The sequence below is a fragment of the Phalacrocorax carbo genome, chromosome 2 (genome assembly GCF_963921805.1).
Source record: "Phalacrocorax carbo chromosome 2, bPhaCar2.1, whole genome shotgun sequence".
Lineage (NCBI taxonomy): Eukaryota > Metazoa > Chordata > Aves > Suliformes > Phalacrocoracidae > Phalacrocorax > Phalacrocorax carbo.
Genome location: NC_087514.1, coordinates 16,124,210 through 16,403,738, shown reverse-complemented (window position 1 = coordinate 16,403,738; position 279,529 = coordinate 16,124,210). Strand labels below are relative to the sequence as shown.

The window sequence follows — 279,529 nt, the reverse complement described above, 5'->3', positions numbered from 1 at the left end:
GTGTCTTTTTTTTTTTTTTTTTTGAGTAGCAGTCTCGTTCACTTTCCTGGGTTCATGTCCAGCCCTCTAGCCAAAAATCTTCAAAGTCACATGTTATCCCCTTCCCAACAGACACCCCACCCAGCAGACTAAGGGTTGGTTGGCATAGGGTGTCTTCCAGCTCCACTGCTGACATTGCTGTGTTTTGGAAACCGGTGCTTGAGTCTAGAGATTAAGGCATTCCCTTGGGCTCGGAGAGACACAGGTGTTATCCTCTGGCCCAAGATACTTTTATGCAGATGACACAAGAAACACCAAATGTGCCTTTTCATCCTGTATTTCCAATGCTTCAAAGAGCAAACATGCTCAGACTGAGACCTGGGCTGCAGAGAGGAAGAAAACCAGCTCAGGTTGAGCTGACTTGAGCCATGTTATTTTACATGCATTGAAGTGTTACTTTTTAATCAAGAGCTAGGACTTATTCCCACACTGGGAGTGATTTCACATAGCCAAACCATGCTCCTACTGCCTCAGACTCACAACATACAAAAAATGTATCGCTGAAACAGAAGAATGACTAATACGGGGATGTAAGTAATTTGTGTGCAAATAGCATGCAAAGAGCAGGACTGAGACTGCGTCTGAAGCCAAGTGTTCCATAAGTCAAGTCATACAGAGTGGGAAGTGATAAAGGGTGTGACCCATGAGAGAAAAGTCTAAACTAATTAGGAGGATCTCCTGCTGAATGATATATTGGAGACTTGACATTTAAAGAAGGGGAATGATCGCTTTCAAGCATCACTACTGTGTGAGGGGTACTCACAGCCATGTTGCTCCAAATACATTTTGAAATACCTGCACCAGATCAATCCCTGCTTTGATCATTTTTACAGAAACACTCTTTTGCTTTATATCAAATTTGGCAATTGACAGTCTTGGCCTTGATATCCTGGTATGAGTCTCCTGACACCAGACATCATCATGGCAACACCCCTGTCTTAATGCTCCTGGGGCTGTGACTAATGAAACAGAGGAGAGTAATAGATTTTTAGGCCAAATAAATTATTAAGATTACCTACCCTGACCTCCTCTGTGCTGCATGCCACAGAGTCCCAAGCAGAGACTGAGTACAGCACAAGACGGTCTCTTTAGAAAGGAACTGTGAGAAACGAGCTTCCATCAGCAAGCTGCTCCAGCGGCTGGCCACGGAGGCACTGGCAATGCTCCCTTCCCTCTAGCAGCCTGCAGCACTTGGTGGGCAGGAGGAGGGAGTGGCTGCAAAGAGCAACAGCAAAGCATGAGCATAAATGGATGACACATACACATTTGCACATATCAGGTTGGTTTGGATGCAGTTGTTAACAGACAAAAAGTCTTTAGTGAAAGGTCAGATGTTGTGGCTCTGCGGGACAGATGTCTTCCAAACGGCACATCCACGTCAGAAGTGCGCCTCGGCTACAGCAAGTTTGTGATCCTTTAAAACTACAAATGGTGTACAAAGTCCAGAGTTGCTCTGTGACAGCAATGGGGGCTGACAAGAAAAACCTGGACTCGGTACCCACAAGAGGGAAACAAAAAAGAAACCCTTCCTTACTTACATTAATCCAAGCCACAAGATGACACCCTTGTTTGTCAATCTTCGGAAAGATTTTCAGGAGATAGACCTTAAAGAGAGAATTCAAGTTACCTATGGTGAAGTGGAGCTCAGGACATTGATCACTTGTGTCCTAAGAATATTGCACAGCTTTTTTCACTGCTAATATTATTCTAGAAGCAGTGGGATTCATGCACAAAAAATGATATGTAAGTATGAAACCTCATTCTCAGACGCATGGTGTTTGCAGTCGTATCTTATCCATCTGCTGAGCACAGACTGTCTGAGCAGCTCTCGGCACTGATAGGAGGTTGTACTTTTAGAGGCAGCTGAAGATCTACTTTTGACACTGGCTCCAGATGCCAAGCACCGGGCTGAGTAGGATACAGATCAGGATGTTATAGGTGAACCAGACTGTGGTCTTTCCCAAAGAGACCTGATCTGGATTTCAGGAAGCCATCACCATCATTTTCCTTAAAAAAATAAAAAAAGTAAATACAAAAGGCTGTTTAAAACCCCAGTCATTACCAGAATAGAAGCATAATCTTTAAAATTGCAAATATGTACGTAACTGCACAGACCTGATTATAGCTTTCTGTGTTTGCCTGGCTACAGATCTGACAACTCTGGGAAACCTTGGGCACTCAGATTGCTTTTTTTTAATCAGATCACTGAGTTAAGTGTCTACATATAAACTCCTTGGAGACTAAGTTTAGTGACCTATTTTTGAAAATCTTGGTCTATTTGCACCCAAGCAAAATTACCATCAGTATAACACAAAAGGCTGTTATAGCTTGGCTGAAGATAGAGAAAAACCTGAATTGTCATCATAGCTACTCAGTGGCGATTAACCCCTGAGCTGAGCAGCCTGTAGAAGATGCCACTCTCAATTCAGAGGTGCAGGTGTTTCCCCCATTTTGTTACTAATCAGCTAATGAGGTGTTATGTTGTGTGACTGCTACATGTCTCTCCTCCTTGGTGTGGCACCCACCACCTCGCTTTACCTTCAGCTACCACCAGCCTCAGAGCTTCCTATGGTGAGGCAGGATCTCCACCCACTGGCTTTGGATAAAAGCTCCTCCCCAGTGGTGAAGAGGGCCTCAAGCGCTTTCAGAGTCCTGGACAGCTCATTTCACAAGTTTCCCTCTGCCCTCTCCAGCCTTCTCTGCCCTGCCTTTGCCAGCAGGGACCTGGTGGCAGATTTGGAGGGCTGCTGCAAAGCTGGCAGAGCCAGCATCCAGAGCCTCCCCAACCACGTGAGGTCCAGGAGTCCACGAACTGTTCCTGCTTAATCCTGACTGAAGGGGGAAGAACGGTTTTAGTGCATAGTAAAGTATTTGTTTAATTCCTGTTAGGTGCATGGTGCATTTTAATGAATAAAATATTGGATTACCTCATATAAACAAAGCCTAACACGATCATGAATCGAGGCCTGAGAGTGTTCTCTGCAAGCTCTGAAATTGCCTTTGGGAAACTGGCAATGTTTGGCATTTCCTGACTGTATATATTTTATGGAGTATATTATTCACAAACATAAAATATGCATTAAATAAATGTAAAACTGTGTCCAAAGCAGTGGGGTCATTAAAGATCCCATGGCACTTTATACTTATTGTGGGTGTTAGCCCTGGCCTCCTGGCCAAAATCAATTTGGCAATTACAGGCTGTTTGCCTAAATTCCCAGGCAGTTTCAGTCCGATGCCATATTCCATGCTTCCTCCTGAGACTATTGAGTAGCAGCATTGTGTGCTGCTCAACAGTTTCTGTGTTTCATCTTTTAAATGTCTGTAGTGGCCATGTCAGAAATGGGAAAAGCTGGAAAAGGTAAGCGGACACTTGGAAGGTTTTATTTGTCTTGGGAGGATCTTTGTGGGGGGTTTTTTGTTGTTTTGGTTTGGGTTTTTATAATTATTATTTATCTAGTTTAAAAGTAAAACCAAAGAGAACGAAGACATCCCCAAAATAAGGAGCCAGCTAATCTGCAGCCACATTGGAAAAATATGGTTACAAAATGTTCTTCAGCCCTGACCCAGTTACAACCTGAATTTAATTTGCTGCCTACATTGCCCATGGCTGTAATGCATCTCAGGAGCACGTTATTCACATGATAGGGTCCAATCCAACACCCATTCCTTTCTGTGAGAGTCAGACTGCTGCTGCTAATAAGGATGGCATAATTCTCTCCTCGTCGTTATGGCTGCTATCGTGTGCCAGAGTTTACATGTTCCCTTTAGGCACATGCTTTTAAAGAAAGAGTTTATTGTGTACTTTGGTGGAATCTGGAGCTGAAGCACAGAAGCCATATGTCAGGGGCTAGCTGTTTTTATATGGAGGTTTGCCATAGTTACAGCTGTAGGTAATTATTACAAATAATAATGACTAACATTTATGTAACAGCTTTCTCCAAGCAACTCAAATCACTCAGTAAGCCTTATATATTGATTACAAATCCTGAGCCAAATTCTGCTTTCATTCATATACGCACAACACTGATGGAAATCTCCACTGGGATTTACATGCGTAGCTGAGGGCAGAAGTTGGTCCTGTGCATGCATATGTGTACATAAGCAACATATATACACACACTCAGGTAGGTGTATTATAGAGTTTGATTCACTTATTGGCTGAAAACTGGAGCCATGGTACATTTTGAGCAACATTCAGCAACAGCAAAAGCAAGTTGGGATTAATAAGCATTTCCACAGAACATTTTTCTTTGGAAAATCAGGCTTCATTTTAATCAAAAAATTTCATTTGGACAAATAAGCCAATCTCCAAATAAGTCATAAAGAAAGAAGTCAGCATCTCTTCTTGGTTTTTTTTTCTGAAAATCTAAACATTTTCAGCATATCAAAACAAAATATTTCCATATTACCAAAACAAAATACATTTCCCATAATGAAAATAAAATAATATGACATTTCTTAATTATTCTTTTTTTAAATTTTTTCCCCCTTAATGAATGGTCTATGAGAAAATGGAGAACTAACTTTCTTACTGGCAACAAAAACAAATCTGGAAGAGTCAAATTTTGCATGAAAAGAAATTCTGTTTTCCAAACAGATCTACTCAGTAGAGATCAGGACAAAGATATTGAGCCTGAAGCCTTTGTTTTCTGCTGTTTACATGACCCAGGAGAAATGGACAGAGAAGATTCTGCATCATCTTTGGACTTCCTACCTCCTTTAAGCTTGGTGTGCTGGTTTTGGCTTGGATAGAGTTAATTTTCTTGATAATAGCTACCATGGGGCTGTGTTTTGGATTTGTGCTGGAAACAGTGTTGATAACACAGGGATGTTTTCGTTACTGCTGAGCAGGGCTTACACAGAGACAAGGCCTTTTCTGCCTCTCACCCCACCCCACCAGCGAGTGGCTGGGGGTGCACAAGGAGCTGGGAGGGGACACAGCTGGGACAGCTGACCTCAACTGACCCAAGGGATATCCCACACCATGTGACATCATGCTCAGCATATAAAGCTGGGGGAAGAAGAAGGAAGGGGGGAATGTTCAGAGTTATGGCATTTTGTCTTCCCAATTAACCACTACATGTGATGGAGCCCTGATTTTTGGAGATGGTTGAGCACCTGCCTGCCCATGGGAAGGAGTGAATTAATTCCTTTTTTCATTTTGCTTGTGTGCATAGCTTTTGCTTTACCTATTAAACTGTCTTTGTCTCAACCCATGAGTTTTCTCACTTTTACTCATCCAGTTCTTTCCCCCATCCCACCGGGGGGAGTGAGCGAGCAGCTGGGTGGGGCTTAGTTGCCTGCTGGGGTTAAACCATGACACTCACTTTTAGCAAAAGTTTGCACCTGCAGCTTGTCCTAATACCTGCATGTTGGTAAAAGAGAGGAAAGCCAACTGTTTTTAAATTAAGCTCCTATACAGGAGAATTTTGGATGAGCAGAGCATAATCACCATAATTATGAGTTAATCAAGAAGCTGGAACAAGCAATTCAGCCCCTGAGAAAAGTCCAGCAGTGAAAATTTTCTCTAGCACTACAAGAGGCCTCCAGTTCCAGGCTAAATCAAGGAGACAAGAGTCAGGACCTGAATATATGACACCATTTCCTACTGCGCATCTTTTTGGAGATTTCCCTTACACGTATTGAGCAGGCGCAAGTTCCCTTATCCAACGGAAAGAAAAAGATGAGTGCTTGAGGCGACATGGCAGCAGATGAGCGTAACAAATCTCAAGATTCTGGACAGCTTCAGAAACCAAAATCAAACAACACAAATCGGGGAGACAAAAAGTGCAAAGTATTTACTCTGATGCAATGATAAGAACATTTGGATTCTGAAATAACAGTCACCTTCTGCAACATCTATTAAAATGAACAACACTAACGTATTTATTTTAGAAATTAAAAAACACCCTAGTGAATTATTCATCTCTTTTTGTGACTTGAGAGGAGATGGTATGGCACAGCACAGCTTGTTATAATACACAGCAGCATTCTGATTTGCAGATTTAAAGAATTTCAGATTGCTTAGAGATACATGAGGCTCTGTGGTGGCATGTAACATAATTTCTCACACAGTCTACCCATTGGAACAACGCTTGCCTTAGAGGAGGTAAGCGGTAATGTAAAACATGTTGTTTCCTATTGTGAAATTTTAAAGAAATACATTAACCGCAAATGCTTAGACTTTTCCCTTCATTAATATTCTGGTTAAATATAAGCTACTAACGGGCAGCTCTGGGACAGCTCAGACAGCCTGGATGATACATAATAAAAACAAGGGCCCTCGCTAGATCATGCATTGAAGTTTTTCAGTGGAACAATTCCACTGATTTCAGAAGAATTTATCCTTATTTACCAAGGCACATCTGACAAGAGAATCAGGCTTAAAGCAATTGTATTGATGGTTTGAAAAACCTCACTCTAATCTCTGCAGAGAAACATAATAGTTGAGATTTCCATTTAAAACATATCTGTTTTGATGAAATATAAAAGAATATGCTTTAACAAGCTGCTGTACTATTTTCAATCAGCACAAAAGCACAGATCACATTTTAGAAAGGTATTGTGAAATATTTTTAATGAAACTTGCACAAAAGTCCACCCTCTGAGAAAACTCAGCCTACCAGACTAATACATCAATAGAAAAAGAAAATGAGACATGAAAACAAACTCTGGTTAGATGACGATAGGATATGTTAGCTAGCCTAGAGGAAAGGAAAGGCTCGGACTGAATGCAAAATTTAACTCTTCTTTTGACACACACAATTTTCAATGCTTCTTGGGTTGCGAGCTCTACAGACATAAAGGCTATTTGTTGAGGAGTTGAGTGTAAAATAAATTATTCTGAGAAAGTTTTCACATGTTTGGCAGGCCTGATAAATCAAGCTAATTATTAAGGACTATAAACATAGGTCTATCGCAATTTTGGATTTATTTTCCACCATCTTTGATGTCAAATCATCCATGTAAAAATGCATCTTCTTCCTCTACCCTCTTTCTGGCCTCTTTTCTTTTCTGGCTGTGTAAATCACATAAAAAACAAAGCAGTTTTGCTTCTCCAGCTAATGGCTAGGTCATCAGCTGCACTTGTGAAGGGACACTATGATACAGGAGCTTTATTCTACCTTGTCCCCGTTTGATCTTTGTCATAAAAGGGTTCTGTCATAGGAAGGAGTGAGGTGGCAACAGTGCAGAGGGCTCAGGCCTTGTACTGATCACCTGGAAGGGCAGGTCGGGGGCTGATCCTGCTAAGGAGCTGGAGCAGGGCATGCTGTAGGCTTGGGCTGAGTTCCTTTGCTTTTACATGACCACTACCATGCACTGGGCAAAGCCTTTCATCCTGCAGATCCTCAGTTTACCAGCCATGACATGAGGATGGAAAACCTTCCCTTGTTATTGGCCTAGGCCTCTCCTACCAATTTTGTTATAAAATATTCAGGAGGAATTGATTCCTACTGGATGTCTGAGCTACACTTCACACAGTGAAGTCCCCAGTCTCCAGTGGTGCCTCTTGTAATACAAATAAACTATAGTGATAAATATGTCTCTTGAGGAACAAGTTTCCCTGAGCCAATGGAGCTCTAAGCAGCCCCCTTAGGCAAGTTCACCCTTTCATGCTTAGCATTTAAAAATCATTTTATGAGCTGGTTATATGCTTATAATGTTTAATCTTTGCCTAATACTTTTTATGGGGTCCTTGTGGATGAAGGGTACACTTAGAGGAAAAGTCAGGCTATGTGAAAACTGCTTACAGCAAGACCTGGGAGGACTGGTTAGCTGAGAATTGGGGAATAATCCTGTAGGTGCTTAACACCAGAACTTAAGAATGAGGGAATTAAGGCTTTTTACTGCTGTTCTGCAGGTTTTTTCCAGCTCCTGTTTTGGGCCATGAATTATTCCATATAGGCAAGGTAGATACACTAATGGCTAGATGGCCCATTCTGTTATTATATTGTCTCATAACAAAACTAACATTAACTTGCCTTATCAAAGCCTTCACTAACTGCAGTGAGGATGTTCATCCCTTAAAACTCCCACTGACTGTTGCTGGAGGCACCCACACAGCAGGCTGACCTTTAGCCTTATTGCACCATTGGCTCATCTCTCTTTGTAGTGGCTGGTCTACATGGGAAGCATCTCTATAACGCTTGCCCACTGTGAAATGCTACTTTTTTTTAGCTCAAAGGAAATAAGTTTGTGCTTTCTGCAGTGGTTGGGATCAGCCCGTAGTGATGACCTACAGCAGCATCACTCCATTCATCTGCACAAGGTTCTTTTTCTCTCCCCCTCATCCCATCCTTTCTCAGCCTCCTCTGTGAGACTCTGATAACACGAGCTCTCCCAGGAAAAAGCAAAGCTCAGCTCCTGGCAAAAAAAGGAAGTCCCTGCTGGCTTCCAGAGACTTTGGGTCATGGCCTCTGCACTCCTCCTGCCTTTTGCTTCTGTGTGCTGAGCTCTGTATGTAAAAACATTTGTTCCCACAGAGTGGATGGCATACAGTGCATGCACCCATGGACATCCTCTATCCACCTTCACAGAAAAACAGTCCCTTGCTGCTTTCTACACCCACACAAGCTTCTTCCTCCAACACCACCTCTTCACAGAGCTTTGTAAACACCAGCAAACCCACGTGGCAGAGAGGCTCTGCCAACCCACCAAAGACTAAGGGCTCACAAAACAGAGCTCTGTGAGACATACCTTCTCAGAGGGCTCCAAACCCTCCACAAATCCATTATCACAACCCAGGGAAAACCCTGGCATTACTGTGGGCTAACATCTGAGCCAGCACTCCCAGCCAGTTCTCTCACACATAGGGACTACCCAGGTGTTGGCCACATGAACCCTGGCCCATTGTGCACTGGGGCTCGCTGCTCAGCACTGCGAGTTCAGGTGATCATATGAACACTGCAAGATGACTCACTCTGTTCTACCCAAGTACAGCCCACTGACATAAAAAAAGTTTTACTTTTGGAGAAATAAGCTGAATCAGGTTCTTTTTTATGGAAAACAACACATTATTTCAACCAGTTCCTCTAGAGAGCAGGTGCCTCTGGCTCTTCATGTATCAAGCTCTGCTAATGTTTTGATTGCAAATAAATATCTGCCTTGCTTTTAACTCACTTACACTGACTGTTCCCCATAGCCATTTGCAGCACAATGTGCTGTGAAATTGTCCATGTGAATTGGAAATCTTAACTTTTACTCTTGTCGGTCTCAGTCAAGACTGCAGGCTCTCACCTCATGCCAAAAATGACACCTGTAATGGACAAAAACTGGTATAGATCTAACACAGTGGCAGAGCAGAAAGCCCTCAATCATTCAAGTTGTCTACCTGGGTGAAAATAAACAACAATTATTTGGATGATGATTCAGATTAAATGCCACAAAAAGCACAGAGATTATTTACACTGCAAAGAAAAACTTTGGTTCACGCAGTACTTTTAAGCAATTTTGCTCATACTTTAGTTACTAGGTTGCAATGGATAGTAATTATTCCAGTCTTTAACACAGACTTCAGCCCCCTCTCTTTTTCTCCTCCCTCAGAGAAAAAAAAATTTATAGGTAGTAATTTTCCTTCGTTCGCCAACACACGGCTGTGTATGAAGAATACTCTCTGGATATCCAGCACGATGTAGGCTTTGATGGATGGAAATAAAAGATCATTCTCTGCAAGCTGGAGCTGAAATGTTAGCCTTTGAGAGCAAAGGTTATTTTATCAGGAAATAAATCAGAGCCCTCTTTCATTACTGTTTTTTTCCGAGCTCATCTCAGTGATGACTAGGGTGTGTGTTCAGACCACAGGAATCTGAAGAACCACCCAGTCGCTTCATCAGTCCTAGAAGACGACAGGGCCCAGAGTCAAAGCAGCACCATCCTGGATCTTTTTTTTTTTCCTTTTTTTTTTTTTCATTTGGTCTTATTTCTGTTTGTTTGTTTTGATGTTCTCATTTTTAGGCTGGTGGCTACAGTTCATACCATGAACTCTGAGCCAAGAAACGCTGGGTTTTACTCCCAGCAGCCCATCCCCTGTGCCACTGGGCCACAAGATGCCATCCTGTGGCTCTTCTTGATCCGTCCCCAGGGAGCTGCCTTCCTTCCCCCAGGCTGTGGGGAGGGTCCGAGGCCCTTCTGCAGATCAATGTCCATGGCTTTCCAGTGTTTTTCTTCAAAGGAGAGGCTTTTCCCTGTTGTCTGACACAACGGCTCCCCTCTGCTCACAGCTCACTGCAAGCTTGAGTGTGGCACAGAAACGGTGTGCCAGCCATGGAGACGGCGGCCCGCTGGTGGCAGTGCTTGGGCATGTGGTTATGGACCTTCAGACCCCCACAGAAGGAGGGGACACATTATTAGGTCTTTCCTAAGGAAACGTGGGAAGGAATATTGCTCTGCCCATGCGTCTGAAACCAGGGGAAAGGGAGGGCCCAGCAGGAGCGGTGAGTGAGGAGAGGAAGGAGGGGAGGGTTTGGGGAGGCAAATGGTGGATGGCAAAGGTGGGAGGCACTGGGACAAGCCAGCACGTACATCAGCATCCCCCAGGGTGGGTGGGTACAAGCTACCAGCGGGGCGAAACAGCAGGAGGGTGGCCACAGAGGAGCAGCGTCTGGGTGTGCGAGCGAGCCAGGAGGGTAAATACAGACCTTGCCAGGGAGCCAGGCCCATGCAGTGTCCACAGCCCATGGCCTTCCCTACCTCAAAACCTGAAATAAACTTGGACACCACACCTTCAAGAAAAGATACAGCTATTTATAAGCATTCCAGCTATGCCTTTGATGCTATTTCAAAACCCTAAGATATAATTTAGGTTTTTTAAAAAAGAGAGTATGAGAGAAAAGAGGGGGAAAAAGGTTTAAAACAAGAAGTAAAGTCTTACCATCACATTTTACCGCTGACCTATGAGCCTACAGGTCTCACTCAGCCCCTGCCTTCCTGGTAATCAAAATTGTTAATTCACTGATTTATCACTGAATTTTTATACAAATAAATATGTATTTTTTCCAATTATAAATTTTACATTTATCAGCTGCTAAACATGCATCCCCTATGCCCCTTCAGGAAACAGAATAGATATCACCATTTTACACATGGCAAAACTAAGACATCAACACACTAGATGACATGTCAAGTTTGCCAAGGCAAGCCTATATCAGAGATAAGACAAGAGCACAACTGCTTCATTTTCAGTTCTGATGCTAAATGTCAAGCTATTCTTTTTAATCTCTTTTACTGCAACCTGGCAACCATTGTAAGTCTGACTGGAGAAATAAGATCTTCAAACTGAATGTCTCTCAGTGATCTCACTGTGACTCTTACATTTATTTTACACCAAAATCCTGCCAGGGATGGAGTTTTTGCAAGTTCTTGACAAGAGTGTAGATTATACAATGTCTCAGTTTTTGAACATACCCCATCTTTTTGGAGGTTTCTTTTTATATCACAAAGGTCGTGAAGGAGTGGCAAGATCCAAGCTTTAGAAGTGCCATTGATCAAGTTCCATGCAATGATACTAGCCACTACAGAATGTTCCTCTGGATAAAATATGCAGAATTTATGCTGGTGCAAATGAGCAATCTTGTCAGGACCTCTTCTGCTTACCCATGTTTTGCACAGCTTGTAGTCAGCCACAGTCTTAAAAAGTCTCTAACCAGGTTTTGCAAGGGGAGCAAGCAACCTGTTTGGGACAGATCTTCCCCGGCCTCCTCAAAGGAGGTGAGAGGAGAATCTGAACCAGTCTTTCATCATCCTGAAGAAGGACATCAGATCTGATACAGTTTAGAAGATGTCATTTTAACCATGGCTATGACCTTTTCTGGTCCTGGCTTTGTGCCCACTATATCAATCACATGCTATGAGAACAGCAGCTGGGTTTATCACAGCATACATTTTCCTCTATCTAATTACAGTCCTGCAGCCTAAATTATCTGCATAGCTTTGTTTGAAGTCTATAATGCATGCTTTGGACATCCCTTAAACTTCCTGCCGGTCTTGCAAAATCTTCCTCTGATTGCTCTGGAAGGTTTCTGGGGCACCCGCCGTACCAAGGAGGAAGCAACAAAATCAGCATCTTCAGGGAAGTGTAAAAGACAGGGGCTAACATGCCAAAATTCAGCAGTTGTATCTATGAGATGCGAACTGCATTACATTACATTTATGTCCATTCACTCCTGAAGTGTACTCTCAATTCTTTTCCTTTAAGACTTCATTATACTGCTCAGCTGATACACAAAAACAAAACAGAACCCAAAAAACCCCCATGCTTTAAGGCATCAGAGCCCTTCTGCTAGGAAATATCATCTGTATAAAACAGCTTGCCAGCTGGGTTGGGAATGGTGTAATGACTCTGGCCTTCTCAAGGCAGCGGCCCTGGAGGGAAGGGAGGAGAGCAACGAGAAGGCCAGGGCACAGGACAGGGAAGGGGAGAGGCACACATGAAGAGGGCAGTGTGGAGAGCATGAGGGTGCCGGGATGCCCTGGCACAGCCCAGAGGGTGCTGTTCCAGAAACCCAGCAGAGCCCAGGGGGTGACTGGGAACACTGGGAAATGCTGCCATGGCCCCCACACCTCCCAGAGAGTACTTTACCCATACTGTGCTCTTGCATGGGGCTCTGTATATACCTGCTGAGTTTAACATTTATGGTAGCCTGAGTGCATTGCTGAAGACATTATACTTAACTGTGGGGTGGGGGGAAGATACCAAAATATACTGTGAACAGACTTCTTAAACACCATTTTCAAAATGCCTCAAGGATTATTCACCTCATTTTAAAAATATACTGTATTTTAAACCTGCTTAAATATATCTTTAACTGAAGACTGGGCAAGTTCCAACAAAGTCATCCATGTAGTTGAGGTAAATGATAGGCAATTTATGACCATATGTTATTTTATTAAATAAAAAACAACAAAAACTGTCATTGCCAAAGAAAAAAATAAAGTATCTTCCCAGAAGAAAACATGCATTTACTTAATATTATGGCTGCAATACAAGTTAAGAGAAGCCAAGAGATTCAAAGTCAAGGCTATCCTTTATGCTTTTACCCAGCAGCTATATGAGGTAAGAGCCGAGTGCCAGCCATAACTTGCATTTCTTGTCCAGCGCTGGTTAATGTACCAATTTGTATGTTATGGAAACAGGCTTCATCTGTTCTGTCAAACCCTTTCCTGCTTTTGCAGTGCCCACAATAAGCACCCAGCAGTATCCTCTTCCTGACCCTTTTATCTTCTGTCTTTTTTAAGCAAAAGCCGCTGTGGCCCAGCCACCACTGGGAGGGTGCCACAGGCAGAGTTGTGGGGCTGAGCCCTCCCAAGCCCTTCGGTGATGGGGCAGTATCTGACAGCCCAGCCCCAAACCTGAGGACAGACTTTCCCAGGAAAGGCAAAGCCCCAGAAGACAGAGGGATGGAGGGGTAGGATAGGGACCAGTGGCAAGCTCAGCCGGGGGCCAGTGCATCCTGGTGCAGGAGCACCCTGGGCTGTGGGGTTCTGCAGCAGCCTGTGCCCACATGCAGAGGGCAGGGGAGTGTGCTTCATACTCCTGCAGACTTGGGCAGCTCTGGGCAGCAGCTCCCTCCCCTCGACATCTCTGAACTCAGAACCCTGGGCTTCGCCACCCACTCAGCGTAAGCTCCAGGCCTTATAGGCACTAACATGAAGCCGATCCTTCTCCTGAAGCAATTGGTCTGATGGGCTTCCCCAGCCACTTTACTTCAAACCCAGCGGGAGTGAGAGCAATGTCTGGCAATACTGGCACCAACACAACTATATGTTTCCTGTTTGCTCTGGTTTCTCTCTTCCCCCATAACTCAGGAGCACTCAGGCAAAGCTCAGGGTTTCATAGGTCCTGCCCAACCTCACCATAAGGTGCCCAGAACCAAGAGCTGAGCACTTGGTACAGCAGAAGCAGTTTGTGAGCCCCAGTCCACAAACCCCACTATTATTAACCATATATATTGCATTAACCTAAACACCTGAGCTGTGGACCAAGACCTTGTTGTGCCATGGACCAAGGCACTGTTGTGTCAGGTGCTGCACAGCCTCAAAACCAAGAGATGATCCCCACTCTGACAAGCATATTGTGAGGAAAACCTGACGTCGCTGTTGCAAACAAGAACTGTTCATTGCTCTGAACCAGTATCACAACATACCAGCAAATATAATTTCCCAATATATTTTCTAGCGTTCCCCTGACCACAGCATTTGTTCTCACAGCAACACAAGTGGAGGTGAGAAGGATATGTGCTCGGCATGGGGGAGAGCGCAGGTATCCCCAGTTAAGGGTTTGTGGGATGAATGGCTTGCACTTGAATACAGTACATTCTGGCTGACAGGCAAGAGGATTAAAGGGTTGCATACTAAGTGGAATTAAGAAGTGCTAGTTTTCCTAGCTCCTATAATTTGTAAAGAACGGAAAGAAAAAAAAATCTTGTGGAATTAATCTATTTCTTATGCTCATTCCAGCTGTGTTTAATTTACTCTCTGCTATTTCTCCCCTCTGATCGAGGAATGCTGTATCCTTACATTCATATTTCCCCTCAAAATCCCTGCATTGAGCAGAGCTTTTCTTAATTGCTTTAATATGCTGCATTCTGGGATGGGAGAAGCTGATCCAGAGTGACAACTGCTCCCTCTCCCCCGGCACTGCCGTGGCCCCACTCCCCACCCTGACCTGCCAGCATGGGGGTCCTTCACCTGCCCAGCAGCCCTCACTCACTGCCCACTCCCCGCCGGGGCTGTGATGCACCAGGCTCTGGCGGCAGCCCGCGCCCGCCAGCCCATTTGACCCAACTCTGCACGTGCAAAGAAGAAACTACATTATGCGCTTGACTCAGTCACACCAAGCACCCTGAGGCAAAGCCAGAATATTTTCCTCTGCCTGGCTCGCTTTCATTCATTAAAAGGCAAGCAAGAGGCCTTCAGGCAGTCAGCTGGAGACAGGCGTCCTGGCAAGCCTGCCCACCAGTGATTTAGCAACCAACGTGCCAGATGGACCAAGCCTGGAAGAGCAGGGATGGGGGCAACGCCAAGCCAACAAGGCAAGGGGATTGTGAAAGGGAGTAACCAGGGAAGAGGAGGGGAGATTGAGAGAACTTTCCTGTTTTGTGCATGTCTGCATTCGTGTGAACACATTCATGTTTTGTGTTTGTTTGCCTTGACACAGCTTGCAGTAGGCTTCCATCTGGAGCCCCTCAGATAACCTGGGCTCTGCACCCAATGTGCTTTTGCAAATATCAGAAGGGCTGCTAGACAGGGCATCTGTGCTACAGGCAGCCTGAACTCTTGCCACTAGATCTAATGTGACAGGGAGACCCTCTCTGCAGGCAGAACAAGACCCCCAACCATCAGGTAGCGTTGGCTGGACAAATGACACTTGTATCTTAGCCCAGATCCAGAGCAAGGACACATCCTCCACCGCCTTCATCTGCCAGTCACCTGCCAACCCACCTTGCAGATGGGGTGTTGCAAGACCATGGGAGTACTAGCTACCAAACCACAGCCCTCTGCTCTCCCAGTGAACCAAGAGTTTCCATGAGTTTTCACCTGTGGTTTCATTTTTCTTGTGGCCAAACATTTGTCCATGTAATAGGATCCCATACTTCAGCCAATGTATTATTCTGTTCAGCAGGAGGGGGGTGTCCGTGCAGGGGGGTACAGACCTCTCCTGAGGATGAGCAGAGGGGTAATGTATCTAGCCCTCTTCATAATGACCAGATTGAACGTAACACAGCTCTTTTTGCCAAAATAATCGCCCCCATGTAGGCCACTCTCTCGTGCTCTGTGCAAGTCATTAGGCGTAACTTATGTGGCAGAACTGCTCAGCAAAATGGGAATTCTATAGCAATTTATGGGGGCTAGGATGCATATTCTGTCCAATAACTTCCTCCTCATGAAAATTTCCCTGTAGGTATTTTGCCCCCTGCCCCAGTCCTGTCTCCCTGCTGCCGGCCTTATTCTCATGCCCCTTACTAGGAGTCTGCAGAAACAGCCCTTTCTCCACAGCCTTCAAGATTCATTGCTCCCCCCCACTTTGAGACTACTCCAGGGAAGCTTGGGACAGATCATGTGGCAGGACTCTTTTTTTTTTTCCCCTTAGTTTTCCATTCTGGCCTTTCCAGAGACAGTTGAACAACCATAAATAGGCCAAACTATTGGACAGGAGGAAAAATAAAGGAGCAAGGCAGGCAAGTAAGATGATGACATGAAGTTATACAACGCGACTGGGAAGCTGACAAAGAGGTAAATTATGTGGCCCTTTGCAGGGATGGCTAACAGCAGAGTGCACACAGCGCCTTGCCTGCAGCTTTGAAATGGCCAACAAGCAGGACACCCATTGTTTGCAGCAAGCCAGGCTGAGTCTCCTGGATGCCAGGGGACACCAGCACCACCATTACCACTGACAGGCCAACCTGGGGCTTCCTCCTTTTGCAGCCGCAGGTATGCTTCACCACCATCTGGCTGGCTGCTGCTATTTATTCTATGATTTTCTAAAAAAACTGTGCCTCGACCTAGAAGCCCAGACTGTTGCCAACCTCCTTCTTTAATAAAAGTAACAACAGCAAGGTATTGAAAATCATGAGGCATTTAGAAATATACAGACTCCTTTATGGGTGAAATAATCTAATAGACAAGCTGTTGTTAATTTACAGCCTCAATTTTCAGACACACTTCTTGAGTCAAAAGTACTTCCTGCTCCATAACTCCTACAGGGACACAGGTGGCCCAAATTGCAGTATACATCTACTGTACATTAAAATGTATTTCGGACTTAGCTTAAACATTTCTGAAATCTCAAGTTTATGTCTAGACTATTTTAATCAGCTAAATGTCATAATAAGCCATATGTTGGGCTTGATAGGTTACATATACCAGCCCCGCTCATAAAGTATCAAAAGGTGTTTTTAAAAAGGAGTCTGTGTTTGTTTTACCAGGAAAATGGTGCTTTTAGTCAGTCGTATCAAACCTACTGGCGAAGTGCACAGGCTCTGACGTAACTACTGGGAAAGAGGGAGGCTGGGGTGGCCGTGGCGTGGGGGAACAGAGATCGCTCAGTCCGCCCCACTGCCCTGCGCCAGCTCTGCTGGCGAGGAGCCGCTCTCCTCCCACCACCCGCTCGGGGCAGACGGCTTCACCCCTGCTGCAAACGGCCGCCAGCACAGTCGCCCCCATGCTCCATGACCTGCTTCTCGTTGCAGTGCATTCCTGGGCTGAAGCAGATGGGTGTTTTCTGCAGGAACCCTCTATGCAAGAGCGGAGGGCACTGGCCGGATCCTGAGCAACCCTTTGCATCAGGTCTCACCTGTGTAGGAGAGGACTCGCAGGGGAAAAGCAGCATGGACAAGTTCTCTGGGTTACACTAGAGAAAGATGGCTTTCACCAACAAAGCTCTGCCATTACTGAATTAAATTAATTAAGCATAAGAGCACAAAACCAACCATCTCTTCTCCAGAGCTTTCACTAGTATAAAACAGCAAAAATCAAAGTCTCTTTTCTGACCATGGTTAAGCCAAAATGCCCAGCTTAGGAAATGACCCATGACCCAGGGATGCCTCGTGCCAGGACGGCTCCCCACCATGTAGGCTGAAAGGGATCCTCTGTTTGCTCTGAGCCGCAGAGGGCCTATGGCACACAGACACGTAACTTGGACTGCCTCCAGCAGCAAGCAGGGATATACATGCACACAAATTCATCACACTGTCGTATGAGATGATTTCCTTATGCAAAGCTGGCTCCCTTCTGGACACAGAAATTCCCCCTCTGCTTCCAGATGCTGCCACAGGGAGGACTTGCAGGCCCTCCTCGGGCACCCTGACCACTCAGCAGCTATGGGCCACGCCATGCCCAGCATTCCCACAGGGTAGTGTGCCTGTCCCCCCTATCCCATCCCCCTGACAGCCCCAGGTCAGACCACTTTTTACTGGAAAAACACATATGACCCTGGAAGAAGTATGTGTGTGTGGCCCAGTGGAGGAAATCTCAGGAGTTTTATGGCCAGGCACTTGTCTCTGGAGGTTCCCTGACAACTCAAGATACATACAGGAGAGCTTAAGGAGTATTTTAATTATAGACTTTCCTTAGGAAAAACAGTCTATTCCATGCACAGGGATCCCCAGGGGCAACACCTGAATTATGACTAAAAGCAGAGTACCCTTCTGGTTACCCCATCCTAACTCCATGGGATGGGCTATTTGAGTTATTAGCTAGAGTAACCCACAAACTGTACTTTAACCCACACACATACCCAGTTCTTTGGCTGCTGGGTAATTTAGCCAGTCACTTTCCAGATGCACTTATTCTTCCTCCTTTTAACAAGCCTCCAGGGCAGAGGATGAGAGACAAGTTGTCACGCTCTCATTCTGCAAAGAAAGCGTACTGCCTCTGCAGAGAGTGTGAACTACAGTCCAGCGAGGTGAAACCATGGAGAAGCAGAGCCTGACCAGGGTATCAGGTAAGAATACTAGCTTTTTTAAAAATACATTTTACTGTCAGTGTCTCCACCACAAAACATAAATCCTTACGTGATCCTTTTTTTCAGGATCCCCGTTTGCCAGCAGTAAACATCTGAGTGCTGTTTTTACTCCTGCAGCAGTTTATTGCTGTGCAAATACCATAATTTTCAGTCTCTACAAACAGAGAGAGATCCTCATCCACCCAGTTTGTTACTATACTTGCTGGGCAGAGGGATGTAGTAAAAGTCATGGTTCCCCTCAATGTCCAAAATGGAATTCCGGTTTTTAACTCCTTCCCTGTCTATGCAGGCTTAGGGTGATTCTCCTTAAATCTGACTAGTCAATTTGAACTCTGGCTAGAGAATCTACCCCAATTTTTCCCTCCCATGTTGACCATCTTCAGGGGAAGGAATAGCCACATAGTTAATGAGCTACATCATCAGCCCATGGAAATTGGCATGGCTTCATTGAAGGTGCTACGATGAAGATATGCAACATCGAGGCCTATGGCCTTAGTTCCAAAATAGCAATTAGTCCATGTTCATGAACCACTGTTGGTCATTTTCCCTTTCTTGTCTCCCACTTTTGGTTGCATAAATCCAAAGCCCTGTATCGCTGCAGCATAGGTCAGCTCAGCATCAGTCTGTGTATGCCTGGCCATGAGGAGCAAGGTTGCTTGCCTCAGAGAGTGTCCTCGGCATACAGCACTGCAGGAAGGGGCAAGCCCAGCTGGATTTAGGTGGCCTCTCAGGCTGTTATGGGTATAGATGGGTCAGCTCCTGTAACAGGGGGCACACAAACAAATGCTGTAGTTCTGCACCTCTAGATGACTCTGCTTCCTAATCTGAGTGACCTGGAATCAAGAAAGGAAAGCAGGAAGCAACTAGGAACAAGCTAGAAAGAGTAAACAGTATCAACTGAATCAGTTTTCTTATACACATGGTTCAGCTGGGCTGGGGACATCTAGTTTCCCATGGAAGCAAATGGTGATATCAGATCAAGGATAAAGAAAGGGCTATCTATCAAAATTCCATAATTTTATCAACAGAGGTGAAATTCTGTTGTTAAATCAGCATATATACCAGGTTGTGTCATTTCAATCACTAAGATTATGCACAAGTTTTCAGCTCCTGCTATCTGATAATGCTCTTTCTTGCTTAAACAGTTCACAGTGGCACTGAGGTGAAGGCTGGTCCAGGTGGGATCAAATCCACTTAATTAAGGCTCCTCAGATGCTCAGTGCTATGATTCTCCTAATTCCTTATATATTTTTTATGGAAATGAAGTGCCCTCAGAGACCTCCAGAGTGTGAGTCCTGGCTATATCCATAATGGGGGCCTACGAAGAGCTTCCAGGACCAGACGTGCAACTCAGCCACAGCCTTTACTTTCTGTGGGAAGGAAATGCAGGTATGTAGGTTGGAAGGGAGCTAGCAGTGTCCCCCCTCACCTGGCTGAAGGGGAAATGGGACACCTGTTCTTCCTGCCTAAATTCAGCTCTATGGCAAGATCAGACACTTATTTAAGGAGACCCGGATCCCATTAGCAAATACATCCATCTTTCCTGTCAATTAGATGTATCACTTTGCTCCCAGATGAAGGGAGCTGAGCACAGTCATTACCTTGAAGATCAAACTCGGAGTTCAGTCTTGTGCCTGAATAGGCAAAGGACACCTCCCAATGCAATCTTGCAATTATACCGAGACATCTTCATCTAAACATTTGAATGAACTTTCTTTACAGAAAACATTTTCGTAAGTACATACATTTCTTTTATTATTGAAATGTTTTACATGGGTTTGGGTTTTTTCAATCCAAATCCTTGTGTAAAGTGTTCCCATTTTTAATCTATCATTAAAAGTTTTTTTCTGAAAGTAGCTTTGTTTTCATTTTTTAAGGGTCTTTTGAGATTTCCTTTTTTAAACTTCCAACGAAGATGATATTTTTAACAAGCAGTAATTATAAAACACAATACCTGATCGCTTCCCAGACAGATGGATCACAAGAGAGTGTAATTGGAGGTGGGTAGGAAATTACACTCCTACCATTCACAGATGCCTCTGTTCCTTAGACAGAGACACGTCTTCTGATCCTTGAGAGCTCTTTAATCTAACAAGCACACAGGGAAGAAAATATCCTGCTTATTTCTACATTGAATGTTGTTGACTACAGCTCTGTCAATCAGCACAACCCATTTCAATTAGGTTTTAGACAGAGGATTTTGACAAATCACTGTGTTAGAACAAAGTTGCTATTGGAATAAGTTGCTAAATGGTGTGATGCATTTTCCATTATTTATCCAGTCCTGACTCAAAGTCTCTATCTTTCTAAAATATGTGCTGCAATTTCACCATAAATTGTTATGTTGGGAGCAGTTTTCATAGCACAAAATCTATGGCTTGTGCAATACTAGTCAAAACAGGAGTAAATATTGCAGAGAAAAGCCTCAGCCCCCTGTTCAGAAGCAACTTGGGACCATGAACAGCAGCCATTTTTGGATGAGTTTTATGTTCCTAAGTATCAAGGAAGGACACAAGGCTGCTAAGTCATCGGGCATTTCTGAACATGCCTAAGTAGAGGCTGACCTAGGGGTAATCTCTGGTGTTTCTGGACAATTTCTCTTTCCAGAAATAAGTTCTGTGATGAAAGGCTCACCCCCAACGACAGAGGAAGAGCACAGAGGCACTGTAGAAGCACCAGCTGAAGACACAAAACCCTGTCCCAGCCCCACCAGGGCCGTCTCAGGAGAGCATCAGCCCCATGGGGGCAGCTCTGGGGCACTGCACAGACTGGGGGGTCCTTGCCCTGGGTGACAAGGCTTATTATGGGATGCAGGTGAAACACATACTGGGATTGTATGAGACTTATTATAGGATGTTTAGGGGAGGAACCAAAGGCTGAGAAAGGGAGAGACTGATGTGGATTGGGGAGGAACAGATGCGGGAAAATAGATGGAAAAGGGCATCAAAGGGGCCAGCTGCACATAAAGAGGGGTCCTATCTTCTTAATAAACTCAATTTCTAACTTTTATGGGTGTGGGAGTCTCTTCTGTGTGCAGGTGTGCGCAAGGGGGTCCAAGTGCAGCAACTGGAGTGGGGCTGTGGCCTTGGGACCTCACATGTGCAGGTGCCAGCAACTGGGGAGACTGGGATCTAGGCTGAGTCCAGCTGCTGGAGGGATCCATCTTGTAGATATATACATCTATCTATTCCTACTAACAGAACTCCATCCAGCTGCATGAGAGAGGGGGACGGGATTAGGTAATTTGCGCTGTCTGTGTTTGTGTATTTCTATCTGCTTTACTTCGTGTTGCTTTTAGGCTGTGCACAGAGGTATGAGCGTGCACTCGTGCCTAATGGGAACACGTGCTTCAGTGTCACTGCTGTCTGGGCCGGGGCATGTGGAGCTGCAGCAGCCTCCCCTCTATGGGGCTACTGGTTTTGGCAACACCCAACATAAGCTTTGTGGATGTTTTCAGGCAGTTTGAAATTAAAAAGTCTATTACTCTTAAATGAATTGTCAAATGTCAGGCTGAAATAAAACATGAGCTGTGATGGCCATTAGTATAGGAACCATGGAGAAAGTAAATAACAATACCAGATCCTCTTAATAAAGCCACAGTATCTCCATTTCCAGCTCAGTCTTGAGCTCTAGTAGTAGTGAAAGAAAAAAGACGTGATATGGAAAATGATGGAGGGGAAGCCAAAAAACAGGGGAGGGGACAGCCTGGGAGGTCTGAAGGGGCAGAGGACAATTAGGTTGATATAAGGTGTATTTGTAAGTGTCCTGACCAAGCAGATCAGCCTTACAAAGACCTGGCACTCTCCCAAGCCACTGACCCGGAACAGAGGCAATCAGGGAGGCAGGCAGCGAGCAAGAAACGTGCATGGAAAAACACAACCAAGCCCAGAGTGGATCAGATGATGGCATTTCTCCTGATCTCTCCCTTCACCAACACCAAACACATCCAAGAAGCAGCATTTATAAAAACATCATTCACAAAATTAGAAGACAAGGGGGAGGAGGAGGAACAGAGGGAGTATTGACAATGCCAGTAGGACAGACAGATGTGCACAGCATTGCCAGCCCCAATCAGAAACCGGACCAGACGGTCGTTATTTGTTGGGTTGGTTCATTGGCTTGTTTGTGTGTCTTAATAATATCCGGTGGGTTTCTTCTTGTTCATCTCTTGGGTTTTTAGCTTTGAACTTTTTCTCTCAAGCTTTTCTTCAACAAACATAAATTAGAAAATTACCTTTTTCTAACACAAAATTAAATCTGAGATTCTTCTGCAGTCACAGGAAATGACAGCAACTAAGTTAAAAATAATCTAAAAAATTAAAGAAAATAAACAGCAACAAGAGCCATGCAAGAAAATTGCTGCACCATCACTTTTCCAAGTGACTACAGCAGAGTCCATGTTTCTACAAGGCATGTGAGGGGGTTCCCCCTCCCCATCCTCTCCTTTGGCCAAAAAAATCCTAATTGCTCAGCTGTGAGGGAAGATTTAGTTTTCCTTAGCTACAGGACAGGCAGGATATAGGAGAGCACAGAGGTCCAATGCTGCCTGCACCAATGCTGCTGCGAGTCATGTACTTGGCAGGGCAGAAGGGTACTGCTCTTTGACCAGATTTGCTGTTGCTATAACCAGGAACGGGCTGCAAAGTCCCTGAGGCAAAATAGCAGGATCCCTCTATTTTAAGGAATGTGTGTGTATACTAAGTATATAAACCAGATCTGACATCCAAAGCGGCAGACAAAATTAAAAGAAAATGAAAAGAATGGTATTTATGACCATAAAAAAATAACTTTAAGATTAGGAACAAGCAAAAGAGAGCCAGAGAACTATATAATGCTGTTGCCTTGTCTCTTCCAGTATTTTGAAACAACAACAAAACCAGCCACATCAATGTTTAAAATGCAGCACATGCCCCAAATGTTTTTACAGTGGCTATTCATGAGCAGGGTTAAGCTCTACTGCAGCGTAGCCAGATTTATCACTTCAGCCAGTTACCCACAGATGAGATGCATGTACCCCAGAGATCAAGTATTACAGTCGATCAGCCATTCCTGAAAAAAAATTGGCCTGACCAAACAGATTAAAAGCTCGGCTGCTAAGCGGTAACCTGCTCACTAATTACCCTTTTCATGCATAATAATTGATTTGCCTTTTCATTATCACATCATTGCCCACCTTTCCTGAGCTACCTGCACACTCCAATGTCCACAGGCTCTCACTGATCTGATGCAACAGAAACAAATGTCCCCCAGAAGGACCCCAGCTAAGGGGGCTTCGGGCAGCAGCAGCGCACAGCGCTCTGCAGGGCAAAGTCACGCAGGTGGGCTTGCCAGCCTCCTGCCGGAGTTTCGTCCGTCCCCAGGAAGGACCTCTCAAGCCTTGGGAAGCAGCAAGCTCAGCAAATCAAGACCACACCGACCGGGCCTTGAAGTCCAGCTCCTGTGAAACTTTGTTTCTTATGTTCACATGGGCTAAAAAGAGAGCATCCACCTTCCAATTTCCTGCCTGCAGCCACTTTGAAGCTAGCCCGTATTATTTAAGCATATTTTTTTTAATGTCAAATTAAAACATTCCTTCATTTAATACACAAAAATTATTACAGAGGCTGGAAGGCTTCTAACGTTTCACCTGGAATACACACACTAGATTAAATCCACAGATGCAATGTCTGAATTAATGTGGATCATTGCAAAGAAATAATTACTAAATTTAAGCTTATACGAGGAAACTACTCAGTGAAGGTGAATAATTGCAAAACAAGGCATGTAGGACTAGCCAGGAACACAGATTCTACCTCAGCCACTTATCAGTATGAAAGTACTTGAGACAGAGGTGATTATTTCAGGGAATATATGTAATAGCACATAAATCCTTCATCTATAATGCCTCTCTTGCAGCCTAAGTTAGTAAATAACAGTCACCCAGCTCAGCATTGCTCCATGGAGCCCATGGGCAACCTGCAATACATAAGGCACCAGAAGGTGGTCCATGAACTTATTGCAGAAAAATAATTAAGAAACTAAACCAAAACACACACACGCCTTCTCACACAGTGGCAGGTGCTTATGTCAGTGCCTGCCCGCAGGCACCATTCACTCCCTGGCTCAGATCAAAAAGGCTTGTTGGTGCTTTGATATTATAAGATTGAGAAACACTCGTTTAGCTTCCATGAAATAGGACAGAGCTGTGACTTCAGCTCCCAGAGCCTGCACCTTCTCCCACTGCAGTCAGGAAGGAACATCCCGCATCCTCCCTACTGTCCCTCCATCATGCAGAAACTACCAGCAGAATTTACCTGGCCTGGCAACAGAAGTAGGTCTAAGCTGCAAAATATGCATCGTGAGCCAAATTCCCTCAAAACTCCCCCCCCCCCCGCTCCCAAACCCCGGCTGGCGACGTTAGCAGGGACAGGACGGGACCCTGCTGTGCTGAGCTGCCCGGTGGGCAGACTCGCTGCTCCGGCAGCAACGCTGCTTCATCTGCCCTCTGCGCGATCAACCCACCCACCGTCCCCTGCCGGGCAGCGGGGCAAGAAACGCCCCACCATCTTCCGCACAACAGGGTTAAACTATAGCTGGGAGGCTGCAACAAGAGGGACACAGCTCATCTTGTAATTAAATAGAAGGTGAAAGTACCCCATTATTTATAAGTTTGGCAACATGACATCACCAAATGAAAATAAAGATTGAGAAATAATAACATGTTAAAATATTTTTAAGTACTGTAGACCCCGCAATATTTCAGTGAGTAGTTAGTATGACCTTCTAGGAGTTACTGGGTGTGCATGTTTAGCTGATTGATAGATTGTATCAATAAAGCAGATTTTGTTTGTTTCAGATCTGTTCCAGTCAGCAATTTGGGGTATGAGAATGTTGTTTCCCCGCAATAAAGAAACCAGCATCTTACAATTGCTCAGATAGAAGAAAAATGCAGTTCAATAATTTTTTTTTTTATATGATCCTTTATTTAAAGAGATGTGCTTTTTTCCCCCCACCATTTGTGTGTAGAACCAGGACCAGCAAGCTTGTGTTTCTCCTTGTTTGGGGCTAACATCAAAAAATTGCCTGACAATTTTTCTAAGAGCCAAGAAAGTCAGCTAGTAATCATGTGGGGTTGTGTGGCCAAAGGTACATAAACTGACTTCACGTGGGACCCACAGTAGATCAGATTGCATTGGGCGGAATGAAATAAAAAAATCCCAGAAGTCTAGTTTCTTTGGAAATGTACCAAAACTGTCTCACTATACCAACCTGGCACATCATATGTAAGAAAGCGACTATTTCCTAGTACAGTATATGGGGTGTTTTATAGAAGTCAAAAAATCAGAATGGCCTTAGTTTGACATCGTAAACACAATATACTGTAATGTCATTGAGAGACTACTTGTTAACCTACTTGTCCCAAGATTAAATGCTGAAATTGAGCACACAGACCTACCTACAGTTTCCCTCCAAGCACAGACCCACTGGAAAAATCTCTTTGCCATACAGCTTGGAAATAATTATAATAGCTATGTAACAGTAGAAACCACTTCTGTTTAATTCACTGATATTATTTACATCGGCCCAGAGAGGTAAGAGTGCTGGAAAGCGACCGTAAGAGAATGACACCTTCCTGTGCAGCAAATCTTCTCCCTGTCTGCATCTGCAGCTATTCTCCTGCTTTCTTTGAAAGCAAGGCTATGTCTGTAGCTACAGTTTATTCTTCCCCCCAGGGGGTCACTTCCCACCAGGGGCCTGGGGCAGCACAGCAGGGGCAGGAGCCCACCGCTGCCAGGGTAGGGCAAACAGGTCAGCAACCAGGCACCTCTTCGGCTTGGGTTGGCATACCTGAGGCCATGCAAGACTTTGGGTTTTTTTCCCCTGCTCAATACCAGGCCTGCTATGGCAAGTTTGTAGGTAAAAGGGTTGCAGAGGATTAACAGGTGCCCCTACGCAGCTGAATCAGTTTTATCTTCTGGTGATAATGAACTGAAGCAATGTGCTGCGCGGTGGGTGCGCTTCTAGGCTTGGCAACGGGGCAGGAGGGAGAGACCTGTCATTGAAGCCCATGAACCCAGAGCCAAACACTTCAGTTGTTAGTTAGTACATTCTTAATCTATTCATATATTTAGCAAGATTAGATTAACTTTTTTAACAGGCTGTACCATGTATTAGAGTTAGTGCATCATTCTTGCTGAATTAGATACATCGTCTCCACTGTAACTTACAGATCACCAAAAGCCTGGAGGCAGAGATTACTTCCAAGAATAAGAAACAACCTTATTAAAAGGTGTTGCAGACAAAAGCTAATATGATTTCATGCAAATAAAGTTTTGTTTTAAATGTAAACTAGTATATGTTAACATTATTTTCTCATAGATTAGCTTGTGAACTCCAAATGAAAAATGTGATGGCTTCACCTCTCACGCAAGATGCCTAGCCTTTTAGAGCTATAAAATATAAAATGAAACAACATCAGTTAGATCTGGTGATTTTCACTCTAACTCCAGATATTAATCACCAGGTGTCCATAGGCATGTAGATAGCAGGAAAAAAAAAAAAAGTGAGAAACCACTAGGAAACCAACAAAACCAACTGACTTCCTAAGCAGCACAGGACCTAAACCTAGAGGTTTCTGCCCACAGCTCCTGCATACCTAGCTTTTAAAATATCTTTCTGTAGCTGCATCCAAGTGAGGGCAAATCAGTCATGGTTGTAGAAGAGTTGCTCCCACAGTTAATGGTTAATAGATGTATGCAGTGAAGGTGGTCTTCCTTGCAACAGTGACCCATACAATGAAGAGCCTAAATTCTACTTCAGTCAGACACTTGCTCCTAAAGTCTGAAGGCATTTCTGAAAATGGGAGTCAGACACAAAGATTTGCACACTTTTTTTTTTTTTTTTGCCTTGTTTGGTTATTAACACACAGCAATTAATTCAGCCGTGTTCTCCTTGCTGCCGACTATCCCCAGCAAGCGTTACTGGGTCTCACAGCTTGCACTCGTCACTGCATTCCTCAGCTGTACCAGATGTCAGTCCCTTCCTTTCGGAAGGGCTAAAAGCTCATTCCAAGACAGAGAAAGTCTACAGCCCTTTTTAACCTTCCCACATCGGTCTTGGGGTTTTTTTCCTTCTCTTGTCATGAAGGGACAGAGCACTGAGGAGCTTAACCCAGTACAAGGTTATTCAAGTTATCTGCTTGCCGTTAGGTATCACTGCGCAGCACTGAATTATTTATTCCAGCTTCCTAGGCAGGTGTGTGGCAAATTTCCATACAGCTTTAATGGGAATCACATTGCCAGCTTCAAACTCAAATTCTTCATCTGCACCACAGCATGACTGTGAAGTGTTGCTGTGCAAGGGCGGGGTGAACAGCTATGTAGGAACAGACCGCACGGTCACAGCTGGAAAAAGTATGTGGGTCTCACTTAATAAACTGGATAGAAAATATTTGTAGCTATACAAAAATATCAGCAAAGCCAACAACGTGATACACTTCATGTAACCAACACGATTATCTCTCTAGGATGGGCACGTACCGTATTTTGAAGCTTGATTATCAGTGGGGACTTGATTTTTCAGAGCGTGCAGGAGCACACACACAAAGCACCTGGCTGGTAAATGCAGCTGAGGGTGGTGCAGCTCAGTGAGGACACTTCTCGCATGTGGGCTTGCTCTGTTCCCATTTCCAGGTAGGAATTCAGAGCAGCACATGCCCAGGGTGAGGGGATGGATCTCATCTACAGGTAAAGGGCACACAGAAGATATGGGTGAGCCAGGACAAACCAGGTGGGCCCTCAACCCTAACATGATCTTGTTGGAGGTACCAGAGACTATATTCGTTTGACTGAAGATCTATCTACACCCAAGCAGATAAACCCTGTGCCTCTTCTCTGTTCAGCAGAGCTCAGGGCACAAACATCTCAGTGAAGTGTGCGATGGTCAGGGGACCTACATCTGAATGAGAAGCACCCAGATGATTGGGTCCAACACAGGCAGCAGAAGCCAGCTGAGACGAATCATTCCATGGGCATGTGACACACCAGAGCCTTTTGCAGGTGGTAGCCTCTAGATGAAAGCCAACTTGTGTGGCCTCATCAAAGGGCTTGCCCAGGCCAGGAACCAGCAACCCGGGTGGCACGGCAGCCAGGATCTTGGTGGTACCAGATCCAGCAGTACCGGTCGAGCAGTAGGTGGTGGAGTACTCCCTGGGTGGTGGCTCCCAGCAACACTTCCCCTGCCAGGTTGATTGCTAAACGCTTAATCCTACCTGGCCCACAGTTAAGAAACTTTTGTGAGGAACCACGGGATGCGCTGTCTGCAGAGCACAGTACACACCTAAACGGCCAGAAAAAAAAAAATTTCTTGTTTTGCAGGGAGACAACAGAATGCCTTTATTTGTTGCCTGCCAATGTCAAACACCACTCAAAATAAAATAGCCTGATTTTTACTGCCACTACTACTTTGTGTTGATTTGTCAAAAATAAAACCCCTTAAAAACAACAAAAAACTGCACAGGTCTAGAACAACAAATGAGATCAGCATGGAAGAACAAAAAGTTGGTACAAATTGACAGTGTCTGATTTTGTTTCTTTTAATAGATAAATGTCTCTGATTATCACAAAACGGGTAGAGCCAGCAGTTTCACTGAAGAGTCCTTGACTGAAGGGCCCTCACTCTCTCCCTAGGCTTGCACAAATTAAATGGCTGCAAGGCCGGCTTAGCTGCTTGCATTGCCAGTGGGACACCAAGGGGTGACTGAGAAGTGATGGTCTCAGTTATGACGGTGAGAGGGAGAGCTGAGCCTGGACACTAGCTGAGTTTGTGATGCTGTGGCTTGAACGTATGCTGAAGGCAGCCACACCTTTATCACAGTGGAACAAAAACATTCAGTGCACCTGAATCTCAGAGCTTTCTCAAACAAGCCAGTCTTTAAATGAATTTAAAACACTTCTAAGGTGGCTTCTGTGTGTCCAGTTGCCTAGGGTACCATGCACCCTCAGATGAATCTGGTATTTGGGGCAACCTGCATCTTAATTACTCCCTTAAATGAATAAGAATAAAATTGAAATGGAAAGAGCAAGGTAAAATTCTATTTGATTATTATTTCGATGTGCAACATGGAATTCAATGCCTGCTGCCGCCTCATCTGGATCCATCTCCAAATGAGGTGCTTCAAACCTTAACTATCCTAGCGAATTAACTCAGTGAGTTGCATATTGAAGATGGAGTGCTCTGCAACGCCATTAAAGCTTATTCAGAAAGAGACTGGCACACGCGAACAGAAACAGCAATCACTGGGCAACACAGGATGCTGCCGGGGGTTGCGATGAACACAGGGGCCTTGGTGAAGGGGCTGTGCTCCATTTTTGCAGACCGAACTGGTAAGGAGACACTTCAATTCTCCAGAAGAAAATGTCATCTGTGAACTAAATAGCTATTTCCTGGGGAAAAGTTTCCTATTCCACCTCTTTCATTTCCATTTAGATTTGCTTCTGCTCAAATCTCTACTTTCTCCTCCCAGCTCACCAACACTGTCCAACTGCTTGCAGCAGACTGCTCATCACTGGCCTCAGTCTGTCCACATTCATGATTTTTCTACCTAGTTTCAGCTTCGTCCATGCAGCACTTCTCCCACTAACAATATGAAAATTCACATTTGCATCTGCCTTTAATGTCTTCCTCACATATGGGCATTTCTTCAGTCAACTAATTTGCTAGGGCAAGTGAATAGGCTCTGCACCTTTCTCACTCCTCCCTTTTCCTCTCTCCCACCAAAAAAATGTCCTAAATGATCCACCCTTCGCTTATCCTCTGAATGATCACCTTCCTACCTGTGATTTTGAAGCATAACCTGTTTCCAAGCTGGCCCTGCACCCCCATCTCCGCTGTCCTCTGACACACAGGGCTGGCTGAAGCACAAGCGCTTGCTTCCCCCCCATCCTCCCTATAACCTCCGCATCCCCCTGTGGAAAGCATAACACCCATGAAAATCCAAATCTAAAAATATGGACCTAAAGCAGGTTTTTCAACCCTTCCACACCAGAAGAGAGCAATATTCTCAAATAACCATTAACCTTGTTATACCCCCTTTACAGAGTTCAGACTTCACGTCATTAGCAAACCAGACTTTCTAAGTCAAGCTGGGACGGGCACTTGGCTTATTAACCACTGTAGTAGGAAGCCTTGGCTCAGAGGTGGCAAAGCTTTTCACGACCAGTATGGACAGAATCACCCTTGCTAAAAAAAAAAGTGCAAGACAAAAGCCATCAGAATAAAGCATCCTCTTTTTTTGTGATGGATTAGAAAATGCCCTGTTATTCCTGTGTACATCACCCTTCAGAGACAAACAGGATTCAGGGCTGAAAAGACCACAAGACAGCAAATGACCAAGGTAGCCATCATCATAAGATGGACAGAAGAGATGAGGGACCTACCTGTCAGAGGTTTCTTTTCCCATGGGACTGGAGCAGGCATCCTCTGCCCAAGGCTCCTCGTAGGCCGCTTGCCGTCAGCACTCCATCCCCTCACTAACCACCCTCTCTTATAGACTGCCTGACCTGAGCCCACTTTTTTGACCTTTGGGGAAACTAATCTTTTTATCCCAGCAGTTGTTGGCACTTGCTTTTCAGCCAAAGGAGCTCTCTTCTGTTCTGCTGGCCCCAGACCCCTCCTTGTTTTCCCTTCTTCACTCCTTCCCCTGTGCGTATTTAAGAGCGCTTTCCCCAAGTCCCACAGCAGCTCATGCCCCCGTGCGCACACACACCATCTCCAGCACGAGCACAGCTGCTGCTGCACCCTGCTTCCCACCACGCTCGCTGCCCATAGGGAAGCGTTGATTGCAGCCAGATTTCCAAAAGCAATGGTAAATTGTGCTGAGAAACAGCATAGCCTAGCAGCAGTTTCCAGCACCTATAATGAAAAAGAATACAGACATTGGTGAGGCCTAAAAGATTAAAAAAGAAAAATATTTCTCTATATCAGGCTCCCAATAACTCTCAGGAGACAGGTCCTGGCTTTTTTTTGCCATGCTGAGCAATAGAGATGAAGAAAAGTATGAGTGGTCATCTCAGGGCATGGCACAAAAGTGGCAGTTATGATCTTGAGATGAGGAGACTTCATTCAAAGGGACAAATAAAGTAAGCAATTAAGGTATCCTGGTGGCAAAAGGGCTATTACACATGAAATAAACAACTTTAATGAGGTTGTAACCCTAGATTTATAGTCTCATCTCCATGCACAGGACTTCAGGTGCATAACTCCATTAGCACTAATGGGACATGCACAATTAAAGCCCCGCACACCAAGATGAGACTGCTGCTATTAAAATCAGCTACAAACAAGCTTCAGAGAGGCTTCCTGTTAGCTCAGCAGAGCGCTCCAAAAGAGATATGCTCATTTGTAGCTGATCTGATCGCTTTGCAGGTTGGTCAAGTTTGAGCACTCGCTGTGAATTCTCTGTACAATGGATATGAGTGTGTGGATAGTCTGTCTGGTTTGGCTTAGGTGTTACTCCTGTCCCTGCACACTTCGTGGACCATCAGCTCTCCTCTGCTGGAAATAGGCTCCTACTCTCCAGGCATGGTCAGTAGAACTTTTGACTTCAGTCACCGCCACCTCTCACTTTCAAAAACGGGAGGAGGCGGCACTGACTTCCCACCCACGGCGTACCGAAACCTCTCGCCTCCCTCTCTACTCCCTGGCACGTTGCGGGGAATGAACCACAGGCTGAGCAGAGCGGCTCAGCTCACTGGTACAGCCTATTTTGCCTGCAGAGATCTCAGACTGAAGGCTACCTACACTATGCATGGCAGAGCAGCATGAAAACACTCCAGCTAGCTGGGATATTTCAGCAGTCCAGCGAGGCGAGTTATCTCATCCCACTGAACTACTTGCTCCCAAAGCCAGCTCTGGTCTGGCCCATGCCCTGGCAGAGCAGGATTTAGCTCTGAAAAAAATCTCTGGGAACTCAAAACCAACATGAAACAACATTGAAGATACTCTAGACTTCCACAGGGACAAAAAAATTGCCTGGCACATACAAAATACAGCACAAATAGCTCAGTATTTTAAATCAGTAAATGTCTTACCTGTATCTAGGAGTACAGCACATATTACTACACCCGAGTGGCAATATGCCAGCTGAGACCCTGGGGTGCTGCTTGTTTACCTGTTATTTAATAGTGGCACCAGGCAACTATCAAAAGTTGAAAAGGGCAGAAGCTTATATTATTTTTTAGCAAGCAATACAGACAATATTCTTGGAACAGCTTTCTCGCCAGTGAGTGGTAAAAGCTATTTAAATCTGAATAACGCCACAGCACATCTGAGGGTGATGGAATAAGGTGCAGAGGCTGCAAGCAGAACTACAATGATAAAACATTAAATACTAATATGACTTTAGATATTATATTATGCTCTCCTGAGAGTTATAATTCTTCAGTTACGTGAGGCATTCATAAAAATGGAATTGAACCCTTCATCACACAATTTTTTTCTACAATATCAAAAATGTAATTTTACCAGAACCCACAGGGACTCCTATGTTCTTAATATACCTGAAGCTTTTTACAAGCTAACATTAAAACCAACTGAAATGCCATACACGTTCTTGTTCACACTTAAATCTGGACTGAGAGCTATTCACTTTAGTTTTGCATTGTAATGTCTATATTCTTGTATTCTTAATACTCACAAATTTCAACAGTACAAAATTCTGACATCATTCCTGAAAAGTCCATGTTCACGCAGAATCCAACAGTTTTACCATCAGCTTTAGTGGCAGCAAGCTCAAGCCCAGAAGTCTTAAATCTGATAGACATTAAAGATGGAGAAAATTTACTGTTTAATGTAATTTAGCTAGCACAAGAACATTCTCTACAAGGCCAAGTTATTAATGGCAGAACAAGCAGCCACATTTATGCGGAGGCTACTTAACATTTTCCATTGTAATACTCTGCTTCAGGATAACTTTGAACAATTCAGGCTAAACATTCCTGATGTTAGCTGTCTGACTAACAGGATCTTTTTTGGGAAGCTTTTGCTCAAGGGATTCAGCTATTTCCAAGACTGAGGTTACAGAAAAGAAGGGGAGGGAGGGGAGGAAAACTACAGTTTCACATGAAAAGCTCTGGTGCTTCCATAAAGCAGAACAAGAGTTTTGATCATCACCCTGCTCAAAATTCGAAGAATGACCAAGGAGTGAGGCTGAAAAAGAGCACAGGATGTGGCTGAAAAGAAATAGTGTGATGAGTTAATTACAGAATTAAGAGACATAAGAAATTAGAAGCAGGTGCTAAGAAGAGGCTAGGCAGAACCACCTTGTCTGGCTGGTAGGGTTGCAAGGCTAGAACCGTTCATCACACCTATGCATTTTAGTGCCAATTCTGCTTTGCTGTTTGGCAAGTAGCAAAGAAACCCATTAACACCTCTCTGTGTCAGGTACATATCGCAGGTAATTGCATTGTGCTGCTGTTTTCCACTCTCTTAGCTCTGAAAGAGGATAACTGTGCTTCCTATACAGCCTCAGAAACCAACCAGCACGGCAGCCTACGCGGATTCATACGATAAAATCTGCTTTACTAAACTTTGGAAATTTGAGGCCTCAAGAGACAAGAAAAACTTGAATTGTCAGTGCAATCTTCAACCAGTTACTCAGCACACAACATTTTAATGGCCTAATCATGTACTATTTTCTCCATAAGATGTAATAATCAGGCACTTATACTTAGATTCTCCAAATGATATCAAGGAGCTGCTGAGCACAGGCTGGATTGAGCACATGAAGTACTTTAAACTCATATGGCAAACATGGCATTTGTCTTAAGGAGCTTACACTCTGGAAATACAAGAGACAAATTCACTGCTTAATGCACTGGAGGAACAAAGCGCCGGGATTCAAGGACCTGCTCAGGGAATTTATCCAGATCTACTGGATCCCGGTTTAGGCACAGGATTCCCCGCTAGGCTTATGTTTACATTGCCAGGCTGTTGTGACTGATGAAGCAGCTCATGTTTCCTGTCAAGAAGAGCTGCTGCTTACATAAGGAGATTATTCGCCTGTGTCTACCAACATGACTACTTATACCCTATTAACAGGAGCAGCAAGTTCACAGCTATTGCCTGGTGGCAGGGAGAGATGGTGACAAGGAGAGCTTGTGGCTAGTGGGACACAAAACAGGGACAAGCTGCTTCTCTCCAGGCATGGTGGTTTCCTCCTTTGGGACTGCTCAGCTCCATAGCCCAAGGCCCCTTTCGCCTCTTTCAGTGAGGAAAGCCCTCCTACGTTATGTAGGAGAAAAGCAAAGCTTTGGTTGTCCCAAGAGAGGAAGCAGCAGCCGCCTACGAAGGGGATGAGAAATTTCAGATAGATATCTGATTTGTACCACTTTAGCCATTTAAGATAGCTAAAAAAATACCAAATATACAAAAGAAGGTTCTTCTAATAATGTTATCTAATAAAATTCTTATGACTTAAGAAATATTCACAGCAACAAATGCTATAGGGTTTTAGTTTTATGCTAACACATATAATTTGCAGACAGCCACAATCCAGTCACTTTGTGACCATGTAAATATTTTACTACTCAATTCAGAAACCTCTTTTCTTCTCATAGATCTCCTTACTTACTTTCTACAGATACGTAAAATTAAAATGTCTGGATATCCTTCCCAAGGAGAAAATTTTCCTTTCAGAGTGGGGAATTCCTTAAAGATTCGTTGAAGTCTTACGAAAATCTATTAGCAAATGGGAGAGTTTTTCATTTCCAAGTAGCTCGTTCAACTGCAATCTGTGTTATCCACCCAGGACAGATGGTGGTGGCCCATGCAAACCCAGATCTGCACAGCTCCCTCCCCACACACACCCCACACCATGCACAGCTGTTGATATCAGCATAAGTAAAGGCTTATGTTGAGCTTCTCTAAGGAAACAGGGCTTGCAGTTACGCTGTTGCTTACACTCCACTCTGGTAAGTTCTGAACTCATTGGTCAGGTTCAATGACATGATACATCGGTGGGCTGAGCTGCTGAGGTCCCAGAGCAGACCTGCCCAACACGCAGCCCAGGAGGGGCGGGGAGCAGGCAGCGACGGAGAGCCCCTCGCACGGCCTGCCAGGTGCCAGGCGGCTGAGGTGGAGGGCTGGAGCAGCACACGTTCGAAAAAGAGGGAGAGTCCTCCTGGAGTGAGATAAAGATGTAATATGGCAGTTGTGTGTAGGAGTCATTGCAAACAGCTATTTGTGGTTGAACTAAAAAGACCGAAAAGCCACAAGAAACCAAGTCCATGACTGCTTTTGCTCACATATATAACTGTAGAAAGTGCTCTTCTGTTAACTGAAAGTTGTTGGGGTTTATCCCATATTGAAAGCTTAACCGTACTAGAAACCTAGATAGTCCTAGAACATTACTTCAAGAGTCACATTAAAAATTAAATTGAATATGACCTTGTAGTCCATGTAAACAAGTTGTTAACATCATTGAAGCTTGTAATTGCCAAACCTTTTGGAACTAGTTTTTCCATAGCTAGTAACAATGGATGTGCTTGACTACTGTGTTAAATGTTACAGCAATTAATATGACCATGGTTTTTGGCTTAAGGTAAGCTAAAAAAATACAAATATTTTAAAAAAATCAGTGTGGAAGTCACACATTTGGTCCAAAGCAGAAACTGCTCAAATGCTACAATCTGTTGTAAGACCTACCAGCCTTGATCATCATACTGTTTACTACTTCTCCTAAAATATATAAATTTGTCATTATTAGACTTCACTTTCAGGCATATTTATTACCACAGATTGAAACAGGCGAGCCTGTTGCCACTGGTGCATTCCGGTCATATAATATGTCTTCCTGCTTTAGATGCAACCTGCGAGTTAATAATTACATTACTATATTAAATAAGCCAAGCGAAAGATGTGGGAACAAAAAAAGAGAACCAATTCTGTGGCAGACAAAACTTACTTGAAATCCTTCAGTGATTTGTTTTCAAACATCAGGATACACAAGCAAACACTGCACATGGGATGAAACCCTGACCCTTTCAGCCAGACGTCAACTTTTCAACCTGTTGGATATGACTCTTCATCAGTACTACTGAGATATGAAAGATGAAATCACACACTAAATGATGAAAACAGGACATATTTTTGTATACAAGACTAAATTTGTATTGCTCAAATCCAGAAGAAGAGGGAAAAAAAGAAAGATCAGAAGTTTGATGCATCATACGGTACTTAAGGAACACCACCCTCAGTAATGGTCACATTAATAAATTGATCATTTAAACCAGAATGGAAAACCTCGCTGCATACATTCTTTTCACTTTATGAAGCTTTTGAAGTCTTTAGCTGTGTTTCTGCTGCATAAAAGCACTGCTACCCTTCCTTGTTTATTTTACTGACACCCTAATGCCTTTTAATATCATTGTAAAATGGATCTGGCCATTTTTCCTCGCATATAAACCTTTGCTTTAATTGAAATAAGACATTAACTTTTCTTTCACTAAGGAGCTTTTTGCCAAAGCTGTTGTTTTTAAAGACATCCTCTACAGCTCTGTGTAATTTGCTACCGCTCAGCTCATGATGAGTTGTGTCAACAGCAATCTGGTCTGTCAATTAAAAGATGAAAAAATAAAACACAGGCCCAACTTTGTGTAAACGTCTTTCCAGTTGTAAAGTTGGTACAAAAAGCTTTTGAATCACTCCCTCTGGATTAGTCCCAAGGAGCAGCACCACCGTCTCCTGAGCAGTGCCCATGCAGTCAGTCCCCTGCAGGTGAAGACCAGGGGCATGAGAAAGTTGAACTCGGGGCTATACCTGACACCTGAGCAACCAAAACTTCCACCATTAATTTGATGTTCAGCTCAGGAAATGTAAAACATCATCTCAGCTGCAGTAAAAGTTTTCCAGAGGAATTAATGGTAAAGTACATAACAGAAGGCATTGGATTTAGAGCAGCACGCTCTTTTTGCTTCAAAGTCAACAAGCTGTGGGCAAAACCTGAAGAAAATTAACAGGAAGTACAAAATCCAGGGGAAGAAAATGCAGAGGCATGGAAAATCAGGAGGGATGTGTCTTTTACCCCAGGGCTCACAAACTGGATGAGAAGCAGTTCTACAGAGAGCAATTCAATTCCTCTTACTGCACACATTGCACATATTTCCCCTGGTGATATTATTTGCATCACCAGCTCCTAACGACTTCTTAACAGCGCACCACGAGTCCTTTGACTATCAAGTGAGAACCATTAAATAGCGCTTGCTTCTTAAAGATGTCTCAGTTTGTCACCAGTGATTTGTCATATCAGAGATTCATCAGAAGGCAAAAAAAAAAAATCAAGCAGTACTGACCAACAAGATTAATGAATGACTCTGTGCTCAGAAATCTGCAAAGCATAAAAAGCATAAAGACAAAGACATCAGATGTTCTTTACAAGTGTTTTTGGTCACCACTCCCAACCCCATCCAACATCTGTTAGCACCAAACAGGGCATGTGCAACCCCTCCCAGACCTTCTCTACTCTGTACAGCTGTAAACAGCTGCACAAACGCTACCCATTCTTACCTGCAGTAGCTCATAGTCACGCTGTTCAGCTTTGCACAGAAGTCCAAACTTTGACAGGATGGAGGAGAAATCCAGCCTCTAAAATGTTTAAGTATTTGGGGGAGCTGATGAAAAAAAAGGACGTGATAACCTGTGTAGAAGCGGGGAAAGCACCCCAGGTTTCCTCCACATGGGCAGTGGCAGAACATGTACAGTTTAGATGGAGTTTGGTCCAAATTTGAGAACACCGAAAGGAGAATGGAAATAGCCCATCACACCTTGATGTCGAGATAAGGGCACACCAAGTGTATTTGGATTACAGAAAAGCTCTCCCATTTAGATTCATTTTCCTTAAATATTAATGTTAAGAATTAGCCTCTGACAACAACTGTGGCAGTTAACCGTATCTGAGGAATCACACTTACTTTTTCAGTTAAGCAAGTAGATGGTCCAAAGTTTAGCATCCTTTCCTATTGCTGGTGCTGAAGACAACCTCAGGGCTGTCAGTATAACCAGACACATTTCAGACTGTTTGAAATGCTCACAGATGACCTATTCCACTTTGTGCTGTGACCGAGCAGAGGCACGCACCATCCGTTACCACGACTCCTCAGTCAGAGTGTTACCTTGAACTACAGGAGCACTACCTTTCTCACTATTTATGCAACACCAAGTTGCATTCACCCCACCTTACACGAGCAAAGCCTTTACATTTTGTCTGCACATTAAAAAAAGGAGTTGGGACAGAGGACCACAGCTCCCCGTAAGTAGGCAGCCATGGCACAATGACCAAGCTAGCGCTACAATTACAGGAGATGGCACTTCACGTCCCACATTGGCTCAAATTATCAGTACAATTGGAGGATTTCACAAGTAGCAGTGGAACGGAGGCAGTAAATGTCACAGCAAAATTGGAGCTATACTGGTGAAGATCCCAAGTATCAACCAACTAGAAGAAATACTGTTTTTCTTCAGCGCCAAAACTAAAATAATCGTCCCCTTTTTTCTCCTTTTAAACCTCACTTTTAAAAGACTTGCACATCTAGCTTGGAAGACTTCCCTCTAAGACTCATGCCAATTAGAGCTGGATTTCAAAATAACATTTTTTTCTCATAAGGATTGTAGTCATGCACAAATAAAAAACAATTACAAAACAGTTAACCCGGACCTGCGCGGTTAGGAGCATGACAGGAGAGACGATGGCTAGATGTGGACTGCAGGGAAGGTTTTTCCCTTACGTGCCCATTTTGCCTCCTCTGTGCATATCCTGTGGTCACCTGATAGAGATGGAACCACGGGGCAGAGGCCTTGCTTGCTTCTGCTATGATAATAGGCTCGCTGACTTAGAAGTTTTAACTTCTTTAGAGGTGACTTTTAAAGACTAATGTCACTACATTTTTATCAGCATACAGAAAATCCTTTCACAGTCAAGGAAAGAGAAAAAATAGGTAGTGTTATGATAATTAGAAATGGAAAGGATATGCCTTATGGTGAATGAGCTGCCAGCTCACTCCCATTAGGAAGAGAACACGTAAAAACGAAGTTCCAGGAATACAAAAACAGCGGAGAAAGCTCACGCCAAACCCAGCGTGGAGACACAGCCCCATCCCTTTTAATGCCTAACCTCCACAGCTGTTGGTCATTTATAGACCAACAGCTTCAACTGACTCCACCTCCCTCACTCAGGGAGGTTTCCTCTAATTATCTCCACCAAGACAGAAGACTAAAGTGTGATTTAGAACAGAACAGTCAAATTATCTCCAAAGTCTATGTACACCTCATCTCTTTTTGTACCTCATTCCCCTGTCTGACTCAGATCCATACCTTTAGAAGCCACAGATTTCTACTGAAGTCTTCCCTATTTCCTCATGGACATTAACATTTAGCACATTGGATCCAGCTACACAAAATTCACCTATCTTGTTTAACTCCAGCACAGTTGAATATTACTGCCCTCCTTCTCACATTTACCTCCTCAATCATAAAGAACTAATTCAAAACACACAGGTTTTTTAACCTATTCCAAGTATTTATTTTGCTAACAGCTCTTTTGCAGACCTTCTAGTACATGTAATGTTACTGTTGTTTCCTTCTATACAGTCACCAGAGTCAGTCTTCTATTCCCAGTTATCCAGAAGATCACTTTTTCTATCTCAAATGTCTCACCTTAATCTAATTACTTGCTCCTACTTCTGCTCCCCGGTGGTTATTTTGGTCCTTCAGAAAACTAACAAATTAAAAGGTTTTGAATATTATTTGTATTGGGAATGAAACTCAATCATGTGGCACTGTAGCAGGATACTTAACTAATCTCCGATTTCAGAGTTGTTCACCATAGGAAAGCTAACACAAAGGTGCCCAAAGTTTCCAGTGCAAAAGATCAGACCGGCAATTTGCCAGATATGCGAGGGCTGAACAAAATTTGCATCCATATTTACACAAATACTGCAATCACTATAGTTTAGACTGGAAAGGAGTAAGTTCTTACTCTAACCCCCAGTTTTCACATACTTCTGACTTTCCAAAACATTCACCTTAGAGGCTGAAACATTCAGGTCTGTATTTAGAGGATGTTATTTATTTTAAAAGACCAAACTCCTTCAGCCATTGTAGTCTCTCAGGACATATCACACAATTTCATGAAAGGAAGTACTCAAGGAAAAAAAAACCTGACACAGAAACAATGACAGTAACAGTAACATGTGTGAGTTGCCACCTAATAGACCTTTCAATTAACACTTTTGTTAAAAAGAAAGTAGCCCAAGTTCAGGAATGAAGGTGCATCCAGATGGCAAAGTAAGTGCAGAATAGGTATGGTGTCCATTTACACCACACTGGCTGCTCCAGGTTAGCTACTTACACAGTTTCTGTCATTAAGACTTCAGTAGCATCACTGGATTTCAGTCCAGTTGGTGGCGGCAACAGAATATAGGAACACAGCTTAGCATGATAATGGTGGGGATCAGTCTCCATATAACACTAGTTTTATATGTTCCAAATATGAAGCCCATGAAATATTTGTGATATGGAAGGTCCATCACATCAGCCTGTCCAAACAGATTAAAAACAAACCGAGAAACTGCTCCAAGTGACTAGCATATTATAAGTTCTCAACCAAAACTGGGAAATCTTAAATTTCTTCTGTGAAGTCGGCTATACTGAACATTTGTAATCATTTGTTTTTATTTCAGATTCCAAGTTAAATAAAACCTGTATTATTTGCTATGACTAAACATGAATAACTGCCAAAGATTTAGAAAACCTGAGTGACCACAGAAAATTCCAGTCCAATAGGGCCAACAAATAAGGAAATACTAAAATATCGTTAAAATTTGCCTTTATTTTTCTTAGAGGAGAATTCTACACAAACCAAGGTGACTCTGTTTTACAAGACCAATATAGTAAATTTTCAAGAGGATCGTGAACAGTCTAAAACTGTAACTAACTTTTCCTGTTGAGGGCTACAGCAAAGTTTCTTCAGTTGTTGTAATCTTGGAGAGCCTGAGCCATGAAGAGCTTGCCCAGGTTCTGTGCATTGAACTCCTTAATATTCTGGCAGTAGGTATTAATTTGACCTGTCAATAGGAAAGAAGAGTAAACCCTTGTCAGTTCTGAAATTCAGAAAGGTATCCTAGAACATTGTTTTTGAAAAGCCAAATGTGCATGAATCATTCAGGATTTATACAGAGAAGCAACCAAAAAAGCTCAACTGCTCTACACTTCGGAATTTTACATTTTCAGTATTCCCAACTAGGTTTGGGAAGAAGAAACTAAACTAGCTGAATACATAAACTGTATGCTCAAAAACCTCTTTATTTTCCTACAATTCTATTACGTACAATTTCTGAAAAGACATATGACATTAAAAGGAATAAACAATTCTTGCTGCTGTATTGGACGCTTGATCATAGTAATTGTTCAATTTAGTTGCTCTAAAAATATTACAAGACTGAATTTCAGTTCTGTTCTTATGCATCTGCTGTCCCTATTAAAATATTTGTAACAAATATTTTCCAGTAGCAGATTGAGAACTGTGGTACTCATTTTGCTAGCCTTTTTTTTCCACCTAATATTTCATTTTATTAGCTATTTCAAAAATCATCAGGGTATGAAGACTTGTCAGTGCTTTACAAATCAAACGTGCCCATCAAAACATTTTTATACACATACTGCTACAAGTTAGTTCCCTTGTTAGCTAGGAATAGCAAAGCATGAAGCCAGTTTAATCAAAATTAAGACTATTTAGAAGGCCAATAAACTCTCGATTTAATGCTCTATTTGAAAAGTTTTTAAATGCCTCAGAGACAAAAAAGCTAATTTTTATTCTTTATCCACAAACTTTACTTCATCTAAGTTGAAGTGGATGCTTTCAGTTCTTCCCCTGACTACGGTAAAAGAACAAATGAAGAGAGTCATTTTGGCTGAAAACTGGTTTTTTCCTTTAAGTATAATAGTTTTCAATTCCTCCTCTTATAAGAGATGATTCATCCTAAGATATCACTTTCATAGAACACACATACACATTTCTGTTGCATTTTTAAGCTATGCTAAAGCTGAATGTTTAAATACTTTAATGCTTCTAGGATTCATGAACTGGTAAAAAATATCAAAACAGTAGATTTTGAAAGACTCTGGGAGGAATAATAAATCAAGAACATTATTTCTTCTAAAAGCAGCACTTACCAGCATTAAAATATTAATCTCCTGGTCATTCAAAAATTTAAGAGCGGTAGTTCAAATTTACTTTTTTTTTTTTTTTTTTTAATGTCAAAGCACAGTCTTTCCTGTACCCTAAATTACCAGGACTTTGGTTTAATTTTCTCTCAGCACAAAACACGGTAATAGCTACCTAATCCAAAAAGCCTGCTACAGTTTGCTTTCTCATGACATATTCCAAATTTAGATTACTTAGCAGGACATCTAGGTTTTCTGCTGTCTGTTGCCATTGTGGTGCCCTAGATATTTTTTACCCTTCCAGGAGGCACAGGACAGGCACTGACTTTTGTGCCGAACCGTGGCTACGTTCCTCAGCATACCGCTAAAGTGAAGAAATTGGGGGGCGGGACCTATACCTATGCTTTGTTTCCATTTACATTTTCATTCACTTTCGGGCGCAGGAAGATGCGTATAAAACTATGGCAGTAGAAATCAAAGAAATTATCCCCATTAAAAGCAATTAATTAAAAGGAATTAAAAGTAAGATCTCAGCTGCTGCAACAGCCAGTTCAACACCTAGGGATGTTACCAGTAACTCAGGGCTGCAGGCATCTGCTCTGCTCTGAATCAGCAGTTCCAGCCCAAACAGCTTATTCCTGCCTCCTGTCTGTAGAGCCTCCTAACTTCTGCAGTTGTGGGAGGAGCTGGGGTACAAGTGCAGGGAGCAGCTTATGGACTACCCTAGTTGCTACACCCACCTGTGCTGAAAGCCTGCTCCGCGGGGCATTTCTCCAGCTCTCCTTTAAAATCCCATTTCACCCCCTCAGAACAGAGCCAGGACGAGGCTCTGGCTGCTGCTCCTGCCCTTTCCCATTAACCCGGGAGGCGCAGATGGTCAAGCAGGAGCCAGACACCATGGAAAAATAGGAAATAAAGGGAGAAAGTCTCCATACATCAACTTTAAAGCTTTACGCAGCCATTCTGGTTAAACACAGTGGCTTGCTTTCAAAAAATTACGTATGTCCATATATACATGGGTAACGTGCCTCTGGTACTCACCTAGATGGCTTAAAATTCTTCCGTGTGTGGAAGCTTACTTTCTAACAGAGGCATGGTCTGCCTACTAGCAGTAAGGTTGCTTTTCTTAGCTACTTTTTTTAATATTTCAGACACTCGGGCTGTAGACCACAGGTTGAAACCACTGCCTTTGACCAAATAAAGGACAGTATTTGGAATACTACCAATGCCAAAATATCACACCGTAGTGACACAGGTAATGAAAAATTAAGATGTTTTCTAGGGTAACAACTGCACTTTTCCCCAAGCGAACATTCATATATGGGAAGATGAGTTGAAGAGACTGCTAGAACATTACCTGCAATAAGAAGTGACTCCATTCTTGGAGGTGGCTGTGGTGGTTTAAAAAGTTTATTGATGTCCTCCTCAGGAAGAGGGGGTTCTCCTCGGCTTTGACGCTGCATATTTTCTTGCTGACGTCTCTGCTGGTACTGAAAAGAAATCAACAGAAACAGAATGCAACAGCACTTCCAAAGCAGGAAAAGTCCATGCAATTCAGTTTATTTCAAATAATGCAAATGCAAGTCAGAGTTTATTTCAATTGCTAGTAACAAGCATTTCCACCCGCCCACCCCACCAAGCTGGCACCTTAAAAAAGCAGGGCACTGGAAAATTATGTGGTACTGAGGTGGTAGGGTTAATTTTTTAAATTTTTTCATAGAGATAAATAGTCTATCTGATGGAAAGAATACAGCATGGTAGATAAAGGCCTCCATTTCCCCGTGCAAAAAAGGAAAACAAGGTTGGCATATGTAGCTATAAGAAGCCATTACCTTAAATAGTTATACAAAGCAGAAATACACAGTTTTATGCAAGTTAAAGGTCAAAACAATATTATGTTGAATGGGAAAAGAACTTGATTAAACAATGTATTTTAAGGCATAAAAATATTAACTCTGAAGTGAGAACAAAGTGGTGGCTGAAACAAAGCATAATGGTTCGTTTCTCCATTCCAGTAATTTAGATATTCTGCCACTTCGACGCCATTTTTTTGTGGGTTACCAGAGGATACACTAGAGTAGAAAATTGTAGAGATTATTCTGCTAAAAAAGAAAACAATCAGATTTGTTTTCAGTGCTTCCCTTTGCCATGTAGATTAGTCGAACTTTACAAAAATTAAGGCAGACCATTTCTTCAGCTGTTGGAAAAACATTTGTTCTTGCAGAAGTACATACATTCCAACACGTGTATGTGAGATTTCGTACTATATGTCACAGCCAGGAATTAGTTGTAAGGTTTGTCTATCGAAGCCCTCATATTCAACACAAAAAATTCTTTAAAATAAACAGGCCAAAGATGACAGGGTGTTTGGTCTCACTTACTTAAACATATCTGTGCATAAGAGTCTGAAAACAGATCATACTTGGTGGCATACTCAAATGAAGTTAATTTTTTTTCCAGTAGTAGTGACAGATACATGTTTTTGGACAATGTTAAAAATAAAATCTTAAATGCCCATATTTGTATGTGAATCGCATGTAGTTTCTTCTTTCTTTGCATTACCCCATTCACTTCTCAGCAGTCTGCCTATTATTCTCTATTGAAACGGCTTGCTCTTAATCACAATTGCTCCATTTTAAAAATGAAGTTAAGACCACTAACTATGCTGCAATGAGCCACTACTAAAGCAGCTATAGTTAGTAAAGAAATGAAGTGAGACACCATGGAACCTACTTTGCTCTGCTTTTCAAAATAAATAGATCCCCTTGTTATTAACGCAAACTTTTGAAGTGGATGCCATCTTTCTATTCAAATTAGGCAGCAAAGGAAAATAAATTTTCTGAAGATAAGATGCTTGAAGCTTCTACGTCCTCAGCAATTACACAGCCAGGAGAGACCAGTGATCATGTGCTGCTTCTCTAAAGTACTCCCTGTTCAAGCTACACTTAAGTGGAAAAAAACCCAATTTTATTTTAAAATACTCAGTGATGAAGCATTTCACATGAACCCCGGGTGCTCTTTTTAATAATAAGCTACTTTGTGTAGCAATACCTGCAATATTTTCTCTTTAAAGTGGCCTGGCCCATTTTCAGTTGGCCAATATTGAATCTTGTCATATCTCTGTCAGCTAGATTAGAGACTTCAAATTTATTTTTCATGCAGGTACTTCCTGAGTAAGCAAGTCACTTGTTAACTTAATTTATCACGTGAAGTGAATTGCATTCACTGAGGTCTGCTTTCCAGGCTTTTAAATCATTCTCATAGGGCTTTTTTCCAGTTTACCAGCATTCTTCTATAATTAGACACAGTATTGCTTCATCAAATGCAGTATGAGCAAATAAAGTAATACTATCTCCAAATCACAGATCGGTTGATGTTGGAAGGGACCCCTGGAGGTCACACTTTGTCCAACCCCTCTGCTCAAGCAGGGCCACCTAGAGCAGGTCTCCATACTCAGTATTCTCCAGTCAGACTATTTTGGATCTTAAAGAGGAATTAAAAGTCAGCATCACCTGATCTGTATCACTACCTACTGATATAAAACATGACTAAAATGTCATTTCCGATCAGAGAACAGTCTGCTGTCTTTTAAATAGGGACTATGTTTCTTTATTTCTAGATGCACGACTACATGTGGTGGTCTTAAACATGGTTTGTTTTGGAACAATTCACTTGCAGTTTCAGCTTTTTCATTTACTAAACCTCTAATCCCTGTGTCCACAGCATATTTATGAATTATTTTGGTTTATCATAAATCACTAACAAACGCGTAAAATAGCAAAGACAGACCAATCCATACCACATGTGAGCAGAAGTGAACCCATTTGATAATTCCCCACTGACTATACATTTTACACATCTACTTAATGGATATGTTTCTGTAAGAATTTTATATTGCTTAGATCCAAATTAATCTGTCTTAGATAACACCACCCAAACACTTTTGTGGAAAAAAATCCTCTCATTCAGGTTTTCCATGTTACCAACCTGGTGTTTCTGCTGCTGCTGTTTGCTTACATTCCTCAGGTAGGTATTGTATTTAACAATGTCTTGGCTCATCTCGTCCACTCTGTCCATCAGCAGCTGCAGACTCTTCCCTAGGTGATTACTGAAATACAAGAAACATTCATGAAAGATTGAATTTATTTAAAAAAATATTTAAAATTCATTTCAAGTCACCTGACCAGGATTTCCGCACTAATGGCAGAGTCTGCAAATTTTTCAGTTTCTGGCTTTCTTTGTTCATAGATTTATTTGATGATATTTTACATGGCATCTCCTCCTCTAGCATCTTTGCCACATTGCACATACCATATATAAAGTGTTTTAGTCTTTGCAGGAAACCTCATTGTTATGAAAAAACCAATGCCCCGCGTGAATTTACTGATATTACAGATGCAGGTCAAATGTTTAAAAGAAAAAGTCTGATGCTTTTGTGACATGCAACCCCAAACACTGTTCCAGATGTGTTCTAAGAGTTTGGTTTCAAGTTACCGCTAGCTTTTTCACTAATATTTTAAATACCCCTCTGCAGGGATAGTTAAATATTCTTCAGAACTCCATTTCATTAACTAGCCTATCAAACCACGCCTGGAAGTTCAGCAGACGTCGCTTGATCTTAGCTGTTGAGAGGGAGTGTTGCGTCCAGTCCAGCCAGCTCCACATTCCATACCATAGGCAACATGGAAGCAGCTAGGCTGGGTGCGTCCAGTTCCAGTTATGCGATCTACTGCCTTGGCCAGACAAATAGAGTCTGTTAAACAACTTTTATTGTAACCATTTTTAGCAATGGCTTCAGTATTTTGCAGGAATGTTCAACTTAAGGTATAGCTTCCAAGTTAAAAGTTTTGGAAGTTTTTAGGTTGGTGCCCATGGAGACAGTATTCATCCTAAATTGTGTTTACAGGGCAGTACGGTAAGAGAAGGATACTTACTGCTCTCTGTTGATCCCTTTGGTCAGAAGCTAGCTTGCTCGCTCTGATCTAAGCCTTGCCCATTCCTGCTTGGCTGAAGTTCAGTGACTCAAAAAGCTAAACTCCATCCTTCTCCTCAACTGAAATCCACTACTCATGACTTCAACCTCATGAGAGCTTCTTTCAAATAAAAACTTTTGTGCACTTCTATGTCAGAATCATATCCTTCAGCCACTCAGATTCTTTCTGCCTTTTACAACACATTCCCACCATCCTACAGCCTATGGACTGGAGAAACTCTAAGTGGGAGAGACAGGCATAAAGTGAAAAGGGAACCACATACATAATACTATGCACACCGCTGTTTAAGTGTAAATTATTCCCCAAATCCATAGAACTCTCAGCTGGAGACAGAAGCTGGTGACATACTGAGGCATAGAGGGTATCGGCTGAGGTATCTGATGTAGCTAAAGACACCCTTATCTCTGAGTACTAGGACAGCTATTTCACTAGCTGAGCTGCCTGCTCACTGAACAAAAAGCTGTATCAGTAACTCCAGACCACAACTTACATGCCAGAGTCTTAAATCTCAGCTGCATACAGGGGTAGATGGTGAGGATGACTTCGGCTACACAGCAGCAAGAAAGGCGCCACTATAATAATTATTTTTAAACTTCTAGGGGTTTTTTTGGTTGAACATTTCAAGCACATGATATTTAGAACTGTGGAATATTGCCATGGCTAGGGGTGTGGATATTTTCCATTTTTATAGAGTTTATATTATACAGAGTTAGTGTTAGAACTGGATATTATCAGAAATGCCTATGTAGGTACACGCTAATTGCCTTGTAGGGTATGTGGACATCAGGAATACATAATTATTTTACAGATAGTGTCCATATGAAATATAGCTGGTTACAAAGAATGATTTTATGTGAATCTCTTTGGGACCAGCTTAGTAGAGCAGAATACAGAAACAGAGAGTTATTGTTAGAAGTTGCAGTAATACAGTGTTTTCTCTCATTGCCAGGGAAACAAAAAGCTAAAAACAGATAACTTAAACAGATGTGAACTGAGACATGAAGTGATAAGTATGCTGCAAATACAGGACCAGCTTTTTCCTCAGTTCTCATGTGGTTGATACCCTTTTTTGCTCCATCTCTTTAAAAAAACCAGGAAGACCAATAGGAAGTAACTTGTAAGAATGTACATATACAATGTTTAAGCAAGTTTTATCCAGCTGAAGTTTATTCTGGTGAGATTTAGCAAGTTAAATCACATTGCTCCAGGCCATAAGACTCATCATACACTTACTTAGCCCAAAGGCTCTGTTAGGCACTTCCTTACCTTTTGCACTCCCCTACAGCAGATCCCAAAGATCACACTGCTAGGTACCTAAATGCCCTCTACGCATCAATGCAACTAAAAAAGTTAAAAATAAAAACAATTTTTTAAAAAGGGGAGGGGGTGCCAATAAATGCTGCTTACACCCCCATTAAGACTCACTTTCCTACAAGGCTCTGTGATAGTCACAACATCGAGCTCAGCACTTGCATTTGTTTTTGTTCTGAGGGCTCCGTAATAAATTGCATTCTTAATGGATGCATTTCATTCAGCTGATTCATCGTAAGAGTTAATTAAATCGAGTTTACATTTAGATTAACAACTAGTGTAGACCAACAGGAACAGACCTATGGAGCAAAACAGCTGGTGCTGAGGAACCAATGTCCATGCTACATGTGTTTCAGGGGGGTTTCTTATCAGTAGTTCTGATGTGGTCCAGTGAACTGAAAGCCCATTAGTAGCTGAAGCAGAGCAGGTATCCTCCAAAAGCCTGTTTTCAGTTTAGTTTCATCTGAAACAAGTCAGGTCTGAGATCACCCAGTGGTGGTGATCTGAGGACACTCCTCAACTGAACTAAAAGACATAGCTCCATCTAAGATAGCACAGGGAGACCACCACACCTCAGGTATCAGTGAATATATGTGGGAGAAAAAATTTCAGCTGCAGAACTGTTATCATACTAAGCATCACAAGGTCCACACCTGGGGACTATGTTCCTTTTTGGGGAGAAATATAGATAACAAAAGGGGGAAAAACAGAATGGAGCATCTCCTGCAGTTAGGACAGTCAAAAAATATGTCATGTGGATTCTGACATATCTAATAAAGAAGTAATCTAATGTGAGAGGACTCCTTAATGAGAATTGTTATTAGGATCACTCACCTGTAGTGAGTGACCTGTGAAACTTCCAGAAATTTAGCATTTCAGACTTTTCTGTGTGGCATGGCTGACATAATAAAAAAATGCCAAAAAAGGACAAACACATACAAACGTCAAAGGGAAACTGTCAAAGTCTGTTTCTAGAAACAAAACAGACTAGAAAGTCTAGCCTGCAGAGCAATTTCTCGCACTGTGCATTTTTGCTGTAACAGCCTTATACTTGATACTCCTTCGCCCAAAAGGGCAGATACGAAATCAAGTCCTTGACACAAGGATTACTTCCGATTCATTATTTAACAATTTTCAAATACAAAGGTCAAACAATTCTGAGGGTGGGAAATAGAAATCAGTGAACAGAGTAGCCTAATCTACAGATAGCAGCTGTTGTCCTTTCTGTCTCGTTCTTCCCACTGGTGAGCCTTCCATTCGACGGGGTAATGCTCCAGCATCCACAGAAGGAGAAAGCAACAACTATACATTAGCTAAACCCATGGATCACTCACTACACAAGGGCATCCTGTTAGGATATGGATCTGGCTAAGAGACCCAAATGCAAGCCTCCCTTTTCCTGAGGGAACACTCATACCGCCAGGGCCTCCCTTTGCAGATGTATTTTAAGGAGAGCAAAGGTGCAATTTGCTGTTGCCAGCAAAGCCAGTTTAAGAGGTTCCAGCACCAGCATCTTCCTGCCTCTCCCTCCCCCTTTGCCCAAGGATTACAGCACTCTCAGCTGTATGGATCCAGCTGTTTGCGTGGGCACACTTCAAACTCCTTCAGTGAAATAGTCTACTGTAAATGCAAAAACACCCTCTGTTGGGTTTTTTTTTCTTTTTTCTTCTTCTTTTTTTTTCTTTTTTTTTTCTTTTTTTTGAGGGAGGCTAAGGGAAAGGCTGGAAGGGAAGAGTGGCAGCCTGACTTTTTCCACAAGACTATTCCACAAAGTTATTTGTATAGCCATGTTCTGAAACAGATGAGGGAATTAAAACCTTTGAGGGTGGGAGGGGTGTAGAGATGAAATGGGGGTAGTGGGGAGGAATGATGCAAGCAGCTGAGGCTGGAACCTCAAACTGGCTCCGCTTCTGTAGGATTCATAATGGGGAACTACACATGAAGCCCACATTTACTTCAGCATCTTTAATCAGGACAGGACTCCAGACACACACTCGCTAAAGGTCTGAAACACCCAAAATGCAGCCTCGAGTCAGACACCAAACCTTCAAAGAGAGGCCGCAATTCACATCATTCTCAGCTTCCCATGTCCTGCTCATTAGTTTTAATTGTCTCTACACACAGCTCGGGGGCCTCAGCTTGCACTTTTGGAGAAGCCCACCTACCTGCACTGGCCCAGGAGGGAGCAGAGGCATCCAGCCTCCGAGATCTGAATCACTGTGCTGTACCCAGGCACCTAATTTTTGGGTATAACTATTCTGAAGCTGGAGGTGTCCAAAAAAGATAGTCCCCCAAACTTGCCGACCATCACTACAAATGAATCCCTTCCTTACTTAATCTATTTTGCTTGTACCTGGCTAAGGAAGATGAGAAAAGGGAGCAGCAAAAGCAAGAGTAAGAAAATGCTGTATCTGCTTCCACTGTTTTTCCACTTTCCATCAGCTCTACTGAGGCCCCTCTCAGAGTTACTGTTATTTGGGAAAGGTGCCACCCTGTGCAGCCTTCCTCCTCCTGGTGAGAACAGCTTTGGGTGGATTAGAGAGGTACTGCTGGGCAAAGCACATCTTTTTGATTAAATTTTTCTAAGGAACATTCCCACCGCTTAGCAGAGCTTGTTTACATCTCAGCATTTCAGCCCGAGTCCAACCTGTGCTCTTTTTAAGAGGATTTTGTTTGAATTAGATATGTAAGTCAGGAGTCTTGAGCTTCGTTCCCTTTTCTACTCCGGCTTTGAAGTGTGCCTTTGGGCAACACATTTACCCTCTCTGTGTCAGCTTCCCCCAACTGCAAATTAGAGATTTTCATAATTATCTTAATAATCCGTTAAGCACATTGAGATTTCTGAATAAGCAGTACAATGTATAAAGGTTAATATTGTTTTCAAAAGCCAAAGTAACCCTCCTTATGTCACTTTTGCAAAAATACTGCATCTGATGTTTGAAAAATATATCTGCCAAGTAGATGTTACTGCAGTAAATGTTCAGCACATGTTTGCTTCTACTGACGCACACTATTAGAAAAATTGCTTGAGACAAATTGAGATATTATAGAACAACCCTATTATGAAGCTAGACCACAAAAAAGCTTTTTTTAATTTAAACTAGATCATCAATAGAATAGGGAAGAGATGGATGAGAATGGGAAAGTTGGTTGTAATTATTTCTCTGAAGATCTGGAACATTATCTGACAGGATTTTAATTCTTGAGTCTCTATCAAAAGACTGGCAGTACTCCAAGGTCTTTTTGGTCCTTAAGGGCAGCAGGAGGATAACAGTGTGAGCAAAAGACCTTTACTTGCTATTACTTGCTAGCCTTGTGCTATTCTACCTTCAGCTTTGTTCCATGGGATATTGCAGTCAATTCAGATTTCACAAAAGAAACAAACTTATGCCCCAAAAAGTAAGCTACTCTATACAATTATCACAAATGTACTTCAAAAGGAGAAAGATATTAAGGTACAGACAAAGTACCTCAAATAGGTACTGCTTCAAACTCAGACAAGGTGGGTGGCTGAATATGTGAGAATCTTGATGAAACAACCTCTCCAGAGGAGAACCATGGGTAAATGATTTCATTGCCAAAACTATTGCTTCAGAAAATTTAAAAAGTTTCAGGGATGCTCCCAAAGGACCAAAAGTACCCCCAAAAACACTCCCCACCCCCCATTCCTACAAAAAAAGCAGAATTAAAGTTACTGCCAACTAATTCTACATTAGCAAAGTTAGGTGAGGAGGACATGCACCAAAATTAAAAAGTTGATACCCGAGATGATTTAGCCACAGCTATTAAAAGACCAAAAAAAAAAAGAAATGCGAGCCGAAAATAAAACTCCAAAATAGCGGGAGTATGAACACCCCAACTTCAGGCATTATATTCTTTGACAGAGAAATCTTAGTTGTTGAATTCAAGCAAAAACTAGTTAAATGTTTCAGCAGGCAGTATAAATCACCCTATCTTGAATAAATGAGCATTAAAATGTTTTAATTTGCCAGCTGAGTTATACCAATGTAAGATAATGCTGAATGTAACCTGCCTTGTAACTAAAAGCAGCTATGAAATATTAAAAAAAAGACACATACAAAAACCTGCAAATAAACCCATTGGGGTAATTTCCAAAACTTTACTCTGCTTCAAACAAAACTAAGCACATGAAGTTCCTCAAACAGACCAGGTGAGTCAGAAGAATGCTGCCAGGAAAGCCAGTTCAGGAGAAATAATTCAGAAATACCTCTGAAAACTGTTGAATCTGTTGAATTAATTCCCCATTAGTAGGAAATTCTAGACTTCAATAAGCTCAAGAAATTGCTGCCAGGATATAGGATAGTAACTGTGTAAGTTCAAAGAAACACACTTAATTGAAAAGGCACTTTTAACCAGGTTTATCAAGAATCCAGTTCCACCTGTGTCACCATCAAGAACAGCACTGCACCGCTGCAAGAAAACACCCATTGAAAAGCAACTTTGATTCACTAAGACAAAAGTTCTCCTTTTTCCTGTTGTATTCATCCTATGATGGATTTTCCTTTTTCTTTTGGGGTCATGTTTTTCCTGTTCACTTCTCATCTCACTTACTGATGTGAGGAACAGCACAAAAGCCTGTCTTGCACCAGGCTATTAACACCATCATTCCAGAAAGGAAATTAATTTGTACAGTTCTTATCTTTTATCTTGAGTCAGGGCAATGGTATGGAACCACTACTACGTAAGATGTAAAGCTGATGAAAAACTTCCAATGTGGTTTGTGATCTGTTCAAATTAATTTCCATTTCCAGAATCGTATCACGTGACTAGCAGTGGCCTGTGCTAGGATCCAGGGTGCTAGGTAATCCCAAACCTTTTTATAGGACCAAATCCATAGAAACAACGAAGGGCAGTGCTGTCAGGTCACCTGGAAACCTGCTGTATCCTCAGCACAGTCCTCCTTTCACAGTAAAGCAGTAGAGCTCATGAGGAATCACTGTCATCTCCTACCTCCAGTGCCACCCTCTCCTCAGACGGTGAAAGCTTTCTAATCTTTGACCAAGGAAAAAGCCTAACAGAAAGCCTGCAAAGTTAAACAGTCTGAACATCTCAGCAAAAATTCTTCACTTCATTAATTCCAAGGTGCAAATTCACAGCTTTACTGGAGAAAATGATTGATTAAGTATCTCTTGTGACATCTGTAAATTTCCTGGCAGAGTTCCACCCTGTACCTGTTCTCTCTTGACCAATTTCTCTCAAAGCTATCAGATCCCTTGATACACCCACATAAGCCGAAGTAAAGAAAATGGAGTGGAAAATTTGTGTTAACACAGACAACATATGGACCACTAGCAATATAGATCCAACAGCCTTATATGACTGGAGAGGGGTGCACAGAAAAAGAAGAATAAGAGAGGCCACCAGAATTGGGCTGACTTGGTTGTCAGAGTCAGAGGGGATCAGAATCTTGGCAGACGCCACCTTGACGTAAAAAGAAGGTCTTACACTTGAAAACCTTAGTGAATACATCCTAGTTTCTACATGCAACAAGATACTGCATCATTTTGTGTATCTGGTTATTTTGGTCAGCCCAATAATCCAATTAGCTGTACTGTGTTGTGTGAGATTTAAACACCACTAAATTTCTGGCCGTGCTGCCAGAAGTCATGCCTACTTTGTTATCATAAATGTATTTTCAGGGCAAAGTGCTACAAGAAGAAAAAGTTTCATCCTAGAAACTCTTCAACAATTTCTGACATCAGGAATGCTGGCTATCATGGCAATCAGTCTGAACATTTTTGCTAGTTTGTCAGACAGAGGCTTTATTATTTTCTTTTCAAATGCATCCTGATACCGAAGTAGAACAAATGCAATTTTTTATTAAAATAATTTATAGAATTACTTAAGGAATATTTAACAAAACCGATTTTTCTTTTCAGATCTAGTTGCCTGAATTTTCTGAATCCCAGTATTTTCTTGAAGGAGTATACACTGCTGAAAAGATTATACACATCAAGCAGTATAGGTATATGTGCATTACAGACTGAATTTAGTCCTTGAATCTAATGCTATAGTTTTACCATGCAGTTTTTCCTTCAGCAAAAGAACAAGGGTAAAGTCCTAACCCCATTAGAAGTCAAGGCAAAGCTTCCATGGACTGTAATGAGACTGGGATTTCACCCAAGGTGTTAAACTGTGGTTTGGGAAAGCGAATAAAAATACATCCATTATTGTAACAAGTACTTACCTGCTAGCCAGACTGAGCAATTCATGTCTATCGGCTACTGCGGATTTCTTTTCCAGTTCCCACAACATCACATTGATCAGGTATGAATTCTTAATTACAATGGGCACTTCTTCAAACATGTTTTCATAAGCAATATTTGCCTTTTTCAAGCTGTAAAAAAAATTAAAAATATTTATTAATATAGCCAGTAACTCTCTTGTTCTTTTTGTTGAATTGTTGCTCCAACAACAATTGGCAATTTTGTAAAAACTCTTCATTTTCATAGTTCCACAATCAAACAAGACTCAAGCTTTGGTAAGAGAGCATTTGCATGGCAAAACCTCACGTTTACAAAGACTAGAAAAAGCTTCTCTAGGAAAAACTCTCAGAAGTCAAGCAGCCGCTTTACTTGTTAATACATTACTTACTTGAAAAAGCCTCCAGCAAGAGACTGTACTGACAGGATTAACTCTGCCCCTTCCAAAATATTTTACTGACTTCCCTGCCATCAGGGTTTCTTAAACAGAAGTGAACGGTTAGTTACCACATGACACTGAAATACCTTTGAAATCATAACTACTGCAATAGAAAACAATTTTCCCAATAGCTGAATAATTAAAATTTTTACTGACTAAAAATTAGATTGACAAAATAACGTGCATTTTGGAATAGTTAAATTCCTTGGCGGATAGTAAGATATAAATTTTAATTGTTTTGTTGGGGTTTTTTTGTTGGGTTGTTTTTTTTTTTTTTACAATATACATATAACAACTATTGTTATTGCATTATAATAAAGTGGAAGGTAACACTTTTCATAAAATCTGGAAGTAAAGGCATGATCTACAAGCTTCTAAGGAAATATATCCCTATCTTCTTTGTATACATATTGGATTTTGGAACAAAAACTTTTGCTTTTTACCTTTTTCTCTGCTCCCTGACTAAGCACAGATTTGTTTGTTCGTCATGGAAATGTTACGTTTAGACACCAAGTGATGAAATGATCCCGTTTTTCCTCAACTAAGAAAGTTTAACAAGTGCTTGTGGTTTTGCTGTTGAACACCAAGCTGTTTGAGGAAAAAGACAACAGCTAAGGCCTACATCTGTTACAAGCTGCTAATCTTTTGAAACCGAGTAATTATCCCACTTTACTCCAGAAGACTGTGTCCACACGGGTGAGTTAATTTGGAATAAATACAGAAGAAAAGCTATTCCAGAATACCTGTTCAATTTTCCTTCTGGAAAAAAAGGGCTTAAAGACAGACCAGCTATTTCCCCTCCTCCATTTCTTTTTTTATATTTTTGACTCTGTTCCCAGATACCTTCACCATGGTCCTCACAGCCAGCCTTCCGACCATCTCCAAACCAAAATTAGTTCAAGTTCCACCACTTCAGCCCTTATTTAGGTGCCCAAAGGCAGACTTTCATGCCTTCTCAGCCCACTGTATCAGTGCATGTCTATCGCTACCCGTATGTATCCAGTTTCCCCAGCACACACTATTATAGGAGATTTTAAAATACAGTAGTTCATCATTCTGTCTCCCCTTCTGCCTCCCAAATAATCTAGCAAAACCTATGAGAAAACATTCTTTGAAGTTACTTACGCTTCTGGAGAGAAGTCTTTTTCTTTGCAAACTTCCATCAGTTTGGGAGTCAGCCTATATGCCTTTAGCGACAAAGACCCTTGGGCAGTCTTAATGGGATCTATAATTAAAAATGGAGGAAGAGTATTGTTACTAACCCCAGATTGCTGTTTTTTAATATCTGAATGACAACCAGGAAGAAAAGAACTAAGTAGTCATATTAAAAAAAAAAAATAATTAAGATAACCAACACAGAAAAGACACTACCATGCAAGTAAACCTATTGTACTGAAATGTAGAATACATCCGATTGTACACAGTGAAGATAATTAATAAACTTGGAGAACATGAGGGATCTAGACCCATTCTACTCACAACATTATTTCCCCATTAAAGGTCTAATGCACATTTTCTTTTCTTTCATATGAACTATCCACAGAACTTATGCAAGAGCTAACTCATTTAAATAAAGATTTTTCCCTCCAGTCATTATGCAGTAAATTATTCATTAAACTACATTTTATACAAAAAAAAGGTAATTTTAGAGTAGCAATACGCTAATTCAAATCAAGTTGCCCTGCTGCTTCGTGCATAACAATGTAACTGGTATATAAAAAAGATTAGTTTTGCCTTGACGTACTCCACTGAATTTAGGGGGAAATTTTCTAAACACACTGTTACATTCCTAGGACAAAGAAGCTTAACACTTGCAGCATGATAACGGCTGAAGCATGCCAACATGAGAATAAAAGCTGTGTTAACATTCATGTTGTCTGAAACTTAACACAGTAAAACTTTTAGCAATCGGTGATAAAATGAAAACCAAAATAGACTGAAACAAGTGGAAAATTCATCAAGGTCTGATGATGCAATGTTTCCAGCCAATATAAGTATACTTTAACAACTTGTTCTTTACTGTAATCCAATTGTTAACATACTGAAACAATTTTGGGGCAGCTCATAAGATTGATCGTATTCATTAGTATTTTTTCTGACAGATACTCAGGACGTTACATTTACTTCTCAGCTGGAAACTATATGCAAGTCTGCCAGATATGGCAAACTGTGAGTGTTTGGGGAGGGGGAGGCTATAAAGCTGTTAAATTGCCTACGGTTCTGATACAGCACAGAACATCTGGTCTGGAGAGCTTGAGGAAACACCATTAAATAGGCAGAAAAGAAAAAAATCTTTGTGCTAAGAAACAGTCCAGGTTTTGTATGCTTCTGTCAGAGGTATAAAAAAAACTTGGCAATTCGTGCAATGATTGGTCAGTCACGTACAGAGCCAGACACGCTAGCAAGCGGGGTTTGTTAGACATCTGGTCGGGTTCCACCAGCCCCTTCGACGAGGGAGGGGAGATGAAGGAATAAAAATGAAGCAGCTACTCCAGCATTCCAAAACGTACACATCAGGGCTCTGATAGCAAGAAAAATAAACAGAAAGAAGGAAACCCTGTCTAGACTTAGCTGCTGCTGAGGCTGCCGTAGACACAGGGTTGGTATTTACTCGAAAAGGCCTGCCAGGCTACTCTTACAGGCAAAAGACAGAATACAAAAATAGTAGTAATAATATTAAGAGGGGAAAAGAATAATAAAGGAAACCTCATACTAACCGTAAATGAGAACTACAGACTCCTCAATTGCATGCTGGTAACTGAACTGGGAGTCCAGGAGGGCACGAGTGACAAAAGAGCCATAGTATGTGGACTGGTACCAGCCAACGTGAAGATGATCAATGTTTACGTGGCGCAGGCTTCGCATCATTTCCATCTGGTATTGAACTAGATTAAATAAAAAATATGTTTAAAAAGTAACCTTACACAATCTACTATTTTGAGAGCGAGCTTGATATTAAATGAGCAAATTGTATTTTACTTTATTTTCTTTTTTGCAACTATGTAGAAGTTTGTTTATTCACTGCTGGACTATCTTCATTAAAATCCAGGGCTTCCTCAGAGAATGAGAGCAAGACTAGCCTGCGTAAGCAGACTTTTTTCAGCTGCAGTTAATTGCTAAAGTGATCAGACTGCTACACGTCATTTACAGTGCATATTACCTTGCTCATTCATAAAAACAATTTCTGATACTGGGTTTCATCACAGAGTAACATTTTGTCATTTAGTAACAAGGAAATATCATTATTTAAGTTGTAACACCATCCAGGATTAGATAACTTTTGGAATCAAAAGAAGAATTATTTAATGAGAATATGAAATAGAAGGTAAACTATTTATGTCTATTTCACAGTATAAATCTATATTTTCAGTATTGGAGTCTGGGGGACCAGCTAGAGCTGACAGACAGTTTTGATTGCATTTATCTTCAATTTTTCAACACCGTTTCTTCTTTTTAGATGTGTATACATGCATGTATGCATATATTATACATAATACACACACATATTTATATACAGTAAGTTTCCTTAGACAGTAAAGAACATTTTTTGTCAGGCTTTTTAGACCAACAGCTGTGATGTTTCATTGTACCAGCGCATAAATTCCGTTTCTACTAAATGCTTCATTCAAATAGATTGCCTCGATGGAACAGAATTCTATTCAGGAATGTTTAACATAATCCCATCAAGCAGATCAACACACCTTATCACTTATCAGACCTTTTAAACAGACAGACACTGTGCCTGCTGGTTAAATTTAAGGAAACAGATTTCAGTGCAATTATCAGATGAACCAACACTCCCAGCCAACTGATAGGAAATCAAACGCAACAACACTACGCAATGCTTAAGTTTTGTCTGCAGCTGCAAAAATTACTAAGAGAAAAACCAACCCCCTCCTATGCGTTCATTTTTTTGCTAATTTTTTTCAAGGCTTCTCCTTGCGCAGATGAAAATGTGATATTCATTATAAAAGAAAGCAACATAAATTAATTAGAAGACAGAATGTGCTGCATTTTCAGACCCCACTTTATATCCTTTCAAAAGAATAAAAAAAAAATCCAACCATATTCTTTAAAGATACGGGGAGACATTTTTCAAGATTGGACAAATATTTTTCCAACTTATCACTCTTACAGCACAAACTACCTTCTGCAGTCTGCTGGCCCTTTTCATTAAATTGCCATATCTTACTGACTGTACTTTTAAAGTAATCTACGTACACTTATATAAACCCTTGCAGACTTTTTCCATCAGCACATGTTGGTGCTTGCATTCTATTTCATAATATCTTAATAGAAATGACTTGCAATTTGTGTTTCATCCAGGACACCATGATAATACAGCACCCCAAAACTAACACATCAAAACGATCCAGGCTACAGTCTGAAATCCCATAATACACTAAAAGCAAAATAAAGGCCTGCACCATTTGGCTGTCTCTGAACCAAGACAAATCTAAAAATGCCACTACGCTCTTCAGGACAGCCAGACAGTAGAATTGAACAAACAGCCATTTTTACGTCCATATGAAAACCTTCCCCATGCCAGATCAAAATAAATTTTAAACCCGCTTTCATTGCACAACTTCCAGAAATAGTGGCCAGTTTCAAGAATGCTCCTCACAGAGCAGCCCCGATCTTTAGCAGGTAGCATCTCAATGTTTTTTCACAAAAGCAAAGCTAAAATCTAGGTTGTCAAAGGAGCTTAAAGGTTTTGTAGGTGTTTTGGGGGCAAAGATGTTAAGTTTCTAAATTTTACAATTAAAACGTAAAGAACAGAGACCTCTGAAACAAACTAAAAGACTCCTGTCGTGACCAAGATTTTGAATTGAAAAGCATATGATCCATTTATTAAATGTAGCTAGAATAAACTGTTTTGGTTAAAAGAAGCTTTTCAAAGACATACCTGTGTGGAAAGCAAGTAAGACTTGCTTTTGACATGACGTGCCGCGACATGCTAAAACACGAAATTATGGTTAGATCTTTTCTAGCCAAATGAAGGCCTGAAAAAGGAAAAACTAGAAAGGGATTTTCAAAAGCATCTGAAAAAGGTAAAACTTTTTTTGAGAATGAGATTAAATGTGGATTTTTAGCTAGACTGCTCCTTTCAGTGGCGATTCTCTCGTAACTGAGGACACTGTCCAAGTACAGGTGGTCATGTAACAATGGGAAAAATGAAATCATGTGGCTGACCCATTCAGAGAATTTCTCCCTTAAGACGTGTAATGTTAAGGAGAGAGAATACCCTAAGAAAATATCCAGATCTTTCACAACTTTATTAAAGGTATATCATGCTCTTAAGTGTTCATCTGACAGGTAACTGGTAATCAAGTTCCAGGACAACTTCTTTTCTTAAACACCGTATAACCAGCAATATGTAGCTGAACATAAGTGCAAGTGATATTGTCTAGAAGAAAAAGGACTCACTGAAAACCATCCAGATTTCAAGTCAGCAATTCTTCCTCTCATGACTGTTAGCAGTTAGATGATAATGAAGGCAATAGCGGAAAAATCTCAAAGAACCAATAAAGCATCAATAGCTAACATCTCTGCCTTGGGAAAACAACTGCAGAAATTAAAACATGATGCAGTCCCCACCAGGGAGAAATGGAAACTCTTTTAACCAAACATATATATTTTATAACATGTATTAGTAGCTAGAGAGCTCCAACAAGCTGCCAACTTGCACAAATGGATAACAGCCCCCAAGTTGCTTTTGTTGATATTGTTACCACTGTTTCTTTACATCTTTTGCCCAATCTACAGAACATAATCTTTTTACCTGGAAGTTTAGCACAGGCTAGGCAACCGCTCTCTCCTTCTACCTAGTCATCAATCTGCTAGGACTTGGGACGGTCACACACTATTTCTAACGAGGAGTTCACTGTTTCACATCATAGTCCTTTTCCCAAGCTCCGTCGCAAACGTGCCACTAAAGAATGCCACTAAATCTGAAAGTGCCAAGAACTAAGGTGAGCAAGGAAAAGGGCAGGGGAACAGCCAGACCAGGATGCTTCGCCCCTCTCCCCCACATTTAAAACAGTGTACCTATAAATTTAAGCAAATTATTTGTTCAGGAGTGTCCTTTTGATAGGGAAAGCCAACAGTCACGCTTCTTGCATTGAGAACACTTGCATCGACCCCCTGTTCTCCTGAGCACCTCTCTGGGGTGGATTTTTTGTTGTTGTTCTTGTAACACAAGATTCTGTCTTTGCCATTATTTTAAAAAACCCTCCTTCCTCTAAAAGGGCAAATTTTTTGTTAGTTTGCAAATAAATGGGGGGATTAATGCAGCTAGAAAGTGTTATTATAATTCGTCTAAAGCAGAAAAAGCGCAAAACAATACAGTATGGCTGTTCTGCTTGAATGTGATTGACTTGTGTGAATTTTGTACTAACACAATCCCCTGAGTGAAAAAAGTAAACCCTATTACAGTAGTTTAATGTTGTTGTCCCCGTCCCCCCCAAATTCAAGTATGTTTTAACAAACTTGTAGAAGATTAAAGAAAATACTAAAATAATGTTAACACTTTTCTAAGTACTGGCAACATTAGATTTATCTGGGCTTTAATACATAGAGGTCTACACCCTACCTTATCAATTAGAAAATAACATACCTAAAATTATATAATAAATCAGAGACAAGGCCAAGAACTGAATGCTAACGTAATGATCCTTTCAACACTGGGACAACTCAGCCACATACTCTAACTACCTTAGAATATCCTTGGTCAATAACTTTACTATTTGAAAACCTAATTCAAGAATAGGTCAAATCAACTAAAGAAAGGTCCGCGTGATGATTTTAAAATGCAAACAAACCTAAGACACCAGAGTTTACAAACAACTAGCAAATTCATATCCTTCCTGGTATTAACAGCTTGCTTCTAAAATGATTCCAAAACAAGTGTTCTTGTAGCAACCTGATACATGATGCAAGTTTGTTTATCAGTAAAACTGGATCATTTTTATTTCTTTATAAACAATTCATTAAAACCCAGCTCTCAGGAGGTCACATATCAATGTACTTGTTGCCAAAATTTAGTCTTTAAATAGTTATTGTTACTATCAGATGAGATGCGTTTCAGCCTGGCCACATTCAGACTGGTGGTAAATATTACGGCATGGGAAACCCTGATCAATGATGGCCTGGAGCCAATACATTGGATGGCACCTCAGATGCTCAAGGCCTTAATTTCCAAAACATATCTCAGGTTGATATGCCCTAAGAAATCTGGTTTTAAGAGCAGCAACCAATATGTTTCCTAAAAAAGCCATGCCCACCAAAGCAGAACAACTGTGTACCCAGTATCACATGCCATAGACTGATTTTACATTGGTGCGCACCCAGCTCGCTGCAGCGTACGCAGGACACAGGCAGCACTACCAAAGGAGGTAACAACCAACTCTACGCTATGAACCCCTAACACCTGCATAGCCTTTAGTTTGGAATTCACAATAAGTGTTGGTTTTGACTCACGTTTCACAAATTTGTCCTTGAACTATGAACTCAAACAGCAGAAGTTACACATGCCTTCCCGAGGGCATGTCACCGATTCAAGAACAAGGTGGACTTTTGCGGCTCCTTCACCCGCAACAGCCTCAAAAAGACTCTGTGGCCTGTCTGAGGATGAATATACTTTCCTCGCAGAATCCTGGGCATCCAGAGGATAGATGAACTAAAACTTAGGGTTGTCACTTAGTACAATTTACTGAAGACTGGTCATACTTTCCAAGGGACACAGAAGTCCAACAGAAGAAAGAGCATCCAGCCCCTGCCCTAACACTTCTCTGAACTGAACTGGCCTGGCCACATGAACATGGCAGATTTTGGTTGTTCTCATCAAACAATATTGAAGAACAGCTAAAATATTCCTTTTATAGCACCACTAATAATGTGAATAGTATTTTTAAGGCAGTAATTTGTCTCTTTTGAAGTGCTACCATGTGGTAGCATGCGTACTGAACAAGTGCTATATGCTACATGGTACTTTTTAACAGCACAAAAAATCCTGCTTTTTCTATACATATTAAGCTTTGCCAAACCACATGTATGCTTCAGACAGTATCTTCAATGACTAAAACAAGTTAGCAGATGCTAGTTCAAGGAACCAGCGTATGCATTTGAAAAGGAGGAAAATTGATTTATTTAATTTAATTAAGCACAGAGAATTATGGAGACAACAGATTAATTCGTTTCCCTCTGCACACACAATCTCAATTAATTGTCTAAAAAACTATGAATCACAATGACTGCATCTATTGATAACAATTCCAACTGTGAAGATACAAATATAATTAGTACCACAACCAACTTATTCTGGTTAAAAACTACAAATAAAAAGGATGGGCAATGAGAAACAAGAATTCACAGTTAATTCTGGCAAAGGTGATGTTTTATCTCAAAAAGCCTTTAGATACTGCTGAAATACATTTCCTAAGCTTAAGTGTGCAACACACATGCACGCATATATTTGCAGATTTTTATCTACATCCAACACCCCCCACCCCCCATCCCCCAGTTCTCCCAGGACAAATGCACAAACTCAGTAACTCAACAATTCTCCTATTCAGAGAGAAAAAAATTAAAAGTAAATATTGCCTTCCTCAATAATATTCATTTCCTCCTCTGAAATATCAAGGCAGGGTTACAAAACAGTACTCTATTTTATGTGCTTTTGCTATACTGGGCTGAAAGCACCTGATCTCCTCTAAACTTGGAAGCTAAGCAGACCAGGGCCTGTGAGTGGCTGGATGGGAAAAAATCACCTGAAAACAGGCAAAAGTCCAAGAGTCATAGTCAATCATAAGACCACAAAACCAAAAAATGAGTCAAAAGAATTAACTCCATTTTAATTGCTAAATTCAAGGATGAAAAATAGGGCAGAACGTATTTGTCCAAAGTGGATTAAATTTTTCTTAAGGAATTGTTATATTTTAATAAATTAGCAACTGTGGTGGAAAAACTGCACACCATCTGAAAAGCATGCTTTACAAATCTGCATTTTCTTTAAAGACTACGGGATAAATCAAAAGCAAATCTGTAGTGATCACCTCCATCTATGCCACCAATTCTACCGCTCTAGTAAGAGCAAGCCCAACTGCCTTGTGAGTAGATGCTTATTACAGGAACTTAGGCTTTGCTAGTGTCTTAATGCTTTCAAAAACTGGAAGTCTTTCATTTTATGAGAAAGACGACGAGAAAAAGAAAAGGAAGAACTCTAGAGTAACTCTTCATTGTGCATGCTCAGTTAACTCATTCATTTTTAATCTTGATCACAATTCAATGTTAGTTTTACTACAGCACTATGATTATAACTGTGTTCTACAGAAGTATGGGACACCCAGAGGAGGTATCACTATCAGTAGGTGAACAGTGAAAAGTAAGAGGAACACAATAAAAATAAAACAACAGGTTTGGAGTGCTTCTGTCTGGAGATACTTACCCAAGATGTACACGTGTATCTCCAGATATTTATTACCAGTTTAGACAGCAGTCGCCCATGCACAGTCTCCACCAGAGCTGATGACTAGAGGCTTGGCAGTACGTGTCCTGGAGCGTGGGGCACCACCACGCCAATGCAGGCAGTAACTGCCCATGACCACCTTGTCGCTTCACAGAGGTGGGTTTCAGACATGGGCCAGCATACGGAAAGGGGGCAAGGTAGGAAAGGGCAGCTCTGTCACTGGTGGGAATAAAGGAGGACATGGACAACTTTTCAGAGAAAAAGAGTAAAACAAGGGAATGGGGAGCATGGGGATGTGCGTGACGGGACAACGGGAAAGCAGCAAATGGAAGCACACCACTTCCTGCACATGTGCTGGCACTCGCCCAGTGTTTTCTGACAGCAAGCTTGGGGCTCTGGTCTGAGCACATAACCAATGAATTAGGAGGCAATCAAACTAACCAAGCTATCGTATCATTTTATTAACACATGTCAAATACTCAGATAAGTCTTTGGACAAAATAAGTCTTACTCACCACACAATTCTCTACACAACTCAACATAATGGAAACTTGTACTATTTTTAAATAAACACACCCAAGCCCCAAGAATAGTCTAAAGAAGATGGGCAGGACTGTCAAGATAACTTGCAAAATTCTCTTCTAAGGTATGCGACATTATTCCAAAGAATAAAAGCATTATAACACTATCTTCCAGAAACAGTAAAATAATCGAGTCTTCTGATAGCATTTTTTAATTCAGATATCCATTTTAAATTAGCATCTTGAAATTAAAGTTGAAATCAAGCAATATAATTTCACTATTTTGTTGAAGAAACCAACTGCCAGAAGAAAATGCAATATATTTTGAAGGTTTTCTGCCATATATTTGGAGTAGTTTTCTTGGCATTTATATAGAAAGCTTCATCTTTGCAGTATCTTACAAACACTCACCACTCAATCCTCAATCTTCTCCTATATGACAGGTAAACATTATCTATATCTAAGCATCCATTTGGCTTACTACACTACTACTTTCATGATGACTGATAATGGATTTGACACAAGATTGAAATCTTTACGTTTCAGCCAGTCATGACAGCTGTAAATTATACTACTAAAAATGCCACCAGGGCAACTTAATTCTTGCTTTCCTTGTAAAAGAACAAGAAGATGCTATCTTGTTTCCTAATAAACATCAAATGCCTAATGAAAGCATCAAGTGTTTTCTATTAGGAATGCATTCCCATGAACTACAGCACCTTGAAGCCTTTACTTACACAATTTTTGCCCACAGAATCACAGAACAGTAGGGGTTGGAAGGGACCTCTGGAGATCATCTTGTCCAACCCCCCTGCTTCAGCAGGGACACCCAGAGCAGGGGGCACAGGAATGCATCCAGGTGGGTTTTGAATGTCTCCAGGGAAGGAGACTCCACAACCTCCCTGGGCAGCCTGTTCCACTGCTCTGGCACCCTCACAGGAAAGAAGCTTTTCCTCATACTTAGGTGGAACTTCCTGTGTTCTAACTTGTACACATTGCCCCTTGTCCTGTCATTGGGCACCAATAAAAAGAGCCTAGTCCCATCCCCTTGACACCCACCCTTTAGATATTTATAGGTATTGATGAAATCCCCCCTCAATCTTCTCTTCTCCAGGCTGAACAAACTCAAGTCTCTCAGCCTTTCCTCGTAAGGGAGATGCTCCAGGCCCCTGATCATCTTCGTAGCTCTCCGCTGGACTTGCTCAAGGAGTTCCACATCCTTCTTAAACTGTGGGGCCTAAAAGGGGACACAGTACTGCAGATGTGGTCTCAGTAGGGCAGAGCAGAGGGGGAGGATAACCTCCCTCCACCTGCTGGCCACACTCCTTTTAACACACCCCAAGATACCATTAGTCTTCTTGGCCACAAGGGCACAGTGCTGGCTCATTGTTAGCTTGTCCACCAGCACTCCCACATCCTTCTCAACAGGGCTGCTTTCCAGTAGTTCAGCTCTCAACATGTACTGGTGCATGGGGTTGTCTCTCCCCAGGTGCAGGTCCTTGCACTTGCTCTCATTGAATTTCATCAGGTTCCCCTCGGCCCAGCTCTCCAGCCTGTCCAGGTCTTGCTGGATGGCAGCACAGCCTGCTGGTGTATCAGCCACTCCTCCCAGCTTGGTATCATCAGTGAACTGGCTGAGGTTCCACTCTGTCCCTTCGTCCAGGTCGCTGATGAATATGTTGAACAGGACTGGACCCAGCACAGACCCCTGCGGAACACCACTAGTGACGGGTCTCCATCCAGACTCTGCGCCGTTGGTCACAACACTCCGAGTTCTGCTGTTCAGACAGTTCTCTGTCCACCTCACTGTCCACTCATCTAACCCACACTTTCTTTAGCTTGCCTGTGAGGATGTTATGCGAGACAGTGTCAAAAGCCTTGCTGAACTCGAGGTAAACAACATCCACTGTCCAATGAGTACCACTCTGCCACTAAAACGCAAAGTAGGATTAAAGGCATGAAAAGGAATCAGCATGGTCAAAAACCAACTGGAAGTTACAGTAACCTTATATCTGACTAAGCACCTCCTTTAATATTTTAAAAAGTTTAGTATGATTTCCTTATGTTTCTTTACTGGCCATTGATTTTTGCTTGTTTACTGTAGTGAGGCTACATTAACAGGTAAGAGCTCTTTCTTTACAAAATATTTTCAACGTATCTACCTCAGTGCTACAAGTTACAGAGCCATTAAGCACACAATAACACAAAAATGTGTGGTGACATTCTAATTCCTTCCCTACATAAATGTCAATCAGATTAATGTATTTTTATGAAAAATTATATTACATAAATGCTCAGAGAGATTATTAAATTATCTGGAAAAATCTGGAAATGTTTAAAGATTAATGAATTACACAGTCATTTTTAGTTTTTTCTAATTTAACACAGATTTTCATATTCAACAATTTGAAAGCAGAATGGGGACAGACACTGAAATGGAAACAAGTCAGCAGTCATTGCACTTTGAAAATCAGTAGTGTCATACGGTACACATCACAAGAAAGTCAGTCTTATTTTGTTAACAACTTTTCAATAAGTGAAGAAAACAAATTATAAATTAATATAAGGGGTTTGGGGGGCTTTTACATCACCCAGCTCCCCTTGAAAAGCTGAAAAAAATTCTTTATTTGTAAAGCTTCGAAGTTTTGACATCTTGTGCCACTCTTAGTGTTTGCATTGTACAAAATTCAAAGGGCAGGGGCAAGAGGAGGGACATCTTCAACAGCTTACTTAAAGCCAAAACACTCATCTTGTCTTACCAGATACAATGAAGCAAGTAGTTTTCTGATGCCTTGGTATTAAATATCCACATGTCTGTCTTGAAGACTCTCTCACACCGTTCTTAAGTTTCAAGCTCACAAAATGTGGTTCGAACACTGAAGCAGACACAACCCCCATACAACAATTTTCATGAATTGTCCTTAGAGTATATCAGGATTCTTTAAAAGAAGAATCATTGCTACAGACTCTTTCTTCAGCTTAAAGTTACACAAGCTATTTGTTTTCTGTGATCTACATCAGCCCATCATGTAGGGATACACAAACATTTGGCAGGGAGAATCGGTGAAGAAAAGTTCTAGTTTTTGGCCAAACAGAAGAACAATATGGCAGATACCACCATAAACACGTCTTCTGAATCAAAATTACACAAGCGTCTAGCTTTTATATGTGTTAAGTCCACTTGGGAAAAAAGAGGGAAAAAAAAAAAAAAGATGAGTGTGTCTTCAGCCTCAGGCTTACAGCTTCTTCCATTGGGGGCCTATTTGTGCAGAGCAAGATCAAGTTAACATCTATTGCTCCTTTAAGGAACAAAGGAGGACCCAGCACAATCCCCAAAATTCACATTAGTTTTACAAAGTCTACCAGTTTTATCTAGCCCATGTGCCATTACTCACTGATGAAAGAGCAGTAAAATGCCATATTAACTTCTTTCTTTTCAGTCAGAATAGCACTTAATTCTCACCCCTCACTTAAAGCAATAACTACAGGCTTTGTATCATACCTAGATGAACATGATGCCACAACAACATTTCAGTATACCTCTTCCAACACCCTTAAAACACCACCTGACACCTCTCTGTAACACATCAAATTGAGCAGGTAGCCATTTAACTGTCCATGACACCAAGAAAGACTGAGACATCCCATCTGACCAGCTCAGAGAGCAATGATTAAACCGTATGCAAACTCCAACCAAGGGTAGCTTCATTTGGATCTCTGCTGTACTACCATCAACATGCACTCCTCATCACTATCAGCCAAGTCCTCAGGCCACGAACAACATAACTTTAATTCAAACAAGGTACAAGTAAGTCAGAATCCAGGCAAAGTCCTACCCAGTAGAGAGATGAAAAAACACCTCTCCGGTATGAGATCCAGGATCAGCCATTCACTTTGCCGAGCACTGACTTTCAGTTAAGATGGATCAAGCCCTCTTGCTTGCAATCCCTACCACAACAAGAAATCTTTACCCTTCTTTAGCTTGCAGACAGAAGGATCTCAGAGCCATGGATTTCCTGATGGTTTAGTTCTTGAGCTACAGATCCAACCACTACACAGGAGAGAGACATATTCAACATCACTTATCATCCCTGGGCAACTCTTTAAAAGAGAAGGAAAAATAAACTTTTACTATCCTTGTGCTAACACAAAAATTCTGAACACCGAGCTTTCTGAAAAGATAACTAAACAGCCCCTCCACCTAAGCATTTCTATAGATGAAGTGAAAGGTTTGTGTTGCACATATGGAGGCTGTGGATCTGTACTTAGATGATGCCTAAATAGAGTCAGAATACTCTATCTGAAATAACTGTCTTTAATATATTACAATATTCATAAGGGATAGATGCTACGCTAGTGTTTCATTGTAGCATGTTGGTTACCAAGAGCTGCTCTCAATTCTCTCTTAGGATAGTTTAGAGTTTGTGAAACAATAGAAAGGATAGTGATTGTAGGTAGGCTCAAGAGTAGAAGACCTGGATTAACATTTTCTAGGGAGCTTGAAGAAAAATATTCCATTTTGGAGGAAGAGTAGGACCAGTGGTTCAAACCTTGTGAAAGAATTTGCCTGAAAGGCTCCTAAATTATTGCAATTAGATGACAAAACATTTTCACATCATGAAAACCTGTGCCTGCCAATGGCCACAGCACAATCATTTTGGAAGCTGCTATCTGTACCAAGAAACAGCACATTAAATCAAATGCTTATAGAGGCAGTCCCTTCCTGCATGTGAAAACCAGCCTCCTTTGATTTCTGAAGCCAACTAATATTACGTAAATGTCAACATGACAGGCGATAGCGTTAGCAGGGTATTGGAGATGCAAAAAGTTATTTTTCGGTCACGAATGCTAGCAGGCAGCAAGAGCTTACAGTGATGAGAGACATGGCATTCTGACCAGAAAATCATCATCCAGAGCTGATGTCATCCAAATTTTCAACACCTCTCATCCCATACAGCTGAGCACCAATGTTTTAAGAAAAACAATGTGTTAAGAATTTTGGAGCTAATCAAATGAGGAAGTATGTTATGCTTTACTAGGCAAAACCTTGTTTTTATGCCAATTCCAATGCAGAGATCTTCAAGAACATCACTACTACATCATTGTGCTCTTTCCTTAAGTGACTGCTGCCAATACAGCTATTGATTAAGTAGCACGTGCAACATTTAATTATTGAAACACTACTAAGGTACTTAACATTTTAAAAGCATACAGTTTCAGGCATAACACTACAGATTTCTAAATAACTCCACTCGATGTTTTAACACAGGGCTAGTAGCTTATAACACAGGTGCCATGGAAAGCCAGCAGATAGAGTTTTAAAAGGCTCACTGGCAGAAACTACGGTGTTTGGGCAGAAGAACCATAAAAGTCATTTTTTCCAGTTCCCACTACCTTTCTACCAGAATGCTCACTCCTTAATCTGGGGAAGAAAAATACAATTTCGCATGCCACACTGTCAGGAAGGGGGGAAGAGGCGGACAGGACTGCCAGTCCTTGTTTTAACACATAAGAATCTACTGAAATACTTAAACAAGCATTGTTTAGTCTTCAGAGGCTTTCCACACAGATGTGAAGAAAGAAAAACCTGGTACAACTAAATGACATTTCAACCAGCCAAGACAGATCCAGTCCAACTGTGCTGATGCATTAACATTCTCCAAATCCCAAAACTACTTCTATATCGGACTTCCAACCTTGTCTTGGACAACCTGAATAGTTAGTTTTTACAGGTCCCATTTTCTTCCCAAGAAATCAGGTTTCTCATCATCACTTACTGTTTCATTTCCCTTTGTGTGCACGTATGTATATATACATATATACACACACATATACAGGGGGCAGAGGGGGATGCAGAGGAAGAGAGAGAGAATATACACAACCCCCCATATTTAAATATGCATTTAATCAAGAATCAAGGTGGAGAGCATGACAAATATTAATGCACATGGCCATACTTTCATATACATGGAAAAAGGGTGTTGTAAAGCAAGTTTAACAGTAAGTAATGGAAAGGCAACTTCTCACAGCATGTGTTTGCAGTATTACAAGGTTCAGCTCTCGCCCCATCCCCCCCTCCAAAAAAGAAAAAAGGGGGGGGGGTATGTGTGGCACACTTATGATTTCACACCACTGCTCAGATTAAAAACTGACAGTTAGGGAATTCAGACCAAGGTAACTCAAACCAGAAATCCCCATTTCATTGTGCGCTAGCCCTGCAGTTAGGAGCTGTAACACTGCAAGGTACCTACTGAATGGCATTATCGTTGGTATTACTCAGTAGAGTTCCTAAAGCCCAGGATAACACTAGCAACGCCCGTTGTTAGTATAACTTCTTCAATGTGTCCTCAAAGAAACAATGAATTCAGGCCAGCTTCAGAAAGTCTTTTCCATAGCACAGCAAGAGGAACAATAAAAACAGGAGTGGTTAGATATTTGAGGTGAAAGACAGTCATGCCTTCTCACAAGCAGCCTCTGGCATCTTAGCAACTTGAGATCATGCACTATGTCAAAATGCAGAAGATATCAAATAAATTGAACAAAACTAAAACCCTCAACAGTTTAAGAATATTAAGTTTAGAAAACAAAGCTTGTGGCTTTTAGATCAAGCTACACAAGACAGAGTTAGGGTGAATTTCTCCCCTTTCTAGGGCTTGTAACATCATATGGCAGGATTCTGCAAGCCAAAGCTAATATATTTTAGCAAAATAGCACTTGCAACTTTTATATCTAAGCGTGGCTTGTTCTTTCAAAGTAGCCAAGAACTAAACTCACACCCTGTTTAAACAGGCAGAAAAAGTGCTCTGTGCCAAGGAGGAAGTTATAAACTTAAAGAAGGTTTTGTACATGGGAAACAAGTTGGGAAGCAGGGGGACAGGTCCACTGCAGTCAATTCTCTAACGAGTAAGAGGGAAAAGCACAGTGTAATGTGCAGTACATTGGAGCTGGAGGCAGAAGGCTGTGGTTCCACTGCTCGCTCAGCTGAGGGACTCCCTGATGGGGGCTGGACAAGTCAATTCTTTCCATTCCTGCTTCTTCTCTGAAGATTATAAACCCTTGGGACAGCATTCACCATTTACTCTGAACACAGCCCCAAAGCAAAACCACCCCATTTGAGGAAAAGATGAATCACTGAATCACTTGGTGGTACCTATACTTCACTGACTGCCAAAAGGCCTTCATAACTAAATCATATTTACAAACCTAAATTATACCTGGAGAAAGAAAGTTCATCAAGACGCATACTACTCAAACAGACTTCAGATAAAAGACACAGTGATGAAGAAGTGTGCAGGATCAGCAGCACAAAGTCCTCCAGGGGCCAGTACTGGGTCCAATACTCTTCTGTCACCTTCACTAATAGCCTGGATGATGGGACAGAGCTCACACTCAGCACGTTTGCAATGATACAAAACTGGGAGAGTGGTCGTATACCAAAGGTTTGTGCTGACATCCAGAGGGACTTCAAGAGGCTGGAGAAACAGGCTGACCGGAATCTCACGGTTCAGGCAAGGGAAACAAAGCCCCTGTGGAGGGACAAGTCCAGGCACCAGCACATGCTGGGGCTGACTAGCTGGGAAGAAACCCTGCAGAGAAGACCCTGGGGGTTGTGGTAGACACCAAGTCGACCATGAGCCAGTGATAGACCCGTGCAGGAAAAGGCAGCCAGCCACCTCCTGGGCTGCATTAGGCAGAGCATTACCACTAAGTCGAGGGGCACTGGTGGGATGCGTTTGAGATGCTGTGTCCAGTGCTGGGCTCCCCAGTAAGAGAGAGACATGGAATTCCCAGAAAGAGTTCAGGGACAGGCCACGAAGATGACTAGGGACTGGGGGCATCTGTCATACAAGGAGAGGCTGAGAGAGCTGGGGCTCTTCAGCCTGGAGAAGAGAAGGCTTAGAGGGATGTTATCCATGTGTGCAAATACTTAAGCAGGGAGAGGCAGGGATATCATGAAGGAAGAACTAGACACTTCTCAGTGGTGCCCAATGACAGGATTACAGGTAATGGGCACAGGAAATTCAATTAAATTTAATTCAATCGAATTCAACTGAGATTGAATAAATACCTTTTATTTTTAAAAGAAAAAAAAAAAAGAAAAAAAAGAGAAAAAGCTGTCAGGATGGACAAACTCCAGATCAGGCTGTCCAGAGAAGCTGTGGAGCCTCCATGTACAAAGCCCTAAACAACCTGTTCTAGTTGACCAGGGAGATTAGACCAGAGACCTCTAGACATCTCTTCCAACCTCAGCTATTCAGTGATTCTATGACCGGAAAAGATGGCTTAATAAGTTAGAACGTGGCAAATAAATAAATAAAAAACACACCAAACCTTAACTCAAGTCACAAAATATTATTGTTTTTAATTTTTTTTAAAGGGGCCAAGATCCCAAAACTTCTGCTACATACCAAAGAAAAATTATGGCTAAGTAATACAAGTTTGGTCTGAGTAAAATACAGGCTTTTAGAAACAAACTGCCGTAGTGTGACATTGCATCAAAGGAGACTTTTTGTGTTTCAAAAGCAGATATTTTCATTCTGCATTCATCTTTTTGTTAGTTATTGAAAACGTTAAAAGTAATTATGCAGAGCAGTATATAATTCTCAGAGGATTCAGCCTAAATGCTTTTTCAAATGCAAACAAGACACTAGTCACAATAGGTACAAAATCTTTGGTTAACAGCCACGGACTATATTTATTTTAGCCACTCTCACTGAATGTCAAAAATTCAACAGAAATGGCTTCAAAAAATTAACATGGGTAAGACAGTCCGAAAATATTTTGTTTCACAAACTGTGCTTAGATTTGCGACTGCAGTTCAATATGGTAAGCAAACATGAAAATACAGAACTGTCAAAGGACAGAAAGGAAGCAAAGCCAAGGACTGAATAACGCTGAACTGCAATGTCAAGAGGACTTGAAAAGTGAGGCCTTGAGAATTCATTTTGTTCAACAGATGGGGGAACATGGCAGAAAGAAATACAAATTAAAAAGCATCTTAGTACACTGACCATGATCTCCTCTGTTTAAAATTGCATTTAAATCAAGAAAATTGAGAAATACTGTTGCAGCCATCAACAGCAAAGTCAGTAAATTCTCTTGAATAACAATATAAGCAGAATAAAATCTAGATGAACTGTTGAAGATCCTTTCTCTGCAAGATATTACAGAGAATGCTATTTTCTGAAGTATTTCACTGAAAAACAAAAATTTACATGTGCCACAGATATACACTTATATCAGAAAACGGTTCAGAATAATAAAAGTTCAATGAGCTGAACAGTGGCAACTGTGAGGTATCTAGAAAGGTGATAATTCAGTAAGAATAACCTCAAGGTTTGTTTACTTAAAATAATTATTTTAAACTTCCCGATTTATTTTATTTTTATGAACCACAATCATAGTATCAGGTGCCAGCACGAAATACTGCAGTCTTTGTCAAAAGTTTTCTCTGCCTCAGAAGAAAGATGTTTATATCATTCTCAGAGTCTCCAAACAACTACTTAAAAACTGCAATTTGCGCTTCCTACACCTCTTCCATACTTTATCATAAGAATATACTCAAGGGGACTGAAAAAAATTTTAAAATCCTTCTTTCTGTAGGAATATGGTGAGCCACAGCACTGCTTATTAGAGAGCATTAAAGCACTCACACAGACACAGAGCTTGTGGTGTGTGTGCATGGAGTCTTTAGCCATAAAATACCAACAAGAATACGCTGGTTGGTAGCATAAGAAAAAAATGATTTTTTTCTGCAGAGTAAATCATTTCAATTTCCATTCAGCTTAAGACTCTGAGATACTTTTTCTACAAATAATCTCTCTTGAGTTTTTAGACATAGAGTTGAGGGGTCTTGGAAACCATGTCCCACTCCTTCGGCGGGTGGAAGAGAAGGTTCTGTGTGAAAAATGGCCTCGCAGGAGTCCTGTGAATTAGAAACCCTTGACAGACTGACAATTGCGCTAACAAAACCTCAGCATGGGACAGCTGAATCCACGATGATTTCACAAATCTAGACTTCCACTAGGGACTCAGCATAACCCAGTCCATGGTAAACGATACCATTTCTGCTATGGACAACCCTTCAGTGAGATGTTTAGGCAACTGGCTAAATTAGCTGTACGATCACTCCAACACAACCAAAACCTTATCCGTTCCACTGTCTTCTTTTAAAGCAGAAGTGGAGCCCAAGCTGTTCTCTCTACACCTTTATCCCCAACAAGGCTATGTGGCAATGGAAGTCTATCCTTAATGCCTCCTTTCTTAGGCATTACTTTGGAAGCCCAAGGAGGAACAGAAATACTACCCCGGACTTAAATATATGCCAGTTAGCTTTTAAAATAGACTTCCAAATTCTGTTTTGGAGAGCAATTGCTGATCACATCACACCGACTCTGGTAGCCAGCTGTTGTTTCAACAGATAGCTATAAATATATTAAATACCCTCCTGATATTACTTTTCTATGTAAGCAACTGTAGCTGTTACAAGGAGCCTATGTAATTAAGTCCCAAAGGGGAGAGACGCTTGCAGAGCCACAAAGGAGAGATCCACAAACGGGAGAGTATGTACACAGAATAGCCTTTGTTAAGACCTGCTCCATGTAACACAAGAGTTTACAAACTCTTGATCCAAAGTGTTTTTAAAATTACTCTCTCTTACTTCTCCTTTCAAGGACAAGAGCAGAACTTGTTTTTCAACGCTACATTTCAAGTGCAAGAATCGTACTCGATCTTTGCTTGATTTTGCAAAGTCTGACAGTTTTTCTCCAGAACTCAAGTGTAATAATCTACAGAACAGAATCAGATTTAAGTGTTTCCTTGGTTCCTACTTACCTTCCAGTTGAAGCTGACTAACAATTCACTCTGGTTTTATGGTAAGTTTGCAAACAGGATTTTTTTTTTTTTTCATGGAACCAATATGGTGATGAAAGAAAAGACAAAAGGCAGAGATTGTGCCTGATGAGCAACACCATTAAAGTGCTTGATGAACAATGTCTATAAAGTCTGTTTAGTGACATTTCACTTGCTGTCCCCTACAATTTTCACCAGTAAAACTTTCCAAAATACGGTTTTGTTATACTCCTGAACTGTGAGTCACAAGTACTAGAATTTTCGTTAACAGATACCAAACACACACCAGCTTTAGGATAGCACATGATTTTAAGCACATGAGCAGGTGCAGGTACATAAAAGCTGAATTTCTGACCTCCTATCCTGCACAGAGGTGATAGCTGCTGTGCAAAGACAAAGACAGCAGGCCATAGAGGTGTCCTAAAGATCAATTTCCTTCCACAACTATCAACTGAATTACGCTCTCTGAGGCATCTCTTCTTGAGATTCACAGTTATTGCTGAAAATGCTGAGGGCTTCTTCAACCAAAAGATTATTTTAAGCTGTAAACAAAGATATTAAATCACATGAACTATTAATAAAGAAATATCAAAGTAGACAATGAGCTTACATAAACAAACAAAACCTGCTCGGTTTAGGGTTATATTACCTTTACAAGCAAGCTTAGTGTAAATGAAATTGGATCAAGAGATGAAATTACAAACTACCTTGTTGAAATATAGTTTAAAAGAAAAATATGTTTAATACGAGACATTACAATGTTTCTTCAGGTTATAAAAGGGTTCCTTCATCTCCAAATACCCATAACATGCTTTAAATATATTCTGAATTTTGATTTCTCATAGTGTTTGATATAAAAAACAAACCAGAAGGTTGCCCTAAAGATAAATGAAACATCTGGTGAAACATGTAATAAGCTTCAGGCTCACATCTGCTACTGAGGTTAGTATTCCCGCACCATAGCTACAAGCTCTATGCAAAGCTCTATAAGAATAACTGAGAACAGGGAGGATTACAGGGAACACATTCCTCAATCTAAATTGATATTTCCTCTTCCATCTGAATCAACATTGTGCTTCCATATGTATGCATTAATGTCCAGCGCTATCCCTCAGTGGAAAGTAATTTCTAAAAGTAAAGTTATCTCATTTAGAAGCTATCGTATTATTTTATATCATCGGGGGGTTTAGGCAGTTTTATGCATATGCAACGATTTATCTAGGCATACTTATATGCACACATCTAAAGCTAGATATACATACATACACAGACACACATATATATAGTTTTCACTAGTCTTAGACCGCAAGCAAACTTACAAAAATTAATTCATCCATCATTACATTTGACCAAACTTACTTGAAAAAACAAGAGTAGACAGGAAAAGGCATAGTTACTGTAATTATATAAAAGTGAAGCCCCAAGTACTCTCAAGCAGTAACTGATAAAAATGAATGCAAGATATTTCCTAAGGAATAAACTATGTGTAACTCACATTCCTGTTTCTATAAGAAGGTTGCCCAATATTTACTTTTTTTACCCATTCACTCCTAAACTTTAAGTTTCTTCCATAAACAATGACAGCAAAATGTTTACGTTTACGCTAACATAAATTGCTTTGTATTTGTGACATTTTAAAAAGACCCTTTTGTGCCACAGAGAGTTTAAAAGAGGCAAATATCTGCACAGCAGGGAAAAAAACCACTTACATTTTGCAACAGCTGTGAAAGATCAGTCCTCCAGAGTAACTGAAATCAACAGCAAACTGAAAAGTGTTTAGGAAATAAGATGTTTCCATCACCTCATACTATCATTCACTTCCATTAGTACTGATGAAAGAGAGACTGGATTTTACACAGTGTTATAAATGGCAGGAACATTACTGACAGTGGAAACAGAGCCTGGTCACTAAACAATTCTAACATCAAACCTGGGACAAAAATCAGAATAATAAATACTCTAGTGGACATCTGGTTAGTCAAACTTAGAAGATGAAGAAGTGATATCCAGACCCAAACTTATTTTTCCTGGATAAAAATTTCATAGTAGAACTGAAAGTGATTAAAATGTTTAGTGCCATCACAGGAACACTGAAACTTTTCCACCAAATAGACCACACGTTAACACAAACTGTGTGGCTGAGAACTCTTTCAGTACAGGGCCCTTTTCTCCCACTTACCTTTGCATAATAGCCTTTTATTATAATAATTAAAGAAGTTCTACATGTACTTAATGCAAGACATGAGACAAAAACAGAGAACAGATTAATGTAACGTGGTCAACTAGGGAAAACAGATTAAGAACTGGCCATGGAAAACGTGGTTAAGTAGCGTCATGATATAAATCGTGCGTGATACCAAGAACCTATCACAGAGAAATAGAATTGCAATACCGATCATACCAAATTATTAGGTGTTGATATTAGGCTTGTGTCCTGCTCCTTGACACCCTGCAGAGAAGTGATGAAAGGTTCCAGGAGAAGAATGGATGAAGAAAGGGATCACCTCTGACACATCGAAAACCAAGAGGCGGAAGGGGCACTTCTGCTTGTTCAGTTTTAAGAAAAAGCAACCAAGCTTCAACTTCTGTTCCAAATAACTGTTGCAAACGGTCTACCTTGCAATGTAACTTCAAAATACTTTGAAGACAAGTGTGATGCAAAAGCTTTTCATAACTCAAATTAGCTGAGGGGGGCAGAAGAAACAAACCGCAAAAAAACCCCACAAAACTAGTACAAATGACAAAAACATTATTCTTACATGGACAGCCCTATGAAATTTGTATGCTACAGTCTATAAATCATTATCTGTTTACACTACCTTGTCCAGGTACAGCAGTTTGGGGTAATCTCAGGCAAAGTATCCTTCAAAGATAAATACTCAGCTAACCTGTCTTTGTGAACAAAAATTTAGTCCTTCCCTTAATGAGAAACAACAGTTGCTCAGCTTTTCTACATGATTTCACAAATAAGTCTACAGCTGTGATACAGATAATATTATGCTCAGGCTTATTTCAAAATTACTGTAGCTGACATGTTATCTAGATAGCTAAGAGAAAAACAAGTCACTCCAATAATGTTTACAGCTCTTGATCATTTCAGGATAAACTCTCCACTGTGTTAACAGACAACAAAGGAAAGAAGATGGGAACAAAAGTGATATTGTTTCATGTTACACTCAATCTTTTACCCCGAATTGTTGCTGAAATGGGTGGTCCCTACTCATTCCTCCTCCTCCTGCATCAACTTGTTGGATTCACTCTCCAGCAGATCAACAAACTAATCGGACTCCCTTTGTGGTCATGCAATCACTAGATCTTACACAAGGGAGGAGGCAGGAATATGAAGCCAAGTGCACAGAGGAATAGTCAGGACCCCTCCCATCCTTTGGCTGTTAGATTAGATTACGTGTATTATGAAAGTTCACCTGCAGACAACAAATCACTCCTCCTAAAATGAACAGTATCATAACTAGAAACAGCCAATCCTTTTTTTTTTTTTTGGTTATACATCATTCAAAAAACCTGTCCTACTAAAATAACAAAGAAGGCGTAAATTACATGTTACAGTTAATTTACCATTCTTGAAACCATCCAACTTAATCAATACAGTGCTGCTTCCAGGCCACAATAAAAATGCCTGTTACCTAAGATTTGCTTTGTCAGGGAATGAGCTCTGAATGACAGATGCTTGAATTACAAAATTTAACAGCCAAGAGGCTGCTGTAAGAACATATTTAAATTAAATGCTACCTACAAAGGTCTCCCTGTAACAACAACCATTTGCTTCAGAAATGGTAGGGCGATGAAATGGTCTTCTCCTAGTAACACATGCCCTAACAAGAGCTATAGCTAATTAGGAGAATCACAAGAATGGAATTTAAATAGCATTGAAATTATTTAAAGTAATCCAGGACTTACAGACTTTATCAAATAATATATATGTACAGCCTTACTTTGTTTTTCACATATGATAAACTGAAAAAAAGATTGTGAAACTCAAAGCAAGAGCCCTGTGACATTAACGGGAAACTTTAATTCACTGAAGTTTAGAATGTGAAGGAGGCCAAATCCATACTCAAGAGTGCCCTACATACAGATACAGGAGTTATGCAGCAAATTTAAAAGAACTGTCAGAATTCCAGGAAGAAAAAATCTTTTATTATTAAAAAAAAAAAAAACAACAAACCACCAACTTCTATGTAAAAAGCTGTATAAAGGTTAGGCATTTGCTTTGTCAACTAAACCAGATATTTTAGGGGTAGTGTGTATCAATACAGGAAGTACTCTAATGGTAAAGGAAAGCTTGAAAAAATGGTTTGAAACAGAAATACATGCAGTAGAAGACTGTGTTAATACTCAGGGTCTCCTGGCTGCTTGAGGTTAGAATTACTGATTTGCGTACTTTATATAAAATTAAATTATTAGGAAAAAGTTCCTGTGAAAAGTTTTATAGCCAAGCAGAGTTCCAAGGGCTGGAAATGTTGACATATCTTGCTTTAAGTCATTCTGCATTCTTATCCCTGTCCCGCAGTGCATGCAAACCACTCCCCCCATACACATAGCTTTGTGGTGCTATTGGCAGGTCGAGTAGGATCAAATAATACAGAAGAAATAATGGTACACATTGTATTTCACTCTGTGACCAATTAACTTCTACATGAAAGAAGTCAAGACAGGAACCATCAAAGAAAATGTCTTCCCCTCTGCAGAACTCTATATAGATAAGATGAATCACAAAGAATATTATTGAAACTCCAACTGTGAATTGCATTTTCTGTGAGGAAGAGAGAATAGAGATTTCTGTTCTTGGGAGACTAGTAAAATAGCAGAATAATTAAAAGGATTGAAGCGTATTTAATTTTGGAGCAAATGTAGGATCAAGACCCCAGACTGAGTTTGATCCTTCAGATTAGATCACAACAGCATGAGTTTTCCCATAGAACCAGTTAATACCACAATGCACCTTCTAAAGAAGTGGCATCTTTGAGCATCTTATTAAATGAACGCTACTTCACCAGCTCAGGCTTTATACCAACAGTCTGAATCACCTTTTCCCCATTTCTCAAAACCTCTCAATTTACTCTATAAATAGGACACCTGATAAAAACTAATCAGTATATCTTCTCCTTCCCAGTTGGCCTTCCTCCTCAGTTTCACATTCCCTATAGCTCATTTTCTTGTCAATCCAAGTGAGCTTTGCTTTACATGAAAAATCCCACCTTTGAATATATCTGCTTTTTTTTGACACATAAAGCTCACTAAACCTATTGCTTACAGCCAGTACATGGGTATCCTCTCAAGTTCTATCCTAGACCTATCTTTTAGAGAAGTCATTCGCAACTTGAAACACTGCCATTCCTATGTACAGGAATAACAAATTAAATTAAATGATCCAGTCTCTTGATGATCTCTTCTTGATTATAAATCCAACATCTGCTTTCCTTTGGCTTTGACCAGTATACTAATAATTTATTCATATCAATTCACAACGATGACACAGACCTCCTATAGAACTGCTTTAGTACACTCTATTATAGAGTATTAAGACGACTGGAGTAGAAGGGAAGAGGTGTTATAAATACAAAAATATAAGTTGATCTCTCCACTTTTAAGACCTCTGTCTGCCCTTCCATTTTCTGCGTGTAATTTCTCATTCATTAATGACAGAAAGGCTCATTTCCTTTTTGCTATTCCCACACCCCCATTCCCATCCCCATTACCTTTTCATGGTATTTCAACTAAACTTATGAAGAAAAGCACAAACACTTCCATTTTTGCTTATGAAGTCTAGTCCAAAACCAGCTGCAAATCTGTCTCATTATTCTCTGAGAAACCACTCTTCTGTCAGGATGCTTAAGAAAGCTTGATACAAGTCTATTAATTTATCAGGTCTATTTCTATTCCCACGCTCAAGTTGCTAACATTTCCAAGCAGAGAAACATGGCACTTGAAGCATCACACAAATGCAACGTGACCACATTTTGGTTTGACAACATCTTAACGCAAACATATAGCAACCCCTTTGGGCTCACCCTTCTAATACAGGTTTTAACTGCTACGGCATTGTGGGGAGGAGGATGCTTGCCTATACACTTAGGAGCTGAAGGGCCCGTTTACAACTTGTCAGTCATTTCAATGTAATTTACAGGAAGAAGACTGAATTCCATGAAAAATTAGTGAGCAGTTTATGAATGGCTAAAAATCCTCTGAGACACGAAGTTCTCAGGCACATAAGAAACAGCAGAGAAAACGTTGTGTCTGAACAGACACAGTTCATTGAACTGGATCCTAGGAAGGCTAAGGCACCATAAGGATACAAATAGATGATTATTTTTTTAAAACTGTTTCAGTATGTAATTAAAGAAAAAACCCACTCACAGATACAGTCCCCTCTGTCTCACCAGAGCATTAAGTGCAATTACAGTTTAAAATGTGCTTAAACAAAGAACCCATGAGGGGTTTTGCAAAAAAAAAAATCAAAATGTACCAGCTAAAGCACAGGAAAAACTCGATTAAAAGTTACAAACTGATTTTAAAACAAATGGTGTTACACTGAAAGTTTGTTATACCTTGAAAAATAATTCCCGTCTCTAGTAAAATACAAGATCTCTCACCTTACCGTCTCTTCACTTGCGTGTTTCTGTGACGGTGTAACATAGTACTGCCTTGTAAATGTGAAAAGAAAAATTATCATCTCCTTCAGTAAATACTTTCAATATTTAACAGGTTAGTTATGCACTGCTTTCAATATTTATTTTTACCCTTTGTTGCTTAATTCCGTTCAGTGATGTGCTTTTACACAGATACTCACCTTCTCATTCTGGGATGAAATGTCAGTTGAGACCTTCCCTGCCATCAAATTAGCTACTCTCTTTGAGCTTCTCCCTCTCATAAATGAAAAGTGAGCCTAAGAAGATCCGTCTTGAAAGAATAAATTCGGCCTCTGAAATATTGTCACGGGACATTCACAAGCTACTACCCCATCCTTCCTCCACCTTTGTACACCGCTCCCCTTGCCTGCAATTGCCCTCCACTTCCACAGCAGCTGTAGCTACCAAGCCACCCAAAACACTAGAATTACCTGAAAAACCTACATATTACTTTAATATAACTTTTAAAAGTCAGAAAAGGAGTCCAAAAACAGTAGGATTCCTTCTGTCCACAGCGTTGTGTTGAGTGTGACATTAGGGTCAACTCAATTTGCCAGTGTCCTTCCCCTCAATTATCTGAGACAAGTAAAATTTTCAGAACTAGGTAGGTAGCTGTCTTATTCTAAAGAAATGCTTAAAAATCCTGCTTCAGTCTGCTCACTGCAAGGAACCGTGCAATCACCAGACTTCGTTCAGCATCTTTTGTGGAATTTTATACAAAATAAATGAAAATCTGTTGGGGTGGGTTTTACTGTTGTTGTTTTTTTTTCATTAGTCATAATTAACTTATACTTATTGCATGAAAAAAACCCTTAGGAGTCATTAATTAATTACACTTAGAAAAACAACATGTTAAAATATTTCTAAAGATTTTACTTCCCCTGCCTTCAGTATCACAGTAAGAACCACAAGCTTTATTTATTTTGGAATGACTTACAATGCATTTTCCTCTAGCTGCTTAGAATACTGCCCACTGTCTTCTAATAGCTGTGAAGTACCCTTTTTTTCAGTAACAAATTATACAATCTATTAGCAGGTCAGCTGTTTTTCTTTCTTTTTCAACTTCCATGAAGGCCATCCAGCTATAGTAATTTACTGCAATTCATTTTCTTCTTACTTGTAAAGAAAATAAGATATTCCTACAAAAAACTGCAGACAGAGCAAACTTCAAATACTGTGACTCTCATATCTGTTCAGGTCTTGTTCTCCAGCTGGTTTTACAATGACACAGTTAAAAATCTTGGACAAAATTTTTAAAAAGCATGTTTCTGTTGGGGGTGGGGCGGGGGGGGATAGCACTATTTACATGCCCAGTTTCCAGATAAAATATGTTTAAAATAAAATCTGGCCTGAAACATCAGACTACGAGTAAGTATGGTGTGCCAAAAACGCATACCACCATCTGATGACACCTCAAACAGATTCATCTAGTCATTAACTTCCTATGTATCCTGAAGTGACAATATTTTGTATAAACAGCTCTCTTGCCTAAGAAAATAATCTGGTTTTGTTGAGTAGAAGCAAACATCTTTCCTAGTATGTAGACAAATCACCTTCAGTAACATCTATACAGAACACTAAGTTCTTGTAACCTGCACCTTCTATGTGTTTATCATGAAACAGAGTCTACCACAATGGAGCACACGATGATGAAGTATTTTTAGTAATTTCTAAAAAGCATACAAAGCATGTTCCTCTGAAAAAAAAAAACAAAACCAAAAAAAAACCAAGGGGGGTGGTATGCTTTAGCTCTTCACATGAAGAACTACTTAACGCTCAAGAAATTAGACATTTCACAGCTATTTCCTTCATTTATAGAAAAGGACAGCTATGATTTAATATGAAGAGAGAGGATTAGTCCATGAAAGCCTGAGGGGAAAAAAATTTAAAATCTTTAACAGAAGACGCAAACTGAAAATAGAAATTACTATTAAAAAATAAATCACCAAATGTTCTAGAACAGATGCCCATATTTTGATTTTGTAGTTTTTATGTAACTGAAGAATTGAAAATCAGGTTAGGTGACACAAGGCGAAAGATTGCTATCCTCTTTTCATCCAAAGCACAGATTAATACCAGTTTATTGTGAAATACGTTCATTGCTGTCAGATGTTCGGCAATTGTCTTACCGGGAGCCACAGAAAAGCCTACATGAAGCACTGTATCTGCATTTCTGGCATGACGATAGGAACACACATATTAAGTTTTCATACAAAAGTTCTCTCTTTACTTAGGTTAGCAGCAGGAGTTATTTTAAAGAATTACACATCTCTCTGTGTCAAAAACTTGCAGGTCCTCAGGGTCTCTCGTGGAGGTAAAATAATCACTTAGCACACAGTTCATCAAATTTCTCAAATGCTGTTTTTATATATTGAATCAAATCCTTTGATTTTTAAAATGTAGGAAATAAACTCACCCATTTTAGCCTTTATCTTTATGAAAAGAGATACTATGCTCAAAAAGAAAGACCAGTACTCTGGCTTATAACTTCTACTTCCCATCACCATTTCACTCCCAGTAACACCAAATTACAACTCACATCACAGTAAATACATCATTTCTTCATGCATAAATTCTCTTCTCTCACTCCACTTCTTGCTGTGATCTCTCGTAGCCAGTTTAATGTCCATGTTTCCTCCCATTGTCCCTGCCGCTTAAGCTTTGCCTGTTTACTTATGCAACTCTCATGGACTAAATACAGTAAATATCATCTTGTAAACATAAAAGTAGTACGCTATCACCTTCCGTGTCTCTTAAGTATTACTTTCTGATATGTTTTGCCAATCTTTCTTTGCCTTTCTATTTACCACTGGGGACCAGGGCTAACCCATATAAAATTTTCTCCAAAAGCCTGTTAAAGACATTCTTTTTCCCAGTATAAATTGTAAGTAAACATTACCTAGTAGCCCATTTACTACTTAAAATTAATAACCTACTTGGCCTGTTCAAGTCCCAGTATGTAACTGTTTGGCACATCTCTATTCATCAGCAAAATTGACTTGTAATACTATTTGACTTCTATGATATCAATTAATTACCACATGAAGTTTTCGTGATATAAAATCATATAACTTCCATTACGTTCTATAAAAATTATTTATTATCAATAAAAATAAGAACATCTACTTCTAACCGCAATATTTCTTAAATAATGAAAGTGTATTTATTTTTAAAGTAGAAATTAATAAAATGTAATCTTCAAATCAATATTGAGCTGCAGTGAGACTACTACTATCTTACCCTTCTTGGGAGCAAAATCTAATTAACTTGCACTAAAAGTAGCCAGTTCAGTTAAAAAAAAAAATCTCCTCCAGGGCTGAATCGTTACATACTAAAAACTTAATTTCCAGCCTACTGTGAAGGGAAACAGCAAATATACATGTTTCAAATACGTCAGCTGCATTATTTTCTGTAAAGACAATAAAACTACCTGCAAAGAGGTATATTTTCTTGGCCATTATTATGTGAACTCTTCGGTAGAAGAGGCAAAGCAAATAAATCTGTCCTTCAGATGAGCCATCCAAGCTTTCAAAAGAAGCCTCTTCATATTTCTCAGGTTTTCTGCATCTTTTAAAAATAATTGTGCAAAGCATTTGGGAGGCCCTACTACTTAGCGTGATACCAGTTTAAAAGAAGGAAACAACACATTATTCTGCCAGATTCCAAATAAACTTGATGTCCAGGCCAGAAACAAAGAATGACCATGCTCTCAGATAATAATTTCATAAAATTTGTGGCATCTGAAGTAGCAATCTTTACCTCAGCATGATACTCACAGGCATCAAATTTAATAAAATGACCCCAATAAAAGTTAATCAGAAGTGTTTAAATGTATTTGCAATAAAATAAATTTTATGGCCAGCAGAGTCAGTTATCTTCTGTGTGACAAATTAACTGAGCACTGAAACTGGGTGATGCTTCAGCACCATTTCAACAATGAAAAACGCATGCACATCAGTTGGGAGAGAAACCTCACGCAGAAGGAGCACATAAATGAATAAGACCCCCACAATCCCATACATTTTGCACTACATGGAAGAGAAACCACTAAAGGTGTTTTTCTTTGAGACGACTGTAACTTTACTGAGGCTACAGCAACAGGTACTCCAGTAACGCCTACTCTTTAATAACACCCCAAATGCAGAACAAGTACCATTAAACACTACAAGAAAAAAGCCACGGTCAGGAGGTTTGCAGGTATGCTTATAAGACAAGGGATTAATTCTGCTCAGCCATCTATCATGCAAGTTTGAACACTTACCAGTATGAACCTCTGAAAGTTGTAACATACCTAACGTGTTCCTAATTAACTTCCTTGGAGTTAGGATGATAACTAGGGTGAGCTAGTTAATATTACACGTACACCATACATTACAGGAGTAAAAGCATCATTTTTAAAAACAGCATCAGCAGATGCATCTAGCTCAAAACCACTCAGCTTGTTTTTTGAACTTAAAGCTGGTGAGTTTTCTCCCTGGAAACAATCCATTACCTTTCCCATCACAACCACCATCCTTGTGCCATCTAGTAAGTTTCTAAAATTGTCTCATGTAACAAAGACAAGCTTTGTACATCTGTTTTAAAAGTTCTTTCTTTAAGAAACTAGTTAAATTACATTCAGATCTAGTTGCTCTTATTTTAAGGAAGAAGCACTGTATAGCTTTGCTAAATGAGATGCATATCAAAGAACAATCAAACAGTAGGTTTGGGTAAAAAAAATATATGTAAATAACAAATTTTGTCTGCCTTGAACACTTGACCTTATGATTTTGCCTTGCAGCATGAGATGCATTAGCGCTCATTAAGAAGCAGAAGAAAAAAATACTTTATCTTGTGAGGTAACAGCAGCTGAAATGAAAGATTAAAACAAATTATCAGTCTTGTCAAGTCTGCAGTATCCTAAAGGGAAAGTCCCGTTTACTTTTTTCTTCTTCTTCTTTAAAGCTAAGGTCAAAAAAATTTGTTTTGCTTATTGAGCACACTGCTAAGACCAGGTTTCTTTCACCACCTCTCACTGTCCAGTCTTAAAACCAGAAGAAAGTCACTACTAACAAGAACTGATACATGTAATAAGGAAATCACGTTTCATGAAGCTGGGAGGTGTAGGGGGTGTGTAGGCAGTGTCCATTTTTATCCATGTGTACTTCAAACCAGAATATAAATTGTCATAGTTCCAAAAATTTTGAAGTACTTTCCTATCTTAAGAATTACTACTCTCAGCTGCCTTTCTAAAGATAGATTTTTATATATACTAGTACAAAGGATGCTGCCTGTAGCACTGTTTCCCTAAAAAGTAAATTTAATTTTCATATTCCAACACCTCTTCTACCCGATCAGTCCCTTCCCAGCACATATTAAATTCTACTTACTCCTGCCTTTATAACCAGTATAGACAAGCAGGAATTTTATACAGACGTGGTTAAAACGATTAAAGAGATACCTCTGATTATTTTACTTCTAACGTGAAAAAAGGCCGATTAGGAATAAACTAACTGTGAAAGTTTTCTTTAGGCCACAGAGAGGTGCGTTCATAAGCTAAAACAGAAATGGAATTTTATGTAACGCTTGTAAGTCCTACGAGAGACAAAGCCGTGCCTGAACCTGAGCGTTACTGGTTAGCAGTGCCTAGCTCCCCTAGCATTGCTAGACCATCACCAGCAATACACACATTTAGCAAACGAGCGTGGTAACTCGGGCACTACAGGATGACTGGTTTATGATTTCTCTAAGCGACAAGAACAATAGCGAACAGAGGGAGAAGCTTTACAGACAGCTGTATGTTCAGGATAATGGGAAGAAAGTCAAGTCTTCAATTCTTTTCATGGTAAAACTCTGCTCTTCAGCATCTAACAAAGACGGGCAAGTTGCAGTGCTTATAACTCACAGTTCAGAGCACTTCTTTTCCCTTTCCAACAGTTCCCTACAGCTGCCACCTGTAAGACCACAGTTCAAAGGACCACAGGGAAAAAAAAAACACAGGAAAGGAACACACACAACTGAAGAGCTGGAGGAAGAAGTGAGAATCAGTTACTGCCTTTTGTTTAGGGAAATTAAGTGTTGTGATGTTAGATGTTCCAAAATTATCACAGGACAAGCAAGCTTCACAGGTTTCTCCCACAACTACCCAGGTATCCCAAAGAAGTTACTGAAATTCTTCTATGCATCAGCTTCTTTAACTGTGAACTAGTGATAGTTTACCTCACAGAGAGGTTATGAGGCAATTAACTGATCATAAAGTGTGCCAAGATCCTTAAATGAAAGGTGCTATGCAAGTGTGGGGTATTAATCTCACACTCTAGGTACAAATCATTCTCTTATCCCACCTTCTACCTAGTGTTGGCAGCTTTACAACCATTTAAACTCTCTACTACGTACGTTGGCTTGGTTCCCCGCAGCAGACATCTTAGACACAGTGCACTTTTGTGGTTCAGCTACCTACACTTTCCTGCATAAAACAGGGCATTTGGTTCGAGGCATCTGCAGCTTCAGGTAGACTGCCCAAATACACAGCCTGCGAGCTGCAGACAGACACCGAGTTTTTGCCTGCAGTACTATGAGATCCATGAAACTTCTGTCAGCTGCATGTAACAGATACGTTGCCAGATACCATCTAACTTGCATAAAAGCTCTAGCGTAGGAGGAGCAAAAGGATCACTGGCCATCTTTATAAGTTTAACTTTTAATTGCATACTTTTCAAAACATGCATTGGGTCTACAACCAGTTTTAATGCTTACACTTCATTCATCATAATGTTATTTAAATAATATATGAGATGAAGATTTCCCTCTGAATTAATAAAACAATCTTAACTTTGGAGCATGCAGTAACATAAACACTGGGGAGTTCGCAGTCATGATTCATTGGTGATATGGATCCAGCAGACAGAGCAAAAAGGACAGTGCAGCAAAGAGATTGTGCTTTTATCAGCCTGGTCTGCAGGTCAGAGGATCAAGCAGAGAAAAGGTTTCAAAGCAGGAAGTGCAGGGGAAAATGAGCAGCGGTGCAAGCAAGGGCAGATCTGCTCTATGTTAACAGGACAAGCTGGGGGAAGGAAAGAGAAAGATCAAGGAGAGAGATGAAAACAGTCGTAAATCAACTGTTAGCCTTATGCTATAATCTGGATGGGAGATGGGAGAGACTTTAGAAAAGAGGTGACAGTAAAAGTTAATTTACCATAAACTGATATTCCATACAAAAGATGGAAGAAAAAGGAAAACAGTTCAGCAAGTTAAAGAAAATACAGAGTTTGCAAGGTTCCACCTAGGACGGAAGAACAGCAGTTTGGGAGTCTGCACGTGTGGATGACACGATGACAACAAAGCCGATTCAAAGACAGCCTGGTGGGACACTACGAAGGAAATGCAAAACAAACCATAATGATGATCAAAGTTACACAACACTGGCTAAATCCACTTTAGTTCTGCATTCGCTCTAGCTTCTAGTTATGATTTACTAGTATAAACAAAGCCTTTTTTTCTTCTTCCAGCAGCTCAGAAGTGCTTTGCAGTTCCCCAAGCCTGAAGCTGAGGTCCCTTTCCATTCTTTTCTTCCAAGTCTCTTCTGAATATTTTTCCCTTTTCACAGAGCCAACAGCAATAGCATTTTATAGATGTTCAGTGCACTCTACACCTTTCTGCCATACAGAGACAAAAAGAAGCACGCACATACATTTACAGAAGTCCTGACTGGAGAAGAAAAGTATTCTGGGAAGAAAAATACCAACGGCACTTCTAAGTGTTTAATACTTTTTAAATTAAAAGGCTGCTGAAGTGTTTAAAAACACCTGATCATTTACGTTGCTCATGTCACGATATACTAATTCTATTCCTACACAGCAAAAATGGGGTTTTTTTATTAACTTGTCAGAGTTTGAAAGGATTTATAGACCAAATACAGTTAATATTAGTAAATAGCTTTAGTGAAAGCTTTAGTTATTCAACTACATCTACAGTTCTCTTAACACTTTTAGCCATTTCTTGGTAAAACCAGAATGGTGATCTCATTTTTATCAAGACATGACAGTGATTTTTCAGGAGAATGAACGTTGTATTCCTTTATTCCCATAACACATCTTTGGCCTTTATCTAAGCCAAAGAGCTGCAAGACCTTACTAGGAAACAAAAACAAAAAAGTGTACCTGAGTTGAAGGCCCAGAATTCAGCAGCTTGTTTCCTAACAACAACTTATACAAAAGTGTGATGTTAAAAGTAACTACCACAATTTTTATCCAAATTTACAATAAACAAATCATTTGATCAACAAGTTTCCATACTTAGACACACACATCTGACAGAAAGACTTAAGAGTATCCTGGAAATCATGTCACTATTTTAGCTAACTTTTAAAAAAGTTAATAGGGATTGGGAGCATACACTAATATTATGCTTTGACACTTGCATATAAGAATTGACTGCTACCGTTTGCTTTACTTGGCCAATACCTTTTTAACATAACGCGTAGTACCACATTTGAGAACTAATCCAGATAGAAATAAACTCGTTGCGTAAGATACTTGGAAGTCTCTTAAATACGTAGGCTAGGTCCAGATAACCACAGGCAGTCACAGATCTATCCCCATTTACACGGCACCTTCCAGCTCACGCTTTTACAGGCGAGGGCTCGGCTACAGACCTCACTGGAACAACTGCTCGTGCAAACCGTGCGAGCAGGACCCCTGCCCACTCAGGACCACACAGCACCACTAACTGCAAACCAGCCAGAGCCCTTGCTAATGGCAGAAGCACGACCGGCAGGAGTTACAGGACTTAGGTCCATACAAATCAGTCCAGCATTGCCTGTGGACACATGTTTGAAGAGGTTTGCTTAAGCTTTGAAGCGAGTTGAAGGAGAGTGACACACCGATGAGAACTTCTGAAGAAAGAAGATGTGAAATAAGAAAGGATATATATACACTGCATGCATATGACCTGAAAATACAGACCTGCTGATATTTTAACTATGATCATAGCATTTTTAAAATGCAAAAAGTCAACATTAAAACTAATTATTTATCATAACAATTAAACTTTATTTGATCTGAAAGATAAAACATGGATTAATGAAACTGTTGCTCACATTTAATGAACTTTAAATTTTACACTCAAATTCCTTAAAAATAAAGGAAAAATTATATTTTACAGAAAAAAATAAGAAGGCTTTAACTTTTGAATGTAATCTTGACACAAGGAAAAAAAAAAAAAATCAAAACTGGGGAGGATTTGTCCTGTTTCCCACCCACCTCCCCATCTTCCCCAAATGACGCGTTCTCAGTGTATCATGTACTGGATCTCAAAGCCATTTGGCCATTGCACTGTGTTTACCATGTGCACATCAGCTACCCTCCTCTGTGTCAGAAGTGGAAAAACTGAAACACACACAATTGAGTAAAATGCCAAATAACAAAAAGTAAAACAATATTTCTCCTTTATACTATCCTGAGATACTTGAACTATGATGTTTGAGATATTTTAATACAAAGTCCAATTTTCCACCTCAGAACTCTAAATATTTCCAGTGAAATCAAGCCACCTTCACATCAATCCCTTCAGAAATGAAAACTTCCGCATACTGGGGGTGGGAGGTGTGCGTATGGAAAATATTACCGTACAAGCTGATCACATTACAGATGTTGAAATGCATAGATTTTGGTAATTTAAAAGTCTCTTTCGAATTCAGGATAAATAGGAAATCAAAATCATAGGGACAGAGCTAAAAGTCATTCGATCGCTGTTTCCTCCCATTACATATTGTTTGTAGCGAGCATTTGGCTAATATATCCTTTGAGACCTCCCCAGACTTCCCCTCAACCTGCCACAGAGTACCACTACCCTTTCAGTGTTTCTCCTCGTGTCTCACCTAACCCTCCCTTGACAAAAATTAAACACACTGCTGCTTCTTGCAGCCACCTTGGACATAGGGAGGAAAAAAAAAAAAGTGTAGTAGTTGTTTTGCAGAAACCTTTTTCTTAAAGGAGACCTAATCAAACATCCCTTCACCCTGTCTACTCTGAAGAACTCCAAAATACATTTTATTAGTTTATTAGCAAGAATTAGCAGGATCATAGGGCAGACCTAAGTGTTCCTTCTTTCACATTAAAGTGCCATTTAAACAAGTGAAGGGAGAGCAACAGAAAACCATCGTACAGAGGGCAGCGGCAAGAGCTCGAAGCTGGGCCAGAACCCGGCTGTTTCACAGTGCAATGCAGAGCTGTACACGCAGTGCTGCAGCCGTGCTTACTCATGACACCAGCTCTTAAGGGACACAGCTGCAACGTGCCCACATACACATGTCCTATTGATGCCCATCCTGATCCCTCCACCCGAGATGGCGGTGCACCACTCCATGAGAACTCCTCTGTCTGCTCCCAGCAAGGGTGAGTTATTACCAGTGCTCCCCATGGCATGATGCAGATGTGTCCCACATCTGCTGAAAATCATCTACTGCTCTACTTTCAGATTACAGATCTTGTTTAACAGGTGCTTTTGTTCCAACGTTGACAAGTTGAAATAGCATCTCTCTCATACCAACTTCTGATTTGACTCTTGGTTTTTGCAATCCCTCTTTGCATTGTGTCAGATTAAAATCTAAATCACAGCGATGACAAGGAACACTGACACTATAAACAGACAACTCTTTAAATAATGTGATCAAAGCATCAAGTAGCCTAATAAAACCCAGGTGGCTCCAGTTTATCATATGCCATACTCATTATTTCAAGTGGCCCATTTAATAGATTTCCAGGTGACAAGAAAAGAAGGTTTGCTGCCAGTTCTTTAATTTCTGGCTCTACTTATGTATCTGGTGCCTTTTGATAAGAACGTCTAATCTAGAAAGTTAAAAAAATACTTATTTTAGGAGTCAGGCTTTTTGCCACAGTTGGCAAAACCACAGAAACCATTGCGGCTTTGTATTATTCACTATCTATGTACGGTTTAGCTAATTACAAAGGAGATACCAAATGACTCCTGTTTGCCATGGTTTTCTGTGGGCCAATGTATTTGTCCTGTACAGTCCAAAATATTTAATGGCAACTTTAACAGACTTAACCTGCAAGTTTCAATTGAAAACATAGTCAATATTTTGAACTACTTTGGAAAGGTTTTACCTTTAAAAGGAGTATAAACTCTAACAGCAAGCAGACAAAAACACCAGATTATTTGACATTTATTCTTCATTTTAACATCGTGCTTTATGCATCCAAATACATCAATTATTTTTTCACTTGAAATTTCATTATAAGAAAAGTGGGTTGGAAGATTCAGTCAAACATCACAGAATGGAGCACTGTGAATAACAGGGACCCATTTTCAAATGTCATTTTAAAAAGTAAAACCAACAGCTCAAACTTCTACATTTGAGGACAGAGGGACTTTTTGTTTTTAATCCTACATCAGTGCATCAAAGCAGAATTTTACAAGGAACTCTGTCATTCCTCACCTTGCCATTCATTATTTCAACCGATGTCTTGTTCCCCCCTCCGCCCCCTGAAGCATATTTTAATTTCTGACCCACTGTTTCAATTCCTTCTCAAACAAAAGAGTGGATAAAATTTTTACATGGAAATCAGGTTTAGTAGTCTAACATTTTTTAAATGCTATGGCATTTAGCCTTCCAAACCTCCATCTGCCTTTCAGTTATAACTGAAATTTCACTTTCCAAATTAGTCAGGTAGAGATGCCAATATTCCACTGAAAGCCATTAAGACCTGGACACCTAACCTGCTGTGCCATTTCTAAAATGTTTGAGCAAGCTGAGCAAGTCTGTGTTTGTACAATGTTTGGGACACCCAGAGCCAGCTGACACCTCCGGGCATGAGCGCAGTAAAGTATAAATCACGTTGCGCTTCCTAGTTTGAGAGCCACACAGCTTTCGGGATGAGAGCACTAACCCTCTTCCAATTTACATGTAAACACTTCTTACTCCCAACTCCTCACTCTGTCTCCTCAGCTTTCCTCTTATTTTCAGCACTTGGTGTCTATTGGAAACCATCACTACATGCCTCCAATTCTAGTTTCTGTAAGTTGATCAATCCCAAACAAATCTGCAACTGTCTTTTCATCCAGCCTTCCATCAATAACATACCAGTCAATGACTTTTGACTGTACTATTCTAACAAGCACATGAACACCCACCACCCACAAAAAATACTTCCAAGGAGACATTCAATTCTTTTTTTTGTTGCTGTTGTTGTTTTGAAATTATTCTTCCTATTCCTGAGGAGAATTCCCATGTTTGGTCTGGCTTCTGAATACGTGGTGCTGCGACCTTGTCCTTCCTGAACATGATGAAAGCTATGTAACTAGAGAGAAACACATCAAGTCTAGAAAATCATCCTCAGTAGAATTGAAATAATTTTTAAAAGAAATCCTGCCCTTGTAGCTTTAGTTACTTCTTGTAGGACTCAGGAATATGGTTTTCAACTAGAAGAACCAGTTAGCTCAGGGGATGAAGACCTTCAGAATTTCCTGAGTAACAAAGACTTCCATTTTTGAGTGTGCTTGTTGTTCCACTGTGTGAGAAAGGCTTTCGAGCCTCAGTGTGTACCAGGAGTGGCACCCAGTGTCCAAACTGCATCCTTACAGCAGTGTCTTCAATTCTCTTCTCAAACTGCCTTCCCTCATTCCTTTCTCCCAGGCTGCAGTCACAGAAGATCAGCAGCTCTATGCTTAAACTGTACATTTCAAAGTATGCTTTAAGTAAAGTAGTTTACATAAAGCTTTTGCCAACTGTTTTAATCAACAGTACATAGATTAATCAAATTTTCAACTATGTAGATGTGGAGAACAACTCTGAAGTCTGATACAATTCTTCAGTTAAGCCATACAGCTACAGATTTAAACTCTTAACGAAATCAGCATTTACTTAGACTATGGTCTTTCAACTGCACTCAACAACTGACTTAACAGCCACAAGCTGATTTATTCCCGATCATTGGTATCACTCTAATAGCCCAAACCAGTTTTCCTAAGCACACTTTCTTAGCACAGAACTAAAAATCACTGAAAGGATTAAGAAAAAAAAAAAATCCCTATTTTCATGTTTTGCAGAGATACACGATTTTAAAGATCATCTATTGTGCTTGGTTAAGACAATTGAGTAAAAATGCAAGTAACAAATAAAGTCCTTTTGTTTCCTCCCAGTATTGGTAAGAGACTTTGGTTTAAAACAAGACTCAACACCTGGAGTAAGGTATTAAGAAAGCTTCCCCCAACCTGCTGCAAAAGCTACAATTTCTTCTGCTTTTTTTTTTCTTTCACTATAACAAACAGTTCAGAGTTGCATGAACTAGATTAAGATAAAACACTTAATGATTAGAACAATTATCCAAAAGCATTAAACAGCTATTACTTTATCAGTAGGTAAGAACAAAATATGGAGCAATACAAACTGCTTTTTAAAAAAAAAAAAACCCAAACCAAATAAACCCCCCAAAAAAACCCAAACAATCTGTGGAGAAATAAAAAGAGAAAAATAAAATAAATTAAAAATAATTTGTCATCCACATGTAGCAGTCAAATTGCAAATGCCCCTTTCAGCAATTTTGCTAGACTTCAGCTGGTCAGTTTTCCTGTTTCACCAAAATCAAAACCTAAAACCCACCACCTCTCTCTGCTCAGCTCAGATAATGAAGCCTAACATTGCCCATCTTACTATCTGCCTCGCACGTGGTAGTTCAAGAAACATTGCGTGCACCTCTTCAGGAGTCAAATGCCTTACAGCTAAGTGAAATTTTGAGTTCACGAGAACGTGGAAGATTAGATCTCAGTTCTACTGCAAATATCTCTGAACCAGCTTTTTCTTTCTAAGCCAAAGGCACGCAACTGGCACTATATAACAGTTTATCAGGAACTCTCAAATCCTGACGTTCTGTGTCTGTAGTACCTCCCTAACTTACCCCTCTAATTTCTCTGATGCATAAATGCACGCCATAAAAGCTCCAGGATATATCGAACAGATATAAATATGATATATAAAAATATATATGCACATGCATATATATTTTTAATATATATTTTTCACACATACATATAGAATAGCATGTTCAAATCTTGTTGAATTATTTTCCCGTTAAAGTTTATTTTGTTTCAGCGAGACTTCACTTGCAAAAACATGCACACATTGCACAGCAAATATATCTCTGTTAGGTGCCTAATATGGCCAGGGAAACCATTTTGATTATTCTGTGCCTGCTTATGCATTGTCCTACAAAACAATAAGATAGAACAGCAAGAAACTAGCAATTAAGAGAGTCTGAATGCACATCGGGAATCACTAAAATCCACACTAGCCAAGTCAGGAACAATATGACTGATGAATAGGCCATATTATATTAGAATTGTTAGCAAGTGTTAAAAAATTATCCTTAGCAGATGTCCCTTATGACCTAAATATATCGCACAAAGAAAATGCCTGTCTTGTTTTCTAAAATAAGTTTTAAGAGATCTTTCCATTTCTATTATTGACTAAAACTCCACAATGCTGCATGTCAGCTATAAATATGTACATCAAGGACTTATCACACTAAACCTACAAAAATGTATGAAGTATTTTAGTGACGAGTAAACAATCTATTCTAATGTGTATTTTTCTACTGCGTGAATTTACACTGAACCGAAGCATGTAATCCAATAAAAGAAATCAAACTGTGTATTCAGCAAACAGTGAAACAAAAAGACAAGCTGCATATTACAGCAACTTATTGACCAATGTACCACAAACCAAAACATAGTAAACGTCTTGAAGTTAGATGGGCAAGAACAACCTTATCTGCAATAAATACATTTTGTAGATACAGTCAGTAAGGAATTATACAAATTTAAGCTTCCATACACTATTACATGTGCAGCTATGTACACCCAGCTCATTTTCAATAGAGCTTTAAAGAAGTTTTTATTTCCTTAAATTTTGCTGTTATTAAGATTCTATACACTGGCTCACAACACTAAAATGCAAGATTTGCTGAGTTTGAGCTTTTCCACTTTCTTCATGTATTTTTGACTGCATCACTGGATTTAACAACGTATATTAATTAGATCTATATGTTAGCATTATTTATTTATAAACTTAAACCCTACTACAGATTTTTCTCTTTTTTATCAAAGACTAGTATTTCTCTAGGAAATCTTTTAAGTTTAGTAATCTTTGCAAATCAATTTCTTATCCCCTCAACTCCACTGCTGCAGTAGGTTTCCTGTTAGCGAAATGGATTTCAAGTCTGTTCCTCAAGTATTCAATTCAATATTCAGTACTGAACCTTGGGCCAGTAACGCGTCTGTCTATTAATCAAATAAATGTAAAAGTTATAAACAAAAAGGTGCAACTTGGGTTTAATGTTATCTATACCTTGAGTATGTACAATTTTCTTCTAGAAGAGAATAATGCTATATAATTTTTTCCAGAATATGCAGTTGAGTAATCCATAAAATATTATGGAACAAGAAATAAGAACCAAAAATATTTTTCTTAATTTATTGCTACTTCTTGTTTCAATCAGTTTCTATTATTTTTTTACCCAGGTGTACCAATTTGAATTGTTGTTCAATAGAACTATAGGCATTTCCTTCATTTTGGCTCTCAGAATAAAATATTAGCACGTGGGATTTGTTCATTTTGCCGTGCTTTTCTTCAGCTCCCTCAAGTTTATTGCAGCGTTCTTCAGGGAAGGAAATGGCTAAATACTTGCATTAGCAAAAAAGGAAAGGAGGGGGAATGGAAAGAGGTAATAAGAAGGTGTTAAAAGAACACTCTCTTCCTCTTGATCCAGTCATACTGGGAGAAGCGTTACCAAAAGAACAAACGAGCGCAGAGTCAAAATATCTGGCCAAAGCTATGGGGGAACACAGGGACCACTAGCAATCAGTCTCCTAAGAAAGGACATGCTGCAGACCAAAACAAAACACCCCAAAAGGACAGGGAGAGTGATCCAGGCAGTCCAATGCAAATGTCCACTTCTGCAGTACGTCGTCGCAGACTGAAGAGTCCTAATCAAGGAAAAAGTAGAAATTTTAACCAGAATTGACAACACTGCCTTTACATGGTCTGGTTTTCCTTCTGGATAAAGCTTCACTTCCTCCCAACACAGAGGAAGCCTAAAGTTACTGCTCTTCTAACTTTTAGGCACCCAAGAAGGCACCTACCTGAGCTGGGTAAGATGAATACAGGATCTACCAGGACATCTATTTTATGCTCTAGCAATTGCCTGAAAAAACTCCATTTCCTTAAAATACAAATAGTTTTTTCCAGACTTTTCTCCTGAATTGCAGTACAGCAAAATTCAAATTCTCAGTAAATAGAGTACATTGGGGGGGAAAAAAGCCAGCAGGTTTCACCTTTGCCATATGTTCACAGCAATATCGTTTCATAAACCAATCTGTAGCAGAGAACAGCTAAAAGAATTACTTGGGAGTCTCTGCTTCTCATTGCACATTAGATATTGTTTACCATAACATTTCCACAAGTTAAAGATCAAATATAAACATGAGGTTGTTTGCATCTGTGTGACTTAAAGTGTGGAGGAATATAAAGTATTTTCATATTTCAGAGTTCTTGCATATTCCCAAAACTTAACAAATAATACTTTAAATGAATTTGTAAAAAACTAACAGCCTTTAGATTCTTTGCAACTCATCAAAAATTATTAAAAAAAAAAAAAACAACAACCACTTTTGAGTACTCAGGGTAAATAACCTGTACATTTTCTCTCCTCTAATAAATAGCAGAATAATTTGAAAACACTAAGCCCTATCACAAACTATAATATAGGCATAAAATTCAGAGATCGATACCTGAAATCAAAGAACAATATTAAACATCTGAATATACTTTTATTATTTAGTTATCCTCTTTTGTGCACTTCAGTGTCTTTAGTCAGAGTAGAGCTGATAATATAAGCAAGAAAAAATCCAATTCTGAGTAGCTAATTTGTAATAATTTACCTAAACTGCAGAAAATAAAAAATAAATTGGACTTTCATATTGCCGATTACATAAAAGTTAATGAGTTTCTGCAAGTGTTACAAAACTATATGAACTATCCATACAGCAGACTAAATGATCACATATCGTGATTATAAGTAAAGAATACATTTAAGACAGAACACAAACTATGAAGTAAAAATCTCCCAGGTTCAAGCTCAAAACTTGCATACAGTGAAACAGTCAAATGCAAAATTGAGCTGATACAGTCTTCCAGCTCATTCTAATGCTGCTAAAAGATAGTTACGTACAACAAACTACTTTTCACTTAAAATAGATGCTACTCTAACTTCATTTTTAGGATTACTAAATGATTATTCTTATGCATAATTTTCAGTAAAGTTCAGGATGAAATTTTATTAGATATATTAATATCCATTGCAATCATGGATTATTAAAACAAATCAAACTATGACTGAATTTTTCACAATTTAGGCAACCCACAAGGTTTTTATGCTTAAAATTACTCAAGGAAAAATGGCACGAAATATGTTTTCTTATTTTAAAAAAAAAAGTGGTTAGTACAGCATTTCTGTGTTTAAAAGCAAATCACACTAACTTCTTTTGCAACAATATCTTACTAGAACTGGATTTAAATAAAACTTTAAAATGCCTGGTACTTTAAAAGAGCAGAATGATTCAATCTTTTTAATTCAAAATTAGACATTGAACAAGAGGATTTACCTACCACTTTAAAGCACTGCCTTTACAGTAAAAATCAACTTGAAAATCCAGAAATGCAATAAACACAGCATTTCAGGCATTTCAGGCAATACTATCAGAAAAGGAATCTTTTATATGCAGTTTTTAAGTCCAGCAGTATAAACCTACTCAAATAAGCTGTCTAAGAATGTCCATCACAAGTGCTATGTCCTCTTTCTTAGTTATGCCTGGTAGAATTGAGAAGTGAAGAAGAGAACCTGCAAAACAAGAAAGCTACTGTTCTTCTAGGATACATATACAGACACAGAAGTCTCTGAATTGAATTCTACTTATCTATATAGTTTCTTAGAACACACATCAGGTTTAGGCTGATTTAAGAAATGGAAAAACATTGAGTCAGTAGAGCTGCATTTAATTCAATGCACTTTATAACATTTTTTAAATTCATTTGTATAAAAGATTATATGAACCTTATCAGATGAAAATATTTTTTATCCCTCTTCTGTCTGCAAGCCCCAGGTTTCCTGGCTCAGTAAGCAGCCCAGCCTGGAGGTTTGTGTGCTGGGTACGAGTGCCCTCTAACGGGGGCTCCACCAAGACCGCCTGCTGTCACCCTGCTTTCAGTCCATAGCCTGATTTCCAGGAGCTTTAAAATTGAGATGAGGGTACATACACAAACCCTTCACATTCCTTTGTTGTATTCAAGATAATTAAAAGCCCTTTTTCTTCGAGCTTTATATTACAAAAGCATACTTTGGGGCACATTGCTGCATCTGATACAGACAAGTCCACGCCACCCGCACATAAGGGTGCTTCAGTCTGTGCCATGAAAAAGTAGCCTTTTATCTGAATTTCTTCTTCTTTGACCACTAAAGACAAAAACCTCCAGTAAAGATAAGTCTGCACGGTATGAAAACTTACGCAAAACATTTAACATGCTGCATGTCTGCTACTCCACTGAACCGTTACAATTATGCCAACAGTGTCAGAGTATTAGTCTCCTTTTAGGAAATAAATCAAGAACTTGCACCAGTGGCATGTAAAGTACAAAATAACTCAGATGTGATTAGCAGCTTTCTTAAAAAACCTTGATTATGTGATACATATTATTACATGACAATTAAGCACATCTAATAGCCAACCTCTCTGTCAATTGGTATTCCAATATCAGTTCTGGCAACCCACAAAAAAACCAAAACATGGAAGACTGGACAAGACTGCTTTGCATGTTTAACAAATGACCATCCACCCTCTATCATAATTATCTGAATTCCTTATATAAATTAATCCTTACCAAGTCTACGGACTATTTAATGAATTCTTTACACCCAAATGATAAAGAAAAAATCCAACTTACAGTTCAATATTCTTTTTACATAGAGCATCAAGTGAAACTTCATAAATGCATACACAAACCTGATGGGCTTCTGCCAGCACTTAGTAACTGAAAAGTCAACATTTACATAGTATAGCTTTCTTCCTAAATTACTATGGGAACTTACGAAAAACACGGTTGAGGAATTCAGATAAATGACTACAACTGGAGCCAGAACCAAGGCTGTGATTTAGGAACTTCTGGGTCATCTGTTCTTGTCCTTAGTGAAATAAAACTTAAATTTCATCTAACTGTACTTCTGCATTTCATAAACATTCCATTTTCTTACAATAAAAGACAATACAGATGACCTTCTCTATCATTTTTTTTAATAACAGTTGGCAAAAAAACGCAACCAAAAAAACCCCAGATAAGTATTTGTCAGCTAAAATTGCATCTACCTATTCAGAACACAGTTACAGCATGCTCAACTTCTGTCCTGCAGCAAGAGAAAGAGAAGATACACCTACAATGATAAACCTTTGAGTTATTCCCATTTTGAATCTGCTAGTATTATAACTGGAAGATGTTTTCAGAAGAAAAATTGGCAAAATTTAGCCTTGATAGAAGACTTTACAGAAAGGAGATGAACCAACACAGCTAAGTGGCTGTGATTTAATTACATCAGGACTTCTACAGCAATACTAGCAAATGAAATCAACCTTCACATAGTCCATTTGGTCCCTAAAGTTATACACATACTGTCTGGGAAATTCTGGTTTGACCACACAGGGGTTTCAAGCACCTTAGGGGATCATACTGCCTCTCCAGTTGTACTCATAAGGCTGTTTGGGAAGCTATGCTATTAACTTAATAATAATAACAACAATTAAAAAAATAACTCTAGAAGACAGTAGCCTTTTTTATTAAGGTGCTTTTTAAAAAGCCAAAATGTCCACCAGTGAGTGCATATCTCACGCCTATGCACTGAGATCCAGTAAGCTGGGAAGTGTAAAAACTCATATGACTTTGGTCTTGAAGCCCCTATAATGTCAAACCAGCGTAGGAGACCCAGGCTTTGCTTCAAGAAATGTAGCCTCAAGAACAAGTCCTTCGACAAAACAGGAAGGGCCTTCACACAGCCAACACACACTTCATCCTCACTGCAGTAGACAACAGTTCAAAAGCACTTTCAGTTCGTTGCTGTATCTTTAACTAACTTTACTAAGCATGTTGCTTTAAGCAACCTGAAGCCTTCGCTTCTGCGAGGATCACATACCACAGGTCACTGTACTGGCCACACTGGAGGTAAGGCTCAGCAGTATGAACTGCTGCTACCCCTGGCTGATTAAAACCCTGAAAAAGTACTATATAGGAACTACAACGTGGTTCTCCATATGCAACTGCATTCATTTCAGGCTACACAGAAGCCAAAAGCAAAGAAAATGGTGAGTGTTTTTGTGGAAATGTTGCACTGTTATTTCTAGTTGTTACTGACTGATGATACAACTAAACAACAACCTACAGCACAGAAAGATACAGGTATTAGAATCTTTAACCATCTAGATACTTCTAACCTGAAAATTGAAAAACAGGTAAGAAGGTAAAAGTCATGCTGGGGAGTGGGGCAGGGGGACAAGGCGTCATCACCTTTGCATCTGATGCCTTTCAGAGGAAATCTAATGAAAACTCTCCATAGTTACAAAAAAAATAAGAAGTAACAACCTTCCAGAACTTATTTTGATATATAATTGTAACTGTCTCAAAGTTTCTATTGGCATAATTACCACAGCACTTAATTTATTATCTCGGCTTTGTAAATAAGGTACTAAAATATATCAGGTTGAAATAAAGTCTGTTTCAAAATACCTTATCAAAATAATGTCTTACAAAATCTATAATGAATTACAAGATGTACACTACATTTTCAACTGTTGCTTTCCATGAAAGGCATATAAATGTCCTTTAAACAGGGAGACGAGCTACTCAATGAATAGCACTGATGATAAAAACAGTGAAGTACAAAGGACTGAACATGTCGCTTAGAGACACTATTTCTAGACAAGAATAATACATTCATTTCTTAGGAAGACAATACACTTCATGCCTTACACCTTTTTTATAAACCTTCACTGAAAGAAAGTAAACCTATGCTCAGACAAAAGCTTAGAAGTGCCTTAAAGTGGAAGTAATTCTCAGAAAACCTAACCTCAAAGACAAGCTGGGGTACTGCATCATTTCACAGAAGTGCCTAAGCCAAAAATCCCTACAGCAGAAATCTGATTTTCCCTAAACTAGAGTAAAATCCATCGGGTGAAGGATGGGGGAGAGCACACAGGAATAGGGGTTGTACACACAGACAACTCAAAGTATCTCTACTTTTAAGATCTGTGTTGTGAGAAGTAAATTAATACCGATGAGGATTTAAGCATTCTAGTAATACAGAAACAGTTATCTGAAAAGTAAACGCCTGCCCAACAGTCCAGAGTGCAGCCCCAAAATATCAAACATTTGTGTTGAAGCATCTTTTGCTGAAGACTCAACAACATACCCCTGTTCTGCGATTTTCCTCCATTAGCTCACACATCATCAACTAAACTTCACCTACAGATTTCTAACACAGAGCTTGGGTTGAACCCTCCCGCTCCCTCCAAAAATCTTGTGCTGCAGCAGGCCAACCTAGGTGTTTAAGACTTCTCTGACAGGAAAATCTTACCAAAAAAATTGCACTTTGTAAAAAGAATCATAGGAAGATGACACTACAGGAGAAACTTTCCAAGATGAAAAACACCTGTGGATTCATGAAGGGTGGACAATCCTCCCAGATTTCTAAGAAGAATTACTTGAAGCTAAAAAACCTCTCGTGTTTTCTGTAGTTTCTAGAAATAGTCGAATTCAACTGTGCTAAAAAAAAATGTTCTTGCACCAGAAGAAGTTTGGGTACAGTTTGGTTTTTTTTAAGTAAAATATTGCATTTTCAAAGGAATTCTGTTGCAGCAAATAGTCAAAACAATGTAATCTCAGGCACTGTCAGCAAGAGACAAAATGGCACCATAACAAAAGCATATCTAAGCATATCTGAAGAAACGGTTGTTGCTAACAAGTTAGAAATACATCTTTAGCAAACTGATTCTTACATGTCATGCATACCTATTTCAAGTTCAAATTAAGGATATTTTCTTCGCAAGCTCAAAAACGTGTTTTGTATTAGATTTGCTAAGTTTAAAAAATGAAAACGTTAGCTTAAAATCTCTTGCCAATTATCCAACTGTTTGTTTGCCCAAATATCACCCTCCTGTACGTAATCTCAATTCTCTTTAACAACAATCACCTTGAGACCAAGAGGCAAATGAGTATTTTTCAGGTGACTTGTTTCTAGAGCTCCTGCAAAATGATACAGAAGGAATGATTTTTTTGGGTATATTCATTCAATTCCCAGCAGGAAGATTAGGAGTTTGCCAACAGATAACCACACCACGGTTGCTCCCCGTTTCCTCCTCTTAGGAGAAGGGCAGCTGACGCAGTGTGGCCCTTCAGCCAGTGCAACAGTCCCACATTAACACAAGATCAAGTATGACCCAAGTCTGCTAAGAAATGCTTTCTCTGCAGGCCCAGAAACTTGGAACTCAATAGAATTATTGCTATTGCAGAATCTTAAACAAGGGGGAAACAAAATGTTAAAAATATATAATTTTAAAAAATCATCAAATCAGAATGTCCTGAGTTGGAAGGAACCCACAAGGATCATCAAGTCCAACTCCTGTCCCTGCACAGGAAAACCCCAAAATTTACACAATATCTCTGAGGGCGTTGTCCAAGTGCTTCCTGAATAGCATCAGGCTTGGTGCAGTGACTGCCTCCCTGGGGAGCCTGTTCCAGGGCTCCACCACCCTCTGGGGGAAGAACCTTTTCCTAAATCCCAACCTAAACCTCCCCAGGCACATCTTCCTGCCATTCCCTCGGGTCCTGTCATCGGTCACCAGAGAGAAGAGATCAGCGCCTGCCCCTCCTCCCCACCTTGGGAGGAAGCTGCAGACGGCGATGAGGTCTGCCCTCAGCCTCCTCTTCTCCAGGCTGAACAAACCAAGGGACTTCAGCCGCTCCTTGTATGGCTTCCCCTCTAAACCCTTCACCAACTTCATGGCCCTCCTCTGGACACTCTCTAGTAGCTTTATATCCCTAATGCACTGTGGCGCCCCAAACTGCCCACAGCACTCGAGGTGAGGCCGCACCAGCGCAGAGCAGAGCGGGCCAACCCCCTCCCTCGCCCGGCTGCAGCGCAGGGCCTGGTGCACCCCAGGGCACGGTTGGCCCTCTTGGCTGCCAGGGCACACCGTTGGCCCATGTTCAACTTGCCATCGACCAGAACCCCCAGGTCCCTCTCCGCAGAGCTGCTCTCCAGCCTCTCCTTCCCCAGTCTGTGTGTACATGCAGGGTTGCCGTGCCCCAGGTGCAAAATCCGGCACTTGCCCTTGTTAAACTTCATACAGTTGGTGATTGCCCAGCTCTCTAATTTGTCTAGATCTATCTGCAGGGCCTTTCTTCCCTCGATATACACCAAGCAAGAGCAAAGGACAATATAATGTTATTCTGACCAAAGAGAACAATATTAAATAGCATTCTGGGTGATGGAGGCACTGAAGTGCCAGGACCCTTATTCTTTCCTTCTGTATCTCTGGGCCTGAATATGCACAAATACATAAAGCCAGTTGTGATACTGATGTAACATGCAAGTCTTAGGGGGAGGAAGGTGCCTTGTTTGGTTTGGTTTTTAGTGTCCTGAATTTTAAGGTTATGGCATATAACAAGATATTTCTCTGCTGGAGAAAGAATCTAGAAGAAAAAAAGAATCTTTTCAAAACCTGGCAGGATGTTTGCATAGGGAAACATAGCTCCAGGGAAAACAAACAGGAGTATTTATAAAACATTATTGTTTTTCACATTGGCAAGACAGAAGACAACTCTATATAGAGCCTGAAAAGGTACCTAATGCTCAGCTGGCAACCTCAAGAGCCATTTTGTTTGGGTTTTCATCTTCTCTAGCCTCTACCACACAGGTCAAAGGGCTGAACAAGCCCTAAGTAAAAGGATGCAGAATGAGCATGAGCACTGTGCGTTTCCTGAATGGTTCGGTCTATTTGACTGTATTTCACTAAGAAGAATACAGAGAACCTATCTGTGACCCATATGGTAGAGGCTAGGGAAGATGAAAACCCAAACAAAATGGCTCTTGAGGTTGGGTTATAGGATTCAACCACCTGAAAGGAGGTTGTAGTGAGGTAGGTGTCAGTCTCTTCTCCCCAGTAAAAAGCAATAGGACAAGAAGAAATGGGCTCAAATTGTGCCAGTGGACATTTCAACTGGATATTAGGAAAAAATTCTTTACTGAAAGGGTTATTAAGCATTGGAACAAGCTGCCCAGGGAAGCGGTTGAGTCAACATCCTTGAAGATATTTGAAAGACGAGTAGATGTGGCATTTCGGGACATGGTTTAGTGCTGGACTTGGCAGTGCTAGGCTAAGAGTTGGACTCGATGATCTTAAAAGGTCTTTTCTAATCTAAATGACTCTGCGATTCAGCACAGATAAGCTCCCTTGACCTGGCTGCAAATTCCCCATCACTGCTGGAGGCATACATCAGCATCACTGTGATAGGTTCACTCTCCACTCTGGCTAGAGTTTACTCTTTGTTCTGTGCCTGCAGCATGGGAACAGAATGTTGGCAAGCTAAGACATCTAGGTGAGCGAAGCTCCACAGGCATTGCCTTTTGCACCTTACTTAATGACAGCATTATTGCCTACTTGCTAAAAAGGGAAAAAGTAAAACTGGTAACAAGAGTCACTTTCCTGGAATAAAGTTTATCTTGAGCAGAAATAGTTGAACCTTGCTTACAAGATCACAGGCTTACAGCTTCATCATGGTAGTCATCATATGGTGAGATGAATCCATCTCAAAAACTCAGAAATTTATTTCACTCCTTGCTTGCCTATCAGCTACATGGAAACAGTTCAGGAAAAACTGAAGCATGGGCTCCAACTAAAAATTTAGATTACTCCAATCCTTTGAAGAGTTCCAAAAGAGAGGAATCTTTAAAACACCTTTTAGGCTTTAATAAAATATAGTTCTCACTTGAGCACCATCTTAATGTAGGACAATTAAGATTCCCTTGTGCTTTGCTCCCACCCCCCATATAGTACATTGTATAATCCCACAATAAAAGCAACAAACAGCTAAGAAACCTTACGAAGTTACAGAGAATTCTTAAAATTATCTGTTTCAAAGATAGAGTCCAAGATTCTTTACAAAAAGAAAAATATTAATTTAATAACTAACCTCATTATACGAAAAAAGTTTATACTTTAAATAATCTCGCTCATACTGAATTATCAAAATTAGATAGAATCAAACTTCCAACCACAACTACTTTGACTACATGTCCTCCCTAGTTAATCTTGGAAGTTAAGCGCTCTCTGTAAGCCGTAACAAAGAAGCATTTCTACTAGCATCATTAAACACACGCACACACACATATATATTACCAAGATTAAAACTCTAAGCATTTTATACCATTCTGTCTCAAGCCAATTATACTGACTTACGGTGGCAATAAGAAAACATTACTAGTAATGCAAAGAAACACCAAGACAGATAGAAACCACCAATTTCTACCACCACACAGATTTCTAGTTAACCATTGCCTCCTAAACTGAAAGCTCTGCTCTCCAGGCCTTCAATGAGTACTTAAACACATACAAATAAATGTACAGAGAGGCAATCTATATGCCCGACTACATGCATGTGTACATGTATATATACATACACATAATACACACAGCCATCTTCATAAAAAAATTTAAAGTCTATGTGAATTACAGGCTGGAAACTTATGTAACTTCCCATGCGGACAGTCTTACTCGAAAATAAGTGTGTTCCTATAATACAGTATCTATCCCTATAACTTTCCTCCCATAGACTGTATTTCGGTTGGATATGCAGTATTGCAACCCACTGACACCTCAAGTCAAATAAAAACACTCTCTGATCACAAACAAGCTTCTGGTCACTGTGGAAAAAAAAATCCTTTTTGGCACATACTTCTTTTTTTTTAACCTAAGGTTTTGCAAAACTGTAACCATTACCTTCATCAAAGTCTGCATCATCTTCTGTATGCTGAGGGAAAGGGAAGCAATTTGTGATTTCAAGTCTGTCATCCACCACAAGACCCAGCAGCACTCCCTGGACCACTTCATTCCCCTGTCCTTCTTCTTGGTAATGTTTAATAATCTTTAACACGACCTAGAACACAGAGATAAGAAAATCATACTATGCAATGGGGTTTTTTGTCCTCGAATTATATATTTGGCATTTTTTCAACTGTTGAAGTGTTGCATAAATTAGAGCTGCAAACCAAGTGAGCTACTTGCTGAAACACCAGCAATTTTAATACAGGTTGAAGAACTGGAGGCCATCCTAATATTACAGGAGAATAAAAAAGACCATTAAATGAACAGTCAAAATGCAGTTCTAAACCAATTTTCTGAAACACCCTTCTAAAATGAAATATTGATCTTTTTTACTTTACCTTATTGCTGTAACTTTTAAAAGCTATCTTGCAGGGGCAATAAGCTCCCTCCTGAGGGAAACATTGCACAAGAAACTATCAAAACACCTTGAAAGTAACTATGCAGAAACTGGTAGGAAATTTTTAAAAGGCACAAAATGCATCAAATTTCAGTTGAAGGTTAACGCAAAGTATATCTCATTGCAGTTGTACTTCAGATGATAATGTAATTTATATTTTGTAAACTGTGTCATAGGAGATTTAAGAATAATGAATAATAAAAGAGCACAAATTGCTCATCGTATTTTTAATAATAAAATTCTCACTTCCTTTCCTAAATCTGAACTCCATAATGAATAATTCTCCTGAGATGATACTGTAAATTAGAACAGTATGAACAAAACCACTCAAAAACAGTCAATCATTTGCCAGAAACACTTTACACTTAAGTAAAACTTTATGTTTAACAACAAGAAACAGAACAAGATAAGAAACTAACCACAGTCAGACTTTAAAGAACTTATACTTTGTCCAGCACAAGTGGGTTTTATTTCACTAAATCCTAATCCATCCAAGCAAAATGCACCAGAAAATGTCTCATGACTGTGTTGTCATTAAAGCAATACTACTTTAATGTCTGTTGGCAAACAGACTAGTGTAATGGATTTCAGCTCAACCACCCTGAGAACAGATTTTCTACAAATACTGGTATTTAGTGAACATTCTACGGGGAAGGAGCGGGGGGGGGGGGGGGGAAATTATGCTCATATTTACACATCAGAACCTATATTTGTCCCTAGCTTTCTCCTTGGCTGTTCAGCATAATTTTATGTCACAATTTTTAAAACCCCATTAATGAATTAAAGCACCACAATATAGGTTAAATGGAAGAAAAAGGTGACTAGAAAAGAAATTCTTTACAAACACACTGCCTTCTTGGGGTAAAATGGGAAAACAAGAGCTTCACATACAGCCTGCTTGTGAGGTGGAAGAAGAATGGAAAATAAATACCTTTATCCAACTTAGTTGGAAAAAGGTAAGTATTGAACAGGACACTCACAGATCCTTTGTTTATTCACAATACCACTCACTTCTGCTTTCTCTTGCATCCAGGTACACTTGCACTGAAGCCTCTCAATTGCAGGCAGATAACACTATTTCACCCCAACAGACATTCACATCTGTCCTTCAAGTCCTCTGAAGCCATACCTTTTTATCCAACTTGTTAAGAGGTCTACAGAGCAGAGAGACAAAGAGATACTTTGGCTTCGTAAACCTCATTTCATGGGAAAACAGTAAGGAAAATAAGATCAGGGGACAGTGAAGTAGAATTTAACAATGCTGAAAGCAGTACAGCAAACACCAGGTCAAGATCACCTAGATGTAGGAGACAGATGCCTTCTATCACAGAGCCAGCATATAAATAATATTTAACTTGCATTTAGTGTGAAGTTAAGGTTTATCATATATTTGCTATACACTGCCTTCTACAGTCAAAGAATCCATAACCAGACACACTATGGCACAGCATGCTCTCTGCCTACTGCATAACACCTTTACAGTCTTGTAAACTTCACCTTTCCCAGTATTTTTCTCCCCATTTGCTCTTGAGTTTCCTATGCACGCTGACTGTCCCTGTTACTGTGAATCCTGTTTGCATGTTGATTTCATTCCAGGAGCACTTGTGATACAATGCCAATTTTATCACAGCATTTCTGATTATAATTGCTCACAGAAAGCAGCCGCAAATGAAAAGAGCATGGGTTGTTGTCGAGTATCAATGATTTTTCAGGGAGATAAAACTCAAGAGTTCAAAACTCTTAAATGCTAACCAAATACCCCAATACACAATGAAGTAGTAAGATACACAAGCCTGCAGTTTTCAATCTCAAGCCTGAGGACCGCAGCTGATATTATCCAGGGAGATGCAGACCCTAGTTTAGGCCTACCTGCAAGCTTGTTTTCTAACAGAGTCTGAAAAAGGTAGCAGAGAAGGTCATGAACTCACTACTCTAAATTTAACACCCCTTAGCAAGCTGCAGAAGTTCAGGTTTACGACTGCACTGAAAAATACATTAGCTACCAAAATCATTTATAAAAAGATAAAGGAACAAATCTGTAAATGCATCCAATGACACGAGTCTTGTTTTCATTTTGTTCTTTGTTCTGGTGAGTTTTATTTATCACATAAGACACAAGTCTTCAGTATAGCAGGCTCTTAAACTTGGATTGAAAAACCTGCCATCAAAATGCTACCATATGACCATGAGGGAAACATGCACTGGAACTTGTGTCTCAGTACTAAAAACAGACCTTCAAATGTAAAGTAGAACTATTTCTCTAGTGATAACAAGACCAGTTTCAAATATTAAAAACGTTTTTTCCATTTGTTTGCTAGTCTAGATACAGCAGGAAGAGCTGATCACTATACAAATGGCAATACCATGACATTCCCTGATTTAACAGTACAAACCAACACTTCATACCGAGTAAATCACGAACTCCCAAAAAGAGAACACTAATTTATATCTAGACATTTCCCAGAAAAGATGCCATGTTTATGAAGCATCAGAACAGAATCTGTATAGTTTTATTGGTCTGAAAATAAATGTAAGAAGTGTTAATATAAATAATGCAAGTAACACAACACACTGAGAAACACAAATCAATTTTTCCAAATGGCACAGAAAAAATATCCCAAAGAAATCTAAATGAACACCAGTATAACCCATCTTTAATCAAATGCTGATTCACTTTCCAAACACTATTTACAATTCCCATCCTTCTATTCATCTACTAAAAGATACTGGTTCTTTGTACAAACTATATAATTGTTTTTAAATACCCTTAGACCCTTCCTGCTACACCATTGCTACGTGAAATTAACAGTAACCAAACCATATTTCAACTGTTACTGTTAAGTAATGCAGCTGGTCAGCCAGGAGAGGCTATATACTCAAGTAGAAAATGTATCAAGTAACTTGACCTACTGTGGTTTTTTTTTTTAAAAAAAAAAAGGCCAGATTTCTAAATTCTGATACCTCTGAACACACAAGTCAATAATGGTATGCAGCTTGATTTAGTAAATACAGTTAGTATTAAGAAATGTTCAGGTACACAGACTCTTTAGAAAAGGGTATACAAATAACTACTAAATAAAACTCGCATCCCCCAGCCTTGTAAATTTATTCTTCAAAATACCAAAGCAATTTAATCACTTGGAGTAAGCCACTTGCAAGATTTTAATGGCTATTAATCCTCAATTAACAAAAAAAAAAAGCTTGCAGTTCAGCAGTGCTTCTAATCTTCAAACCTTCAAAGCACTGCTCAAACATTAAGAATGAAGTCATACTACAAAAAAGAACCATTCTGAAACTATTAAAAACTTCAAAGATACATATTTTAGCTGTAGGAGTATAATGCCAAATTTTAACTTTGGCTACATCCCGACATCACAGTTGTTAATTTCAAAAGTTTGTATCTCATTACAAAAATAGCTATAACATGAACCCTCAACTGAAGTATCATCAGCCTTTGGGGGGGTCCTGGGAAGATTCCACTGTGAGGACATGAATATGCCAAGATGCACATTTTGGTATTTCTCTGAAGAGAGACAACAGCAAATCAAAGCATTGAAGATTCATTTATGATTGTGTTCCAGAGAGCTGAAAGTCACCACATTGAAACCACATTTCCAGTACCTGTGCTGTGTCTTACAGATGTGATATCAAACAGGAGAGAGCCTCTGTCAACCCACTGGATACATGATGTAACAAGCTGATTTAGTCTTAAATCAAGTTTTTAAATCTTTTTGCATGTTTAACATTTTTTCTCACTCAAAGCTTTGTCGGCACAACCACTAGCACCAACTGCCAGCGTCTGGGGAGAGGATAGGGAGAGAGCGTAAATAACACTGTGTTATGTAGCTGTTTTCAAACCAACCGTAATCAACATGGGCATCAAATGCGGAAGGTGCCATGACGCCCACATCCTCTCAATATTTAACACCAAGGAAACTGATCAACGTTTAGCTTGGCAAAAGAGTCTTGAAAGCTATTACCGCTTATAGTGTCTGATATATTTTGAATACATCCGTATGACATATGAAGCCTTCTCCATATGTATACTTAAAACTCAAACCATGAACTTTTACATTTAAGCATTACGGTACGACCAATTTTACTTAAAATTCTAGCACAAAGTTCAAGAGAGAATCATTAATATATTTCTGTAGATGGATAGATCTCAACTACCATGACTTACAGCAAGTCATGTAATTGAGTTTAAGTTGTGCTAAAATCAGGTGCCTAAAATTAAGGCATCTACCTGACACAAGTAAAATGCATATATGGCACCTCTGGAAAAAGAGAGTTAGTTTACCTGTTTATTAATACCCAAATGAAGGCATACCAAATTTTACACTAATTTAGTGGCCCTGCTTGCTTCCCCGCACACACTACACCAAAATCAAATCTACAACCTGTTTTGTACAGAAACTTAACCAATTAGCTACACAGAAATTAAATTCAATTTAACAGTTCTGAAATCCTCAGGTAAGCATGGAATGGCTTTGTTTTTAAACAAAGACTGCAAAAAAGCAAAAAGAAAACTAGAGCAAGATAGACTGAAACATGAGCAATGTTAACATATTTTGGGGTTGGGGTTTGGGGGGGGGGGGGAGGGGGAGGGGAGGAGCGGTGCTGGGTTGGGTTGGTTTTTTTAGACGCTACAGATAAGTGCTTATCCTAGACTTACAAAAAGACAAGTTCTGGAAGCTGACCAAGCAAAATCTTGTCTCAAGTTGATTTGTCTCCTGGTTATAGCACCATTTGATGAGATGGTAACAAAGTCTCTCAACTTTCCTGCCAGGAGAAAAGGAACTCTGAAGTAAATTAAAGATACCACTGCAACGGTTAAGAGTAAGAAAACATATGTCTAATACACATAACACTCTCCTCTGGATGATTAAGGAGACAGATGTTTACAGACACACAAAAAATTCCAACTTCATCACTGCAGTCCACAGATACATGTTCTAGAAAGCACTGTCTGGCAGATACCGTGTCAAATGCGCAAAACCAACAGGTTGATAACCTAGGCTTTTAGGTGCTGGATATAAAGCTTCATGGCACAACACTGCCACTACAAAGTCATGCCACAAGGTAAACTGAAGATTAGAGGTGAAACTCAATTTTTCACATTATGCTAATCTTGAGAAACATGAAAATCATTATGAACATCAAACCTTGAATCCACCAAAACGCATATTCTAGATCATCTGCAGAGATTTTTTAATTTTTCTAGATTCTCTTATTCAGCAGTGCTAATTTTTTTAACGCTCCTGACACAATCAATGCCTAAACATTTATTCTTTTTTTCCCCTCATGTTTAACTTTGAAATAAAAGCTCTTACAACCATTAGACCAATTTTACCTCAGGAAAAGTAAAAAAATAATTATTATTTTCCATTAAGACCTTCAACATCTTAAAGTAATTGTTTTGACAGATATTTTAATTCCCTGACAAGTAATCAGAAAAATACTTAATCTAAACATACTGTACAAAATCTAAGGCCAAAAGGACTAGACTGAGTAGACCTGAAAACCGAGGTAACTTTAAAAAAGGGTTGTTTCTGAACAGGAAGTTCAGAAATAATAACTCTTAGCCCTCACTGTTCCGTCAAGCAAGTATAAAGTCATCCCTTGGACAGAAGGCCTGAAACGCCCCACAACGTTTTACCTTCATCTTGACTGGCTAGAGCCCCAACACCAACATTTACTAAGCCTTTGAAAATACATTTCTTGGAATAGTAAGATTACATGGTATGTCATTCAACAGCTAATAAACTCCAGATGTTAAAAACTTATTTCTGAACATGACAGAAATTTGGGGCTTAAAAACAGTAATTACATAGGAGGCATAACAGAATGATGCATGCCATTTCATACCATCTCAATCAGGTACAAGTATCAAAATCTGTTTCTGACACAAGAGTGGAAGCTTCCTGGAGCTGAGCCTGAATTCAACTAGTAGGAACAATGGATATTGATCTGAGGTGGTCCTCGAGCAGGGGATAGAAATTATAAGTCATAGGATTCTGTTGGTTTTGTCTCATGTAGGTCCTCAGTACCAGATCGTTTTGGAAATCGACGTTAAACTGAATGGAAAATATTCCATCTGGAACTGTAAGGGCTTTTTTTTGGGGGGAAGGGGGTGGGGTGTGCCACAGACACACACGACACATTGCATGCTCCTATACTATTTGAATACTTTTGAGTATTAGGAAGCATATGAAAAGTGTCCAAAGCTTTTTGTTCCCTGGGTGACTTACCTCATCAGTTAGTACCATATCACCTGCTTAGTTTTCAGTTTGTAAATCTCAAGATTTCAGATGAGTTAACTACAAAAGGGAACATCAGTAACCTTCAAAAAGGAGCGCAGCTCCACAATATGTACATTAGGCTGAATAAAGCTACCCAAATCATAACAGATTAATGATTTAACGTCAGTATTTTCTGTCACTTCTACTTAGTTTAGGAACTGTACCACCCTGTAATTAGAGGAATCTTGATGGCTTTCCATACTACCTCCCGCCTCATAAAATACTTATAGCCATCTAACTCAACACTTTCCTGTGGCTTTTTTTTTTTTCCAACAGGACACAGGTGATAATATCCATACATAGCATTACACTAGACAGAATATACCTTGCACTTTATCTCAGTAAGAAGCTGACTCAAAGCACAACTCAAAGTAAGTGCCATGCTAAGAAGCATTTTATCACTCCTTCCTGCACATTAACCGGTTATGAGCGCTCTTTGGGGCACAGCTAGAAAAGTTGTACCTTGCTTACCCTGAAGCTCAGTCTACAGAAAGTACACATTCAGGTAATTTTTCACTTTCTGTAACTGCTATACAGATTGTGTGTATCTCAGCAATACGTTCAACGCAAACTGAGTGCAAAGCTTAAACCACCACCAGATAACACCCCATATAAAATACTTTGTAAGTATCCACTCTTTCAGTCATTTTGTTTTTTCCCTTTTTAAGAGGAACTACTTCCAAACTGCTGCTATTGAAGAGCTCTAGAATTTCCCTTCAAGCAAGAGCAAAACGCAGTCTAACAAGAACAGGGCCTTCCTCTACAACCATACAGCCTGCCTGAACCTTCCAGCAGTCCCAGTCTTCCAGCAAAGGTGGTCATTCACACAGTGCAAGTCCAGGCTCCCTATTGGCACTGCCAAGTAATTGACACATACACTGTATCTACTGGCAGCACAGCCACCTCCTGTACACATCGGTTAGCTTCTTACTCATTCTGTTACTGGGACACTTCAAAAGTTGTAGGGATTTTAAAAAAAAAAAAGTAAAGCCTGTGAAAAAAAGCTACTCCAAATTCTAAAAATCACTGACTTTTATATAAAACCATACAACATGAAACAAACTATTAGTTAATACCTAGAACTAAAACTGGTAAATATCTAAAATATAAAATGAAAAAGATTTTGCTACTGACATAAATAGGTGTGTGAAATTCAGCCTGAAGAACTGAAATGTACAGGCACTACGCCTGTTTCTGTACAAATACAACATTAGAAGGGGAGATTACTGGGGTTTGGTTAGAGGCCTGTTGGTTTTTCATAGGCTGTGGTTTTCCTCAACTCTGTCGGGAACTTAAGATAATCAGCTAGTGTCTTGTAGGTACCATGAAACATCTGTTTAAATCATTTATTTACACACATCCAAGAGAGCTGCTTGTTCTTGCAAACGAAGAAGTTCAGCACAAACAGCAGTGCACCAAAGGAAAAAGACATTGAACAGTGAAGAAAAGCAAAGTTTATTAAAACTTAAGAAAGTACTGAATTTTAATCAAGGTGTGTGTTAATCAAGGTTTGTTTTACCAACCAGGCCAATCTCTTTCTGATTTTTGTCCTACTACATTTTCATTTGTTTTTCATTCATTTTCATTCCTTCTTTCTTTTTTTTTTTTACTGTACAACAAGTTCCGGTTAACAACCATCTCCATGGCTGTTCGCAAGCCTTTAAATACTGTGTACAATGTACACTTAATGTAAAGTGTACAATGTACACTTAATGTAAAGTGTACAATGTACACTTTAAATACTGCCTCAATGTAAGTAAAAATGCACCATTACATTTGCATATCTAAATTCTCCATTGCCCTGTTCACACACTGATAGAATGTATTGCTCCACGATACAAAGTTTCATAACACATCTCACAGTACCTGGATTCATGCTCATTCCCATGGAAACCATCAGGGCCACAGGCACTGCAGACTTCTATATGGCAGTGCCAGGACTTCAATCGTACGAGCAGCTGGGCATTAGATGTTATTAGCACACTGTCAGGAGGCAGCGATAGGGCTGTAGTAAGATTAATGTCCAAAATTCTGCTAGTTTTGAGTGGGATGGAGAAATTCCCCAGGACTACTTAGTGTATTATTTCTCCTATTTCACAAACCTCACCAAACTCAAATCTTTGCAAAGCATTCAGTACTTCAGGCAATTTTTGTAAATTACCAATACAATTCATATTTATTACTTTTAATGAATTCAATACCTAACAATCATTTGAAGAATGAAAGCTGATGAATATATTCCTTTAGAGTACAACATATGGAAATTATATAGAAGCAGTAAAGGCAGGCACAGTTTCAACATTTTCCGCTCGATACACCAGAGCCTTATGCTTATACTTCCACATATAGTTGATTCATATGTTCTGTGTATTAGTCAATCACCATCATTCAAATATTCACAGTGCTCATTGAGCTAGTAGTGTATTTGCAAGTAAAAGGTTTTCTCTTCAGCATCAACTTCTAGCAGCTTCTTATAAAAAGATTTGAAAATGACAGCCAAAAGCAGCATCAAATTTTATTTAACAGCATATTTATTAAGCAGATTGTGCCAACTGTTATCATTTTGAAGCTGCAGAAAAACTACCCTTATCTATTTGTTACCCTTATCTATTTGACCTCCAAAAATTACTAAAATAGGGTAGAGCTAGATGGGGAGGAAGAAACAGAGGCTGATCTGAGACTACTGATCTTTTACAAAGACCGTACCCTGCACAACAAAACTGGAATACATATACTATTTAAGGGTGTGTCTTAAAATCATGACTTCCATATGTATTCAACAGATGCTTCCAAGTAACCAGTAAAATCCCTAGTGGACATGACTTCCATGTCATTTTAATAATTTATAACCTTTTGCGCAACAATTTTTTCCACATTCAAGAACTTATCCTTTTTGGCAAATGCTTGGTATGTGCTAAGGGGCTGCGACAGAGACAGATCCTCCTAGTAACAGGTAGGGCAAGCCAAAGAACAGAGCCTGCACGGAGTCTCAGTTTTCCTGCTGACTTAAAGTATGAGATTGAGGAAACAAACATGAAAGTCAGTTATTATCGGTAAGCTTCAGCTTCCTCATCTTTCAAATAGAGATAAGACTTGCCCTTGTATCACCATCTATCTGAACACTGACACGTGAAAACCACTTCCAGAATAACTCCATTTCTAATAATAACCACTGTGACAGTGAGATTAAAAACCACCATTCTAATTTTATCACTGAGAGCGCCAAAGGATAAGGCAGTATGGCTTTCACATTGTTCCCAAAAAGTGACATGATAGCTGCAGTAAATACCCTATGTCATCTAAAATTGAAGAAGTTTAAAAGTTTATTTTTTTAACTGATAATAATGTAATAGTGAAAAATAACTGAGTCTTAAGTGCTCAGAACTCAGCCCTATGTTAGTGAAGAATTTTGTCACTGAGATTGCTTATTTTCCCCAGAGATGCATAAAAAACCTCCAAATATTCACAAGAACTGACTTACACCTCCAACTAAAATCCTGAACACCAAAAAGCACGACACTTCCTTAACACAAGTATGTATGTATATTGAGTATTGCACAGACGTGGGGCTCCATGGAACGGGAAAGATGTGCAGCAAAGGGACTGCAAAGAGGATACAATATTTGCCTGACAAGCATTATATGCTCAAAGCAACATCCTAAGTCTCCTTTTCCAGTAAAGGACCAACATTTATAAAAGAATTAGACTGTTATTGCACACACACAGCAAAATTCAGGTGCATCTCCAAACTCCAATGAGTAAATAAGCCTCTATTAACATTAAAATTATCTTAAATAAGCATCCACATACAAGTCACTCAAGAATATTTCCATGCTTATTCCTAAACACTGTGTATGCATGTTACAAAAGACATTATCAAAGTTAAACCAGTTACACTGCCTTTGCATTCTTGATACTACAGTATTGGATGAGACTATTTAACACGCAGTAACATCATGTAACTGCTAACCATTGTTGTTAAAGTAAGTATCACATCTCTGCAATCTTAACGCTGCCTGAAGACTAAAAAAAAATTGTGAAAGAACAGCATGCTCAAAAGCGTACCATCATTGAGAATTTATTTTGAGCATGTGTGTAAATACAGAAAAATAACACACGAAGTAATCATATCCAAAAATGTTTCTGGCAAAGAAAGATCAGTAAAAAAAAAAAAAAGACTACAGCAACAACAAGTTGAAAACATATTATCTTCTGTCAAAGACTAGGAAAAACAAGAGACTTGTTCTTATTACACAGCCTCTCATAAGATCTGTAAGATTTACTCAAAAGGTAGACGTAAAAGTCCTAAGATATAATAGGGCATAAAAGATGTTCATTTTATACGTGCCACAAAGGGCCTTTCAGTACCTGTACCTGCTGTTTTTCTGCCCATGGCCCACTGTATCTTGTATGCTTCCCTCAACTATACCATGCTGCATGTCAGCTTCAAAGGTCTAATTTTGCTGCAATAAACTGAAAACCAAAGGAGAATATTTAATGTTTCAGTGTGCAAAAGGACATAATGTTGTCTCAGCAACAAAGCCAGCAATTGTCAGCTATCCACTCATAGATAATAGAGTCAAATTTAATACCTAAATAAGACACAAAGGTAATGCTTATTACTAATGTTTCTGATGTAACATTTTAATCACTAAAATGTAAAAAATTATTTTCAAGATACCTGCTGGAAATATTCTTGTCCTTGGTATTAACACAGTGAAACAGATATCACAACAGCACGATTTACTGTTTTCAACAGCTCTGCATACATAATTACAAGGCAAGAGACCAGTCTGATATACACAGAATAGGAACAAAAAATAATGAGAAGTTTAACTGTTAATGACAGCAGTGTAGAGGGCAATGCATTATTTCTCCTCACACACAGCAAAAAAAAGGTGTTTTGAAATAATATTTTCCCCTTCAAGTCTTGAAGTGTAATACTGCTCGACGCATTTAAACCACCTCCACATTTAGATTAACTCCTTTTGTCAGCACACTAGTTTCACCGTATGAAGTGATACCAGATGTTCCAGTTTTAAATGTCTCACTAGAGTATACTTATCATGACACTTAGTAGATGCTGAGTGCACCAATGCACTCTTACAAATCATTTAAAGTTTGTGCTATGTTAGCAAGTATACCTGCTATCCATTGGCAAGACACACTGAAATTTTAATCCTCAGACCACCATGACGTGGGTGCTTTACCTGTTCCTGGTTAAGAAATCTCAAAGAGGATAGTGGCTATATTTAAGAAGGAAATCAATAGCAAGAATAAGAGTTTACAATTTAAAAAACCCCAAATCTCTCTTCCTTGCTAGAAAAAAAAAAAAACACACTCACAGACCCAGAACTGAGGGAACCCTAGGCTAGCAAAATAACAAAAAGAGAAACCAAAAAACAGATCTTTTTTTATTTTGCTTTAAATAGAAATGTGCCCATGTGAGAAGAGGCATAAAGAACACGGACAACAGATAACATTCTTGGCACACTTCACTCAACTCCCTACCACTTTGATTTGTATCACTGTTACTCTGGTAACAGACGAAGCTAGCTCACAAAACCCAGCAGGTCAGACACTGTGGGACATTTTCCACAGAGTGCTATTAACTGTCCTGCTGAAGTGTTACGAATGAGGTAGCCAGCCAGGGGATGAAGGAGTGCGAGCGCCAATGCAGTGTGATGTCTCATAACTTCACTAAGCCTGAAAAATGGGAAGTCTTTTATTCCAAGGAGGTTCTTCCGCTTTCAACTTGCTAGTATACCTCAACACTTTCTCTTCTGAATGTAAGCACGGATTCTATGTCAGAAGGTCCCCCCTGGTTTAGATTCATTGTACCTGAAGATTAACAGAAAATTTATACACATCACCCAACTAACACAAAATGCTTCATGGATGCCTTGAACCATGGAGACGACAGAACGCATCAAGCTAGTATTCAATTCACAAACTCTCAGTGCCATTCTAATCTGATCTAAGTTTTTAGGGAAATGGGTCAAAAAGTCGAAGAGATTAAACTTGGACTTAAAATTTCATTTGAACTTCTTTGGAGGACACAAAAAACACAATACAGCCTGAAGAATGTTACATCCTAAAATGCCATTCTACAGCTCTGCAGTGTCAAGAAAGTAGAGAGAACAGTCTGGGTGTTCTTCAGGAACCTCTGGGGAAAAAAAAAAAAAAAAAAAAAGAGGAACCTCTTTGGTATCCTTACCAAAAAGGGTAAAGGAGAAAGGAAGAAACCGCAAGAAAAGCTAGGAAAAGCACAATCTTCACAACTTAAGACATGTCAAAGATTTTCAGCCAGTTCAATACAGGCTTCACTGTTATTACCTATTTCTCAGACACTACAGAAATTGATTGCTTTCTTTCCAAGTGCTGTCATTTGAAAAAGTGCTTAAACAAGCATTTGCAAGATAAGTCTCAAAAACCGATTTTCAGTAAACATGGTACCTTATATCATTTACTGTGATCAAACATACCATCCTAAAGAGCTCCTCACCTAAGAAGCCAACTAGGCTTTCCCTATTAACAGCTGAGGATACAATCCTCTCTGTCATACGTCTTTAGGACAAAAATGGCTGGTAATAAGAAAGCAAGGCACAAGCAATTTAAATACCACAACCATGAGTAGTGTAACTATGGAAAAAAAAATTCAATAATGTTAGGGTGTTTTTAAAAAGGTAGACTCACATGTTATCATCTACATTAATAAATACGTACATACAAACCCCCTCTATGCACCATAGGTAAGAATGCAAACCATTAGGCCCACTACACCATCACCGAATCAGGGGTGATGCAATGAAGCTTAAAGCAACAATCTTTGATTTACTCAGTCATACCTGAGACAAGAGAAATGTCTACACTATAGCCACACTGGTGCAAGCACAAATGCAGACAAGGCCTACAACTTCTAACCATCTTCTTGACATATTTATGTTTTAGCCAATATATATTTGTATTTAATATAAATAAACTGACAAGGATATCTTAAGGTTTAGTTTAAGTACTATACAAACTTTAAGAAGTACACCTAAATATGTATTCAAAGACAAAGAATTAAGTAACTTGAACAAATATTATCTGGCATTAGAAGATTGTCTTGAGCATTAACATGGCCTCTAACCCTCACCTCAGAGTTTGATGGCCTAAAGATTCAGGTATGCATCACCCATTGCTATCCATAAAGGCTCTGTTAAAAGCTCTAGCAATATTCATTAACTACAGAATGGCAATTTATTACTGGTATTAAAGCCTTCCACATGAGCAGGTATGAAAGTAAGGAATAGACTTCTCAAAATGACTATAGGTTTCTATGTAGCATTTGCTACATTCTACAATATGTCATAAGAATTAATATGCAGTGATTTAACAAAAAAAGGAAACATCATTCTCATTGATGAAATAATACAAGCGACACATGTATTAATGCTTTAGCATGTTGTTAAAGCTCTAATTTTTTTGTTATGCAAGAGCAATGTATAAGAAAACTTTATTCAGGCAGTCACCACTGTGTTCTCCAAAAGCATTACTGGATATAAATGTTTTAATGCATACATAATTTGACGAGGTTAGGATTTCAAAAAGGGAAAAAAAGCCTTATATTAGTGCTTAAGGATTTAGTTGGATGAGGAATTATTTTCCTTTACTTTTATTTTCCTTTCTAGAAATTGTCATGCAGACGATTTACAAAGAATGAAACAGCTTCCCAGTAACAACATACTTCCTTGTGACTACTCTGAAGGCAAACTTGATTAATATAAAACACTTATTCAGCCTAGCAGCCAGCACACTTGCTTTGCTAAAAGATCCCTATCACCCAACCCACAGCTGCATTATTTTCCCAGAAGAAAGTTTGCATATACTCATTATCTACATACTAGTGGTCAGACATGACCCACAATCCACCCACGGAATAACTCTGTTTTTGAATATTAGTTGAATTTCTATATTACATAAGCTTTTGTGCTCTTCTAGTAAAAATTATATTCATCCTACCTGATGTTACGTCTCCAAGTGATACACTAGTTCATCTCTGCTTTTACAGCCTTATATTTGCCCAATATAAGTACTGAAATTGCAAGAACTGCAGAAATATGCAGAGGCGGCCTTTGGTAAGTAGTTTTAGATAGCTGAGTAGGGTTAGAAGTTTCACTAAAAAAAGTGTTCTAGAAAAGTCTTCAAACTCTGATGGGAATTCAGAATCTCTTACTAGGACTACACCGTTTGCTGGTACTTTCAGCAGCAGCAAATTTAAGAACTGGAGAATCTGCATGCTGCTTCCCTATACAAAACTAAACTTGCGGGTATCCCAGGAATAAGCTTACCCAGGTGTACAAGTTTGGAAGATTAGGCTACGCAGCAATGGGAAACCAGCCTGGAAATTAAAAACCACCAAAGTCTCACAACACCCTAGAGCCATCAACCCGCTACCTCCAGTAAAGCAATGTTATACTGAGCCTAAATAATATTCATACATAAGATTATTTTGTTGACAAGAACAATAATACTGCAAAAGCAAATGCTGAAGAGTTACTACAAACGTGAAACAAGGTTACCCTGCAAACTGCCATTATAATAATGCAGCAAACTAGAAGACAAGACTTTTTAATGACAACAAACTAACTTGTTTTATTTGCTCTCACGGTCACAGCACAGCTACTTTAGTACCAGAGTTCCTCTGTCCACTTTGCCTCATTTACTGACTTCGCTGTGTGAAAGAAAAGATGCAAAGGTACTATAGAGTAAACAGTTAGCACTCATATAGTTAGAGGTTATAATCCAGTGCATATGTAAAAGAGGTCACATAAAAATTGCAGCAGCAGAGTAGTAATTTTGAAAAAACCTTGCAGTTTAAGAGCTAATAAATATCAGGAAATGCAGCTGATCAGAACTATTCATTACACACTCTTCTATGGTTATAATGGTTCTTATTTAAAATTGCAGATGCAAGAAATCCAAGTACCTTTATCATTAATCCAATAAGCACAAAATTAACACAGTATTTCCTTTTTACCCTCTCTAATTTCAAATATTGCACTGGAAAACAAGTAAATAACAGTGTTCTGAAGAAAACAGCAACAAGTGACTTTATATCTGAAGCCCTGTACAACAGAGCAGTGTTTCATGACAGACACAGCCATAACACCAAAGAATAACATAAATATTTTTTGTTACATGGTGTAATACAGATCCTAAATGAGTATAGGACAAAGAATGAAAACGAGGAAATATGATGTCTGTTAGCTTTAAGGAAAAATATACCAAGATATGAAAAAACCTTTTCATGTGATTCCATGAAAAGGTTATTTTCAATATAGCTATTTGTATCAATCTACAGACCCACTAACCACACTCCCAGAAAATATATCATTTTTAGACAGCTACAAAAGTTTTAGATGTGCAATTGAAGTTTGAACTTCAGGCTTAAGGTGTTTTGTAGGAATAAAGAAAATTAATATTCATACCCAACTTTACAAATTCAGACCACTCAGACTAATAAGCGTAGGTCCAAGAGTCTTGTAAAAGTTCCAGCAAATTTATGGACTTTATTCTGCATTTTGACATCACTAAATGCAATCCTTTGGTAACCTAACCTTCTCCCTTGCTTTCCTGCAAGAAACAGGAAAGCACATCTTTCCTTTTGGTAGATTTACACAGAAGGTCACTTGACTGCACAGGTAGGTATTCATAAAAGAAAACTGCATGTCTGTTCAGCTAACCTGAAAATTTCTTTCTATTCAAAGGAATAACTAATGCTTGTGTTCCAAAATCCATCAGCTTACAGTTTGAAATTTATTGCACCTTACTGAAGGAAAAGAGCATACTGTCAGTGAACCAAATCTGATTAATTTCAGAAGCTGAATTCCAAAAAGAATCAGCCCCCACTAAAGAATTTCTAGAATTACAACAAGTAAAAGTCCATCATCACCTCTTGCAAAAAAAGGAAAAGGGTAAGCAAATCATGGCACTGCTTTACATTTATTTCAGACAGCATGTGATAATTACTACTCCTTTGGGGAAGATCCTGAGAGTGGCTTTTGAGTTCCTTGCTACAAAGGGTCATACAACTGTGAAACTGAAAATCTAGCAAGCTTATAAGCATTGAAAAAATGGCTCACAGAGTCATGCACATCCTAGTCTAAACTACATCCATGGATTTTGCCAGAAATATATAAGCACTCAAGCTATAGAATGGCTCTCATATACCTAGACCCCACTAGCTACACAAAAAACAGAAGGACCTCCAGCAAGGGTAGTAAAAGCTACACGTTACAAAATTTGGTGTTATTTGTTGCTACTTCCCCATTCAGCAGGAAAAAGGGATCGGACAGTCTGCTGCACGCGAGCAACTGGGAAGAGAGCCTATGTTCTTTCCTTCCACACATTCCTCGCACACACACACGCCAGAGCTGTGCTGCCCTTTCTCCTCCCTTTGTGAGGCTTAGAAAAAGCCTACGTTATACATCCTTTCTTTCAATAAAAAAGTGGAGAGACACAAAATTTAACTATCTACAAGGGACTCCTAGATGTCTGGTCACAACCACAACTTTTCCAATCTCTGAGTGGCATGTCCACAATTAAATACAGTTGCGATCAACTGTGAATGCAGCTGGTACCTCTAGAACTAGCTACCCTGATCTACCACCAGGCAGGTGAGCGAATGCAGAAGACACAGAACTAATAATAAACCAAAGTAATTTTTAATCTTCATATGTCTGAATTCTGCTTAAGTTCACATCCTCAAATGGCAAAAGATGATCATAAGGTGATCTTAACCCTGTACTTTTAAAACACAACTACAAAACAGTTTGACGTGACCACATCAGATACACGTTACAATAATATAAGACACTAAGTGAGTAGAATTATTGGCCTAGTTCCCTATAGAAGGCAAACTTGCATGATATTTCCATGCTCATATATGATCTTCCACCTATACTTCCGAAGTTGCTGGTGATTGTACTAAACTTAGGAAACTAAACTTATTTCAAGAGAGCTCTCTTTCTTACGGACACCATGCAAGTAGTGAGCTGAGCAGAGTAAGGAGATTATGTGAAGAACAAGCTCGCTCACCTTCTAAAAATGCCTTTAGAAAGCAATCTGCACAAGGTAAAAAAAGCTTACGATACTCCAAATTAACAAATAGCTTTAAGAAGGTGTGAGCTCTAATTAGGTCCAAAAGCCCACTGCAAACCAGCTGCAAAACCCAGTCATTCTTTTTTATTTTTCAGTTCTTACACTGAAAGCATCATTTGTTCTTCTGTGATTATTGCAGATGGACACTCACTATAAAATTTACAATTACTGTTTCTAGAAAGAAAGAAAGAGGTGGGGAAGACAGAAATATCCTATGCATGTGATCACCGCTACCGTGAACACAGGTTTTTTTGGGCTACTTGAGCAGAGAGAACACAATGGAATATCTTTAAATTTCTATAACAGGAAGCAAAGGCAACAAAGTGTGATGTATTGCACTCATCTTCAATCTTTTTCTCAGGATGGTCAAAAACAAACACAGGAAATCTTACATCTAGTCTGAAAGAAAAAGCACATTCTAATGTGAGTTTCTGAGGAGTTATTTTTCACCCTACGATTTCTAATTGCTTAGAAAGACCAGACCACCTACACTGGAAACTGCTTTCACTGTAGGTTTCTTCATTAAGCGTGTAATTTTTCTGACATGCTGCTATATCAGCAAAAGCTGAAAAACTGAAAAAGTAAAAAATTAAAACGCATGGGATACTTTGTTTGCTGAATCAATACAAGCTGAATCAGCACAAGTACTTTATGATGGCATAGACCAGTGACATATCAGGACTTTCCAAACCATGCAACTGAAACTATTTTACCCTTTACAGTTGTACAAATCCTTGCATAGGCTACACATCCCTGCTCACTAGGGATGAGTTAAGCACAGTGGTCTGCAGAACAAGCATAGGCTGCTGCTATTAATCTTTATTACTAAATAAACCCAAAGTAGATCGCAATGTTGTCTTAAAAGGAACAGCAGAAATCTCATATTGCTATTCATCACATAGTCTAAACCAAAATACCCATTCAATTCAATAATTCAAAAGATGGCCCGTTGCAAGAAGAGAGCACCTCAAAGATGCCTTATTTAACAAACCTCTTCAACATCAATGGCTCTGAATCCACACGCAATCAGTGTCTTTTCCTGTGTTGTAAAAGCAACTGGACAGAGTCAATTTTCTTTGATATTGCAGTCGTTCATTGTATTCCTGACCTGGATGAAGGACATCACCCACTTTTGCTTACCACGCCTTACAAAAGTAATTCCTAATTCGAAACTGCCAATATAACTGTATACACAGATAATTTCTGACTACTACAGACCTCAAAAATTAATCAGAAAACAAAACCATGTTCAAGCTATCAAAAATAGAATAAAATCTTGGAATTTCATCATGATGCTGATCCAGTAGCTAGCCACATTATCCTGAATTATCTAGCAAAAAAGCTGGTAGAAAAGGTACAAATTTGTATTTTTCCCCTCCTTTCTGTCAAACTGTGAGGATGGGAAATCCACATTCAGATTTAAGTTCAGAAGGATTTTATAAACAAGCATTCAGGTACCTCAATCAAGTTATCAAGTGTCTACAATGTGACACAGTTCTCACTGAATATTCCTAAATTTTGGTGCCTTTTTTTTCTCTTTTGCAAAATGCTCTAATAGTACTAACATTTTAAAAAGTTATGGGAATTTAGCCTATCAGATTTTTCCTTTTTAGCTTTTACTCCTGCCATGGCAGTGCTTTTTAATTTAGTGTTGTGTTACCTGAAACAAAATTGCACTTTTCTGTTTTGGACTGAATTTTTGGATCTAAATCCAAATTACACCATTACAGAATAAAATAAGGAACTAATCAGATTAAAATTAAAAAGAAGTTAACTACAGGATGCTCCGCTTGTACTGTATTTAAAAGGAGGTCAGAAAAGCAGGTACTGCTGCATCATTATGTATTATGTTTTAAGGTAACATACTGACATTTAGAACTTTTCTTCATTACTAATATTATTTTCTTTCACTTTACTGTACCTCTGAAGTAACTAGCTTTCTAAAAGTACTTTCACATTCTCACATATACAGAAGACCAATGCATCTTCTGTTTTGCATACACAGACCCAAAAACAACCTACATAACATATGTTTGCTTTCAAAGCAGTCCCATTTGAAAGGATTATTTATGCCACGGCCAAGAGATGAGGCACCAGCAGACAAAAAAAGTAGCACTAACTTCCCTGACACTCACCAAAATTCATCCCCAGTTTTGGCACATAATCACCCTGGTCATCACCAAGTTGACCAATGCAGTCTTGTTACTTTGTGAGAGCACAGATAAGAAATTTAAATTGGTAAGATATTAGAAACCTTTTAGCAGTAGCAGAATTTCAGTAAGAGATTCTAAGGACTTGCAACAGAAGCCACTTTATTTACATAGCAAGCAAATTTATGCCGACACTTCCCTTCACCACAGGTGTCATGGAAGTTTGTGAACCGCACTGTTACTGTCCTGAGAATGTTTTGTGGAAGATCCATTGGGAGACATCTTCAGTGGGTAGAAAGGTGAAAGCTTTCCACTGTTTTCACTAAGTTATCATCCTCCATACAGGCTCCACGCAAGAGGCACCACTGTGCTGTACCAGAAATATACAGAAGGGGGGCAAAAAAAAAAGCAAGAAGTATTCATAGGTATGTGCTGGACTGTCAAAAGCAGACCATCAGGGTCACTCGGAGTCCATTAGCATGAACAGTAGTTCACAAAGCAGATTCCGTATCTGCTAGAGAACAGTTCTGAAACAACTTTTACACACACAGAAAGGGAATTAAAGGCACCAACCTGTAGCCTGCTCTTCACTATTCCCTTTTTCATTGTTTCCTCAAACTTGCTAATAGAAAGCCACACACACACACCCCACTGTCTATCTGGCTTGCAACAGCAGCAGTCTGCTGTCAGCTGCTATATTTTCAGGGCTACATTTCATAACTAGTCAGTTTTCACCACTCCCTGAAAACACTATGTGCACCAAAGCCACAGATATGCAGACAGTTGAACAGAATACTGCAGAAATACTCTGATTAATTCAAATTTCCTCTTTCATAAGAGCTACTCCCTCTTCCAAAACATTTACTATAATGTGCAGCTCCAGGTTAATGACTGGGGACTATCACTAATAAATGCCAAGTAGGCTTCAAAACTTGCCCCAAAACTATGATCTTCCTTCTCACTACCAGCATACTGATTCTCCTTCACACTTGGGTGTAGTGTCCCAGTGATGCTTGGGAAAGACAATGAAGAAGTCACAAACAATGCCTCTATCCTGAAGAAGTTTAAGTAACTTTTTTTTTTCCCCCCACTTTACATTGTTGTGAGTAATATCAGTTGTATGAGGCATGAACAGACACAAAAACATCCAGTAGCAAAGCCAAGAAACAACTTCAGTAGACACTCTTTCGCTTAAGGTCCACAAGTTTCGCCCCTATTTGGATGGCTTCATCCTCTGCTAAGCCCCTTCAATCCGTCGTTTTCTTTTATTTCGCATTAATAAGACACAACAGGCGTTAGCAGTCTTGGCAGAGAAGGCAGAAAGCACGACGAATGAGGGAAAACCCCACCGTGCGCTTACACCTGTGCAGTTTTCAACAGTCTGAGCTATGAAAGGTGGAAGCAGGAAGCCCGGGCACCGGAGCCGCGGAGCTGAACGCAGAAAGAGGATATTTAAAAGCGATTAATCGCCGCCAGGCCCGGCCCCAGCCCCTGCTCCGAATCGCACCGGGTGGGCGGCGCTCCCCTTCCCAGGGCGGCGCGGGGGCAGCCCGGCCGCGGGTGCGGGACATCGGGAGGAGGACGGAACCGCTCCCGCTCCTCGGGGCGCCCGGGCGGCCCTAAGGTAGACACCGGCCCCAGACCGGACGGACAGGCACCGGCCCCCGCCCCACAGACGGGACCGGCCCCACGAGGCCGCCGCGCCCCGCCCGCCCCTCCGCTAGCGGCCGCCCCACCGGCCCCGCCGCTCACCAGCCCGTCGATCTGCACTTGCTTGACGGCCGAGTCGCCCGTGGCAGCAGCCTTGCCTTTGCCTTTCGACGCGCCGAAGCCGCCGCCAGCAGCCCCGGAGCCTTCCTTGCGCGACGCCATCTTTCCCCTCGCACCGGCCGGAAAGAGAAAAGCGAAACACCGGAAGCAGCGGCGGGGCCGCGGCGGCGCGCGGGGAAACGGCTCCGGGCGGAAACTACGGGGGGGGGCGGGGAGCGCATGCGCCGTGCCGCCGCGGGCCGCCATGGCAGGGCAGGCCAGGCCAGGTCAGGGCATGGCGTGGCATGGCGGCGGGACGGGCGCTCCTGCACGGCCCCGCGCGCCTCTGGAGTAGGAGAGAACGCTGTGCCTTGCGCAAGGCGCTGCTGTCCATCCCAACTCGCCCGAACCGGGACGGGAGAGGGCCCGAGGGCCTGTCTCCCCACCTCCCGCTCCACATGGCGGCTGGCGCCTGGCAGACCGCGCCTGAGTGCCCGGGGCCCTCCGGCCGTGCCCCTCCGTGGCTGCCGCGGGCGGCTCGGATGCTGGCGGCCACGTAGAGTTAGCCGTGCCGCTGGGCCAGGCCTGGTGCGGGCAGCGGGCGCAGGGTGGGCTCCCCGGCGGGAGGGAAGGCAGGTTTACACCTAATAAACCAGAGTGATACTGAGGGAGAAGCACTTCCAAGAGATAGCAGATTTGAAAGCTTTGGATTTTAGCTGTAAAAAAGCAGAGTGTTATGGAATATCCGTCCTGAGAAAGGTATCATCAGTGCACTGAGAGGGGATACAAAATCTTAACATTGGATACAAGCAAAAGCCTGAATGACCTACTCATGTTGTTCCCAGGAATGTATTTTAAGTGTTACATTGAAAGTTGACTTGGTTTTGTTGCTCTTTTTGTTGGTTTGGTTTGGTTTTGGGTTTTTTAAGTATTTCAAACCCTACACATGCTTCTGAAAAATGGGGTGGGCTGTGAAAGGTAGATGTACCAAACACTCCAAAGCTCTCCAGACACTATGCCAAATATGTGACCTCAAAAATTCCCCGTTACCCTTTTCAACAATGTAGTTGACAGTAATTTCTAACTGGGGGAGGGGAACATATTTACTAACGACAGTACAAAGATGTATCATAGAATCAGAATGCCCTGAGTTGGAAGGAACCCACAAGGATCATCAAGTCCAACTCCTGTCCCTGCACAGGACAACCCCAAATTCACACTGTATCTCTGAGGGCGTTGTCCAAGTGCTTCCTGAATAGCATCAGGCTTGGTGCAGTGACTGCCTCCCTGGGGAGCCTGTTCCAGGGCTCCACCACCCTCTGGGGGAAGAACCTTCTCCTAATACCCAACCTAACCCTCCCCAGGCACATCTTCCTGCCATTGCCTCGGGTCCTGTCATCGGTCACCAGAGAGAAGAGATCAGCGCCTGCCCCTCCTCCCCCCCTTGGGAGGAAGCTGTAGACGGCAAAGAGGTCTGCCCTCAGCCTCCTCTTCTCCAGGCTGAACAAACCAAGGGACTTCAGCCGCTCCTTGTATGGCTTCCCCTCTAAACCCTTCACCAACTTCATGGCCCTTCTCTGGACACTGTCTAGTAGCTTTATATTCTGAATGTCCTGTGGCGCCCCAAACTGCCCACAGCACTCAAGGTGAGGCCGCACCAGCACAGAATATCTGCATTTTCCAGCAGATGCAGACCCAGCATTTGTCTGTGCCTATAAAGTGGCCTTAACAACACAAGAATATTTCCTGCTAGCAGCCTGCATCAGGGCTGGAACAAATTCAGCCAAAGAATCTAGTATAATAATCATCCCCACAAGGCAAACCAAAATGCCACTGATATCACTGACCACATCTGCATTAACTAACAAGAGACCTAGATACCCAGCTTAGCTAAGAACACCTCGCAATAGACGTCTAAAGTTAGGTGTGACAAATCCCACGTTAGATTTCCCTTTGGGAAAAATCTGTAAAACAGAGATTAAGGGTGTCGTTTAGAATTACAGCATCACTGAGGTCAAATGTGCCTTGTGCCCCAAAGAGACTGAAGTGTGCATGTGCAGCGGGATTAGCACGTTGTTCTAAAAAATAGGTTTGTAGAGAGGCTGATGCAATAATGACCCAGAGTTTCAAGGCAGCATGCTGTGGCCAATGAGCTCAGCCATCACGTAGGTGTTGCAAATTTGAGTCCTACCCTTCACAGGGTTCCATGACTGAATGTTGCACTCCCACCGGCATTGCCTTTTGAAGTTTTTCTAGAGAACAAAGTTCGTTGATTCAATATTAATATGTCACTTTTCTGGTATATACACATACGTATTCAGTTTTAATTATAAATATGATCAAATAGCTTTAATTAAAGAAAACTAAGATTAGAAAACAGTATTACAGTAATATAGTGGTTTTCAACTCTAGTCCATGGACTTCTGAAGATCTGTGGGCTACTTCAAAGATGCTGGTGAAAGTTATTTAAACAGAAAAAACACACCTTCTCTCAATAAAAGTGCAGTGCTTTACTACTGGCAGATTCTTAGAGAGCTGAAAAGGAATGAAAACTCCCGGGATAAGACAAATAAAGGTTGGACTAGATGACCCCTGAGGTCCCTTCCAACCTGTGATTCTGTGGTTCTGTGAAATGTAATGCATTATTCCTGCCTATCAGTTTTTAACAGAAACTCGATGTAATTTAAAATTAAAAAGAAAACAAAAAAAACCAACACAAAACCCACACACCAACCCCAAACCAACAAGTAGCTACAGCACAGAACATCAGCATGTTCAAAGAGGTTGCTGTGGGCACCCAAAATAGCCGCATTCGAGGTACTGGCATAGGGCTCACATTACTTAATGCACTGCCAGAGTAATTCAGTCAATTTGGTTAATTATGATTAACATGAAAAATAAAACACAAATATCAACTTTCTACTTTACAGAACTCAGCAGATCGCTGCAGGCAAGAGGCCATAGAAAAATTCACCATTGAAAATACTGAATTCTTGAAAAGGAGGCCATAAAAAGGATATCAAACTGAAAAATTTTACTAACTTTGCCCAAGCTACTCAGGAAAACCACAAAACAGAAGACTTCCATCACAAAGTATTTTAGAAAATCCATGTAGTGCACAAACTCTGTTAATCATTTTAAAATTATACTCTAAATCAAAAGGCAGCTGGAACCAAACAAAACTGTTTTATTCCCCAGTCCTGCTTAAGTAGAAACCTTGGCAGAATTCAGATGTGGCATTTATCTCTACAGCACTGCTGCACTGTACCAACGCTATGAGCAGAACTAGTGTTGCTACATGGAAATTATCTGATTAAGGGTTCAAAGATGTAATCCCTTCCAAGTTGTCAGACTGACTTTACCTTAAGGGCTAAACCAACTTGAATTACGTTTGTGTATGCTGCAGGCTAAGACCATGCACACAAGTAGTTACCAGAGACTGGCTAACCTGCAATGACTTGTTACCACTTGGTAAATGTGTTGTGCCTGAATTCTGTGTTTTTCCTCCCTACCCTCTCAGCAAATCCAAATATTTCTAAGCATAATGAACACCATAATTTCATTATCAAAAAGTATAGAGGAATAGGGAAGAATCACTTAGGATAGACATCAAGCAGTCTGTACTTGTACTGAGACACAACAGCACCCCAAACACAAAGCTGCACTAATAACTACCATTGCCTCGGGTCTCTCCAGTAGACGCAGTTTTGCCAAGTGCGTGCTTGTACCACTATGTATAACTCTGTAACTACAGTTATGTTCAGCAGTGCTGCGTGCCATGTGCAGGCAATTCCAAACACCAACTACAGCTTCAGGAAGCAGCGTTGTGTATAAATCCCATGCAATTCAGGGGTTTCAGCCATTTGTGTTCTGCTGACCGCAGCACTTTAAGTCTAAAGGAAATGAAATATCCCCTGGTGTATCAACTCCATGTTAAAAAGGTTCTCCCTGATAAATAAGGTAGCACTCTACACCCACTTCTTTCAGATATCACTGATCACTTCCCCATATGCAAGTCACTGAAGTCGGGCCCTTGCTACACTTATGTCTACAGCATCTACAGGATTCTGTTTCACTGATAAATAATAATCTTTAGTGTTAGGTATTCCAACACTTACTACTTTAGACAGAGGAGCTCAATGTGAAAATTTAAGATCAGGCTACATAACTGCGTGTGCGTTTCGTGCCAAAGAGTTTTTAAGTACTAGTATTTGTCATGAGCTAACTGTGATTGTAGAAAGTATTGATGCCAATACTGAAGTCCATTCCACAATATTTTCTAATTTTCTTCAAGAGAATCAAAGTGAAGAAATTGGTTTTATTGGATTTTTTTTATTTGAAATAGGAAATGGAAAGTAATAAGGTGCAGGAGTGATAGAAAAATGGTGAAGGTGGGAGCTGCAACAGCATAGAAACCCCTAGGGACAAACATCAAATGCAATAAAGGAACTACAGGACCAGAATGTGAACTTTGAAAATTCAATTTCTTTTCTTTAAGAACAGAGGTTTCAGAGGCCATGCATGGTTTCAGCCATGCTCTTAAACAGGCAACCTTTTAGCATTTGCCTGACTAAATGTAAAGCATTATATTAAAATAAAATGGAGCAGCTATCCCAGACAGTAGCATAATAATGTACTTCTGCACATGAAGGAAATATTTTAAAATATAAGCTCTTCTCTTGGGGAAGCTGTTTTTTTAACTACTCAACTCTTTCTCTGCTTTTTTCAGTAACTGTTTTCCAATAAATGTTTTCAGTTACCTTCTACTCTTATCCACTCTTTTTATGTTCCAGATGTTTATTTTTTATTATTAATGGATCATTTAGTAAAGCACCTCACCACCTTTAGCATACAACTAACAGGAAGAAAAAAAATTACATCAGAATTAACAATAAATTACCTAATTAAAAACGTAGTTGATAAAAAGACTGGGACATTTTGAGTGCTAACTTTGACCTGTAAAACAAAGAAAAGTTATTTGCACAAAGTTATTATATGTTTCTAAGCAAAGCCAGACTCTTGCTATAGTACCAAGTTAGAAAATTATGTAAGCATAGAGAGTATATTTCATTTATCACCACAATGTAAGGATTCTACTTCTCTGTTCCCAGTTAACTGATTTCTCCCTAAAATCAATGAAAGGGTGAAAAGACATGTATGGTATCTCAGGCAACGGAGCTTAATTCTCTTGCACAAATCAGAATTTTGGCCATAACCATAATTTCTTGTCTGAGGTAGGCTTCCCACGTAACTTCTTTTTTGATGTCAATTGGTTCTGCTTTATCTTCATAATCAGCTAAAGCACTTCCTGATTCTTGATGACACACAAGCTATCACATGCCAAAGATGACATCCTTCTCTAAGGAGAACAAGAAATGAGGAAACAAATGAAAGTAAGCAAAATCCAAAATGTGTTATATCCTCCAGCTTCCTGTAATCTCCAAAGTAAAACCATATCATTGTTTAAAAGAACTAGCTAAAATGGACCTGATATATTTACTTTCTATCAGAAATACTAAAAGGCCAAGAGGGATGTTTTGCTCAAAATGATGCTTTCATAGGCACAATAGGAGACAAGATGTAAAGCATCACTCCATTCTTCCACTCTATCTACTAGCACATCTGCTGTCACATTATCAGTGTTTGGCAAGATATCATCCTCTCTTCTGCATTCTCCCTGCGGCCCAAATTGAAGTTACAATTCCAGTCCTGGGTACTCAATGAAAATTTCCTATTTTTCTAGGTTATTGCAGTTTTACATCAATCTTAAGGGCTTCTACAAGCTCTGCGAGTATAGAGGGAGCAGGATGGCAACTAACTGGTGCAGATCTCCACAAAGAGTGTAGGGAGGAGAGGCTGCTCTGGATGGATGCCCTTGTGTGTCCTTACAGCAGCATAGAATCACAGAATCACAGAATGATTAAGGTTGGAAAAGACCTCTAGGATGATCAAGTCCAACCATCAACCCAACACTATGATGTTTCCTAAAACATGCCCTGAAGTGCCACGTCTACACATCTTTTAAATACCTCCAGGGATGGCAACTCTACAATCTCTCTGGGCAGCCTGTTCCAATGCCTGACCAATGAAACCGGTTGTTTAACATGTACATCTTAGAATGCTGCATCAACCAAAAGTGCCGCATGAACTAAATGGTATCTATCAGTGATGCATATCTATTCAGAAAGACAAAATATTTAGTTAAATTAGGTAAGATCTGATTTTGTTAATCATCCATGTGAATTTGGTTCAAGGTCACAAAAAGAGAAAAAAGCTGGTATAACATTCGAGAAGCTGCCAAGAATCCCACTGATTATTTTTAGCCCTATAATTTCTTCCAGCTCTAGCAAGAAAGCTGAAGTTGCCTGCAAAACCTGTGTCCTCCAGAACATTCTCAAAGTATTTGCTACTATAAGCAGTCACTTGAAGGACTGTATAGATGTCTGCTGTATAGATATTCTTTTTCTTACCATGGAAGTCACCAGTATATAGTGAAACTAAATATCCTAATGTCTACATTAAATGTGTACTTATGATACACAGTTTACAAGACAGTTAATGTGGGACCACTGTGACGGGCAGTTATGGTATTTAATCCAGAAAAAAAATTCCTAACTAAGGATTATGATAACAGTAGAGCCAGAAAGGTGCAGAAAGCTTTACCATATACAAAATTATCATCTGCTGAGTTCATACCAATCCTTAAAGAAAAACCAGGGTTTCTCACAGCCATGTTTATTATAAATCCAGATGCTGCCTTCCCATGAGATAATAGAAAAATGGGTACTGTAAAAGATGAATGTACCTGATGAAGGCTAAAATTCAAAAGCTCAAAACCAGCCCCAAGGCAATGTAAAGAGGAGCCAGCCATGAATAATAAACATTCTGACAAATATAATTTAGCATATTAAATGTTGCTGAATCTTATTCTGTGGCCTATATGTACCTCAGAAAAATTCAAAAATACACCTAGGAAAATATTTTCAGACACACTCCAACAATGTTTTACTGTCCTGTGTTTATTTATTACAGATCTGTTTCCAAATGTTCTAACTGAAAACCTTACCCTTTTCTTTTTTGTACATCAGTTAATTTCATATTTAAGCATGTCTGGTGCTAAAACTTACTGGAGATAACCACTGAGCCCAGCATTTGCCCAAAAGCAATATATTCAGATTAAAAAAGTCTGACACAGGACAAGTTTGAGAGAACAGGGGCCAAGATCTTCTCGCCAAGCTACAAGCATTTGCCAGATTGGGGCGGGTGGTAGACAGTTTCTACCTGGACTTCTCCAAGGCCTTTGATACAGTCCCCCATAGTCTCCTCCTGGAGAAATTTATGTGTTATGGCCTAGGCAAGTGGTCTGTGCAGTGGGTGGGGAACTGGCTGACAGGCCGCACCCAAAGGGTGGTGGTAAATAGCTCTTTCTCAAACTGGCAACCTGTCACTAGTGGAGTCCCCCAGGGATCGATATTGGGCCCAATGTTATTCAATATCTTTATAAGTGATCTGGATAACAGGATAAAGTGTAGCCTGATGAAGTTTGCTGATGACACCAAGATGAGTGGGGAAGTAGACACTCCAGAAGGGAGAGCTGCTCTGCAGGGAGATCTGGATAGGCTGGAGGAGTGGGCCAGCAAGAACCTTATGAAGTTCAAGGAGGAGTGTAAGTTCTTGCACCTGGGAAAACATAATCCAGGAATGCAGTACAGACTGGGATCCACCTGGCTGGAGAGCAGCTCTGTGGGAAGGGACCTAGGGCTCCTGGTGGACAGAAAGCTCAACACGAGCGAACAGTGTGCTGCTGTGGCCAAGAAGGCCAACAGGATGCTGGGTTGCATCAAAAAGGGCATCACCAGCAGAGAGAAAGAAGTCATTATCCCGCTCTACTCAGTGCTTGTCAGGCCACACCTGGAGTCCTGTGTACAGTTCTGGTCCCCTCTATACAAAAAGGATGTGGACAGGCTGGAAGGGGTCCAGAGAAGGGCCACCAAGATGATCAGAGGACTGGGAAGCCTGCCATACAAGGACAGGCTGGGAGAACTGGGTTTGTTCAGCCTTGAGAAAAGGAGGCTCAGAGGGGATCACATCACCATGTACCAGTACTTAAGGGGTAGTTACAAAGAAGATGGAGACTCCCTTTTTACAAGGAGTCACATGGAGAGGACAAGGGGGAACGGACACAAGTTGCTCTTGGGGAGATTCTGATTGGACATGAGAGGGAAATTTTTCACACTGAGGACAGTCAACCATTGGAATAATCTCCCCAGGGAAGTGGTTGACTCAGCCACATTGGACACCTTCAAGGGTCATCTGGACAGGGTGCTGGGCCATCTTATCTAGACTGCGCTCTTCCTAGAAAGGTTGGACTAGATGATCCCTGAGGTCCCTTCCAACCTGTGATTCTGTGTGAAGTGCCAGCTATTAAGGGAAATCTTTGTTACTAGGCCTACATCAAAGCTCTTGTGATAAAGAACAGCTTTCACTTGAAGTAATCCACATATCACAGCAATTTTATGTACTTTAATTCTACTACTGTATTACCTACCATCTCAAAACGAGGGCTGAAATCATATACATGAAGAGATGGTCTTCTCTGCAAAGAGCTAATGCTCTGCCGGAGCAAGTTTTGTGTGCAGGGCAATGGGTGAAGCAGGGTTTCCTACAACACCTATCATTGCTCAGATTTGGTAAGTTCAGTATCAACTTACTTTGGATATATAAAAGGTCTCCTTCAGTGTGACACCTTATTTTCTTAAGTACTCTATATTTACCCACAAGGTATTAATATTATTGATAAAGTCACAGGAACTGTTTTATTAGATCAGAACTGTACCCTAGAGCAGTATCTTGTCCAGAAGTTGCCAGGAAGTTGTCTTTCAGAAAGGAAGTTCCTAACTTCAAATTCTGTTTCCTGTCTTTGCAAAAACAAGTCACGTTAACAAACATGGTGCTTCAACACCTTCCACTCTCCTCCTCAGGTTCATTTCCACAATGCAGATGACACCAAGTTGGGCAGGAGTGGTGATCTCCTTGAGGGTAGGAAGGCTCTGCAGAGGGATTGGGACCGGCTGGATTGGTGGGCTGAGGTCAGTTGTATGAGGCTTAACAAGGCCAAGTGCTGGGTCCTGCACTTGGGTCACAACAACCCCATGCAACGCTACAGGCTTGGGGAAGAGTGGCTGGAGAGCTGCCTGGTGGAGACGGACCTGGGGGTGTTGGTTGACAGCTGGCTGAACGTGAGCCAGCACTGTGCCCAGGTGGCCAAGGCCAACAGCATCCTGACTTGTATCAGGAATAGTGTGGCCAGCAGGAGCAGGGCAGTGATCGTGTCCCTGTACTCAGCACTGGTGAAGCCCCACCTTGAATACTGTGTTCAGTTTTGGGCCCCTCAGTACAAGAAGGACATTGAGGTGCTGGAGCGTGTCCAGAGAAGGGCAACGAAGCTGGTGAAGGGTCTGGAGAGCAGGTCCTATGAGGAGCGGCTGAGGGAACTGGGGTTGTTTTTGTCTGGAGGAGGCTGAGGGGAGACCTTATCGCTTTCTACAAGTACCTGAAAGGAGGTTGTAGTGAGGTGGGTGTTGGGTCTCTTCTCCCAAGTTACTAGTGATAGGAGGAAATGGCCTCAAACTGCATCAGGGGAGGTTTAGATTGTATATTAGGGAAAATTTCTTTACTGAAATTGTGGTCAGGCACTGGAACAGGCTGCCCAGGGAGGTGGTAGAGTCAACATCCCTGGAGGTGTTCAAAAAACATGTAGACGCGGCACTTCAGGGCATGTTTTAGGAGACATCATAGTGTTGGGTTGATGGTTGGACTTGATCATCCTAGAGGTCTTTTCCAACCCTAAAGATTCTATGATTCAATGATACTGGTGGTAGTCAGTCTGCTGGTGCTGCAACTGGTTTGTTAGTTATTCAATAAAACGGTCACTTGAAAAAACAAAACCCTCAAGGTTTTTTAGCAATGCAGCGAGGTAACTGATGAAACTTCTCAATTAAAAATACAATAGCAAGTAATTTCAAAAAGGTACCTTCCTCTGAGCTTTATGACCAGCCTTCCTGTGCTACAGTTTCAGTAAGGGTATGTGGCATGTGAGAGCAGTTGGTTCATTAAGTCATCTGGTTAAAAATTATTCAGTATGAAAGGAATAAGAAATAATAGGGAAAGTGATATATTAAACACACAGAGACACACAAAAATTGCTGAATGAGCAGGTGGTAACAAAGGCACAGTGAAGAGCAGAACTCTTCAGGCTATTAAAGGAGCTACCGAGGAAGCCACCCTGAGCTTTGTCACTGGTGAGATGGGGAAAACATGATTATTATGAGTTTTACAACATATCCAAGGGGGTGTATAGGACTCTGCAGAACTTTTTATGGGATATCAGCAGGAGATTATGGCATTATGCAAAACTAACTACGGGTTGTTCACAGAATTGCCCAAAGGCAGGGACAGGAAGGATCACGGTGGATCTAGGGGGACATGTAAGAAAATGGAGGAGAGGCTCATGTGTGAGCAGGCAGCGGTCCATTTCACTGTCTGTACTTACATTATATATGTCCTCTGTATGTATGCATATGCTTCTCCAGGATACATGTGAGCCTAGGACCCCTCCCAGCTCCAAAGAATGCACATGGATGGACTTCAGCAGCCAGAAGCACCAGCCCCTGGTCCTGGTCCCGGAGACCATTGGGTTCAGCAGCTCCCGTAAGATCCTTAGGCTTATTCTTAAAAAATCCACTCTAAGATTGCTCATGGGAATAGTAAAATAATTGAACTTAAAAGGAAAATGGTGAATTTTATTTTATGTAAAATACTGTCAAAACATCAAAGAAAATGTTGAAAAAATTACTCTGCACTGCTATAGTATTCTCACAGACATTACTTTTAAAATTTAAAATGCATTAAAAAGAAACTTTAAAAGATTTGCAGAGAAGTGAAATACAATTTACAGAATGATAGGGCAAGTAGTTTATCATACAACTAATGCCATCTTCTGCACAATGAAGGAGAAATCTGTGCTGTTGCTCTACCTGCTAGCCAGCCTCCTGAGCGTATTTTACCATGCCAATCCCATTACAACTTGTCTGTGATACTATTTACCAAATGAACAGTGAAGCAGTACCTCATCACAGTGGTATTTAACACCCTACTCTGGATCACATCTTACTTTGCATTTAGTTCAAAATGATGACTAGTTCAAGCTCCCATTTACTTGTTTCTCCTTTTTATCTCCGTTCTGTAATAGCAGCTGTTACCATTGCAGATTCCACATTCTAGCTGACCGTTCCACTGTGAGACGTGCTGGCAAAGTGTTCCTAACAAGGAATTCTTTTTCTTTCCTTGTTCTTAACAAGGAAATCTTTGGGCAGCTGATTTTGGAAAAAAGAAAAAGAAAAAAAATCTAATAAGGTTTTACTTTGGAGTCTTGCTGAGTGGTTTTGTTTAATTTTTAAATACTGAAACTATGAAGTTAGAGGAACTGAGACACCACACCAGTATGGGAAGACATCAGCCGCAGGACTGAAGTTTAACAAAGACCAATGAATTAAACTTATCACTTAGCTCATAGAATAAGACATATAGCCTTTTACGCCCCATGATACTCACGAGCATGCACAACTGGCCCTGAAGACAGCTGGAAAGAAGGATTTGATGACAGAAAAAGACTGTCATCAGCAGAGTCATATTCCATGGAAAATACTCGCAGTTACCTGTTGTCCCCACTTTTCATCCTGTAGACCCTTCAAGATATCTTCCCATTTAAACATTTCAATTTCTAGAATAGTAATTAAATGCATTATTATTCAGTTTCTCTTAACACTAACTAACCCACTTGGAAGCAGATGTTTCAGTAGCAAAAAGACCAATACGACAGGTGGGTGTTTGCTTAAATGACCTTAGAGCAGTCTGAGGGATCATAACGAGGTAACTGGCAGGCAGCTGCAGATTCTGCTTGCAATAGTTGTCCCTGGCAGGAAGATGTCTGCCATTGTACCTGTGCAGCGAAACAGATGTCTCTAATTATCATTTTGATGGCGTTAAGGCATCACATCCCTTTGCCTGCCTAAAATACAGGCATTAACTTCAGTTTGTTAACTGCCAGATGCCTGGCATGCTCAGGTTTTCTGATCGACAGGGAGGGGTTTGTGCAATCTAGCTGAGTGACGGCTGTATCCGCAGACTAGAAGTAAAGTAAATTTTCATTTATCATGGAAAAAGGGAGTGTTAAAGTGTAGAAATACACACTTTTCAATGTTAATTTTGAACTTTGTGCATACAGAGCTTGCGGTGATGTACCTAATGCAGGCAAGGAACAAGAGCATTGGACTTCCTAAGGGGAGCATGCTGATGGGTGATTAAATATGGTGACGATGAAGTCTCTGGGGCAGTAATTATAATTTAATCATTATACCGAGTTAGGAAAAATAAGTATCTTGTGTATTTCCGACCTCGGCAAACGGCGGGAGCAGGGCAAGCGCGGGGTAACGAGCTCGGTTCCAGGCGGTCAGCCGGAGGCACCGGGGCGCCAGCGGCGCCCCCCGCGCACGCCGGGCGGGCGGGATCACGGCCGGCGCCCCGCGCTCCGGCGCGTCCCCGCGCGTGCCGGCGGGGCACACAGGCGGCGGCGGCGGCGGCCACGGCCCGCGCTCCGCCCGGGGGGGGAGCGCGGCCAAGGCCGCCGCGGGCGCCCCGCCAGGCCCCGGCCCCGCCCCGGCTTCCGGGGCAGCCGCCATGAAGCTGCGGCGGCAGAAGCACGCCAAGAAGAACATGGGCTTCTACAAGCACAACTTCCAGTTCCGCGAGCCCTTCCAGGTGCTGCTGGACGGCACCTTCTGCCAGGCCGCGCTCCGCAATAAGATCCAGATCCGGGAGCAGCTGCCCGGGTACCTGGGCGGCGCCACGCAGCTCTGCACCACGCGGTGGGTGTGCGTGCGCGGGAGGCCGCGCCGCCGTCCCTCAGCCGCCCCGCGGGCTGGGGGTGCAGTGGGGGCTGGGGGGCCGTGGCGGTGGGGACGAGGGTTGTAGCTGTGGTGAGCAGGCTGCGCCGTGGGCTGTGGTTAACGCGGGGAAGGACAGGAACTGCTGTCGGTGCCAGCTGCCTTCCCGACGGTGGCAGAAACTGTTGAGGGGAGAGGTTAATATGGGCTGGAGGATGAGGGGACTGAGAGCAGCCCTGCGGAGGAGGACTTGGGGGTACGGGTGGACGAAAAGCTCGACATGAGACAACAATGTGCGCTCGCAGCCCAGAAGGCCAACCGTACCCTGGGCTGCATCAAAAGCAGCGCGGCCGGCAGGTTGGGGGAGGTGATTCTGCCCCTCTGCTCTGCTCTGGTGAGACCCCACCTGCAGGGCTGCGTCCAGCTCTGGAGCCCTCAGCACAGGAGAGACATGGACCTGCTGGAGCGGGTCCAGAGGAGGGTCACAAAAATGGTCTGAGGGCTGAAGCACCTCTGCTGTGAGGACAGGCTGAGAGAGTTGGGGTTGTTTAGCCTGGAGAAGAGAAGGCTGCGGGGAGACCTTGTGGTGGCCTTCCAGTATATAAAGGGGGACTATAGGAAGGATGGGGGCAACCTCTTTAGCAAGGCCTGTTGTGACAGGACAAGGGGTAATGGTTTTATACTAAAGGAGGGTAGGTTTTGACTGGATATAAGGAAAAAACTTTTTACAAGAGGGTGGTGAAACACTGGCCCAGGTTGTCCAGAGAGGTGGTAGATGCGCAAACCTTGGCGAGGTGGGAGCCACGGATGCAGGCCTGGATCTCCTGGGCAGGGAGGGAATTACTGCTTGCTTCGAGTTTCGGCCTGCCAGTATGGGGTTGTTTCCAGAGTAGCTGCTCTCAAGGGAGATCAAGGATGTACTAGATAAAGGCACGAAAGTCAAGTGTGCACACTAAATATCTAAGTTGCCTTGAAGTTGCCTTTGTTTTTACTTGACTTTGTATATTGCGTATGATAAAATCTCCTTCACTTGGATTTCTGCAATGACAGAATACCCAACTGCCCATCATGGGGGCAAGTACTGAAAATATCAGGAAGATGTATACCCTAGGCTACAAAAATTAAATACTGAGCCATCTTGCAAAGCACGCAGGACTGGTCCATACTTCTAAACAGTAGAAAGTATCAAGTCATGACCTTAGCCATGAAAGGTCTGGGAATCACTTTGATCCAAACTGTTCCAGTCATGTCTAAATGTCACTTCTGGCTTCCTTCCCTCAGCAATTTCTGTTGCTCTTTGTCACCAGTTTTCACTTCGGGCAGCCGAATGGACTGACTTTCTCTGCTGCCAGAATGCGAAGTTGGTGAGGCAGCGCCTCAGTGGTATGGCCAGAGCTTCCCTGAGGAAATGAGCTGGCTCACCAAGAGTCATTGCAAAAAGAACAGGCTCCAGACTGTCCTCAAAGGCTAAACTTTCTTCTCTGGAAGGAAAAATAGGTTTTTTAATACCTTGCACTTATTTTGGAGATAAATGTAAACAGTACAAGTTCCAAAGAGGTTTTTGCCATGCTTACTTTTGATTAATCACTGTGCTGCCATATACTTGAACCTGTATTTCAAGCCCATGTATTCCTACCACTGTCTGCATGTAATAGTAAGACTCAGCAGCCAGAGTAAGTTAGGTTTCATCCCCTGTTCAGTTCTGAGTATACACGCTAGCATCCTCATAGACTGCCACGTTGTCCTGTGTGAACGTCTTCTCTAGCTGCTGCTAAGAGGAGGATGTTAGGTTTGCGTTTCATTGTCTGGTTGGAACATTGTGGAATCATGAACTTCCAGATTCTAAATCATTTGGACAGACTTTTTTCCTTCTTTCGCGTGGGTTGGTTGGATTTTGATAGCAAGCTTGAAGGAAGGTGATGGACGCCGATGAAGAGTTTAACTTACATGTAGTGGTTATTCAGTTTGCGCTAATTCAAGTAATTTTATTTGTGAAGTAGTAGTTCATGTGCTAGGGGATACCGGAACATAAAGGTATAAGGACTTGGCATTGTTGCTGATACAAAATATTTTAAAGTCATTTAATACAAGTTAACATAGTTACTGGTTAATCTTGTTTAGAACAGAGGAAATCTTGCTGACGTGTTCAGAGGGGCTTCTGCTTTCAGATTACTGGCTGCCATTTACAAATCATAGAGCCTTGAACAACTGGGCATTCCTTGTTCCTAATTAACTCACGTCAACCTTTGCTGTTGTAAAAAGTGTGTAGTTATTTTCCCTTTTAGCAATAACTGTTGGTTTTGGTTTTCAGATGTGTTCTGAAAGAACTGGAATCACTGGGGAAAGCCCTGTACGGAGCAAAATTAATTGCCCAAAGCTTTCAAGTTCGAAACTGTTCTCACCACAAGGATCCTGTGAGCGGTTCGGCCTGTTTACTTTCCCTGGTTGAAGAAGGCAACCCTCACCACTTCTTTATTGCTACACAGGTAAATAAATGCTCATGGGAAGCATAACTTCATTTTATTTGAAGCAATCATTTGATACCTAAGGATAAGGAAACCTACAGAAACCTCGATTATGAGATTTTTAAATAGCTTGTGGGAATTAATCTTGTAAAGCCTTACTCACTCTTAAATGTACTTGCTAATTATAAAGTCAGGAATCTCTTGTCTTACTTGAAGAACTAGGTAATTTTACCCTTTAAGGATATTGCTTAGTTCAGCAGAAAGTGTAGAAAACATACTGACTACCTATTGACATGTAGGAAAACAGCTGATGAATGTTAATTTGCATATTGCTTGCGTGTGCATCCCCTGCCCAGAACACTTCTGCACAGTAGTCTGGAAAGTGAAATTAAGTGTTAAATGACAGTATAACTTAAATTTCAAGAAATTTAGGAGGTTTAACTAAAGAATAAAAGAGGAACTTGTGTACAAATGAGAAAGGCAGTTTTTTATTTAGGTCTGTTATTGGGACTGTATGTGTAAATTATATACACCATATATAAAATGGTTTACAGTAAAATTCTGTATACTTACATAAGATACAGGAACTTAAAATTCCTTGTTACAGAAGAAATTATCTTCTTGTGAAGTAGTGTACTACATACCAATGAACTGGGACCTTTTCCTCAAAAAATGCACATATACTTATACTTGCATGAAAAAAGGAAACGTTAATAAATTTTTCATCAGAAGTACAGCTAATCAGAAGGAGATAAATTGAAAATTAAATTGCTCTGAAAGGCACTGCCAGTTATATCTGCTAGATTAAGTTTCTTATCTTTTTCATAATGTAATTTATCTTCAGAGTTTTGTATTAAAAGTAGGTGCATTTGAATTGCAAATACCATTTGGTCCCAAAATATTGACTAAAGTATTTAATTTTACAGGACCAGGATTTAGCAAACAAAGTGAAAAAGAAGGCTGGCATTCCTCTCCTCTTTATTATTCAGAACACTATGGTGCTAGACAAACCTTCTCCTAAATCTTTGGCATTCGTTCAAAAGTTGCAGACAAATCAGCTTGTTCCGGAGCATCAGAAACAAAGTATTGTGCAGCTTAAAGAAAAAGAAGGACTAGCAAAGCAAGGAGGTGAAAAGAGAAGAAAACGCAAAAGGGCAGGTGGCCCCAATCCTCTCAGCTGTCTGAAGAAGAAAAAGAAGAAAATACAGGAGGGTCAGGAGCCTTCTACTGAGAAGAAGAAAAGAAGAAAAAGAAAGCGAAATAGGGTTAAGGCAGAAGCCGTGCAGTCAGTGCAAAATGATGAAGAAGAATAAACCCATCTTTGTAAACAAAGCAGGACTTGAACATTGTTTGAACTTTGCAAAAAGAAAGATTAATATGCAGTCATGTGAAGTCAAGTGGTTAATATTAAAACTTATTTTTATGAGGTGGTACTGCTTATTACTGCATCTCATCTTCAAAATCTCACTCTGAGTCAAAAGTACATTAAAACCCAGTAACTTTGCTATAAATATTGTTCTTAAAAATTGAGCAAAAAGCACACCCTAATTATTTACAATAGTCCCTTTCAGTGCAGTTGAAACACAAAGCTTAAATACACCTTTTTTGAAGACTAGAGACAGGCAAAACCATAATTACTGCAAAAAAGACTATTTTAAAGGTCCTCTAATGACTCCCACCTTAAGGAATTTGAAACAATATTTGTCTGTGTTTCCTTAGTATTTTGCTTACACAAACTGAGTCATGGTGTTGCCATTGGGAAGAACTGGAATGAAAAGGGGGTGAGCTCTTAAGAGAAAAGCTGTAAAAGTTGTCTGCAGCTCTTCTCCAGCGAGGTAAATAACTGTCCGTGCCTTTCAGTTTTGGAAGGGAGCTCCTGCCCAGGCAACAAGCAGAGACCATGTGGTGTTACCATTTTGAAATTTGAAATAAAAAAAACTCCACCCTAGTTCCCAAATAAACTAAGTCAGCCAGGCCAAAGCTGACAGGCTGTATTTATATTGGTGGATCAGTAATGCTGAGAGCAGGCTTTCGCACCCTGTCGCACTGAGGCCAGCTGGTGCGGGCTGGCTCTGTCCAGGGTGGGCTCTCGTGGTGCATGCCGGCATGGCTGCCTGCAGACAGCCTCGTGTCGCTGCTCTCTGGCTCTGCTGCCTCTGCCTGCCAGGATTTGGTGGAGGTTTAGCTGGCCAAGGCTATGGGCCATGCCGGGGTCCCTCTAATAATTCAGGAATGTGAGTCAGTGGGAGCAGCCTAGGCATTGTGTGGAACACCTCTGTGGGTGTTTCTACACCTGTAGAGCCAGCTCTGCTGCTGTAGGTGTTAAGCTCAATGTCCTGCCCAAAGCTGTGGTGGCCAGGCCAGCTCCTTTATTTATCAATAAATGGGCTGGAGATCTGGCCACATCTCTAGTATAGACAGGGTCCCTGATGTGACTTCTCTAACAAAGTTTAGCATCATTCTGTTACACCATGTTGGAGGGACCAGTCATGCTTTTGAAACTACAGAAAGCCAGAGCTAAATTAAAAGGAGCTTGAGTGAAAACTTCTTTGGAGCTATTGATTTCCTCTTTTCTCAGACAGGATAAATACATACCCTGAATCCTATGCAGTACCTCACTAAATCTTTTTTTAAAAAAAACAGGAAATAACCAGAGTTGTACAGTACAATGTATGCTACACGTGCAGAGTAATAGAAAAAGAAAACAATAATGCTTGAGCCACAGTCTGCAGGGCATTAATGCTGAATTTAGGGCAGAGTCTCATCTACCAGCAGCAGAAGATACTTACCCAGACTGCCTGCCAGTTCAGTTGGCTGGATTTATACATCGGTGTGATCTGGTATTGTACAATAAATCACTCCCTGAGCATCTGTTAGCGACACTAAATAGATGAGTTAATTAGAAGCTTCTGGAACCCAGGATGTTTATGAATCATTAAAGTAAATATGAATATGGTATGACTTGAAGAACAAATACATTCTGGTGGTGAAAGGAAAATAGGATGTCCAGAGCAGTCCCGCTCATTTGTTTTCAGCTGCACTGGTACAGTGTGAGTGACTCCTCCATCAGCTTTAGAGTATTCCTGGAGTTTCTTGAACATGTTCTGTCAGGTACAAGATGAAGAACCTCAGAACAATGCCATTATTTGTACTCATTGCATCTTTCATATAGAAGTTTCACAAGCCGCTACTGTGTATTTCATACGTCTGTGTGGGCGTAATATCTCGCACAGGGAGCAGCCGGAGATACAGGGAATGAACAAATAAGAGCGCCAGCAGGTGTTATCATTTACAATTTTGTGGAGAAAGATTGCAGTGTACTGAGAGACGATGATAGAAAGCAAAAGTTTTCATACCCAGAGAGGAGTGAGAAAGAGGCTGCACCTTGTGATTTAGGAATGACCTAGCTAATGCCAGGAGAGGAGGTTGTGATGTATTTCTGGTAATTATTATGTCTGTGCACCCTGAGCCCCAAATTTGTCTCGGGAGAGCTCAGCTGTCTGCCCATGGAGGCAGTCATTTTGCAAAAGTTGCTTCAGCTTGTTACAGTAGAGACAGGCTGGGCTCTCTTGGGGGGGACTTTGTTTTCTGATTTCGTCTCCTGCCGTTGAGAGGAAGAGCATGCAGCTGCGCTCTGTGCATGGATACAGGGAAACAACGAAGCTGTTAACAAGGGTCCAATCAAAAACAACCCAGAGCCAAGAGCTGTGAGGAAGAAAAGAGAGAGTAGATGAGTCACTGGGATTTAAAAGAAACCAAGGAAGGGAGAAAAATATATATGAGGGTTTCTGGGTGTTAAGTGGAGGAAAGAATTGGTCAGTAGAGAAAGGTGAACCAGAAATGGCTTAGCAGTCAAGGAGAGTAGGGAACAGAATAATAAAAAAATAAAAAATATTTCTAACTCCCTTAAGAAAACTTCATTGCCCTTTCTGACTCAGTTTCTGCCTTTTCAAAACAGGGAGCTGGACTGACTCACCCGCTCACAGATCCTGCATTGATAGCCCGAGAGCTCCCACAGAACATAGGTCTCATGATGCCAAACACTCCTTGTCCGTGGTTTTTCAGTATTACACACTTTGCAGCACTGGCAGGTTTGCAGCCAAATCCTTCTTTTGCAGAGCTTGCCTGACATTCCACGTGGCTCACTGCCCGGCACACAGAGATTACATCCAGGAGCAACCTTTTTCATGCCATTGTCGATAGGGTGAATCCATAGAGTTAATTGCTCCTGAGGATACTCGCAGCAATATACTCTGGGATAGACAGAGACTCTTCTGGCTGTGGAAATCATGACCCAAAACATGGTATGGTTTTTTTAAGTCTAATCTCCTTCCAGGAACTCAGTAGGGGACTTTGAAGTTTCTTGTTGAAGGCTTGACCTCTAGTTGATCCAGAATGATCTTTTTGCCATGTTCTTTCCTCTGCATCCAAAGATGCTACTGATTTGACTCTTTGGGGAAGTTACTCTTTCAGGCTGTCTTGGAGAAACACTGAGGACATTTTTCACTCCATGAATTGGCACCAGTTTCGACAGGCAGGTTTTCAGAAAAAATTAAGAGAGCAGTTTTCTAGAATTCCTGGCTCCCTCTTTCCACCCCTGACCTCTCTGTCAGTTCCCAAGAATACAAGCAGGGCTGTTCTGGGATGGTCCAAAAATCTGTCTAGCCCAGCATCACGCCTCCAATAGTGGCTGCAAGCTATTCCTCAGGAATAGGATGAAAATAGACAAAACTTTTTTTTGGTACTTCCCCAGATTACTTTCCAACTTTCTGACAATTTGTTAGGGAGTTCCTGACCCAGGAAAAATATTTTGTTTTTAACAGCACACAGTGACTTTCTGTTTCATTAATTTGTCCAGTCTTTCCTTGAGACTGTAAATTTTAAGCCTCTAATTTTCTCCGATAAGGAGTTGCACAACTTGAACACATCTTATGAAAAATACTTTCACATGTCTCTTTTGAATGTGCTACCTCCCAGCTAGCCTTTGTAATGGATTAAATATTAAACAGCCATTCCTTAATCACCCTTCCCTATGCAGCCACTCATGACGGCATAGACCTCTGTGATATTCCCCCTCATGCATCTGTTTTCCAGGTTGAAGTGTCTTCTGCATCGCAAACAGAAGCACCTAACAGGAAAGCAGATTTCAGCTTATTCAAGGCCACTTGAGAAGACCAGACTGTCTCTGCTTTCTGCTCGATGTCCTTCGAGGAAGAGTGTGGACAAGAAGAGTCTTGTGAGAAAAGGCGCAGGACAGGAACTCTGCATTCAGCCCTTGGTTTGCCACCCACTCCCCAGGTGCCTGGGCTGAATGCCATTGCCCTTGGGCGCGCCTTGGCTTCTCGCCTGTGGAGTGATGGTATAAATATTATCCTGAGCTCCCAAGCTCTTCAGAGATGGGATCTCTAGCATGCACAAGTCAACTGGCTACTGTGCTGACACTATTGTAAGAGCCCAGTCTTCGCCAAATACGCAGTAAATCCTAAAAAAACCTCAGCTGTACACTAAACTTACGGTTGTAACCCTGTACCCTAAAATTAAGATGTAAATGGTAATTTGAATAGAATAGAATCATTGAACAGCCCAGTTTGGAAAGGATGTCAAAAGATCATCTGGCCCAACCTTTCATGGGAAAGGGAGCCTAGATGAGTTTATCTAGCATCCAGTCCAATCACAGCTTGAAAATCTCCAGTGATGGGGACTCCACCACATCCCTCGGGATGTTGTTCTACTGATTGATTGTTCTTACTATAAAAAAAAGTCTTTCTCATGTCAATATGAAACCTGCCAGTGCACCTTGTTCCTGTTGACCCTTGTCTTCTCCACATGGCTCCTTGGGAAGAGACAGTCTCTGTCCTCTTTGTAGCCACCCTTTAAGTACTGGACTACAGTGATGGGGCCCCCCTGCGCCTTGCCTTCTCAAGGGAGAGAAGACCTAACTCCTTCAGTCATTCCTGATAGGGCAGGTTCTCCAGCCCTTTGATCATCTTTGTAACCATCCTTTGTACCCTCCCCAGTCTGTCTGCATCTTTCTTGAATTGCAGGGTCCAGAACTGGGCACAGTGTTCCAGGTGTGGCCTGACAAGCACTGAGTGGGGTGATCACATCTCTACCACCACTAGTAATGCTTCTGTGGATGCAACCCAGGATCCAATTTGTCTTTATTGCTGCAGGGGCACACTGCTGACTTACGGTCAGCTTGTTTTCCACCAGGAACCCCAGCTCCCTTTCAGCGATGCTGCTACCCAGCTACACAGGTCTTAGACTGTACTGGGCTCCTTGGTTGTCATCCCAGGTACAGGAGCTCGCACTTGGTTTTGTTTAACTTCATATAATTCTTGCTAGCCTGCTCTTCCAGCTTGTGAAGGTCTCTCTGTAAGGTGGCTTTCCCTTCTGACATGTCCACTGTACCACCCACTTTGGTGTCATCAGCGCACTTGGTGAGGGTGCTGTCAATCCCATCATCCAGATCATTTATGAAGATGTTGAAGAGTGTGGGACCCAGTATCAATCCCTGGGGAACTCCATTTGTGACAGGCTGCCAGCATGAGTAAAAACCATTGATTTCCACCTTCTGAGTGCATCCTGTTGGCCAGTTCCCCACCCATCTCACAGACTACCTACCCAATCTGTATTTTGCCAGTTTGTCCAGGAGAAGGCTGTGGGAAATGGTGTGGAACATTTGCTGAAGTCCAGATGAACAACATCCGCTGCTTTCCCATGCCAAAGGAAGATGTTATTTTGTTGTAGAAGGCAATCAGGCTAGTGTGGCATTATTTGCCATTGGTAAATCTGTGCTGGCTTTTCCTAATCACCTGCTTCATTTGGTTAGTGATACTCTCTAGGAGAACTTGTTCCATTACTTTCCCAGGAGCTGAAGTAAGACCAATGGGCCTGTAGTCTCCTTTCTTGTAGGTGGGTATGACAGTTGCTCTCTTCCAGTCGTCAGCAATATCCCCTGATCTCCACAACTAGCGGAGACAGTGGCCTTGCACTGAGAAGTAGTTTCCCTGCCCTGTAGACCAATGGTCCTATGTCTTCCCTATGCTTTTGCTTACTGTGCACATATGTGAAGGACCCTTTCTTGTTCTTCTTGCCATCTTTGGCCAATTTCAGTTCTAGCTGAGCCTTAGCCTTCCTGACTGTGTCTCTGCATGCCCTAGCAAGGTCTTGTAGTCCTTGATGGCTCTATGGCTGTATTTCCGTAGCTGGAATCTTCCCCCAAGTCCTGTGAGTGTATTTCTCTCCCGCTTTTAGACCTCACCTCTCAGTAGCCACAATGAGTTTTCAGAATGAGAATTGCTTGTTTATATTATATTGTTTTATTGATTAATCTGGATATTAAAAAAAATCATACAAGGTTTCTGCTTCATCAGTAGAATGCTTACAGAATTGCAGTATTATTTCCTTTTGTATTGTGTAGAAAAGAAGTCAGATTTATTGTTGCCCTAAACAAGAACAAGACTGCTGGTGTCAAGATTGAGTCAGAGAGACTCAAAAAATCCAAAGACAAAAAATCCAAGACCAGTGCTGTCAGAACCCTGGCAGGCCTGCCAGACTTCTGAGCTGGAAATAGTAAAATTAAAATGGGGATATGTCATTCATACAAATCACTGCTCTGTGCCAATCAGTGGACTTTTTTTTGTGATGTCTGGGGGACTTAATTTCAAGTCTGTATTAATGCTAGTGAGAACTAGAACATTATTATTACATATGCTTGACCATATCAAAATGGCAGACAATTAGCTTCAGTTATGTAGAATATCTGAGGGATGTTTAATTTATTAGATTTTTAATTGGTCTCTGTGTAATGGACTAGGAAAAGGTAAGAAGTAAGGCTGTATAATTAATCTGAAAAAAAGTCTTGTTTCCTCCCCTCATTCCTTCCTTTTCAACTATTGAAAAATTTTTGTTGTTGTTGTTATTTATAACTTATTTAATTATCTGCTTTGGAATAATTTCTGGTGGATACTTGCCAGTTTAATAATATTCACTGCCCACTACCTGATGGTGTCACAAACACACCATCTGTTCACTTGTGCCTTCCAAAAGTCTCTGAAGTAGCTAGCTGACTCAAGCTGCAGGTGGTAGGATTGCTCAAAATACATAATCACCAAACTTCTAAATGACAAAACTTTTCTTTCATGTATGTTTTTGTTAAACCACATTTAATTAAGGCTTTCTCAGCTACCTTTCTGTTATACACAAGCTTACCTCCACCACAAACAAATCCGGTACCATTATGCTGAAGAAGGCTGATGTCCTGCTTTCACTTCTTTCCCCCCAGTCCCCCTCAGCATTTTTTCCTGCGACTGGGCCAAAACTGTGTGTCCCAGTCCCTAGACACACTTCTCTTGATATCCTACTCATCTGCCTAGTGGTAAGCAACATTTGTTTGGTATATTTGAGAGTGATGTAAACACCACTTATCTTTGGCTGTACCCCTGCACTGACATCTCTGCATCAAAGCCAGATCTCACCAGCCATTGCATCTCCTTTCCCCTCTTCCCCTCCCAGTCCTCCATCTCTTTCCAGGTTCTCTCCTCTCTGAAAGCGACAGAAATACCTGTGCCATTTAGGTGCATCGGTCTTCTGCACGGGCATACGGGACGTACAGACAGCGAACTGAACAGAGCTGCCACTTACCCTGAGAGTGGAGAGCAAGAGTTTGTGGAAGGCACTGGATGCATTTACATGTATATGTACATTGGGCCCAGAAAAGAAAATCTAGCCTAAAAAAAAGAATTGATAACACTAATCATTAGTAAGTTTATCTGAATTACTAAGTTTACTTTAAGTAAAGGTTTAAGGCTGGAAATTCTGCTCTTCAGTTGAGAGCAGAAGGAACAGCTGGAAAATGGTAAACTTCTGTGAGAGTGAGTTTATGATCAGCATCTCCTGGCAGAATCCCATGAGAGTTTCCCACTTGCCCCTGGGAAACGACCTGTTACGTTATCTAGAACAAGCTCCCTAATGGCATTAGGCAACTAACTCACACCAGAGTAATTAGGCACATCAAATGTCTTTGTAACACTCAATCTTGGGTCATCCTTCTACTGGATTATGGCTGGGAGAGCAGAACTGAATGCTGGGAACACTGGCTCAGCCCCCTGCTCGTGCAGGACAGTGCCTGCAGCCTGTGGCGGCTGTGCCCTTTCCTTCAGTTACTAATGAATTCATCCCTGTTAAAACATTTTCAAACAAGAAATCTCTGTGGGTTACAAGAATAATATTATAATTCTTTTAAAAGGGAAAATAAAACAATATTTTTGGTGGGACAGTGGATATCTCTACAGGCTTTTACTTAGACTCCATGAAACAGCCAGTGTTATTTCTGCGAATGAAGATTAATTTCTGTGCCATTATCAAATGTAACCCTTGAGGAATTAATTGCATTTGTATCTCATATTGAAGTCCTATTTATACAATCAAGCAATCTGGAACAGATAAGCCCCTTCTTGGGGAACCTCTGCTGCTCAACAATATTTGACTTTGCCTCAGACAGGTTATGGCCCACTGGGAGCTGTGGAGCTCACTAAAACACCATTTGTAATGCAATGTGACAAATCCTGGAGCCAGGGTGATAATCTCTGCAAACTCTGTACACACAGTCCCTCTGTCTCAGCAGAAGTGATTAATGGGCTCTGCAGAATCATCATAAGGCCCTCTGTATTAATAACTTCAGAGGGTCGCTAAATGGAAACCCTAAAACCTGCAAAGGCTCCAGGGGAAGGCTGGGGGATTTGTGAGACCAGGCTGGATGCGGGGCCCCGTGCTCTGGCTGTGGAATGGAAGGGGTGCAAGGCAGCCTGAGCTCCCCCCAGAGCCCTGGGCTGGGCTGCAGCGGTCGCGTGGGGTCCCCAAGGTGCAGCTCTGCAGGGAGCCTTAACTTTGCCTGTGCTCAGCACAGCGAGCAGGATCACACTGGCTTGTCCAGGGCGTGCATGGGGCTACTGAGCTGCTTCTGGCTGCCGCTCTGCTCCTTCAGGCACTTCTTGTCCCCAGGTCAGAACCAGGGTGCTGGTGGATGAGAAAACCTCTGCTGAGCCTGGCTTTAAACGGGAGACGGGGAGAGCAGTCAGGTGGGGACCAGGAGCTGGAGGGGATGTGGTCATTCAGAAGGGTCTGTGGTTTGCAATATTCCCTCTGTCTCTGCCATAACTGATGTGATTTAAAATGCATAGGCCCTTTGTAAATTATTGCAGCTCTATTACAACGAAAGAAACCGTGCCAGTTTATCTCCAGGGAAGATCTAAGCCTAAATGTTTTACAGAGAAAGACAGAAGATGAGGAGAGAAGTGCGCATTTATCTTTCCAGTATGTTCTCTGGGCCTCATCCAAGGGGAAATCTTCTACATCTTGTCTCAGGACCTTTAAATCCCAGCTGTGGGACTCTGGTTAGAGACCCACACGGAAAAGTCTTAATGAATTTACCATGGATTTTTTCTGATTCGTTAAAAATATGTCAGATCCAGTAAAGCATGCTAGCCTGCCTGTGTATTTTTCACTTGTCCCATAGAAGTCTATGGCAGGGATATCATTGCCTGCCCAGCCCTCTAGAGTTACCCGGTGCTGGCACAACCCCAACAGTTCCGCCAGATGTGATGTATTTATGCCCAGCAGGCTGAACTCCCAGTCGCTACACTATAAAAGTGATTTCAGCTGGAAGAAATCATCTGGTTATTCTGACTGTTCAGTGTGATCTGGTGACCACACAGGACTTCGCTGTGCTCGGACAGGAATTATATAGATTACTGATGGTACTATGTCAGGTGTGGAGCCGCCCTGACTAAGAAAGATTTGACCCTCTCTCTCACGTGCCTGTGTCTGTGAGGATGGACCTCAGCAAAGGGGGGGGGGGGGGCACCGTTCCCTACCCTATGTTATACACAAGGAAATAAAGGCAGAAATAACTTTCCCAGTTTACATCAGAGGGGTAAAAATTACAGCATTTTGGCTTCCTTGTCTTGTGCTTATCATCATGTCCTAATCAATTTTTCAAAAGTGTGTTCATCTGATGGTCACCCTCTTAACTAAAGCAATACACCAAAATGGTTAAACATAGAAAAAGATAATTACCAGGACACTTTGCACAGTAGTTTCTTTAGTGCCAGGTCGGGCATTTTAAGCATAGGTAAATAAATAGGACAACTTCTCACTTGCTCAGAGCACCCACTCATTAGGCATTAGACCTGCTCTCTAAAGGCACTGACCTGAGTGAGAGTTAGAAACAAAAAAGCTTACAAATCAGCTGTTAAAACAGCACTAAAAATCCTACAAGCTGTCTATCAGGATCTTCAAGCATCTTTCAAAATGTGGCTTTTGAAACTTCACCAGTGAAGCCTGAACTAAATCTCCACAGGTACAAGCTCACTGTTTTCCCTGCACTACTCTGTCTGGACAAGAAAATGCATGAAATGTTTGGAAACTAGCATAGCATTTAGCTTTCTAGAGTATGTTCCCCTGAAATTGCCTGGATAAAAGCAGGGCAGCAAGAAAGCCACAGCCACAGCGAGGAGGCTGAGGTCTCTCTTCTGAGAAATAAGACAGCTTGAATTTGAAAAGGATTTTAAATAAAACAAGCAGTAAAAGAAAATAAGATTCCAAACTGTTCTGAAGTCTTGCCACTTCTCTGGCTGATGAGTGGGCAGGGAGGGCAGTCTACGTAGGGGTACTTAGTCCAGAAGGTCTGGAGGGAGGATGCAGGGTGACATCCACACGAGGGGCTTTCTGTGTGCCACGAACATTTTGACGGACATTTTATACTGGAATAACAAATTCAGAGTTGTGGATATATTAAAAAGAAAAGTGTCGCGTGGAATATCCTCTCCCAAAGTCAGACAGGCCAGGAGAGCACTGCCTGGCTGTTTGCTGGTGGGAGCAAGTGCATGGGGAGGGGAAAGAGCAGTTTTTCTGGGGGAAGTGGGCTCCTCTTTGTATCACTTCTTTTGCACCTCATGGAAAGAGTCTTTATTGCTCTCTGGGAAGTTTCTAGCTTTTGTGGTGTTCGCAGAGAACAGTTAACTCGTAACCGCTGGCAGCAGCTGAGCACGAAGAGGCCATGTTAAAGAGGAACCGTTGAGAACTCTCTAAATTGCATTTCCTCAAAATGAAACAGGATGGGATTACAACGTCTCCTTGGCATGGGCCTAAAACCAAAATGATTCTTCACTGACTAAATAATTTCATGCGCTGGTTAGACTACAGCCTGCAGCCTGAGATGGAAAGGAAGCTGGCTTTTCCCTAAATTCTATCCCTTGCTCTCACGAGAGCTTGAAGCAGGGCTAACACAAAGTAATTCCTTCCATTGCCAACCTTGGACTCAATCTGATTACTCGCTGCATTAATTTAGTGATTCCGTGATTTGAACCCATTGGTTTATTGATTTAGTCTTAACAGGAACCCTGATGCAATCACGGGATTGTTCCATTTTTAATTAACATAGCAAAACTGTAGCAGATTAACCCTTGCTGCCTTGAGAGTGAACTCCCTTGCTTATTCTTTTCAATAAAACCCATTTCAATAAAATCCACCACAACCGTTTATTCTGTCAGACTGCTCTGTGGGTCAGAAGCCCAAGTGTGCATGTAATTTAGAATAAGGTATTTCTGGGCGTCTTGATTCTTCCTTCAGATTAGTATGAATCCCTCATATAATACATGGAGAGTGAGAGCGGCACAGAAGGGAGCATGGAAAACAAAGCAGAGCTGGGGAAAAAGACCTGTTTTCTTATACTACTTATTTTCCAGAAACATGCTATTGATTCACATCATTATTTCTAATTGAACTAGTGACAGGTAGAAAAGGTTCAGAAATATGATTTAGGCATGGGCAAAATAACTGTTCTTACTGGTAGATGGATTTCCAGGTGTCAGACTATTCACTAGGGTGGCTTTAAATAATGGTCATAGTTCATATTTGTACGGTACCTTACAGTCCGCTCTGCCTTCTGTCATGCTTGATAAGGAAATAGTCCACTTACTGTATTGAAATTTCAACTGCAAGCCTCTTGAGAGAGTAATCATACATTTTTAGGGCATTTTCCATTCCGGCTATCTGGTGCTATTATTGAACTTTTCAGCTAGTTGCCCATGCTTTTTGCAGCATGATCATACCTTTTATTTCCTTCTTAGCACTCTTTCTGTTAGCTGTTGCTCACAGAAATCTCCAATACTGGATGCCCAGCTACAAAGTAAGGCTGCACAGTCGAGGCCTATGGACCTTTTTTCTTACTGTCCCTGCATCTTAAATGGGGAGCTCCTATACTTACTGTGTGCATCCTTCTGGCATTCTCAGAAAGATGCTGGTTTTCTCCTTCAGTTTCCTTGGCCCTACAAGTATCATATTTACGTTTGGTTTGGATAAACCAGAGCCAAAACAACTCACCATAGGCTGAAAACATGAGTCTGTAGATGAAAAGCTCTATAAGTTTGTTCTCAGATTTGATTTTCTGAATCAAGCAATGCATAGAAAGCAGAGGGATAATAGGTGTATTGTTTGCCTAGAAAAAATAGGATATCTATAAATGAAAAGATGGGTAAGAAACAACCAGAAATTACCAGAATGTTGATGCAGCTCAATTTCAGTCTCCAAAACTGCAAGCAAGAAAAGGAACTGCATTTCAATGACTTGTAAAAGAAACTGGGGTATTGACTACAACAAGCTTGAAGCTGCTCTAATGGAATCATTCCGTCAGATGTGTGCAAACAGCTGGAAGGGGAAAACAGCTGGTGTAAAGACCCTGGGCTAAATTGCTTACCAGAGTAACAGAAACTGCAGAAATACATCAAATTTGTTCAAGTTTCAAGGAGAAAGACAGCTGCTGACCACACTAGTGCAAGGAAAAGGTGGCTGCCAAAAAAAATCAAAGGTTATGAGCCATGAAATGTCCCCGGCATCAACAAAACAGATCCTCTCTTGTCAGCAGCTCTTGCTGGGACTTTTGCCACTTCTGGGATCTTGAAGAATGGAGGGAAATCAGTGGCTGGAGGTTTCTCCGAGCTGGTCCTGCACATTCACACAGAAGGGAGCCTCCACTGATGACAAGGCTGCTCCAAGCAAGCCCCTGCTGGTCCTGCTGTCATGGCTGGGATGCACTGGGGACTCCTGGTACCTGCCCTGGGACCCCGCTGGGACAGTGGGTGATGGGAAGGGAAGGTGGCTTTGATCAGCCCATGGCATGGTTTGCCAGAACTGGAGGCAGCGGCCCCAAGGCTTTTGTTTTTCTGTATTTAATGTGTTATTGCAATGCTGTCAATATCTGAGCTAATTTTTGATGCAGAACGAGTCCATCTGCTCCCTACTAATGGAAATATTTCATTTATCGTCATGCTTTTTCCAGTTTTCAAACTTATGCTGCTGAGCGAGCTCAAAGATAATCCCATGCATCTTGTGAGTGGGACAGAGCAAACAGAAAGGCCACAGCACTGCTAGCTCACCCACTCATCCCTTCACAAATCCATGCTTTCCTGATAAAGTGTTTTACAAACTAATATTGTACACCAAAAAGATTAATTTTTTGAAATGAAGGAAGCAGCTGGGTCACAGCTTGGTGTGCAGTGGGTGAACAGTAACTGGAAAATAACCTGCTTAATATCAAATACAATGGGAACTTTACAGCATGTTGTAGGAGACACTTGGTTACTTTAAACCTTTCACAATGGACCACCCTCAGTCTGTTCACACACACACGCACGAGTAAATTAGGTGATACTTAATTTTCTATATCTCCCATGGAAGAGTAAGAGGCTGCGTCAACTCAGCCAGAAGAAATGTGATTCCCGAGTGCCCACAGTTTCAGTTCAAAGCTCAGATCAATAAGGTATTCCTGTGCCTTAGAATAAAGACTTGTAAATATGTACTTGCCACCTGATTCTCTTTGTAGTATAACCAGGGGGTATGTCTCAACAAGTGATAATTGGAAAACAACCACATGTGAGAAATCACCTTCCTTCAGCAAGGAGACAGCCAAAAATAGAACTGAGCAGATCACAGCCCAGGGCGCTCCAGGATCTTTCCACATGAATGAGAGCAAGTGGAAATGAAATGGCAAAATCAGAGCTGATGACAGCCTGCCTGCCTGCTAGATGTGACCTGCAAATGGATTTTAAAACATTCCCAACTACTGTCACAATTCAGGCTGCATATCCTTGTTACCTGTGCACAGAGGGACATTTTAGAGGGAAATGGGTGGCTTTTTTTCTGCCTGTACATCTTAGTCAGTGTGAGGTATCCCTAAACTCCTTGGCTTCGTCTGTGGTATCTGCTATGCATCTTTCTGTGCCAAGCACTCCTGTTTCAAGTTCAGCAAAACATTTTAGGAATAATGAAACTGCCATTTCCATCAGATGTGAATGCTGTGCCAGCCCTGGCTTGGTGCTAGGAGGCAGGATCTGTTGTGCAGGTTGGACCTTGGCAGGAGGAGGTGGGCAAGACGTGTTTCAAGAAGGTAGTGGGCTTTTAAGAGCAGGAGACAAAACCCAGGGTCTATTCAGTCTTGTATCCTGCTTTCAACAACAGCCAGGGCTGGGTGCCTGCAGGTTTTGGTAGGACAAGATATCCCAGATATCTGGGAGTCCTTCCAAGAATGTGTCTGGTCACCAGACTGACCACTACACAGGTCAGGTGTCTGTGCATCAGGGTATCTTATTCAACATCAAGAGCAGTTTCTTTTTGCTTCTGATAAGGTGGGGGGAGAATAAGATACACTCAGAGGGCATCAGAGAGCCTCACCTTACTGAGGTTGCTGCCATATCTGGATGGAAGCGTTGTCCAAGGAAGACACAATTTTGTCTACGATTATTTTAAGGAGGGTTGGAACACCCCATCTGAATTCTGGCTCTTTGATGGCAGCTACATCCATTTTCTACAAGAGATTTTTTTCAAGGTACCTGTTGAGCAGGGCAGTCTGATTAGAATAAATCCAAATTGCAGGTTTCAAGGACAGGCTTCCATTATGGCACGTGCCCTCCTCTCCTGCCTTCACCATGCCAAACACCTTGAGAGGAGTATGACCATGAATATTTTAACTGGGCATGGAAACAACTAGCAAACAACTGCTGCAACAGGACAACAAAACAGGAAAAGGAAAGAACAGACTAGTGATCAGTATCAAACTGTGATGTTCACCTAGTGACCGATCCTCTTCCTAACTCACTTCAGCCAGCGAGCAGCTTGTGCTGAGACAGGCAGTTTGGCCACATCTCTCTTGAACCCCGAAAGTCACCATTGCTTCCATCTGCCTTGTTCAATCTGCAAAAAATTAAGGGGCTATTTTCCTTCTCTGGACCACAGTTTTAACTGCACTGGCCGTTCATAGTGTTTGGCAGGTTTGCATTTCAGGGGCAGGAGGTACTTCTCTGTGCTCCTGTCTCCCATAGTGGTCACAGGGTGGGTGGTGGGTCAGATGAGGAGGGCTGTGCTCGGACTCCCGCCTCCCCTGCCAGCTAAAGCAAAAGGCAGCACGTAAATTAACTGACTGAATTGGCCAGTGGCCTCATAATGATAATGTATGAATGTTATTTGTGTTCTCTCAGCATAAGGAATAAGGACACAGTGAAGTAGTGGCCGACGGCAGCCCAGCACAGTCCTCTGGGGTGACCACAGCGCTTGGTTGCAGAGGGCCACATCTTCCCATGAGGTGATGAAGACCACCTTTCCACAACACCACTTCTGTTTGCTACAATGCTGGTGGTGGGCAAGAGTGAGCAGTAACACAGCAATGGCACAGCGCCAGCTCCCATGGGATCCGATCGCCAGCATTTCTGGCCAAGGCCGTGGTGTGTCCCCCCCAGACAGCCCAGCTCCATGGTCCCAAACACCAGGACTGAAGCTCTGATTTCATTGAAATCCATTAGGAAATTTCCACTTGCTTCAACAGCACTGGCATTTAGGCCAATCTTTGCTTCATGTGACAAGATGCCACACTTTCCCAGGGTGATTTCTTTTTGCCCATGTAGCAAAGTTTCCACTAGTATTGGTTAGACTTTCACCTGCTTTTGGCCTAGAGCAGGTGAGATCCCCTTACCTAGATGAAGAGAATGAAACCTTTGTCCTGTAGTTTGAATTGAACAAAGGAAAAGAAAAAGAAATAGAGGAGGACAGAGCCACAGCTGAGGAGGGTAGGACACCTGAAATGAGAAAGTCCCGAGGAGATGGAGTATTAGAAAGACAGTAGGTCAAAACTGCACAATGAATTTATCACCCGGCTCTGTTATTGTTTACATAGCTGTGTCATCCATCACAAGGATGTTTTCTCAAAATAAGTGAAGTATAGGGCAAACTGCCCTTACAGTTACATGCACGTACAGGAGTAAAATACTTTATCATACTTTTTGCTAGAAATTTCCAAGTATGCTAAGAACACAAGGAGATTTTTTTTCTGATTCCATTTACTGTAGGAACATTCTTTTCTCCTGTTTTGTAATAACCCTGCTCTGAAGGTGGGACGTCAGTTGGATTCATTATACTTCATTTATCAAGTCTGCAAAGAAACACAGAAGACACGCCTCAAGGGATGGGAAGTTCTGATACTTAGAGAAATAAAATTTAATACCTACTTTGCTGGTGTAATGGAAAATTTTATTACTTTCAGAAATACATTTCAAGTTGGGAGACAAAGGTTTTAGGCAGATCTTTCAGAGAAAATTGTGTTTTATTGAAAATGGATATAAAAATAGATTAAGTCTCTTCCCATACATTAATGCAACATACTTTATTCTGCTTCAAGAAGTCTGGCCAGCTTGTGAAAGATGTGAGCTTGTATAACTGATAGTCAAGTTTATCAGGGGACCTCCTACAGGTAAGCCCAGTGTTTACATGAAAGCGTCCTGAACACTGGGAATTGTCTGTAAAACCAGACAGAAGAAAACGAAACTAGGCAATTAAAAAATCCATAGTAACTGCACAAATACATATGACAAACACCTGGGCGAAAATCTCAAAAGCATATATATATATATAAAATATAGCAGCAGTAACTTCAGCAGACAAACTGGAACTGGTGTCTAGGAGACATAAGCACAGTTTTGTCTTCTGCTTTTCTGGCAATACCTAGATAGAATCATTAAGGTTGGAAAAGACCTCTAGGATCATCGAGTCCAACAATACCTTATCTCCTAAACCACGCGCTGAAGTGCCGCGTCTACACATCCTTTAAATACCTCCAGGGATGGCGACTCCACCACCTCTCTGGGCAGCCTGTTCCAGTGCCTGACCACAATTTCAGTAAAGAAATTTTCCCTAATATCCAATCTAAACCTCCCCTGACGCAGTTTGAGGCCATTTCCTCCTCTCCTATCGCTAGTAACTTGGGAGAAGAGACCAACACCCACCTCGCTACAACCTCCTTTCAGGCAGTTGTAGAGAGAGATAAGGTCTCCCCTCAGCCTCCTCTTCTCCAGGCTAAACAACCCCAGTTCCCTCAGCCGCTCCTCATAAGACCTGCTCTCCAGACCCTTCACCAGCTTCGTTGCCCTTCTCTGGACACGCTCCAGCACCTCGGTGTCCTTCTTGTCCTGAGGGGCCCAAAACTGAACACAGTATTTGAGGTGGGGCCTCACCAGTGCCGAGTACAGGGACACGATCACTGCCCTGCTCCTGCTGGCCACACTATTTCTGATACAAGTCAGGATGCTGTTGGCCTTCTTGGCCACCTGGGCACACTGCTGGCTCACGTTCAGCCAGCTGTCAGCCAACACCCCCAAGTCCTTCGCCGCCAGGCAGCTCTCCAGCCACTCTTCCCCAAGCCTGTAGCGTTGCATGGGCTTGTTGTGACCCAAGTGCAGGACCCGGCACTTGGCCTTGTTAAGCCTCATACAACTGACCTCAGCCCACCAATCCAGCCGGTCCCAATCCCTCTGCAGAGCCTTCAATCAGCTAAGATCTGATACCATTGCCTGAAAGTTAACATCTCAGAGTAAAATGCCATCTACTGGTGTTAACACCCTTCATAAGAGGGCAGGACTTCACCAATGAACTTCAGCTGTGGTGAGTCTCTTACTTAGACAGGACTCTCATCACCAAGAGGGGCAGAGATACCCATTGCAGTGCCATGAAGGGATGCAAAGGTAGGTCCAGCACAACCCTGTGTTGGGCTGTAATTGGCACCACTGCTAAGGAGGTTGGCTGTCCTGGATGCTGCTCTGGGACTTGACAAAGTGCATCAGACCTGCCTGAGCCTCCAGGAACAAACAGATTGAGAAATCACAGCCTCCAGAAAAAGAAAATTATCTCTTTCTGAAGGATGACAGGGAGTGATACTGTTGTTAATCTGGTGCCATAAAAAAAAAAAAAAAGCCTAAGAAGCTCCTTGACTGTGGGAAAATTGTTGTTGTGCCCCAGAATTCTTCTGAACAAATCTATTCTGCCATGTGTTCCCAATGGTCGCCAGTACAAACTCCTCTGCCCAATTTGCCCCAGCCCCAGTGTATGCCAACGCCACTGCCTGTGTCTCCATCCTTCAGGACAGTCAGCATCTTCCCATAGACATGGGCAGTGCATAAATGACTCGCTGCTCAGGAGGTTTCCTGACACAGCTGTATTGGAGTGGGCTATCTTCCTTCCTGCTGCTTCTCTTAGGACCAAAAGCACAGGTTCTTCCATATGTCCCTATGTTCCAGCCAACTGATAGTGTTTTGTACCAGGGAACAGGCTGGGCATGGACCTAGATTAGCAAACAACACTCATGCACACTTTCAACTTGATGGTCAATCTGAAAAAGTGGAATGTCATTTGAACGCTGCTTCCATTGCATGTACGAGGGGAAACTAGAAACAAAGTGATTCATACGGGGGGAAATGCAGGAGAGAACTCTTTTATGCTACTGGAGCTTGATTTGTGATGCTTCACTAAACTAAGTGTGGCTGTTGATAGCAGATCTGTGCCAGAAGTGCCCTGGGATGGGAATTTATTGGAGTGGAGAGAGAGCAATTGCCAGAAAGGGTGGGAATAATAATCCTCCAAGGACTTTTCTTGTAAAGAACATTCCCTGATGGGCTGGTTCCTAAGTGGAAAATTTTAAATGAGTTTTTATATCCTCTGTCTATGATAGTTAGTTCTTACAGGTTGGTTTTCTCAGTTGAGTAGTTTGGGTGATTCCCTTTGCTAGCTGTGATTACCCCCAGGGCAGCTGGCTTGGCCCTTCCTAGGAGGTTTGTGCTCTCGTGCTGATCATCTACCTCAAGCCTCCTAAAACCTTCTGAAACCTCCCCTTGCTCAGGAGCAGTCCTTCCCCACCCCGCCTGGATGTAAATGCCACTCTGAGAAGCGCAGCTCTTTCAATAGGAAGCTGGTGTCTCCCAGAGTTGCCACCACTTTTTGAGTGTGTGGATGACCTTGGCTTCTGGGATTTCATATGAAGGCTCAAAAAAAGCTAGTTAACCTAAATCCAAATCAAGAAGGAACTGGACAATTACTTTCAAAGTTTTGCCACATATCTAAATTACACAGGAGCATTGTTAAGATGTGGTCTGATTCTGACTAGCAGGGTGCAGGGACCCACAAAGCCTCTTCTGCCTAGAAGACCTTTCAGAATTGAGGATAGAAGAGGAAAGGTACAGGAAGAGTCCCAAAATCTGTTTTCTGTACAACTAAACTTCTCCATGGCAAAGCAAGCATATGGTATGAATGCAGAAACTCATTAGTGCAGACCTTTGGGAGACATCACGATTAAGCAAAACAGAGCCAGATGAACATTTGAGAGAAACAACAAATTGCCAACACTGGAGAAAAATAACAGCACCAAGTGACTACAGTTGCAGACTCATGAAAAGAATATTCAGGAATGTGATTTCTGAGAAAGACCTTCCAAGAAAGGTTTCTGGCTCTGTGAGACCAAGCCAGGCATGGAGGGAGTGGTTAGCTCAGTCCTCAGGGGCGGTGCAGGCAGATATTTAGGTTGGTAGCGGATAACTGATGACATTTTTCTATGGACAATTTCCATCTCATATTACTTTAAATATTTCAATCATTTAAGATCTTTCCCTGGACTGCTTAGGTTCTTGGTCCTTCTTTTACAGTGAGGTCCTCTAAAATTAAAATATCAGTACAGAAATGCCATGAATACAAGTTTCCTTCTCCTCCAGAAGGAAATATGGAGTCACAATGGAAGATAAATACATGTGACCTCACACCCATCCTTCAATCAACAAGGACTTTAACTCCTTTAAATCTTTTCTTCTTGGCCTTTCGCCCACCATTCCATGGCTTTCATCGAGAACTCATACCTACTAGACTTCATTGTGCTTCTAAACCCTAAGCCTGAAAAAGAAGATCCAATTTATCTGATTGGAGGAAAACAGTATGGAGAAATTACAGTTTGTAAGGGATTATTTAAAAAGCTAGCTACTTCTACTACATTTAACTGGGATCTAGAAGCTCTTTATAGAAGGATGTGTTTTGAACACGTGCAGAATATGTGTTGTAGTGATGATTTGTCGAACTATGAGCCAATTAGTTCTGCAATCAAACTTCATAAACTTAGTGCCTCACTGCTACCTGTACATTTTGGTTAAACTGGATTTCTCTATCCTGTGTTCGGAACATAATTATTGCGGACAGCATTGTTTAGAAGCTGCAGCTTTCAAATAACATATGGGTTTTGTAGCAGGCTAGACAATGACCTTAAAGCCAGTCCCAAATTTATTGTAACATTTTAAGTTACCTCTGTGGATTTAAAACCTGGTGCTAACTTGGTTTCTCTCTCCATTGGAATATGTGGAAGAGAGTCATGGATGAGCATTCATTACTCACATCTGTGTAACATTCAGGTGAAACCAGCTTGATTTCTACTTAAATGTTGCATTGTTTTCACATTCCTACTATAAAGCATAAAGACATCTTTTTTTGTCCCTCACCATGGGTCTTGTCCTGTCTTACCCAAGTGATAAAGACCCAACTGCGCATCAGTGTCTTGGGTGCAAGGACTCTGCCCTAACTGTGAGGCTCCCAGTGAGAGATGCTCTCTCCACCTTACTCCTCCCCTCTGCCTCTGGCAGGCCGTGCTGTGACAGGGGTCAGAGTGTGGCTTTCTTCTGCAGCTGCGATGTGCTTCAGGTGATGAGATGTAGGAGTGCAATGGCAGGGCACACACCTCAGTCATCTTCAGGGGGTTCTCTTACATGGGCTTCCCCCTGGTTAGCCACGATCGGGTTTTCTAGTAGGAAAGGCTGGGAAATTCCTCTACTGGAGAGGAAGAAGAGCAAGCGCTTGGAAGGCCAGGTGACTGGCCAAGAGTTGTTCACGGAGGTGTGTTTACACACATGTCCTTGCATAGTGCATCCCTGGTGAAAATGTCGGCTCCTACAGAGGAGGCAAACCCCAGGTCCAAGGCTGCCAGGGAGCTCTTGGCAGCTCACTGCTGAGTTCCAGACTGCAGCATAAGAGCATCCCTTTTCCCTTTGGGCAGAAGAACACTCAGGCCAAGGTTTTTCCCTGTGTATTCAGAAATTATGTGTGTGTAACTTTGTCACATCCTTGTGCTGGCTCCTGGAATAACATTCAGGTAGGCGTCACGTTACAGAAGCAGCTGAACTGCAGGCCCTGGCTCTCATCCTGCTGAATCCACCTCCACAGCTGGCAGACCTTATGCCTCCACCTCGTTTGTGATGAAAACCCACAGTCCTCTCACTTTTAGTCCAGCCTTAGGCTCCACTATACGTATGCCCAGCACATCTGGCTGGATTTGCTACTCGCTGTATTTCCCTCGGGCGTGAATGATCTGCACATCACTGAACCAGAAGGGCCTTTTCATAACAGAAACAGTGTTACTGAGTCATAAGAACAAAGTTTGCCATAAATGCAAATGATTTTAGGTAGGGATATATGTGTACTTGTCTAGCTAGACCTACTGCCCCTCTCTGAGGTAGGCTTAGCCTCCTCCTCTGCAGGCTCTGCATGTTGGGAGTGATCTGCATCTGCCCTCCGGGGAGCAGCTCTTGGCGATCAGGGCAGGGAGTACGAGCTGCATCGAAAACTTCCTCCGCAGTTTTGTGCACCAGAGACTGAGCCGCTTGCTCTGTTGTGCCTCATCAAAAGCAGCTCGCCGGTAATCAGTAAAACCTGTCGAACATCTGCAGCGCTCTGATGGTCACGTCACCCCTGCCAAGGGAACGGCGCAAGTGAGACGAGAATGTCGGTGGCTTTGCTGCTGACGTGAAGGATGGTTTAAGTATTCACGGTACATTCCTCTCACACGCGGCGGGTCCGCTCTCCTTGGGTTGGTTTTAAACCTTTTTAGTATTAGGGCTATCTGCTCAGCTCTGACCATCGCCTCCCCGCAATTCCACAGGCTTGGTGGCGAAGGCGACCGAGATGCCAGCCCCGATTCACACTGCGGGGAGCAGCCTGCCACAATTAACGAACTGGAACTGCTTCTGACAGATGTGAAGATGAAACTTAGCACTGGAAGCACCCAGTGTCTTCCGCACTTATTTCAGTCTTGAGAAATGATCAAGGAAAACCTGCAGCTTGGGTTGCTAAGTAGCTGCCACCATAACAAACCTTTTCATGCCTTTTCTGGCTCATTGCTGCCTCCCTCAGCATCATCAAGACTAGCTACAAGTTTGCATTCACGTAATTACAAAATACAAAACGGTACATTTAGTTTATTTTCAGGGTCTCTCATCGGTTACTTGACCAATCAGAAAAACATTCCTAAATTAAGCATCAAATTTGACTTTTGAAGCCAAATGCTAAGCTGCTGCTTCTATTTTTTTTCTCACAACACTGACTGTGGTTTCTTATTCCTTAAGCATCAACATTTCTTTTGTCTTGGAGATTAGTCCCATAGTCAAGGAATATGAGAAGCAGCTTAATTTGTACAAAAACAAATTTAGCTGAACTCTTCTGCAGAAATGCTCAGTGGTGGAACAGTTTATGGTATCCCAATCCCTTCATTTCAGAGCTAAATGCACTGCAATGTGTGGTACATGCTGCCTGTGAAGCGCACGTTGACTCTAATTCTGGCTTACTCTCAAGTAATGCGAGCACTGGATATATTAACTTTCACAAAATGAACAGAAAGCCAGTGCAGACACATCCTCTGGCGGAGGCTGGACTTGAGCTCTGTCACAGAAATACCCAATTTGAGGGAGAACATTCAACTTGTGCCTTGGAAAAGCAGAATATTAATACTGGTGTGCAAGATGACGGTAAACACGCCGATCCACCAGTTTTAGCCAGTGCTGGGACTCCTGAATTCAAACAGCATTTTGATGAATAACTTTCTTAGACTGATTTAACACACATGTAAAGTTGGCACAGCCATCCGAAAAAGCAATCCTCACCTCTTCTCTATTCTCCTGCCTGGTGCTTCTTGTGTTATGCTGGCACAAGTTTCTGTATGGCTGCCCAGCGTGCGGGGTGTAGGAATTGCTCCAGCTGGAGGAAAAGAAACATGTTTTTTTTTGGTGGGTTTTACCCTGAATTAGGTCCCACCATCCCCAAACCTAGATAACTAAATTGTGCAAGTAATTGCCAGCGCTACCTGGGCACTGCAAGGCAGGGAAGGGGAAAGCACTCCAGGTAAGTAGCAGAACAGTTTAATTTAGAGGAGAGCCTTGCGTGGAGAACACCGCTGGCTTTAAACGCCCATCTGCTCTAGAAGGATGCAAAGTGTCATGAGCCACTCTGTGTTTCTCGTTGCATGTATTCTCGATCAATATCAAACAATATTTATAAACATCAACGATTAAAGGTCAACCACACAGCCCTCAATTATTTGGTGTTAGTTTCAGGCTATGTTATAACAGTTAATGTTTTTATTGAAAACAAAAGTTGGGCAAACAAGAAAAAGCAGGGGTCTGGGGAAGGGAGAACATGTAGAGACCTAGCTCATGACAGCCAAACTGCTTGTGTTCTTCCTGGCTGCTGGGGAATAGCTCGGGCCAAATGAAATTGGAGGGCGTGTTCTCCCAGAAAGTTTCTGGCACTTTATTCTACTTATAACACAACATTAACATTAGTGTTTGGCTAATATGAATATTTTCTCCTAGCTGAGTTTTTGGATTTTTTTTGGACTCTGCATGAAAATGTTTTGAACTAAAACAAATGTAAAAACAGCTCCTGTGAGGATAATAAGTGAAAACCTTCCCTTTTTCTATCTCCTGTTCTTGCCTTTCCAGTGGCTTTATCAGATGTTAGCAAGAAATGCAGAGAGCATTGTTCGTTCTTCCTTGTGTGTTGGGACAATCTGTTTCCTGGTCCTTTAGCTTTTCTATATATTTGTCTTGCAGAAGTTCACAGTATATAGCCTAGCCAATTCTTGTAGTTATAACAAAGAAAAATCTTTGAAAAAGCACAAGCAGGAACATGAAAGACACTTGAGGAAATATGTTGCACAAGTAGCGGACACTTGAGAGCTTGGAAACAGGAAAACTTACCAGAACCCCACTCCCACCTGCCCCCCCCCCACCCCGCCCCAAAAAAGTGATCTCGCTGCGTACCACCACGCAGACGCAGGTGGCAGTGGGATGGCAACAGGGAGCGGAGAATAACCCTGGTGTCATGGTTTTAGCTGGGACAGAGTTAATTTTCTTCACTGCAGCTGGGATAGTGCTGTGCTTTGGACTTAGTATGAAAACAATGTTGATAACACACCAATGTTTTGGCTGTTGCTGGGCAGTGCTTGTACTGGTCAAGGACTTTTCCAGCTTCCCAGGCTCTGCCAGGTGCACAAGAAGCCAGGAGGGGAGGGGGCACAGCTAAAGCAGATTCAAACTGGCCAAAGGGATATTCCATATGATGTAACGTCATGCCCAGTATGTTACCTGGGAGGGGCTGGCCGGGGGAGGGAGGCAGCAATCGTGGCTTGGGGACGGGCAGCGTCGGTCAGCAGGTGGTGAGCGGCTGTATCGCTTGTGTTTCTGTTTTTTTTCCCCTTTTTTCCCTTTTCCTTTTTATAGTATTCTCATTCTTATTATTATCATAATGAATATTATCAATATTATTTTATTCTAATTATTAAACTGTTTTTCTCTCAACCCACAAGTTTTCTTATTGTTTGCTTTTGCTCTTCCGATTCTCTCCCCCATCCCACAGGGCTGCGCGGTGCTTAGTTGCCGACTGGGGCTGAACCACGACAGCTGGGAAGTTTGACATCCTTTATCTGCAGGTGTAGGAGCACATTAGCTGCAAAGACCGAAGCAGACAAGGCAATGCAGCATTTACGAAAGATGGGCACAGCTCAACTTCCATAACACCGTATCCTTGACCCTCCAACAAAATCCCTGAAGCAAAGCTGCACGTTACAGCTGCCAGTTCAGCTGCTAACCAAGGTGGTTTAAAATCCTGAAGTGTGAGTTCCAGCAGATACCTTCGGCCAGTACTTTTAGCTAAGTCAGAACCTGCCTTATAAAATGTCTTGTGAATTATGGAGAGTCCTCTACTCATACCCTCCCCAGAAGGGGAGAGTTATTTAATCTACAGATGTAGATAACATTACCTGCCTGACTTCCTCCCTTCCGCTCCAGTTGGAATGAGAACAGAGCTCTCTCGAGGGAGAGCTGGAGCAGTACGTCTTCAAGGTGGTCAGACATGCAGGGCAGGAATTCATTCAACAACTCAACCTCCTTGCAGGAATATTTCCTTAGATTCATTAACTGTTTTCCTTTTCACCCACCAAAACGGAGTAATTTGGAAAGCAGGGCATGCATAGGAGTCACTGATGTAAATGCTTAAGACTTGCAGACAGAACAAACCTGTTGCCAGTGGGGTAGACAGCGCACGGAGCGGTATTCACAGCAGTTCCTTCCCCTCACTGATGCCGTGTAACACTATAGCCAGAGACACTAGAGACATTCCAGCCTGAACGGTAAAGCAGCAAGGAATACATTTTACAGTAATGTTATCGATCAAATCTAAATCCCTCACAAGAAGACTGGTGTCTGAGAAGTAGATGGTGTTACTCACTGAACTGCTAGGAAAATAATGGCTTCTTATCTAGTAAAAACTAACCGAATGCTTATGGTTAATTCCTTTAAAACCCTTTAGACATCTATTTGAAGAACTATAATATAATGCAGATTCTGAACTGTTTTTTAAGTGCTCCAGTATCTTTGTAAAGAACAGCAGTCAAAGGGAAAACAGAATAAATACTGTGCAACAGATCGCCTTTCTGCATCTCATCATCTGTCTGCACAGTAACAGAGCAGGGAAATACACTACTTTTAGATACAGAGATGGATACATGTATAGAGAAACGCTTTGTCGATCACCATTCCTAGACCTCAATCCGCAGCTGATCAGTGCATTACTGCGAAGCCTGCCTTCCCAGAACGGTAAGCCTGTCGGTACGACCTGCAGGCCGTGTCCTGCACTAGTAACAAATCCTGTACGTTATAAAGCAGAGCTTGCATTCATTGCCTGATTATATTTAGCGTCACCAGGAGTATACATTTGTGCAAAACCAACTTGTCATGAGTGCTGATCACAGTCGTGTAACAAAGAGCGAAACTGACGATAAAAATGTCCTAGATTGTTGATATAAGAAAAAGGCAGCAAAGCTACCTGTCATTCTAGTCAGAGTACCTGAGTTCCCATACTTCTCTCCCTTAGAGGTTTAATCAAAGGAATGACAAATCAAGTCCCTATTTTCTGGCAAGGGCAAGTTAGTTGTACACGTGCGCTCGCGCTCACGCTAGCTCAGCAGAGGCCAGCCTGCAGCCCACAGACTTAAAGCACAGACAAAATCAGCCTAACTGCTTCCCCAGGTAGCTCTAAAGCCGTGTAGTCACTCTTGTGTGGAGCCCAGATTAAGTCAGCTTATTGGATCCAGGCTGGTTCTTCAGCTTGCAGAGACAGCCCGTGTCGAACAGAACACGTTACCCCAGGCTCTGTATGAGCTCCGCAGGTAACCCGAGCGACTCCACGGGAGACACACCGCTTCTGCAGGCTTGGAGCCAAGCATCTGGACCTACCAAGGCACGTAGCTTCAGAAGCAGTGACGTACCCACATGCAGAGGCACTTCTAGAAGCAACAGCAGAGCTAAAAGAATTCAAGCTGGATATGTTCTGGCATTCAGAAGGGACTGGCATGGAGATGAATCACATTTTATAGACAGTCTCCCCTAATTTTCCGCCCAGACATTCCTAGCATGAAACACTTGAACAAAACCACAGTACGGCCAGTAAAATAACACTTCCTTCCTCATGGCAAGAAATCTGTTTACATATTGAAGCTTTAAATCTCTCAAAAAGCTAAACCGTTACGCTTCCACTCCTAATACCAAAACAACCAACCTGCAAGTGCCAGGTCCCTACTGCATAAATGACCAGCGTCCACACAAGATACAGAGCTAATACGTAACAGCTTATAACACAACTTTTATTAGAAAAGTTATACATAACAGCATGAACTATTTTCAAGAATATTAACCTTGAAAAGCAACAAAACCAGACTAAAAATGTGTAACAAGAAACTAATGAACTTTTCTATAATTAAACATTCAAGTTATCTACAATGTCTCTTTTTACAAAGGGGAAAATAATGGTTTTACAGGCACGTCATGTTGAAAATAAAGCTGCGGTAACTTTATACAATTGACTTTTTTGAGGATTATTAAAACGTGGTCATCATGTAGTCTCAGATTTTTTTTAAACATTCACATAATTTTACAGTTGAGTATACACTGAAATTTCAGAGTCCCAAAATTATTTCACAAAAGTGCCAACATTAAAACCAGAACCTTCAGTGTGAATAATTTCGCCCTAAAAAAAGTTAAGACAGGTTTCCATAATCAACATATTCACATAGTTTCTGGTGCTACCTGGTCTAAGAGTAAAGCTTCATTCTTTATGAGTAAAATCAAATGTTTTGAACACAGGAGTGTGCATTATTGGAGGAATTGATACTAAAACCATAAATATATCCAAAGAGCCATTAATACACTACACAATGAAGTGGAACTGTGCCCGTTTGCACTGTATATTCAAGTTTGTTGCCCTTTTGGTACAGGTGGTATCTGAATTTAGCATTTTTACAATGGCAATCTGTCCAACTTCTTATTCTTATCTCCATATGCCTGCTTAATAAAAATCAGATAATTTACAATCTAGAAGTCTGTTTTAAAAAGTCTGGAGTTTATATACAGCTCTAACAAACCTAAAGCATTTTGATATCTTAAAGGTTTAAATGAAATTACTAGAGTTTTTATTTGACGCTTATTAACAGTAATTAGCCATTATCAGTAGTGGACCATAATGAGGTGATAAGTGAAAAGGAATGTTTCCTCTAAAATGCTTAACACGTGTTCCATCCTTTCATGTACGCACTAGTATCACGTAGAGGAAGTGCTTTCCACAGACACCCGTTTCCCCTTAGCATCAAGGGCTACAAAAATCTGACTGCAAAAATGCAGTGACAAAGCAAGCTGACATATCAGGCACTACCTTTCATATTGGCAGCTTTAAGAGACCCACGGTATGCACAAAGATCTAGGGGAGGGGAAAAAAACCCACTACTATGAGAAGCAGACCGAACGATTCAGACAAGTTTGGCAAAGTTTTTCATCAGACAGTAGGTTGGCCATTCAGGTTCACTTGTATAGGTTAAAAATATCACTACTGAATCAACTAGTCAAATTATCGTAAGACATCTTCATTGATACTCAACATTACATGCACCAATATTGCACACATCTGCTCTGAGTTGTTAAAACAATCTTCATCTGGGTCCTTGAGCTGCCTGGTTTCTGCACTTGGAAGTCAAGCCACCCACCCAGCAGTTTCACTAAAAATTTAAGTGGTAAATTTAAGATACAAAACCCAAAATAACCCAAAAAGAAAACCAAGGACTTTATACAGACAAAATCTAAATTTTCTGCAACGGTCTTGTGGGCCCTACAGATGGGGCAATACATGTACGCACTAGTGAAACGCACACTAGCTCCGCTCTATCTAACCATTCAAATAATATGAAATCTGGGACCAGGCGTTGCAATGATGTCACTGTAAGGCTCCTCCTGCGTCAGCTCGATAGCTTGCTGTTTTTTAAGTACCAGGAAGCTGTAGAATTTTGCAGCTGCTTGTTTTCTGTTCGTATTTCTGCACAGCTCAAGCAAACTGATAGATTCCGCTCCAGTCTTAGCAAGAGCTCTCTGAAAGACAAAGATTGATACCACAAATTAAATAGAGAACTACATACAAACAAGAATGTCTGTTGGCAAGATCCTGTTTGTTGTCAGCCCCAGGACACTGTGAGGGACTGACAAGGACTCGACATTGGATGGGGACATTGCAACATGTGCTTGAAAGTTTCTATATCGATCTTATCTAAATGAAACCAAGTAGGCTTCTCAGAGATGTGTGAAAAAAAAATCAGTCTTGAATCTGTGCAACTTATTCCAGAAGCACAGTGGTAGAGCACAAGATTTTCTTGCTGGACCAATAGCTAGCCAGTCTTTTTTGACTACAGGACAAATATTTTAAAATAGGAATACAAATCCTGTTTGATTTCTCAAAATAAAAATAACTCCAAAAATAATCACGATCTATTGTTTAGAACAAAAGTTCTAGAGTGATGGTTCTTTAGAAGATGCATAATTTTCCCAAGGTGAAAGCCTGTTCATTTCTCAAGCTCCTCGCTTGTCTAAAGCGAAGTACCCAAAATTGCTTACATTTTTTTCAAAGTCTTGGCCAGAATATTAAAAAACCAAAAAACCAAAAATTTCGGAAAATAAATCTGCTGCCTAGAACAACCACCAACATCTTCAATTTAAAATAGAAACGTCTGCTCTGGAATATCTACTAGATGAAAAGATATTAGGCTGGCCAAACCAAATTACTTTATATTAAACAGATCTGAACCTCAAATCTCATTACAGGCTTAATGTTTCAGCCATCCAATGTGATGCTCTTTTGAGCACAGGGAAGAAAGAATTGAAAAAAACCTAGACATGGTCCAAAGAATTCGGAAGCTCTTTTCAGAAACTGTGATGAAACATTCAGAGAGGAAGCCATTGCACAACATTACCAACTAAACAGCTGTATACTTTAAAAATTACTTTTAAGCACAAGTTGTGCTGGTTTGGGCTGGGACATTTGCTTCACACAGCAGCTCATGTGGTCCTATGTTTTGGATAGGAGCAAACAGGCTGGGGGTGCACAAGAAGCTGGGAAGGGACATGGCGGGGACAGCTGGCCCCAACTGACCAAAGGGATATCCCGCACCATATGACGTCATGCTCAGCATATAAAGCTGGGGGAAAGAAGAAAGGGGTGAGCGTGCATTCAGGGTTATGGCATTTGTCCTCCCAAGTAACCATTCAGTGTAATGAAGGCCTACTTTCCTGGGAATGGCTGAACACCTGCCTGCTGGTGGGAAGGAGCGAATGAACTCCTTGTTTTGCTTTGCTTGTCTGTGCAGGTTTTGCTTTACCTGTTAAACTGTCTTTATCTCAACGCACATGTTTATTTGCTTTTACCCTTCTGATTCTCTCCCTCATCCCACCAGGGGGGAGTGAGCGAGCAGCTGCATGGGGCTGAGCTGGTTACCAGGGTTAAACCACAACAACAGTTTAAAACAATCTTACTTAAACTAGCAGAATTCTTGCAGGTGTGCAAAAGGACCAACTTAAATCGTACCAGTTTACAATGCAATCTGAAATACATTTAAGTGTATTTAAGTGTCATAAAGGCTATTTAGGAGTTCAAAATTAAGGTTGCAGTGTTTAGAGATGTAATCAAGTAATTCTTATAATGTAACTCTAGTAACATTTTCCAGAAATGTAACGCTTTTGCTTGATTACATCAGACTTTTGAGAAACTTAAAAGAATATGAACTACTAAATCTCAGTTTACTAAAAACTCAGCAGCATTCCCCACACCTCACCCCCCCAGTCCACTACAGTGGAAGTTCAGAGATACAGTAACAATAATGAGCATTTATCACCAGAGATGAAGCCTCTGAATTTCATGAAAAAAGTGAGGATGACTTTGGAAAACAACAGCTTAGAGAGATGGAACCAAAACTTCAGTGACGGTAGAATCTCAGGAGTAGCCGAAATGTTTAGGGAACAAAAGGGTAGGAAGCGCAAACTAGACTGAAAGGCAAAGGTAGTCCAAGAATATAAAAGTACACATACAGAGACCTATATGCAAACAGACAGCAGTTTGCACTAAGGTCAAGTGTATATTAGGGCTGTTCAATTATCTTATCAGAAAAAAGCTCTTTAGTTCTAGGAAGCAAGTGTCCATCCACAAAGATGATCTATCTGTGTAGACTGAAGCCATGTGCTGAAAAGTAATGCTGCACCTCAGCCAAGGTCAGATTCCCACAGTTCTTAGATATTCAAGCTTATCGTAGCATGGAGGTTTTCAAACTGCCCTAGCTGGGAGTAAATGTCTGTAAAATGGTTTTATCCCTAGACATAGATGGGTTTTGCCTAGGGTTACATAGCACAAAGTCGGAGGTGCTAAGGTTTCATTAAAAATACAATTGGGTTCAATTATTTTAAAATTTGAATTTCTGGGAGTCTTGCTTGCTCACCAAGTGTGGGCATAATGGTTGAAAAACACTTGAAGCAAAAAATTTTACTTCAAATGTTCTTTGGAAGAAAGTGACAATTATATTATGATTTGATCAATTACAAGCATTTTTCCCCCTCTAAGACAGAACTGATATTTTAAGTCTGTAACAATCTATTGCAAAGAAACCTCTTTCTCAACCTTTTAAACCCAGGTCAAAAGTGTTGGTGGGCACACTCAAAAGCTACTTTAAGAGAACTTTACAAATTATCAGGTGTACCTGAAGCCCATGAAGCATTTGTTGAGTCCTCTTGTTCCATCTCCTTTCTTCTTGATCCTGATCACCCCCTGTGCCATCTTCTTCCTGCAAGCAGCCAAAATTCACGCATTTACAAAACAATAATCTTTTCATCCACTGAGTTGTGAAAGGTAACTGAGCTATCTAGGTATTCTAGATATCACTGCAGCTTTTTCTTTTCATCACGCCGGAAGGTTTAGAGAACTTGAGTCACAGGATACATCTAGGAGAGGCGGGAAGTGGGACGGAGGAAGACACACGTGTAAGCTGATGTACCGTAGTAAGTTTGTCTGCCACTATGATTATACCTCAAAATGTTATGCTGATTTTAGTAAAACAAAGAAGTTCCGTCATGGCCGCTGAATGAGAAGAGACACTTCAGCCTAACCTAGGATTGCTAGTACCGAACATGGTATCAACAATGCTTTTATTCTGCAAACATTAATAAACACAGGTTATCATTTCACTGTGGAAAAAAACCATTGAAGAGGAAATGAGGTTGTTGCTAAAAGCTGCGAAGGCCGGCTGTATCGACTCAGCTCCCCATGCCCTGTAAAGCACTCACCTACACAGAACAGTTCTTTTTTATGGAAGATGGGTTATATATGGCTTTTAAAAGAAGAACTTTATACCAAAATAGCAATTTAAAAAGTCACCACAAAAGCAACACATGTAGGCAGTATCTGCCTCGTTTCAGGTCTTAACTCAAAAACCCCAAACTGTGCAGAAAAACTGTTTGGCCATTTTTTTATTTCTCAGAATTAAGTCAGCATGTATTTCTTCCTCTTCATTGTACTACTTTTAAAGTAGCATTTCTCTGCATCCAGCAACAGCCTGAAGTGGTTGGGCAGCTGGACTAGATGATCGTTGTAGGTCCCTTCCAACTGAAAATATTCTGTTCTATTCTAACAGCTTTTTACATTGCTAGGAAAATCATCTTGACTAAAGTAATTGACTAACAATTCACATTTCTTTGTACATGTGACTTGTAACAGAGGGAAACTTCATATGTCCAGATACATTCTTTTTACAACAAAAAAAATCAGATTTTAAAAAACTAATTTAATATTATGCATTTTTGGTGTTAAATAAAAAGAATCTATGAAGTTTGTTTTGATATCCACAGAATATTAAATATTGTAGCTAAGAAACAACTTCAGTCATCCCATTTTAGGATGTGGATGGTTTTCTTAAACATCTACTTATTATTAAGTAGTGTGAACTATTTAAAATGGAACTATAAAATTAAGTTCAAAACCTATTGTATAAGGCATCCTAAATATATACAGTCATTTAATCGAACCATGTGTGAGAACAGGAGAAACTTCTAATTCAAAGCAGAATGTACATGCAATTTATAAAGTGAAATAATATAAAATTATCATCACAGAATAATTTAAAAATCTACACTTCTGAAGTTGTCATTTCCCAAGTAAGGCCTGAAGATTTATTTCTTATGCCATTTAATGAATCCAAAGTCAGACAGGGCTGGGGAACACCCAAACCCTTTCTACATAGGATTCTCACCTCCTCTTCTTCCTCTTCCTCTTTCTCCTTTTCCTTCTCCTTCTCTTTTTCTGGCAGAAGTTCTAGCTCCGGTATTAGCTGGCAGATGTTCTGGGGCTCCTCTGGAGGCATTTCTACAGGTGGTATTTCCAGCTGTTGTGATGGTGGATGCTTTAAGAGTACACAATACAGTTAAGCCAAAATAGCTTAATTTTATCAGTGCTTTTACAGTGCTGATGCTACAAACCAGTTTCACAAAATCCAAGTCTCTAAATCTTAGCCATTTGTCAGAAATATTTCATTTTTAAAAAATAAAAGCTATTTGTTTTGTTGTCCATAAATGTATTTTTAATCCTTTAGATTTTACTCAGACCAGAAATTATGATACCAGGCTTTCCAACAACTTCACTTAGTCCACCATTCAAACTACTGATCTCATTTCTTGGATCCGCACACACAACTTTAAAATCCCACGTAACCAGATGCAGCGCAACATGAACACACTTTAACTCACTGGAGCAAGACATCTTCAAAATATCAAAATCTTGTTCTTTGCAATACAGGCATGAAGGTATTAAAACATAGGTACTTTGTAAAGTTTCCAAAAATGTATGCGTGACTTTGGTGCTCAAGTATCATTCTCGGAAGATATTTATATCAAGAGGAAAGTCCAAAAAAGCAGTTTAACAGAATTTATGTCATCATTTTCAATAAAATTAATATACAGTGTTCTCCCCCTGAATCTATACACCATGAAGCGTTGGCCAGTTAAGTCACCTTGATACATGAAACTGTTTGTACACATACCCTAAAACAGCTCAAAATAACTTGTGTTTTGAGAGCCATACAGCAGGTATCGCTATAGGTATGTTGCCAGAGGCCTGATCTGGTTGGCACAATCAAAGAATTCCCAACACACACCAGGAGCATTGACTTAAGCACAAACAACTGATGTCAATGTCACCCAATGACATGGCCAAGACAAGCAGCAGCTGCCACACTTTTTAGTAAGATAATGTAACATCTAACAGTCATTCTACAGCAAACAACCTGTTAGCCAAGAAACATGTGAAAAGTGGGGTTAAAAAATGCACAAATATGAGAAAGACAGCATAAACCAGGACCATTCTTACCAGGTAAGCATTCAGAAGAAGAATACACGTTTCATTTTGCCCATTTCCTCTCCCCTTCATAAATATGGTTTCCTTTCACATTCCATCACAGATCTTACAGAAGAGGAAGAGCTTGTTTCCACAAATCTACTCACAACTCAACTAGGAAATCTTTCCTGAAGATCAAAGTTTTTCTTTGAACCCTTAACCCTGGAACACTAGGACTATCTTAAAAAGGGAATTTGTACAGCTAGCACAGTCCTTCGTCAGTGAAAGCTGTTCATATACACTTGCCAAGCAGAACTTAACAGCTTTGTAAGCTATACACTTTACTCCTTGAATACTTTTCCTGGAAGAAACAATGCCATTTCTTTACCCTACCCTCATTTTAAATGGTTCAGTAAGCTTTCCACTGATAAAAAAAAACCCACCATAAAGACTCCCCAGGGACAAAGATTCTGATATTACTCCAGCATATCTCACAACACTACAGAAAGCTAGTGCCTCAAATCTGCGTCACTTCCTGCTCAAAGACACTACCCACTTCTCATTCTCAAAAAAAAAAAAAATCTTACTCACAGGTAACACTGGCTCTGGTTCTACTTGCTGCAGTTTGCGTTTAACACCTGTCTGAGGTGGTGGTGGTGGCATAACCGATTCATCCAGGTTGGTTCTGCTGCCTTCCATCATCGATTCCTGTAAACGACTTGGTTCTTCCAGAATAGGTTCATCTATATTCCACAGCAAACCCAGTTTTAGATATTTCGGTACAGTTTCAAATTACTAAATTCAATCTGCTATTAATTTGGAACTGAGCACCCTTAATAGCCTGCATAGCTTTTGCAGTGACTTAGAATTGGTGCAGATGTGCATACAAACCCAACCCAATACCCATTTAATCCACTGGATCAAACTGAGTCTTTAAGTGTCTTCTACTTCTGGGAAAAACAGCTATTTTAAGTAAAAGACCGTAAATCAAGCTAAACAACCATAACAAAGCTCTTTGCTTCATTCAAAATCTTTGGTGACTGAATATAAAGCACAAACAAAAGAGAAAAATAAGCTCTGAGAGAAAGCATAGCATCTTTGACAAGACACAAACCAATGACATCTCGTTGCTGCTGTTGCTGCTGTTGCTGCTGCTCCTCTCTGGGAACCTCCGGGTTTTCAAAGTCTTTAAGAAACTCATCGAGGTTGTCAGCTTCCCCACCTTTCCTCCTCTTTCGCAGGTCTTCTGGTACCAGGGGTGTAAGACAACGAGTAAAGAGCTACAGGGGAAAGGTTATATTACTCACTGTCGTAGTTCTCAGTGTCCTTAATTTCATTTCTGATCAAATAATTATAGGCCATCTTGCTTTCCCATTTTTAAGCTCCTCTCCAACAGTAGTAACATTAAAAAAGTAATTTATTTCTGTAACTGATATTTTAAGCATTGGTGTCCTTAGATGTTTTAATGAGTGGTTTCTTTTAAATTATGAATACTGCTGTCACTATATCACTAGTCATATGATGTTTACTATATATGAGGCACAATCCTGAATATTTAGAGATAAACCTGCACAAAAACATTACCTTCAGTAGCCTGTTATTCCACAAAGGCTGTGCAGGCAGAGAGAAAAGCTTTTCAACTCCACCAGTTTCTTTCCACATCATCAGTTTCTTAGTAGGAGGTGCCAAGTCCAAAGTAGTAACAATATCTGAGTAGTCACTTAATTGGGCTCGAATAGTCTTGCTATCCAGTTCTTTCACACTGTCCACAATCAGCTTTCTCTTCCTCTTTGCTTTGGTTTCCTTGACTGTTGAGATTTTTAGCAAGTAACGAAGGTTAGCTCATACAGATACCACAGTGTAGAATAATCTTGCAGGTTCTCTATAGATCTCATTTGCCCATGTATAAAGCTGCCTCAAGAATCTAAGGCAATGTTAGCTTTGGGAGAAGGAATGAAAAGCTATAAGCACTACAAAAGGTCAAACAGTACAAACACTGTCCCATAATTTAAAAAATCTTCTGCATGTACTCGTAATTCTACCAAATATACCGAAGCATCGCATGTCCTCAGCTGCTCATGCCTCCCTCCTTCACAGCTTGCTTATCAGGCTGGTCCTTTTCAGGGGCAAACCCCTGAGATACAAGGTCCCTTTGACCAAAGGGTCAAAATACCACACCAAGCTCTTCCCCTACGCCCTATCTGAGCTTTGGTAGCGTTAATGTGGGTAGTTATCTTACCTGTACCTCTCATCCTGCTCTAGAATTACTTTACTGTAAATTGCTTACAGCCTGGCACTCTGCAGCTGACCCTGAAGCTCTGGCAAATGCTGTCTTTGCTGGTCCCAGCTGATCAGCTAGGACCTCTGTTGCTAGCTTGCCACCAGAGGGCACTGCTACGGCTTTTTAATTGGCCAAGCAGTAAATCGGGGCCTGGAGTTCAGTCTGAAAACACAGGACAAACTACATTTTTTCCAGATCTTTGTGTTTGTTTCTTTTTAATAAAGCAGGGATCTGTTTATAATGAGCCAAATACAGTACCAGTTAAAATAAGTGTCTTGTATTAGAGACAAAGACAAGGAATTTCGCTATGTAGCAGAACTTCAAATACAAAGACACATCTCTGAATTGAGTAATTTGTTAAAGCTATGAATCACTAGAATACACTCACTCTCAGTGTAAACAGTCACTCCTGGCCATCAAAAATAGCGTGTAGAGAACTGTGCTGCACTACAGATACTGTATTAAAGACATGATGAGTTCTATTCCAACTCATCATATGTTAACCAGCACGTTTATCAAAGGCTACAGAATCATGCCACCATACATACTGACTGGGGAAAGGACAAACTAGTATCCTCCAGGACCATCAATGTAAGCTACCTACCTGGAAAGTACTAGAAGATTACTATCAGAATAAAAGGAATTCAGCACTTGGTCCCTGGTTTCTCTTCCAACTGAGAAGCAGAGTCATCAGCTGTGCTAGACATCCATTTCCATTCCTTTCCAGAGCTAAGGTGGTCCCTGATGACCCAAGTGAAATATTCCCAAATAGCTCACTCACCAGTTATGTCAATAGGCTCCAGAGCAAAAGCTTCCTCTTCATTGGGAACAAGCGTTGTCTGATCAGTCATAGTTGGTAATGGTTCAACTGGATCTACTGAGTCCGGGCTGTCTGGTCCACCCACTGCCAATTAGAACAAGTATCTTGCACTATATCGAAACATTAAGAAACTGTGCTACCCTTCCTATCCATTCTGCCACACCTTAAAAGTGCTTTACCACATTTCATACTTTTGAGCCTAACATACTTTTAAAGAATCAGAATCCCAATTAAATTAGTTGAAAACAAGTAATTCTAGATCTAGCCCTAGATCATACTCACTTGATACGTTATCATCATCATCCATGTCATCATGGGGAGGTTGCTCTGGCATCATTACTCCACTTTCTGAGAGTGCAGGTGGGTCATCAAAAATACCACCATCATTATTACTGAGAAGTTTGTCATCTGAAACAACCACATGAAAGAATCAATTCTGAATCCACAAATTCATGAAACAAGCATAGACAAATTTATGACGTCCAGATCAATTTATGAAAACAGATAACGATAGCGCAAAGGTTAAAGAAACCTATACTTTCAATGCTGACACAAAAGCAGTTAGGAGTGCTTTTGCAAGTTGCATTTCCACTCAAAACTTGAGCTTACAAGATAACCTTTTTTACAACACACATGCCACATATTTGCATCTTACTAGGTTTTTTGGTACTTCAGAGAGAAGCACTTAACACATTTCTCAGCGTATTAATTAAACCCTTGGAAGGAGTCAAAGAACAAGAAAAGTTGCATATTAATTTTTCTCTAAAGAACATTACACATAGAACGGAAAAAACTCTGGATTATTTAATTTTACTTCATTTGAAATACACCAAGACTTAACATGGTATGCATCATCTATATTGCCGTTGCACACTCAAACCAGAATTCCATCGCTGAAGGCGTAACTTAGAGGGGGACCTTGGCAACACAGGAAACAATCTCCCCCCATCCCCTCAAGAACTAATTATTGAGGCAGAAGGTAGGACAGAGGAAAACCAAATTTCTCAAACATACCCAATATTCCACCATCATTTCCTTCTCCAAAATTATCATCTTTGTATTGGTCTTCATATTCCAGGTGATTAGATTTCTCATTGAGGTGACTGGTACTCTGTTCAGGTTCCAGCAGGAGATTGGAAGCACTGGTGCTCACTAGCATGTCATCCTCAAATGCACTACCTTCTCTCATCATCTCACGATCATCCATCCCAAAGTCACCTGCAAGAATATGATTTCACTGCTATAAATGCTAAAGAACCAAGATGCAAGAGACCTAGCTAATCAATCAGCAAAGGCCCAAATATAAAACTAAATTTATTTAAAGTTATCTTAACTGCAGAGTTAATGACAAGATGTAAGGAATTATGCCCAGCAGTACCATAGTGAAAATGCTGTTCAAACAGTAAAAGTAACCATCTGCTCTTCAAAACATTTTATCATGCTTATTTGAATTGATTTTAGCAAGATCCTACCACATTTTAGCTGCACTGAAACCAAAGAACTCCAAGGAATTCAAGAAAGTTGTTCCTTATGCCTCGAGGTTGGGCTTCATGTACAGAGAACAAACCAATACCAAATCAACACCACTCTTAATACCTAGATTATACTTCCAAAAAGATTACTAAATTATGGATTATATTATTGTACTCTGGAAACCAGATATTCAAATACAACTGTCTTCAGGCTTTGATTCAGATCTTAGGACACTGTTCTTGAAAAGATACTGAAAGAAGTAAACTAGTCACCACACTGCCTGCTGCAGCTTTAGAAATCTCGTAACAGTTTCTGACTGAAAACATGCCTGTGATTAAAGTAATGCCTGACTTCATATTCACACCATGCTTCGAAAACTGTCATTGACGTAGTACTTCACTAATTAACCTGACAATATTCTTCAGCTTTATATAGGCAGCTCGAAGCTTGCTCAATACTAGGGGACAGGCTTTTTAGAAAAACTGACACGTACAAACTAAAAGTTAAATGTACAGAAACACGGCATGTTTAATCTGATTTGCTTTGTACTTAATGAGAATTTCATATTAACTGCAAAACCATAACTTTACAGTTACCAAAATTAGCTTAGTAACACATAATAATACACAAGATTTTTACCAAAGTCATTATCCTGGAGGATACTGATGTTGCCTACTTCTTCTCTCATTGTAATTTCTTCCACTCTACTCTGGTTCAAACTGAACTGCTGGGCCACATCAATATCACTTAAACAAACAGAAGGCAATTATTAAAAATCTCAATTTTTAAAAAAGTTACCAACAGATAAAGCCTGCTTGGATAAATATTAGATTAGTTCCTAAAAAGTACACTATACAGTTAAGTCAATTGATGAAAAAGCTAATGGTGAGTACACAATAGAAAACTCTACTAAAAACAATAAGACCACTCATGGTTAAAACCTATCATCCGAATTGTGTTAGCTTCTACAAAACATATCAGTAACCTCTCTTACTCCTTGCTATGTTGGGATCACTAATTTTAAAGGCCAAATTAATAACTGAGAACAAACTTCCTCCCCTCCAACTTCAAAAGCTATTAATATATTTTATCAAAAAGTATATCTAGTAACAGTACCAAGTTAACACTCTTTGTGGTGTGTTAAGGTATGTTTTAGTACACCACAGAATTTTTATGTAGTTTCAAATTAGTATATACTCTAAATATAAACCAAATAGATCACTGAGTAAAACAAAGTGTATCCCAGAAATTCCATTATGAATAATCCAAAAGGGCAACATAATTTTTTTTAAAGATAAAAAACTATTCAAATTGTTTAAAAGTAACCCATTAGTATTAAAAAGTTTTAAGAATTAAAAGTGCCACTACAGAAGGTCAACAAGGATGTTTCCATAAAACTAATCTTCTCTAACCTGAGAACATATGTGATGTAAAGTGTCTTGCATAGAAGAAAAAAGAAAATTATAATAGATATCTGAGGATTTCAAAAGCTTCTCTAAGGAAGGCTTTAATGTCATTAAAATTACATGTTACTATGAACTTAAAATCAATACAAAGATGATTGCATATTTGCTAGTTATATTAAGACTTAAGAATACAGGTTACCTACAGACTTTTTTAATTCAGCAGTGAGTTTGCTGTTTAAAACCAGGTTCTCCTCAACTAAAACCAAACATCATTTACATGGAAATAAAAATAAAAAACGAAACCAAACAAAAAAAAAACCACCAAGCTTACTCTAGATCAGGAAGTGGTTGGTCAAAATCATGAAACTCCTCAGGTAAGGTAATAGCATTGTAAGCAGCCTCTCTGTTTTCCTCAGGCAAATCGACAACCCCTGCAGAGAAGAACACTCAGACATGAGTTCCCATTCCTCACAAGGACAGCGTTTTTCCCCGTGCCTTCAACATTGTTCTCTCAGCACATTCAATTGAACCAATGGTAGGCACCTATGAAGAAATCTTAGATAATGTTAGTATTGAGATTCAGTCTAAATCCAAATTCAATACCCTCACACCCTTGTACTGCTTTGTGTAACCCTGGAAGCCTCAAATCACTTGATAAAGTTTGTGTAGCACAATGCAGAGCTGTGCTACAGGTGTTTTATGACAGGCGTTTTATGTCATCACAACACTATGCCAGTACCTGCTACAAAATCACTTTATCGTGAAGCTCCAGATGAGCTACTTAGTCCTATATTTTTGTTTGCATAAAGTAGCAGCAACCAGCAGCCTGGTTCAGGTAAAGGAACAGCAACACAGTACGACTGCTTTGCTACTGGTTATTTAGCAGCTCAGTTAGCTCTGAAAGTCCCAGCACAGTACTGACTGTACTTGGGGTACACAAACTCTTACACTTCGGCATTTAAGAGAGCTGGATTACCTGAACCACATACATACCTTTTCTTATCCTCCTGAGATGCTTAATCTGCTATTCAGTGGGCATTCTCAGAGCATAACTATCAGATTAGGCATCACACAAAAACACTGCTAGTAGCGGGTGCCTCTCATTCAAAAGTTTAGAGGCCAGGACACTTGAAAGTGCATGGAAAATGCAGGTTCAGTTCCTTCTGTAACTTGCAGAAGATTTGAGCAATATGTTCTGCCTTCTGACCCACACAACGCAGACAATTCCGAGGTACAGATACTTCAGAAACACTGTGCCCACTGTGTTCCCCACCGCAATGGATAATCAAAGAACCACTGTCCAGAGAGACCAGGAACAAGCATAGATCTGTAGTTTACTCATCTTGGTACTTGGCCAGGAATAAAGAAACCTAGTCCATCCTTTCAGGGCTATCCAATATTTTTACCTGTTGGCTGCTTAAAATAAACATGTAAATGATTCTCAGTGCAGACAATATCAAGACAATGCCTAAGCCACAAAGCTGATAAACTGAGAGCAAAAACAAGTGCCTCAACTTGTTTCAGGTCAGCATGCCACTTTTTGTAGATCTTGTGTTAAGGTGCTTCACCTTCTACAGGCACGCTGTTTGGAGTGGGAAAACTGGGAAAACAGATTGTCTTGTGAAATTAGACATATTTATGTGTTCTCATCACCCAGGGAAGTTAAATGCAAGAGTAAACGAAAAATTGGCAACAGTCAACAAATTACCACTGAAAGCTACATAAAGTTCAAAGCCTGAAGCACAATGTGAAGATCAGGAAGTGAGGATAAAGGCATTATATACCTTAACTTTTCTCAAATTTACTGTTGTGCTGGCTCTCAAAAGTTGCCTTTTAACAGAAAGTCTTCCTTAAGTTAAGCTTTTAAATCCATTACACTCACAAATCTGAAAGAGTAGAATATGATTCCACAGCTGTGAGTATCCAGCAGCATCACTGCCACAGCTACACTCCAGCTGGAAAAAAGTTTCCAGGCCAGAATTAAAGAAAATTCTCAACCATGTGTAAGCCAAGCAATTAATTGCTGGACAGAAAGTCCTTTCAGGTATTAACATGGCTCCCCATATTAATGGAAAATATTAGAGTAAGCAACAAGGAAGTTGTGCTGTACATACAAAAGGGAAAATATTTTTGTCCCGCACATTACAGTTCACATTATTTCCAGAAACTAATATGTGAAAGTGGTAAAAAACCAGCTTACTTCTATGTTTCTTTTGTAACTCATGGCAAGACAATCTTTACCCTTAATGGAAACCAGCTCCCTTCTGTGCTTCTATTCAGTGCATGCAACTGGCCTTTTTCATACTTGCAACAGAAGGTAAAAACCATGCAGAATATTTCCATTTAACATCATACACCAACAGACAAAATCATAATTGAAATTTTATTGAATCAGCACTAATAGGAAAACTTTTCCTTCAGAATTCAATTAAAAGATGCTTTTCAGCGTACAACTCAGTCACACAACCAGCCTGAAGCTGCACTAAAGAAAATAACTTCTCCTATAATCCTGTATAACTTTATGCAATTCTTCTACAGAGATAGGAAGGTAGAACTGTATGCCTTCCTAACAAACACCATTATATAACAATGTAACTTTTTCAGAGAGTGCTTAGATAAAGACAGATACCTGGACGAAAAGCCATCTTAATCTTAATGAAAGCCTCATTACAGTCTGCAAGAAGATATTTTGCTTTCCTGTGGTAGATTCTAACAACGCCTAGTAAGAGATGTCCTGAGGTTCGAAGTGCCATCTTCACCTAAAAACATATTGCACAACCAGTGAATTAGATATAGCCTTACTGTTTTTCCTTTAACAAAATGTCAATCAGATTTGCATGAGTTTTTCAATAACATCAAATACCGAAAACAAGTATAAAAATCATCAGAAAACTGAAGAGAGGAGGGAGAGGGAGGGAGGGAAGGAAGTCTAAAGTTTAAGACGATAAACTACATATTATTTATGGATGATATGGCAAATATCAATAAATTAATAGCAGCTCCCTCCAGGAATTCCCAAACACTACTCTTTCTAGTAAAAACAACCAACCAACCCAAAACCAAACCAAACCAAACAAACAAACACAAAAAAGCCCAACATATAAGACAAAACCGATTTTACCACATCTTTTTCTGACATCTTTGTTACAGTAATTGTGAAAAAAGTGAAAAATACAAAAATTTGGACAGCCAAAAATTATGATGTGGTTCAGTAAAATTTAGTTAAAAACTGTTACATGTTACCTCTCCATCTTCTGTCCTGTAGTTAAGGAGAAAATCAGACAGAAATAGTGGAAGATGTGGGGTGTCCGTAAACAAACAGTGCAAATTAAAAGAAGTTTAAGCTCCTTTCTTCTTTAACCTCACTGCTTTACTATGCAATTAAGTATCTTATGTGGGAACAGAAAACTGACAAAAAATTCTGGGAAGGACTTAAGTACTTTAGTCTGAAAGAGCACGAGACTTGTGCTGAAGGGTACATGGAATAATTGTCTCCCGAAAAGATTATGCCATACAGGGTTTTAACCTCAAACTAAGAATTCAAAATTTTTATTCTAATTTTATTCTAATATTCCAGTTGATGAAAGTGTTCCACAAAGTTAAATACATGAAAGAGGACCTATCAATTTCTCCTTTTTCTTAAAGAATGCTGCAGCTCACTACTGAGTCCATGAACATTATCTTTTTTTTTAAATCCTTCCAGAGCTGGCTCTGAAGCAGATCACTGTTCTGGAATATTAACCATCTCTGCGATTCTAGTGTACATTTTTTGCTTTACTTCGCAGTTCTTCCAAAATCCAGAGTAGCATTAGAAACATTGTTATATTTGTATCAACCAAAGAAGACAAAAATAAGTTTTCTTTTTCAAATAGTTGTTTTTCTTATACGACATCCAGACATCTGTTAAGTGACAAAAGTCACAGCCATATCAGACCACTAGTTCTTAAGTGGAAAATTTCATTTTCATGAGTAGTAGAGGGGGAAAAAAGACATTTAAAACCCTAAGTTCCTCAAAATTTCCTCTGGTTTCACAATAGCCACGCAGAAGTGTTATGTTTTTCAGTTATGTTGCTATCTGTTTGCTTCGCAGAAAACCAGAGACTAAAAGCTCCAAAAGGCTTTTATGCTACAGCGTAGTATTTTCGTTATATGGAAAACTATCATCATGTTACCAGTAACATTAAAAGCTACTGCAAAACTTCAGATCTTTTTGCTGTAGCTAAACAGAAACATGCTTTGAACTTAGGTCACAAGTGTAAACAATATCTTAAGTATTATTTCTACAGCTCTCAGTTACAACAGCACTCAAAGATTGTCATCATAAGACCCGTAAAAGTTACTACTTAAAAAGCCTGGGCTTTCCTCCTTTCCAAACATCTGCTCCTAGGTGATGCATCAAGATACAAGTCCTCCATTTACACAAAGCATTATACAAAACATTTTGTAACTAAATTACATGATCCTTTAGCATTAGAAAATTGACAATACTCTTCAGAATCAGAGTCAACAGAGTATTTCACATCTTAGCAAACCTTTCCACCCTTTAAAATAGCACACTAAGAATTCTATTTGTTTCAGTAACTCAAATAATAACTACCACATGTACGCACCATTTCTTTTCACTACAAGATAACATTACATCAGTGTAAAACAGATACCTTTGGTGAAATGATACTCTCCACGCTGCTCTCCAGATTACATTCAAAAACATGGGCTTTGGTTAACTTCTTATCCCAGTGGGCCGCCAGCCAGATTTTGGCCAGCGGCCCACGCTTGCTCAGGACAAAGTGGGCATAGAACATGGTCCCAGATGTCTAAAACAAAGTGCAAACCTGTAAAGAGAAAGGCAATTTTTTTTTCCCTAGTGTTTTTTTTTTTTAAGGAACATCCTTGTAAACACACCTCTTATCCGCAGTAAGCAAAGCACATGTTTGCTTTTCAATCATTACAGGCAGACTATTTGTATAAAATATTTAAGAAGCCAACGCTTACAAGTGGTGGCCGTGCAACAGAATGTATATTTATTGCAGAGGAAATATAAAGTAGGAAGAACAGCAACGAATGACCATTTACATAATTTAAAAATATTTACCATCCCACAAGAAAAAAATCTTGACTATATTAAACATTATGATAATGATACTAAACTCATAAAATGCAAACCAACATGTCTCAGTTTTCAGTCCACAGTAGTTTTCTACTGCTTCCATTTCTTTCTACTCTTAATTCAGTAGCTACTACTATACTTAGCAGTATATATTCTACATTGTTTCAGTAAAACATTCAGCATTATAAAATTCACAGTCTTAAATGTCTCGATTTCCCCATATTTTCTTAAACAGAAAGTACAATTATGTCTTCGTTTCTGAGCAGACTGCTCTCCATTTCATAATCCTTAGTAATGCTTCACATTTTTTATTCAAGTGTTGATAAAAATGGTAAGAAAATCAACTGTATTATTCCAAACTTGCTGAAGATTTCATTTTCCTCTTTCTCCTTCACCAGAAAAACCAGACTTCCTTTTATCTGCATATCTAGTGACTACCTTCTTAGGACTGATAAGACACCAACCTATTAAACCATGGGGAAGAAGAACAGCATTATGTCTTACAATTTAAACATGCCAATTTCATGCAGGAGGTAAGCGTACAATTCAGTTCATCTACAAGTTCAGAAGACAAAGAGTTTGCTTTAAAGAGGTGGAAGATTCTCCACAAACAACATTTTCTCCAGCGATATGTGTAACTAGGAAAAAAAGAAGGAATAGAGAAGAACAAGAGAGATGCAACAAGTGCATTTCAGTTTTTACCTCCTCCAACCTACAGAAAAACTGCCAGGGGAAGCACAGCAAGCTAAAGGTAAAAGAGGGGCAATTTAACCTTGGCAGAGCCAGTGGGAGAAGCATCGGTTTCTAGCCATTGAAAAAAGCAAAACAGTGTTTCCAAATGCATGCCAGCACAACTTATAAGAGGGAGCACAGGGCAACAAAAAGCATTGGCCAACATGACAGCCAGAGAGAGATTCTCAGGAAGCCAATTCCCAAACCATACCAATTTACTTTTAAGTAAAAGAAACAAGTTTCAAAGCAGCTATGGTAGAGCTGTTGATGTTTTTAGGGTATGCTTCACAAAAAATAGGGGCACAACTGTGACTGCTAGAAAAATAAGTACAGGAGCAACTGGCATTACTGCTTCAGTGGAAGCGAAGCCAACTTCTGGATAACAATTGAAAAATCATAGATCTAGTGGTAAATCTCTGAAATTAAAGGCCAATAATCTTCTTTATAATTGTGTTTTGGGTGTTGTTGTTTTAATAAATGGGAGTCGAAGGAATATAAAGTGTAGGGAAAATTATCCTTGTAGTGCTACCATACTCTACTTGTACCCACTCATAGGTATTGTTCAACATGCAAGATGGTAAAAGCTTTGAATTTCAGCTGCATTAAACAGAACAGAGTTGTCTGGACAACAGAACTGATTATCAAGCTTATCTGTCTTAATGACAGACTGGCCACTGATTTTGTTCATAACTGAGAATGGACACAGTGGGGAGGATTTAAAGTAGAAAAAGGCCATTTTCAGCTTCAGCTTGCGTTAACGCAGTAGACAGAAAGGATTAAAATTGCTCTTAGGAGTGAAGTTCATAGCTTTGAGTCTAACCAAGCTGCAGATGAACAAAAAGTTAAAATGCCATTTTTATTTGTTGAGATTGTGGGGGCTACAGACAGTATTGCACAAAGATGGACATGAACAAGCTTTTTGAGGAAGCACATGAAACAATTTTGAAAGTCTCCTTGATCAGTAAAAGTTATCTAAAGAAAGGTATTCTACTTCCCCCTCACCCTTCCCAGTGTTCTCTGAAAGACATCACACTGTCTCAAAAGCCAGGAGACAATTCAATCCCTTGTACGCTTTCAAAGGCCTCACAATATTTTTGTATATGCAGAGACATAACTTTGCAGCACAGCATTTTGATATCGAGTTGCCATCACAGCCATGCACTGCTCTGGTAACAGCAGGTCTGTAAATTACCCCTAAATATGAGGTACTGGTGAAAACACAAACATACGGTTTACAAAACTGTATGACTCCACTAAAAACTTCCAACAACAGTTGCAAAAGAACGTACTTTGATTCATGGAGTTTGGCAAAATTATTCGCCAATGTTTTACAATCATTAAAACACGTAGCATGGGCTTCACAAAACTTCAAACATACAGTTAACTGTGACCCTGAAAATATACTGAAGATTTCCTGTTAAATGTGAAACACACTATTTGGACAGCTCAGACAGAAACAACTTACTACCTTAAATCCCAGATAGCAAGGGTAAGGTACCTAAGAGGAAGCAAGGTTCCCCAAATAACAGAGGTGCAAGACCACAGCAAGGCTAATGATTTCTCAACTTTTTTTTTAAACAGACACATTGTTAACTTCTTTCTGCCTTTTAAAGAACTGACAATCCAAGTCAAAGTACTCCCCTAAGGGGGCTTAACATATATGAATGGGTTTTGAAACATATGCCTCATTAGCAGTTAAACCAAAGAATAGAGGCTGAAAACCACTGCATTTGCGAACGCAGAGAAACAGTCAGTGGTCACCTGTGTCTGTGGCGTTTGCGTTTCCCAGGTTTGACTGCCACTCACTACTGGAGTTATGGATCAAACCTAAAACTTGCTTCTAAGACTAATGAGAGGATTATACTATGTGTGCAGGGTACTTAAACTTTTGGAGTGAATAAGAACCAAAAATAACTAGCTTCTGACGGAGGTCATCTATTCCTCTTTGTCCATTAATGAAGCCTTGCTACAGGAAAATACATAAAGAGAAACAGTCACAATCAGACTACAGGTGGTTTTAAAGTGTGTTTAAATCTGAACTGTTATTAACAAATAATACTTCCACTCCCCAAAGCACTAATTTCCTGTCACAATAGGAACCTCTACCACTTTCAAATTCCAGCAGATGCTCTGCTCGGTATGGTAATACCTGGGTTACAGCAACTGTACAAACCCCACCTTTACAGTTCTGAGCTGCAGCAGACCAGCCACTGATGTTTACAGCATCAGCACAATTGCTTAAAGCAGGCTGCAACAGTTGCTCTCACTTTCTCCAGATTTTTTTCTTTCTTTTCAGATAATCCTTCTCCTTATTTCAGGCTTTTTGTCTGATCTTTAATTCATAGGGCAGTATGCTGATGTAGAGGCATAAAAGGAGAAGAAATACATTTTCTGGCACAATTTTTGAGACTGGGATGAATGTTAAAGGAACTAAGTTTCTTGGAGTGGCAGAGTGCTCATGCAGACATGTAAAACATATGTTGTTGGCTGCAAAAGCAAATCATAAGAATCCTCAAAAGAAAAAGGGTAGCTGATGGCTCTTAAAAAGCTTGTAAGGTAAAATATAACTGTTAATTTTTGAAATTGACTGGATACGAACCAGGACCTTAAAACTTGTTCTAAGAACTGACTCATTTTTCTGTCTTGCTTGCACTGCTCTGAGGCAAAAATATGTACTCACACAAGACCAGGTGGTACCAAACCCTGATCTTGCCAAATTGCTCTTTTAAAAGACTTTAAACTTGATTTTAATTAACTGCGAATTTGCTTCAATGTGCCACAATTGTCCTCAGGTTCCTTTGCCTAAATTGGTCCTCAACAATTGCATAATCTTATTTTCAATATTTTTCTTTCTATAGAAGTGAAAAAAAAGGCTACAATTCTATACACAAAGTAACTGAACACGTAAAGTGAAACTAATACAACGGATAGTACACAGGGTCTGATCCAGAATCTGCCTGTTTCATTCTCTCACCTGAGTATCCGGCAATTGACCCTCCCAAAGAAGCAACAAGGAAATTGCGTAGATGCTACTTATGAACTTCATCTTAACCATTAATTCACAAATATCAAGTCTAAAAATCCTTCTGCATATTAGAATAGCTATTTAAACTCTGCAAAGCACTCTTGCATAGCTTGAGTCCCATCTTTCAAGACATTCAGAAAGAAGCTTAATGAACTAGCAGTTGACAGTAATATTGCAGACAACAGACACAATATTCCATAATGTAATTTGACCATGGTTCACTCTAGCCCATTACATCCACTTGCCTGTTAGTCTACTAAGTCAGGTTATGTATACACACACCAGTTCATAGGTTGTCTTCAATTAGTTTTATTGTCACCTACTTTTGTTCCTCTCATAAGGCTACTCCAGAACCACATTCATCCACTGATCAGCAGACAACCTCCAATATTACAGTTTAAAAATCAGCCAGTTGTTTTAATGCATTTGTTCTCATGCTACCCTTCAATCTCTCTCCTCTGCTGGTTTCCCCCTACACACATATTTTCTTCCTGTGCCATCCCTGTTTCTGTTTTGCTAAGCCAAGCCAGGCCTGGGTGATCTGGGGAAGAGTGAGCTCACCCTGCGCACCCACAGCAGTCCAAGTTGGCCCTGCCGGAATTTAGAAGTCCAGAAGGATTACCCTGACCCTGCAATTGTACTTAGAATCCTTCAATTTTAACGCATAATCCTTCACTATACAGACCTCGCATGTCTAAAACTTCCCTGGTGCGGGCACTTACTAACATTGTCTCACTGGAAGGTTTCATTAACACATTGAACACCTGGTGTTACTAAAAAAAATTCATGGCAGAACCAGTCTTCACAAACTCCACTAATAACTCTTTACAGCTCAATACCACTTTCCAGCACTACCTTATTTCATCTTCTTTCAACCACCTTTATAATCCTTCGGTTAATCTGCACTTTCCTGAATTTTACTATATTCTTTGTGGCACCTGCAGCTTTACCAAAATTCAGTGACAAGTCACCTCTATTTCTTATGTCCACAAAATCAATTATTGAAACGACAAAATTGAACTCGTCCACCCTGACATACCTTTGATAAATACATACAGCATTTTCCATTTGTCTCCAAGTCTTGTTTTTTCCATCAACATTTTTTTCTGAAATCTTAAGGCTGAGGTTGCACCACCAGGTTGATAATTGCTCAGAACACACCACTCCTTAACAGGAGCTGCATCCACTGTCCTCCAATTACAATATACTACGCCCCTACATATTCAAAATTGCTAGAACCAGCACCCCACTGAAGTTACTAAATCAAAAGGCAGGTCACTCAGAATTATTGTACAGGGTTTGAGATTATTAAAACCTATGAACATTGTTCCCCCTGCCCCAACTCCATTTTCATATCTAGAACTCAGCAGGTATCCTGCCCTTGCCCCTAGATTCAGTACGTCCACTCATCCAGTGGGAAAGACTCTTTAATTTTAGGCCCTACCTCGATTATCCCAGCCTGTTTTGCACCACTCCAGTTCCAACTCAAACTGACTTGCAGAAACCATGAATTAACACACTCCTTAAATGTACATAAGTTGAATGAGAGAATTCCTTATGTTACTCCATCTTTTGAAGCCGTTATTCTTCTGCACTGTTCTCTCAAAGAGCCCAAATAGATAAAAAAAAAACTTTCTAGTATTTTGCCTCAAAGAAGTTAAACTCATTATTAACTGAGACAACTAGTTTTATTTCTGTGGGAAACCCCATGGTATCAGCACCCTGATGACAAGACAAAACTAATTTAATTGTGTGGTAATTTAAGTCTATTGTAGGTCTCACTAACTTTTTGCTCCTTTTATTCCTCCCCTCACACTTACTTCCTCCCTAGTTAAAATCAGCAGGTTTTGTTTTTCCAAGTTTCACAGAATGTCAAATATTTACAAATGAACCGTCACAACATAAAACACAAGCCTGGCCCTATTAATGCTTTGATGTTTCCCCATTTTTGATGTAATGAGTTTTACTGAGGAGATTAATGAAAGTGTATGCTTATTGCACACGTTCACACCATCTGGGCCTAAATGATATATTCTGCAAGTTTACAGTATTTTCTTCCATGCATCTAAATTTAACGGAAAGCCATTTTCACTGAAACGGTCCCAGTGACCCCAAACTTCCTTTACTGTCGATAAAAACACAAGACCTTGTTTTGTATTTTACAGAAGTCTTCATTCAGGATCAGGGAGAAATCTTAGGAACTACAGCATGATTCACATCAGTGTCCACAGGAACTCCTAGAGTAAAAATTTTAATTCTTCATTTTTCAAAGGGCCTTTTATTTGCGGATCAACAGTCACAGTGCCCAGAAAGTGGTTCATATGTTACCGGCGAGGACTGAGAGAACATTCAATAACCTCCTTTATCAACTGAGGAGCAAAATTACATCAGAAAATATGGGACAGGCGGATGAAACTTCGCTCACCCCCGGCCACGTCGTCCCTGTCGCCAGCCCACAGCTGGGCAGCTGTAATATTGCTCCGGCCATCGTGCCCCGGCACGTTGCTCCCTCGGGTCCCCCGTGCTAAACCGTACGTGACCGCACCCGCCGCGGGGCGCACACCAGCCCCGCTCCACCCCCGTCCCCCCCCCGGGGCTCGGCCCCTGCCACCCCCGGGCCGCGGGCGGGGTGACCCCAACCGCCCGGCCCCCGGGACGGCCCCACCGCCATGCCCCTCCCGGGGCGGCCCCACGCAGCAGGCCGCCAGCCGGGCCCTCCCTCCCGCCCTTCCCGCCCGCGGGGATCGGCCGCGGAGCCGGGACAGCCCAGCCCGGGTAGGCCGGCAGCGCCCCGAGAGTCAGGCTGAGGGCGGCCCCCGCCATGCCCCTGCGGAGGGCGGCAGCCAGCCGGGGCGGCCGGCGGGAGCGCGCCGCTCCTTACCCTGGTCCGGTGCCGGGAGGGGCTGGCGCGGCAGGTGCGAGGCCGGGCTCGGTGACCGCTCCGCTCCTCCTCCGCCTGGCCGAGCCGAGCCGGGCCGAGCTGAGCGGAACCGCTCACTCAAACAAACAAGATGGCGGCCACGGCCCTTCCTGCCGCCCAAACCGGCCGTTCAAATCGGCAGGATGTTTACTGTTAAACGGCCCCCGCCCCGCCCCGCGCCACCGCCCGCCGCGCCTGCGCAAAGCTCCGCCCCGCGGGCGGCCAGGAGGCGGGCGTACAGCGGGAACAAGCCAGTTGCGCATGCGCTCGCCCCCACCGCCCGGGAAGGGGCGGGGCAGCGGGGATGACGACAGGTCGGGTGAGCCACGCCTCCTCGAGGGGCGGGGCCAGAGCTGGGAGGGAGGTCATTGCCCCTGCGCGGTTGCCGCAACCCCGCGGTGCCGGGCCGGCGGCCTCGGGGCGCGGCGGGGGAGCGGAAGCAGCCGTTGGGCGCGCGCTGTTGCCGTGGCAGCGCGCGGCTGTTGGGGAGGGCCCAGTTCGCAGCCCCGGCCTGATCGTCATGTCAGGGTCCCGGCGGCGGGCACCGGGCGGCCTGCCCGCCGTGCGCCCCTGGGCCCCTGGGCCTGGCCGGGGCTGCCCGCCCCTCGGCTCAACGTCCGAGTCCAGCCCGGGCTGCCGGTGGGGACCGGCCTGGCTGCGTGCGGTGCTTCCCCGTCTCGATACTCAGCGAACAAAATGCACCGCCTTGAAGGTGACTGAATTTGTAGTTAACTTATTTTAAAACCAAAGGCTCTCATTTCAAACCTCCTTTTTTACAACCTGCTTCCATAAGGAGGTTAGCACACCAGGTCACCTTTCCGAGTTTCGCAGCTTACTCCTGTGGCCCAGGACACTGCAGGTGTTTCTGCTGCGCTGTGGCCGTGTTTGTTGGCTCCGTTGGGAACAAGTGCACGCACCACGCGTTTTCTGTCTGGAGTAACTTGATTTCAGCAGGGCTTAGAATTTTTTCTTGTTTCTGATTTGCTAATCTGTGATAGCCACCCGTGACGTAACAGAGGAAAACGTGGCTACAACTGGACTTGAACAGAAAGAGTCATTGGTGAGATAAAAGCAATGGAAAGGGAAAACAAAGAGGCTGGTTTTGGGAATAGGATTTTTCTGGTCTCCTCTCTCAGGCACTAGGAAGTCTGAAGCTACGAGTACATAAAATAACATTCCAGATCAACAACAGTCTTTAGCCCAAAGAGACCCAAAATACAAAAACCTTATTAAAATAATGTCTCAGAAATAAATTTTTTGTGTGTAATGGGCCATCAGATTATGAAGATAACATTAGAACGCCAAAAAAATCTGCCTACCAGGGGTTTCGAAGTATTACTGCTATTTGTAACACTCAGATAATATATCTTAGGGGATGATAACATCAACAAATAACATGTAAAAACATGCAGGCTTGTCTCCCGATTCTCCTTCCTCAGATTCAGTTTTGCAGATATCATTTTCGCTCACAATCTCTCACTAGAACCTTTATTCAGAATGAACATTGATTCTCTGTGTGCCCCACATGGACTTCTGCTAGGTACAGTAATGTTTCAAGGGTTTTTTCCTGCAGGAAAAGATCTGCTGTATCACCGCTATTTATTGCCTCCTCTATCGCCATACAAAATGAGTTAGTGGTCTCTCTCGGCATTGAATGAGGGAGTGTCTAGGCTATAGGCCATTGGACCACTGATTAGAATTTTAAATCAGCTTAACAGTGCTGATAAACCGGATTGCATCAAATCCACCAGCAGTTTGGACCGGCCGGCAAAGATGCATCATGTGCTGCTGTAGGAAAACAACCACGGTAGGGGGACGAAGCCACACTAGTAAAGTAATAGCACAACTGTGTGAGTCGGAAATCTAATCTGTTCATACCCCAACCCATGTTACTACTGAAAAGCCTGTAGCAGAGCCCTGCTTTGGTGCTTGCTATGCTCAGTACTTATCTCAGTTGCATGCATTTTAATAAGAAATTCTTTATCTCGGCAGACACAGAATATTAGTGGCTTTTGGCCAAATTTGCTTTTCTACCTAGTATTGGCCAGTGTGTGCTGGTTGCCTGTCTAGAAGCCGTACATCAAATTGCCTTTGACTAATAGCAGAAATTAATGATGGGAAAGAATTACAATCATTTTTTGTATTGCCACTACCATTTCCTTAATTATTGCCCACTTTTTGTATAAAATAATAAAAAACGGGTCTCAGATTTTTTTTTTTTCATCATGCTTTATAGCACTTGAGCAAGCAATTCTGTCTATAAAAGACATCCTTTTTGAAACCAAAATGAGGATGCTTAGCATTAAGTTTTTGGTAATACCTACCATCAAATTAAAAGCATAGGTCCAGTCCTGTCCAGATGACTCTCTGTAGTCAGATTTTGCAATTCTTCCAAAGTTCAGTTTCCAGTCTTTCCATACTTAGTTATTATAGGTCTTTAAAAGTCCATGCTTCAGAGAAGCAAGGATATGCAAATCCCAGAGAGTTTTTAGTCTAAATTTGGCTCAGTTTAAATCTAAAGGATTTGAATTGTTACCACATCTGTTTCTCATGGCAGTGAGTGACTACTGTGAAGATCAGTCTGTAATCCTGTCCTCTAATTTATTCTTGAATGTATTCTAAAATGATGCCAGTCTAATTTAATATGGCTTATTTTTTCCAAGGTCTTTTAGTTTGATACTTTTCTGCTTCATCTAACAATAATGCTTCCTCCCATCAACATTAAAATCAAGACAGTGCGTTTGCATGGTCCAAAACTAAGGTTAATTGCCCGATATAAAAATGTTTCATTTTTACTGTGAGGATGGATGCACTTCATGAGCAAATTGATATTTAAACTTCAGCATAATTTTCAGATATTCTGCTAAAAATTAAAACAATGATAGTACAGTAAACAAGGAAGACCAAAATACAGGGTGTTGGAACTCATGTCCATTGAGTTCCATCCACTGACCTATCAAAGACCATAAATGAGCTCTCTTCATTATTAATCATATATTAAATTATTGCATGACTCCTTCGAATGTTTACAATTAAGTAAAATATTTTTCAAATGTAGCCTTTTGCACTTTGGTTCTCATGAAGATCAATTCTTTAAAAAAAAATAATATTCTCCATTACTAATGTTTGTTTACAGTTTTCACTCAGATTCGAAAGCACTCTGAATGTCCTGGCCTGAGACAGGCAGCATAACTCATCTTCCCCTCCCATTTTTTTTTTCCTAAAGAACTACCACAGGAAAAGCAGCACACTGTTTGATTTGTATGTGGCACTCAGTACTTTGCTGAATTTCTCCTCTGGCTCTGCTCAGACACATGCGTTCCAGATGGTACTTAAAAAAAAACAAGTTTGTGACTATTATGTACACTCTTGCTGGCATATAGCAGATCACATTATGCAGTGACATTTAGAAAGAAACTGAGGCAAAAAGCCTATTTTCATTTCCAGCTTCGGTCAAGTGTATCCATCAGCCAACACAGCCATGATTTTCAAGAGCAGAAAAACTTAGTTTATATATGAATAACTTTCTCTTAGGAGAAAGGACAACATGTTGTAATTCCTTTTGAATAACTGAAGTAATAATTTTTCCCTGATTTCGTAATACTTTCCCTGAAAAGTAAACATTTTCCCTTGAAAGGTGAGATCCAAATCCTCTCTGAAGTAACACACCCACCTGCCTGTTCCTTCCAATCTAAGCTATTTTGCCCAGTCACTTCAAAGTACTAACAACCTGGTTGCCAGACAAATTGCTTTTCTGAGCCATCAAAGAAGAAATTCAGGACAGTCACAGTCATGCTTCTCTCATGATGTGGAAGAAAAATACCATCACTTGTAATTTGATTAGAACTTTTGTACTCTGAAAACCTCAACATTTCAAGGCAGGTAATCCAAAGTTTGTCCAATAGGTTGGGCCTTCTCTGAGGAGCAATTTCAGCCTCGGTTTACAGCAAGTCAGCTCTGCTGCAGCTGTGTAGAAGAGCGGGAGGTGCTAGGTGGGATCTCCGACTGCCAGTGCACATGGACAGAAGTTTTCAACTACAAGCCAGGGCTGCCTTTAGGTGATCCATAAGCTGAAACTGGCATTCAGCTGCCACCACAAAATCAGCGTGGTACTCTGCTCTGAACATTAGAAGACAAACATTTGCACTCTAGCTGGCAGTTTAGACTTCCTATTTTTGGTATGGGCCACCTGGCACAGGTCCCATGTGAAGTACGTGAAAGATGTGAGTAACTGAAAACTGTGTACTTGCCACTTCAGCTTTTTGTTCACAATGCATCCTTTTGCCAGCAGCTCCAGGCAGAAAGGTTTTCTGTTTGCTGGGAATTCCTTATATGGCAAGTCAGAGATATTTCAGACCACTTTATTTCATTTGAGGAACAAAAAGAGATACAACTGAGGGAAAAAAAGTTCAGATTTCTGAAATTACAATGGAAATTCAGCTCTCGACATTTGCTAATACTTGAGAGGTGGAATGTTGTTAGGATCTGACACAGCAAATCGTATACCACATAATCAGTACAAATAAACTTGTTTGTATTGGGGTTTTCAGGGTCTCTGTAATTTTGTTTCTTAGAATGAAAAGGGTTTTTTCCCAGCTCAGGAGAAATGCTATAGGAATTTCAAATTATCTATAGGCTCAGCATTCTTGTACTGGCCTTTTTGATTCAATTATGTACCAGCCCACTTCTGCTGCTCAATTTTTAAAAGATTTAAGTTTGTTATTATTCAGGAAGAAAACTTTGAAAGCATCCTCCCTTTCTCTTCCTAATACATTTTGTTTCCAGTAAAGTGAAATGTGCGTTTAGCCATGTGTAATATTAATTGTCTGGAAAGGCTTTTATACTTTTTTAAATTTCAGGTTATCAGATGAAGTTTTTCTTGCATACTGGAGCTTAATAAGTTTCATATTTAACCCATAACAAGCAGTAATGCTTTCTTGGGCCTGAAAGTTTCAACTTGCTGCTCAGTTGCAGTCTTTCTTCCCTCCTGTCTTCTGTTACACTCTTCCCATGTTTCTGCCTTTCTCCTCCCAGCCAGCTAGCCGTAATTTGTGGTCATTTTTAACTTCTAAGGTTGATCAGAAGGGTGAAACTGATGAGGAAACTGGCTGGTAGTAGATGGTCCAGGGAAAAGAGCACAGGGACAGCTATGCAGGGAGGGAGAGGCTGAAAGCAAGCATTAGAAATAAAAAAAAAACATTGATTTTTAAATGGATTTTCAGTCAAATCCACCATCTTTATACATACCTTGAGTGCTGATGCTCTACAGCATTTTAATTTAGAACAGTCTTACATTAATGTCAGCTTTTTAGAAATGAAAGCGTAGATCAGATCTCTATCAGCATGGTGATATCCATGTTAATACTTGCCCTGGGAGTAGTTCAATACAAAAAATGCTATTAGGGTAATTTTATCTGGTTCATAGAACCAGAAAGGTGTATAATGCTGATATATATGAATATTATCTGTTATTGATAATGTCTGAAAGCATTCCCAAAATACAACGCACAAGGAGTTTCACCATTTCTTACCCGTTATAACTCACCATACATTTCTCTAAATAGAGAACTTTTTAAAAGAGTGCATAATTAAAATCATTAAGGAATCGTGAAACCTTTAACTGTGGTTCTGAGGCTTGTACATCTCTAGAAGATAAAATACAAATTAACTAGATTTTGGCACACTGCAGTAATTAGATTAGAAAATTTTAGAATTCATAATGAGAGTATTTAATATATATTGTTGGTCCAGTTGTCATTAGGCAATTTGATTTTACCTCCCTTTTATCTGACTTCTCATGCTCCTGTGATGTCAATTAATATAATTATTTTCCATGTGTTGGCATAAAAGGTATATTTACATAAAAACTTTTTTTTTACTTATCTACTCTACTTATAGCATAGTTGTGCTGTGCTGATAGGCATAACTCTTTTGAGTTAAAATTACCAAAGGAGGCAAATCCGATTCTTTGGCAAGTGTATACTTGTAGGCTTTCCAAATTATGCTTTCCTGCGTTCCGCCATTTGCTCAAACTGATGGCCATGGTGCAGGCAATAACCATAAAGTGATCGTTCTGATGATGTACACCAATATGCGGCAAAACTATTAATAGTCTCCTGGTAAGCCCTAAAAGCCCTGGGTATCTATTAAATAATGGCACCTGTCTTCATCACAAGATTTCTTGCTGTCTCTACCTCATAACTTCCCAGCAGCAATACAGAGTGCTGAGCTTTCAGAGTAAAATAACCACACGTTTCAGCAGAGACAAAGAAGCTTTTATGGCTCTGGGCTTCTGAGGCAGGCTCTGCACGATCACCAGGAAAATACCCATCTTCCTTCTGCTTATATTACAGCTACAGGGCTGACTGTAGCTCATGTACCTATCAGTGTTTTTTGCAGGCCTGGAAACAGTTTTGCACAGAGCGAAGCTGCCCCGACAACCGTTCCCGCTGTCGTCGTCCATCTCTGTCACTCGGTGGTAAGATGTAGCTGCTCTGTTGAAAACCACCATCAGTGGCTGTGCCTGGTCCTGGAGGGTGCAGTCATCCAGGGGTGACTTATCAAAGACAGAAGGTACGAGCTGCACCCTGCTCCCAAACACTGTCCTTGCAGCACGGGAAACACTTTAGAAAGAGAATGGGAAATTATATCAGGTTTATAAGTTGATAAAATTATATTATAAGCAATGCCTGGAAACAAATCCTGCCACTTCAAAAACTGGATTCTGTACTCAGAATTACATTGGCTTCCAACTTAACTGGCTCTGTTAAGTATCTTCCAGGCCTTCACAGAAGCTGTCCCGCAAGGCATGGTGTTTGAAAGGGGAGCGAAGAGAGCAGCATACCTCTTCCCCAAGTTGAGTATGTAATTCAAAATAAATTAAGTTCTATGTATAGAAACAATGCATCATGGTAAAGTAAAAGGCAGCTCATTGAACATGGATGAAGCATCCCCATTAGTATGACATGATTATAATGAATATTCTCACTGCAAGGTAACCTTGTAGGCAAAGCTGAAGTCGGGGAAAAAATGTGGAGTAGAGATTCTGAGTCAAAGTATGTAACTGTAATGGATGTTGGGCAAGGTTGCCCAGTGGCATAAATCAGTCTGTCATTAAATCAAGTACTGGAAGTAGTAGAAACACAGTATTTCATACCAGATAAGTATCAGGTCTTAAAACCTTTTAGGAACAAAAATGCGGTTTTATTACTGAATGGGCTTTTTCTTTAGCTGTGCACTTTTCCTTTGTCAGGTCTTATATTTCATAATTCCTGTTTGTGGTTGCTTTACACTTTAAAAAGATAATTTAAATATTTTTCAGTACAAATATCTGTGACTCTTTATCTGTTGAAATTTTCTCCTGGATATTTTACTGTTATATATAAGTATGGCTATGTAATTGTTTCTCTGATCAAGTAAAACAATTAAACCATTTAAGTGGGCTACATGATTTACAGAGAATTATAGAAGTTAGAGCAACATGGTGGATCAAAATAGCTATTAAATAAAGATGGAAGCCAAATGCTGTTCATCCATAAAAAAATATATATACAGTTTAATAGCTATACTGTCCAATTTCTAGCACTATTAAACATGTCAGCATAATTTCTCTGTCCTTATAATCATGAATGATTTTACAGGATAGCATAATTTAATTCTGTTAATGAATATCTGTTTTATATAATATAACCCCCCAAACAATAAATTTCTGTAGATACATGAATCATATTTTATATGAAGGGTACATTTACAAATGCTTCATGTGGAATTAATAGATGATCAATAAATGCTGTAAGTTACAGCTACATATAGAATAAGCTGAAGGTGCCTGGAGGCATATATGTGGAAGATATTAGAGATTTTCATGTATCAATGTCATAAGCAAGCTATAGACATATTGGCAGTTACAGCAGTCTTGAAGAGTGACCAAGATGTAGTTTGACATACATTTGTAGACTGATGAACCAGAAGAGTCTCCTCTGGTTGTCAGGCTTCTGTGGACAAAGGACACAACCTGGACCAGATTAGGGGTGACTGTGGCAAGCTAGGGAGAGATGCTCAGAAAATGGAATATCTCTTTCCATTTGCGCTCTGCTCATTTAGCCTTCATTTACCTTCTCCATTTACCCTCTGCTTAACACTGGTGAGGTCACATCTCTAATACTTTATAAAGGCTGGGCCCTGCCCCATACGGGGGAGTTGTCAGCAGGCTGCAGACAACCACAGAACCATTTTGGTGAGGGAGTTGGACTTTGTGGCATACAAGAAATAAATGGCAAAGCAAAGTGGACTTTAGCCTAGAGGAGGGAAGGCTCCAGTGGGTTGTAAGAGCAGTCTTCCACTATTTAAAGGGGGCTTTAGCGAAGAGAGGGCTGGCTTAGTGCAAGAACAAGAAGCAGCAGTTGCAGGATGCAGTGAGGGAAATTTTCATTTAAACAGAAGAAAAAAAAGCTTCATCATGATCATGGTTTAGCTCTGGAACAGGTTGCCCAAGGGTCTGTGAATCTGGCTTCGGAGATTTTTAAAAAGTAACTGGATGAGTAGGAAATAGTGTTGCAACATTGTTAACAAATCCACCTGAAAAAGCCTGTGGACATCAGGGCCCTGAGTGGCTGATAAGCCTTAATTGCCCTGATAAGCCTGCCTTGAGACCCCCACCCTCTTCCCAGGGACCCTGGAGTCCCATTTCTGCTCAGTCCTGCCTGAGCTATGCTGTGGGTAATTCTTGGCTGAGCCCTGTCCCTTGCTGACTTGCTAATGGGACTTCCTGGGCTGATCTTGGATCTGACCCATCACTTTGCATTCATCTGATGGTCACTGGGCTGTCACCACACCCTGTTCCTGTCAACCTGGCCTTGCTCACCTTGCTCAGGGGTGGTGGGAGGGTGCTCAGTCAGTGAGGGCACTGCCTCTGCCTGTGCGTGGTCACCCTCAGCTCCCAGCTCGTCCCTCCTCATGGAGCAACCACGCTCTTGCTGCCCCCTGAAAATGGGACTGGAAGGTGATTTACTTTAAAACAATACTGATTTCACTCGTGTGCTCTCACAGTCCTACAGACAAGCACCAGGACATGTATACCCCGGTAGTCTGTCCAGCATGCAGGCATCAGGATGCTTGAATCCAGGTGCTCTGTCCAGGACTCTTGCTGAGGGACAAGGACAAGGCTATTGAGACCTCATCTTGTCTCCTGGTCTCTTCTTAGGTTGGGAGCTATGTGCTGATTTTTGTACCTGCCTTCCTGTACCCTTCAGGGCATCTCAGTGATGAGTTTCTGCATCCTATCCCACCTCTCACCTCCATGAGTTATCACCATTTACTCACTGTTCTTTGTCTCTGATCTGGGTGTCCTGAGAAACTGCTACCTATGTGCTAGGATCATGATGAACTGCTAATGTCTAGGTGCCTTCAATACAAGGTCATTCCTATTGTTCTTATCCTGCCTTTGATCCTTCCCCGCTTCCACACCCCATGATGTATCCCTGAAGCTAGCTCTGCCTTGAGCAAGAAGGTTGGACTTGATGATCTGCAGCTTACCTTTCTTACATTTCTGTGACATAGTGATAATAATGTAATGCAGCCAAGTATTGTCTCTGTGAAAAAAAGATTTTAGGATATCCATCTCCTAGAAAACATTTATGATAACAGTACTGAGCACCAGGGATACAGGCCTCTTGGGAGTCTGTTATGTGAGTGAAGAAGTGAGAGGAATTACGAGGAGTGGAAAAGACATCTGGCTTAAGCACAAAGAAAGCAAATTTGATTAAAAAGTACACAAACAAAAAAGGGACTAGGTTAAAGAGTAGGAAAACATTGCTAGCTAGAAGTATATTAATGAAAAAAAGATATGGACAGGACTGTGTCTCATCAGTCTGAGAAACTGGATATAAACAGTAAAAAGCAATTGATCTATACAGTAATTATAAGGGGTTTACACAAAAGAATGAAATTAGAACAACCACCACAGAATATGAAACTAGATGTTTATAGGAACAACAGGGACATAGTGAATAGCTATCATCTTTGAAAGCATAAAATGTTCAGTAATAAGTAACTAGAAGTCACATCTTCAGAAGAAATGTTAAAAAAAGTTTGGAGTGGAATAGATTGCTAAATGCTAGACACTGTAAATGAGAATCCCCTATAAAAGGGGATACAAAGAGAAAAAAAATTAGTTTTACTGTCCCTTTTGATGATTGACTGTTAAAAAAATAAAGTAAGTTTCCTGAAGGGAGCAAATGAAGTTTGGCAGAGATCTCCCCTCAGATTTCAGTTTAGACATAGATGCAATTTGCTTGAGTGTTAGTCTGTCGTTCTGGTATAGGTTGGAGAACAAACGATAAAATTTAGATATTTCTGAGCCCGGTATCTGACAAGAACATGCACAAACAGCCACAGAACAAATCAGAAATGGTACTATATTAGACTTTTTTTGTGCTGTGATGTTATTGAAAAGGTGGTCATTGAAAAATACTTTGAAATGAGTGATCAGAAATTACTTCAGCTATAATTAAATGGTAGTGTAAAAAAAATCAACTTCTAAGGGCCTCAACTGCAAAAGGTCAGTTGATGTGATGTCATCTGTGTATTGTGTCCATGAAAACAGGCAATGCAGTCATCAGCTGTATCTCTACACCATGGCGGGGGAGAATGGCCTTACCTGGAACTTCTGGCAGAAAGCACCAGGGAGGACCCGAGGTCGACCCCTAGGGCTTTGGAGTCAGGGATACAGAGGGTCTGAAGCCCACTATACAAGGAATGTTCCATACCATATGACGTCACGCTCGGTATATTAAATGGGGGGCTTGGCTGGTGGGGGGGCAGCAATCACGGCTCGGGGGCTGGCGAGATGTTGGTCAGCAGGTGGTGAGCGGTTGCATCACTTGTTTTTTTTCCCTGGGTTTTGCTTCTCTCTCCTTGTTTTCCTTTTCATTACATTATTATTTTTATATTATATTATATTATTATTATAATTATGTATTATTATTATTATTGTTGGTGTTGGTAGTGGTGTTGTTGTTAAATTATTAAACTGTTCTTTCTCAGCCCACGAGTTGTCTTACTTCTGCTCTTCGGATTCTTTCCCCCATCCCACGGGCTGGGGGGAGTGAGTGAGCAGCTGTGTTCTGCTTAGTTGCTTAGTTGAACCACGACACTCTATTCCCAGAACCGTGCATTGTCCAGAGGGATGCTGGATGGCATGGGCTGAAGTTGTGCCAGGGAACAGGCTAGCGTTTTGATAGTTGGGTGATCCTGTACTTGTACATTCTTGCCCTGCTACTACAGATTTTTTTATTGGTATAGATATCATGTTTATAGTTTTCCATTCCTAGAAACACAGACTTGACTTGCAGTATTGGTAGGTGGGAGTACTGAGAGAACTGGGAGAACAGGGAACCTGTTTATGTCAAGAGAATAAAAGGGATCAATGTATTTTAGTTAATAAACCAAAAGAGGAGAGGGATATGACTGGGTTTTTTTTTTTGCAAGAGGTAAATGCCAGAGAAGGTGAGGATTGGCTGATGTAGTCGCTAAGCCTCTCTCCATGATATTTAAAAAGTCCTGGCAGTCAGGTGAAGTCCCTGGGGACTGGAAGAAGGTAAACACTGTGCCCATCTCTAAAAAGGGTAGGAAGGAGGACCTGGGGAACTACCGACCTGTCAGCCTCACCCCTGTGCCTGGGAATATCATGGAACAGATCCTCCTAGAATCTATGCTAGGGCACATGGAGGACAGGGAGGTGATCCGAGGCAGCCGGCATGGCTTCAGCAAGGCCAAGTCCTGCCTGACCAACCTAGTGGCCTTCTATGATGGAGTGACTGCATCAGTGGACAAGGGAAGAGCTATGGATGTCATCTGTCTGGACTTCTGTAAGGCCTTTGACATGGTCCCCCACAGCATCCTTCTCTCCAAACTGGGGAGATACGGATTTGATGGGTGGACTGTTTGGTGGATAAGGAACTGGCTGGATGGTTGCATCCAGAGAGTAGTGGTCAACGGCTCAGTGTCCAGATCGAGACCGGTGACAAGTGCTGTCCCTCAGGGGTCTGTACTGGGACTGGTACTAGTTAATATCTTCATCAGTGACATAGACAATGGGATCGAGTGCACCCTCAGCAAGTTTGCAGATGACACCAAGCTGAGCAGTGCAGTTGACATGCTAGAAGGATGGGATGTCATCCAGAGACACTTAGACAAGCTGGAGTGGTGGGCCTGTGAGAACCTCATAAGGTTCAACAAGGCCAAGTGCAAGATCCTGCACCTGAGTCAGGACAACCCCCAGCATCAGTACAATCTGGAGGATGAAGAGATTGAAGGCAGCCCTGCAGAGAAGGGCTTGGGGGTACTGGTGGACGAAAAGCTCAACATGAGACAACAATGTGCGCTCACAGCCCAGAAGGCCAACCGTATCCTGGGCTGCATCAAAAGCAGCGCGGCCAGCAGGTTGGGGGAGGTGATTCTGCCCCTCTACTCTGCTCTGGTGAGACCCCACCTGCAGGGCTGCGTCCAGCTCTGGAGCCCTCAGCACAGGAGAGACATGGACCTGTTGGAGCGGGTCCAGAGGAGGGTCACAAAACTGATCGGAGGGCTGGAGCACCTCTGCTGTGAGGACAGGCTGAGAGCGTTGGGGTTGTTCAGCCTGGAGAAGAGAAGGCTGCGGGGAGACCTTGTGGCGGCCTTCCAGTACTTAAAGGGGGACTATAGGAAGGATGGGGGCAACCTCTTTAGCAAGGCCTGTTGTGACAGGACAAGGGGCAATGGTTTTAAACTAAAGGAGGGTAGGTTTCGACTGGATATAAGGAAAAAAAATTTAACAATGATGGTGGTGAAACACTGGCCCAGGTTGTCCAGAGAGGTGGTAGATGCACCATCCCTTGAGAAATTGAAGGCCAGGTTGGGCGGGACTCTGAGCAACCTGATGTAGTTGAAGATGTCCCTGCTCACTGCAGGGGGGTTGGACTAGATGACCTCTAAAGGTCCCTTCCAACCCAAACCATTCTATGATTCAGTTCAGCCAACTGGCAGTAATGACTCAAGGACAAACATATACAAACTTTTCACAGGAAAACTGAGGCTAGAAATTAAAATTTCCAAACATCAGAATGCTGTGTCTCTAGGACAGGAAACGCGAGTCAAAAGAACTCTCCAACTGTTTTTGATATAAAGCTTGGTTAGTTTGTGAATGGGGTAATAAAACATGATTGGCAGATTGTTTCCTATTTAACATTCCTAAAACTGGTGATTTTATTTCCTAAATCTTTACAGATAATCTCTATTCAGGAAGAGCATTTCTATTTCAAATACAGATAGCTAAAATGTGTTTAAGCTATTTTGTTATCTGTTCAGTACAAAGAAAGCATTAGTAATTTTTCTGAGTTGTTAGCTTTTCTAAATGCATATACTGTGGCAGGGATGATTTTATTTGTTCCTAAATTATACTATGATGGGCTTAGTTCTGAACTGCTTTCTCAATCACAGCTCCCCATAAGCTGTGAGAATCTAGTCAGCAAAGGAGCAAAGCAATCAAACTGAGATCAAAAGACAGGAGGGACTGGGTCTGAGTGGGAGTTAGGTAAGGCATACTGTAAGACAAGTGATAAAAGGAAAATACACACCGTTAGCCTGCCAGAGACCTAGGGTGCCAGGAAACAGTAAAGTTTTTAATGCCTACAGCCACTATCCAGAAAGTTCAATGGAAAAAGTCATATTTATATCTTTGGGATTTGAAGTTTCCAGGGGAGTTTATCTTGCTTAAGTTGCCCTAGTCTAAGTTAGTAGCCTAGGCCTTCTAGCCTTAAAGAAGCTCAATAAACTGGCAAGACTAAGAAGGAGGTGAGAACATAGCTTGCCCCTGGTTTGTAACAGGCTGCAAAGTTTAGCCACTGGCAAAAGCTTACAGTGGAACTTCCAATGCAATTAGAAGGCAATATTTATAAAATTAATAAAAGAAATCTTGAAGCATCTAGCGCAAGACTGACCCATGAGGCTCACGGTCAGGCTCAGGTCAAGGTCTAAGTATGGTACATAAAAAATTTGATATTTATGTAGATAATATCCCCACATTTAGACAGAATTTTCCCCAGTAATATAAACCCTGTATGTTATTGCATAAAGCCACTACTACTGTGTTATGAAAACAAGGGAACATTTTCTCCTATATGCAGGCTGTCTCCAAATTGTCTGCCCCATAATTCTTCACTACGGGGCTTCCAGCATTTTCTATTGACATCTATTACTGGTCAGTGTTTTATCCTGTGATACTATGATAACACATTTTAATATCGAGTATACATTGTCAAATAGAAATAGCAGCAACATGAAGGAAGTAGGAGAGATTAAGAAACAGTTAATAATAAAAGATGCAGGAAAATAAATTGACATTGCCATACTGGCCTCCCTTGTTTGTAGGCCTGCAAACTCATCCGTTACATTGCAGAGTATTTTTCAAGCTCGCCTTCTATTGAGGTGATACAAAAGATAAAGGCATTCTTGACTCTGGTGATACTGTAGGTATTTTAGAATCAGTTTTAATTTGCTGGATGAGCTTTCATGCTCATCGTAATAGTTATATCAAAAAAGCTGCAACTAGTAATTTCAAATCTAAATACTGCAAGCCCCAATTTCATCTTATGCTTAGGAAAGAAAAAGAATTTTCACTTTTGCTGCTGTTCTTCCCTTTGCCTAAAATGTGCTTCTTGTTGCCACCAGAAATATCTTTGCGTACGTGATGTTCAGATAAAGCGCGGTTAATCAGATCTAAATACGTACATGTATATATGCATATGTATATCACAGTTTTCTGTGATCTTTTTGCAAAAGCTCGGTTCAGTGAAAACACTTACGTATGATACCATGATGATGATGTTTAATAAACAGAAAGCCACGTGAGCTGCAGAACTACTTAAATCTCATTTCCTGTCAATTTGTGTCTCTGTTACTACATATTCCCTCTACCCTCACCTGGGAGAGCACTAGCCTCCCTTGCTGCCCCTAGCACTTTACCTTTTCTTAAAATATTCTACCCTTGTTTTGCTTAACTCCCACTTTGTCCTCAGTTTCCTCCCGTGGGCAAGACAAGAGAAGGTGTGTACTGTGGCTTGTCCTGGGCTGCCGAGATGCTACTTCCCTGGGTCTGTGGCTGCTGAGGGGCTGCCTGGCAGGCCCAGCACAACAGGTAACTTGAGCTCACGTGTCTTCTCCACTGGGTATGCAATATTTAATTGTTCCTTCTTTTTGTATTTGTTTATTTTCTGAAGGCTTTTAGGAACTTCAGACTGCAAAGACTTCAGTCCTCGTCATTTTTTTTTAAACTGGCCATCTGGTTCAAAAGTTATTAGGGAAGGATTGACAGAGACCTTAACTGAATAAGCCTCATTTCCTTTCAAATTCAGGCTAACAGCTTGGTCTGCTGTAGGCAGCATTTCACAGAGGAAGCCAAACATGGATCAGTAGGACCATGTTTGTGTTATGCCAGGCTCCAAACTCCTGCTTCAAGCCACTGGAAAACTAAAGCTGCTAAACCCATCTAAATTGTTTAACATGGAATAAATAACTATTTTTCCTATCATGTGGCTCTCTCTATTCCAAGAAACAGATTGATTGCCTTTGGCTGAAATTTGGAAACAATGCTACTACCTATGTTCTTAGTTACCTACCTATGTTCTGGGTCCACTCCAACAAATCCTGTTTATCTCTAACATGGATGTATAACAATTTCAACATCAAGAGCTGTTTTTTCAGTTAGTAACTATATTAGTGTGAACATGTAACAGGCTAACTGGGGCACAGCAATCCCTTTTTTTTTCTTGCCTTTATCAGTATAGTGTTTTGAGGATGAAAGCCGTATATGTATACACACCCCCTCAGATCCTATTCTGAGGTCTTTTTGTATCCTCAGAAAAAGGTTCTACACAAACCTTATACAATCTTTCAGCACAGCAGAGAAGTTCACCTAGTCAGCACATTATTTTTTATAAAAGTTATGTTTTTCTTATATAGGAACAAACCGTTACTATTTGCCTGTAATGTGATAATATTCCTTTTGGCATAAAATTGATGTCACTGAAACCTACCTGAGTTCTGATTCAAAATCTAAATATTCCCAGAGGTGTCATAACTAATATGCAGAAACCCCCTAGCGCTGAGCTTTCCAGTAAACTTCCTGCGTATAATATCCTCAACTCCCAGCAGCTGAACACCACATGCTGCTATAAATTTAAAGTTCCTTCAAAGTAAGGTAAGTTTAACTTCATATTGTTACCTTAGCATAGAAAAAAGTCAGACTGTAAGGAAGCACTTGAAAATCACCGGTGATGGGAAAATATCCACAGTGACTCAGGGACAGCCCCAGAGTCAATTTATATGAAATGTAAACATTGTGGGTATATTGTTTAGAAGCATAGACATCTCTGTTCTGTGTATAGGGAGAAAGGTAGGTTTAAGTCTGATTCATTTGTATGAATGACACTATTTCATAATTTCTCTTTATGTGTTATTTGCTTACGTGTTCCTCAGTTGTCAGTAGAATCCCGTTTTTATTTTAGTGATGAAAGGGAATGAATGAACAGGAGGTGCCGTGCCGTGATCACCTCCTGCATGACTGTGTGGACAGTTTGGTATGCAGGGAGATGCAGACAAAGGAGAATGGGAAGGGGAAGGAGGGGAGGTGTCTGATTTTAACTAATAAGCTGAAGGACTGGACTAACCTGGCCTTGGATCTCTGCACGGTGGAGGCCCGCCTAGGTTAGCAGCAGAGTTGACTTTACTGTGCCATGGTCCAACAGGACTGAGATCACAGCAGTTAAACTAGCAATAGCAGAAATAACCAAGGAGCTACACTTCAGGGTAGGACTTGGACTAGGGGAGACTGGTGAAAGAAAGGTATTTCTGCATTCAGCTGAGTCTGCTTACCCCTGAGAGTGGTGTTACAGGTGAGCAGATTTTGTGGGGTGGACAAAAGTGCTACACCATAAGGACTTGAAGTGATGGGATTAGCCAGACTGCTAGTGCTAGTTTGGGTACGTTGTTTGGATACTTGACTTTGATACATTCTGGGACAAGCTTTGGGCCAGAAACGCTTCAGCAGCTTTTGTCTGACAGAAGCTCTGTGTGTATTTCCATGCACCACAGTACCGCAGGCAGAAATACTGGGCGATAGGGTGCACAGACATCTGAATGGCAAAAACCAAAGGTAAAATGGCTCTGTATTGAAATTAATAAACATAGCAGGAGACCACTTGGCTCCAATACTTCATGCTGGCTGATGTTTTTAAGCTGCCACTTAAAAATAAGCAGAAGTGTAGATATTAAGGACAAATTTTCTCCATGGACATGTACAGATGACTTAGCAGAATCCGTGCTAACAGCTGAAATCCTATTGTACTAAAATTTTTAAAACACTTTATCACATCCATAAAGTCAACCTCTGGTTTGCTCTGATATAAAAACTCTCTAAGAACTACTATTTCAGACAGCTATTGATTTGCCTTATTATTTGGTACTGTTTATCTTACTGCAAAGTATGACATTGCAGTTAGTGCTGTACAGTACATGTGGAAACCCACAGTTTAGCAGAGATTAAGCTGGGATCCATCCCACATAATATTATCTGCTTGTCCAGGTTGTCTGAAACAGAAAAGGCTTGCTCTTGGCTCCTGCTGTAGACTCCCAGCAGATCTTAAGGGGCCTGAATAGACTTTGAGAGTGCCTTTGTCATGTTCTTCTGTGCATCCTCGTGGTATGGCTCACTCTCAGGATGTGCCTGTCATTCTCCAGTCTCTATAGAAGGTCCTTTAGGCAAGTAACTCCCCTCATAGGTGCTTTAGAAATGTACCTAAACACAGGTGGAGTGAATCTGAGCATTAAAGCAGCAGCCTCACTGCAACAGTACTTTTGTGATGAGCTTCATCTCACTCATCTTCAGTCATGTAAAAGTCAAGATTGCTAAGCTAGCTGTCGTCACATTTAGTGGCTGACACAGGTCCATCTGGACGGCAGTTCCTCTTATTGGTGCCAAGCACATCTTCAGATATGTATCTTTGCCCGTTGAAGATACTTGTCTCCCTCCACTCACTGAAGAGGTTCCCTGGTCAACTGGTTTGAACTAGGTGGTCAACTTTTGTATAACAAATGTGAAGATAAATGCACCCTGGATGACCAGATAAAGGTCCCTTTGGAATATTTAGGGAGACATTACCACTGATAGCATTTTAGGAAGAGATCTGCATGACAGACAGTCAAAATGTTGTAGCTGAGGAAGACTGTCCAATGTTGAAAGGGACTTTTCTTATAGCAGCTTTATTTTTTCAGCTAGATCTCGATTTGAACATCTACCGGGAAAGACCTGTAACTACAGAAGAGAACTTTCGTATTTTGTGTCCTTTAACATATTTTTTAAGTATACCTTTATGAAATCGTGCATCTCTATGGTTTGTTTCCTGTGGCATTTTTTTTGTGTCTTAAGGTTTGGCTTTTTCCTTATCTTTCTAGGACAGTGTAAAACACCTTTTAAGATCATAATTGAAAATAAATTAACATCTGACTCCAGTTCAGATGACTCCTAAAACTGTACTGTGGTAGTATGTGACATCACAGAAGAATTTTGCCTCCAATGTGACATTATATGGCTAAGATACTTTTTCACATATAGCAGAAACAGAGCATGGAGAAGACATGAGACAGAAAGGATTTAATGGAAGAAAATGCAGCAGGGTCCTTTTACAGAAAATAGCAGGTTTTTAAAGGTGACTGGCAGAAAATTTTTTAAATGTTGTTTGTATCCTCTTTGTGTTTCCTTACAATGTGCAAAGAAAGCTTGGAATGTATTATTTTTCTCAAAGCCAGTAACAATTTCAAAAAGGAAGTGTCTTTTCAAAGAGTAAATTTCGTGCCTGCTGTGGAAAACGTAACAGCTGTGAGAAATGCATACCCAGCTCCAAAACCCTCTTCGTGCCAGCAGTTTGTACTTCCAGCTCACCCATCAGTTTAACCACAACCATTCAAGTATCTGTTTGCTCAGAGAGAGAGGCCCTTATAGTGTGTGTGTCTGTGTGTGTGTGTGTAAAAAATAGGCTATTATTTTGCAGCGTGAACAAGGATGAAGAGAAATAATGTTTTCACTAAGCATCTACCTGTTTTTCATATAATTTAGCTTTGGGATAAAAGTTCATATCGAAGGCCATACCTGTATATCGTTTTAGAAACCAAGAGAAAACTGTGAAATTTGGGGCTGGAAGGAGGCACAAAGGCAGTTTTAAAGACCTGTTTTGACAAAGAGAAGCAGATGTGGGAGAGAAGAGGGCAGAGCAGGACATAATACCCATCTGGGTTGTGCTGCTGAGGACCACACATGTGCAGTGGTCGCATCATGTGCTCAGTGGCCGTGCTTCCTGGGAATCGTGGACCACTGCTCTCAACTTATTGACAGGACCGTTGCTAGTGATTGAGTTCAAGTCCCGGCCAAGAGGTTCAATGCATTTTCTTCAGTAGTGCTGCTCCCAGTCATGTTTCAAATCACCTTAAGAATAAAACTACATCTAAATTAACCCCTCCATCACCTCTTATCTCTTTTCAAAATCTTTACTGAGGAGGCTTTTCTTCACACAGATAAAATATTGGAGGATTATTATTGTTTGGAATTTATTTTATTGTTGAGATTACTGTATAATCTTCTGATCAAAGAAGCAACAAATATCACAAAAGCTGAAAACACATGGTCTTTTCTGGTCCCTAGGGCACCTATCCAAAATGATTTTCCCTCTGGAGATAAGAAAGACAAGAAATATGTAACAAATACACTGATTTATTTGCTTCTGTACTAAAGCTAAGGTCTGGCAATTCAAACATAGAGGCTTAAGGCTTGGTTATTTATTATATCGGTTTTACACTGAAATAGAGCTGATACAGTGGAGTAAAAAAGCAGGCCCAGTATACATCACATATGCTAGCCTGGTGCCAGGGCTCTCGGGAATGTTTTAGCCATTCCTGATGAAAGAAGTCCTAGGAAATCCCTGTAGAGTTGAAATAAAATGGCAACTATTTCATATTGATGATTATGATAATGTTAGAGATTAATGTCAGAGCTTATGCTTTAAATCCTTGCATAGTAGGACATGGTTGTTTTTAAAATTTCTTTGGTCAGTGTGTGGATGTACAGCATCACGGTGAGATTGTCTTCATCCGCACAACATCTTCACATGCCAACTCGCCCTGCTGCTGAAAGCTCGGCAAACCTCACCCATCTTCTTTTCATAATACCCTGTGCATGCACCCATGGTGTGCACATCGCGCCCTTCTACCTCTACCCTGTCTCTTCTCAGGAATAAATTACCTTGGTCCCAGCTCTGCAATGCCAGTACCCAAGTGCAGCCATTCTCTGTGATGAACCTCAGTTTCACGAACCTCCGGATCCCAACTTTGGCTAGTACTATTTCTCGTATGGTATCCTCTACCAGCTAGGGATGGGGCAGGCAGGGAAAGTCACACCACTAGCCAGCTGGGTCCACTGAGCTGTCACAAGTCTGAAGGGGAGTTTTGTGTAAATCCATTTGAACTGTCCTTGCAGAAAGAGTTTGTCTGGCATTTGCTGTCCTCCCACTAGAGGCCTCTGTTAGCATAACAAAACTGACACAAGCATTTCGGTTGTGATGGGACACAAAACATGTACAGTGGGACTGAGTCATTCTGAATTTATCCATTAAGCAACAACGTCAGGATCCATATGGTATCCACACCCCTGCTCTTTTGCCAGCTCTGCACTGCTCCGCCTAGTCCTTCCTCAGGTTCTCAAGGACTGCTAGGGGTATTGCAGTGTCTGTCTGTCTGGGGCTCTCAGGCTACCCTCTCCTTCTCATCCCTCCTCAGTGAGACTCTGGGGAGAATTGCACTGAGGTAATGTCTGCAGTACTCAGGTGAAGAGGGACAGGGAGGAAGGGGAGCTCCAATACCACCTTACAGGCTGAAATGTCCCTGGGACAGGTCCTAAACCCAGCCAGGTCAGGTCAGTTTGAAGAAAGAGTTAGCAACAGGAAAGAAATTATAAGCATGAAGTACAATTTGTAGGTCCTACAAAAATTATGTTGTTAAAAATAAGTATATCCTGGTTTTTTTAATGTGTGTAATTGGACTTAAATAGAATTCTAGCAGTTTTAAAATAAATGAAATGTAAACCCCAAGATCCTGAGTTCCATTTGTTCTCCCTGGGTTTATTTCTTCTCATTTATGAAATGATCATGTATGTAGTTTTCTCACTTAGCTGCTAGTGAAAGGTGCCAGCATAAAGAAGTTGAAGAGTGAAATGCTATGAAGATTTGTAGAACAAATCCAATGACAGTTTCAAAATTGCAGGTTACCATGCACTAGTACAGCTGCCTGAGTAATACCTGGAGTAAGAAAATGTTTCAGCCTTGTAGCCCTGTGGTTCTTAGCTCCTGAAGACCCACCACCACACACTGTTGACTACATGGTCAAATGTTGTGCTGACTTTGCAATGCAAGAACTTGCAGTTGGACCACAGCTGATTTTCTACCAAACAGACAACCATTATTCATGAATTCCAGTCATTAAAATCTGACCTGGATTTGTTCTAGGTTTCTGGTGCCCAGGATATTTTTCAGCTGAGGTGACTGGATTCTGAATCGGGGATAAACTACAGGTTTGTGAGTTGTGTGCAGTGCATCTTCTCTCTGCATCTCTGATGCATATAAGGATGCCGTGTCTTTTCATCAGTCGTATACGCTTTTGGCTTTCAACCATTTTATGCCAAACCTCATCTGCCAGATTTTATCATCCTCTTATACTTCCCTTAACTATTCTCAGAATGAACATTTCAAAAGCAAGTTAGAAGTTCTGTCAACATCTACATGAGAGACAAGACTAGGGAAATTATAGCTTTCTGTATTTCTCCCTAGGACAGACTAGTGCAAATGAGATAAAACAAACATTTTCTGGAAAAAGATTCTGGGTCTCTTTCTCACTAGAAGTTTTACCAAAGTCCTTGCCTCTTATTAGATATAAGTGGATCTGAGAAATTCACGCTATTAATCATTGGATGTATTGATGTATAGATCTGCATAGATTCTCTGAAGTTTTTGTCAACCCAGCTTCCTAATGAGGCTAGGCAGCCTCTGTACTTAAACCATAAAGAATATGTAATCTTTGGGGAAAAAAAAGAAACCCAACAACCAACCTGAAAGCATCCTCCTACCATGCAATTTTAAAATAGGAAGCCGACTACTGTGTTGCTGATTTTGTGTTGCAAAAAAAATATTCAGTTTCAAAGCCGATAAGGTTCAGTCTTTTGGTTTGTGACTTGAAGGGTGATCACTTTTTAAATATGTATTGCTTGTTTAATGTCTTTACAAAGATTAGCCTGCAAGAGGTCCTGTAGAAGAGATAAGTCATTGCCCTACTAAATGAACTTAATTATGCTAAGGCATACAATGACAGGTGGCCTTTTTTGAAAACAGTTTTTTATTCTCATATCACTTATTAAGTGGTACTCTTATGCAAGCAAGGGAGAACAATATATTTAGAAAGCTCTTTTTACAATTTCTTTATCTTGGCCTGTTGCAGGGAAGTTAGGTGTGATCTGCAAGGATATATTTCATGTTGGTTATAGGGAGAGTGCCCTAGGATTTTCCCTGTTGGATACATATAGTCACTTTTATATTTCAGATTAAGACATGACAACATTAGTCAGTGGTTTACTGTAGTCAACAACTTATTCTATACTCAACTAATGCAAGGCTGTTAGCACTGCCAACGCTCCACTGTGTACGATGAGGATGTGACAAACAGCAGCTGCATACTGTGCTGTCACTGAAGTGATGGATATTTTAGTATCTAAGGCAAACTTACTGAGTTTGTAAGGGGACTGTAGCCTACACGGCAGTACGGGTGTGGCACCTGTGTACCAGTACAGCACACTGCATCATTGTTATACCTTCCTTGGAACCAGGGCATGAATAGTTGGTGCCAAGGTGCAAGTAGAGCCTGTCTCATCAGCAGCCCTCCTGAGCAACATAAATTGTTTGGTAAGCCACAAGTAGCTTGGAAACTGGGAGTTGGCCTCCTTTGCCATGATTATTTAATGACTGGAAAACTATGAAAGACCCATGCTGACTTTGTAAACTAGTCATCTAGTCATAAGTTCTCCTCCAGACCATGCCAGGTAGGTCAGTCTTCTAGTTAGTGAGAGAAAAGAAAAGCAGCTTGCTTTGATAATTTGGCCTCAAGGCTGGTGTGGCCTCGGTAGTCCCTGTAGTCTCCTTAGGAAGACTGAAAATTGGGGTCCCCACAGAGTTTTAGTCTGTAATTCCCAGGGCCTGTAAATCAATTAATCAACCCTAATGATTCTCCAAAATATTTTCACTTCAATGCTAATGGATAGATTGCCCCATAACTGAGATGGATTTTATGATATTTTGTCTGGTTCTATTGTACTTTTAGTGGCTGGAAAGCTTCCATATAAGTTAATATCTTGTCTCTCTTTCAGGAAACAAGGTCAGCTATAGCATCAGTTTAATATATGGCACTACATCTGTCGAGACTTCTGGATCTTGCAGTTGCAAAGAGACAGTTTCAAAGTGTGCAATCCTTTGCTAATATTAAATATAAAAATCTCCTTAAAGACAATTAAAACTACTTTGTTTTTTCTACCTCCTCTGTCTCTCAGTTAAATCTGACCTCCCCTTGCTTTCTGTGCCTTGGAGGGTAAGATTTCTTTGGTGTTACCTCTCTATTCCCTGTTTGACACAGTCCTATTGCCCCTTGTTCTCTTATTCCTCAGCTGTTTCTCTGCTGCCCTGCCTCAGTTCTCTGGCTTCTTATAAGTCAGCCTGGAAACATGGTTGCACTTTCTGCCCTGAGCTTTTCCCACACCCAATTAGACTTCCAAGTGTTCATTCCCAGCTAGCATTTATCAGACTTTCTTTATTATCTAGTTTTAGTATGTGCTCAGACCTCCTTCACCGATGTTCTTTCCTAGCCAAGCCAGACTCTTCTTTCTATTCAGATCCTCCTTAAGGCAGCTTTCAGGACCACTGGCACTTCTCCACATCTTCCTTTCCACCTTATCCTTTGCTGAGCCTGTGCTCTCTGCTTTCTACTTTTACCTCAAACACTTCTCTTCAGCACCTCCTCTGGTAGATCCTCCCACTCCCTCTCCACTATCTGTTGGCACCCTTCAGATTTGCACCCTCAGTCCTCCTCCTTTTACCTTTATAGTCTCTATTTTGACTAACTCATCCTCCCCAACAGTTTCTGTTGCTTTCAACTTTTTTTCCTATTGTGAATTTTTGCCTCCAATATACCCTCTTCGGTGTTACCATGCATCTCAAACTCCCTTCAGGTGAGACTTCCTTAGGTGTCCCAAGGATGTTCTTTTCTCCTTTGTTTATTCAGAATTTTACTGTCCTCCTTCTCTTGTAGCCTTAATGTCACCTTTGATTTCTCACTCTCCCTTTGCGTCTCTACCTGCACATTTATTAAATTAAATAATTTGATTCCATGTGACATTAGCAAGCCCATCCATGGCATTTTATGTTCACTGCTAAAATACTTGCCCATTTTTGCCCTCATTTCCAAACATCCTCTTGCTGTTATCTAAAACAAATTTGCTAAACACATCTTCACCTTCCGTTTTCTAACTGCATCTTCCTCCAATCGTTTCACCTGCTTCATGAGTCTTCATCTGTAATCCTTTTGAATGCCTTGGATGATCTGTCCCTCTAAGAACCTCTTTAAATTTACCTACAACCCCCCCTGCTTTTTTCCTCCCAGGGTCCTCATTTTATTGTCATTTCTTTCCAGGCTCCTTGCTGTTTGGGGAGGAGTAAATATTCTGGGTCCTGTTTCTGCATCCTATCTCTGACAGTAGCAGGCAGATTAATGCCATTAATGCTGTGTGATGCCCACACCTAACACCAGCACATACACACAGAGGGACTACAGATATTTGCAATGAGGTGAAGCTTCTGAACGGAGTTTATTATGTCCCTTTGGTTCAACACTGGTTTATTTACATTGCATTCCAAAAATCTAATTTCAGTGCTAGTGATCTGCAATTAGTATCCTTTTGTCTGACCGGCCCAGGGAGATGGGGAGCAGAAAGGTAATAGGGAGACAGTTTTTCTGTGTTTCCTTATGAATCATGTTGGATGAAGGAATCGTCTCACTCCTTTGTGAGAAAAAGTAAGCACTAACTTGCAGGAACCAACTGGGAACATTAAAATAGTGCAACGGGAGCATGTAGCCAGCATTTTAGTCCTGAAATAAGCAGTGTGACAAGTAATGTGTCTGTCTTTTTATATACAGTTTTATAGGATTGTACTTGATGACAACTTACAGCAATAATGTTCATGGCATTCCAGGAAAATGGCTTTTGTGGTTATTAAAATGCTGAGGTGTTTACTCTCAAATTCTATGTTGCAGAATTTTTTTTTCCTCTGGGGCACCAATCTTTAAAGAGATGCATCAACAAAATTCAGTGGCACTGACTTAAGTCTGTCTCTCTCTAATTCTAAGCGCTCAAGTTGGTGTAATATCCTCCTGCAGACAAAGCCTCAAATGCATTTTTAAGGACTGTGTGAACTGGCAGCTTTGGTAGGTATCGCCCTGGTAGCCTCAGAGAATGAAGTTAGGTTATTACCGTGGAATATGCACAGTGCAGATTTCCTGATATTATTGTCTTACCTTAGTCTGACCTGCAAATGCTGCCACCAGAGGCTAATGCAGTAGTTACTGGATTTGCTGCTAAGTTTGCCAACCAGGCTGTTGACTGTATATCACAATTAGTTTTGTGAGATTTGTGATATACAGTTTTGTGATACAGACACCAGTATGCTTTAAACTAGATGACACTAAAACCATTGGACTCAGTTTTTGTAGGTCATCAAGTAGCCATAAGATTATAATTTCCATTAACGATTGTCTTCTGGAATTTAATTGGGGAACTTCGGTGGAAGAACACAGTTAAGTGAGATCTCTAGGTGTATGATCTCTCCATCCTCACCTGCATTAATTTTGCTGTACCTTTAAATGTTTCCAAGATCATATTTGATTTGCTTATGGGACTATGTTTTACATGGCAAGTTGACGTAACATAAGTGGATTATTCATACATTTTCATAACTTGTAACTAAATGACTATTTAAAATTACAGTGAACAAAAAAAGAGAACTTATAATGTAATATTAGCAAGATGCCTCCCACCTATCAGCCTGAAATAATTTAAATCCATTTCTTTCACCTTTGGGGCAAAATGCCTTCTGTTTTGCTGGATTTACATTGAAAATTTAAATGTTTCTTGTTCTGTGTCTGTAAAATGCTTAGTACGACCCAGCAGGATTACAGCCCAGCAAAAATCTGTAGAGTAAAAGTAACCAGTGACTGAAATTTACTGGAGAACAGGCAATGGAAATTGTTAACATTCAAGTGTGAAAAGTTCACCCAATTTTTAAATTTATCATATGCACGAATGTTAATTACATTTTTAAACGCCTGAAGTCTGCAAATTTTAAGAGCACAAAAGAAACTATAGTAACCTGTTAGACACTTGTCCTTTTCTCAGACTTTTCTTTGGCACCCTCGATAAGTGAGTGCGAATAGAAAGGCTGACAACACAAGTGCATTTCTGATGCAAAACACCAAGGACAGGATGAACGGTCAAACCTTTAAGAAAAGAATGGGGCCTTTTTGTTGTGGAAGTGAAGCTGCAACAATGTTCCCAGACTATAAATTGGCAGTCTGGAATGGCAAAAACCATAGGAGCTTTGTCAAATTCTTTATCAATGTCAGCAGATTTTTTTTCTTCCTGTTGGGGTTTTAGCTAAGAAAAATATGAAAATTTATGTGAACAGTTTGTTACTGTGTATAGCTCTTAGCAACAGGGCTGGAGAACATAAAGGCAAACATTTTATTGTCCGTTCAGGAGCCGATTAACACTGTTAATGAGAGAAAAATTCTGTGGACTGAGGTGTTTTGTTTCCAGAAATTAAACTGCATTCAAAAATCAGTTAGTCTCTGCAAAAAGTCATCTGTGGACAGGAATACTTCGTAATCTTTATACGAGTACCCACTTAAGTCTGCTTTTCTCATTGAATGAAAGAGGCAGAACAGCCAGTAGCACCCTCTGTCTAAGGGTCTCAGTAATTTAATGCCATCATTATTGCTAATACCTGAATTATATTTCTATAAGTAGCTAGATGTCATTAGTGACCCGAGTGAGCCCAGGATACATGGGGTATGTTGCTGTCCTCTCTTTCCCTGCCCCTGTAGCAGCTGCCTTCTCTCCTGCCTCCCCACCCCACCTCCCCGACCCCCAAGCACCGTCCCTTCCTCCCCCATCCCCTACAAGGACAGTATGGCATCTTCTTTGCTTTGCCTCCTTGTCTCCAACTATAGGGAGAAGGAGGTAAATTTTCAGATAGGGGAACAAGTCAGGGGGAGATACAGATTACCACTAATATTTGTTAGAACACATCTTATGAGTTAAGCTATTTTTAATAATAGAATCAAGCTGTTTCTATTAATAGCAGATAACTATTTGTACCGTCCATTCAATTATCCCCCTCAAGCCTTCGTTTTACCCAGCTAGAGCAGCAGCAGGGAGGCCAACCCTGACTGTTTACTGAGAAGGGGGTGGCCATACTGATTCACCAGTTCTTTCTAGGAAGGTGTTCAGAAGTCCCCTCCTTCCCCAGGCATATATCAACCCTGTAGCCTATGGTCTGTGCCTGCATAGACCAGTCATCATCCCCTTGGCTATGGTGCGAGTTATAAAACCCGGTGTCGTTGCTCATGCATGCTGATGGCCTCGGACACACTCCGCAGACTCTTGCTTTTCTGATATTATCAGCTATCTCAGACTCAACAGGACTGCAAGTCTCCAGAGCTTATCAGCTTTTGGGAGACTTTCAAACACTACTCTCTGTGCGTACTTTCTCATCCTGTTTTCTGGTAGTTGTTTCTGTACGCACACAGGTGTGTATCTATCTGCAGAGCCTGTTCACACAAATTCACCAAGAAGAAAGGTTTGTGACAAGGATCAATAAAGGATAAGTGTCCCTTCCCGTGTCCCCTGCAACATGAGGTGGATGCTTTGTTTGTATGATCCCTCTAGAAAAATCCTGCACGGGGATAAGTCTATGCTGCATATTGCATCATGGCTTAGAGCTAGCTCAAGCATCAAAAGCGTCTTCACCACGTCAGCACAGACCTTTGTGCATCTCAGAGAAGCCTGATGAGTTTGCCTGTATGAGTGTCCTCTTTAATGAGACATACCATTAAAAGCTAGCGCAGATGTCTCTATCCTGCACTGCTACTTCACTGTACACATACAGCCAGATAGAGCATTTGTCCTGAAGACCACAGAATTATAGTCAGTACATAATAAAGACAAATGGCAAAATATGGATAGAGAAAGACTAAAATATACTGAGGGTCTCCGAACCCAGCCTGCAACATGACCCTACAGATCATGCTGCAGTGAACCTAACCTCTCCCTTTTCTTAACATTCTGATTATTACATTTTTTTCCTTAGAAAAATAAAACAGACCCACCAGATACAATCAAGAAGTCAATGACAGATCTGGGCAAAAAGCCCAGAGATGCCTTGTGTCCAGTTGCCTTCCCTATGCATTAAATAGTCTTTTTTTTTTTTTTTTGCATTTCTTTTTGCTGAAATGAAAACTACTCTTAAATTCAACATAACAGAACCTTCATTGCTAAAAACTTCTGACTCAGTTCAGCTGGGGCAAAGTACAGTCCCTACACAGAAGGGCTGAATTTGGTCTTTCCCCTTCCCTTTGATGAATTCTTTTTCCACAAAGGCCAGCATACATCCACACCATGAAATATGAACTGTGAAGTACTGATTTTTTATTACTAATTATCCAACTAGTTTTGCCAGGTCTACTGAGGCATCTCTGCAAGTGTTTGAAGACAAGATCAAACCCCCTAGCGGTCAATAGGATGGAAGTATAATTAATTTGCCCTTGTCTAATACTGCCAATTGAAGGATGAACTAGCTCTTCATGCATTTTTGCACTGGAGATGGCTAAGAATTGATTAAAAAAATGTATTTTACTAGTAATTTTACACAAGCTTTGCAGGGATGATAAGGCAAAAGAACAAAAATACCCATAAGAGACAGAGGAGCAGTTCTCCCATTCTGTAGCAATGCACAACTGTTCTCTGAATATGTTTGTATGGGAACTAAAATGAAGTGTATAACAAAATCCTCTGTCTTCCCATCTCTGCCTAGCCGTAGTAATATTTTTCACTCACATCTGTATTTGTAACATTTTTGACCCAATCATCAAGCAATATATATGCAAGGAAGATAAAACACAATTTCTGGTCACTGACCTTTCAGTCCCTTAACATATAAATTGTTTAACAAAACCTGCTGAATATTTTCTTATCTTCTGTCATCGGAAATTTCATGCTCCCTATGGGACTCAGTAGGATGTTTAATATAGACACTGCGTGGTGTGCTGATTGATGGGACACACTGCAACCCCAACAGCTTTCTGTGATTTAAAACAAAACAAACCACAGAAAAAGTCAGCAACTGCACAACATTTCAGAAGCACACATTTTTGGAGCCACGTTTCCCCTGACTTGTGATGGCCTGGGCTCCCCTGGGGAAGCAGAGGGAGGAGGGCTGGGTAAGATCCCTCCCCAGTCACCAAGCAGCAGGTCCCCATCCCTGTCCCTCAGCACCAGGGCTCCAACCCATTAATTCTTCTCCTTAATCCTTCACATATATTATGCAGAGGCGAGATGAGAGCAGAGGGACTGTACTCTGTAAACGCTGGTCTCCAGGGCCGTATTCTGGTGTGGTATAAAAACTACCCAAGGCAAGCTGTAAATGAGGGAGGCCCAGTGCTGAAAGCAAAGTGGTTGCAGTAGTGCTGTGTTTTGCATCAGCAGTCTTGAGTAAAATTAATCAATGTGGAGTTCTGTTATAATGTGGCAGTATGGCTTCTCCTACCCATATTTTTTGTTTAAAAGTAGTTCAGGTGTCTGCACATCCCTGCAGCGAGCAGCACTGATGTGGGCTCTGAAACCATACTAAGTCTATGCAGGCTGCTTCAGTTAACGTAAGGGAGGGGCTGGATTTAATAGCAGACAAAGTGTGACTTGAGCTTTGACATCCCCACTGATTGTGTGGTTAGTTTAAGCTATAACGTAAATTTTGTCCATCTCCTACTAGCAAAAGTCATTGTCCGGTGATGACTTTAACGTAGCTGAACTGTTAAGGAAAGCTCAATCCTAGCCAGAAGATGCAGTGAAAAAATGGAGAAGTCAAGAAGTTGCTAATGCTACATACAATCCTTCTGGTAATCACCTTACTCATTTAAGCTAACTGATGAGTTTATCTTAGTAGTTGTGAGCTAGGCAGAGGCCATTTACAGTGAAAAACCACTGTCCAGGCGCAGAAGAGAGATTTGCTTAGAGCAGAAGCAGCTGACGAAGGAGCTCCTGTGCTAGCGCTGCTTCCCAGGTTTCAGCCCCTCAGACCAAGCAAACGCCTGGGGATCTCCCTGTCACAGGCAGTTCAAGATGAGATGCTGAGTAGTTCAGCACAGGGGACATGCTGCAGCAAGGGCCTTCCAGGCAGCCAGCTCTGGCACAGTGCATGGTAATGGCCTTGTGAGTAGCTCTGAACATGCCACGGGGGACTTGCCAAGGCTCCTCTTCCAGCACACTGTTTCTTTTCCATCTGCCTGAAACATAGTGGCAGGGGTAGCTCTTGTTAGAAGACTTGTGGTGTGAGAAGGTTGGCCTCTGTGCTGCTGGTGTTCGTAAGTGGAACCCTCCACGAGACGATACTGTACCTTCTTATTTCATGTATTCTATATTTGCTAGATGCCTTTTTGTTAAGAATCTACTCCATGTAAAACATATGAAGGAGCTAACACTGACCCTTCAAAAGCCAGGTTGCTTCAGTAATGCTTCTACTACGTCAGCAAATACTAGATCTCCAGTATATCTCCCTGCTCTTAACTTTCCTTTTAACAACATTCTAAGAAATTGAAATGTCCATAGCATTGTCGTATTTTTAAAAAAATTTAAATTTAATTTGAAGCAATTATTCAAAGTTCTAATAAAAAGTTACACAGTCCAGTTAAATGGTAATAATATTCAATATGTTCAAATACTGACAATGCTTTATACTCTGTCATAAACAAGGAGAGTCATGTAGCATCCCTTTTTACAGTCAATTTCATAAATCTGCATCAGAAGAATGCACATTCCTAGTCCGATTAAATGTGTGTAATTAAATATTTACAGGCAATTTATGACTTTGGGTTATAGAATTGTTAAGAGTTAAATCCAAAACTGGGTTTATATTTCCAGCACATATATTTTGTTAATTGTGTCTACAAATACTATGTACTTTCAAAAGGCTACTTTCAAAATTTAGGATGGGAAAATGAAGAACACAGAATTTAAGAAAAAGCAAAATCAGGACTATTTAGTCCTTAAAAGTTAGAACGATAATTTGCTTGCCCTGATTATATGTATGATACTGTCTCACAAATTAATGTTCTTAGTGTTGCCAGCAGGTCGAGAAGGTGATCCTTCCCTTCTACTCAGTGCTGGTGAGGCCACACATGGAGTACTGTGTCCAGTGCTGGGCTCCCCAGTACAAGAGAGATGTGGTCATGCCGAAGAGAGTCCAACAAGGGCAAGTAAGATTATTAAAGGGACTGGAGCATCTCTCCTATGAGGAGAGGCTGAGAGAGCTGGGAGCCTGGAGAAGAGAAGGTCAAAGGGGGTCTCAACAAAGCATATAAATACCTGAAGGGAGAGTGTAGAAAGGGCAGAGCCACGCTCTTTTCAGTGGTGCCCAGTGACAGGACCAGAGGCAGTGGGGACACACTGAATGGCAGGAGGTTCCCTCCAAACGTGAAGAAACACTTTTCCACTCTGAGGGTAACCAAGCACTGGCACAGGTTGCCCAGGGAGGTTGTGGAGACTCCCACGTTGTAGATGTTAAAAAAACATCTGGACACGGTCCTGGGTAACTGGCTGTAGGTGGCCCTGCTTGAGCAGAGGGATTGGACCAGATGACCTCCGGAGGTCCCTTCCAACCTCAACTATCCTGTGATTCTGTGAAAGGGACAAGAGCTGAATCAGTCACTGCTGTGTTCCCAAAGAACTAAAATAAATGAGTTTTCTCTGTTCTTGCAGACATGCTGATCTCCAGCAATCCTTCTCACTGATCCAAGCGGTGGTCAGTTCAGGCAACTGTCATCTGTTCATGTAGTTACAGCCCTTCAGGCTATAGTCATTGTTGCCCATATCATACACATCAAACCTGCTTTCAGGGAGACACTTCGAGAAAACAGGGATGGTACAGTTAGAGCTCATCAGTCCAGCACATCTCTTCCCAAGTGACAACTTATAAGGAGCAACCTTAATCTTCGTATTTCCTAACTTGGAATACTCACTCTTACAGACAATGTGGTCTTCTAACACTTTTAAAATCTCTTAAAAAAATTATTTTACCACATCTAATTCCATTTAGTAGGTCCACAAAGGACATTCAGTAGCACTGATCTAAAGACATTCAGTTACACAGCCCAGACTCCAACTAGGTGAATTCAAGAAGTAGCTGGTAACACAGACCAGCTGCCTGGCAAAAGTTTGAAGGACACCTTGGGGTTGCAGAGATCAGTGTGTTAATCATAGGACAGTAATGCAGATCATGAACTGTGGGTTTGTTCTTGGTTCTTGACATGAATCTTACTCTGATTTTTAGATAGGCATGCAGTGCGTTTGGGGTATTGAGTTAGCAATTTAGCAATGTGGACTAATTTCTGTTGGAATATATGGTACTGAGTCAACTCTTTTCAACAGAGGAATAAGGGAGATGCCTTCTGCAGTTCTGCACTGGCCCTCTGTGGGCTACACAGGAGTGGTGTGGGCTGGCAAAAACCAGCAGGTCAGGGCAGGAGGAGGGGGATCAGCGTTAGGAAGCTCAGGGAAGTGCACTTTGCACTGGAGCAGCAGAGAATCGGGCAAATTCCTTAGAGCTAGGAAGGTTTCCCCTCTGCCCCCGATTTAACTGTTTATTTTCCCTGGCCAAAGGGTGATTTATGCAGTGGAAATTCACTCAGAGTTATCAATCTTTTCCTGATGGTATGCTTCCTATACCTGGTATTTATAAGTGGTTTCAGGGGGGATGAAGCATGCTCAGTGCAGATGGGATGCCCAGTGATATTTTCAGAAAATATACATTAAGTTGTGCCAGTCACCGTGGGTACAAATGTGTCATATTTCAAAGAATCACAGAATCATTAAGGTTGGAAAAGACCTCGAAGATCACCAAGTCCAACCATCAGCCCAACACCACCATGCCTCCTAAACCATGTCCCAGAGCGCCACGTCTACATGTCTTCTGAACACCCCCAGGGATGGTGACTCCACCACCTCTCTGGGCAGCCTGTTCCAAGGCCTGACCAATCTTTCAGTAAAGACATTTTTCCTAGTATCCAATCTAAACCTCCCCTGATGCAGTTTGAGGCCATTTCCTCCCCTCCTATCGCTAGTAACTTGGGAGAAGAGACCAACACCCACCTCGCTACAACCTCCTTTCAGGCAGTTGTAGAGAGCGATAAGGTCTCCCCTCAGCCTCCTCTTCTCCAGACTAAACAACCCCAGCTCCTTCAGCCGCTCCTCATAAGACTTGTTCTCTATATATAGACATATTTTTAAAATAATTGTATTTATATATAAATATATAAAAATATATATATAAAAATATATATACACATATAAAAACATATATATTTTAGAATCTCCTCATTTGCTCAAAGAGGGTTTTTTCACAGGCACAGCACAAATTTTGCTAAATTGCATTTCCCTACTGCTAGAAGTCAACAAAAAAAGCATGCTAAAAAAAGCATCTAAAATATTAGCTCAAGCTTTTTCCAAAATTTATTGACTTATTTTTCCCCCGTACTTCTCAGAAGCAGCTGAACTGGCTGTACCAAAACCTAAAAATCAAAACAAAACATAACCAGCTAGAGTAAAGAAGGAAAATGTAGTCTAAATGGCGGCGTTTGGCAAAATATAAGCCACTGAAAGCAAGAACTTCATGGGAAAACATTACACAGCTAGAATTATCAGGGTCACCTATCATGATCCCCGTATAATTTAATAGGGTTAACATGGAAATTGGTGTTGATTATCAAGAAGTCACATTACAGTTTCATTTTGCATTTATATGAAACATCTGGGAATGCTGGAATTTATTAATACTTTATGTCTCTTAACTCTTGTACCTCATCCCTGAAGTTTCTGAGATTCTTATAGTGTTGGCAACTTTTATCCTTGCAACAGAACTCCTGCCTACACCTAAATCAATACAAATTTACTAAGAAATTAAAGGCATGCAATGATCCCTAGGAAATGTCCAGCATTTTCTGTGGCGTTTAATGCTTTTAACAGCTTTGCATGATAGGCAAGATGTCGTAGTTATTGCTAATAAGAAAACATTAAAGAAAATAGAGAATGGTGAAAAAAGTAGCTGTTTAGGGACAAAACTTTCATAAAGGTTGAAGAATTAATCTTAAAAGGACTTACAACTTGAAGGGTAGGCTGGAGGTGCTTTTAACAAAAATGGTATAATTTAAACTTAAACTCTCTCTCTAAATTGTGGCTATACAAATATTTAAGTTATAATAGACGTTATATAAGTAGAGAAGCAGACTTCTGGATCTGTATGGTTATATCTCTGTCTGCAGATATTGTATATTTGGGAGGTATATGCAGTTAAATACTACACTCCAGGACATATAAAATTAGCATAAAGGGTGCAGTCCTGCAAGATTCTGGGTGTTGTGTCTCTATTCATTGCCACACTAAAACAACTGACAGAAGTCATACTCTGATGGGTCTCGTGAGACGTGTTTATAGTTAGAAAGTGTGCTTAAGTGACTTGCTGGGCTTGGTTTAGGGATCAACACTTTACAAGATTAAGTCTATATTAATTTGCACATTTGCATTTGACGGTAAATTTCAGCTTTCAGATTGTTCGCTTTTTGATCCTAATTATTTTTGCTTCCTTTTCAAATTATTTAGGTATCTAATAAATATACATCCAGTGGTTGCTCCTCCAGTGAAGGATTATTTTGGCTGCCCTGCAGCTAGCAATAAGGCTATATCACTTGAAAATGGTATGAGAAGTGCCTATTTTTCTGATGAATTTCATGGCAATTACTTTTATGTTTCCACCCAAATGTATCTATCTGTCCTTAAAGAGTCATGCTATAATTTAGTTTGATGGTTATCTTCTGCTAATAAAAATCTTTTCCTCCATGTCTTTAGCTGGAGGTGCACTCCTCGAGTCGTCAGCTTGCCAGGACTCGACTGGATTTAAACACAGAAGTGCAGAGACTGAGAAATGAAAATGAACTGTCAGCAGCTTCTGAATCCAAAGCGCTGAATACTGCCGTGAGCCCAGAATAATAAACTGTGTTTCAAGACACAGACCCTGCAGATGAAATATATGTTCCATAAATGGTTCTGACAACAACATTATGGATAAGCTGCATGAGCTTCTTGATCCAATTTGGTAGCAGAACACATGGCATTGTTTGGAAATTACAGAAATATTTTAGTGAGGGTGTAGGGGAAGGTGATGTTTATATTAGAGTTTGCAGTTTCACTTGGTTTTTTTGGGAGAAGAATGTGCTTTTTTTAAAAAGTGTCTAAGAAGGATACATGTATAGGAAAAGGTCTTTGTCTCATTCCTGAGCTATTCTTTGTACATGTAATTTTGTACAATTTTTGATATTTTAAACATTTCACTGGGATACATGTCACTTCAGGTATTCATTAATTTAAACATTCTTCCTGAAAATGAGAATATTTAACTGTGCCTTGAATTTAATGCTTTGTAATTTACTTTTTTTTTTTAAAAAAAAAAGAACCCCAACTACACTAGTACCATGTAGCGTTTTAACTTTCATTCCTAGATTCAAATAGCTAAAGGATCTGAGGATGATTCATAAATGCAGAACTGTCTACGCAATAAAAATCAGTGCATATGAAATGTGTGTAACTGTAAAATTTAACATTTAGCCATAAAAACTAATGTCTACAGGCAGAGGAGAAGCTGACTTATTAACCCTTTTATTGCATGCAGGGCTTTTTAAGAGGTTTGTGGAATGGGCAAATTTTATAATCATTTCGGTGTATGTGCTGAGGAAAGACCATATTGTATTCTTCAGGAATAAAATCTATTAGAAACTATGTATTAACTTCTCAGTTATTTCTGAGAGAGGACAACAAGGACAGGCAGGCAGTTTGGCACTTGGAGTTCGTACATGGTCCCATGCTTCTAGGATTCTCTTGCAGGTCTCTGGGCTTCTGTAGAAGTCCAAGAAAGCTGTGTCTTATGATCCAGTACTTGGACTGCATGTCAGAAGAAAACTAAGCGAAAACAAGAAAACCAAGTAAAAACAAAGCTCCAGGCAGGTCAGGACAAGTGAGGGCAGAGCAAGGCATGCAAGCCTCTGTTCTGAGACCCCACAAACTCAGTGCATGCCCAGCAATGGCAACGCTGGGCTGCTAAAGACCATTATTTCATATCAGCCAGAGCTGTGTGCTGGCTGGCTCTGCCTTGCCTTGCCTGCCTTCCCCTCTGTGGGGGTGGCTGAAGGAAGCAGAGAAGCCAAAACAATTCGTATTCCAAAACCATTACACTTCTGCATTGCCTCTCTAAATGAACATGAGTTTTATTTCAGCCTGGCAATGGTAGGCTCAACCACAATTTTGATGGGAGAAGCTAACAAGCAATTTACTTAAATGGGTACATGTTCAAGGCCCAGTTTGTTTCTGACTGATGGCAGTAGTAGTCTACCATTGTCTTCAAAGAAAGCTAGATGAGTATTACTCAGTGACAGTAATATTGCATCTCCTCTTATATGCTGCAATTAAAGTACTAGAAGTATCGCACAGATCTCTCTAATTGCTTTACAGTGTAATGCAGCTTTTGTCTTTGCAAAAGATTTCACCTTAAAATAAACTGGAAGGCGTATCAGTGTATCTTCCATAATAAAAAACTGGCTGTTGATCCCTATATGAAAATCAGGATCAAAAAGAGGGCAGGGGAAACATGTTTATTTATATAGGGGAAACTAAACAAACTGTAATCCAAATGGTTGAAAACCTACAATGGCAGGGTCTTTAGAAATGCAGATATCATGATAATAAAAATGACGAAGACCAGACAGTAAAATTAATACAATAAAACCCCTCCTAATATTATAGTCTGGATGGTTGAACTCTGGTGTCTTCAGTGAGGATGGGACTGATATAAGATCCATTCTTAAGTTAAGAATTTTAATATGGCAGGGGATGATAGACTTCTGAATTTTCATTAGGGAATTTGAAATTGTGTATTCATCCTGGTCTCAGATTTTAGTGGATAGGCTATAAGAGGTGTTGATATCAACACTACAGACTATGGTCTTATTGCAGTGTGGCTGGTTACATTCAGTTTAATGGCATTTGCGTGAGACAGTGTCATGGTTTAACCCCAGCTGGCAGCTGAGCCCCACGCAGCCGCTCACTCACTCCCCCGTGGTGGGATGGGAGGGAGAATCAGAAGAGTAAAAGTGAGAAAACTCATGGTTTGAGATAAAGACAGTTTAATAGGTAAAGCAAAAACAGCGTGTGTAAGCGAAGCAGAACAAGGAATTCATTCACTCCTTCCCACGGGGAGGCAGATGCTCAGACATCCCCAGCAAAGCAGGGCTCCATCACGCGTAATGGTTACTTGGGAAGACAAACACCATCACTCCAAACGTCCCCCCCCTTCCTTCTTCTTCCCCCAGCTTTATATACTGAGCGTGACGTTGTATGGTATGGAATATCCCATTGGTCAGCTGGGGTCAGCTGTCCCAGCCGTGTCCCCTCCCAGCTCCTTGTGCACCCCCAGCCACTCGCTGGTGGGGTGGGGTGAGAGGCAGAAAAGGCCTTGTCTCTGTGTAAGCCCTGCTCAGCAGTAACGAAAACATCCCTGTGTTATCAACACTGTTTCTAGCACAAATCCAAAACACAGCCCCATGGTAGCTGCTATGAAGAAAATTAACTCTATTGTAGCCAAAACCAGCACAGACAGTATTGCCCTTTGCTACCCAAATGCGAAATTTTCTGAAGATAGGAAAAATACCTACTACTTAGATCAGACATCTTTAGAACTACTGTATATGTCCTTTGCTAAATACTGTAGTGTTTAGGTAAGTTTAATACGTCTACATCTTCAGTACCACATTTGTGTTAATAAAGGATGCTATGTAAAGATTTATATGTGTAAAAATATTCAAAAGTATATGTAATATATTTTAAAAACGTATGAAAAATCGTATGTTCTAAGCATGGGGGGATGCTGATCATCAGGTTTGTGCACAATTGTATAGTTGCGGTTAATGACCAGTGATTTTTATTGTCATCTACTTTAAAGATACTCATGCATTTCTTGAAAGCAATCTAATTAGCCTGCAAAATAAATATGGATTCACCTTTTATTTTCATTGCTGGTCTTGCCCTCTGCATAAGTGGTAATGCCATGGTTTTCAGGATAATTGGTCTTAGACACACAGTATCAAAGTAATCTAAAAGTAATTAACAACAACTGCTTGAGCTTTCAGAGTTCAAAAACCAGATACTTATAACACTACTTTTTCTAACCTTGTGGATTATCTACTTGGCAGTTACCCATACCACTCCTCCTCTTTGTTTTAAAATGTCTCCTGTTTTGTTCAACAAGGAATGGGGAAAACCAGCGTGGTGTGGTGCTGGCTGTCAGGCGGCTGCTTGCCTGGCCCTGCCGGAGAGCGTCTCCTGAGCTGCTGAGCCGCAGGTGGCTCAGTCACCCTGTCCCAGTGAAGGCATCTTCTCCCGCTCTTCCTTGCTCTCTCTATAGAGGGTTCCCTCAGCTCATCTGATTTTTTTTCAGTCCTGCAAGCTCTGCGTTTGAGGGATGTGACTGCTGACATGCACCAAGTGACCATCTTGTTTCTGAACATTATTAATTTTTAATGGCAGTAGTTCTCTGCAGATGAGGATTTGAACCACCCAGTCCATGCTGGCTGGCTAGCAAGAATTTACCTGCCCCTGGAGGAAAGCTGGTTTCAATCTGAACAACCTCATGTTGAGAGACTTTAGTACTGTTTAGGTGTCCCAAGTCTGTCTGGCCTCTGCTGGCAGTCACCCCGCCAAGCCATGTCAGCAGAGGCACCTAGCGGGGAACTCTCTGGTGGGGCTGGCTTCCAGCCTAGCTCAAACCCATCCTGAATGGCACAAGTTAAATGAACTGAAGTATTCTCTGAAAGCACAGTTGTGCCCAGATCAGGGGTTTTGCTGGCATTTCTAGGTGTGATTTTTCCACACTCGTAGCCAGGACAGCTATGCTTGTAAAGCTTCATAGTAGAGACCTGGCCAGAATCCTTGAAATACTCGATCACAGCCTTGGCAAAACAACCCTTTTAACTTTGTTGGACCCAGGACAGCTCTACTCTTCCCAATTAAAAGTCCAGACTTTGTTCTCTCAGTGACCAAAAAGTTGCTCATGTGGGATTGACTTATCTCTCCAGTCATCACTTCATATCCTGCTTGAAATATTACCCTGGCACGTCTGTCTGTGCTACTGGATGCTGACATCCATCCTGTGCTTGCGCACACACCTCTCCTGGCATGGTAAAAACTTTGGTTGCCTGTGTCCGCAGGGCTTACTTGTATGTGTGTGTAATGCTGGCCTTGCTGGCAGTTTACCCCATCTCTATGCAGATGCAGTGCTGAAGTACTGCCTTCCTGGCCTTGCCTTGACATTTCCTCAGCTGATGTTATGTTAGCATAAGACTTCTATTTGCCCAGGGTGATGCTTAATTTTGTCCATATGTAGAGTGATACAGTGCTTGAATACACTAGAGAACATGTGGTGTGTTTATAATGTGTTGACATTTTAGAGGGAAAGAATGGCTGAAAGAACATCAGAACATTGCAGAGATACGCATGGGTGCTGGGCTGGTGGCAGAGGAGAAACACAGAGGTATGAAAGACAATGGATGTTGTGGCTGATACCTTATTTTCATGCTTCATGTTGGCATTTCTGGAAGAGTGCTAGTGTGATATGGTGAGATCCAGTGCCTCTGCAGAGATGAGATACAAAGCACTATCTCCAAAATTTCTTCATGAAAAAATTAGATAGAGATTGCTGAAGGAAGTTTGCCCCAGTCACCTCTAGTGCCCCATGACCCCCTCCCAGTGGTACTTCTCTTAGTAGTCCCACGTTCGTTTGGGCAGGGCATCTTCCCACACGTTAGGATGTCGAACTCGGCCATCGGGGAGGAGCACAGATAATTCACCAGCACTTTCAGATGTTGGTGATCACCTAATAAACAAGGTAGTTGGCTTCTCAGATTGTTTGAAGCAGGTTTCAAAAGTGGCATGTAGATGATGTGGCCCAGCGTAGTCTGCTGAAATTCTCTAACACTACACAGCAGTGCTTTTACACAAAGTAAGCACCAAACAGTGCAAATTGCCTAACACAAGTGGAAGATATCCATGAAAACAATGCAGGCCCAGGATGAAAGAAAGCAAGGGAGATAGTGGGGCTCATATTATGTCAGTTCTGTTGTAAGGAACAGCTGCTAAAAGATGTTGTTCATGAACAGTGAACATGGGCTTTTTCCCACTGATATTTTACAGTGTTTTCAGTGCTAATTTTGCTCAGTTCTTTAAACTCCTGATGTTACAAAACAGGTAATTCACACGAGGTGTATTGAACCTCGTTAATCTGATGAAATATGTTGGAAGGATTGATGTATTCACTGTATTAAACACTTACACCCAAAATTCTCTGCTTTCTGACTGGGAACATGAGGACATGTGTTGCTTGCTTGCTGATTTTTTAATACTTACATGAAACCTTTTGGCAAAGTCACAGCAGCTTCTCTGTTTTTCGTTTCTGTTTTCACAGTTAAGCAGACAGCAATGCATGCTTAACAAAAACACAGAGCTTTATTAGTCTTAGAGGCATGTGCAAGAGACAGTCTTAGAAAAATACTTTCAAGACGTGCTAATCATCTGCAAGAAACAAATATGTTATGGCACAGTAACCAATGAACAGACAAGGTCTTCAGGAGATGCACAGGCTGTAAAACATGCTGCGGTGCAACTCCACATAAAAAATACTGAAGCAATCTCCAAGGGATTTGCTACATCTATTTGTCACAGCTCAGCACCACACTTGGTCACCAAGGCCAAATGATGTAGCTCTTTGACATCCCATTTGGAAGTCAGATTGCTGAGCAGAAGCCAGATGATGATCTCTGCCCTGTGCTCCAGTGCATGGTACAAGCAGCTCAGCTGTGCCCAGGCTCCCACTCTCACAAGGGCAGTATCCTGCTCTGGTCAGAGCCAGCACAGACCACTAAGTCTGAACCCCTCTGCTTGTTACAAGCACCCAGGTAACATCCCACCTTGGATGTTACTGCCCTTCCAGACCTGCTGATGTATATTCAGCATGTGAAAGCTCTGTCACCTGGTTCAGACTTCGGTAGGAAAATCCAGTCTGTAAATTTTGGTTGGAGTTTTGACAAAATCTGTGGGGAGCAATTATGCAAGCAGCTATTCCAGCACATCTGAGGGGTCATATCCTCTGAGAGCATGAGTGGTGATAGGCAGCAGTGGTGGGATGCCTGGGATGGGATCCCTGCCTGCCAGTAGTGCCCTCTTTGCACTAAAAAATGTGTCTGCTCTTGGTCTGATTCTGGCTTAAACTGCTCTTACCCTTAAAAAGGAAAGAAATCTTAATGCTTCATTTATTGAATATATTTGTAAGTTTGGGCTATGACAACACCTTGAGGAGTAAAGATAAAACTAACCATCCAGGTTTTCCGATCAGAGAATATACTTGAGTTTGTTTCTATTATTTGAAGGAGGTTTTGAATTACATGCAAGTCTAAGTTTCTCCATTAGAGTGGACAGATGTCAATTTTTCATATTAAAAATTATTTATTTTATGTACATTGTAACAGTAGGTAGCTGTTGTCCTTGATGCAGATATAGCACTGTCCTCACTTAGGCTGGCAGTCTGTGAGCGGATGGAGCTAGATGCAGTTAAACTGTGGAGCGCTGATCTCAGGGTGAGGACTCTGCAGCGGAGAACTTCCACTGTGCCTGTGCAAGGTGGAGCCCATCAGCACCGGAGCTGCCTCTGGCAGGGTTTACTTGTGTGACAGCTCTGCAGGACTGGACCTCTGGGCTTCTTCCATTAACCACTAACATATGGGAACACTGAATATACTTCCAGATCCATCTGTCAGTCTGCTAATGATGATTTCATACTGTGATGTATGATGCATAGAGTGAATAATGGCTTTTTGCCCTCTGTGCTTGGTTGAGAAGAAATAATTCCTGACCCAAATCCACATTTACATGATATCCCACGTTCAATGCCATTCTTTCAGCTCTACTAGTTTTGTACTCTTCCCCTTCCACTTAGGTTTAAAAATGCAAAAACTGACTGACTCTCTGGTTCAATAGGATCTTCACTGCTGGAAGGAAGGAAGTGACAGCATCTTGAGATAGCGCAACTCAAAAATGCTGCAGATTCACTAGGTTAAGTTAGTTGCAGGGGGAGCATGACTTTGTTGTCAGCCAGTTGGTAAAAAGGACGGTTTGGCACAGTGAAGAGGAACCATTAAGAACTCAGCAACAATTTTGAATCTAAGCACCCGCCTATGTTGTGACCCAGGGAGCAGCAGAAAGCGTTTGGTACTTCCAGCTCTCATCTCACATTCATCTATTTTACACCATTCTGCACTTCCATACAGATTCAGCAGAAAATTGCTTTGAAATTAAAACAAGTGAAGAGGAGTTGCAAACAAGAATAAATAAGAAACAAGGGACAGCAGCATCTTGAGGCTCTCAGTTATTAGAACAGATTTCAGCAAGTGCCTTGGAATGATCTAGCTGTTTGTCTAGACTTTCTCAAATGGGTTATTCAAGGGCACATGCAGTCTTCGTCAGGACTGGGCTCTGCACCATGTGGCTCTCAACCAGCCGTGGAGCTGGAGAGCGGTGTGCTCTTCTGGACTGCAGCCCCTTATCGACCCTCGCAGTAAACTTGTGCCTCATAGTTATCTATGTTAACTTCTATGCAAATTCCACTCCTAAACAAAGTGCTTTCATCAAAAAAGGAGAAAACTAACATTATTACATTACATCATTACATATAGCACCATGGTTCTATTGAACCGCAAGGGAAAGAATCTTTTGGGAGCGTTTTGCTAGTGTAAGTTGAAACCTGTTGACTTTCTCGCTGGCGAAACTACATTGTTTGTGGCTTTTATTCCTGGCGGGTGCTTGTGGAGCTGGGTCTTTAAATCTGGCAGTGCCAAACAGCTGCATCCTGTGGTGGCCCTTTTGTAAATTTTTGCTGCTTTCCTCTCTTTCCATGGACAAATTCTGAAACTGTGTCTTTTTCCTTATTGCTGACATAATGGTGCATCCTCCCAAGAATAATAAAAGCAGGCTGGGAACACAATAGCTGTCATTTTGGCTAAATATTTTGTAAATACTGCATAAGTATTTTAGGATTAACAACCTTTTTGCATTTGTGAGTTGGGGACATTGCCTGATTCTCTGTCTTTTTACTTTCTTTTGCTTCTGTGTTAATTGGTATCAATGTTCCTTATATGCAGAGGAGTATTATTAATCTGGTAACGGGCTGATCAGTTATTGCTATTTTCCCAGATCCATCCAGCTCACCTAAGGTGAGTGGATTCCACACAATTCGTGAACTCTAAATGTGTATTTAAACCGTTATATAAATACACCTTTTTTTTCTTTTGAAAATTTTTTTTTAAAAATGCTATCAAATTAACAGAGAACTGATCAGAAAGAATGTTGGTTTTTTTAGCCTAAGTAGCAAGTTTTAAGGTCACCGCCAACAACAGGGCAAACATAATGGTTTCATGGACTTTTGAGGAGAAAGATGTGGATGCAGAGGGAAACAGCTTCATTGCAAGGTTTAATGGAATTGCTACTCATGCAATAACTGCATGCAGTTACACACTGCAACCAGGACAACACTTGTGGAAGGCAAAAGGCCCGTTCAGCAAATCATTTAAGATTTTGTGAGCTGAAACATGACATGAACAAATTAAGAGGATGAAGAGCTTGCTAAATACTGAACTCATTTGGTCACAAATACAAATGAAGGCAAAAGCAATGGAAAAACTTAGGAATATACGATGGGAGAGATGATAAAACAAACCATTTAGGAAACATCTAACAGAATGACAAACTCGTTCATCACTGTTGTTCAGGCAAAACCAACTTATGCAACAAGGCTGTTAGAGGTGAACAACAGACAAATTGGGGAATAAGATAATGGAAAATTTTATATAGTTTGGAAGAGTAAGGGGCGACCTTAGCAACTACCAAGAGAGACTCACATTGGCCTTTTTTTGCTATGCCAAGAGCTGTTGAAGTTCTGAGCTTTGAATGTGTGCTGAGAGCTAAGAATAGGCAAACATTTTCTTGAACATATATCTTGTTCCTTTTTGCTGATTTTGATGTGCCAAGAAGGGTAAATGTGATATTTCTTCCTCCTTCTAAGAGGAACAGAAAAGGACTGCCCATATGGGCCTACCTTTCAATCACTAAAGAGTGAGAAATGCAACAAATCTATAACTCCTTTTTTGGGATATCTTTGTATACGTGTAGGTGCAGAGCTCCAAACATATGCAAAGACTAGCTTGTGTATATCAATGTGGAATCTTTCAATAAATGCAGATGTGTCACTCCAGAGGATTGTGCATGCCAGTTTTTGGATGTTACAGCTGCCTGCAGTTAAATAATTGTGCATTGAAATAAATGCATTAGTGTCTGCATATATTTGGAGCACTGCACCTGAATACAACACAAGGCAGCCAAATATATCCACTAACTATGAAAGGTTGCTTGATGAAAACAGATATCCCACTGTTTGGCTCCAGACGTCTGGGTACATTATGCAATTGGGGTTGTCTGTGTGATTTTTGACTGTGAACTTCATCGCTATAGAGAGGTCAGGTGTTGGCACGCTCAGCACGAGCAGGAGGATGGTTCAGGTGGACCACCAGACCGTTTGCCGGACTCACATTTCAGACTAGATCTTCAGCTGGGGTACAGCTCCATGAAGAGCAATGGAGTCCGGAAGTTTGTGCTGGCTGAGGATCTTGCCCATACAATCCTTGCTGGTAAGTGTTTATAAGTAGGGGAATTATTTTCAACACATTATTTGTAAAAAGTCCAAAGTGAAGTGATGCATTTAATTTCCACAGGGAAAAAAAAGAATTCTTTGGTCTGGATCCAAAAAATGCAGAAAGCACTAGAAGAGAAGTAGTGGTGACCTTCGTTTTATTAAATAGTTCTCTGGATCAGCACTCACAGAGGACATGATACCAGGAGAACATGAACTCCATCTTCTGCACCCCAGCAGAGTGCCCTGAGAAGAGCAGAGGAGAAGGGTCAGGCCAGCTGGAGGCAAATGTGTCTCCACCTCCATCTCTTATCTTTCACCACTACCTAGGCAGCAGGGCTACATGGCACCTGGTGACAGAGAACAGTTTTGGATGGAGTCTGGGAATGGGAAACATCCATATTTCACAAAAGAAAATATCTGGAATTGGTTGTTTCCACATTTTCTTCCATTAGACTTACTCCAGCGTCTATAAAAAGTCATTGGAGCAGGGGATGGAATTTCAGTGTTTTGTTTTTGATGAAAATGCTTGGCATTGACTTTTTTGTAGCAAGGAATAATCAGTATTTTTTTTCTTACCAACCCTGTTCCCCATCACTACATACTGTAACCTGCAAGTCCCATGCCTGCATTTTTATAGTGCAAAACTGCAAGTCAAAACACACCATAAATTATAATTTCAGGCATCATTTTGCCAAGCCCAGACTTAGAATCATTGAATCATTGAGACTGGAAAGGACCTCAGGAGGTCACTAGCTCAGTCTTCTGCTCGAAGCAGCGTCAGCACTGAATTCAGACCAAGTTGTTCCAGACTTTGTCTAGTTAGCTGAAAATCTCTAGGGAAGGAGATATCACAAATAACCTCCTGGGTAACTTGTTCCAGTGCTGACTGTCCTTGTAATGAAAATGTTTCCCTTATGACCAGTCAAAAGCTCCCCTGTTTCAGTTGATGACTGTTGTCTCTCATCTTCCTGCCAGGCATCTCTGCAAAGCCTGGCTCTGTCTTCTCCTTCACCTTCTCTCAAACACTGGAGGGCTGCTATTGGGTTCTCCCAAGTCCTCTCCACCCTATTCCCTGTTTCTTCCACCTTGTGAAGTCTAGAATTATGTACAGTAGTTTTCAAAGCCATTTTTTTCACTTTCAGAATGTGAACAAGCTTTGTAAACTGGTATCTTTCCTCTATTCCTGGCTGTTAGCAATTAGAATAATTATTTAATGTTGTTGAAACACAGTGAAACACAATACTCTACCCTGCAATGAAAAGTCGTCTTATAAGATGTTCTTGCAAGAAAGATTCCCACTGATCCCACCAGATGCCACATCAGCACAGCATCAGAGTGCTTCATAGAGAAGTTGAGCTTTTTCCTACATATGCACGCGGAAAACTACTAAATAGACTTCATCTGTGCTGATCCAAGACTACATGGTAATGAATTTGTATTGAATAGAAAGATATGAGGGATAGATGATATTGGACCGATCTACTGCAATATGCTGATACAAAGAAAATTACCCCAAACCTCTTTTTCAGTTTATGGAATCATAGAATCATAGAATGTCCTGAGTTGGAAGGGACCCACAAGGATCATCAGGTCCAACCTCTGTCCCTGCACAGGACAACCCCAAAATTTACACAATATCTCTGAAGGCATTGTCCAAGTGCTTCTTGAATAGCATCAGGCTTGGTGCCGTGTCTGCCTCCCTGGGGAGCCTGTTCCAGGGCTCCACCACCCTCTGGGGGAAGAGCCTTCTCCTAATACCCAACCTAACCCTCCCTGGCACATCTTCCTGCCATTCCCTCGGGTCCTGTCATCGGTCACCAGAGATCAGCACCTGCCCCTCCTCTCCCGCTTGTGAGGAAGCTGCAGACGGCGATGAGGTCTGCCCTCAGCCTCCTCTTCTCCAGGCTGAACAAACCAAGGGACTTAACCGCTCCTTGTATGGCTTCCCCTCTAAACCCTTCACAACTTCGTGGAAAGAATTTACATCAGCAATTATAGCAACTGCCTGCTGAGAATATTGTTTATGCAGCCACACAGTAAGAAGAGAGAATAGTCCATCTCAGAGGGCTGCACAGAAAAGGAGGAATCAGAAATGGAAGCTAATATGAGAAAAAAAAAAAGTGAAGAAATAGACACTCAGCAGAAGTACCCAGAGAATTTAAATTAGATGTATTTATTTGTATAATTTCTCACATTATTCAACCATTAACATAGCTTGTACAATTATAGCTTTGGACATTGTATTTCACTATATGTCATAATACTGTAAAATGACTTAAAAAGAAATGCTTTCAAGATTTATCATGATTTTTTCAGTATATTAATGCTGAAGTATCTGTTGTACTAGGCATGAATGCAGAAGAAAATAATCCTTGTTTTAAAGCAATTACAAACTAATGATGTGAAGATGATGCCTTAACTCCAGACAGAATCATCTGCGGAATGAAGCCCCAAACAGATAAAATAATAGTGGTGACAGAAAGAAATTTGCCTCTCCTACAGAAGTCCAGGATAAAGCTGTGAGAATCACAGTTGTTTTCCTATGTGTGATTTGACAGGAATGTGCCATTTTGCAAAGGCAAGCATTTTGCTCTGACCAGCAGCAGGGAAACCCACAGGGCAAGAACCATTTGTCACGCAGAAATTGTGAGGTATGTTTGCATATAAACTTTTAATTAAAATTACTGCATTTACCCTACTGGTGGTGGAAGCCATAAGAGTGACAAATTAGCTCTCTTGCAACCCAAACAGTATGGGTGCTAACTGTTAGAGATTATGAAGCAGTATTAAGTTGGGAAGAAACCTGGTTTATGGTCGTACATAGGGATCCATGTAAATGATCCCATTTTTTAACGCAGCTGTCACAGTTCTCAGAAATACTGTGACCATAAAGCCAGCAAGGCTTGCAGTTACCCATATACTTAAGGACAGATGTGGCTCTAAATTACAGTGATAATATAAGCACAGGTCCTGGTTAGCTCTGTAGCAAGTTTTGTGCTGGCAAATGCCTGTTCAGCTCATAGTTTCACCAGGGCTTGGCAGGGGAAGAGGGTCTCACTGCAAGCCACGTGCCAGAGCTTGCTCCTCAGTTGCATTATGCCGCCCTGCAGACCTCACGGGGCTCTCCAGAGAACGCATTGGCCAAAGTAGGCAAGGGTAGGCTGACCAAAAGAGGCAAATATCTCTAATCTGCTGCTGCTGGAAGCCACAGAGGCTGGGAGAAATGCATGACGTTGCTCAGTGGAGAGGACGTTCTGCTCCCCAGCACTAGGAATTGCCTTGGTATTCTTCGGGCCATTATTGCATAGTTTCCCAAGCACACAAAGTGGGAGCCAAAGACGAAAGTGGTCTTGTCAGAGGTTACAGAACAAATCAGCACAGGAGATGGAAGAGACTTACTCCTCAGTAGGAGTCTATTGATTTTTTAACTGATGGGTACATTTGGCTGCTGAAAGAGTCCTAGGACTCAAATGAGATACAAGAACAAATAATTTGCAGCAGACCTCAAAGATGAGAAGTTTTTGGCTATACATCTTACCTCCCTTATAATTTCTTTTGTCAATTATTTTAATGGAAGATGGTGACAAGTGATGTCTTCAGCAGTGGAAACATGGATTGTGAAAGAGTGCAGAAAAATGACTCATATAATATGAAGGATATCGATGCATTGCTTGAATACAGATATCTTGGCTTACTTGGATATCTCACCTGGTCTTCAGCTGCCACTCCAGAGTGAAGCAAAACTCCCATGGATCCTCTGTCTTCTTGCGTCATTTGTCATCTCAGAAATGTACGCATATGCAAATAAAGCTTCATTCAAGGAGTGGTTCTCTGTTATAGTGCAGGCGGTTTCAGGACTGTAAACAGCTGGGTTTGGTATCACTGTGTAGTTAATTCTCACTTTTAGTTATGTCTACACCTTCTGTGCTTTGGGTTTAAGTGATTGCTCTTGAGTTCACTTGAACTTTCATGAGCAATAGTGTGTGCAAAATTCAAATTACTAGAAAAAAACACTTCCTTTCATTTAGTGCATCTGTTATGTTTGTGGGTAGGGCCTATCTTGGAAATGGATCGGTGTAGCTGGTCTGCTTGGAAAAAAAAGAAACGATTTAAGTATTAGAATGAGTTTCTGATGATATCTGGAGAAAAGAGGCTTTATTTCTCCAGAAACTATTAACTCCTGTTTTAAACTAATCTTTTTCTCAGAGGCCTTATATGTTTGGGGAACAGTATATCTGGAGGAACTGAGATGGAAACTGGAAATCTTCTTTCGTATCAAACTTAAATTGTGCATAAAGAATTATGCAGAAACAGGAAACGGTTAGATTGCAGTAATTTAGTGAATCATGTGCAATAGTTAGGGGTCTTCCTGTGACCCTCCAGAGGACAAAATCCATATTACAGTATCAATGGGGCTGTTCAGAGCCCAACAGCTGAGGAAGGCTTCTCAGTCACATTGCTAGGAGAGCACCTTAGCCAAAGAGAAGTGATTTTGTCCTCATGATTTAAGGGTAAACTGTCACTGAAGCTATGAATAGGCATTTTTTAACCCTTTGATAGGCTGTAAATACTATTATTTTAAAAAGCCCCTTTCAAACAATTCATTTTGGAGAACACACCAAGATTTTTAAAACCCTGGAGTTTCTAGAAGTCAGTGGGAGTGGCAATTTCATCTCAATTTGGATCAGGACCTCACTGTGTTGGGATTATGTTATTAAAAATGTAATTTCTATATCTCAGGAGCTGTAGGGTATGTCTCTGCAAGAGGGCAGCCTTCACATGCACCATGCGGAGGCCAGCAGATCTGATCCTTTCTGGTCTGGAGCCTCCCCGGTCACAGCTGAGCACTGCTCCACCCTGCTGCAGTCTGTTACCAAAAATTGCTCTACCAGCTCCCACTGTCAGGAAGAAGAAAATGTAAGTCAGTCACCATCTTCCTCTTCGATCCATGGCATGCAGGGTTGCTCACTTCTGCTGGTGAGAGCTTAATGCCTACTTTATTATGCCAAGGTCCTAGTCTTCTTTAAATAACTTAGATTGTTTAATGTAAGGAAAGTGTTCGGAAAATGTAAATTGCAATGGGTCAAACCCACAATGAAGTACCTTTTGCCAGGAACCAAGTACCACCCAGTAAGAAATACAAATACCAATAATTCTGAATACCTGCTGCTTGTATAAATTGTGGTACTTAATTTTTTTTTTTCTTCCATCATGTATATTTGGGGGTGGACACCAGTTTCCTATTGAAATCTATATTGACATCCAAGGTAAATTCTCTGTTGTATTAGTTGCCTATTTAAAATGTTTTTGGTCTTGTATTTCTTCTTTTTGGTTGTGCCTGCGTGAAATATCAGTCTGTTATTAACATCATGTCTACATGGTGTCTATACAACAACATGTCATAACATCATGCAATGGAGTGAGATTACTGATTTGAGATGTGCAAAACTATAACTGATGTGCAATTGATTATGTATAGAAGTATATGTATGTATGTAGGTGTATAGCCATCATCTTTGAAAGGTCATGGAGGACAGGAGAGGTACCTGAGGATTGGAGAGTAGCCAGTGTCACTCCACTCTTCCAAAAGGGCAAGAAGGAGGACCAGAGAAACTATAGGGCAGTCAGCCTCACCTCCATCCCTGGGAAGCTGATGGAACAGTTCATTCTGGAGGTCATCTCCAGGCAAGTAGAGGACAAGAAGGTTGTCAGAAATAGTCAACATGGATTCACCAAGGGGAGATCATGCTTGACCAACTTGATAGCCTTCTATGATAGCATGACTGGCTGGGTCGACGAAGGGAGAGCAGTGGATGTTGTTTACCTCGACTTCAGCAAGGCACTCAACACTGCCTCCCATAACATCCTCACAGGCAAGCTAAGGAAGTGTGGGTTGGATGAGTGGACAGTGAGGTGGACAGAGAACTGGCTGAACAGCAGAACTCGGAGTGTTGTGACCAACGGCGCAGAGTCTGGATGGAGACCCGTCACTAGTGGTGTTCCGCAGGGGTCTGTGCTGGGTCCAGTCCTGTTCAACATATTCATCAGCGACCTGGACGAAGGGACAGAGTGTAACCTCAGCCAGTTTGCTGATGATACCAAGCTGGGAGGAGTGGCTGATACACCAGCAGGCTGTGCTGCCATCCAGCAAGACCTGGACAGGCTGGAGAGCTGGGCCGAGGGGAACCTGATGAAATTCAACAAGAGCAAGTGTAAGGTCCTGCACCTGGGGAGAGATGACCCCATGTACCAGTACATGTTGAGAGCTGAACTACTGGAAAGCGGCTCTGTTGAGAAGGACGTGGGAGTGCTGGTGGACAGCAAGCTGACCTGAGCCAGCACTGTGCCCTTGTGGCCAAGAAGACTAATGGTATCTTGGGGTGTGTTAAAAGGAGTGTGGCCAGCAGGTGGTGGGAGGTTATCCTCCCCCTCTGCTCTGCCCTAGTGAGGCCACATCTGCAGTACTGTGTCCACTTTTGGGCCCCACAGTTTAAGAAGGACAGGGAACTACTGGAGAGAGTCCAGTGGAGAGCTACGAAGATGATCAGGGGCCTGGAGCATCTCCCTTATGAGGAAAGGCTGAGACACCTGAGTTTGTTTAGCCTGGACAAAAGAAGACTGAGGGGAGACCTTATTAATGCTGATAAATATCTAAAGGACGGGTGTCAAGAGAATGGGACTGGACTCTTCAGTGGTGCCTAATGACAGGCCAAGGGTCAATGGGCACAAGCTGGAACATGGGGAAGTTCCATCTGAATATGAGGAAAAACACCTTCCCTGTGAAGGTGCCAGAGCAGTGGCACAGGCTGCCCAGGGAGGCTGTGGAATCTTCTTCCCTGGAGACATTCAAAACCCACCTGGATGCGTTCCTGTGCCCCCTGCTCTGGGTGACCCTGCTCAAGCAGGGGGGTGGACAAGATGATCTCCAGAGGTCTCTTTGAACCCCTACCATTCTGTGATTCTGTGATATATAGAGATCAGTTTACATCTCATGGCACTGAACTGCTTCTGTTGTTTGTCTTCCAGGGAGACAACTTGTGAAAGATTGCTCCTGATAAGAGGAAATCAGGGCAGGTCCATGCAGAGCTGCAAGGGGTGCTGGCTGTGGTACCCTGCGAGTTTGCTGCCATCCTGTCACTGTGCTCCTGTTTCGGGTCTTGGGTGCCAGTGTGAAGCTGCCTTAGCTGCCTCACCAGCACTTGGTTCAAATAACACGTTTCCATCTGTAGAGGTATCATTTCAGCATTGCCACAGAAACTTATATATTGGATCAGTGTCAAACACTGTCTCAAAATTTTTGAGAGTAATGGGTAGAGGTGAATTAATGAGTACAGAGAATTACTTTGTGTAGTCTTAGCACCCAGAACAGACAATCCTCCTGTTCTGGGAGTTCTGGTTCATTCTGTCACAGCAGTACATTTGTGTGAAATATGTGCCTGGATCTCACTTGAAATCAGGAGGAGTTTGGAATTCAGTCATCACTTCAGCTGTTTTCTCTGTATCTCTGTATGTTTGGCATAGTGGTACAGGTTTTTAAATCTTCTATATTCCTGTCTCCAAAAATTACCACTCCTAAAAAGCTGCTGTATCTTCCTCATTGTAAAGGATCAGCATGGAGAAGCAGATATGAGCGTTTGATGCAAGCTATACGTACAGCCTCCTGATACAGGAGGTCCTTATTAGATACCTCTGTGAACCATATAATCATGACTGCATGAACGTTGCCTTGAGGCTGAAGGTTATCAGAAGCCAATGTGAGGAGAAGAACACATGTACATCTCCAAGAGTGCTGTGAGAGACTGTGTTGGTACTACCTTGTTATGTGCAGGCCAGGCCCGAGTCACAGAGCTCCCAAAGCAGTTACACTCTAATAAGCACCACACATTTATGAACTTTTCTGGACACACTGAATCTGTGAATCTGTGAAACAGGACCATGCTGAGCAGTGAGAGCGGTGGAATGGAGAGCAGGGCTAGAGTTTGAGCTAGAGAAGCTTTTGGTTCAGCTTGGATCATAAATTACAAAAGGAGGGTCAGATGGCCTGCGAGCCAATGGTCCATCAGAACGTTTGCTCAGCTGGAGGCCCTCAGGGTAGGCTACAGCTCCAGATCAGCTGCGAGTCCAAAGTTGACCATGATAAAGGAGGTGCTGCATTTTGCTGAGTGGCTAGCCTTATCAAGAGCCATATAGTCTCACAGCAGACAACCTGCCCTATCACTTGACAGCCATGGCTGTTGATGGGCCTGGGACATGAAACAATATTATTTTCTCTTCAGTTGAGCTCTAAAATCAACTCACAATTTATAGTTACAGTAAAATACTTCTATCTTTTTTATGTTAGTTATTAACTGAGGATATTTTTCACTGGAGGTTTATTTTGCCAAAAACCTCTGAAATTACTTGCATCAGTGAACTATAATACAGGTAAAACTCTGTATAAATTATTTGATAGGGAATTAAAAAATAACAAGACAGCAAAGCTTGAAAAAATCACTCGCTCTTTGGTTGGATTTGAGACCCCTCAGGTGACTCAGTTGATTTGTCGGGAAATGTGAATTTTAAAACTAGCCCAACAAAAAGCTGAGCACACCTTCAACCTAAACTAAAAGCCGTGCCTGAAAGTTTGACACACAGAGATTTAGCATATTCTCAGCTGTGACTGACTGAGGGTTTTATTTTTCCACACTGCTCAGGGGTCTTTTTTAATTAATATCAAACACTGATTAAAAAGGAAATTATTAAATTTTCCTCCAGCTGTTATTGCTAGATGTGCCATGTTTTTGACTAATGATTATTAATAGAATTCTGCACCGTAATTTCAATGCAGCTCTAGTACATATCTTAAGAGGCAAAAATGGTCTGGAAATGAAAGCTCAGGTCTAGGCTACAAGATTACTCATTAATCTCTTCCACAGTGTGACCTTGGGAGACTACCTGTGTTTCCCCGTCCTTCAGTTAAGCTAATAACCGCTTGCTTCCCATGGCTACTATAAGGTTTAGTTAATAACTCAGATTTGTCTCAGGTCTGCTTTTCCTTTTTTTGTGCTGTGGACTCAAGTGTACAACTGCTGTCATACAGTGCCTTGGAAGTGAGGTTTCCACATTGGAAAGGAAATCTCCCCAGTGCTTGCAGGCACAGGGACACGGTCTGGTCCTGAGGTCTAAAAGGGCTTGGAGAGGCCAAGACAAGAGAATTTGACTTGCAGACAAGAAAAGTCGTCTATGCAGAGCCAGAAAAGGGATGAGCACTGCCTGACAGTTATCCCAGTAGCTGAGCACTCCATAAAAGCAGGAACCTGTCTGGCACGTGGAGATGGATGCTTTTCATTTTGTGAAACCTCAGCAAGGTATATTGCAAAATATCTGCACTGAAAGGATGCATGTATGCAAAGTGTATCATATAGTGAGACGTAAAATGTGGAAGAGAAAGAAAAAAGGTAGAGTGTCTTTTCAGCTCTGGGTAGGTAATCGGCAGTTTCATGAAATGTGTGCACAGAAACTGTCTGCTGGTGGTGCCTGTGCAATTCTCTGTGCCCTGTGCACCCACACACATCTGAAAATTTGCCCCTGGAAGCAGTCCTGTCCTAAAACGGTAACTGCAAGTCTTTTTAAAAGACAGAAAGTGAGAATGGGTTTCTGAGATCTGATATCTAGTTTTGAGGACAGAACCACACAGGAGACTGGAGTCATGGCCAGAATCCAAGCACTTCATTATGTTGTGCCATTTCCTAAATAAGAGGTAATTAAAATGCAGCAACTTGTGCTGTTCCACTGCAGTGTAGCCATTAAGCTTCAGTTTGCACATTAGGGTCCTATTTGGCAACCAGAATATTTGTGCTAGTTGCACAAAAAGACACCACAAGACCATACACATCCCCTGAACGCCCAGCGTGACACTTTGGAGAATCTGTATGTGTTAAAATGATGAGGTCTGGTGAGTTTATGAAGGTTTTGTGTTTATATATACCATGAGCCAGTTTTATATTTAAAAGCACATTATTAGTATGAGACTATTAATATAATAATAAAGCATTCATGGTGTGGCCACCAGTAGAGTTGCCCACAAAAATGAAAGAATATAGTGAGTAGAGTTTTTCTATGATATCTAATTTGCAGATGGATTTTTTTGTGCACCAATGTTGCAGCTCTCAATGCCCTTGACTGAAAAAAACCCCTATGGGCTGAAATGTGTAGACTCAGTGAATATGGAATCAGAGGTTTCCTAACAGGGTCTCTATCTCCAGATTTAGGTTGGAAAGATTGACACAAAAAGTGGAGACTCTTAACATGGATAATCTGTGATTCAAGTGCAAGCACTGTAGAACAGTGGGAGAGATGCAGTACAGGAAAACAGCAGGGCTTCTAAGATTGCTTGTGTGAAATGGCATTAAGGCCATGGAAAAATCCTAGCAGAAAAGAAGGAATGAAGAAGCAATGTGCAAAAACTTTCTCTTACAGGCCCAGCATTTGGAAGAATGGGAGAACATATACAGTTTGATCTAAGCAAGGTAAAGGGAATTTGGAGAAGGTCTGAGAAGATGTGACATGACCAGGAGAAGCCTGAACTAGTGGTACTATGAAAAATTACTTCCAAAGGAAAATTCCCAGGCATGCTCAAGACAGGCAAAGATGCTCTGGTAAGGATGTGCATAAGGATTCTTCAGGCAGGTCCTGTATCTCCTTTGCTTGGCTGGAATAGTTTAGTTTTTCTAGTCAAACAGCGTCTGTGGTCCTAACATAACCCAGAGCCATTCTCTTTGCTTTCTTCTTGAACTCACCCACTTCTGTTTTCTGCAGAGGCTCAGATGTGCTCTGAACCTTGTGGCTTACTTCCTTCACTTAATTCATGTTCCTGAAGAGTTAGATTAAAAATGAAGTGTTGTAGGGAGGAGAACTTTGACTAAAGGAGTTGAAGTAATGGGGTATTTTGAGACAGTGGTCATGAGACCAAGAGACAGGTGCCCCAAGCTCTCCCACCTCCTGCAGGAGGCGGCAGTCAGGCTCTACATGGCAGAGGTCCACATCTGCAGCTGGTGCTACTGAATCTTAGAAGAGCCTTGAAATCCCTATGTGGTCTCTATGTCCACAAGTAAGAAATCAACCAGGACTGTAGCATGTAAGTTTTAAGGCCCTTTATCTTTTTTTTTTTTTTTTTTTTGAGTGCAGAAATATAGGAAATGTATTGGACTGGGATCTTTGTGTGATTTCGAACATTCAAAACTTTATCGTCCTGAGCAACCAATCTGCAATGGGCCAGTTGCTCTTTAGGTTTATGACCCCCTATTAGATGGGAGTGGGAATTTTCCAGATAATCTGATCTATAATTTATTGTACTCAAATGATAAAGTGAAAAGCATTAATTTTTACAACTTGCTCATTATTTTAAATGCTTTCTTTGTTTCCTCCTAAAGGTCCTCTGCCAAATATATAGAACTCTTGCAGATAATGCTTTATTTTCAGGCTGTATCTACATCCATTACAGAGAAAAACAAGAGACTGTATGGACATTATAACTGCAAGAAGAACAAGTCATATATTAAAAAACCCCAAATTCCACATAACAGGAGGGAAAATATTTAAAGATATTGCAGACATTTAAAAGCAGAAATCACTTAGATTTTCAACACTTCTAAAAGCTTGTAGTACTTTAAAAAATATCTAACCACTCCTTTGCCATATCCAAAGAGAGGTGTTCAGGCTCAGCAAAATAAAAGTAGAGGAGTCTATCCACTCTCACATTAATCTAAACAGAGAAAAGTCTTGACATCTAGGCTTTGTAAAGCCAAGCTTCAGATCCGTCATTGATGTCTGTTCAAAGGGCCGTTGCTGTATTCAGCACAGGAGATTACACGGCACATGGCAGCAGCTGTCCCCCTCCCAGTACAATGCAATCAGAAAATGCCCATAGTGATATTTAGTTAGCTATTAAATTCAATTTAATTTTCATTGTGCTGCATATTTGTGAGTTGGCCATGCCCAAGGACATGAAAGAAATTGTGAGCGCTGAGCAGAGTTTTAACAGCTCAGCAGGGGAAGCTGGAATAGCTTGTACCTGGGAAGGTACTGGGTGGTGCCTGGTCTGTCCTTCCCAGTGCTAAGCAACGAGCAGTCTCACCAAGGGTACAGCCATCTTCCTAACCCTGTTGGGCTGTAAGAATGTGTGCAGTGACTTAGATAAATGACTTTAGGAAAAAGACAGAAACTTAATTTCAGACATCTCAAACGTAAGCATTGGGAACTGGGGCTCAGGAAGAGTGGCAAGAACCCATTCAAGATGTAGAAGGCAGTGCAGGAAAGATGCAGGCTGAAATCCTGGTGACGTTGGTGTGGATGGCAGGATATCTCTGTAACTTCAGCAGGACATGATTTCAGGCCAGGAGAAGGAATAATAACAGTGGGCTCAGCAAGTGTGGAGCAGACAGCAGAGCTGGGCAGCAGCAGGTGGGCAGGAGGAAAGCTGTGCTGCCGCCTGCTCTGCACACAGCAGCTCTATCCTCTATAGCTGGATGCATAGCATCCTGTCATATTTCTCTCTCCAAATTAATTCAGTTAAATGGGCATAATGTTATGCAAATTGGCATATGGCTCTATTTTTGTTTCTGTTCTCGGTCCAGTAAAACATATTATTACATTTCAGGGAATGGTTTTGACTTTAAGAACTGCTAGAAGGCATAATTCTAATGTTTTCCAGCTATTGCAGCCTTGCCTTTCTCCAGAGCTATTGCAGAATCCCCCACTTCAGGAAGGCTTTCTGTTCCATCAGGTTTAAGAAAAGCACATGCAGATATACAACACCAGTGCTTGCACAGGAGACTTGTGGATGTTTGGGGATATGAGGAAGGTGACAAGTGCAACAAGCACCTGTCATGATGAACACATCTCTGCCTCTTAATGCTCAGAGGTCTGACTTAGAAATTAAGACATTTTGAGGAGTTCAGCCTAGATTTACTCCTATGGTAAGAGTGAGATCTTGCCTTCTCACTGAGGCAAGGCAAATTTGTCATTTCCACTTGATAAATATGTATTATCCTATATAAGACAAAAGTCCAGCACTGACCCCAAGAGGAAGGACGCGATTTCTGATTTCCCACATCTGAAGTTAAGTCTTCTGTCTTCAGAAAACTTTTTATGAAGATTTCCTTGGGTTACAGAGCTCAGATCAGCAATCCACACCACACTGAGCTTTACTAAGCTTTTCTGGTGTTGTTACTGTGACTCTTGGCATGAATAACGGCTACATTAGGATTATGAGGTTTTAAGAAATTTTGAGAAATCCATCTGGTTCTGAAGTCTTCAAGCCAAACTTTGGGATGTTCACGTGGTCTCATACATGGTCTTATGCCTCTCTAGTGTCCAGCTTGCTCAGTACAGTCATTGCAGTCTCCAAGGACTCTCTTGGAGAGAGACAAAATGCTATTGGAAAATGTCTCTAAATCATTTGTAAATTTGTAGCTGAGTTGCTAAAGGCTTTGGGCTTCAAAAGAGATCATTCATATAGCACAGTTAGCACACTTTTCTAAGCCCCAAAGAGTCTGAAAATCCTGCATGTCATAAAGCTTACACACAAATCCTCCAAAAATCACTAAGAAGTTTGCCACAAGTCTCAGATTTCAGGGGTTTGAATACAAATCCATCTTGTCTTTGGAAGCAGCAATACAAATCTGTTTACTGCCCAGCTTAGAAAATATCTTATAGGTCCCCACCCGCCCCAGTCTCCAGAGCCTGGTGAAAGGCTTGTTCAGCTGGAGTTAAGATTGTAAATATTGTGTAAGGGAAAATTATGCTTAGCTGAAAAATAGAACTGAAAAGGGAAAGTTAAAAAAAATCCCATATATACTTGCATCATCCTACTCTAATTCATCTAGTATGTGTCTGTCAGAACTGTCTTTCTCAGCTGTCAGTCTAAACATATCACTCATCTCCATGGATATTAACTTCCTCTGCACACTCTGTTATATTCAACTTTTTTCCTTTCAGCAGTGCAGCATAGTTTTTCTCTGTCGATGCCTCCTATTCAACAGATATTCTTTGTCAGTAATGATATGCTGGTCTTGCTCTTCAGTTCCTTAGCTGCTATCACTCCTTTTTGTCCATTTTGATGGAGAAAGACCTCAGAACTCCAGGTCACAAAGTTGTTGTTTGTGCCTTAGTTAGTCTTCCATAACGCCAAACAAAAAAACATTATAAATGTCAGGGGAGATGTTTTTATGTCTATGCTCTGAGATATATCTGCATCTAAATAGAACAAATCTTTCTCTCCCCAAAACTCCACACAAATAAAGCCTCGTTTCTGAATTTTCCAGTGTGCTTTATCTTCATTTGGACATAAACCACTTGGGGAAGAAACTGCTATTATGATACAGACCAGAGGGTGTTATTGATGGGAGAGAAATTGTAAGTAATAGAATAATAATAGGAAAATGCAGAGATGAAATTGTAGTACCTGAAAAAGCCTTTGCTCCACCCAAAGAATACTTTTCATCCCACTCGCACTAGTTATTTGTTTTGGATAAGAGCAGGAAAATCGATTTGATGTTGAATAGCGAAATCAGAATATTTTTCCCTCCAGAGCACCCATAAATTAATTCAGAATGAAATACTTTACAATTACATGATTCTATAACAATCTATGTTAAACTTGCTGGTGAAAATTATTTAAATCTAAATTTTGAATGTGCCTGGAAATCATATAAATTTTCCTAGAAGAAAGGGTGCTAGACATAAATATGATGGAAACCCTGCCTCCTTCCCTTTGTAATTAGAAATACAAGACAGCATTGCCGGGGAAGTTGTTGGTTATGGCTGGGAGGATTATGAAGCACAGTTTCATTTGCAGTATCCAATGGGAACACAACAACTTCAGTGCTTTAACTTCCCATTCCCTGCAATTTATGGTGTCTCAGGCAATCCAGCTTCTGCTGGGTGAAGTGGTTCAGCTGAGTTAATAAATGCTGTCCTCACTTTATACAAACAATGTGTTGAAATTTACTTCCCCAAAGCACATCAGGTGTGATCAACAGCATCTGCTGTTTCTAATGACCTTGTTTAAAGAAACAAAATGAGTCTCAGAAAAATTGTGTTTTCCATGCTAGGCCTGTTGTGGTATGAAACTGATCTCTGCACTAAAAAGAGACAGCCATAGTGCAGGTCTGCACAATTCAGTGGTGCTCTTGTCCTCCATGGGTGGGAACTGACATAAAACCATGACAAGCTGCTGCTTGGTCTTGGTTAATGGATCTTAAAACTCCCCTCCCCTGCAAAACCCCAAACCAAACAACATGCCTAGGTGTGGCCGCCAGAGCACATAGTCCCCTGTAAGGGAAATTAAAGTATGAAGGTTTTATGGGTGCACCGTTTGGCCGTCTGTTGCTCTTTTTTTTTCCCCCTTGCTACATCTACACGTGTCCTAACTATGGCTGTGTGTTCCCACTAAGCTTTGCTTTTGAGGCAGCAAATAGCTCAAAACAGTAAAAGCCTCCCTGGTGGCATGGCAACAACCTTGATGCCCCATTCATTTCCTTCCCAAGGTCCCATATGGATCTATTGACTCTGCTCCATCCTGTTTCTCTGAGGTCATGTTGGTGATGTTCTCTCTCACCATGGGCAAGCCCTGTGTGCCTGGTAACCCTGCACGTGGAGACACATGGAGAGATCCATCTGTTGCCTCCAGGCATCACTCTTAAGAAATGGGGTGTTTTACCAGAGCCTGCCTGGTTGGCCACCAATAAACTTGGTGAGGACCTTGGGTGTTCTCTGGGCTGACTTTACATGTTGGAGCTTTGCGTTTTTCTGGGAGGGTTTCTGGGTAGAGATGGTAACTTCACTACTGGCCCTTTTCCCTCTTCCTCCACTCCTTCTGCTGTGAGCTGCTTTGAAAGGCTTGTCCTGCTCCCTGTGGCACCAGCCAACACCAGTAAGGAGGAGGGGATATCTCTCCGTGTCTGCAAGAGCTGGTTACCCCTTGTGCCAGCAGTGGGCCTGCACTGGCACCACCACAGCAACCATGTCTTAGTACAGCCAGGCATCCCTGCCTGGTGCTGGGGAAATGGACCCCCTTCAGCAGCTTCTCCTTCTCCATGGCTCACAGAGGGTTTCTGACAGGCAGCTTGCTGAGTGGGTGTTCCCAGCTCCGTACTATGTGGCATGGGGCTCCCCATTGTGCCTCCAGGTGCATTGTCACATATCTTTGCTTAGTTGGAGTTTGTTTCGGTTTGTTCAGTATTCAATTCAAGGTTAGGTAAAATGAGCAAAATCCCTCCCTGGCCAGCAGCTCTGAAAAAGGTGGAAATGTGTATCTCCAAGTGCTTGGCTCTAAAAGATGATTGATTTGTTTCTGGGGCTGAAGCCTCATTTGTTCATTTGTTTTATTTTGTGCTCATTGTTATACCAACATCCCGCTGAGAGGAGGAGGAAGGGTTGGGAAGCAACCTGTCTCCTAGCGGTGAGGAACAAAGTGTTTGTGCAGTGAATCTTGTTGATTGCAATCTACTGGTTGACTTCTGCATGCTTCACTTATAAATAAGTATCATACATTTTCTTGGGATTAGTAACTTGTCAGCATTTTTGCGAGCTGGTGCTAGGAATTTTAAATAATACCAGCATTTATCTTCTGCATGGACACATTGTAGTTAGGCTGATAATGAAAGTGAGGGGGTGCAACAGGTTTTTCTAAGTCTGGGAGTGAAAGGTGGGAGAAGAATTTCCTTTTTTGTGTAATTATAATTGCATCTAATAATGATACTTCTTGTATTAGTAAATGTAAGAGAACCAAGCGTCTTTCTCATAAGGTTATCCACTCTGAAGGTTATCAGAAGTAGTCAACATGGATTCACCAAGGAGAGATCGTGCTTGACCAACCTGATAGCCTTCTATGATAGTGTAACTGGCTGGGTCGACGAAGGAAGAGCAGTGGATGTTGTTTACCTTGACTTCAGCAAGGCACTCAACACTGCCTCCCATAACATCCTCACAGGCAAGCTAAAGAAAGTGTGGGTTAGATGAGAGGACAGTGAGGTGGACAGAGAACTGGCTGAACAGCAGGACTCGGAGTGTTGTGACCAACGGCGCAGAGTCTGGATGGAGACCCGTCACTAGTGGTGTTCCGCAGGGGTCTGTGCTGGGTCCAGTCCTGTTCAACATATTCATCAGCGACCTGGACGAAGGGACAGAGTGTAACCTCAGCCAGTTCGCTGATGATACCAAGCTGGGAGGAGTGGCTGATAGACCAGCAGGCTGTGCTGCCATCCAGCAAGACCTGGACAGGCTGGAGAGCTGGGCCGAGGGGAACCTCATGGAATTCAACAAGAGCAAGTGCAAGGTCCTGCACCTGGGGAGAGACAACCCCATGCACCAGTACATGTTGAGAGCTGAACTACTGGAAAGCGGCTCTGTTGAGAAGGACGTGGGAGTGCTGGTGGACAGCAAGCTGACCTGAGCCAGCACTGTGCCCTTGTGGCCAAGAAGACTAATCGTATCTTGGGGTGTGTTAAAAGGAGTGTGGCCAGCAGGTTGAGGGAGGTTATCCTCCCCCTCTGCTCTGCCCTAGTGAGGCCACATCTGCAGTACTGTGTCCACTTTTGGGCCTCACAGTTTAAGAAGGACAAGGAACTACTGGAGAGAGTCCAGTGGAGAGCTACGAAGATGATCAGGGGCCTGGAGCTTCTCCCTTATGAGGAAAGGCTGAGACACCTGAGTTTGTTTAGCCTAGACAAAAGAAGACTGAGGGGGATTTCATCAATACCTATAGACATCTAAAGGGCAGGTGTCAGGATGATGGGACTAGGCTCTTTTCAATAGTGCCTAATGACAGGCCAAGGGTCAATGGGCACAAGCTGGAACATGGGGAAGTTCCATCTGAATATGAGGAAAAACACCTTCCCTGTGAGGGTGCCAGAGCAGTGGCACAGGCTGCCCAGGGAGGCTGTGGAATCTTCTTCCCTGGAGACATTCAAAACCCACCTGGACACTTTCCTGTGGCCCCTGCTCTAGGTGTCCCTGCTCAAGCAGGGGGGTGGACAAGATGATCTCCAGAGGTCGCTTCCAACCCCTGCCATTCTGTGATTCTGTGATTCTGTGAAAAGTTAACACCAGGAAATAAGTTTTCGATTATGCCCACCTTTGCACTGCCAATTCCTGGCCTTGGTTGCGGACCAAACTCCTCATCCCTTCAGAAACAGGAGCTCCAACATGGAAAGGAAGAATTTAAGTTGCCATCCAGGGAGGCACATGAATAGCTGCTGAAGTTCATTCCTGTTTGAGGCCAAATTTACATCCGTCCTCTCAGCAGGCTCCAAAAGGCTCTTAAATCTCATGGAGACGGGCTTTACCATTAGGCAGACAAATTCCAATGAGAAAGAAGGCACTCCTTTCCCCCTTGCCAAACCATAAATAATAACAGTGTTGGTGGGGAACTGTCACTGCAACTGGCCTTTCCCACGTGAAACCTCCAGCTCGCTCTGGGGCACCTTTCTGGAAGTGAAAGTGCTGGGCTCAGAGCAAGGCATGGTGACACTGCCTTCAGGCTGGACAGTCTGATGCTAGCCTGATATAAGTCACCTCACCTTAGCACCTCTGAAGCTTTGCTGCTGCAGTTACAGTTATGACTGGGGTATATGTAAATGGGGTGGGGCTTAGATAAAAATAATCCCTACAGATTTTCTGTGTGCTTGCCTGTGAGAGCATGGGGACAAGCCTTACCAAAGATCACAGGGATCGGTACTGAGCCCCTGTGTCTGGTGCACAGCTGCATCCGAATGCTGAGCGGCACTGTGCTCTTGGAGCAGTGCTTTTGGACCAGATCCTCAGTGTAAATCAGGACTCTTCCTTTGAAGTTATGCTGCTTTATCCCATCTGAGGGACGGGGGCACTGAAGCAAAATCCTTGGGAACTTCTGGCAGGCAAGATTTCTTTTTTTGTGAAGCCTTTCAACTGCAAACGAAAAACACCACTAAAAGAGGTTTTTTAAACAGTTGCATTAAACCTGCCTCCATTCCTAGATGCAAATGATTTCCATCAGCACCTAGTCCTTGTAGTTGATCATTGTTTGAAATCATGGGAAGAGAGGGAGATTTCCCTGCAAAAATTAGAGCAGACCAAATCTCTGTGTGTACAGGATTGGGTAGGTGAGGAAACAAAGAAATATAGCTTCAAATAGAAGTTGCATGTTAACTTTTTATTTTTATAACCTTCATTTAATATAAAAAATAGACTGAAATTTCCACGTACCATGTATTTAGGTGGTTTCTCATTTCAGAAGTGATGTGGATGCATTGAGAAATGATTGCAATTAAACTGTTGACCAAAGAACTGCGAAGGAAAAATACCACAAAAATACCACTCCTCAGTATCTATTTAAAACCCTGCTAGAATACCAGTTTGCTTGAAAATAAGGATTACTGTCTTTTCCCAACAATGAAACAAATGCAGCACTAGGTCCTGTTTATTTGGACTGTGGCAGCACCTAGAGGCTCTTGACAGAGATGTTGCCATATTATATCACTAAGCGTTGTCTGCAAACACACACAGAGCCATTGTCACAACCATCTACATTTTTAAACACTTGCATCCCACGAGATGGCACTTCTAAGGACCTCCCTGAAGAGGAAGTTTCCTGAAATTGCCATTAATCTATTTCTTTTGTAATAAATGGTTATTAAATTGTTATTGTTATTTGAGATTAATGGCTGGTAAGTGTTATGGAACAGAAACAATTACAGAACTCAAATATCAGCAGCCAGTATGTGGCTTGAACTGGTGGATAATTAATTATTTATAATGAAAACAACTGAGAGTATATATTTTCTGCCTGGCAGTGAAGACAGAAAGTTTACGGACTACTTTGTTTTTGAGTTTTAACAGAAAGAACATGATCATTTCAGTGTTGGAGGCAGTGCTCCTATACCTGAGCTCCTCCATTCCATCATGGCTCAAACATCCTTGTCAGTTCTCTTCTCAGTGAAGCCAAAGTGCTCTCAATAGCTGCGTTCACTTTACTTTGTCCATCTTCCTCTTGGTAATGTCTACAGGATGAAACTTTGCTGCGTGTTGGCTATTAAATGTGGCAGATTTGGAAGAGAAATTGCTAAGCCGTGTAAGAAGAAACTCAATTTTTCTAACTTTAAATTCAGTACCAAAGGATACAGCTTTGTCAAGGTTAATTTAGCCTTGCACAGAGATTTGGATGGATTGGGATGTAAATCTTTAGGAGTTCACAAAGAACTGAACAAAAACACCAAGGCAGTAAAACAGTCAATGTGAAGCAGTGCCAGTATTTGTAACCTTGTCTCCTCCTGCCTTGCACTTCTGTGATGTGATCACCGACAGAGTGGGGGGAGGACCATCAAACAGATCCCGACTTCGTTAACTAACACTGAGTCCAAGCCTTGATTTAAACAACAGCAGAACTAGTGCTGCTTATAAGAAGTACTGAGCAGTCATGTGGTGCATACATAATAAACAGATTTATAGCGCTTTCCCTCCAGCTGCTATTAGTAAGAAAATAAAGGCAAGATTGCCTAAATACAAAAGAGAAATTTAATCTCCAGCTAACCATAGTGATATACAGCAGGGAGAAATACAATCCATCTGTGCTTTCTCTGACAATGCTTTCCACCATTTGTTTTAGAGAAAGACATAAAGTTCTCATAATGCATCTGGATAGCTATGAAATACTCTGGCTACAGTGGGAGAGAGAGAAGGCATTTCTCCCTGACTTCTGTCAGCAATGCTTCTTGAAACATGAAGATTATCTCCTGTAATCATTATCCTGCCTAGGACAGCTGCAGAGTCTCTGTTTAGTCAGGGACTGGATGTGCTAAAACCTGGAATAGCTGCACTGTGTAATGCCATTACTCCAGATTTTCTCAGAAGGGGAAAGACTTGACCTCAGATTAGCTGATTTTTTTGAGACTGCACATCTCAAAATTTTGTCTGTAATACAGGGTAGACACAGTGTGATTTCCTTTTTGCTCACTCCAGATTAGTTGCCTCTAGCTTTGACGATAGGCTGTCTCCTTTGTTCACTTTTTACTTAAAAGGGTAAAATGTTTGGTCTTCTCCAGTGCACCCATGGCAATACTCCTCTTACACTTCTCACTTACATGTAAAGATAAACCTAGGAGCAGGCTCAGAGCACGGCTATGATACCCTATCCGCTCAGTGGCAAGGGACCGTGCAGTACAGCTGGCCTGCCTGGCCCCACTTCAAGTCCAAAGAGTAGAGCCACAACGATCGGTGAAGGGAATTTCCTGAGGGGAATGCCAGTGGCATCGCGTTCCTCTTGCCATTTCTAGCCCAGGGGCTGGACACATAATGTCCAGTCCCTTGTGTCGTCCCGTTCCGTCGTGTCTGCCCCCGCCCTCTGCGCTGGTCAGTCCCGTCAGGGCACCCTGCAGTGGGCATCGACTGAGAAGCTCCTTTGGTCTGATTTGGTTTTTTGTGAGGCTGAACATCTACAGGGCAGAGAAACCCTCACAGAAGTGTTTAAAAAGCTGTACCTTTTGACAGCTTTTTAACTCAGAAGCAGACTTAAAGATTCTCTTAATATCTTTGAGGAAAGAGAAAACAATGAAAAGTACAGATTTGGGTTGACACTGTTACGTTTAATAGGAATTTTTGCCTCCTGAAGAATGTAAGGAATGGTCCCTTGCAGGTTTAACCTCAATTAGTCCCCTAACATTTGCACATAATTAGGGTCCTTTAGCTAAACAAGGTATATGCACAGACTAGATTGTTTTAATTATTATTCTAGCAAAGATCTATAACCTGAACTTGCTATTTCAAATCAGGAGAGGAAATTAAAGGTAAGCACAAAATGTCTTCAAGCAATGATCAAAGAGAATCCTTTGTGTTTTTCTTCTGGTGTTAATTAATACTGCTTACTTGGTTTGGTTTGCACTGACGATTTCATTTTTGGGAACATTGGGGCTTGCATAAAATTAAAGGCTAATTTTAAACATACTTGGATTAAGTCAGGCATATACAGCTATTGCATAATTCAGAAGGCTAGTTCTTCTAAGTCACTAGGAATGTCCACCTTGATTTACAACATGAAAAATGATGCTGGTGGCCTTGCAATGGGAGCTTCCCTCCCCATGGGGAACTTGCTTGAATGACATACCCACAGCAAGCAAGGTGAAAGCTCGAGACAGGTCTGCAAAGGTTTGCTGAGGCAAGGATGAACAAGCAGCTTTAGTGCAGCCTGTAGAGCCCTGAGTAAGAAGCTTCAGCCTTTTTTTCCCCCTGTCCTCTCTCTTTTTTGCATGCCATTTCTTAGGCAGCATCAGGCTGGCAGAGGACCCAATCCATACTCATAGGGTGAGATTTACTTGATGCAGGCAAGAATGGCAGAGCTGATCTTCAAAGGAGTAGCATAGAGTCTCTTTGTAGATAAGAAATTACCCAGGGAGATAAAAGCAAAATCTAAGCAAAGTTAAAATCCTGTGACAGTGACACTTTATCGGGGTGTCAAGGCCTTTCCCTAAACCCAAACTTGCATGTGAAAAACGGGAGTAATGGATCAGAGTGGTTCTGAGTGTGGGGAGCAAAGACCAGGTAGAAGATGCAGCTCCGCCTGCTTTGTTTTGCTGACAGTGAGCTAATTCTGCCAGAACAAATAACATATATTTCATTTGGTGTCTTCACTCCTTTACTGTTTTCATTCAGTGAGTAGACGGCTGAAATACTGCCAATGAAGGAAAACAGATTTTATGATGAATAGTCCTACACCATGAAAAATGAGATTAGAGGAACGCCTAAACTAATTTCAGGTTATTGCATTACAATCTTCATCTCGGACTAATTCTCAGTAGCTTTATTCCAGGTTTATGGACAGAAATTTAAAGCCAGTACATTTTATCATCTGTATCACTCAGTCCCCTTTTTTTACTGAAGCTTTGCAATGTTCTCTTTAATTTCCAGGAGAATGAATTTCACCTTTTATAACATTCAAAGACAATTATGCTGTCTTTATGATGAATGATGTCACCCTGATCCCAGCAATAAAAGAGAATGTACTAATGCCAATAAATATATTAACTGTATCAATCATTCTCCTGATCTTTTTGTTTTATTTTGTTGTTCAGAAGAAATAGCAGGCAACCTTGAGCTTTTAATTGGTTAACACTTCCATAAACACCATAATGGCTCTTTAAATCTTTCTTTTATCATGAGAATGGAGAAAACATCATGAATAAATAATTGAATACCAGAGCAGAGCTCAGCACTGATCTATGGGTCATTCAGGAGGTGAACTTGATCTGAAGATTTATTAAAACTCTACAAGACGGTTGAGTTGTTTGTGCTGGAAATAGCTGTATAATACAATATATTTTCACATGCTCTTCCAATTAGAAAAATGGTCCTCAATGAAATGCAATATTGCAATTGGATGGTGGTATAAAAACACGGGCTGAATTCCACTGAAGTCAGTGGATGCGGGTCTTGTCTGACAAGGCAATTAAATCAGAAGTATTAGAAAAGTAGACTTTAAATCAGAAGATTAAACCAGCAGTGCCTCCCCAGCGGGCGCAGGAAAGACCGCACCGGGGCAGGATCAGGTTCTGCAGCGCAGCTCTCCTTGCTGCCGTCCGTAGGAGCAGCGATGCTTTCTGTGCTCTCACATCAGAAGCACATCCTTGCGTTTCAGTCACATTTACCTTGCACATGGTATTTGACAAGCGGCAAGTCCCCCTGATTGCTGCGTTTTGAAGCTGAACGGCTTTCCTGAATAGGATTTTAATTTGATATCTAACTATGGCACGTTTAAGTGACATTGCTGACCTGAGCAGAGCTCTAACTGAGCTCGGAATGTGACCCCAGCTCTATTCCCAGTGAACAAAATAGTTAAATACAGAGGCTGAGGAGGAGAAAAAAAGGCTATTTTCTTCCCTCTTTATCCGAACATTGATTTTCACAAAATGGCTGGAAAATGAGGTGGGGAACACCTTTAAAAACCGAACGACGCTGGTGTGACCCGCACTGCGCGAGGACCCAGCTCTCTCCAAACGTGAGCGGCTGCTGCCACCTCGTGTCGCAGAGCGACGGCGGGGGTCGGGCTCAGCCGGGCCCCCCCCCCCCGGCCCCCCCCGGCCCCCCCCGGCCCCGCGCCCCCCGCCGCCCCTCCCGGCGGGCCGGCGGGCCGCGCTCCCCAAGGCACGGCGAAAGGCAAATACGGGGAAAATAGCACTACATTCTTTGCGGTTATTCCCGCGGCTAATTCCTCCTTTGTGCACTCCGAGCTTTAGACGTGGTTATTTATTTGACAGGCTGCATTTGCTAAGCGTGGCTTAGCTGCTAAGACAGCGAGGAGATGGTGGAAGTGTCAGCTAATAACTAAAGGGTGGTGGAAGGGAACGGGGTCGCCTTCAGCCAAATCTGAGCTGCACGGCGCCTTGGCGGTATCGTGAGGGCTGTTTTATTTCTCTGCGCCTTTTTAGTAACCCGAGCGATGTCTCAGGGGCCAAATCTCACTGACTTAAAAATCTTCACCCGGCGGTTCTACGCTGTTAAGCCTCATTCGGTGTAAGGAGGGAGGCTGTGCCTTCCAGCCAGCCGCCGGGGCAGGCCCCGGCCCGCGCTGCCGTGAGGTGCGGCCGCCCGCCGGCCGCCGCCCCGCCGGGCCGGGCGCGCGCCGCCAGCAGGGGCCGCAGCCCCACCGGACGGGCAAACCGGGGCGGGCCCTGGGAGCGCTCGCCCCGCTCGCTCTCCCGCCAGAGCATCAGGCAGCCGCGCACACACGCATCCTCGGGGGGCCCCAACCGCACGGGCTCCCGCGTGCCCCGGGGCTCCGCGCCCTCTGCAATCTCACCTTGCACCACGAGGGGGGAGCTGATAACCGTGCCCCGCTTACCAGCGCCCCGCTGGTTGGTTGCTCCCATTTTAGCTCTTGGATTGGAAGTTTCTTTGGAACCGGGATCTTGATCCCCTGCAGCTCTGCAGCGTGCCAGGCAAAATGCTAACCGTGAGGACAAAGTCTAAAACTTCAGAGCATAACTGACATGTGCAATAGGGCTAACTAACTTAAATATAGCTGGAGAAATACTGAACTATCTTTTAGCTGTAAGAGAGCCTCCATTTGTCAAAAGCTATCTCATCTCCGCTAAATATGGGAAAACAGTGATAAATAACTGAAACCCATGCTGAGGTTTTTTACAGCAATCAGTGTATCTGTGGCAAGTGGCCCATACATGGTCCTTCTTTAGACAAGATGAGAGTACTAATCAGCAGCAGTTATCTACCCGCAAAACCTAACAAAATCCTGCAAATATGCACAAAGTAAACAGTCTGCTTGCCTAATAACTGGACTCTGAAACAAACTCGCGGTTGCTATGGATAATCACCTTATAAGTAATCATTGCAACTTCTGACTGCACATCTACACTCTGTAGATTTTACAGTCCGCAAAGGAGCTCCTGGCAGTTTTGATGATAGCGGTGCTAAAGTAGGAAAAACTTTTTTTTTTCTTTCCTGGGAAGCAAAACAACACCCACAGTATTGGAAAACAGCAGGAGTGAGAGCTACAAACAGGGTACAGCATGTTCTTGCCCATGTTTCATGGTGCAGGGGAATAAGTTGTGAAGAGGCAAGAGTAAGGATGGAGTCTTGCAAAGCACAGAAGACGGGTTATGGATACAGTTAACTATCCCTGTCTTTCCTAAGAGAAAACTGCTTCTGCAAATAAAGAAAGGAAATGGATAGGAAAGCACAAAGAATAATTGTTCTCTGAAGCCACATCCCTGTATGGTATTTGGGAGTATGTGAAAAGCTTTGGGCAGAATGCATTACTTTGAGATAGAGCTTGATTAAAAAAAAAACCAACAAAAACAACCAATGGAGAGGAGGCATGGGATAACGTTTTTTTTCTGAAGACAAATAAGTCTCTGCATAGGTTTTGTATGAAATATCACTTGGTTTCTTCTAGAAGCAGCTGAAGGATGAGTCACATATATTGATATCACAAGATACATGCGTGGGAGGTAAGCCTGGCTCTCGCCTCACGCTCTGTGTTTTAATATAAAACATTATTCACCTGCAGCATATATTGCTTTTCCAGTCAGAATATACAGGTGAATTAACTGTGTGGGCATCCTCTGTGCATGGCGCTGACACAAATAAATGCGAGAAAGGAGAGCTGACCACTAAAAGCCTTTTGATGGGGTTTGCCTTGGCCATCAGTCATCACTGCTGTGGTATGGGTTGCTGCTCTCCGTCCCAAGATCACTGCCAGTGTTAGTACAAGCCTTTGTTGACCTTGTGGAGCCAACAGCCGTGGTTGCTGTGAGTTTGTGTCAGTTATGAGCATTTAGTGAAGTGGGTTATGAATTCAGGCACATATATTAGGCAGATTGGATCTCTCTTTGGAAACTTGTGAAAGAACATCCTTCCCTCCATGTGTGATGAGGAATTTGGGTGCTGGCTTCAAAGGACTAATCCATTAAGTCCATTAAAAAGGACTAGTCTCTCAAACTACAGGCTGGTGCCCATGTTAGATTGACTGGATCCTGTTTGTACCCTTTAATGCCAACCTGCTATATGACCATGTGAGTTATCTAGTCCTAGGTTTCCTCAGTTTTCTTTCCCCTGCTTTCTAGAGTGTGAAGCTATATATTATGTCCCATGCCATAATTCAGCTTAGTGTCCTTCCTCTGGTCATTATTTCTATGGCATCTAGTGGCTGGACTTTGACCTCGTTCAGAGACCTCTGGCTTTCGCCACCGGTGTTGTAGGGGAAGGCTGCCTTCAGCCTCCCCATTCTCTTGGCTGCTTTGGTGTCCTGTTCGTGTTCCTCTGTGGGGTCTCAGTCAACTACCCCCCATCAGATTCTCATCTCTCCATCTTAGCCACACAAGTACAGAGTCTCACAACTATTATAGCCAAGCCTTTTGACGTTCAGTGAACAGCCATGGGATGATGCAATCTGCACTGAGACTGAATAGGCTGTGCATATCATATGAGGTGTACCATCACCAGTGGTTTCTGTTTCCTGATGCTTGTTCTTCAGAGAGTGTTCTCCAGGTGCTTCACTGTGCAGAAACTGCAGCAGCCCTTGACTGGAAAAGTGAGCGGTCTCTTGTCAGAAGTGATCTTTTCTCCTGGGTCAAGCTGGGATTTCACAAGGTTGCAGAGTACCATAAAGTACCTTTCTGTTGCTGATTACATGACTCCATGCACACCTGACACTGGTCTGTGCACACTCTCAGGCCATTCATTCCTGAATAGCAGATCGATCTCTGGTGTATCTCTGTGTGTTAAAATCAGGCTATAGTTCAACAAGCACTTAAAGCCAGCAGAGCTACTGAAAGAGGTTGCATTGTCCCTTCTCATACCTACTCAGCTGTTTCTGTCTCCACATTATCTCCTCCCTTGCTGAGTCCCTGGCCCCAAGCCATCCAGCTGCATTCAGCTCTGCTTTTTGCTGGCTGTGATCAAGAATGTGCCACAGGTGAAAACAGGTGACCCTGTGGCATCCCAGAGAAACCAGCCAGTGACAGTTTTGTGCGCTTTCTTCCAGCTTCCATGTTCTTTTCTCCCAGGTGCTCTGGGCTGCGTGTGTCCTCCTGAGGCACCTGGTGGAACATCTCCCTCTCCCACAGGGCCATACGGCATCCAGAGACAGGCCTTGCTTCTCTCCTTAAAGTGCTTTGGAAAGGACATAATCTGAAAAATAAGAAAAGTGAAATATGAAAATGCTTTTTATTATTGTTCCAACCAGTCTAATAACCCCTGGGGTTTACTAATGCAGAGGCACTTAGAAAGCTTGTGCTCTTTCTCTTCTCTGGAGGAAGGTGCCTCAGTTCTCTGAGAGAAGAGAAATAAAATCACTGGTGTCAGCTACAAGAGGGGGGACAAGCATCTTTACAGTCCCTCCAGGCTCTGGCAATAGACCTTTCTGATGGGGGGCTGCACGTGGCTGGGAGCGGGGGGACAGATGGGCTATTCTCCCCATAATGTAATTCCAAGCCACCTGTAAGTAACAGTCCCTGAATGATGAAGAAAACCAAGAGTTTCAAGAGCCCACCCAACTCACAGCACCTTTATTATGGAAGTTCACCCCTAGCAGTATAACCTGGGTTTTCTGCAGAGGTCACGCTGACTCTGAAGACACAGCACCTTTGCAGCACATTTTCGCATTCCACGGTGGCTGCTGCTCATGACTGTTTTTAATTCAGTAAACGGTGGAAATGCCAGGGCTCCTCACCAGCCATATAGACATGACCCTTGGAAAGCAGCAGCATGATCTCTTCCACACCATTACTTTTTATTGCATTCACTGTTATATTGCTGCAAAACAGGGAGACAAAACACCCGCAGAGCTATTTTCATTCTTTGACAGAATAAGTCTGTTGCGCCTCGTGTGTGTAACATGAAGAACATCAGTCATTTAGAGCCAAACTGCAGTTGAAAAGGTCACAGTCACTGTGACAGAGTAAATGAAATGTTTAATTCAAAGAGAGTATCAGTTACAGTTGCAGTGGTGCTCAAAGTCACTTGTGTTTTCTTTTCCCTAAAGCTCAGCAGAGTATGGTGCAGCATCATCCGCAGCCACCCTTGCATTACAGAGCCCTTCCAGAAGGTACTTTGTTTTTATTTTAAAGGTTGTGTAAACTGAATATCAGGGTCTGTTGCTGAACGCTGCCCCCTCTCCATGGATTGCACAGGAAGAGAACTGGGAGAAAGGGGGGATGCATTTGTGATGGTTGTATATTTAGGAGCATCAGTCAGAGAGCAAATTTGTAATTTGTGTTTGTTTTTGTTTTTGTTTTTCAGATTGTCTATAAAATGTGAGTTTTTCAGAAAGATTTTTCTACCAGAAATGTTCAATATGAATGATGAAGACAGGAAGAGGATGTAGGAAATAGCCAAAGCCCAGGAATAGCCATAGCACAGTGATGGGTATGTGGGAGAAGCAGGTGTGAATTCCCAGGTTTGACTCTCACCGGGGCTCCACAAGTCATTTACAGGGAATAAAACAGTTCTGTCCTTCATCAGTTGGTCGCAGGGACTAGCCTGGTCCCACTCCTGTCCCCAGCAGGTACCCTGTGACGGACTTGATGCTTACATAGATATGAGCACTTAAACATCTCCTTTTCTCCATCTTTATCATAAGGATTTAACTCCGTTACAGCAAAATTCAGCAGCAGCAGTTCTATTTATTTAGGAATGGAGAATTTTGTCCCCTGTGTTGTGGGGTGAAACTCAGCACCATGACCTGTCCCAGCTATGGTCACATCCTGCATTCAACTTGGTGCTTAAAACTACCATAGGCACCAGACCTAAGTGCTAAGGCTTGATCTCACTTCTCGTCCCAGCAAAACACATCATCCTAACATATTAAACACCAGCTAAAACCAACAGAATATGCTGTCTCTTTGAAAACATATTAACTGTATCACGACTGTCAGCCTGACAAAGGTGCCCTGGGAAGGTTCTGCAGCATTGGTGCTTTCTTGTCTTGCCAGCGCTTTTATTTAAATGACAACTGGAATACCATGGGTGTAAGAGGGTGATGTTCCCTGGGACAGTCAGAGCTCACTGCACTGATCTTTGCTGTGGGTTCAGTGGACAGCCATGCTGCCACGTGCCCGTGGGTGACACCGAGAGCCCACAGGCAAATGAAAATTATACCCAATGCTCAATCATCAAGGAAAAATATGTGGGCAGAGTGGCAGCCTGGATAGAATGAAAAGATGCCTGATACAAAATATGTCAAATTCAGATGTGAATTAGGGGATGACAAAGGAGACATTGCTGCCACTGTCTGTGTGTCATTTAGTAGTGACCTACACAGCACCCAGACCAGTGCCGGCTCATTCGGAGCCTGCGTGGCTCTCTCAACTCCCGTTGGCTTAGGTAATGCACAGTCTGGATAGTTCCCTCACAGGGGCTAAAGGCTCCGCTTTAGCTCTGCACAGCCGCATGCTTTGTTGGTGGAGCTGATCCGCACTCGCTCCCGCTCACCGTGGGCTCAGGGAAGGCAAACAGGCTGTGACTCAGCGGAGGCACTGCATCTCCATAAGCCCTGGATAAGAGGCCGTGAGTTTCAGCAGACTGCCCAAGGCTGAAGTTTGCTGCTTGAGTCGTTAATCAGGCTTGTGAGTACACAGCCTGCAGCCCAGGGTCTGGCTCGACAGGAGCATCCGTGAAAAGGGCAGAAGGGAAGGCTCTGATTCCTTCAGCTCCCTAATTTTCTCAAATTGGCTTTGCAGCTCAGTATAAACCTCTGTGATTTTAACACTGGCTGGTTATCCACGCTTCTCATTTTTGACATGCTGAGGCTGTACATTTCCTGGAAAAAAATGACTGAGGGAAGCAGAGCTGTGGCAGGAATTTGGAGGTTTAGTGATCCAAACACAAAGAGCCCTCTTCTACGAGGCATGCCTGCCAAGTTCCCAGTTTCAACCTCTGATGCCTTTACTATTAAATTACAGCCACTAAAGCAGATCCTGAATTGGTGCTCCCAAAGACAACAGCAGTTGCTTTGCTGAATGGCAGGAGTCCTAATAGCAGTCACAGCAATCAGAGGAACAGCAAGGCCTCTCTGTTGTCTCTTTGTGGATGTCATCTTGATTTAGGCTCCAAATGTCACTGCTGCAGAGGTTTCCTTGTTTGGTGTTCCTCCCTGCTAATGTACTCATAAAATCAGTTCCTTTCCTTTCCCTTCATACTACACCTATTTCACAACTTCCCAGTTATAAGTAGATTTTGTGCACTGTATTTATGTGTGACTTTTTTACAGGGTGCTTGTTGGCTCAAGTATAAAAAGAGCTCTGGTGCAATTGTGAATGTTTAGTGTGTGTTTTGTACGGGACCACGCAGAGCACAGAATCTGGGGAAACAGAGGTCTCAGACAATGAACACCCAGCGTGGGACTGCATAAGAGGCCCGAAAGGTCTTGTAATTAAACAGCATGGGGAAATCATCCAAACAGAGCTGGAGAGCCCTTGGAGCACCACGGGCAGGTGAAGGCTGCCTGGAGCCTCTGCAATGTGGTGAGCTGCAGCTTTGCCCCTGAAAACCCCATCTTGGAGCTTACACGGGCTTTCCAACATTGGACCTTATTACTGATCACCATGGTTTTCCCCAGCCAAAACCAAACTTTATTAAGGTAACCGTGTAATTCCATCCTCTCTATTCCTTCTTGCTTTGACAGGGCTGGAGGAAGGCTGAAAAAAAATTTATTATGTGAAATATGACCTGTTGGCTATGGAATCCTGTATTCCTCCAGGATATCTCCTGACCAGCAGTGTCTGATCCATGCAACCACTTCTGAAAGTCCCTAAATGCTGTTTGGATGCTGTTCCTCATTTTCCTGAGCATGTCTGTCACTGCATACCGGTGGGACACACTCATTGCCACAGCATCACTGCCCTGCAATGAAACAGATGCTGTGACAACACACCTTTGAAGTTAGGAAAACCTCTCTCTGCCATGTTCCTATGTGTACCTGCAGCTGTTTGTTACAAAGAGGGTTCTCTAGGAATTTTATCCATAAATACAAAGCAAGATAAATATACATTTATTTCTTCTTGGTGTGTTACACATTCAGAAATATTCATCATTCTGCTGTTCTTACACAAGCGAAAAATGGGCTGGCTGCAACTCACAGCTAGAAATACATCTGCAAGATATGCACCAGGGGCAAGGCCATGTTATATGCTCACATGGCAAATATATTTGAGAGAAAGTTCATTGGCTGCCATTCAGCCCCTTTTAGCTGCTGTCCCACAGAAGCGATATAGGTCCTTCTTGTGCTGTAGAAAATCACTGTCAGTTCTGACCATCTCCAGCCGCCTCACAGCCTACAGCTCATGTTTCACCCTCTAGCATTTGTTTTTATTTTTATTTTTATGAAAAGCCCTGAACAGCAGTCAGATAAGTACTGGATGCAGCATTGCTTGGACAACTGCATGCAGGCCTGGGACAAGCTAGACTATGCCATTTCCCACCTGGGTGATTGTGACTGTGTCACTGTGGTTTTTATATGCTCTGTTTCCTCAAAAACTATTAGTTCTTAGCTAAGTGTTTTGCGGTTTAGTGATATAAATGGGGGAAAAGCAGGATTCAGGTAAATTCATACAATCATAGAATAGTTTAGGTTGGAAGGGCCTTTTAAAGGTCATCTAGTCCAACCCCCCTGCAGTGAGCAGGGACATCTTCAGCTACATCAGGTTGCTCAGAGCCCCGTCCAACCTGGCCTTCAATGTCTCAAGGGGTGGGGCATCTACCACCTCTCTGGGCAACCTGGGCCAGTGTTGCACCACCCTCATCATAAACAATTTCTTCCTTATATCTAGTCTGAATCTACCCTCTTTTAGTTTAAAACCATTAGCCGTTGTCCTATTGCTACAGGCACTATGAAAAAGTCTGTCACCATCTTTCTTTCTTTTAAGCTCCCTTTAAGTACTGAAATGGTAAATTGTGGTTAAACTGTAGGGTGTACAAGGACAAACGCAAACGCATCTTTGCATCAAACTAGCTAAAGCGAGTGTTGTATAAGGTACATAAGTACTAAGTAGCATCAATATAGAAAGCAGAAGAAATCCGTATGTGGTGGATGTGTATAAGCAGTGTGTCCTCTTGAAAATCTTTCTCAGGAGAGTCGCTGGCTCAGTAGAAGGCCAGAGCTTTGTAACTGTGTAATATCTAGTAAAAAAGGTACAAGTGCTGAACCCAGAGCTCTGAAACTGTCTGGGGTCCTAATTTATAGACTTAGGGAAACTGAGTCCAGTAGCATTTTTACATCTCAAACAATTAATCTACAGTCCTTTATGGTAACAGCCTTAGAGGGACAGCCAGGTAATAGCCAATAAGTGACGGCATTATATTAATTCTGTTGTGCAAAATGCCAGTCTTTTGTAAATTGACATAATTTCCTTCCTTAGAGCAGGAACTTTGCTGTGTACCCCAGTAAAATCTAACTTCAGGGTGACATTCAATGACATGGTTTGGGAGCCTTCCGAGAAACATCACCCTGAAAACAGTTCTGGATTTGCTTAAAACTAAAGCTGCTTGTACTTGCTTCAAGAAAACAATAAATTCCAGAGATTGTTTTTATCACAGGTTGGTATTTACTTACCTTAATCTTCCTGATGAAATGGAAGTCAGTGGTAAACGCCTAAATTTGGTAGATCCTTTGAGCCCATTTATCTCCAGTGACGATGGGGCTTAGCCTGATGAGGTTAGACTGGCTGTGTAACTTTTGGATGCCAAAGTCAGGGCAGAACATCACCACAATCTGTATACCAGGGACCCTGATGGGCAAAGTACTGAAATGGAATTCCGGTAGGGAGTTCACTTTGAGGCTTGATATGCATGGACATTGCTCAGATATGAGAGTAGGCCAAGGTATAAACCCTAAAATAGGCAATAGGGATGAAAACATCTGTATTTGCTAGATAAGAAAATTTATTCATTACTTGGCAGCAACTTTCCAGTAAATTATCAACCTAACATCTGACAGAGCAGAATGAGCTATCATACTAATAGAAACATGTCATAAATATTGTTGCTTTGAGGATATTTTCCATTTTCCAAATATTTTCAATTTTCTCATGAGTTTCTCTCCAATCATTGTCACTGGTAGACCTGCACTGAAAACAGTGGTTTTGTTGTTATTCTTTAGGAAACAGTGACTTTCCTGGCAATATTCTCAATTCCAAACAAAAACTTAGAGCTGGCATGGTGAAACTTCCCATTCAGTAAAAGTTCAGATAGTTTGAGTCAAAACAACAAAATCTTTTCATTTTGATAATGTCATGTATTAGAAAAAAAACCATTTACAATGCACCGTATCTCATTTATTGAATAAAATAGGAACATAAATACAAAAAGCATTTTGACACTGTCAGAACAAACCAGCTGGACTTTTTCCCTTTGAAAAATGCAATCAAATTGTACTCTCAAAATTTAATATAACTGCATTTTCCAATTGAAGAACTGATCCATCAGCTGGCTCTGGCTTAAGGAGTCTGATCCTGCCAATAGGAATAGTAAAAATTGACAGTGATTTAACTGGGTTAGAGTTGCAGAACTTTGGTCAAATTCTTTCTCTAGCTTAAATTTTTGTAGGGTCATTGATCTCTGGGCCAGGGCCCTGGCTGATGGAAGTCAGTAACCAGCCTGACTTCTGTGAGCCCTGCAGTGGTAATGCCAGGATTAGTGCAATCTATTTGCTCAACTTTAGCTAATGGTCCTGAGAACAGGAGCGTGCTGATCCACAAAAGCTGTGTTGGTGCCCCACAGCAAACACCATGCCACAATCTGTCACTTATCTAAACTGCAGCAAGAAGATGGTAAAAATCAGGTATCTTTTATTACTTGTGGAAACCAGGAATGGAAGTAAATTATTTACTCAGAAAAGCATCTCCTTTCTTAGAGAACTCTTGCAGTGATCTTTTTATCTTTTTTTTCCACAAATCTGATATGGTTTAAATCCATTGCTTGTTCAGCTGTGCTCTCTTTTCTGCCTGACATTCTTGACAAGCCAAAATAATTCTTAGAGTGTTGTTTCTGCCTTAAAATGGTACAAGCTGGTTTTACACCTAGTCCTGCTTTCAGACCTAACACAGAGCCTTCTGGTTTTCATATTTTAGAGATAGCATAGCACAAAAAAAAAAAAAGCAAAACAAAGC

The 279,529-nt window shown here is 41.3% G+C and overlaps 3 protein-coding genes across 3 annotated transcripts; 1 reads left to right on the top strand and 2 right to left on the bottom strand.

Annotated features, from left to right (window-relative positions):
• Positions 1 to 41,340: 41,340 nt before the first annotated feature.
• Positions 41,341 to 131,250, bottom strand: EIF3H (eukaryotic translation initiation factor 3 subunit H). Its single transcript, XM_064442205.1, has 8 exons — positions 131,093 to 131,250; positions 109,242 to 109,398; positions 58,380 to 58,547; positions 56,788 to 56,887; positions 55,208 to 55,357; positions 46,682 to 46,802; positions 44,052 to 44,184; positions 41,341 to 41,595 (listed from the first exon to the last, which is right to left on the bottom strand). The coding sequence occupies exons 1-8, from the start codon at positions 131,210 to 131,212 to the stop codon at positions 41,498 to 41,500; spliced, it is 1,047 nt and encodes a 348-aa protein (XP_064298275.1). The 5' UTR covers positions 131,213 to 131,250; the 3' UTR covers positions 41,341 to 41,497.
• Positions 131,251 to 143,776: 12,526 nt separating this feature from the next.
• On the top strand, positions 143,777 to 147,928 carry UTP23 (UTP23 small subunit processome component). Its single transcript, XM_064442204.1, has 3 exons — positions 143,777 to 144,015; positions 146,345 to 146,519; positions 147,425 to 147,928. Exons 1-3 carry the CDS (start codon positions 143,828 to 143,830, stop codon positions 147,809 to 147,811), a joined length of 750 nt encoding a protein of 249 aa, XP_064298274.1. The 5' UTR covers positions 143,777 to 143,827; the 3' UTR covers positions 147,812 to 147,928.
• Positions 147,929 to 174,798: 26,870 nt separating this feature from the next.
• On the bottom strand, positions 174,799 to 199,780 carry RAD21 (RAD21 cohesin complex component). Its single transcript, XM_064442203.1, has 14 exons — positions 199,588 to 199,780; positions 192,501 to 192,674; positions 190,472 to 190,601; positions 188,174 to 188,273; positions 187,076 to 187,182; positions 185,978 to 186,181; positions 185,246 to 185,371; positions 184,925 to 185,047; positions 183,447 to 183,670; positions 182,977 to 183,142; positions 182,454 to 182,605; positions 180,784 to 180,933; positions 179,239 to 179,322; positions 174,799 to 176,590 (listed from the first exon to the last, which is right to left on the bottom strand). Exons 2-14 carry the CDS (start codon positions 192,642 to 192,644, stop codon positions 176,399 to 176,401), a joined length of 1,902 nt encoding a protein of 633 aa, XP_064298273.1. The 5' UTR covers positions 192,645 to 192,674; positions 199,588 to 199,780; the 3' UTR covers positions 174,799 to 176,398.
• Between the last annotated feature and the right edge of the window lie 79,749 nt (positions 199,781 to 279,529).

What these genes read in the sequence shown, in the direction of transcription:
- EIF3H (XM_064442205.1), bottom strand. Translation starts at nt 131,212, where the DNA reads ATGGCGTCGCGCAAGGAAGGCTCCGGGGCTGCTGGCGGCGGCTTCGGC. An exon ending in AAAGACTTCTCTCCAGAAGC is followed by an intron (nt 55,358 to 56,787) that starts GTAAGTAACTTC and finishes TTTTTTTTACAG; the next exon opens with CTTGAAAAAGGCAAATATTG. An exon ending in AGCAGCAGCAGAAACACCAG is followed by an intron (nt 44,185 to 46,681) that starts GTTGGTAACATG and finishes ATTTCTTTTCAG; the next exon opens with TACCAGCAGAGACGTCAGCA.
- RAD21 (XM_064442203.1), bottom strand. Translation starts at nt 192,644, where the DNA reads ATGTTCTATGCCCACTTTGTCCTGAGCAAGCGTGGGCCGCTGGCCAAA. An exon ending in CCTCCAGGATAATGACTTTG is followed by an intron (nt 186,182 to 187,075) that starts GTAAAAATCTTG and finishes ATATTCTTGCAG; the next exon opens with GTGACTTTGGGATGGATGAT. An exon ending in AGGAAGAGGAAGAAGAGGAG is followed by an intron (nt 179,323 to 180,783) that starts GTGAGAATCCTA and finishes GGCTGCTTGCAG; the next exon opens with GAAGAAGATGGCACAGGGGG.
- UTP23 (XM_064442204.1), top strand. Translation starts at nt 143,828, where the DNA reads ATGAAGCTGCGGCGGCAGAAGCACGCCAAGAAGAACATGGGCTTCTAC. An exon ending in ACGCAGCTCTGCACCACGCG is followed by an intron (nt 144,016 to 146,344) that starts GTGGGTGTGCGT and finishes TTTGGTTTTCAG; the next exon opens with ATGTGTTCTGAAAGAACTGG. An exon ending in ACTTCTTTATTGCTACACAG is followed by an intron (nt 146,520 to 147,424) that starts GTAAATAAATGC and finishes TTAATTTTACAG; the next exon opens with GACCAGGATTTAGCAAACAA.